Here is a 232,354-nt window from a genome sequence, read left to right as displayed (position 1 = left end):
CGCATGCAGGGCATGGATGCCGCTGCCGGCCAGGGCTTGGCCGATGCACAAATAAAAGTGCACTAGGAAGTGCCTGCCAGCTTTCCTAGAAATAAATGAACCTTTGCCTCAATCCAGTGGCCACTGTGGGGAAGAACTGTTGTCCCAGCGCATCTTTTTCCAAACCTGCCTCTTGCCGGGATGGGGGGGTGATAATGTGCCAGTGGATGGCAGGTGCTGGATTTGGGCACTGGTTGGAGAGTGCGGTGTATTCATGGCACCTGTGAAGGTTATCATGTCAAAATTACTTCTTAAACCCAAAATAATTTAAGAATTTCTAAAGTCATGACCTTGAGCCAGGGTTTCCCTATCCAGCCTGCGGACAGGCAGGGAGCAGTCACTGTGAGGAGAGGGGACCCTGGAGACCCGTAAGGGTCTGGGTACCAAAATCCACGGTGGGATGGGGACCAGCATCAGCAGTTACGCTGCAGCTCGGTGGGGTTTGCACTCTGACCCCCGTCTTTCCAACCTCCTCCTGGCACCCTGACAGCTGGGTTCTGTACAAACTGATGCATAAGCCCATAAAACAGCAGCACCGATGCTTTGAGGCTGCTTTTTCCCAGGCAGCACGGAGCGTTTTAACACCGGGTTTGGTTTTATTGGCTTGCTGCTTCTCGATTCCTGATATTCTTGGTTTACAACTGAGCGCCGGGCTGCTAGTGAGGTGTGAGTAACGGGGAGCGTGGCGGCTGGAGGGGCAGCAAGGTGTGAGGCGAGGAGGCTGGGGACAGCGAGGGACTGCCTGGCCCAAACTGGGGCTGACCCCGCAAGGGAGCCGGGGCTGGGATGGTGGTGCGGGTGTTGGGGGACGCTGCAGCTGCTTGGTGGCCAATCGCCTCTGTCCTCCTGCCCCCAGCTTCCCCCCCTGCCCCCCTGCACCCCCCCACTGCCCCCCAGCTGCCCTCCAATTCCTCCAGTCTCTCCCCCAGCTCCCCCAATCTCTGCAAATGTCCCCCCTAGTCATACACCTTCCAGTTGCCCCCCAGCTCTCCTAACTGCCCCCTGCATCCCAAACTGCCCCCCCAGCTCTCCTGACCTCTGCATTTGCACCCCAATCCCACACACCAGCTGCCCCCCAGCTCTCCCAGCTGCACCCCGGTACCTGCAGTCGCCCCCCCATCTCCCCTGACCTCTGCCCCCATCTCCCCCCAGCCTCCCCAGTCCCACACCCCAGCTCCCCCAGCTGCCCCCCAGCCCCCCCGCACCCCTCTTTGCCTCAACCCCACCTGCCCCCCCCCGCCCCGCCCCGCCCCACAGCGCCCCCTGCGGCCGCCCCGGGTGCCGCAGCACGCCGCGCCCCTCCCGGCCGTGGCTCCGCCCGTCCCACCGTGACCACGCCCATTCCCCGCCGTGGCCCCGCCCCTCCCGGCTGACGCAGCGGTGGCGCGCGCGGGGGGGCGGTGCCCGGCCCCGGCGGAGCCCGCGTCCGGTGGCGGCGTCCGCAGCCCGGCCCGGCCTGGCCCGGCCTCGCCCCCTGCCGCCGCCATGCTGGTGCCGGTGTTCACGCTGAAGCTCAACCACAAGATCCTGCCCCGCATGGTGGCGCTGGGCCGGTACGACGGGACGCACCCCTGCCTGGCGGCCGCCACTCAGGCGGGCAAGGTAACGGGGCGGCGCGGCCCGCCATCCCGCCCGTCTGCCGCAGCGCCCGGGGCAGGCTGAGGGGGAACGGCCCTTCCTGGGGGCCGGCAGCCGCCGGGGCCTGCTCTGGTGGTGCTGCCGCGGCCCCCCCCGGCTCCTCGGCGCGGCCGGGGCCCAGGCGGGGGGGGGGGGGCCTGCGTCTGCCGGCGGTGTTGCGGAGGTCACAGCGTGTCTCTGGGGTTTTGGCTGGGCGGAGCAGCCCCGGTGCCCGGTGTCCGCAGCAGAAAACGGCCTTAACGCCTGCCAGCTTCCCTGCCCGCTGCTGTGAGAGCCGTGCGAGGGGCAGGCCTCGCCTGTTTCCCCTCTGCCCCTAGGCCGGGAGCTGCGGTCGAGGCACCGGAGCTGCCCGCAGGCGTGGGGACACGGCACGGGAAGCTCTGCTTTGGGACAGCAGGGAGTTTGCAAAAATTAATAGCTGGTAACCCGAGTCGCCGAGGAAACTTGCCCATTTTCTAGTGGAGAATGGAATTTTTTCAAGCCGTGACACCCGTGAGCCTTAGCGCTGCCACGGACTAAGCTCGGCGCTGATAGAGGAAGCGGTGCTGTGGTTTCTATACGTGATTCAAAATCTGCCTTGCAGGAACAGAAAACTTGTGTGCACGCCGTTTGAGTTGGAAATACAAATAAACGAGGGTTTAAGTACAACTGAACTAATAAACACAACATAGGTGGAAGCATAAACCTGCAGAGGCACTTAGGTTGCTGTAAATACAAACATGGTTCATTGGTGATGTTCCCCAGCATTATTATTTAATTTAGAAGCCTTTAGGAACAGCATAGAACAGGCTTGTTCAAGAGACAGACTATACAGCCATAAAGTAAAGGCTATTAAATATAATATCCCATGATCCCCTGACTCTGCTCCAAACAGTTACAGTGACTGGATATTGGTCAGTGAGAATAAAAACTTACTTATCACAGGCCCCTTTTTAAATTAACCATGTTCACCTACAGATGGAGGTTACAGATAAGTACCAGGTAAATTGTCCTAAATGTTTGGGGTTTTTTGGTAACACTGTTACCAACTGAATATAATTTGTTTGGTTTGTTGTTGGTCCCTTTGGTTTGCTCTTTTGCCTTACTCTGAAGACTGCTCAGTTGCCATTTTCAGAAACAAAGCAGTGGTGGCACAACCCTACTGGCCAGAGAAGGGTTTTTCCTGCCCTTTCCCTTCTTCGGTATAGTTTAAAACAAAAGAATTAACTGTCAGAAACTGTATTGTCATCGAGAACCTCAGTCTTTTATCCTCACTTTGGTTGAGTGAATGCCCTTCTTCCCCATCGCAGTTATCCAAAGAGTAGTCTCTGATGTTTGTATACAAACACATACATGCTTTGTGATAACGTTTACATCTTTGTTTCTACAGGTTTTTATTCATAACCCTCATGCCCGAGGGCAGAGAACAAGCACAAACCGAATGGTGCAAAGTAGCCAAGATTCGGACATCTCTCTTCTCAACATTAATCAAGGGATCACTTGTCTAGCTTCGGGAGTGCTGAACCCTCAGCTTGGTTATGATTGTCTTCTGGTTGGAACACAGACTAATTTATTGGCTTACGATGTATATAATAACTCGGATTTGTTTTACAGAGAGGCAAGTTAATTTAACTGCTTTTTTTAGTGTCTTCATTTTTTTCTTTCCATTCTCGAGATCACAGTTTTTACATCACTTTGTCAATGAATTATGCTTTTGTTCTTTGCATTAGTTATGTTATTCAGAACATTTTGACTGTAGAATATCTGGGATATTTCAAAAGAAAAATACGAATGTAATGTACGTCCGTGTATGCACATGTGAGAGCAAATTTTCATCTGTTGTACACGTCACCTAGCAAGACAAAATTTTAGAAATGTAATAGGCATTCAGAGCTCAGCTAAACGGATAGTGATAATATTGGAAGATCTCTTTTTGTATGCTCCGATGTCTCATTGTGTGCCATTTCTTTTTCCTTTAATGTTTCTCTAGGTTTCAGATGGAGCCAATGCAATAGTTCTTGGAAAGCTGGGAGATATTGCATCTCCACTTGCTATTATTGGTGGAAACTGTGCCCTGCAGGGCTTTGATTATGAAGGAAATGACCTTTTTTGGACGGTAAGGCTACACATAATGCTTTTGATGTTATTACAAGATCCTTTCAATGTCACTAATTGAAATTGAATTTGATTTTTTTTTTTCTTTAATCTGATAAATACTAATTTGGTTGTTGACCTTTCTTAATTTATCTCAGACCTAAAACTACTTTGGTCATGTATTCAGTGCACTCAGATGTTGCTTAAATGTTGACTATGTCAGTTGTTCTGTTGCAGTTGAGGTCATAAAGATAGTTTAGCTTCTGACAGCTGTCATCAGTACTGAGGACTGTCTTTCTCATTTTAGGTTACTGGGGACAATGTTCGTTCATTAGCACTGTGTGACTTTGATGGTGATGGCAAAACAGAGGTTTGTAACCATTTACGTGTGCATTCAGCTGTTTTCCTGGCCTTGTAGTGAAATGTGTCTGACACATATTGCCAGTTAAAAGTGATCCCTGCATGGAAGTTGTGCCTTTTTCAGACTCTGGTCTGGCAAAGACATGCACAAACGCGCAGCCCATGAACAGGGAGCAGCACTGGTCTCTGGCACTACTTGGAGTGTGTAAAACTAGACATGTCTGGAGTCTTTACAGCATTACTGCCTTGCTTTGGTGAATTATCATCAGTTGCAAGGCATCTATTTCGGTGTTACTTCTTGAATATGGTTATGATACTTTTTTTAATTTCAGAGAAACGTCTTACATGTAAAAGTGAGCTCTTAAAAAGCTGTGCTGTGAAGAGCTTTCTTACAGCTGGTAAAATCAAGGAATCTGTCTTCACATCCAGTCCTGTTTCTTCATAGTGACATGGGGAAATGAAATATTCTTTGCTTTTCTGATTTAAAATGAAGGTAACTTGTAACAAGCATCTCGCTGATGAGATGTGAGACAAACAGTAGGAAACAGCTGCCATTCTGATCATGCAGGCTGCAAGGGACGGATGAAGTTGTGAATTTGTACAGCATTCTCTTGAAAATGTTCTTCAATTCTGAATGAATCGAAGGATCGTGCTTAGAAATATGAATCTGTAAGAAAAGTGATGGCTTCCTAGTATACGTCAGATGCAAGCAAATATGATGTTAAATCACCTTTCCTAAAAATACATACTTCTGTCATCTGTCTTTTAATTTTAATCATAATTGCTTAAGCTTTTCTGTTTAGTTCCCCCAAAATCCTCGTTTGGAACGTTTACTTTGACTATGTAATGCTTATAGTTAGGTGTAAAGGGCCTCTACACCTTTTATGTGTTTTTCATAAATACTGAACTCATACAGACCCTTTGCTTGATTTGGATCTTCAGGAAGTGGAAAAAAATCTCAGGTTTTCCAATCAATTTCTGCACAGCTTCTTTTAGGGTGTATTTTTTTTTAAAGTGCTGAAAGGTGGTGGTAGAGAGTGGAGACAGTATATTCAGAAACCAGGAAACCGATCTATGGCACTAATTGTAAATGTTTTGCACTTGTGCTTTTAAGTGTTTTTTTGTTGTTTTGCTATTTTTTTTCTGCTTGAGAAAGGTTCATTCTCAGCAGTTGGTGTAATCTGATGCTACTTTGAGCTAAGCAGAGTTGGATGCATTATCCAACTAACTTACCTTGTCAGTTAGCCCAGCACACATTTGCTGAGATTTTTTTTAGAGTTCTTTTTAATCTTAGTTATCTAGGTGGCTTTTTTTTTTTTTTTTGTGGCTTTTATGAAACTGCCTCTGGTTTGAAATAGAAGTTCTGAGAAAATGCACAGAAACATCTTTTTAAATTGTTGTTTGTCACTTTGTGTCTTATCTGATAAATGGGTGTGCTAGCTTCATTTCTGTTTTTCCTGCCCCAGTAAAAACATGTCTACATTTAAAATTGACTGATTTTAAAACTGCATGAATGTATTTCTGTCCTTTAGCAGCTAACAAAACTAACTTCTTGTAGTTGCTGTCCTCCTTGGGATTTTAGATTGATACATGTTACTGTCTCCCATCTTGCCAAAGACTTGGGGGGAAAAGCTTTTTCCTTGTTTTTTCAAATTCCAATCCAGTGCATTGAAAGTCACTGAAGTGGATGAATTGAATCAAACTAAATGACAAAAAACATCTTCTAGGCACCTCTGAAAAATGCAGCATCCCCAGTAACTGTTTCAGGATTCTGTGTTTTTCGCTGGTCACTTTTTGCTGGTAGTTGTGATTTGTCAAGAAATCTGTACCTCTTATGTGTGTTGTGTTGTAAATTGTTTCAATAGCTGCTGTAAGCTTAGCTTGGTGTAATTTAGTTTGCCATAATTTGAAGCATCTTTACTTCGGAAGAAGAAAAGCCTTTAGCCTTCTAAAAAAATCCAACTTTGATATGGATTTGTGTCTATTCTGCCAAGTAAAGATGGAATATTCATCAGTTCCAGTGGGGAAAGGTACTACCAGGTTTTAAACTTTCATTTATAATTCTGGTTGTCATTGATTTGATGGATGACTTTATGGGCAAGACACTAAGCAGATCTGTTCCTTGGTTTCTCAATTTGCAAAATAGAAGCTGTGACTTGTCACCATCTTTAGAAAGTGCTTCTTCATGGGGCTCCTTTTCAGTTCATACCTTTTACCTGCTCCACTAGTAAACAGGAAGAGAACTAAGATGTAAGAAACGATAAGGACTGAGGATGCAGAAGACCCAATTCAGTGCTGATGTCCTATTTGTATAATAATTTACATCAAGTTAAAGCCCATTTTACCCATGCTTTGCAGTAGTGGCAGCCACCATTTAGCTTGGAGGAGCAGTGATGGTTTGATACTTGGATTCATTGGTTTTGAGGTTTTTTTAAATGAGAGATGTTCAGTGGTAAGCAATGATTATTTTTTTCCCAGCTGTTTGCTCACAGGCTAGTAACTGAGAGTCACTGTTTCTCTGCACCCTTGTAGTACAAGTCAGAGATGAGCTGCAGGTCTCCTGCTCCAACACAGGCGACAGACTATTTTTGATGTGTATAATTGCAGTTACGAATTAGAACACTGAATCTTCTACAGTAAGAAAAGAGCATAGCTCTGATGTTCCAAAATACTTTTCTCATTCCTATCCCAGATATTTCACTATGCTTTTGTAGAGTCTAGCTTGACAGTAAAAAGGTATAACTAATACTTGATCAAAGGGAGACTTTGGAAATCTTGTCTTGACAGAGGGTACCTTTTGTTCCACTGGCAACTGTTCATACAGCTGTTAAAACCTCGTTGTTGCTGGACCTGGAATATTTATTTACCCTCTGGCTCCTGGAGTATGTCCTTTTTATTTCATTAGCTTGAATGACTATTTTTAAGGTAAACTTTTTTTTTTCTAGCTTCTTGTTGGCTCTGAAGATTTTGACATCCGAGTGTTTAAGGAAGATGAGATTGTGGCAGAAATGTCAGAGACAGAGGTAAATTACTTCTAGCTAATGTTTATTATAATTGCTGGTGGAGCTGAAAGTATTGTGTACTGTAAAGTTACTCTGGTTCAAATTTATTGTGTAGTTAAAGTTACTTAACTATTTGGTACCGTACTTATTCTGCTAGAACTGCAAAAGTTGGAGTTTAATAATGTCTTTCATTATGCATGGGCTTTTTTGCTTTGTTTATTTACAAACCTTTCACCAGGTTGCAAAAAGTAACTATTGCTTGACTGAAAGACAGGAGCCCTGTCCAAAGGTGATTAAGGTTATTGGATTGTGATGAAGCTCTTAGTGCCTTCTGAGCAAAAGAAGGTCTTCTGCAGTTTTCCTCAAATGCCTTGACACAGTCATGATGAGGTAACTTGCATGTATGTATCCAGACAGTGCGTGGCAGGGTAGAAGGGGATTGCCCAGGCAAAATTGGAGGTTTATATTGCAACTGGAGTTACACACAGGCTGTATAAACAGGGCTGCAGTGCCTAAAGTATGGGACAGATAGGTTTACTGAGGGATAAATAAAAGGTGTGGGAATTGCTCTTTAGCTTAAGAACTGAGAGAAGATCCCCACTTAAATTTCGGTTGCTTGGAAGGGAGTAAAATACCCTTATTGTTGCACTTAGGAGTTTTCTTAACCTTCTCATGAACCTTCTGGGCCCAGCAAAGAGTAAGGACATGTTACAGGCCTATGTCCTTGACAATCTGAGGTCTCCCCACTGCCCAAGTTGGGACTAAAAGGCTTAGTTAGCTATTAAACCACTTAGGAAGAGCTATAGAAGACAAATCCAGGCAGTGTTCTAGTAAAGGAAGCTGTTGCTATAGCTAGAATTGGAACTGAGCCTATAATTTGTTCTGCTGTCTGCACAGTAGCCAGTCGAGAGTCATGTTGTGATTTCTAGTTAAAGGGAAGCTAAAGGTCCATCGCGCTCATGTGCGATTTATTTCCAGATCCACAGCAGAATTGTTTTAAGTTCACACTTGCAGAGTCTTAGGAGGCCTCTTAACAATCCTACTGTTATAGTTGATAAGGACACAGCTGCACCTAAACTTTTCTTTTTAGGAAGGTAAATTCAGGGGACAATGAATGGCTTTATACATTGTGCTTGTTTTGGAAGACTTGAGTAGTTTCCATTTTTTGTGTTTAATCACTTACTCTGGTGAAACTGTAGCCATAGACTGTTGTGATTCTTGAATTTATAAATGGACAATTGGATATAAAGGGAGTATTGCTTCCTTCTGAGTTTCTGACTGTTGCTGAGGTCTTCTGTCCTTACTCGCAATTTAGAGGGTTTTGATACTTGGAAAAGGCTTTGGGAAGGATAAATGGTTTGGAAACCATGTCTTACAGTAAAAAAATCAAGGAGCACAGTCAGCTGAGTTTAATTAACAAGCTGGTGGAGGATTTAATTTAAGGAAATCTCCTGTGCTACATTGTGCAGAAGACCAGACAGATATTTGCGATTGTTCCTCCTGGCACTAAAATCTCTAGTCTTAGTGCATGGAAAAACCTGCATTTCCAAGCACTGAGAGCCTTAGCTTAATAAAGAATTGTAAGGTAACGGGTCTTAAAAGGAGTGAGAAACAGGCCGAACTATGGCTCTTGGGTCTTCCCCTGGAGCTGTTACTTATTCAGGTAATACCTGGCCTGCTGTTCTGTGTTCCAAAGAAGTCCAACTGTGGGAGCTGTTAAATTTTATTTTGCTAATCTTGGGCAGAGATTTTCTACCTATAATATCTGTAGGGCTTCCCCAACCCATGTAAAGTTGAGGTCTTTGGCATCCCCAGCTTCTGAAGCTTAAGGAACGTTGTGTGTTTGGAGTAGGTTTTCAATGATAATGTGTTAACTGATGACCACAGGAATCCTATGAGCAGTTGTGTTGCTGCTTGTGGTAGGAAATTCTTGGTCAAAGTACACAGTTTGAGGGCAATTCTGCAATCTTTGCTCATCTTAACGCTGGCAATGCATCTTGTGTGAGGAAATCTTACAAGGTCATTTCAAACTGATTTTTAAAATAATTTCTTCGGTACTTAATGCTTCCTACCATAGACTTACTTACCATTTAAGTATTGTACAGTTCACATGATAGTTTGTATAGTCTGTTCTCTGTTACTTGACAATGCAGAAGTTTTCCCTCCTCTATCCTCTCTCTCCCTCCTTTCCCTCCCAAGACGATTACTGCCCTTAGCCCCATGTACGGCAGTCGGTTTGGCTATGCTCTGTCCAATGGCACAGTCGGAGTTTATGACAAGACAGCCCGCTACTGGAGGATTAAGGTTAGTCCCGTGTTGGAATATCATCACTGAAAGCTTGAAGGCTGCTAGGAGACCTGGTCCCTAATCTCAAGTTGTTCAGATGTTATCCTGACTCCTTAGATGAATTTGAAGTTTTCTACTGAACACAGAACTTAATATAATTTTGTCTTACAAAATCTAGTTTTATAGATACATGCAAAATTAATACCGTGTCAGTTCCTTCACTGCTTTTGGGACTGTTGGTGATGGGTTGAACAACACTGATACAACCATACAACTAGGGATGCTTTAGCTTCTCAGGGTTGTTTAAGCAGCAGAGATGCAACAGAGAAATTTGAGTTCACTGTTAGAAAAGGCCTCTGGCTGTATTGTTGAATCAATAGACTTTTTCAGAGACTGAATTAATCTTGTATTGTCTATGTTTGAAGCTAATTTTTCACATCAAGAGCAATTTGCTGCTACAGCAAATCATATTGACAAGATCCTTTGCTCATGCTCATTTTAATATTCCTCATATAACACAGAAGAGTCTATTTAATAGTAATAAGAGAAAGGATTCCTTAGGAGGTGGCAGGAAGAGGCTTAGTGGTCTCATTTTATGACAGCATTGAAGCCCTGACGTCTTTTTTTTCCTAGACAATTTGTCGTCTTACACTTTGTTTTTGTGAATCCTATTCATCTGCTTGGACGAGAACTTATTTAAATGAAAGATCAGATCCTTTGAGAGCAGCGGACTAGATTTGTAATGCAAGAGCTAAGATTTCAGACATGTGTGTGACCTTAGAGACAGTGATGCTCAAACTTCCTGTTGAGACATTTTTGTATTCCTTTTTGTAATCTTCGTAGCCTCATACTCCAGTGTCTTGCATGTGTCAGGCATGTGCAATTTCAAAAACATACCCAAGCTTAATTTGTTCTCTGTTTTCTGTTCTCAGTCTAAGAACCACGCAATGAGCATACATGCATTTGACCTGAACTCTGATGGTGTGTGTGAGTTGATCACCGGCTGGTCCAATGGGAAGGTGAGTTTACACAGGGGGGAATGAGGAGTTGGAAATCTGAAAGCTCTGTTTGAACAAGGCTGTTAAATGGTCTGAAGGAGAACAGCTGAAAAATTAAAAAGACTTGAAAACCGAGCGCTGAAGAACTATTGCAGTAAACCTCGTTTGGCTGGTGAGTCCTGTGCCAAGTGCAAGATCAGAGAAAAGCTGCTTCCTCTGCTTAGCTCAGAGTCAATTGCTAAGGTGTGGTAAGTTGTTTCTATGGTAGCAGAGATCATGTGCCACATCCTAGAGCTCTTGAGTGTCTCCTTTCAGCTGTGTCTTGAGGACATGCTAATAATCCTCTGCAATGTTTCCTGAATGTTCTCAAACTACAGGGAGGACAAAGCAGTTATGTAACAGGAGAGCAGCGTGGGTCTTGACTATGGCAGGATTAATCAAGCTTTATTTCATTTTATGTAAAGGCATTCTATACAGCTCAGTATTAGTCTCTTAAGCCTGTTGCTTGGTGTTCCCCTCTGCCAGAAATGACTGTTCTAGCTGCCAAATCTCTCCTGGACACAGCTTGCCAGGTTTTTTTGTAAAGCTATGCTTCTTTTTTCACACCTCTCATTACTCTCATTAGCCTGGGGGAATTTAATTAACTTCATATCAAGCTGGCAGTCTAGAGCCCATATATGTTGTAACTTATGTTGGATTAGGTGTATAACATTGTTAAAGAGAGAAACTCTCCTTGCTTTACTCCTTTTTCTGTTCTTTTCCACTGGCAGTCTTTACCCTGCCTGTTGGTCTGAAACAGTCCTAGAAAGAATAATGCTGGGTCCCGTGCTTTGGAAAAGACACGCTGCATGGAACTGAGCCCCCCTCGCTGTTCTGCACCACTGAAAGACAGTTAAAGGTTGTGGTGTTTGTGTATAAAAATAATTTACCACACAAGGGCTGCAGCTAAGGGGAGAGGCTGTAAATACTGCAATACGGTTATTTCTGGTTTAGTCCCATCATTGCTGCATTTATGTGTGCATAACCTTCCCAGCACAGGCTTGCAGTCCCCTTCTTCCCTTCCTCTTGTTTGTAACTTGGGGAGGCATCTCTGAAGAGCAGTCCCTTCTAGCTGAGTCTGTCTAGAGGTCATTTCTTGATGGTATTGGTTTTCATGTGTGGTGTTCTGATCAGCAGAGCTGCAAGTTCACCTGCAGTTCTGTGAGCGGAGCTGGCTTTCGGTTAACAGCTCAGAGTATGGCATGACATAGATTTGAGAGTTAGCTTTCCCGTTCACGCTGTGCCTTGGAACTCTTTGTTGTTCCAGGTTGATGCACGCAGTGACCGAACTGGGGAGGTCATCTTTAAGGACAACTTTGCTTCCTCAATTGCAGGAGTGGTGGAAGGGGATTACAGAATGGATGGGAGCACCCAGTTGATCTGCTGTTCGGTTGATGGTGAAGGTAAGACCATTGTTCAGGATATTAATTTAATACACGATAATACCAGACACGTTACCTCATCTCAGATTAGCTAAATGTTGTTTCGGTTCCATAGGCATTTTTGTGTGCCAAATTCTCCTTGCTTTATCTGGAGTTAAGGGAGTTTTGAGTTACGCTATCTGCAAACATTATTTTGAATATTGTCTTCTCTGATAATCACTGTGTGTTTCATTATGATCCAAGAAGCCATCAAAATTAATTTGCCTAACGGAAGAAGTCCCATCCCAATAATGCAAAGATACCTATATTCAGTCAGACTGTGGTTCTTTGGGCTACATTATTACAGATGAATGTATAGGAAATCTTTTTTCCTATATGTGATAATTCTTTGGTCTCTTTACAGTGGGTAAAGGTGTTTAGAGAGCTCAGGGTGTGTGAGTTTTGGTTTTCTCCTAGAGATGAATAGTTTTTATACTAGAAATTTTAGATGTTAACAACGCTTGGTTTCTTGGAAAACGCTATCCTGAGACTAGAGAACTGGTGGATTTATCCCACCGTGCATTCAAGAAGTCAGACCTGGTTACTGTGAGTGGAAATCAATATGATCACAGATTATTTAAATAAGCTCAGCACGAATTTACCGGGATGGCTCCAGGAAAGGCACTGGCGTGATTATCCGACTGCTTGGCGTCAGTGGCCTGAGACAAGCAGGTCTGGCACAACCCATTTGGAACAAAAGCCTGTCCTTGTTAAATAGCACAGTGTTTCACTGTCTGTCTTAATCACAGGCTGTGGGGATTTGCTGCGCTTGGGCTTCAGCATATAAACCTTTTTCCCAAGCTTGCAGAAGGGGAGCACTGTACACAGTTCTGAAGATACCTTGTCCTAGCAGTGCTGCGTGGTTAGTATCACTGAACACGATCATCCTTTTCTGATGGGTCCATCATAAACAAACCTTGGCACAATGAGGATCCCTTTAGGCTGGAGCCTTTAGGCGTTCCTAAATAGTAATGGGGTTATATGCACTGTGCATTCTCATAGTCCTTGTCATTAGAGTTCTGTCTGGGGCCAGACTCCTTTCACGTGAGGGGTTCTTCTGTGTTTCAGTGTGTTTTCTGTCTTGCTCTCATTCTAAATTAATGATTCACTCGGAAATAATAAAGCAGGCCCTTTTGTTGGAGGATAGTGTGCACGCTGAATGCTTTTCAAGTTTCCTGCAACTTTTTACAGGGCTTGCACAGTCAGACAGCATATTCTTTGCAGGTATGAGATTTTTGTTCCTGGCTTTCATTGCCAGCTGCTATCAGAGCACACAGCCCTAGAGCAAAATGGAAGTTTATAGCAAGTGTCTTTTTCTCATCATCTCTTCAGCTCTCCTGCCTCCACAGGCAGTTGGAGATATTTCCATAACTATGTGTTCCACTGGGCTATTGAGAAACAGGTCTTATCCCTTGAAGTGAAGTATCCCTTGATTTGGGGAAAACCTAATGTGGGTAAATCTTCTTTACTGGCTGATTGACAGTGACTTACAGTCACTTCTAGGCAGTAACAACTCCTCTGACCAGCTCTAGAAATCCTGGTACACATTTTATTAATTTTGAATAATTGCAAACTTGCCTAAGGACCTGAAAGAATGATTGCAGTGGGAATTCTCTTGCAAAAGGACCGGGCGCTGCACTTGTCTGGTCAGGTGAAGACAGCTTAAAGACAGGTTAGAAATTCACCTTTTTTCTTTTTTTTTTTTAAATGTGCAGTTCTCTTTCCTAATCACCAGGAAAGTCAGAGACTCTGTGGGTGTAAATCAACACTCAGGTTTTCAGCTGAACGGTACCAGCTAAAGACCACAATCATGGTCTGATGCTGAGGTGGTTCAAGGGGGTCTTGTTACAGAAACCGAAGTTTTGGGGAGGCAGTGAAAGGCTTTGCTGAAATTGGCTGTGTTTTGTTTCTGTACAGTCCGAGGCTATCTGCCAGGAGGTGAGGAGATGAAAGGAAACCTAATGGATACAAGTGCTGAGCAGGACCTGATCCGAGAACTTAGTCAAAAGAAACAAAATCTGCTGCTGGAATTAAGAAATTATGAGGAAAATGCAAAGGTACTACTTAATGTGTAGGGCTAAACCAGACCTTCCTACTGCTATAAATCAGGATTAATCTGGGCAGCGGTCGCGGGGCAGTCCAGACAAGTCAGAGCTGTAACCTGTTGGGATGCAGCAAGATTTTCTGCTGGGGATTCCCGCTTCTGCATCTGGCTTGCTCCTTGTGCAAGCTCAGAGCTTACTTTTTGTATTTTAGTAAGTAACATTTTCCTTGCTCCTTCAGCTCGCCAAAGCAGTTGTGTTTGGAGCTGGATTCTGTTCAGCCCTGTGCTTTGGCTTATGACTGCAAATTGTAATTTTCAATGCATGAACCAACTCAGGGATCAGAGGGATTGTTTGGGAGGATCAGGTGAATGGGAGCACTGCCAGGGTAAAGGGAGCGCACTTGTGGCTTGATGGTGAAGGTACAGAAATAAAGAGCTTTGAAAAATAGTCTGAGGAAAGAACAGACTCATATTTGAACAGTAAATGACCACCATAGCAAAAGCATGGAATTATATAAACTTGGACTTTAAATTGAATGTATGTTAAGTGCTTTTCTGAATAAAGGTTTGGGTACAGCGCTGAGCTCTAGCGACAATAAAGCACTTGAACAAATTGTAGCACGAGTGTCCACAGCTCCATGCCTAATCCAGCTGCTATTCATAGCAGTGTGAAGTGTCTGGGAATTGCTGTAATACAACCTTTTCCTGCAAGAAAAAAGAACTGACTTCTGTGCATGGTTTCTACGTTGCTTGAATGAAAACCTTGAAATTCTGATACTGAAGGGTATGTGTTTTGTAACAGGCTGAACTGAACGCTCAGTTGAAGGAAGCTGATGGGCAGAGAGGTGTGATTCCAGCAAATACCCAACTCCAGACAGCCCTCTCCGTTCAGCTGGGCTCTGACAGCCAGTCTGCCCATGTGGAGCTGTGTATTTCCACCACAAATGGTGAGTGGTAACCTGCAGCCATTGACATTCATTTCATGTAAATTCATGCAAATGTTTAGTTATATTTAGCTGATGATTTGCCTGTCTCCCCTTTATTGTCTGTAATTTCCCCTTTGTGGTTGCTTTCCTTTCACAGAGTTTTGAATCAAGCTGTGTTCCTTTGATGGGTCTCAGGGGAGAGGAGTTTGATGGAATTTGTTTCTTGTTATGTGTTGTTTTCCAAGGCAATTAACATTTAACTTCGATGAAATGAGTCTTGGTGATCCCTGCAACGCTCCTTGTGTTGACTCTAAACATTAACCTACAGCAGTGTTAGTGAGGGTGTTGCACGAATGCAGCCAGACTCAGCTGGCTTTATATGCAAAACTGGAACTACCCTGAGATAGCAGCTTTGCCTAGCACCAGGCGTGCTGAGGATGCAGCCGGGTCCAGGTGCGGTAGTGCTGGTCATCTGGGATATTTGAACAATTCTGAGGAGGGTGTGAAGAGTTGACTGTGCTTAATTCTGAAAACAGGGGTGGTTTGTTGCCAGAGGACAGCTGTTAATTTAGGAATTGCTTTTTCTTCCCGTTGGTAAGACACAATCATCCGTGCTGTGCTGATCTTTGCTGAAGGCATATTTGAAGGAGAGAGCCACGTGGTACACCCCAGTCTCCAGAACCTCTCCAGTTGTGTTCGTGTTCCCCTTACTCCACCCAAAGATGTCCCGGTGGATTTGCACATCAAAGCCTTTGTGGGTTACAGGAACAGGTGAGGTTTGTGTTGTGATCTCTCCCGGTCTCCAGAGCTAACTGTGTGACCAGGAATTGCCAACAATGTGGCTTCATGCTTGTCCACAGGAAGTGCACCGTTAGTTCCCTGGTGCCCCACTTCTCTGTGTTACTGGAAGGAGAGCTGGAATGCTTTCTTAAAAACATTGTTGAACCTGTGATGCTGAGCTCTTCTCTAGACAAAGTCTAAATGCTCTGGTGTCATCTGCCTTTAGGGGAACAGTGAGCATTTCCTGTCCCCAGGATGCCTTACTGTGGGTCTCTGGAGGGCATCGAGAGAGGCAGAGGCTGGTCCTGGCTGCCTGCTCTCTGTGGCTGCCTCTCCAGGCCCCCAGTGGTGGCTGCTCTGGACAAAATACTGCAGCAAGCCTGGAGATGCTGTGGTGTCTTTCAAGCTACAAAGTAACCCTGAACCCGTTTGTCTCAGGGCAAATAGAAAGTAGCATATGCCTGATTTCAAGACAACATTTTTCCAGTTTCCCACAGAAATAAAGTGTCTCTGCATATACACTTGACACCAACTTTCTCCCTGCTCACATCTGCCTGAACTGGGGGTGCCCCAGGAAGCATCATCTCTTCTCTGAACAGGGAGGCATGTTTTGAGAGCTGGCCAACCAACTGCAGAAATGGGACTGAATTCCCTTTTTGTTTATTTGTCTTTATTATTGCTTTTAATAAGACTTCACTGAACCTGTAAAGAAAATACTCAATCATATAGTAAAATTTTAAATGTTTTAGCCTAGAGAATATATTTTGTTGGAAGGATTATGGAAAATGTAAGCAATGGGGAGTTGTTGTTCGACCTTGTGATGTGATAAGCCTGGAATTTCCAAGTTTCAGTATTTTTTCTGGGAAATGCTAAGCAGCTGATTACACAGCTGGAAGCTGCTGGTGTCAGTAGCCAAATAAAAAAGAACCAGGAGTCATTGCAATAGGTGAATCTCTGGTACGTTAGTAACTGTCTATTTTCCCTTTGGATTGCTTCCAGCACGCAGTTCCATGTGTTTGAGTTGACAAGACAGCTTCCGCGCTTCTCAATGTATGCCCTGAGCAGCCCGGGCTCGCCCGCGGAGCTGCTGAGCTTTGTTAACTGTACAACAAATGAGAGGCCACAAAGGGTGAGTTTCTGCTCTGCTTTCTATTTCCTGGTCCTGCGTACAGGTGCTGTAGGTGGAGGGTTTGCAATTAGCTTGACATTTCCCAGAGCAAAGGAAAAATTATGCAGTGAACTTCACTGCTGGCCCTTGGAGTCTGTGCCTCAGTGCTTTCTTTCCTTCTTTAAAAGGTGCCTCAGCTGAGGCATTCCCTGCTTCAGGAATTCCTGCAGGAAGGAATAGCCTGAGATCATGAGGCATTTCAGGTATCTTGTTTGCTGTGTGACAGCTGCTGGAGCCCTGTAGTGAGCGATGAATTTTGTAAAGAGCAGAGAACAGGAAAGAGGCAGTACAGTGCCCAGATAATGTCTCAGTTTCACAACACGTGAGCAGCAGTGCTGCAGCTTTGGTTCTGAAAGATCTGAATTGGGGGATGGCAGTGATTAGAGCTGGTCCCTTCCCTCATAGCTGTAGGGCTCTGCCATATTTACGTGACCTTCACTGCATTAAATGGCCAAGGCAAAAACCAAGATGAAACGAAACTTTAACTTCTTGCAGTAGAACCAAGCCTTGCATTCCAGCTTTCTCCGGTCTCAAGGCCTGGGCTTATGTTTTGACCTTGAGCTGTGGTCTCTGGTGGTTGGATTTGATTTTCTCAGGAATATTCAGCTTTGGAGCAAGGATTCAAATATCCTCATTCTAACAAGTTCATGACATGGGTTTAGGGGTTGAAATTTAGTACATGACATTTCCAAGGTACCCTGAACAGAGCGCCCTGGTGCGCATCACGTGCAGGGACACTGTGGTTCTCCAGGCTTTCCACACAGCTGATGGCTTACGCTCTCCATTTTATTTTTGCAAGATTGTTATGTGGCTGAATCAGAGCTTCTTGCTACCAGAGGATGCAGAGTTTCAGAGCGCTCCCTTTCAGGTTTGCTTCACTTCTCTTCGTAATGCAGGTCAGCTCTGCATCAAAGTCAAGCCCGGCGGAGAGGTGAGTGTCTTCATGGACAAGGGGAACACCCGTTTAATTATACTCCTGTGAAACTTAAGGGTGGTGCCAATACGAGGCAGTAAAAACGAAGGATGACTGAACAGGCAGAGAAAGTACTCATGTTTTAGGGGTGTTTTTGGAAACTTTTGGGTCTGTTTACTGTTAGCAGGTAAAATTCCAGGGCCCGTTAATGAGGAAAACTGCTTAGCCAACAGGTCTGTAGGAAGGTGTTAGTTCCCACAGAGTGGATTCAGGGAGCCGTACTTTGAGGCACAAAGGCTGCCTGTAACTTTTGCACTGTTCTATGTGCACAGATGCCTCTTTGTCCCAGTCCTGAATAAAACCCCCTTTGAAATCAGTGTCTCCTTACCTACTGAAGCCCTAGAAATTCCTCATGCAACAATTTTGCCTCTTGACAGAATGAACTGCTTTGAGCCTGGCTGGCTGTTTGCGAGGCAGTCCTGCTGGGCAATTCTGGGAGATGTTTTGGCACGGAAGAGTGCTGAAGTGCTTTCTTTCCTTTCTGACAGATTTCCATCAACACGGATGATATTGATCTAGCTGGTGACATTATCCAGTCAATGGCCTCCTTTCTGGCCATTGAAGATTTGCAGGTGGAAGCGGATTTCCCTGCGTACTTTGAGGAGTTGCGGAAAGTGTTGGTCAAGGTGAGGAGGCATCGGGCATTTCTGAATTGGCAGCTAAGCAAGTCCCTGGGGGCGTTTGTGTGAGAGGATCTCTAATCTGCTTTATCTTCTTTGTGGAAATCAGCCAGTGATGGCTTGCTGTATATTCTGCGCAGAGGGCAATGGGACACCCTCAACTTTCTGTTTGTTCTGTAGAATGGGCCCTCTGTCCCCAGCAGTTGATTGTTTAGAATAATGTAAATATGTTGTCTGGGAGACTGAGCTGTGGATGGGGGTCAGGGTGTGGGTGTGTATCTCGGCCTGATGCCCCCTGTCTGGGGGACGAGGTACTGCTCAGGTAGCGGGGGGGTGAGGGGAAGAATGGTCCCAGGGGTGCTGGTGGGTTAAGTTGGGACATTACTTCCTCTTACACTGGGCCGAGGTTTAGCTTGAATGACTCCCTGTATGCCCAGAGTGCCCGGGGCCCTTTCTCATGGCTGTTTGCCATGGCCAGGTGGACGAACACCACGCGGTGAATCAGAGGCTCACTGCCGACATGGCTGAGCGCTCCAACCTCATCCGCAGCATGCTGGTCCAGGCCGAAGACGCACGACTCCTGGGAGACATGTGAGCAATTGGCTGCTTCGCTTGTGCGGTTTGGGTTTGGAACGGCCTGGGTTTGCTTTTTAGGCAGAAAAGAACACAAAAAAACATTTGTGTGATATAGGGGTTGCCTAGTTACAACTCTTGATGTAGAACTGGTACGTTTTGCTGGTCCCACCATGAGCTCTCCTTGAGCCTTGTCTTGTTCTTCAGGTGGAAAACCAGTCTGGGGAAGGCAAAAGGGCAAGGGTAGGGGCTGGTGGGGTGAATCAACCTTGAGATGGTGAGATACATTAGAAGGGATACATTAAGGGAAGAAGGCAGTAAAAGCTGTCTGTGGTGTGTGAACTCTTGAGAACACCAAGAAAGAAATTTTAGGTGTCAGTCTTTTCACTCTGATGGGCTGTGTTCTGCTAATGTCCTGTCTTTCCTGTCAAGAGCAGCAGCAAAGAGGTCTGAGCTACTGCTGTTACTTTTTCTGGGAAAAGTGGCATCTCCTCTTTGGGTTGCTGGACAGAGTAACTGCAAAAATAGACCTTTTTTTTCAGTAACATTATGAGTATAACCAACACATCTAGACAAGTCTGTTGTCTTGTAGCTGGCAGACAGGCGGGTAGCCGTGGTAGCCACCACAACCCTGTATCAGTACACCTTTACGCTGACAAACCAGGAATGACTTTCTTGTCTCCAGAGATGCAAATAACTGGACTGATTGTTCCCCCAGGAAAAACATGAAGACACGGTACATCGAGCTGTACGATCTTAACAGAGATTTAATAAATCAATACAAAATTCGCTGCAACAATCACACAGAGCTGTTGAATAATCTGAAAGCTGTGAATCAGGCAATCCAGAGGGCTGGGCGGTTACGGGGTAAGTATGTGTGTTTGGAGGGAAAGGGGGATCTTGGACCCCAGTGAAGCAGATAAGATGTGTCTCGGCCACCTCTCGGGTTAGTTCAGGGACTTCAGGCTTTTTGGTCTGAAACTAAATTAGAAGTAATCTTTAATTTTTCAGTCATAGCCAACTGCTGTGACAGTCAGCTGTGAGTGTCCAGTATAATCTGGGATTGCAATTTTAGAAAGAACAGTTCAAAGCAGTTTCCAGCTTTCTGGATGAATTAGAAATTGCTAGTTTTTTTGAACACAGTTTTAAAAACATTATTAAAGTAGTGTTTCAGTTCTTAAATTATAATTCTGCTTAAGAAACCCCACCTATCAACTTAAGCAGGGCTGTTTATATTATTATTCTGTAGGTCTTTGGGGAAGGAGATTTTTTTTTTTTTTGGTCTACTTATAGCATTCCCCTTTCAACAAGTCCTTTAAGCTCTCCTGTAATACAGCTACAGACAATTCTTTAAATAATATTTGAAAGAAACCTTGAAATTTTGAGACTAGATCAAATAAATATTTTTACCAGTTTCCTACTCATTAACTGAAGTGTTTTTTCCTCTTTTTCCCTTTACAGTTGGCAAACCTAAAACACAAGTGATCAGTGCTTGTCGGGATGCGATAAGAAGCAACAACTTTAATATGCTGTTCAGGATAATGCGTGTGGGAACAGCCTCTTCTTAAATGACTGGAGGAGCAGCAGTTGCACCGTGTTTCTGTGCAGCGGGCAGATAACGGACCAGTAACAACAAGCAGTTAATTCAGTCCCCTACTCCACCGTAGGGTGAAGTAATTGCAAAAGTAGCATTTTAGTTAAGCCATCAGGTGAGAAATGTTATGCAGGCCAAAGCTTTGAGAAGAAAGCATCAGAGTTTAAGTGCAGATGTATTTATGCAAGACAGAGGTATAACCTTGGAACAGCTATTTTTCTTACAGTAACTTATTTATGTATTTTAATATATTTTGTAGTTAAGGCATCGGCCTTTTCCATTAAAACATAGACTGGTTTGGCTGCTTGTGTTCTGATTTAGCTGGGGAGATGTGTATGGTTAAGTTCATTTGTTGAAAAAAAACCAAACCAAACCACTTTTCTGGTTTTGCTGTGTAGTCTCTGAGCACACTAAGCGCTTCAACTCTCTGTTGGAGAATCCCGGGTTTCATTGCAGGGCTGTGCTCGGGAAACTGCAGTTCAGTGCACCAGAAGCACCAAAGGGATAACGCCTCCTTGCTGGCTTTTAAGGCAGAAGATCTTTGAAAGCCGTCCAGCTCCAGGATGCAGGCAGGGAGGAAGTGGTCTGTTCCAGATCTGACACTCTCCCCTCACCTGGATTGTGGGAAGTTTTGCTTCCAGCTACTGGTTCCATGCGACTGCTGGAAAAAACCAGCAGATACTGAGGTGGGCAAGGGTGCATTTCAGGAACAACACAAACAAACTACACACCCAAGCCTGGTGTGCATACTTAGGAAGAGCTGTCAGTACTTAATGGGATCAAAAGAAGGTACTGAAAAATGTCTTGGCTCCTGGCTCAGACCTGTTTATTAATTGTGGGATCTCTTAGAATTGGATTAAAGTATTACAGTAAGACCCTATCTTAGATCTAAAGATATTTTAGAACCTTTGCCAAAGCAAATTTCTTCTAGAAGCTATAAATACCCTGCACAGGATGGAGATTGGGCCCCAGTGCTCCTCGCTGCCGCACTGTTCCTCGCATCTACCGCCTGTGGATCGGTGTTTGCAGCGCGGGCAGGGAGGAGGCAGCAAAGTTCTGGGGCAGCTTCTTGGGGCTGTCGGGAATATTTGCATCCTGTAACTGGTCTGGCTCTTACTTGCCGCCACTGAATTAAAGCCAGCAGCTGGTGGTTTGCAGAACAACCGGTGAGGATGCAGCCAGTTGAACAGGGAGTGTAATTCTTGCAATGTGTTTCAATCCCCAAAACGGCCCCTTGCCACGGCTTTGGCCCCTTCAATATGGAGAACTGTGCTGCCAAAAGCGCAGAGCTCCGTCACTTCAAACCTGCAGCAGGAGCTCATTTGAATCCTTTTCAGAACCTGGTTGTTAGGCAAATCCAGCTCTGTGGTGGAAGGGCGGTAGCCACCCATGCTGTTCTAAGCAAGTGAGCTTTGAGACTTGATTATGGAACAGTCTCCTGGCATCAGTGCTGGGCTTCCTGCCACCTGCTGTACCTGTTCCCACTGTTTCAACTTCTTGTTTATGTTCAAAATCCTAATGCTTACTTACATTTATGTAGTCCATTCAGTGATAAGAGCGGCTCTGATCGGAAAGCAGCTTTCCCATCAGCCTGATTTTCAGTGCTACACACCAGGCACTTCCAGTCCCAGCTCTGTTTTGCTCTTGGCAGCAAGGTCAGTCCTTTGGTCACAGTCCAGATGTCTGATAAGGCTGATTTCCCCCAGCTAAGTTTCTGACAAATTTGTCATTTATTTTCCCATAAAAACAACGTTTATCTTTGCCAAATGTAAAAATCCACGTCCCGTAAGCTGAACTGACACCAGGTTTGCAGCTGCCTGTTGAAATAAAGCAGTGCTGGGCTGGCGTGCAGCACCAAGCTGACCTAAGCTGAACCTGCACCAGGAGATCAGTGGCAAACTGTCCTCACCAGTAAGATTCAGCCCAGGACTAAGGCCTAGTGATCCCATTCTTAGGTATGGGAGGGGAACTAGTCACAGCAGCTTAAGTGGCTGGTCAAGTACAGAATAACCTCTGAAACCACACTAGTAGAGCTGCCTGTTGTTAAAAATTCACAGGCAAGGCAGCTTAGATGACACCATGCCTTAGTAGGTGTGGTGGGGAGGGGGTCTAGACCCCTGTCTTGTCCTGCTGGGTCACTTCAGTACCTGCCTGAAACTTCTGTGTGGGCTGGAGCCTTCCACGTAAGGGCCCCTTCGCTGCCTGGGAAATGCTGTGGCAGTACCGTGCTGGATCCCCCCCTGCTGAAGAGGGATCTCTATAGCCGTGACTTTCAGTGTCTAATTCAAGTTCCAGTTTTGGAGTTTAAAAAAACCAATCTGAACTGACACTTGACGGCAAGTTATCTGATTTTAGCCCTTGTTTCTGCAAGTCCTGTGGGTTGCTGCTCATCTTAATACTAATTCACTGAATACCTGATGTCGGAACTTACTTGCTGCATGTTTATGAATGCCAAAACCATTCCTTCAGTCTGGTCTACAGCTGAACTGTTTTATCTCGCTCCATATTGAATTGTTCCTCTTTTCAGCTGCTTGGCAAACTGGTAACTGCCCAGTCCCAAAAAATTTGCTGCGAAGCATGCGCGTAACTCAGCGCGTCGGTAACCGAAAGCTGCTGGTACCCCGCATCGAGCGGGGTGGTGTGCTTTGGAGGTGCAGGCAGCTGGTGGGAAACGTGCGTCCTGTACAGCCGAGCTGACCCACGTCTGCGCGAGCCATCTTGCCTGGTATGAAGTTTCTGTTCTCTGTTCCTCACACTCCATAACTCCATTCGCTTGCTGTTCATGATCCTATTTTTATATATTGTCCTGCTTACTCATTTTGGGGGTACATATATATTTCATACTCATATTTCTTTCCATAATGATCAGAGTACTTTGCAAGCAGCTACACCTATTTGTAAATACAGATTTGTATCCAGCAAGAGCATCTATGGAGAGGGCTCCCATTATCAGCGTGGTCTAAATGAAGACTCCTCCCTCTCCCCCAGGTAGCTCATGTCATTTGAAATTTCATCAGGAGTCTTTCCCCTGTACCCACAGCACCAGCCATGTGTGGGGCTGCCTTTGGCTTTCGGGACTGAACAGGAAAGGGGGGGAGAGCAGAGTCATGTTGATTTTTAAATCTTTGAACGCTAACTGCAAATTTGGCTTCTTCAATTACTTCATCTCAGTCACCGGAGGCAGAAGGGTGGTTCCTTGTGTGATCAGATACGGGCTCACTCGAGTAGAGGCCGGTCTGCCCTCTAGTGTGTTATTGATTATTAAACAGCAGCAAGCTTCAGAGAGCGCAGCTTCCTCCCGGCCTCCGGGGAGGCTGTTCCAGATCTACCAAGCACACTCTTAGACTCACAATGCAGTAGAATAAGTAACTTCGTTTTGTTAATTAATTTACTCCCAACTTTGCCTAGCTGACTATGCTGTGAGTGGCTGTGGTATTTGTCACCTTTGTTTGAAACTACTCAAATAATATATTTTTTTTTTCTTCTTCACTTTGAAATCTCCATTACTTGTCTCTCTACTGGAGCAGCTCAGCATAAGAACTGCTTTCTCCCCCAGAGGAGCTGCTGCCCTGACAGGCAGCAGAGTGCCTGTGAAACCAATGATTCAGAGTCCTGCCCTCACTTCAGGATTTGTTTCTAGCTTCATCCCCTTGTCTTTGTAAGTAGCATAAAACAGTAGCAAAGGAAGATTAAAACTGAGCAAGGGCACAGAGAAGCCAGCTTAGGGACATGAGTTGGGATATGAACAAGATGGTGTAGATCTTGCAATAGCAGCTCAGCGCAGCCACCTTCCAGCTGTCCTTCCTGCCCAACAGTGCTGGAGGGAACAGCTGGAACCGAGCAGCTGCTCACAGTCCGGGACTGAACCAACACCGAAACCCTACAGTCCTGCACGTCGCTCTCTAAATGGCCACGTTGTCCCTCTTGGCGGGGGCTGAGGCTCGTTTCCCTTCAGAAGCAATGGCAGCAGCTTTGTGCTTCCAGGGTTCCTTTTTGAACCTCGTGTGTTGGGATCCCAGCTGAAGTTGTTGCTCCTGTGTCTCCATGAAGGTGTGCCCCAAGGGCTCCTGCTCCAAGGGGTGTGCGAGTACTCGTGTGCCAGCACAGCCGGCCTGGCTTTGGGCCTACGGCCTGGCTTTGGGCTTGCTGCTCCTCTACTGCCCGTGGTGGTCTCACACTGCTGCTGTGGTCTTCGGCAGCAGGCCTGGAACCCGAGAAGCAGCGGACTCTAATCCAGCAGAGGCAGGAGGAATGAAGAGTGCAGGCTCTCCCCAGCCCTCCGCAAACCCAGGGCCTGCCCTGTCTGGCTTGGCTGAGCTGAAAGTACACCTGTGTCTCTTCATTGCCAAAAAAACGTTTCAGGCAAGCACATGCAGGCCAGGGCCGAGCCTTCCGCGGGGTGTTCTGGTCTGGCTGCCTCCTGAAGCGGCCAGTGCAGCTCTGCACCAGCACTGTGGTGGGGCCGGACACCTCGGAGGTGACAGTGTGTCCCTGTCCTGCTGGCAGCGGGGGGGGGGGTGAGCAGCACCGCAGGCGTGCACAGGGGGAGGTGTTGCCCCAGGAGCACCCCGGTCCCTGGACTGTTTACCACAGCACCTGAACATCTGCTTCTCAGAAAGGCCCGAGCTGATCTCCAGTGACAGACCCCAGGACAAAACCAACACGACGTGAGGCTGCGCTGCCAGCGACCCTCCTGCCTGCGGACAAGGTGGGAAGAGGCAAGTTAAAACCTTCCCCCTGCAGCCCACGGCCCCTCGCTGGGGCTGGGGCCACAAGCCTTTCTCAGCTGAAGCCGGGCACCAGCCACATACCCACGCAAGTGGAGTACACAGGAGCAGGTCTCCCCCCTCGACTATTTTGCTTGTACATTCTTTGGAGAAAGGGCTGCATCTGGGTCTGTCTGCACAGCATTTAGCATAATAAAGTCCTGCTCCTTGTTACAGTGCCAGGTCCTTCTGGATGCCAGCAGCTTTATAGCCTCGCTGTCTTCTTTCCCAACTCCAGGGAGTTGTGCAGCTGGAAAAACCTCCTATTTCCCATGGCAGCTCCTTTATTTCTACAAACAGTGAACACAGTTAAGCCCTAGAAAATGTCTTGGGCATTTTGTAACAAAACTTGCCCAACCAGCCTTTGAAGCATTTAACTGACCCATTTCCTTTTTTTTTTTTTTTTTAATAAAAATCAGTCATCAGCTTGGGGCGATGCACAGTTGTAATCTTCACCCTGACAGATTAGAGACGCATCCCACCGCGCTGCTTCCATGAGAGAACAGCTGGGACGCTGACAGAGCAGCTGGCAGCTGTGTGACAATGACCCCCTCCATGTAACATTAAAAGCAGTCAAGAGCGTGTTACAGTGGACCCAGGAGAAGCCTGGATTTTCATTTGTACAGTTAAAGAAGTCCCCTGGCCCCCAGGTGGTGGGGTACAGCTCATATACAGCACGATGAAGTTAGCAGCAGCAAAGTTTGGGCTTAGCCAGGCCCAGCTGAACGTCTGGATGGAAACCTGCCCCCCAATTTTCTGTGTGATGATGGTCACACACTCTGCACCATCACTCGTAATAGACGAAGGAAAAATCCCAAAATCCTGTTCTGTTTGGATGCTTGTTCAGGTGTGCCAAGCTGCGATGATTGATGTATTTCACAAACTTCATAGTTTCTCTGTCTCTATAAACTAAGGCCAAGCAGTTGTCCTCTGGATTCACTGTCAACAGCTAGAAGACATGACAATAAGGGAGGAAATTAGTTTCACAAAAAGGGCTTTGGTATCATGCCTAGGAAGAAACAAACCAAACTGTTTCAAAAGCTGTCAGAACCAAGGGCTGGTGTTAGAAAATGAACTGTCTCACTATTTTCATTTACTCGCCCTCAACCTGAAGGATTTCTTAGCCAGCAAGGTCCATTCCAAAGGATTCTGGTTCCCTCATCAGTCTGGCTGTTCAGCACTCTCGCTTGTACCGAGTGGGACCCTTGTCAGCAGCACATCCCCTCTGCCACAGCCTTGTGCCCCCCCACCCTGCCCCGAGGCTTCCCAAATGCCCCCAGGGGCTCTGGCGGGAGTCTCTGAAGCCGGAGCTATGCCCACGAGCAGTCATTCAGGCAGGAAGGCTCCAGCACAATACCCAGCACCGTCAGGATTGTGGCAGCATTACAACAAAGTGTAATGATGTCTCTCCACCCTAAACGATTTTATCTAATCTGCAGCTAGCAACTGAGGGCCTTACCTCTTCGTCTTCACCTTTAGCAATGTAGGAAGTAAAGCCACCGTACTCTGGATCCCAGTCTTAAAATAGAAAGGAAAAGATTCTTAGAAAGTTCAACACTGTCCAGGCTCTGTACCGCCTTCCTGGAGATGCCAATTTTCCACCCCACTCCGCACAGTTACTGGATACAGGACAATCCCCACTTTACCTCCTGCCAGTCTATTTTTCTCTTCCTTCTGTTCAGAAACAACTTGAAGCAAATGTACTGGATTTGCCTTTTACCACAGACAGGCCGTTAAGGTTGCTTGGCCCTCATGTAGAACAGTTTTGCCTTAGCAAAAGTGTTTCAGTAGTGTTTCAGGGTTTCAGCTGTGCATTTTGGGCTCAGCTGGTCCAAAATGCTTATGTTTCGATTTTTGTTTTCACCACTCTTTTACCTAGCAATCAACCTAAAATGCCTAGACATGCCTAAAATAACTTTTTGGAAACCCCAGGCTTTGTGAATTGGAGGCGATGATAATTCTGATCAGAAAAGGGGCGAAATGAAACACTTTCAGCAGGTATTCTGGCCACTTGACCCTCCACCACGCCCAGAGCCACAGCTTAGGGCGAGGAAAGGTCTGGGAGGCGCAGTGCAGCCTTTCCCTCTGCCCACGCGCCACCTCCTGGCTCCAGCAGGGAAGGGCAAGGCTGATCCCAAGGCCACAGTCCCAAATCTCTGTGTAAAGACTACTGAAACCAGGGCTTATGCAGAAACCAGGACTAGGATAAAGTCTACAGAGCCCTTCTATGTAGGAAAAAGCAGGGAAATTTTGGCTATTGTAGCACTGCTGACAATTCCGAAGTCCTTCCTTTAGGCAAACCTCATAAGGAGAGTCTAGGATCTCTGTTTCGTCCACTTACCCTCACAGCCACAGAAGAAGAGCAGGTCGAGAGCAAATTCTGTTGCTTGAGCATCATGGACTAGAGTATAGTGCCTGTGGGCCCAGCGCCTCAGCTCCCCCGCACATACAGGGGTACCCGTGCCTAGGAAAGGGAACAAACAAGCCAGGGAAAACAGTGAGGCTGGACAAGAGCTGCCGCCTGCTGAGCTCAAGGCGTGTGGGGGCAAGCCCCTGCGCTGCCACGCCGTGGTGGAACTGTCTTTGCTGGCTCCAGAAAAGTGTAAAGGGAAGAAAAAGTAAAGCCACAGATCTCCTGTTAACTTCTTTTCTAGAGGTGGCTCTAAGTTATGTACTTTGAACAACGTGGAGGGCTGGGGCCAAGCTCTGATGTGCTTTGGTTTAACCAGTTCCTCCTTCTTTGTTTTGTCCCCCCTGGATTTACAGCAGAGCTCTGAATCTCAAGAGCCAGCAATGCTCTGCTCTGAAGTCCACTGAAACTACCAGGAGCTCCAGTGAAGAAGGATATCGCTCTGAACTCACTCATCACCTGCCATCCCAGGAGGTACATCAGAATCTGGGGAAGCCTTTTTTTTTTTCTTCCTCATTGCTCTAGCTTGGTTTTCAATCCATGCAGCCCCGAACTATGCCATCCTCATATGTGAATTTAAAATCACATGGCAGGAACATTCCAGATAGAAGAGGCAACACGACTACCCGTGGAGAGCAGAAAAACAAAGCCTTTGTACCAGGTAAGTGTGCTGGTGGGACTTTCAGCAGGACTTGTTTTTTAATTACCTTTTATTCCAGTGTCCACTAACTTGCCTGACTCAGTGCAAGATGAGCATTTTCAGAAAGTCGACTCTTCAACTTCAAAGCCACCATTTTAAATAAACAGCACCAATCCATGAATCCAAAACTGATCTTTTATAGCAATGATAGGTCATTGCTGACAACTAAGTGGTTATTTAGGCTGGCAACATTTTCTGAAAAGGTTAAACCCTAGTTTTAGGTATTGGTTTTCTAATTCTAATTACCTTGACTTCTGATCTGTTCACTTTTTTCCTTTTGATTTGGTCTCACACAAGAATCTACTTTATATGAAGCAGGACCATAACTACTGGCAAAAGATTATTGGGCAATTAATTAACTCCCCTGCATCCTCACCCAACTCCTACAGAAGTCCCACCCTCAAGACTTAAGTCTGTATCTTTAAATTACTCATTATTTTATTCCAAATTCTTTTGCAGTGGTCACTTATTTTGGATACCCAGTCTGACATGCTTCGAGTCCCATGTACGTGCTGGTGCCTTGTGCTGGCTGCAGTACAAGATGAAATGCTAGTTCCATGAAAATCACTGGGAATTCTGCTGCCAACATCCTTAACGACAGGATTCTGCTCAAGTCCCCTCAGACGGCTGCTGCTGGACTTACCGTTCTGCATCTGACTGTCCTGTGCTTCAGCGATGTTGTCAGGCTGGTCTGGCTGACGGGGATTGTTATCAGCGTGTTGTTCAGTCTCTTCCTGCTCAGGTTTGGGACTGCTGTGCCCAGCAGTGTCTGCTGCTCTTCCTTCCCCAGCATCTTCATCCTCATCAGAGGGAGCCAGGAAGTGCAGCTTTAGGCCAGTGAAGTTGGAAAGCAGTAAAAACAAGGCCTCAGAGCGTAAGAACTGCAGGAATTTCTTCAGGATGTCAGGGAGGCTGTCTTCCTCTGCTGTCTCATAGAGCCTGAAAGAGAGCAGAGGCATCAGCAGACACGTCTCCCTGTTGCAGAGCCAGCAAGGACCACATCCATGGGGGCAGCACCAGCCAGCGCAGCCCCATGGCAGCTCCTGCCTGGCCTGATCAAGAGGTGCAGGGCGCCGTCATTCCCCACCTTTTATTGGCAGGCCCCCGGCTACTCCACTGGATGTCTTTGTTCTCCAAAGCTTCACACAGTAGTTGGTATTTCTCTTTCTAGGAGAGAAAGATAGTGCAGAAACTAACATTTAGCTCCCAGGTCTCCCTTGTTGTGCTAGAAGCAGCCATCCTCTGCTCTCAGATAAGGCACTCTAATTTTTTTTCTAACTTGTCTGAGGCACCTAAGGACTGCAGAATTGAGGGGCACAGCCTGGGTGGGCATCACGTCTTCTCAATGCCAGTGACCAACAGGTATCCAGTGCTACCTGGATTGTCTGCTGGGTGGCAATGCAGCTTCACTGATACATGGATGCCCAGTAAACTAGAGGTAAATCAGCCTTGAAAAACAAAGTCCCTCAATTAAGACCAAAACCATTATGGGTCATTTGTTTCAGACACAGGTCGAGTTCCCCAAGTGCTGTGAGAAGCTGAGGGACAGGGAAGGACACTCTGGTCACCCCAGTGCTAGGAAGCAGGGAGGATGACGTGTGTTTCCATCCTTCTGCTTTGCTTCTGGTAGGAAACAAGAATGTTGAAGCAAAGTTTGTGATTTTTGATGAGTCCCTGAGCAGTGTACAGGCAGGCAGAGGGGATCCACCTACAGAATCTGGAGGTCATCTGGTCCATTCCCCTTTAGGGAGTGAAACTAGAAGGTGTTTTAGTTGGCAGCGGAACAAGGCAGATCTTTCCCAGCCTGCATGACGTGTGGTACCTACCAGCCCTGTGACCTGCTCTAGCAGACACATCAGACTGAACCACTGGGCTCACCTTAAGAAAATCTTTCAGGAGAATTTCTGATCGCTCCTCAAATTCCTCCTGGATTTGAGCTTGGGAGTCCATGTCCAAATAAACTAGATTGATCCACTCATATAAAATTTCATGCTGGAAGAGAAATGGATTTGAACGTTGAATTTGCAAAAGTAAAAGGGATTCCCCAACTCCCCCTTACCCAGCTGGCCACAGGGCTGGGTTCTTCTCCACACACGCTCCGTTCCCTTTTTAATTGCACCATAAGTATTTGCTGCATTCTCTGCACTATTGTAGGTATGCAAAATGTACAGTCAAGAAAGATACAGAAGAAACCAGCTATGGATTTATGGAGAGGAAACAAAAAAAGGAGAATGGGGTAAGTTAAAGCATCCCCAAGCATCAGTGCATCCCATAACAGGTATTCCAGGGACATGAAGGAAACAGAAATGCAGATAAGCAGATCTAGGCTTGTTACTCACATCATAGGGGATGTGTGAGCCCCTGGGCAAGGGAGCTTCAACGTGGCGTGCAGGTCTGACTACTGACGGGCCGTGAAACCAGCCGCTCACCGACAAGCGGCACTTCTCCTCTGACAGGACTTCTGACACCTGGAACAACATCGAGCTGCATGTTACCGTTTAGACCACAAAACATTTAAAGACCAGCTGTAACAGGCACCACGTAAGCTCATCACAGGAGACACACCTGACTCCAGAGAGCCTACTGCATACACAGACAAGTCAGGCAAGGGCTAGGACCAGGCTGGATTACTCCTGGCTTACAGAAAGAGGGCTTAAAGCAAATTTTGATGCTCAAGTCCATCATAGGTTTCCAGAATCCCAGTCTAAGCTTTTACTCCAAGCTCCTAGCAGAATCCATTCCCTCTGAGAGCTTTGAGTCATTCTGTTATTAAAAGTAACAGTATTTTAGTTTTCTAACATTTTTGTGTTGAAGAAACAGCTATCATAGGCTGCAAAAATTAGTTGTCACAGCTTCATCTGGAAACTCAGGACTTGCCTGATGCTCTTGGCTCTGGATTAAAGGTCTGCCTATTTGTCAGTCTAAGAGCAACCCTCTGTCCTGGCATTTAACCTGTCTGTGGAAACCCTTGGTTTTCACACAGTGATGGCCACCTTTTAATCTTCATTGCATGCTAAGGTAAATTGGGCTAAATTGAACAATTTCACATTCTAGGGTGCTGTACTGTAAAGGCAGGGTGAGAGAGAGACATCCCCTTATGCCTGGTTGCTGGCCACAAACCATGAATTTTTTGATAAAGACTTTGTGCTGGGGATTTTTTGTTTTGTTTTTTAGAACAGTCTGATGGAACAGGAGGAAGAAACACAGTCCGTTCTGAAGAGATTTGGGCTCTTACTGTTACAGAGCTGTAGTGGCCCTTTCCTTGCATGACTTAGAGGTATTCTAGGTTATTTGGAATGGCTACTGAATCCTAAATCACTTGGGAAACAGAAACCAGAAAAATGCCTGCCGCTGAAAGGTCACGGACCCGCTCTGCTCAGCAAACACCCACAGCTTTATTTGTTATCTCCCAAATAATTGTACACCATGCGGTCCAAAACCCAAAGATCTATTAGGAAGTACTGACTAGATGCTTTTTGCCCAATGTCCGAGAGGGCTTTAAGGCTGGCATATGCTGTGAAGGCTTCAGTCTGACCCCTACACAACCCTCTGACAGCAGGCTCTGCTCTTTACTGACAAAAGGCTCAAAGAAATGATTCAGTGCTTCGACAAATACTCTGGGCACAACCAGTGAGGTCCAGATCTGGGAGGCTTTAATTCACAGCACTCCCAGTTAAGCTTAACGCTTATTTTAAAAAGAAGTTTATTATTTAAGCTGAGTTTATTGCCTGCATTATCAGAGACAGTACACAGGACTCTGAATAGTGCTAATGCGTGGGATTAAGTTTATGTCAGTAGGAGGCAGTCACAAGGCTAAGCGGAACATGGATTTTTATGACAAGATTAAATCACTCTCTGAAAACAATCAGGGCAGTGACCAAGTAGGTGCTTCTGCTAATTAACTGTAAGACATTAAATGACACAAATACAACCCTAAGCAGTCTAGGTGAGGACATACTCAACCTACATCTTCCTCTCCAACCTTCTGTTCTTTGGGTCTGTTTGTTACTGTCCAGGAGTTTCAGATTTCAGTCAGGTGTTTGTACCATGCACTTCCACAGACTATTCATCCCGTTCCCAGGCAGCTTTCTGATAAGTGCCACAAAGTGCTACTTAATTATATCAGCATTTCTACTGCAGGGCACTGCACTACATCTATGCTACCGAGGGGGTAAAGTTGTATCTGCATAGTGCCCTCCTGGCACGGTGAGGTGCTGAGGAGCTCTTCTGCAGCAAAGTCATGGCATCTGCACGAAAAATGTGAGCTAGTTTAAAACAAGCAAACAAACAAAAATCTCTCTTGTCACCACAGCCAAATCCACAGCAGTGGTTTGCCAGGATAGCAACACAAAGTAGAAATGAAAATTTTTCTTCCCCCGGAATGATGAACTGACAGTTTAAAGCTGGCTTTGTTAGTTCTTGTCCTCCTTAAAGCCCTTGAAGCCCTGCCTTTAACACACAGCACTTAGCATGAGTATCCACTCTACCTGCACCACCTCCCCCTCCCCATCAGGACTGTAATAACACACAGAGTGAATAACCACAACAATGAGAATCAAAAAATGACCAAGAGACATCTCCTTGCCTGGTGGAAAGAGACTGGAGACACTTCAAAGAAAACCAGCGTGTTCCACGAAGGCACTAATGACTTGACAATTTGCTGTGGCTGAAAGTGTTCTGAGGAGGAAGAAAACATACTCAGGTTATGAACTCACTAGAAACTGCCATTTCTCTCTGACTTCACGACATTGCGACTGGTGAGATGCCTGGGTGTATGGGATGGAGCTCAGAGCAAGGGCTCGGTGAGGGATCAGTGGACTTCTGTTGCTGGAAAGGGAAGTTATCACCATCAGTTTAGAGTTCCAAGCACAGTTACTGGCATCCCTTCCACCCTGCCTCCGCTCTTGACCCTTCCAAAAAAATGGAAAAAAAAGGATGTTTCTTTGCCTGCTGTCACCCATTAGCATTAACTGCAAAGCCTGCTACAGCCCATCTCTAAGGTGCAAATTTTACCTACACATCAGCTTCCCCGGACAAAGGAGAAACTCTTTACCTCCCTTCTACTGTTGAGGAGAGAGTTGCTGCAAGGGGTGCAGAACCTTCATTTTTCAGCCATCTCAGGCCGAGCTCGGAGCTCTTACCATCTGTGCTATACAGGTCCAGTGTTCCCCCGTCGCTTTTCTCCCAGGGGGGGACGAGGTACAGGATGAAAGCAATTCTCCGGCCTTCCAGCTCATCGTCGTGGCACAGCAAGACATCTGCAATTACACACATTTTGCTGCAGTAGCACCTTTCCAGTACACGCTTGATTCATTCTAATGGCTGCTTCCCAGCTTTGTCCCCGCAAGGATACAACAAGAAAAAACATGCCCTTTCTAAGAACTGCATTTTCACTCGTCAGCATCACCAGCCCAAGATCTGCAAGATTAACTTGTGTGGGACTGCACTGCAATTGGCAGATCAGCCCACTCTGAAGGTACAGGCAGTTATAACTCATCATCTACCCCTCCCTGGCTGCCACTGGGCACAGTGGACAGAGATCCCTTAGTTAAATAATGATTCAAGCTCTTTTAAATACAGAACTGCCCTTTGAGTAGGTCTGTTGCTGGAATAGAGGGGAGGGGGAGCCCTGGGAACAGAAAAGCTGGAGCAACCACTGATTGTGCAAAAGACTTTTTAAAAGTAGAGAGCAGTAAGGATTTTCTCCCTCCAACAGTGATTTTTCATGACGAAAAGGGTAGGCACATTTGTAACCTGGACTCACTAAGGTGACGTTTTAGCACCAGACTTCACGAACTGGAGCATTAGGAAGCTGAACACGTCACCCTTTTGCATGGAAGCAGGCATGCAGACACAGGCTGAACATCTCTGAAAAGGTGGGGGCTTACAACAGCACTGGGCCCAGTTAAAGCCATCAGCAATGGAACTTGAGCAACCCTTTTTCCATAACTTGTACTTTATTTTCTGAGACTTTGACTTGCTGCTGATGGCTTCTGCGACCCTCTGGAACTAGAACGGGATTGGGGTGGGTTATGTAATTAAGTATTCTCTAGACATATTGTTTCCTAAACACCCACTGAAGCTTTAGGGAAAGGATCATTTATGGACTGACCAGTATATTCATATTTAGCACAGGAGATGTCAATAGTTGGCTCCAGCTCAATCTGGGTCACAGCAGAAAGCCACGAGCGGAATTCTTCACACAGGGCATGCCTGGGAAGACAAGCACAAGGTAAAGCGTCCTCCAGCATTATAAAACATATCGCTGTAGTCTAAACTAGTTTATTATCTCCCTTCTGACTACATAAACAGTTAAAGGTGCTGTTGCTGCCGGTGACAGCGTATTCCTGTAGGAGCACACAGGAGCTGGTCAGGAAAACACCCCCATGTTCACAACACTGCTGACAATAACCAGTAGCGAGCGTGAAATCAGTTGTAAGGGGAACAGGTAAGCATTCCAGAAGTGACAGATACGTGGGGGCTGAATCAGACTGCACGGCTCAGAGGAAAACCGTTACCTGACTTCAGGGCCCCGACGCGCATCGAGTAAATTCAGCAGAAGGCGGCCGAGCACTGCCGGGCCCAGCCCGCAGCCCCTCGCCTCCCCAGGGGAGCCAGACAGGGCTTTTCCCCTCCCCGAGCGGGCGCACCCGGAGCTGGCAAAGCCCCGAGCCGGCGCTTTACCTCAGCGCGGCGACGTGGGGCTCCGGCCTTCCCCCCAGCTCCTCGGACTGCGGCGGCCCATGGAAGAGAAGAAGGGACGGGGGTTAGGGCGGCGCGGCGCGGCCCGGCGCGGCCCGGCCCGGCCCGGGGCCCACCTGCCGCAGCGAGAGGAGGTCGTTGCGCCGCCCGCGGAAGCCGAGGCCCAGCAGCTCGTCCCGCAGCGCCTCCGCGAAGGCCGGGCCCGCCAGGAAGCCAGGGATGACGCCGTGCCGGAACGGGGCCGACTCCACCGCCGCCGCCTCTGCAAGGGAAACGCCGCCGGTGAGGGGAGGAGCGGGCCCGCCGCCGCCGCGCAGCCCGGGCCGGGGGAAAAGGGGCCGTACCGTGGCGGAGCGGCTCCCCGCGGCCCCAGGCCGCCGCCGCCCGCTCCCGCAGCGCCGCGTCCCTGAGGGCGGCGCAGAGATCGGCGGCGCAGAGATCGGCGCGCGCCTCCCGCTTCCCGCGCTTCTTCCCCGGCGACGGCGCCGCGGCCCCGCGCCGCTTGGCAGCCATGCCGCCCCCTCCGACACCCCGCCGGACTACGGCTCCCGGCAGCCCCCGCGCCGCCCGCCGGGCCAATCGGATCGCTCCAAGGGCGGAGCCGAGCTCAGATGGCCAATGAGAAAGGGGGAAGGGCGAAGCGCGGCCACAAAGAGCCAGTGAGAGGGCGGGGTAGAGCGGCTCCTCTCTATGGTCGCGCCGGAAGCGCGGTGGGCGGTTCCGGCGAGGCGGCGCGCGGAGGGTGTGCGGCCTGGCGGGGAGGTTAATGGCGGACGCCGTTCCCGCCGCTGAGTACTGACCGCTCCCTCGCCGCCTCCCGCCGCGCCGCCATGTCTGTGGTGCCGCCCAACCGTTCGCAGACCGGCTGGCCCCGCGGGGTGAACCAGTTCGGGAACAAGTACATCCAGCAGACGAAGCCGCTCACGCTGGAGAGGACCATCAACCTGTGAGCGCCGCCTCGGGCCTGCCCGGGCCCAGGCCCTGCCCCCGCCCCGTCCCGTCCCGCTAGTGAGCCCTTCCCCGCTCGGTGAACACCTCCGGGCCACCGCCCTTGGGCAGCCTGCGGGAGGTTTCCCCTCAGCACCCGCCGCGCAAGGACCGCCTGGGGTCCTGGCCCTCCGCCGGCCGGGGGGCTGAGGGGAAAGCGGCGGAAAAGCCCAGTTGCCGGCGAGGGGTCTGTCCCTCCACTAAGCTGTGAAACGCCTCACTACGGGGTGTTGTGGGTACTGAAAGCTTGCTAGCGATCGGGGGAACGTGGAGCGTTTAGTATGTATGCTTTAGTGTACAGGAACAGCATCTGACTCGGGAAGCGCGAACCCCGGGTAACGGGGAGTATTCAGACACGGTGAACATCACCTGGGCTTCGCGTCCTGTGTGTGCTTTCGTAGGAATCCGCGTTGGCGGCAGAGAGAGAAGCAGGCTGCTGGCCTAGATGGGATTTGGGCTCACCCTGTAGTCAGTAGGATGTGGTTAGATATGCCTGGTGTTTGCTCATGGTCTGGGGCAGGTATTTAAGTTTAAATTCAGAGTGCTTTCTACCAGAGAAAACCTTACTTCTGTCATAGATACAAACTATTTGCTAATAAATATTTACTTACTTTATATGTCAAGCCATATACTTTAGCTTCTAGTAAACTCTGGTGGATGTGTGCTTTGCAAAGTACATCTGTCAAGCTGCAGAAACAGCAAATGTTAACTGTAACAGTCAATGTTGAATTTTAGCTATTAATTGCAGACTCATGTATTTTTTTGGTATAGCTGAGTTTATGCACAGTGAGTCTTGTGGAAGTTCAAATATGAACTTCAGAGAGAATATTTTAATAGTATTTCTGAAGAAAAGACTCAGTGGGAAGCTGTGTTACCAGCATCTCTTTTTTTAAATTATAGGATAAGGGTTTTGGTGTACAGACAAATGTACCCGCATTAGTAGAGTATGGATTAGCGTAGTAGATCATTAATAAAGCTATCTGTGTATCTCAAAATGGAAATGAATGGAAAAAGAAATTTAGATGGTTCTAAGCTATAAGTGAGTGGGGGAGCCTGCTAAGAAGTGAATCTGCGGTTAGGAAACTGATTGTTTTGGCTCACTTGTGTACATGAGAAAGGGCTCTAATAACTGCAACTGACTTGTGATTTCGCCACAGTAAAACCTGAGGAAGATTTGGAGGGGGGAAATATGAGGGGGAGAAGAGGGCATGCTACTTGTTTGACATGATTAAGTATTGGGGAAAGAATACACGCCAAGATGCATCTCAAGGAAAATGTTCCCTGTGAAATCAGTCATTTATTCTGTTGATTCAGTTGCCACAAGTCAATAAAACCATGGTGATAACTCGTACTGCTCTGCCCAGCACCCATTTTCCTCTCCCTTTTTGACTTAGCCAGATGATCCTGTCTTCCCTCCAGGCCTCATGCTATCAGATCTCTGTGTTACTTGGATTTTGATGTACAGTAATGTTCTCCCATTGCCCTCTGTGTTCTCTAGGACTGACTGATTTCCTTCCTAACCTTTCCTTTCTTTTCTGACTCTCTTCAGTCCCTCTTACCTGGAGAAATCTCTCCAGTTTCTGCTGTACTGTCATGAGAGAATGCAGAGTTCCAGCACCTAGCCCAACAGTGATCTGCTCAAACTCTTGGTCTTACCCCAGGCTCCTGGCCCCACACTTAAGACACTCAGCACTTCTCATCTTCTGTCATCCAGATGTCTGATTTCCCACTTCAAAACAAAACCACTTCTAACAGTTCTCAGGCCCTTCATTACTTCTGCAGAAAAAACCCCAAGCACTGTCCTGTGCAGCTTGCTTCCCTCCCAGCAGAGCTTTTCTCTCCTGTCCTTGTCCCGGCTCCTCTCAGAGCCTCAGCTGCCTTTTCTCTGTGGTGTCGAGATCAAAGAGGGTGGCTGTTGAGTAACAGTAGCTGCTGGTTCTTCCAGGCTTCTTTCTTCCTTTTGAGTCAGCACCATACTAGTGTGTGGATCAGCAGGACCTTCTGTGCTTGTAGGTATGGTAGTGCAGATCTTCCTGTGATGGGGCCCCACAAGTCACAAACAAGAATTTCTAGCCCAGCGCACTGAGGGAGTTGCCGTTCCATCAAGCGCAGAATGTTCTGCCTCAGGGTAGATGCTGTGTCATAGTGATATAAATTTAGATTTCTTGTTACACAGTAACATTTTTTTCCCCCCCTGTATAGGTATCCTCTGACAAATTATACATTTGGTACAAAGGAACCCCTGTATGAGAAGGACAGTTCTGTGGCAGCTCGGTTTCAGCGCATGAGGGAAGAGTTTGACAAGATTGGCATGAGGCGGACAGTGGAAGGCGTTCTGATTGTGCACGAGCACAGGCTGCCCCACGTGCTGTTACTGCAGCTGGGTACAACTTTTTTCAAGCTGTAAGTGTCTGTTTGTTGAATGTAACTTTTAGTTTAACTTTATTGTCACAGACCACTAAACGTGTGGGCTAGAGGTTAAAGTGTGGCTAACATAGATGTTTTGAATGTGATTCATTTCTTGCAAAGACTTAGTTTAGGAAAGCTGTTTTGAATGGTGGGGTTTTCACCTAAAGTGTATTGGTCTGACTGCTGATGAGTGGGGTGACTTAGTTTGGAACCAACTGGAAATCTTAGTTATGGTGCATTACTGTGGTAAAATCCTGTTTAAAACTCATTATGAGTAGTTAGTGTGTTGTTCTTACATTGTGAAAGCTTTTGTGCTTAAATATGCTTATGCTATGACTGCCAAAATGGTAAAGTGAAGCTCAAGGAATAAACCCCAGTAAATGCAGAATGATGTCTGTTTACAAACTACAGGGTGAGCTGGGGAGATCAAGAAAAGTGGGCATCTGAATTTGGGAAAATTGCTTTCCTTTGTCTTATAGTTATCACTGCTGGAGTTATATTTTAGGGTCATAGTGATGGTGGTGGTGCTTGTTTCCTCTTTTAAACTGGATGGGCTTGACTTGTATCAAGTTATCCTGCTTGTGTTCTTTTTCTTGTGTTTTTAACATTTACTTGGTTTGTTCTCAAGTGTGTGTCTGAAATCTAGTTTTATATCCAGATTCTTTTTTGACATCTTGACTTGGGGAATGTTAGTGGACAAAATAGACTAGACTCCAAAAGTTTTGCAAAACTTTGTAATGATGAAAATGTGTTATTAGTTTTTTTCATTAACCTTGCATCAAATGCAGGATGGTTCCCCTCATGAGTTGTTTTTTCTGCTTCTGTGTGCTTCAGTGAGTGCTGTTTTTGAGATAAGAACAAATACAGTCGGTATTTACAACTCTTTCTTCAACTTCTGGTGCTTTTATATTATTGTTAAAACTCTACCTTCTAAGTGTCCCAGTCACTATCATGTATATTGTTATACTCTGTCCTGCCGAAGTTAAAGTATTTTATATAATAGCTGTTTTTTTAAGGGACACGGAGTAGCCATTTTAGTCATGGTTTTGATGAAAGCTATGCTACTGTCTTCAAATTTGGAACTTCTGCCTTAAGGGTCTTGAGTGAATTTGTAGCTCCCTGCCTGGAAACACATCCAAACTTACCTGTGAAAGTTGGTAAATGCAATAAAACATAACTTTAGCTTTCATCATTGATTATTTTAACAGACCTGGTGGTGAACTCAATCCAGGAGAAGATGAGGTAGAAGGGCTCAAACGCTTAATGACAGAGGTCTGTTTTCTTTCATTATGTTGCTATACTGGAATGTTGGATTATTTTACAGTTAACAGAATAAGCCACAGCATTAGAGTAGTCTCCTTACTGTTTCTGTTATTTTGATGCTTTTGTGATGTTCTCAGGCAGTTAACAAATAAAGCAGTAAGTTTTCGTTTATCTGCGTCATGAATGTGACAGAATGGTCTAGTGGCTGGTTTCCTAATTGCTGCTCAAGTCCTGTGTTCGTTTGCAGCTTTGCTTTTTGGCTGGCTTCAGGCAAGTAAGTGTGCAGATAGGCAAAAAAATATGTTGCGGAGCACAATTGATGAGGACTTGCCTTTGAGATGGTCTTCCCAATGCACCAATTAACCTTCCATGCTCTCCAAGTAACCTAAATTAACGCTGTCAGATAGCGTAACAGTGCGTTTCATTCTTCCCATTGGTCTGGCAGGACACGGTTCAAGTGAATACAGCATAGAATTTGAAATGCTCTTGAAAGTGTCCTTGTCCTGTCAGGTGAGGCTTTTACTAAAAAAAAAAAAAGTCACTTTATGCAAAAATGCTTTAAAATTCTATTAAGAGCTCTTCAGAGCAGTTCTGAACTACATCAGACCCTTATTACAGTAAGTCTTCATGCTTCCAGTATGTGTTTTCTAAAAAAAAATTGGCTTGGGGTAGTTAGAGTTTTGACTGTAACTGGATTTTTGGTAGATATTGGGTCGTCAGGATGGTGTTCAGCAAGACTGGGTGATTGATGACTGCATCGGTAACTGGTGGAGACCGAACTTTGAACCTCCTCAGGTGAGTAATCATGTTGACTTTCATCTTCTTCAGGCAAGTATTGATCTTCGAAAAGCCTTTAACCTACCAGTTGGGCTTTTTGAATACCTGCTGCATGAGCAATTAGTTTTCTGGTTTTTACCTATTTCGTCTCCTTTTTGTGGCTGAGGAGAAACAACAAACTTTTTTTTTTTTTTCTGGAAACTCGGGTGTCCCTCCTTGCACCCATCCTGATGGATGAGAAACCCCTGGAGGTAACAGTTTCCAGTCCTGTGCTGAGCCAGACACGCCATTTCAGTTCCTGTTGTAGCCACAATGGAAACTCTTGCACTGCTGCATATGGAACAGATGTCCTGTGAAAAAAATAGTTTCGCTACCCTATTTGTAAATGCTTTAATACTGAAAATACTTGCTCAGTTTGCTGTTAAGCATTTCTGTCTTGCTGGGCTGTTTTGACTGCTCATGTGTATTGGTGCCTCTTTAGACCCTGTCAATAGTTGTGACAGCGACAGCGTTCCTTTCTGAGAGCTTTCTTACAAAAGTGGTTTTCATTATTTGATGCCATGAAAGAACAATATATGAGACGTTGAAAGCTAGCACAGTGCTTGATCATTTATGAAGTGGCACTTAAGATTGCACAACATTTTCAAAGCTCCGTACAACCAATTTTTATTGTTTTTCTTCCAGTATCCCTATATCCCAGCTCATATTACAAAACCAAAAGAGCACAAAAAGCTTTTCTTGGTCCAGCTTCAAGAAAAGGGTAAGTGTTTGTTTGCAACAAAGGATTGTATTTCTAACAGTGTCTAAATTCTTGCATTTCATGCAAAGAGATGTAGCAGCAAGTTTGTGTTCATATGCTTGCAGTTGTTTATAGCTGATGGCTAAAAAAGTTAAATGCCAATATCAGTTCTGAAGGTAGGTGATCCTTTGAACACGAGTTCCCGGTAAATGCTCATTCCTGCTCCTGCATCAGTACACCTTATTTAACCAGAAAATGAATAAGCCTGCTATAGTGCCATATGTAGTGATCTTGTTTTGAGATGTGTGGCGGGCAGTGATACTCTGACTGAGTGTGTGGTGGTTTTTCTTACTAATCAACTTATATTTGTTTTTAGCTTTGTTTGCAGTCCCAAAAAATTACAAGCTGGTTGCTGCACCATTGTTTGAGCTCTATGACAATGCACCAGGATATGGACCCATTATTTCCAGCCTTCCTCAACTTTTGAGCAGGTATATTATGATTTATTTATATTATAGTTCTTGGGAATGCATTTTCTGTGGGACACCAGCGCAAGGCTGGGTGCTACAGAAACCACCTTGAAAAGGTTGCAGCTATCCCAAAGAGCTTAGAATCTACTTCAGACAAGATGTGACGGACAGTTTAGAGGCACTGATTGCAACTTGCCAGCACCAAAGTCCTGTCTAGCAGTTGTAGCAAAAGAAGATGTGAAAGAGCGTGAGGATGAAACTGTGCGCAGGCGAAGGAGCAGTTTCTTGTACGCACTAGGGGCAGCATCAGAGTGAAAGCCCAGACGCGTGTTTGAAGCGCTGAGTTAGGTGTGCATGTTATCACAGCTTTGTGCTGATTAAACCTGGTGGGTTCTTTTAGATTCTGTGTAGTAGAGTTTATAACACAAGTATCTGTAGGGACAGCTGTATTTTTTTTCCTTCGTTTTCCTGATGTACGCACTCTTTGGCTTTCTTACCTGAAAATGGCGTGTACCTTGGGTCTCCAGAGCTCGTTAGTCTCACTGGGTTCTGTTACGCAGCAAACGTTCAGGAACATCAGGCATCCCACAGCCTGGCAGCCGTTACTCAGGGAAGTAGTTCTGTCATCCACCTACTTTGATGAAAAAAGTCTGTTAGCAGAATGTCAGCACTGGTATTGCCCATAACAGGCTTGTATCGTGCTGGGTGTTTTGCTCTGTCTAGCCCCAATTTTGGCAGTTGTAGCTATGGGGCTTCCCCCTCCCCTACTTTCTCCTGAGTAGCAGCAAAACCCTGGCTGTTATGCAGCCAAATGCGGTTGGTGCCAGTGCAACAGACACATCCAAGGGATGGACATCTGGAAGCTGAGATGGGTGCTTGCTTTCACTGCTTGTGGTGAAACTTAGTTAAGAAAAATTAGCTCTTCTCTTGAGAATGTCCGTGTTACCCTTAGAGTATATAAGGCTGTCCCCGACACCGGAAATGCTGCAGAAGACTTGCTGATGGGGCAACGTAACTCTCACTGGTATTTTTATATCTATGAAGCTCTCTTGGGAGATGAAATGTTAATAATTAGTTCTGCAACCTTAAGAGACTGTTGTGCGATGCTAGTGTAGGATTGGCTGTTAAAAGTGATGCTTCCTGCTATATGATAAAGCTGCCTTACTAAAAAATACATTTTTGTTCTGTCAGATGGAGGCTTACCAAGAGCAGAAACAGAACATTTGCTTATTCATTCAAAAATGTCACTTAAATAAAAAGAATGAAAACCCCTCACTTGATATAATCCTTTTAATTTTAGGTTCAACTTTATTTACAACTGAATTCCTGTATACCTGAAGAGTCTGATAGAAGAAGCCGTCTCTGTGAGCACAGCTTTAAGATGTAGAGAAAAGAATACGTGTGACGCAAGGATTTTTTTTATGTCATTCTTTTCCTGAAGGCCGCTAAACTTTCTATTGTATGAATAGAGAAGTGAATCTCAACTGTTAGGTAGTGGGATGGCAATGTGATATCAGTGTTTTAATCACTTTTCATTGTAATACTCACCAAATTTTTTTTGTACAACATTAAACAAAATGGTTAAGATTCTGTTTGTCTTGGGTTTGATTTTTTTTTTTTTTTTTTTCCCCCCTTTAGTTGTCTCCTACTTTTAGGTACATATTTTAAACTTTTATTACTTTCCTTCAGGAATACCAAAGGTCTTGGAAACAAGAGAAGGACCTAAACCATTCAGGGACCATTTGGATGCTCTGATCTGCATCCCTGAGCAGGGAATTAGTCTGGGGGAGAAATTAAACAGTATAAGTAGGTGCAATATAATTTTGAGTCCTAACTTAGAGAACAGAATTGCTGTTTTAAGGGAGGAGGAGTACTTAAAGGCAAGTGTAGCCTTTGTTCAAGGCTTACTGGAGCTGTTTTGGAAGCATTACTGTTTGTCCAGGGCTTGGAGGAGACACAACGTGTATCTTCTCCCTCTGTGCCCCTTTAAGAAAATAACAACCCAATAAATTCTGTTGGTCTGGCCTGAGATCCAGTTTAAATATGGAAATTGACATTAATTTTATGTATTTTTCTATAGCTACAGGCAAGAAATTGAGTCATGTTGAAGTGTTTTGGTAATGCCATATGCAAGTGGTTCCACGTTATGCCAAGCTGTTGTAGTAGACCAGTGTGCTGTGTCATCCTGCCAGGGATACCTGTACTTCTGCTTCCTCACCTCAACATTGCAGTCTCTTGCAGGTAGTAAATATCAACCTTTATAGGTGGTTTTTTTTTTACGTGCTTGGCTAAACATCAATTCCAGTTGAATGTGTCCCTTCCTGATGCCCTTAGCCTTCCATAGTTACGGTTAATTCTTTAATAAAAAGACTTGCTACCAGGTTCTGCCACTGACCAGAAGATGCGCTGTTGCCTGTGCGCTGTCCTGTTTCACAAAGGCATCGTTGGAGAGTCTGTGCTGCCAGGAGAACTGGAACTTGCCAGAGTGCTTCGTTCTGTTGCCAGCTGTACTGGTAAGCTACATGCAGAGCAAGTGCCACAGCTTGGTGCTTCAGTCAAATTGAAGCTGGGCAGTATGGGATCGATTCTGAAAAAGTACTGAAAAATGTAGTGGTAGGGTTGTTCACTTTGGTCCTATGGATGGAAGGCCTAGACAGATGTCGTACGAGGAGCGACTGAGGGAACTGGGGGGGTTTAGTCTGGAGAAGAGGAGGCTGAGGGGAGACCTCATCGCCCTCTACAACTCCCTGAAAGGAGGGTGCAGAGAGGGGGGATGAGTCTCTTTAACCAAGTAACAAGTGATAGGACAAGAGGTAATGGCCTCAAGCTGCGCCAGGGAAGGTTTAGACTGGATATTAGGAAGCATTTCTTTACAGAACGGGTAGTCGGGCGTTGGAATGGGCTGCCCAGGGACGTGGTGGAGTCCCCATCCATGGAGGGGTTAAAGAGGCGGGTTGACCCAGCGCTGAGGGATCTGGTGTAGTTGGGAACTGTCAGTGCTAGGTTGATGGTTGGACTGGATGATCTTCTAGGTCTTTTCCAACCTAGACGATTCTGATTCTGTTCGCAAAATGCATCGTTTCTTAAGCAACTGCCACATGGGGAAAATAAAGCTAGGAGGGGAGCATGGAACGGAACAATTTTTGCATGGGGAAGTGAGGAAGGGAATGTGGAGGTTGGGAAGTCAGATGCTGTGAGAACAAGGCGTGGAGCACTGCTTTCGAGGCCTGGCATTTAACAGCGTCTCGTCTTCCGTCGCTGCGTGCCACTCGGAGAGACTTTTTGTTCCGAGCTCGCTGTGGAAGCGAGCTGGCGCGCAGCACCGCCTCTCTGCCTTCCGCTTTGACGGCTACCGGGGGAGAACCCCTCCGGCTTCCCGCCCCGGGAGCGGGCCGGCGGCGGGGCGCGGGGCCTCTCCCCGCGGGGCAGGGCCGGGCCGCGCCGGGGCCGGGGGGAAGCGCCGCCCCGGCCGTGACTCAGCGCGCCGGGGAGCGGTTGGTGGCGGGCGGACGTGCCGCTCGCGGCCGGGGCGGGGGTTTGGGCTGTTCCCTCGCCCGGCCTCCAGCGGGGGCCGGCCCCGGGGAGGGGCGGCGGCGGGGCGGGCGCTTAGGCCGCAGGAGCCGGGGGAGGGCGGCGGGGCCGGGGCTGAGGCCGAGGCGGCGACCAGGGCTCCGCGATGCCGCTGCTGTTCCTGGAGCGCTTCCCCTGGCCCAGCCTCCGCACCTACACGGCGCTCAGCGCCCTGGCCCTGCTGGGCACCGGCCTCAGCGCCTACCGCGCCCTCAGCCAGGCCCCCGGCGGCGCCCAGCCGGACGGCGGCCCGCGGGCCCTGGACGTCGCCTACTACCTGCTCTCCGACAGCCTCTGCGTCTGGGTGAGCGCGGGGCGGCCGGGCGGGGCGGCGGGGCCTGCGGGCCCGGGTGGCGGCTGAGCCCGCCAGAGCGGCCCCGCGGCCTGCGGGGGGGCGGGTGGGCTCCGGAGGGCGGCGTTTCGTTATTGTTGTTTGGAAACCGCTCCCGGAATGAAGCGGGGCGCGGGGGGAGGCGGCTCCGCGGGGGGCGCCGCCGCTCGGGGCCCGGGCCGCAGCCCTGCTCGCCCTGGGCCGCGGCCGCTCGCCGGCCCTCCCTGGCCGGGGTGGGGGGGGCTGCGCTAAAGCCGAGCAGTCCGGCTTGGGCCGTGGGCTCGCCCCGGAGCGGCCCCCTCGCCGTGGGGGTTGGAGTGGAGCTCCGGGGAGGGTTTTGCTGCGGGGCCTGGTGGGCGCTTCCAGAAGCGCCACGTGTCCTGCTCAGCTAGAAATCTTTGTAAGAGAGCAGCAGGTATTCAAGCCCAAGCTCTACCTGTTTCCTTTTTAAAAATAGCATTTAAAGCCGTGCAGGTAAGAGGAAGCGTTGTCACCATTTAAGACAAAAAATGGAGATCATTTTCTGTAGCTCTTTCAACCCAAACCAGTGGTACATGAATCTTGGCTCACTCTGTAGCTGCAAATAAAGGCTCAACGAGGGGATATCAAAAACCTGGAGGAGCTGTTGCTGTTGAACTCTTCACGTGTCTCCCAGTCGAAGGTGGTATTAGTTGGACATCTGCTTTACAGCATGCTTGTTTGACTGAGGAGCTGGTTTTTGAATATACCAAACACCTTCAGCCTGCTGAAACTTGGTCTCAGGACTTTAAATTAAGAGCCCTCAAAAAGTTTATTGTACGTCCTTTAGAAATGACAGGGTGAGGCTGCTTCATCATGTCCCCCTCCCCCTTTTAGTGTTCTGTGTAGGTCAAAAGTTAATTACAAGTGTCTTTGTCAAACGTGAGAAGCAGTTTTCCCAGGTCTCTCTGTTCTGCTCCTTCCTGCTTTGCTTTAGAACAGTTTCCCGAGAAGGATTTAAGCAGTGTTGTTACAGAAGGGCTATTCAGTACGTTTCAAGACAATGTCTGAATCTTGTTCCTGTAACAAGGATTTAAACTGGCGTTTTCTCATCTGCCCTATGTTAAACAAAATGAACATCTCGGTGATCTGTGAGTTTTGTCCCCGTGTTCCTTGGTGCTAAAGATAGCTAATGATATAAAACAATTTATTGTGAAGAGATAGGTTAGTTTGGGTATACTGGTGTATCAAACTGAGCGTGTCAGTATTTCTAGGAAAAAAAAGTTGAGTGACTTATCAGCTAGTGTACGTGTCTTGGAAGAGGCCAGGCTTAAATTTCACCAAAAAAAAAAGAAAGGCAACTAATACTGTTCTGTGAACAATGGTAGGTTTTGTTAGACTGGTTCGTTCCCCTTCTCTCCCTCCTCCCTTCTAAATAGGGCAGAAGTATTTGTCGCTGACTGCTTTATTTCTTTCCAGGTGCTAGTGAACACTGCCTGCTGTTTTCTGATGCTGGTTGCTAAGCTAATCCAGTATATGGTATTCGGCCCTCTTCGTGTCAGTGAGAGACAGGTAAGACAGCAGTGCGTTGCCTTGGATGTTGTTGTGTTTCATATTTCTTGGTGTACGACTCTGTGGTTTTCTGTATGGAATTGCTGAAAGTACACAAGAAAAGTAAACTTTAGAACAACATAAACTTAAATCTTACGCTTTGGTTAGCTAGTATATCCACAGCCACAAGCTTCCAGTTTATTCCTGAAGGGAACTTTCCTTTTTCACTGTTCCTATTGAATTTTATAAGCCCATGGTCAACCTGAAAGTCCTGCTTCCTTAATGAACTTTGTCAGGTTTCTTACAAGTGCACCTCGTTTCAGAATACTACGAACGTGTTCTTCTCTATTCAGTTTGTGCTTGGCAGCATTTCTCCATGGCGTTTCATAGTTAGTTATCAGTACTGGCAGTCTGAGTTCCTCTTTTACTTTGTTTTGTGCCTTGACTGCTGGAGAAGTGCTTTCCAGCATCATACGCTGAGCGGGTGGTTTATCTACTCTCAGGTTTAAGAGGGGATAGGCTGGCATATGCCCAGAGAAAGGAGGTAAGCAGGGCTGAAAACTCAGGCTGTTTAGTTCTGCTCCTGGGCTAGGTGAGAATGTTTTTAAAAATTCAGCAAGGGGACCATTAAAGCCAGGCTTTTTAAAAACAGGGTCCTGCAGAAGATAAAAGCAGCAGCAGTAGTTTGAATAGTTGCTCTGTGTAAATGCAGTAGCAGTGGTTTGAAGTGTGCTCACATATTTAAATAACGAGCGTGTAAATGCAGTTCTTCAGGAGAAATTGGGCCATGATGATTTTTGACATTCAGAACTGAGGCACACAAAGCTTTGTTAATAACCATGGATCTCTCAAAGCCCCTTGTATTTGTGATTCAAACCCCGTAGAGCCTCCAAGTGAAGTGTATTAAAAACAAGGCACTATCAAACTGCATTGGGCCAGATTTTCTTTCTGGTCCGTGTTGACTGTGTTGAGGTTTGAACTCAGCCGGCAGCCAGACGCCACGTGGCTGGCTGTTCACCTCCCCCCTCTCCAGTGAAATAGGGGAGGGACGAAGAGAATTCGTAGGTGGAATAAAAAAAGAATTTACTAAATATAACAAGAGAACAACAGTAACAATAGTGAGTCCAAAAAGAAAGGGGTATCGAGAGCCCACCCACACCTATTTCTGGGCATGACATCAAGTTAACTCCATCCTGGTCGAAACCAGGACAGACTCTTAAGGATATGGAATTTTAACCAGTGATAATTTCCAGGATGTTCTCTACCCTCTTAAAAACTGAAGTGAAAAGCAGTAACAGTGTGGATCCATTCGTGTTTGGACAGCGGGAGCATGCTTCAGTTCTCGTGTAAAGGAAAGCTGGTTATTAGTGCTGGCGAGCCAAAAATGGCAGCATCGTGAAGGAATTCTGGGCCTGTCTTAACTAAACTCCTGGTGATTTCATCGTGCTCTTTAACAAAACATTTTATTTAATAAATTTTTTTTATCCCCAACAAGCTGGCTTGCTATCTGCTGCTTGAGACCATCATATCATTTCTTTCATACTGCATGTGCGTGGGAATAATTCTTTTTTTCGTGGCTCATCTATCTCGTTCTCCACTGTAGGCATTGTGCTTTTTAAGAACAGACTGTCATCTTTTCTTAATCATCTGTACTTTTTGACAGGTTTTTGGAAGCAAGGTGCTAGGCTATTTGGGCATCTTGTATAACTAACCATGGCAGTTCTTCTAGCAAAGAGGACTTTGTGTTTGCAGCCCAGTAGCTGTGTTGCCTGGGCGTGGAGAATCCAACTGAGCTCAAACTTGGCTTGTGCTAAGCACTGTTTTAGAAGTATGTCAGGAAGCTACATTGTGCGCTGTGTTGCGCAGTTATTCTGGGGTGGTACAAAAGACTAGATAGATACTAAGGACCACTAATATTTCTCATGTTTTTAATTCAGTAAGGGTAGCAAATACTATTCAAGATGTGTACGCAGCAGGCTTTTGCTATGTATTGTCGCATTTCTACGTCCATCTTTTTTTTCTTTTTTTCCCCTCTTTCTCTCCCCCTGCATGTGGATTGTCAGTGCTTTCGCTACAGTAACCATATGTCTTTCGTTACAGCATCTCAAGGATAAATTCTGGAATTTAATCTTCTACAAGTTCATCTTCATTTTTGGTGTGCTGAATGTTCAGACGGTGGAAGAAGTGGTGATGTGGTGCCTCTGGTTCTCTGGACTTGTGTTTCTTCATCTTATGGTTCAGCTCTGCAAGGATCGCTTTGAATATGTAGGTTTTGATTAAGGGCTGTCTTTTGGGACGTGCAACTTCTGTTTCTGGTTTGGGCACAGGCTCATGACAGGTTACAAACAGATCATTTAGACTTTTTTCCCACCCTGAGGTGCTGAACACGTGCACCTCCCAGTAGCTTCAAGTACTTGCTTTAAAGTGCAATGTCAGTCTTACTCCTTCAGTTTTCCCATGAGACAAATGGAGCTGAGGATACCTAATTTGCTTTGATAAATTGCTCCTTGTATGTGCCCTGTAATTACTATTACATAACTCCCTGAGATGTCTTCATAGCTCTTCTTAGTGAAGAAATCTTGACAACAGAACATCCCTTAGATTGGTGCCCTTTAGGATTGGTCCGTGAAGCCTGTTTCTGCGGATTCTGTGCCCAGGTTTCAAGCTCATTTACACCTACCAAATGTTGACTGCCAATGTCTTTACAATATACATTGCAACTTTCTCCATAAGCTACACCCCAGTTCCTGTTAATACCAAGAATAAATTCAGCAGAGGTGCAGAAATTGAAGGGTAGGCAAGGAAGAAAGAACTGGAATTTGAACAGTAAATCTTGCCCTCTAAACATCTATAATGCACATGCATTTTCCTCAGGTCCTGTGTCCTGGAATAAAAGTTTGAACTTAATTGAATCCATGAATTTCCTTTTGGTAGCTCTGTGCTTTGCAATTTTATTTTTTTTAATTGATATCCAGTAAGGCCTGTTAATTCATAAGTAGCTAGGCACTAAGCTTGAAACTATGTTAGTTGGGGTTAGGAAAATTGAAGCAGAAGTGAACAAAGCAGTCATCTGGTATTTTTAGTGTTGTTCAGAAAGCTGTGAAAGAACAAAGCTCATGTGGGAAGAAATCCTTATATTCCTTCTGCATTCAAAGCATGCATCGTAATTCTTAACTGGGACAAATTGTACTTGTGTGATCTGCCTTGCAAACTCTGGGGGATGTGGAACTGGACCAGATACAAGCAAGGAAGAAAGAACCAATTTAAAAACAAAACATGGGAGTCAACTTCATCAATCAGACCAGAGTGAAGCTTTGGGCAACTGCATCTTTCCTTGTCCTGTTCTTCCCCTTTCTGCTCTGAAAGTAGAGGGATGGACCACCTAAATACTTTGCCTCTTGGGTTGTCTTTGATTTAGCCTAGGTGTAGCCTACCATTAGGGTAGTTTAGAGGATTAATACGCTATGCATGTGAGTGAGTGAGACAGCGATTTTCACAAGGCTCCGCCCAGCAGTCTCTAGCTGCAAGTCAAATTTTTGGGGGAGATGTCTCTTTCTTCCAGGAGAAAATGACATTGGAAGAACCAGAGGCTGGAAGATAAAGCTGGACAAATTCAGATCAGCTGTAAGGTGAAAGATTGGCAGAACGATTACTCTCATTGCTCAAAGACTGTGTATTAACATTAGGTGTCTTCTGAAACTCATGTTCATCCGAAGCAGATGCTGTGGATTTGATACAGAAACTACTGTGTGAGAAAGTGTCCATGGTTTTCTTGCACGGGTGATCTAAACATTAGATCAGATAAACGTAATGATGATCCCTTCTGGCTTTAAAAGCCTGGTGAATGGAAATGACAGTGAGACAAATGCAACTTTGGGATGGTGTGTGGTTTTAGCTTTATTCTGCATCATTTATTATTACATTGTGTGGTTGAGGTTGTGACATTGGTTTTATTCTAGAAAGCAAAAGATTTTCCTGAATGAGGACTTGTTTGGAGAGGTGACTATGGAAGGCAGGGTGAATGATTTAAACCTGTTGTGTATTTATGTATTTGTGTTGCAGCTTTCCTTTTCTCCTACCACACCCACGAGCAGCCACATCAGAGTGCTCACCCTGCTCATAGCCATGCTCCTCTCCTGCTGTGGATTAGCAGTCATCTGTGGTATTATTGGCTACACCCATGGCATGCACACCTTGGCTTTCATGGCAGCAGAGGTGAGACTTCTTTCATACATGTCGTGGCTTCTGCTTTGCTTTTCACCCCTCACTTGGGGGTATCTTGGCACGCGGTGGGTTTTCTTTTAGTTTCCCAAAACGAAGAAACTCCGAAAACGCAAACAAGACCTCCACTGTTTTAGAGTACTTGCAAGATCTGCATGCTTTCTCTCTTTAGGGTTTAAGATCTGCATGCTTTCTCTCTTTAGAGTTTAAGCCTACAAAAAAAAATCTTTGTTGGAAGAGGAGAATGAGAGAATAAATCTGTAAGATGATGCTGAAATCAAACGACAGCCTATGAAAAAATAATGGTTGTGCTTCATGAGCATTGCAAGAAGGGTTAGTGGAAATGGCTGCTAGAGAGAGGGAGAGAGTGTATATGGAAGTGTAATGTGCACCTCGGCCTGTTTCTTTGAGGTTGCGTTTTCTATTTCATTTCTCCCCAAAAGGAATGAGACTAACATCCTTTCCTTAAGGCATACTCACGGGATTTGCTTATGTCTGTGTAAAGAGTTGCGTCTCAGCTGAGATGAGCAACGTGTGTTTGTGTGCTCCTGAACCCTTTGCAGCGTGGCGTAAACATTGATATGTTTGTGGAGTGAACATCAGTATGTTTTTGATGTTATGGTGGGTTGTTATGCTCTGCCTGAGGAAGTGATAATCTTAAACAAAGAGGAGGTAAAGAATATAACTGCAAGTAAGTTGTGTTAGCACATCCTTAGTTCAGATAATAAGTAGCATGTATGGTTTATTTTTCTTTTCCTATCTTGAATTCATAGCTGGAATTAGTGAGAAGGAAAGAAAACAGTCTGCTGATAGTAGGAGAATATGATGTTGGTCTCTCATCACAGCAGTTATTTAACATGTCAGTTTACTTTTCCCTAAATACGAGAATATGCGAGGCCAGATTTGTAATTGCACAGTGGAAGGGTATAGAATATTTATCAGTGTCTCTAATAGGTGGGGTCTCCTCGGTGTTGTGTCTCTTATCGTGGCTCGGCAGAAGGATGTATCAGCCGTGTACCAGCATGGGGTGGGTTTATCAAGGAGCATTACAGTGCTGAAGTGTTGCCTCGTTAGCGCTGCGCCATGTGCTGGTGTGTGTGGTTTGGGTGGCAGGATGGGGCCCAGCTGTTCATTTCAGCGGGAGCTGTTCCGTCTGCTTATTAACAAAGGAATGGCTCAGTCAGCGTAAGTGTACGGTCCTCAGCCAAGCCGTGGATCCCGGCAGCCTGCTGTGCTGCTGGTGGACAGCAGAGGAGGTGTGTGGGGAGCGGATAGGAAAGGGGCTCCTACCCTTGCTGGGAGCTGCTGGCGTTTGAGGACGTTCCTGAGCTGAGGGTTGCACAAGCCTGTTGGGTTTGATAGCTTCAGGTGGACTCTGGAAAGTTGTCTGATCGTGTATTGAACTCATTTATACTTCAGCCTCCGCAATAGCCGAAGAGAACAAATTCCACATTTAACCCAGCTTTGTGTACACAAAAGAGCCTTTGTAGTTGTTCTGAATCTTCTGTCTGATAATGTCCCTGGCTATCATCTAATACATCTGTGGTGAAAAATGGCAAAGAATCATTCCCTGTTTACTCTTCTTCATTCCATTTGTGATTTTATAGACCGTTCTCCTGTTCCACTTCTGACTTTCCTTCCAAGCAAAAGAGTTCTAGTCTGTAATTTTTCCTCATATGAAATTGTCTAATATCTTGCCCTTTCATGCATGTTTTAAATATGCTCTATATGGATTAGGTAGTTTCTTTGATTTTAATACCCAGCACTCGTGTAAGTAGAATAAAACATTTAGGTTTCTTTCTGTACAGGTACAAGCAGTGACACCTCGTGGCAGTCTTCAAGCTCTCAGCAAAAAGCATTAAATCTTGCAGACTAAAATGTTTTCCTGGTGGTGGCTTGTGTGATGCTGTTCAAGAGGGACCCTGCCAAGTATATTCCATTAGTGTGTATTTAATTACATTAAGTTACATTAAGCTATTCATCTCTCTCCCGACTCTGCAAACATCGATTTAGCTCGATGCCTCAGGGTTTTCAGTAAAGCAATATAGATGTTTTTCTTGGGTTTTAGTTAGGCTTCCACTTGTTCTGTGTTGTTTGTCAGCATTTTCTTTCCTGCAAAGGATGGATGTGAAATGTGCAAATGACCAGAGAAAGTTGGATAAGGACAGTCTGTATTTTTGAGTAAACATTAAGCTTTTTTTTCCTTAATAGATGGTATTTGAGAGTTACAGTACAGCAAGTAATGTCCAGTCTCTCTGTCTTCGCACCTTTTTTATTGTAAGAAAGAATGACTCCATTCCTATAGCAGCCGTCCTCTGATCCTGTTTCATACATCTCAGTTAAAGCCATATAATGGTAGTGATATTCAAATCTTAGAATTGTATCTTACAGATAATAGTGTATTTTCCTGTATAGCTTCTCATGCCGCATCTGTTATCTTAGGGTTGGAGTGCCTTCTAGTCATGTGCTAATCTACATGACTAGTATCTGCCACGGAGTCCGTGGGGGATAAGCAGTTCGTTTCGAGCAGAGCAAGAGCTCTTGAGGTGTCGGTACTGAAAACGGCCTGCAGTACGTTTAGAACCTCAGATTATGGAGTTGTGTAACTTGTGATGTAGCGTTGCACTTTCTGCAAAGTATCTCTCATGTCAGAACGCTGAAATGTGTTTCTGGAAACAGTGGAGGAACCAGAGGCCAGCACCTTGACCGAATCTGCACTAGCTCGTCCTTTTAATTTTGATACTCTCGCTGCCTCAGCACTCAGTATAAATCATGTCATGGCAGCATTAACTTCTTAAAAGTTGCAAAGACTAGACTCTTCAGACTTCCACCTGACAGATGCCTTCCTTCTTGGAGACTTTATGGCACATGTGCTGGTTTTGATACAGATTTTTGCTCAATGGCATATCCATCCAGCATCTGTTTCAGCACTTGCATGGTGAGAATTTGGATGTATTTAATTTCTTCTGTGCTCTGCCCAAAGTTTCTCTGTAGCCAAAAACCTCGTGTGAACGAGGTGTGTAGTCTCTTTCTGGTACCCATATGCGGGATAACAAGAGACAGAAGAGGGTCTCATAGCATGCCTTGCAGGAGCAGCTAGTGTGCTAATTTAACATTTTTATGAAAGATGTTTCTGATGAGAACAGCACACTGTGCTAGGTGACTTGCTGTTACCTTGTTGACTTTTTTTGGTGTTACTTGAATGATGTGTGCATCTTATCCTGAAGCCCTTACTTGGATAAAAGATTGCAGTGGTGTTTAAATAGTCACAGCAACACTTGAAAGCCAGCTAGTAAACAGTTGGCCAACAGTAAACAGTATGTTGGATATTACTAAGGGTTAAATATGCCTAGAAGCATTTTAAGAATGCTTTTTACAGATGGAAAAAATTATTCAAGCTGACGGTTTTATGGCTATATTGGGACATCAGTGGTTTTGATAGTTCTTCTGTACTGTTTTTAATACTTACACTGAAGGCATGCCATCAGACCGGTTCTACAGAAATGGTTTCAGTTGTTCATTGTAAATCCCCTGCATCTTGGTGTCAGTTGGCTCCTGCTAACTGCAGGGTAGTGTGGGCAGTCTCTGAAGGGGATTTGTCCCCTTTTCTTGCACTGGGAGGATACAATGAAGGGATGGGGCACTGTGGGCCTGACAGGTTAGAGAGAGGTGATGGAGCCACATTTCTTAGGTGATAATGTGGTTAGGTATGCTGGAAACAGTTCTTTCTGGTGGCTTGTCTTTACACTTCTGATCTACTTACACTTTCTGATAGATTCAATTTTTTTCTCTGTACTTAGCCTAGAGAGGTAAATATGATTAAAGAGAGAAGTTACTTTTGCAGAGTTCACATCTCAGCAAAGGGGCAGAAATGATTTGAAAGCGCTTCCATGGTTCTTCCTCAAATTCCTGCCACTATTTGGTTCTTCAGATTTTTCTTGAGCAGTGGGATGAGGAGAGGTAGTTGGTGGGATTGTGGTCTCGACACTCACTGAATGATAAGCATTGAAAAAGATATGTCCTATGTAGTGGGGGGAAAAAATGAGACTTAACAGCAGTGATGCTGGTGGCTGCTCCAAGAGCATTGTGTGTTTGAGAACAATTTCTTCCATATTTATTTCTAAACTTCATGTTTGTCACAGGTATATTGTGCACACAATCATCTCTAGTGGCCATTGATTCACAGGAACTTCTTAAGCTGCAATAAATGCATTTTGTATTTTAGCCTTTTAGCTCCTGCCACTGGACCACTGTCCCTGCCAGAATGTTGTTAACATAATTTATTTTTTTCCCCCCCCCCACCCTCTCTTCTGCAGTCTCTGCTTGTGACAGTCAGAACTGCTCATGTGATTTTACGGTGAGTAGCTTATGTTTTGCAGGATGGTTGTTCAAGAAAGTAGTGCATATTAATTTAAGAGATGTATGTAATTGCCTTGTTAAATTGCAAATGCATGTTTGGAGATTGGCAAAGGTGGTTAACTTCAGCCTGTGCTATTTTTAAGTGTGAATTCAGCAATGCATGGATAGCTGTAGTTGGTGCTAATAGTTTAAGGCATAGATTAGAATGGATTGGTGCTGCTCTGTGAGGGTTGATATATACTACTTAATGTCATTCTACTGGGTTTCTTTTAAGATCTTAATCTCTAGAACTTTTGCTTTGAAAAAGTAGCACACGTGTGTATCTGTAATGCACGTGTGTATGCATATGTAGGACATGATGTGTAGCACAGAACCTCTTTGTCCAGATCACTATTGGCATTTCAGGTCTGTCACCCAGCTGTAATGCCTCACCTGAGAAACACCTCACATGCTGGAAAGTGTGGGTCTGTACTTACTATAATCCCAAAATTGGCTTTCAGTACATGCAGGAGTATTCAGCAAATGCTGCATCTTCTCTGCCAGCTGGTGGTATCTGTAATGACAGTGTAGGCTAAGCATTGATTGCTTTTTGCCTTTTTAAAATGCTGCTGTTTGAAACCAGTAACATTAAAAAAAAGTCCCCCAGGAAAACACAGAGTGTGGGCACTGGGCTTAGAAAGGGCAAAGAATCCATATGCAGAAGAAGTTGTTTGAAAAACGGGTAAAGTAGTTTGAATGCTAGAGATGCTATTTTAACAAAAAAAAAAAATAGAATAATGTTAATTTCCCTGCTCTTGCAGATATGTAATTCACCTCTGGGATCTCAACCATGAAGGAACGTGGGAGGGCAAAGGCACTTACGTCTACTACACAGATTTTGTCATGGAGCTAACCTTGCTTTCGCTGGACTTGATGCATCATATTCATATGCTGGTATGAAATACTGGACATAATGTTGAGCAAATAGACTGGCCTTAAAATAAGGGGTACTGGGTATACATATTTTGTGTATTTTTTTGCTTTGCTTATTTTAGGAACCAAATATTACAGAGAAGTTATGTAAATAAACAGGAAGATGTAGTGTGGCAGGTTCTGGCATTCTTTCCTCCTGTATAATTGGAGTCATCACAAATAACTTTGTTATGGAGTATTAACTACTGTGTAATTATCTGTTTAATAGGTGTTTAATTAGCTTTGTTACTGAGTAGTATCAGCCTGAATTATTTTCATTGGCAGCAGGGGACATTAAGCTGAACAGGACTGAATACAGTTTATCCTTATAAATGCTGTGCTGCTTAAGTTGTATCTGAAGATGTGATGAATAACACCCGTGAAACACGTGTGGTTAGTCAGAACGGACTCAACAAAATAAATTCTTCAGTGCTGGTTTCTCAGTTTCTCTTAAGACCTGATGCAGTTTCTTGTGGCGGCCTCTCGTTTCCCATGGTGTTTGTTTCTAATCACCATTCTGTTTTTTTCCAAAGCTGTTTGGCAATATCTGGCTGTCAATGGCGAGCCTGGTGATTTTTATGCAGCTGCGCTACCTGTTTCACGAGGTTCAACGAAGAATTCGGCGGCACAAGAACTATCTGCGTGTGGTTGGAAACATGGAAGCTAGGTGAGCCTCCTACTTGCTCTGGGATCTTGATGTGGATCTTGGAGAGAGGATCCTGATGAAGAAGTTGGGATTCTTTTACGTTCCTTTGGGACACAGTGACATGGTGTAAGCCGGAGAGGCGCAATCTTGCAAATCCAGCTCTTAAGTCTTTACACTTAGAGTATGTTTTTACTGATCTTACTTGTTACCAGGGACATGCTTTCTGGTTTTAACAGATATGTAGGATTGACTTTTATAATAGCAGTATTACTGGTAACATACAAGTGAACTCCCCTGTCCAGTATTTCTTCTGTATTCTCTTGTGTGCTCCCCTGGTGGGGTCACATAAGCTCTGCAGAGCTCTGCCTGTCTCGGTTGTCAAATACTGGCTTTGGCTGTGACAGAAATAAATGCTCTTAATTTCATTAGACCATACTATTCAGTTACTGCCTGAAATGAAATCAAAATATTAATTAAAACCTGCTCAGCTTTATGTATGTATTTATTAAACCCGAAGCCCACTCTAAACAGACTCTGTACTCGGAGCTGAGAGCACCTTGGCATTACTTTAGTCCATCCCCCTGTAGTGAGGGAATATAGAGCAATTGTGAAAATCTAGTATTGTGCCAAATACTACTGCATCTCTGATGCAGTGTTTTCATAGCTCAGCTATGTCCTTAATAATTTTAAGAGCAACAGGGAGTTTTTTCTGCAGATCGCTGTGCCGTTTTCATTGTGGACTTCAGTGGGTTTGACTAGCTCTGATGCCTGCTGCTGTAGTCCAGATGGAAGTGACAGACTTCTCTAGAAATTCCTGAGGCTTTCTTTGTGAAAAGCCATTTAATGGCTGTAATATCAGGTTGAGAGCTGCATAATAAACTTAATCCACAGTTTCTTTTCAGTAAGATGCAGCTGCTAAACCCCTTTAAGCTGCTCACAAAGCTGTTTGAATTGCAAGTGTCTCAGACTTCTTGTCTGAGCAACTTGATGGGCTTTTGTCATTCTGATTGTTCTGGAAGAGCCACATTCTGGCTTCCTGAAGCTGCCAATGGCAACAAGCTCTCTGCCTTTGTGTAGCTGTTCTTCAGGTATATTCCCCACCAGCAGTACTGTGAAATGTTGTTACACCACTCATCTCTCTATTGTCTGTGTTTGGGTACAGCTGCTTGCATGGTGCTGCTGTTTAAAAAAAAGAAAAAAAAAGGGGGGATTGGCAAAATCTGAGGCCAAAATTAGTCAGACCATAAATGTTTATGATCTCAAGAAGACACTTTAATGGGTACAGCTATTAAAACTCATTTAGAAAAATGACATAAACCAAATCTATACAGATTATAACTTGAGGTTCTCAACCTAATGATTATACTTCTTGGAAGATACTAAGTCAAAGCGTTTTGCACTTAGGATATATGCAGAGACGGGCAAAAAAATGTGCTCATAAGAAGACACGGGAGGGATGTGTATGTGTATATGTGTTTTCCTTTGCAGTGTGAGTCTGAGTTACGGAAAAAAATAGCAAACCTGCTGGCACACATCTCCCACGGTAAAGTTAACATGGAGGATAAGGTTTTCTCAGTGCAGGATTCTCTAGACAGAAGGCTGTGTTGAGCTGGTGTAGTTATTACTTTTGTCTCTTCCTTTTTCTTCTTCGTAGGTTTGCAGTTGCGACGCCAGAGGAGCTAGCAGCCAATAATGACGACTGTGCCATTTGCTGGGACTCCATGCAGTCTGCACGTAAACTCCCTTGTGGCCACCTCTTCCACAAGTACGTTTCTGGGGCTGGGGAGGGTGCAGAAAGGAGGGGATATATGGGCATGTCTGAAAGTTACAGCAGGATGACAAGTAACGAACTCAGCAAAGCTGTGAACGCTTACTGCCTGGGTCACCTTGGTCTGCTCCTAATAGCAAAGTACAAGTCATGTTCACTTCAGTCATTTTTATTTTGGAGTTGTTTCACCTGGTGTATTCTTTTTTCCCCCAAACTAAGAGTATGCATCTTGTCAGCTAACAGGTTGACAGCGTTGAGTTACGGTATCTCAATTAGAAGTCTGTCCCCTGCCTTCCTGTGTAACTGCTTGGTAAAACACACTCTTTTCCCCCTTACTTTTTCCTGTGCATCACCTCTTCCATAAGGTTGTGTTGATATTCAGGTGAGGAAGAAAAATTTGAGTTAGATCCTTAAGTACCTTTCAGATACCAACTTTAAAGAGAAAATGGGGAATATTTTTATGTAGTGCATCCTTGCATGGTGGTGAGTCCTCCAGGACAGTTGTGGAGGCCAGGTCTGATTATATGATTTCATGGGGGGATGAGTCCATCAGAGCTGTAAAAGTGGTTAACCAAATTAGCTGAAGAGATCCCTAAGCAGGTGGTGGTTGAAACTGGGAGGCTCCTGTCCAAAGGCGCTCTGTCTATACTGTTTCTTACACTGTAGCGAATAGTAGCAGATGCTTGTGGAGACAGTGTGCTGAGCTGGATGTGCCTTTTCTTAGATCTTTTGTAGCAGTGCTTACATTTTCACCCTTGTGCTTAAAAATGAAAGGAGGTAGGGGGGTTGAATTGGGAGTTTCTGAAGTGCCACGTGATTAACATGCATGGTCAGTTAAATTGTCCCTGTGGTGTCATCTGAACAAGTTACTTTCTGCAAATAGCTTTTTCCTTTTCTGGTAACTGTCAAACCAGAGGTTATAATCTGTGTGCTAATTTGTTGTCATTTGTGACAAACCTTGCCATAAATATTTATCTGTGTTCCAAGAAGTCTCTAATGAGATAATGTGCCTCTGTAGCAGAAACTCCTCTTCCAATGCTACTGAATCATATGAATATTTAATCACCTACTGAGCACTTGAGAAGCCCAGGGTCTTCTCTTCAGAAAGTTGTTTTCTCTGTATCTAAAAGGATCCCTTTGGATTTTTTTCTGAAGCTAAGATACACTTACCTCTGGTGCATTTAGAGAGGGAACATGTTACAGTGGATGTCTTACGCTTGCATATAAAACCAGATGTAATTAATAACCCTATTTACAACCTAAGAATGGTTTCTCTCCTGAGAAAAGCCTGGTGATTTTGCTAAACATTGTGTCCATTCTCAATTACATGGGAATTTTTTTCCATAGCCATTTATTTGAGTAGAAGAGAAGAAGGCAGGGAAGATTTGCATTTCTGAGGACAACTCTGTGCCTAAATATTAAGAAAGCTTAACAGGAGTGGGTGTCCAATTGTTTCAAGCTCTGTTGAAACTCTCCCCTTTATCTTCTAGGAAACAGTCCATTTTGAAAGAGTTGTTGCTCTGAAATGTTGCTGGCCTTGACCTGTTGTTAGTCATCCTTCTGCTGAGGTGCTGTAGGCGCCTGAGCCCTTCTGCCTGTGTGGTGCCAAAGGGGCATAGCCACGGCTGGCTTACTGCAAGCCTCGAGGGCTTGGTGCTGATGCAGGCTGAAAGGGGTGCGTGTCCGTTCCAGCATCTCCACGGCTGGGCTGTTGAGCAGCAGCAGCGTGCTGGTAGCTTGTGTCACTCCAGGTGTTTCATAAGTGACCTTTTGAGTACAACCGTAGCAGAGGTTTGAGGTCGCTGTGTGCAGGGTGGTTTTGCTGTAGTAAAGGAGATGAAGTTGGACAGCATTGGCAGTGCTAACGTGCTGGCTGTGCTGGTGACCAAGGTGGTGGAAGATGGTAGATTTTTATTGTAGTGCTTTGGTTGCTTCTGGGAAACCCAACACTAGTTTCTGAACACTGCCTATCTCTCCATTTAAATATGATAAAAACCACTTTGGCAATATGTCTGTACACTACAGCTTCGGGAATTGTGCAGGGTGCTTGTGTCCTTGACTTTGCTATAGTCCTGTAGTTAGGGCTTTTTCCTTGCTCTTTCAGCCCAAATGTACGACCAGTGCCTTTACTCCATTTGCAAATACACAATTTGGGAAACAGGTTTATGTGACCTTTTTGTATGTTTCTACCTTTCTAAAGTGTTTTGAGAGTTTCTGCAGGAAAACCCCACCCCACAAGTGTGAATATTGAGCTGTGTTCCGTTCTGTGAAATTCAGTTCTTCCATACTGAAAATTAGGTTTCATGTGCCAACAAATACCGCAACTGGGTCATACCAGTCTCAGTCAAAAAGTTGGCAGAGCTCTGAGTGTTTAAACCTGCGTTTCAAATACTCCTCACTTTCTGCAAGGCAGCAAATGGTTCAGAATTAAGCAAACATTGTAAACGTAACAGCACTGGTTAGTATTAATAAATCTGTTTAGAGTTCCCAGCGTGGTACTCTACTTTTGGTGGTGATTTGAGTATTGATATTTCTGAAAAGGTATTTGAAAAATGGAGGTGCCATTGCCACATCACACTGGCAGAAGTGCTATGAAAATGTGTCAGAATATTTTAAATACTTGTCCAGTTGTTTTTTGTCCTTTTTCACTTGAGGATGATGAGAGAAATGTTTTGTTTCCCCTTCCAGGCAAAACTTGCTTGTTCTGAGCTAGAGGTACAGCAAACTTAGAGAGTGTTTTAAGTATGTGATAAATCTGCATGATCAAGTGAACACTTGATTTTCAGCTGAAAGAAATAAAAACCTATGCCAGAGTCATCAGGAGCTCGTCAAGGATATCTCACAAATTATCTCTGAGCAGTCCCTGTGCATTTGTTGATGTTCTGTACAGAATATGCTACAGCTGCTTGATGTACTCGTGATACTGATGCCTTGGAAAAACGCTGCAAGCTCACCATAATATTACTGTTTTCCTGTCAGCTCATGCCTGCGGTCCTGGCTGGAACAAGATACATCTTGCCCCACCTGCAGAATGTCTCTTAATATCACTGACAACCATCACGTGAGGGAGGATCACCAAAGGGAAAATCTGGATGAGAACCTGGTCCCTGTGGCAGTAGCGGAAGGCAGACCACGCTTGAACCAGCACAATCACTTCTTTCATTTTGACGGTGAGCTGAGCAGATTTGACATCCGATGTTGTTGCCCAAATAAACAAAGGGAACAGCCTTCTGCAGAAGGGCATTCTGTCCGTGCTTCAGTTAAACCGTGCTTCTGCTTGCGTTTGTCAAACACTTATATGTTTTTTATGGTTCTTTTGCGAGAGCTCAGATGAGTGTCTCTAAGGTTGTCCCGAGGTACAGAGATTTCTTGAAAGACTTTGTGCAAGTACTCCTTTGATTTGTTGTGGTTAGCAGCTTTAATACTGGCATTTATTCATTGTGTGCCATGTTGACGAGCAGAAATTCACGTGTCTTATTTTGTTACCAGGTGGGGGGTTAATCAGTGACAGTCAAAGAGGAAAAAAACCTCTGTGGCGAAGTCTAAAAGTTGATCTTTCCTCTATCCCATAGCTAATGTGAGGTTGTCAAAAGTCCATCTGTCACTCAATTTACAAGAAACTTGCAATGCTTGGTTAGGTGCAGAAGTTTATTGTTAGAACGAGTCATAACCGGAACAGTTTTACCTTTTTTTTTTTTTTTTTCAGTGGTCTGTACTCACAAAGCAGATGTGATTTCAGACCGTGATGAGTAGTTCTGGGTGTACAGACAAACTTGTTCTCAAAGAGGCAATTTCTGTTGCTTATCTTCCAGATTTTTTGTAGTTTTGGTATTGGTGCATGCTTATCTTCCACAGTTTCCCAGGTTTTTGATGGCAGTCTTGTTTCTCAGTAGGTTTCACTAGTACAGATGTTCAGCTTCGGGCTCTGTCCTTGTGGAGCTCCCATGATGTAGCTGAGACGCTGCAGACTTACACAGTGACCCATTCTTTGCCTGTGCTGGTTTTGCAATCTTTGGAGACTGTGGGAGGAGAACAATAGGCAGAGAAGGGTCAGACATTTCTAGGTACGCTGAGACTGGCTGATAGCTTCTTGCATAGCTTCCACTTTCGGGGTGCTTTAGGTCTCCAAAGGGGTTTTATATTTAGAATATCACTGGTTTTTTGGTAGCTGTCCTCCCCAGTGCTCTCCTGTGTCTTGGAGACCTGCAAAATTACTGTGGAGATAGAAGAACTGGCATAGAGCAAACCCTGTGTTTATGGAAATGGAAATGCAGAAGGAGGGGGGAGCCAGCCATGTGCCCTACTCTGAGCCTAAGCACACAGTTGCAGCCATCGCTTTGTTTGGTTACTCTGTGTCCATTTGTAGTAATATTTTCTCAGTGATGCCAGCTGTCTATAGCTGACCCATTTTGGGACCAGATTCAGCCTCTTTAGAAGCTGGCCTGTTTTTAGTAAAATTGCTGGAGTTATTAATGTATTCCAGAACTGAAGTTGGCTCTGGATTATATTAATTTCCCCCCTAATGGGAACATTAAAACAAGAAAACAGGGCTGTGTTTTCTTGATCCTCTTCTGGCCATCAGATTGTTAAGCCACTATGACAGCGTGTTTGAAGAGAGTATTGGCACTTATAATTTACTCCAGCCATCCATGTTTGGGAGACTTTAGGGATGGATTGCACTGCAGAACTCCCCATACGTACCTTGTGGAAATATGAAGACTTACGTTAAATACATGTAGAAGTACTTTGCCTGCTGAGAACCTCATATTCTTGCTTGACTTTCTTGGTGATTTCTTGTTCTTAGGATCCCGAATTGCCAGCTGGCTGCCCAGTTTTTCAGTAGAAGTGATGCATACCACAAACATCCTCGGTATCGCACAAGCCAGCAACTCCCAGCTTAATGCTATGGTAAGACTGCTGTAATAGTTTGCACCTCAGCCTTCCTGTTTGTGTTGGAGTGGGGAAAGTGGTACATGTAGATGGAGAACATAAGAGGGAAGGAAGTCAAGCAAACCAGTGTTTAGATGCTACGTGAAAGTTATTTTTTTGAGTGATAGAAGCTTTGTTTTGGTGAAGTTAGGGCTCTGTTCAAATGTGCAAACATAAAAGAACAGGTCTGGAGGTAGGTAACTGAGGGAGAAGAATTACTTGTACTTTCTGTGTAGGTAGGCATACTTTTTCTCAGCTTGCTTAGTGCCACTTCTTTAGCTTTTTTTCAGTACTTGTCTTCACTCACAACTTGCAGTAGCAAAGGGTGTGAGTCTGTAACCAGAGAATTTAGCTGCTGGTCAAGTGGTAACTGATCAAATCAATTCTATAGCTTTTGATTTTTTTAGTATTTGTTTTTAATAGCACTGAGCTCCAAGATAGCTGTTTCTGTTTGAGTGTCTTGTCAGTGTGAGATGGGGCTCTCTCGTAGCAGTCAACTCTTGCTGATTCATGATGATGATAGGAGTGTTAAGGGTGAAATCCCAGGTTTGTTGACTTCATACATAAATACTCTAACGTAGTACAAAAAGAGAAGGATGTGGCCTCATGAAACACTCTTAGTTCATTTAGTTTGAGAAGTGCTGTTTGAGTTCTTAAAACTACTGTGCTATAGCATGTTACTAAATGTTCAGTGAGGTATCTCATGAAAGTGATGATATTTTCTGAATGTGAGATCTCTCCCATAGCTTTCACTACTGTTTAAGCCTTGACAGGATAAGGCCACAGTTTTTAGGGTGTTTGAGGCAGGGTGGGCAGGGAGCGGTAAGGTGTTGGCAGATGATGTGCTGGTTAAATATGCAGGAACTCTCCATCTAAGATCAGTTTAGTTTGTCTTTTACTGGACACAGTTACACAAATGGGCTTTTGTTAAGGATGAGTAATGATCTCTTAGCATTGTGTATTATTAAAAGTATTGTAGCAACTTATATTAAAATGCCCTCTTTAATGGAAAGGCCCAGGTTAGCAAACTATTAAAGTGTTACACGTTTTTAATAGAAAATAAGTGAAATTCTCCTTTGTGTTACTGAATAAAAACCTAGGGAAGTATTTTGAGGGAGAGGCCAGAGACTGAAATGCTAAATCAGTTCGGTCAGAGGCTAGTACAATGGAGAGTTAGGTTTGCTGCAGTTGCTTGTGTTTGAACTCACTGTCAGCTGGTGCACAGTTTTTGATTTGCTCCCAAAACTCCTTCCACACCCTTCTTTTCTTGTTGCTGTTCTCATTCTTCCCCCCCTGCCTCCCCTAACTTTCAGCATTAGTTAAAATATAGATTTTAATATTTAATGAATTCTAGCTGTTAACTCTAAAAGCATATTATTTATCTGCTCTCTTGCTTTTATCTGTTTAATTTGGATATTATTTAAATAACTTGAAATTCAATAATAACAGTTCCCTAACATCTCAGTTTAATTTACTTGAGCTTTCAGACCCTATTAAACGGGTTTGTAGGCAGGGTGTCTGGAGAGAGTAGGTTATTAAAACTCATTCCACTTGTCCTTACCAGTACCATTTTGGAACCCGCCTGGGATAAAGAAAAGTTATTTTTCTTTTCAGTGTTGTTCTAACTTTGTCACTCATGTGAGTTTTGTGTAGATCTTTACTAAAAAGGCTGTCATATAAAGAGGGTTGGGAAGCTTTTTTGAAGCCTTTGTGCATCTACAAGCACTGTTCAGCAACCTAAATTTTCAGGACCATGTGGTGTCTCCATAGGAGTTGCAGTTTTGCTGTTGGCTTCAATGGAGTCAAAATATTGCCCTGTAAGTCCGTGCCAGCATGGGTTTTCTTTCTCTTGTGTTTCCTTCTGTGTGTGGGCTATCGTATAAACAGCATCTTTGAGCTGTTAATTTTTTTAATCTCTTTCTGTTGAGATACTTACTAGCTAACTTTTATTTACTGCTGATACTGACTGTATAAACCTTGCTTTCTCCAGGCCCATCAGATTCAGGAGATGTTCCCTCAGGTTCCTTATCACTTAGTTCTACAGGATCTGCAGCTAACTCGTTCAGTAGAGATCACCACTGACAACATCCTAGAAGGGCGCATCCAGGTACCTTTTCCCACACAGGTAAGTCATAAGACCATGCACCTAAAATGACTGACTTTCTTATTTACCACAGAACTGAGCCTGTTAATAATGAGTGAGGGGAATGAGGTAAGTTGAAGCACAGGTGAATCCAGCTTAGCTTAATGCAGTATTTTTCTTTAGACTTCACCTGTAGGAAGATGTTGCAGTCGGAAGCACCAAAACAGTTTTGGCAGTCTAGTGTATGTTGTATCTCCATGTTGCAACATGTGACTCGACTGGGATGTCCCTCAGGGGTGTGTGTGATTGAGATACACACATCTGTTCCTTGCTGTGGCCCTTAGAAGAAGGCCTTCTAATGTATTAGGACGGGTCTCAGGTGTGCTTTAGCAGTATCCGTTTGTAATACAGGTATCCTGGTTTTGGCTGGGATAGAGTTATTAACTTTCTTCCTAGTAGCTGGTATAGCGCTGTGTTTTGGATTTAGGAGGAGAATAGTGTTGTTAACACGCTGATGTTTTAGTTGTTGCTGAGCAGTGCTTATACTAAGTCAAGGACTTTCAGCTTCTCCTGCTGCCCCGCCAGCGAGGCTGGGGGTGCACAAGGAACTGGGAGGGGACACAGGCGGGACAGCTGATCCCAGCTGGTCAGAGGGATATTCCACACCGTATGACGTCATGCCCGGTATATAAACTGGGGGGAAAGCTGGCCAGGGGCCACTGCTTGGGAACAGGCTGGGCATCGGTCGGTTGGTGGTGAGCAACTGTTTTTCACTTGCGTCACTTGTTTTTCTTGGCTTTGACTTCTCTTTTTTTGTTATTTGCCTTTTCATTAGAATTTATTATTTTTAGTTTTTTATTTCAGTTATTAAACTGTTCTTATCTCAACCCATGAGTTTTCTTACTTTTGCCCTTCTGATTTTCTCCTCTGTCCCACCAGGGCGGCTGTGTGGTGCTTAGCTGTCAGCTGGGGTTAAACCATGGCAGTCTTTTTTGGCACCCAACATGGGGCTGGAAGGTTGAGATAATGACAGATCTGACCAGAGTATGTTAAAACAAATTTGTTACAAGCATTCATGATATTAGTTTAATAGTTGCTGGTGACAACGTTGATTTATTTGCTCTCAGAGTTGTTGTGCTTGTTCTCAGAGTTGTGTTATGTAACACCCTACTTGCTGTGTATGTTCCCTGTTGTGATGTTTATGACCTCTGGGGACTGGACTGAGGTTATTGTGTTGATGTATTGTGTAACAGTGACTTATGATATGATAAAATCACTGGTTGTGGGACTAATCTGGTGTTTGTACTGCGCACTGCTGTGATCTCCATACTTCGGGAGCCATCTCTCGGAAACAATTATTAACTACATCTTTTACCTTTTCTCCTTGGAGAGCCAATCTGTGGGGGAGACAAGGGGAGGAAACTTTCCCCTGCTCCTTCACCTTCCCCTTCTCCTCCAGGCTGCTCCAACCCCCACGACAGGCACTGCTGCTGCTCCAACCCCTACAACAGGCACTGCGGCTACTCCAGCCCCCACAACAGGGATTGCAGCTGAACCAGAGAACCAACCTGTGCTGGCATCAGACGCCCTTTCACGCAAGAAGAAAGACTGGAAGCAAAAGTCAGCTCACCTAGTAAGGGAAGAAACTCTTCTGGATGAGGCAGACTACTCCTCACAAGAAGAGGAGGAGGAAGAAGCAGAACTCATAAACGAGGCAATAACCCCCCTATCCTGGAATGAGCTACGACACGTGCGAAAAAACTTCAATCGTCGTTCAGGCGAGTCCATTGCCACCTGGCTGCTCCGATGCTGGGATAATGGGGCTCGTAACCTGGACTTAGTGGGTAGCGAAGCCAAGCGGCTGGGATCTCTTTGTAGGGAAGAGAGAGTTGACAAAGCGTTTGCAAAAGAGGCACGACTCTTCAGCATCTGGAAGCGACTCCTGTCAGGCGTGAAGGAAGGGTACCCCTTCAAGGGCAATCTTATATATCACCCAAACAGGTGGACCACCATGGAGAAAGGTATCCAGTACCTGAGGGAATTAGCTGTAGTGGAGGTGATTAAGGATGCTGTGAACAACAAGCAGTTATCCACAGATCCAGATGAAGTCAGGTGCACGGAACTTATGTGGTGGATTTTTGTACAGAGTGCACCATGCTTTTGTGCCAAGTCATTGGCAGTAATGACGAGGAAAGGGGTAGTGGAACAAACGGTGGATGAATTGGTTGTCCAACTCAAACAATACGAAGAAAGTGAACCTTCCTCCACTGTCTGGATTGTGGAGAGACTGACTCAAGAGTGCGGGCAATTCAGAGAGGATATGGGCTACTCCTCACCTGTACGGACCAGTACCTCAGCTGTTAGGAGTAAGCGTTCTTCTGCTCTAGAGAGAGGATATAGTGGGTACACATCACGGGCCACCCTGTGGTTTTACCTGCGTGACCACGGAGAGGACATGAGGAAGTGGGATGGGAAATCTACCTTGACCCTAGAGGCACGGGTACGTGAGTTGCAAGGAAAAACAATCACAAAAGGGGGTTCTTCGAGGAAGATTGCTGCTCCCGCCTCCAGTGGGCAGTTCCCCAGACAGAGTAGAAGGGCTGATCTTAATGAAGGGACTTCTGATTCATATTTTCAAGTAGTGAGTAGGAAATACTATGACCAGTACTAGAGGGGCCCTGCCTCCAGCCAGGTGGAGGAAAGGGGCAACTGGGATTACTGGACTGTGTGGATTTGGTGGCCTGGCACATCAGGATTATAAGGCTTTAGTGGACACCGGTGCACAGTGTACCCCAATACCATCAAGCTATAAGGGTGCAGAACCCACCTGTATTTCTGGTGTGACAGGGGGATCCCAACAGCTGACTGTGTTGGAGGCTGAAGCGAGCCTGACTGCAAATGAGCAGCAAAACCACCCCACTGTGACTGGCCCCGTGGCCCTGTGCACCCTTGGCATAGACTATCTCAGCAGAGAGTATTTCAGGGACCCAGAAGGGTACTGGGGGGCCTTTGGTATAGCTGCCTTGGAGAAAACTGAACAGTTGTCCACCTTGCCTGGTCTCTTGGAGGGTCCTTCTGTTGTGGGGTTGCTGAGGGTCAGAGAATGACAGGTGCCGATCATTACCATAACGGTGCACTGGCAGCAATATCGCACCAACCAAGACTCCCCGATTCCCGTCCGTAAGCTCATTTGTTGGCTGGAGAGCCAAGGGGTGATCAGCAGGACTTGCTCAGCCTTTAACAGCCCCATATGGCCAGTGTGAAAGTTTAATGGAGAGTGGAAACCAGCAGTAGACTACCGTGGCCTGAATGAAGTCACGCTGCCGCCGGGTGCTGCCATGACAGACATGCTAGAGCTTCAATACAAACCGGAGTCAAAGGCAGCCAAGTGGTGCACCACAATTGATATCACTAATATGTTTTTTTCAATCCCTTTGGCAGCAGACTGCAGGCCACGGTTTACTTTTGCTTGGAGGGGTGTGCCTGGAATCAGCTGCCCCAGGGGTAGAAACACAGCACCACCATTTGCCTGATGCAGGGTGAAGCTCTGGAACACTTGCAGTACATGGATGACATCGTCGTGTGGGGCAATACAGCAGAAGTAGTGTTTGAGAAAGGGAAGAAAATAATCCAAATCCTTCTGAAAGCCAGTTTTGCCATAACACAAAACAAGGTCAAGGGACCTGCACAGGAGATCCAGTTTTTAGGAATAAAATGTCAAGATGGGTGTTGGTGTTGTCAGATCCCGATAGATGTGATCAATGAAAATAGCTATGTCTCCACCAACTAGTAAAAGGAAACACAAGCTTTCTTAGGTGTCGTGGGTTTTTGGAGGTTGCGTATTCCAAATTACAGTCTGATTGTAAGCCCTCTCTATCAAGTGACCCAGAAGAAAAACTATTCCAAATGGGGCCCTGAGCAACAAGAAGCCTTTGAACAAATTAAACAGTAGATTGTTCATGCAGTAGCTTTTGGGCCAGTCTGGGCAGGACAAGATGTAAAAATGTGCTGTACATTGCAGCCAGAGAGAATGGCCCTACCTGGAGTCTCTGGCAGAAAGCACCAGGGTAGACTCGAGGCTGACCCCTGGGGTTTTGGAGCTGGGGATACAGAGGATCTGAAGCCTGTTATATCTCAACTGAAAAAGAGATATTGGCAGTATATGAAGGGGTTTGAGCTGCTTCGGAAGTGGTGGGGACTGAAGCACAGCTCCTCCTGGCACCCTGACTGCCGGTGCTGGGCTGGATGGATGTTCAAAGGGAGGGTCCCCTCTACACACCACGCAACTGATGCCACGTGGAGTAAGTGGGTCACACAGCAGGCTCGGATAGGAAACGCCAGTTGCCCAGGAACCTTGGAAGTGATCAGGAACTGGCCAGAAGGCAAAGATTTTGGAATGTCTCCAGAGGAGGAGGTGATGCGTACTGAAGAGGCCCCACTGTTTAACGTACTGCCAGAAAATGAGGGGCAATATGCCCTGTGCACTGATGGGTCCTGTCGTATTGTGGGAAAGCACCAGAGGTGGAAGGCTGCTGTATGGAGTGCTATATGACAATTTGCAGAAGCTGCTGAAGGAGAAGGTGAATCAAGTCAGTTTGCAGAGGTGAACACCATCCAGCTGGCTTTAGATATTGCTGATCGAGAAAAATCACCAGTGCTCTATCTCTGTACTGACTCCGGGATGGTGGCAAATGCCCTGTGGGGGTGGTTGCAGCAGTGGAAGCAGAGCAACTGGCAGCGCAGGGGCAAACCCATCTGGGCTGCCACATTGTGGCAAGATACTGCTGCCCGGCGAGAGAACCTGGCCATCAAGGAAAAGATGCAACATATAGATGGGCTTCGGATGGAGGGGTGAACTTGTACGTGGATGCTATCGCACAGGTTATCCATGAGGGTGAAACGTGTACTGCAATCAAGCAAGCTAAGTGTTTAAAGCCTCTGTGGTGTGGAGGACGAGGGTTAAAATATAAATGTGGGGAGGCCTGGCAGATTGACTGTATCACACTCCTGCAAACCTGCTAACGTAAGTGCCATGTGCTTACAATGATGGAAGCAACCACTGGATGGCTGGAAACATATCCCGTGCCCCGTGCCACCATCTGGAACACTTTTCTGGGCCTTGAAAAGCGAGTCTTGGGGTGACGTGGCACCCCAGAAAGAGTTGAGTCAGACAACGGGACTCATTTCCAAAACAACCTCGTAGACACCTGGGCCAAAGAACATGACATTGAGTGGGTATATCACATGCCCTGTCATGCACCAGCCACCAGCAAAACTGAACGATCCAGTGGGCTCTTAAAGACTACACTGAGCAATGGGGGGTGGGACTTTTAAACATTGAGATACACAAAGCCACCTGGTTAGTCAACATGAGGAGATCTGCCAGTCAGGCAGGCCCTGCCCAATCAAAACTTTTACGTACTGTAGAAGGGGATAAAGTCCCTGTAGTGCATGTAAAAAAATAGGCAAAGGCAAACCCATCCCTGGGATTGCTTTTGCTCGAGGACCTGGGTGCACTTGGTGGGTAATGTGGAAGGATGGGGAAGTCCAATGTGTACCTCAGGGGGATTTGATTTTGGGTAAGAATAGCCAATTGTTTGAATTGTATGATATTGATTGCTGTGTAATACTTCATGCCATCACTACTATGGTTGCTGTATGCCGTATCGACAGTATTACAGTAAGAACCACCCAGATTAATGAAGAATGAAGTTTGGTGGGACCAGAACTGGCCTCAGCAATGCAGCAATCCAACACCATAGACCATCTCTTCTGCCCTGAAGGACTGTTATCACAGATGGAGCCCAAAGTCATGGACTAAATGAACTCAGCAGATGTTTTAGAGGGGTGGGCCGTAGACTAAAGGAGTGGTACATCTGTGTGTATGCGAAAAGATGGGAAAGGTGTTGGGGTCATTAATCGGGCTGTATTGGAAAGTGTGAGACCTGGGCATGACGTAGATGGTATAGAATAAGGGGTGGATATTTTCCTGGTTTTGGCTGGGATAGAGTTAACTTTCTTCCTAGTAGCTGGTAGTGCTGTATTTTGGATTTAGGAGGAGAATAGTGTTGTTAACACGCTGATGTTTTAGTTGTTGCTGAGCAGTGCTTGTACTAAGTCAAGGACTTTCAGCTTCTGCTGCCCTGCCAGCGAGGAGGCTGGGGGTGCACAGAGAGCTGGGAGGGATATTCCACACCGTATGACGTCATGCCCAGTACATGAACTGGGGGGAAAGCTGGCCGGGGGGCCACTGCTTGGGAACAGGCTGGGCATCGGTCGGTTGGTGGTGAGCAACTGTTTTTCACCTGCATTGCTTGTTTTTCTTGGGTTTTATTTCTCTCTCTTTTTGTTATTTGCCTTTGCATTACAATTTATTATTGCTTTTGTTTTATTTCAATTATTAAACTGTTCTTATCTCAACCCATGAGTTTTCTTACTTTTGCCCTTCCGATTCCCTCCCCCATCCTGCTAGGGGAGGGGGAGCTGAGTGGTGATTAGTTGCTGGCTGGGGTTAAATCACGACAGCGGGTATTTTCTTTATGAAGGAAATTTGGAGTCTATCACCCATGCCCTATAGCTTGCCCCTGATTGGTGTGATTGGACTGCAGGACACATGAAGTGTTTGCTTACGGTAGTGCCCAAATTCTAGTAAAAAAACCCACGGGTTTTGTTTTTCCTTTGTTTAAATCTCTGTAAATGCAGTATATTCAGTCATGTACCAAAAATATATTGAAAATGTCCTAGCTAGACTAGAGACAAATATTTGCTTAGTTAAAGCAGCTCTTCTCGATCACTCTTGTGCAGAGCCTTTAGAACATTTCCAGTTGATTTCTCTGCTGACAGATAATTGAATTGTACCACTTAGGAAGGTTTTCTCCAAAGAAAGTAGTCAGCAAACTGATGCCTTGTTCTTAATTAGTGATAGCGGATTTCAGTAAAGCAGTCTGGGGACAATGTTTCTGTTCATAAGAGTATTGAATTCTGGTTCTGTGCACATCAGATAGTACTGTTATCTGGAGTCTGTGTGGGGGGAAGCAGAGAGAATTCTCTTTCAACACAGTGCGGTCTGTTTATTGCTAACTTATCTGTTTCTAAATTGAACATAACGCATGACGTTGTAGAGGGCAGAGTTTGAATGTGTTCAAAGAACTCGTTGTTTTGCCATTTCACACACTGTATTAAACCCATGATGTTTGCATTTCAGCGTGCAGATAGCATTAGACCTGCATTGAACAGTTCTGTGGAACGGCACAGTACTGATCAGGAGGATACTGAAACTGTCACCCAGGTAATTTGGCATAAAAATGGGCAAAAAGCACAATTAGAAGCTGCACGGCCAGGTAAGTGCGTTAGGTTCTGTACCAGGTCAGGTTGGTGGCAGCCCATCCTTGTGTTTCACAGCAGAACTAACACTGTCAGGCAACTAAAGTAAGGCTTCAGCATGGTGCTCCTGTAAAGAATTATCTGTGTGCTTTTCTTTTTCCTCCTTGAAGGAAAGTGCTCGCAAGTGATACAAAGAACAGAAAAAGATCATGTCTCTGTTCATGTCTGGTCAGGCCTATGCCCATCTGTGCAATACGAAGAGCAGGATGCTTTGCTCATCCCCTTCTTCCCATTCCCATTCTGTATGTCTCCAGACACTTCCTTAAAATGAGTAGTATTTCTCTTCTGGGCATAAGAATTCTTTTGTTTTCTGGAGGAAGCACTTGGAGTCATGGGGAGCTTTGGTGTGAATGGAGTGGGATACAAACAAGACCAAGAGATTAACAACCTTTTTACATATAAAGCACAATAATGGGTTTTGCTGTCCTTCACTAAGGGTTTAGTGCTAGCTGAAATGTGGCAGGAAGAAAAAAAAATAGCCTGTGAGTAGAATAGTCTCACTCCACTTCTGTTTTCCCTGAATATAGTAGCAAAATGGTGAGGGTTTCTGTTTTATAAACCTCCCTTTCTGCTGGCATAGTGTTGTGGTTTGAGCTCAAGAGGGCAACTGAGCACCATGCAGCTGTTCACCCCCCCCTTCCCCCAGGAAAGCAGAAGACCCAGGAGATTGAGATAAGGATAGGGAGGGATGGCCTTCTCCTTTAAGGCTTGGGCAAAAACCAGGCTTGTTGGGGGGGAAAAAAAAAAGAACAGAATAGCGATGCTAACAAACCAGCTCTTAACAGACAGAGTAGGACCGTGAGCAGCATTACCACATCCTGAAAACACCTTCCCCCACCCCTCCCTTCTTCCCGGGCCCAGCTTTGCTCCCGCTATCTCCACCTGCTCCTCTACCTCCTCCCCACTAGCGGCGCAGCGGGCAGGGAAGGGGGGATGCGGTCAGTCCTGCCACTCCTTCCACCTCGGGGCAGGGGAGGAATTTCTGGCATTCCTCTTCTGTTCCAGCACAGTCCTCCTCTCACAGGAGACAGTCCTCCACTAACCAACTCCGACATGAGTCACTCCCACGGGTGTGCGGGTCACCCCCGTGTGTTGCAGCCCTCCCAGCACCGAACTACAACAGCAGGGCCTTCTTCCCATGGGGTCCCGGCCATCTTGGGGCACAGTCACCTGGGTGGGCGTGGGGCCCCCAGAGGCAGCAGATGGGTATCTGCTCCACGGGTGACCCCCATGGGGGGTGGTGGAGGGGTGGCCCTGCTGTCTCACCACGGGATACAGGGGGCGTGTGCACCAACACACCTCCCACCTCCTTCTCCTTCCTTCCACTGACCTGGGTGTTTGCACAGATGTTCTCACAACTCCCACCACTCCTCCCAGGTTCCCCTTCTTAAATACGTTATCGCAGAGACGTGGCCACCATCACTAATTGGCCCGGCCTTGGTGCAAGGGCAGGTCTGGCTTGGAGCCGGGGGAGCTTTGAGAAGCTTCTCACAGGGGCCACCACTGTAGCCCCATCCCCTGCTACCAAAAACCCCACCACTCTCAAACCAGGACACACAGAGTGAATTTGTGAGGTGTGTGACTTTCTGCCTCTGCAGTCTTTAATAACCTGAATAGCCAACCTGTTACTCACCTGAAATTGAACTGTGGCAGTTCCCTCGTTAGCAGGTTGCAAGACAGAAAAAACTTTCACTTGGTTTGATATTGCAGCTGAGGCTGAAGAAAAGGTGGTGGGGATTGGTGCAGGTGTTTGATAAGAGCCTGGCATAGGAGATACAGAATTGTGGGAATGGAAATCTTGATCTGGGTCTAGCAACTCCTTAGTTGCTAGTTTGGGTTAACTTGAAGGTTTTGGTGGCATTTTCCCTGCTCTTTATGAGTAAAACCTCTTTCTACAAATGGCACCTAACGAGTTTTTCTTACCTTGGTACTGGCTTCAAATCCCCCTTTGGATGATTGTATTGCTGTTCACCTTTTTCCTTCCTGCCTGGCACTACCTGTGTCTCTGTCCTTCCTTCTACAGAACTTAAAAAACTGCGAGTGGTGTTCATACATCATGTCATTGAGCACGTGCTCTCTAACAGTGACGTCTTCTTGCTGTGAATTACAGCTAAGCACTTTGCTCAAATGGTGTGTTTTAGTTGGAGCCAGTGGCAGTTTGGATGGAGAATGTGTTTTTGTTTTGTAGAATAGCACAGTGATAGCCTGGAGATATACAGGAACAGTTGTGAATTCCAGGTTGCTGGTGGCTGTGTGTGGGGGGGATGAACTGGTGGCCTCTGTGCAGGTTTTCCTGGATGGATATTGGTTGTGCCAAATGGGATTCATAGGTCAAGGCTGAAGTGGGAGACCGAGACTGCCATGCACTGAAACTTGCTGCGGGGTAGTGCCATGGAAACTCCGGTTGCTGCTGTCCTCACGCTTTGTGCATTTAGTGTTAACTTAGGCTGGCTTCAGACAAGCTGATCACTCTTGTTACATGGCCACAGAGATCTGCCTAGGAGTGAAACGTGCTTATCTCCTTGCCATTGATAGTATTTCAGTTGAGAAAAGACTTGTAAGCCTAGGAGCAGCCTTCCTCTAGGAAACTCCTGTCACTTTTGTGTCTTTGATTTTTTTTATTTCAGTTTTTAACTGAGTACTTGGCATATTGTAGATGTTCTCTTTCTTCTTGCCAGAAGAATATGTTGCTGTAGTCAGTCAAACTCTCGTCTGTGTGGAAAGGTCTAGCAGCAAACAAGCTACTTCAGCAGGCTGCTTGACTTTTAAGAAGCTTTTTAAATGCAAGTGGGAAGGGACATAAGAAGCCATTATCATCTCCTCTAGGTGAGCCTTGAATTTCCAAATAGTGGATAGAGTAGCTTCACACCTTATGACACAGTCCCTGAGAGAGACCGTGGCAGCTCTAGTTGCTTTGTGCTGCAGCCTTAGAGCAAGTTTACAAGCTGTCCATCTCTTTTCTTCTTTTTTTAAATCAATATACCCATCTTTGGGCATCTTTGTAGATCTCCAACAGCAAGTGGCAGACCCATTGGAGTTATGCTTGTTGGAAATAACACTTCTTAGGGGAATTAATGTGCTCAAATAAAAGCACCATTCTTCATGAGTAGCGTTGGTTTTCCTCTGTGCCATACATCATATTATGGTTTAATTCTGTGTAGAATTCAAAGGTCTTAAGATAGAGATAATGACTGATTTCTCCCCCTCCAAATGTAGCTTGTGGTTTTGGGGTGTCAGTGCTGACATAACGTAAGGGTAGTTGAGAGATATCTCTGAGCCCCATCATGGTATAAATCGTGTTAAAGGTTTGTGTGATAATGCTCTAAACATTGACAGCTTCTAACAGTCCTGGCCTGTACACTTAGCGGGATGCTGTGCACATACTGTTCTCCAGTTGGGCATTGAAATGCTAATGCCTCCAGCCTTGTGCGTAAGGCTCTGCAGCTCCAGCTCCATCCCTAGCATATTTGCCCTCCCTCCCTTCCTTTCTGGCTCTGCTGTCACTCCCTGTAAGAACAGATCCCAGAGCAGCTATATCTACTTTCTGCAAGCTTGTATTTTCATGTGCTAAAATGTATTTAAAGATTATTCTTTAAATTTTTTTTGTCTGTTTATCTGTTTATGTAATCCTGGGTAGAGATTGGGTAGGACTGCTCAGACCTAACTAGTAGGCTGTTGTTACAAAGCTGAAGCTTGCCTGGTGCAGCTCTTGCCTGTGCCACCCCCCACCTCCCCCAAGAATCCAGTTTATTGTCATTGCTGAAGTACTGGGTGACTCTAGATAGAGACACTTCTGAGCCATCACATGGCTTTCATGAAACTAACTCTTTTTCTCTTGGAGCCTGAAGGACGAGTAGTTTCTGTAGTGTTGGATTTTCTGCATGTGAGATCTGCTGTCATACTGAGGCTCGTCATAACCTTTACTGCAACTTGTTTTGATATTTTTGTCTCTAAAACCTCCTCGGTAATCATTCTTATGCTCAGATAGAGGAATGGGCTCTGGGTATGGATTTTTGCATCTTTGTAATGTTATGAAAAAAACCCAGAACCTTAGGGGAGCTGGCTTGCATCTTCTGATACAGATGGTCCAGGGGAAAAAAAAAAAAAGGTGGTCTTTTCTGAACATCAGCCATAATGAGTGCCCTCCTGACTGCTTTACCCAGCAGAGCTTCCCTTTTCCGTGTCCACCTGTGTGGTAATGGGAAGCAGCAGTCAGGTTGCTCCATACCTGTTCCTCTGGGTCTGCCAAGGTCGTCTTGGCCCAAGCACAATCCATGGGATCATGCTGCGGAGCTCTCGCTTCCTCCCCTCAGATGTGGTGTGGCTCTGAGCAGTCCGACAGCACCCCACCGCGTGAGCCCTGCCGTAAATTCCAGCCTGCTGGGGTTTTTGCTGAAAGAGGCTGAACACGTGTACTTGTGTTCTGAGCTCGCCGTGTTTGTGCTGCTCTGCTTGCGCCCTGGCGTTCCTGCTTGGTTCACCTAGTTGATGGGAAGTGACATTTGTCTTGGTTTTTGCTCTCTGAAGGCATTGCGCCGGGGAGATGGCGTTACTGGTGTGTCTCTAGGGCTTTGGAATGACTCAACTTGTTTTGCTCATCAGCTGCTGAAACCTGTGCGTTGCACGCTGCGATGCTGCCGAGTCTGGGCTGCTGGGACTCGAGCAGCGGTGCCCCTGCGGGGCCCACGGCACCGGCTGGCGCGGCTCCTGCCTCGGCTCTACCCAAGGCCCAAAACTAGGCGGGAGGAGCTGACTTGGCTAATACCTCTCTGATGCATCCTTCTTGTTTGAGTAATCCTCTGGGATACCAAATGATGGCTAAACCCTTAAGCCTGTCATTGAGGTGATTTGTTTCTTGACGCTACCACGCTTAGTAACATCTTGCTTTTCCATCGCAGAGCTGATCTGATCGGATATGACAGGATGTGATCAGGATATGCTGTTTCACCTATGCTAGTTCGCCAGTGTCATCATTCATCAGCTCAATTTTCACGTTAGTGTTGTCGGCCAGCTGTCAAGGGTGAAGACGTACTATGTGCAAGGCTGCCAGCTTCTTTTATTGACACGCTGTGCTTGGGACAGTTGCCAGCCTTGCTCTGGCAGCCCGAATACAATAATTTGGGTGCTGCAGAACCTGGTGAACCGAAACGTCATAAATTCCCTTCTCAAGCACCCATCCTCTTTGCTATTTTTTTCCTTAGTATATGGATTTCTGCTTTTTCAACTCTTTACTGCTGCATCAAGTCAGCTGCAGAATCGGACTGTTTCAAATGCCCCATTTTCATAGAGCATTAATTATGAGTAATTAATGTTTGTCTTTGAGATTACTTTCAAACATGGCATAAAAGATACAGCGTTATAGAATACAGGCTCTTTGAACATGTTTTGAAATAGCTTTGTTCTGTATTTTAACTGGGGTTTTCAAAGGAGCCCAAGGGAGTTGGGTACAGCAGGTGACAGTCTAGTTTCTTCCAGTGCCTCCAAAAATGACAGTTCTTTGTAGCTTGTTTGATTTGATCCAAAGAAGCCCTGTTAGCAAATTTTGCAACGACTTATGACTTTTCCTTTTCTCTTAGACTGAGAGAGTGCCACTTGAACTCAACTCAAGACTGGATGAAATGGTGGAATTCAGTGAAATGGAAGCAGAGCCTAGTGAAGCAGAAGATTTTGAAGCCAGAGGAAGTCGCTTTTCAAAGTCAGCTGATGAAAGGCAGCGCATGCTGGTTCAGCGGAAGGAGGACTTGTTGCAGCAAGCTCGAAAGTATGTTCCTTCCTAAAACTCCAGCCTGGCCACTCAGTTGCAGTCCCCCAGAATGGGTTTCAAATGGATTATAACCACTGAGAGCCTGGGCTGATGCAAAAAGTAGTAAGAGGAATGAATACATCTGCTACAGCTGGCTCAGGATGCTGTTTAAGACAACCATCGCAGATAAAACCAGTTCTGAGATGGCGTCATGTGTCCCAACGTCTACGCAGCTTCCTAAGTGGTTGCTCCAAAGCTCTTTGAAATCAGAGGGTGGTTTCTGCAGCCTCAACGGGCTTTAGTCTGAGCCTATAAGAAGTGAGAGCGCAGTGCGTGTTGAGTCCTCTAGTCATCTTCAGCTTGTCTCCTGGCATAGGTGTCAGCCCACACTGCCTCTGCTGCTACAGCTGCAGTTACTGTCAGGCACCACTCGTTCCAAACCCAGTGAGTGTCTCAAGAACAAAGCAGCGCAGAGCTGACAGATGACGGCTTACTAAAGCGTGCCAGGGGAGCTCATGACCAGCAAGTCAACGCTACAGAAGAGAGAGCAGCCAACTTTAACTGTTTCTTTTAGCCCAACTAGTAATAAGTGTTAGAAGTAGAAATTACGTTTTTTCACATGCGTTCCAATCATATTGGTGAACTTTACTAGCATCCAGTTGCTGATGAAAAAGGGAAGGGAAGGTGCTTTAGTGATGTAGAGAAGACTTTCTAACATTTGTATCAAATGTTGTCCCTTCCTTTGTATCACAGGGAGACTACAAACTACACTGAGTTATATGTCCCTTAGTGTTATCAGCTACCTACATTCTTTTTCTTTTTTTCACGTTGAAATGCCTTCATATAAGTAACTGGGGGTATGACACCTTTTAAGAGTTTGCCTATAAATAGGCTTGCTCCTAGAATACTTTTTCCTCGATGTCTGAAAAACGTAATTTAGGGAGACAAAGTATTTTTGACTTTCTGCTTTACTGGTTCCCTCCCTGCACTGAAGAGCTGTGGAATTGCAATCTACTATATTTTGTCACTAAGTGTAAAAATTCATTGGGTTGTTAGCTCTGGCAGCTGCTTCCTTGTATTTTTGCCTTGCCTCACACTTTGCAGCCGTAGTGCCCCTTCTGTCAGACTCGTGTCATCAGGGAGTGACTTCTGGTGGTAGACGCTGCCAGCGTCTTACAAGTGGTGGAATAACGGGGAGAGAGATTCAGTGACTCACCTGCACTCTTGGTGAATGGCTCTGAGTTAAGAGTAGAGCCCCTGCCTTTAGAACTGGCTCCCACCCACAGGCGCAAGGATCTTGAACAAAACCTAAGAGCTTCTGCCAAGTATGTTATATGGGCTTTTTTATTTTTTGAGTATGTAGCTTGTGGCGCTTTTATCAAGGTATTTTCCAATGTGCCTTGCACCCTCCCTTACTTCATGGATGTACCAGCAAAGTACTTTCCAGAGCCAAAGTGAGGCAGGCTCTGCTCACCCCTCTTTTCCTTTTTCGTCTTGCAGGCGTTATTTAAACAAAACCTCTGACGAGGAGTTGACCACAGAGAAGCCCTCTCCTGCGCCTGAGGGAGCGTCCGCCGATCCCGTCACCCTGCGTCGCAGGACGCTCGCTGCCGCCGCCGAACGGAGACTTCAGATGCAGCAAAACTCTTAGCGCTCGTTGCCCTTCCTTCCTCCTCCTCGTGAGCAAAGTTGAATAAATAAATAAATACAAAAAACCCCCTGCACTTTCTATACCAGCAGGAGAGTGTCTCTTCAGAGTTCAGCTAGCTGTGCTGCCGAGTGAGCTGGCTGCCTCTCTGCTGTATAAAGCATGTGGTCTAATAATGTTTGGACAGCTGACAAATTAACCTTTTTTTGTAATATTTTCTATGTGACGTTGATCCCCTCCACAAACAAAAGGCAATTTCTAAACCACGGGCATGATCTCTGCAGCTAGCATGAGGTATTAGGCTGACTGCACAGCAGAGGCTGGGGAAAGTGTGTTCTGGTTTAGCAGCTGTGGGTGCAGGTCGCGGAGGGCACTGGCATGTTCAGCTCGAGATCAGGGACAGTTACTCCAAGAGGGAAGAAAGCTTAGAAATTTGCAGCCAACCCTGCATTAGATGAGCAGGCGCCCCCTCTCCAGTCCCTGTTCGTGTCGGCAGCAAGGGGTGTTACGTAGGCCGGCTTGACGGGCTGGGGTAGCGTCGCTGGGAAGTCGGTTCCTAGGCTGGATGGAAGTTCTCTAGCTACGTAATGGCAGAAAAAACTGAATTCATGAACTGTGCAGAGAAGCACCGATTCACATCGATTCCAGCATAAAATAGTTCCGTTGCTGGGCTCTTCTGCGCTGGCAGACGTCTGGCTCTGTTCACTCCCCAGGGCTGCACTATTTTCCTTTGCCTTTTATGGCCAGAAGCAAATGAGAGACCGAGGGGAATCAAGTGAAGAAGAGGGGGCACGAGGTGAGGTTACAGCCCCTGCAATTCAGTGTTACCGTAAGCCAAGGGAGTACGATAGAAAAACCCGCCTGTTCTGGACTCCAGAGCAACATGGATGGGACTTCATGGAGATAGCTCCGATATCTTGCTTTTTATTTCATTTTTAACCCCACAACTTCACTGTGAGTTTTTATTCAGAAAGACTGGAGGAATTGGGGCAGCTGGACCTTAGGCTGGCTGCAGCCCAACCTACTCACCTCTGATTTTTCTGAAGAACGTTTGACACGAGATCCGCTCGGAGCCGCCGACGCTAGCTTGCATAGTTGAATTTTACATGGCAGTGACTTAATTTTTAAACTCCTGAAGAGTGAGTTTTAGTACCACTGTCCTTTAGAAGGAGCCCAGTATTATCTAGAAGTGTTGGTAACTTTTTTTACTGTTGGTTTTTAGGACATTTGAAGGTGAATTTAATGAGAGGAGTTGCATTAATGTTTAGGTGAAAATAATTTATTTCAATAAAACTCTTTGGGAAGCCTTACCTTGCAATGCTATTAGTAAACTTCAAAGAATTTTTTTGAGATCTTTGGTTTTGCTCAGAGCACAGCTGTTTTGTTTCTATTGTTAAAAAAAAAAAAAATAAAATCTTGGTCAGTGTTGGAAATTGTTTGGAAGTTTCTCTAGTGTGACTTTTCTTGTTCCTGGGGAGTGTTGGGTTTGTAAATGTAGCACCTGCACTTTGGTGCCCTTTGGTTCCCCCTTTCTGTCGTGGTGAAAGGGAGCACAGCTGCCTAACGTGGGGTTTAGGAATGTTTTCCTAAGCCTCGCGTTGCAGAGCAGTAATTGCTACTGGAATTCAGTTGTGCTGTGAACATGGAAATAGAAGAGAAATTGTGTCTCGAGGGACTGTAAAAATAAAGTGGGGTTTTGAACTGTCTGGCAGCATGTGGAAGGGATGAGAGCTATTGTACGTGTGAACAATACAGAGTTTGGGTCTTTATTGAAGCAGCAGAGTTGACATACCCTTGGGAGTGCAGACAGGAGGGGAGGAAACAGCACAGAAATCCTTCTCAGGGGGGTCTGGGTTTCCTTGAGTTCCTCCTCCTTGCTGCATTTCTGGGAGATTTTGTACAGATGATGCAAAATGACCCCGGCTTCATCTCAGTAGAGGGGTCGCCTGCAGCCAGGACAGGTTTTGACCTACCTTTGGGCTTGACCTACCTTTGGGCTTGCAAGTCCTCCACCAGATTGGTGTGTCCTCACCGAGCCTGCCCACCTTCCTGGGAGGGAGAGCTGTGCCCTGAAGAGGTTTCCTTCCTCCTCAAACACAGAAGATGAAGAGCCCCTGGTTCCCTGGGGCTTAGCTGGGCAGCAGTGGTGCACAAGCCACCTCCACCTACTTCTGGTGCTCTGGGAGCTGTGTGACACCTTGGCCACCCCAAATTTCAGCGTTTAAAAAAATCCTACCTGGAAAGGTACCATTGAGGTGGCTCCTCTCAGCCACCAGCCCTCTGCCTGCTGAGGGACGCTGCTGTGGGGTCCAGTCCTCCACCCAGCAGCAGATCAATGGGGAGGGAGATGTCACGAGCCTGTCCTGCATAAACCCCTCTTGCCCAAGACCCTGCGATTGCTCAGGCTGCAAGAACGATGAGTAAAGGGGCTGCTCGTCTTGCATGGGCTGGGGGATGCTCCTGGAACTGAACCACGGAGGGCTGGGGATGTTTCAGAGACTCTGGGGCTCTTCCTTCTGGCCTGACTCCTCCTCTGATTGGATTCCTCACCTTTTCCCGGCAGCTCTTCCCTTTGCTCCCTCAGGAGCAGGCCCCGGCCAGTCGCTGGATGGCATCCTTGCCTGCGGCTCTGTTGCAAAATGACCTACTTCAGCGATGAAAGGCTGGTTTGTGCAGAGGAGCACATGGACCAGTGGTGGCCTCTTGGCTGGCTCCGCTTCCCTGGAAAGGGAGGTCATCTGAGGAGAAGCCTGATTGACTTCCCCAGTGCCCATAGGAGCTACTTCTGGATGGCTGTAAACAGCAGCAACCTCGGAGAAAACACGTTGGTCAGGAGATGCTGCCGTGTGACGGGGCAGCTTTTCTCACCAGCCGTCCCTACCGCGGGCCAGGCGCGCGTGACGTTCGATGGGTGGCCCGGCGTAAAGCCGAGGTGGGGGTGCTGGCTGCCTGGGGACCCTTCCCCACGGCCCCTTCGCCAGGTTTGCTGAGGGGCCGTGTGGCCCCGCGGGGTTTGGAAGCGTTCCTGTGGCTCAGGAGGGGATGGCGAGTGCGGTGCCGAGAAACCAGGGGGCTGCGCCAAGGGGCGACTGGCTCTCCAGTGTCCCGCCTGCGATCACAGCGCCCGACGCCAGCGTGTGCAGGAGCTGGGGGACCCAGGGTGAAGGAGAATGAGAGAAAAAAAAAAAAACAAACTGTGGAAAAAAAAAAACCCCAAACAAACCCCGAATTGCTCCTGCAGCAGGGAGAAAAACTCAACTTTCTTGGAGAACCTTCCTCTATATCTTAGGGGGGAAAACTCACACGTTGTGGGGTTTCTGATGTTGCCACAAAGGACTCGCCCTGAGGACTATCTTTGCATTCCCAAAAGAACTAAAAATATTTTCTTGCTTGGGGGGATTTTTGCTCCTGGTGATGCTCTGAAGCAACCTGAACCATCTGGAAGGGCTTCCAGGCACCACCTTCCCAAGATTTACACCCAATTCTTAGCTCAGCCCCTCCTGCCTGGGCTACCAGCAGCAAATCCTCCCAAAGGGTGATTTTTAGTACTTTTTTTTCCTCCCTTAGGAAGGAGGGAGGCAGGCACGGGGGGAAAGAAGCAGGCGGAGGCGCGGGAGGGGAGAGCCCGGGGTACAGACAAACATTCTCTTTATTGAGCTACACATGAATTTTTCCATTAGTCAGAGAAAGAGATTGGCAGTGTGTAATATATCACAGAAACCTCACTGATTGGTAATAGAAAGGCTTAGAAAGACCTGGCGCTTTATATATATATATATATAATATTTTTTATTTTTTTTAGTTTCCTCTTTATTTATTCATTTTCTTTTAAACAGGTGTGACTGCTCTTCTTCAGCAAAGGTAACTCGTAAAAGTGAAACCGTGAAGACGTCTGGTTACTAATCAAAGTAGAAATGACGGAGGATTGGTCATGAAAACGGTGGCTTCAATGTAAACACTACATTCGATTTTTGTTTTTTGTTTTTTTTTAATTACTTTTTGTGGTTTTGTGTGTGTTTTTTAAAATTTTTAAATTATTTTCATTCTTGCTTTTTTTTTAAAGTTTATTTTTAATTTTTTTTTTCTTTTTTTTTCCTTTTTTTTTTTTTTTTCGCAGCACAAACATCCCCACATGAGAGAGAAAAAACACCATTCACTAACAGGGAGAGAGGACTGGGGCTGGGCAGGGGTGAAGAAAAAAGCAGCACAAAAAAGCGTTCACTGGAAAGAGTTAAAAATGAATAAAAACCAAACCAAACAAAAAAAAATCCTAAACAAAAAAAAAAGATAAAATAAAATATATATATATGTATAACCCTCCCCGATGGCCCCGATCAGCCCCACAAGAGGGGTGAGGGGAGGAAGCCTGTCCGGCGTGGGCGAGCTGTGCCTTTGGATATGAACCTGGGGAGTGAGCGGAGACTTGGAGGAGGGAGTGAAAATGGGGGAAAAACCCGCCGGCTCCTGGCTAGGCAGGGCTTTGGCCTGAAGTGGAGTGGAAATTCAAAAAAATCTAACTCCAAAAACCCCAAACCCTGGAGAGGGAGCGGCAGGAGGATGCTCCCACTACAGCCTTCCTCCCGAATCAGCCAGGATGGGAAATGGGAAAAGCTCTTGTTTGTTACACTTGTTTGCCTTTTTAGCTACAACACGAGGTCAGGGAGGGGAGTTCTCAATTTTTTCCCCTCCTTTTTTTTTTAAAAAAATGTATATTTTAGTTTCTTGAGGCAGTGGCTCGCCCAGGCTGTGGGTGGTGGCAGAGCCAGGGTCAGGTGGAGGCAGCCCGGCTTTCCCCACACTGGAAATAAAAATCATTAATAATAACAATAATAATTAAAAAAAGCCAACCCACAATAATTAATAATAATAATAATAATTAAAAAATAAAACCCCACGGTCAAATAACTCATGGGAGGAGAAGTCCCCCCGCACAAGAGCCCCGGCACAGCCACGGTGGGGGCACAGGCAGGATCCGGCCCCGCTTTCACCGTGGGGCGACCCTGGGCGATGCCCCCTTGCCCCCCTCCCCCGGCCGGGTACCAGCGCCCCGCAGGGGGGATGCCCCGGGAGCCGCGGGGGTGCCAGGGCCGGGCAGAGCCCCCCAGCCCCCGGGGTCCCCCCCAGGCTGTGACACCAGGGGACGGTGCGAGGGAGGGCTGGAGCCTGCCAGGGGAACGGGGTCTGCCCACAGCTCCTTCAGACAAACTAAAAAGGTGGGTGCAGATTTTTTTTTATATATATATATACGTATATATATAATTTTTCCTTATGCCTTTTTATTTACCAACTTGCATGATTATGATTAAGTTTTTTTTTCTCTCATTCGATCTGGTTTTTTTCATTTTGTTTCGCTTTTTTTTTTTTTTCTTTTTTTCCCGCGCGCGCGTGTGTGTTTGTGTGTGTCTGTGTGTGGTTGCGTTGGGTTTTTTCATTTTTTGTTTCTCTTCTCTCCTGGCGCCGGGACCGCCACCAAAGAAGTCGCTTTGCCCTCGGGGGTCAGTACAAGCCGCAGCCCCGCAGGTTGTTGGCAATGATGATGTCGGTGACGGCGTCAAATACCACCTGGATGTTGTTCGTGTCTGTGGCGCACGTCATGTGGCAGTAAATCTCCTTGTTGGGGGAGCGGTTTTTGCTTTCGAATTGTGCTTGGATGTAGGCGGCCGCGTCCTCGTAGGTGTTGGGACCTGCGGGCAGAGGCGGGGGGGACAGAGCAGGGGGCGTCAGGGCCATCGGCCACCACCCCCCCACCAAGCACCTGGCCCCTCGCTGCTTGCAAAGTGTTTTATTTCTAAAAAAACCCAGGCAAAACCTATTTATTTTCAAATTTTCCCCCCAGTTCACCCCTCAGCAAGGGTCCATTTACCCTCTTTCCCCCCACATCTCCCTCCTTTCCCCATAACCTCCCCTTTTCACCCCATTCTGCCCCATTTCCCCTCTCTTCCCCCAGATTGCAGAGCACCTGGGCTCTATTGGAGACTCCTCCCTCCCCAGGTGTTGTGGCTTTGCCCTTGCTGCCCTGCTCCCCTTTTCTCCCCCGGGGCCAGGCCATGCCTGAGGGATGCTCCTCCCGGCGCTGCCCTGGCATCACCGGTGAGTCCCCGTGGTGTGTCTTGCAATGACATCCCAAGGGAGCACGGAGAGGGGGGGAAAGGCCGGGGGGCCTGGTGGCCCCCCGGCTAGGCAGGCAGGAGGAGGAGGGATGGCTGGGAGGGTTGGTGGCTACTCCAGTGTCACCCATGGGTGCTGGCTGTGCCCCTGTAGGGGGGCTGAGCCCCTCTGTGTGTCATAGGGCTGGGCTGGGGTCTCCCCCCAGGCTCTGCGAGGGGATGCGGTGGGGCAGGAGCCCCTCAGAGATGTGTCATTGCCCATTTGCTCAGTGGACCAGGGGAGTTTCGCTTTTGTAAGGCGGGCTGGAGAGGGGCCAGATGTTTGAGCCGAAAAATGTGCATTATTGCATTAAGCTGCTTACAGCAGCGAGAGTGGCTGCGCCTGGCCCCTCGTGGGAAGCCACAAAGCCTGAATTACGCCCTTGAAATCGCCTTTGGAAGAGCTGCTATTATCTGGAGATTTATTTTCCTTTTCCAGCTTGCTGGTTCCCCTCCTTCTCGATGAGGCGGGTGGCTGAAGGAGAGGGGAGGTGTCCTGGTGCCACCAGGCTGTTCTGCTCCCTGGGGTAGCCAGGATGTGCTGTACAACTTCGTGTGGTAGTTTGGGATGTCCCACTAGGTGGCTGGGCAAAAAATACTGCTGCTTTCATGATGGAGAAGCCTAAAAACCTCCGGTGGAAATGCTGGTGCACTTCTGCCGTAGGGGAATGGGTGACGTCTTGCTGGGGGCCTTCCTTGTCCCCACAGTCTGGTGTCCAGGGTGGGTGTGGTCTGGGTGAAATAGTGCAGAGACATTCAAGTATTTGTAGTGGATGCTGGAGCCTCTGAATCTGAACTGATTTTTTTCTTTCCTTTAGAGAATTCAGAAGGGATATCTATTCTTCCCCCATTTTTTTGGGTTTTGTTCTTTCCCCCAAGCCATGTTGGTTTCACTTAAAAAAGTATGATTTTCTTGTAGTTTCACAGGTTTCTGACATAAAGGGGCTTCTTCCTTCCCCAGCTGTACCCTGTGCAGAGGCGCAGAGGCCATCCTGGCACAAATGGGAGACACAGCTTGGAGGAGCACGTGTCTCGGCTCCTGTGGCAGGAGCTTCTCGGGAGCCGTCAGCAAACAGGATGGCTGAAGCAGCGGGCAGTCGGCTCCCACCGAGGCCACTCCTCTCCACAGCTCCTCGTGGCCACTCAGTAGAGCTCGTCTCCATCTGTCTCAACCCATCTTGACCATTTTGGGCATCTCCCTGTCCCATCAGCCAGTCGTGCACCTTTGCCGCAAGGACCGACCGCATGCGGGACACAACCACGCCCCGTGAGCGGGGTGCTGGAGCTGCACCGCGCCTCTTGAAGGTGGGCAGTGCTTTTGTCCCCCCATTAAGGCGTCCTGTCCCCTCCACCCCCCACCCTGCCCACCTCTGGGGTGAGACGCAGCCCCCCAGCCCTGGTGGCGCGGTGGTGGGCGTCCCGCTGGGCTGTGCCGCGTCAGCCCCGGCACGTACCTGTGTATTCAGGGAAGCAGATGGTCAGAGGTGATTTCTTGATCTTCTCGGCAAATAGGTCTTTCTTGTTGAGGAAGAGAATGATGGAGGTATCGATGAAGAATTTGTTGTTACAGATGGAGTCGAAGAGCATGAGAGATTCGTGCATGCGGTTCTGCAACGGGGAGCATGGAGGGAGGAGAGGGGAGAGAGAAAGGCAAAGAGAAAGAGTTAGAGGAGAGGAGAACATTTTTCTGAATTGAAATGGTTAGAAAGCAAAAAAAAAAAAAGAAAATCTCTAAATTAAGACAGTGGTAAATGTGAGATGGTTACAAAGGTGAAGGAAAAACAGGGCATCGCTCTCCTCTTGGGCTGGAGGACAAGGCAGGTGTGGAGGTTGCAGCTGATCCTCCACCATGTCCCTGTGGGGCTGCTCTAGCAGGGCTGACACCTGAACCTTCAAGGAAGAGAGAAAAAAAACCTCATTTGCTCATCACCTGCCTAACCAGGGGAGTGTGGGAGGGGCCCTGTGTCTCTTCAGGGGAGTATCACTTGCAGAGCCTGAATAAATACAGGATGGACAGACAGCAGCAGTCGGAACGTGCTGGGCATGGGGACCAGGGTGGAGTTTTGGCCATCTCAGGGTGGTCCCACGGACCTGCCTGGAAGGGTACTTGTGCCGAGTGGCGCAATCGTGGAGAGACCAGTACTGAGGGATTGCCCAGAGGCTGGGGCAGGTCCTGTCCCAGCTGGGCCCTTCTGCCCCTGAAAAAAAATCTTCTGCCCATCTTTGAAAATACCACAGTGGTGGCTGGGTCACTGCTAAGGAATCCCAGTGCTGCCGCGTGGAGGAAACCAGTGCAGGTGCCTCTGCCAGCCCACCCCGCAGCTCTCCTGCGCTTGCGGGCTGCTCCGGGGAGACTTTAAGCATGGTTTTAGTAGGAGCATAAATGGAGGCAAATCTCTAAAATGTAATTTTTTTTAAAAGGAATTGTCCTTTCACATGTGGACGAAAGCCATATAAAGCCATTCTTCCCCATGCTACAGAAGTTGTTACCAGAAAGGAATGGAGAGCGGACAGAAGGACAGGAGAAGGAGGAGGAGATGAGGTTGTCCCTCACTGCATCAGCTGTCGCAGGACACCATCAAGAAGAGTATTTTCATGCTTCTCTCGAGAGGCCGGGGGGTGTCTGTGCAGGCAGGTGCATGCACTTGCTGTTAGTGTGAAGGTGCCGCTGGGCAGCACAGACACGGCTCTCTAGGAGCCCTCAAAAACTTTCTCCATCGTTAACTTGCTCTTAGAATAAACAGCAAGCCATTCCCTGCTGCTCCACTGACGGCTTTGGCAGACATTTTAGGCAGGCTGTGCACCTTTTTCATTGCACGTACCCACCTAGTTTATGACTTGAACGTGCAAAGCTTCTGGTGCAAAACCAGGCCTTGGTGAAGTCTGGAGGTGCTGGCCACTCCCTGCCCTTCTCTGCAGCCCCCTCTTGGGGCAGAGCCCCCCGAGCCCTGCCTTGGCCGCTCACACGGGGACACCAGGCTATTTGGAGGAGCCTGGTGTGAAGCTGAGAGCAGCAGAGACATGCTGCAGGGCACCAAGGTGCTTGGCAGCTGGTGGGGAACCCTCCTGCAGCAAACATCCCCCCCAGAGCCCCCTTTTTTTTTTTTTTAAATGCGCAGCAAGGGTGGGGGGGCTTTGGTCTTGCCAAAGATTTGTGAGAACACACGTGTTTGCTCATGAAATGATGACCCAATTACACATTTTGGAATTTGCCATGAATGTTTTATTAGTGAGTCATTTTATTAGCTATACTTCAACTGTAGCTTTTGCATGCAAAATTTAGCAGATGTCTGATTTCATCTTGAAAGGCTTTGAGATTACACTGTTGGTTCCTTGACAAAGAGTAGCTAGGAATGCCAAGCAGTTGCTTTCCAAAGCTTTGGGACCTCATTTGATCCTTATCTTTGGGGGGGGAAAAAAAAATCCTCATTCATGGGGACAACAGAAACCACCACAAAAGGACATGTCTCCTCCTGATTTGTGACTGTTGCAAAGATGCCGGGTCTTCAGATTTTCATGGAGAGTGTCTGGGTGGGTTTTCTCCTTGTTCATCCCTTATGTTGCCACATTATATGTATTATATTTTAATAAAGGAGTGATCGTGTTGGTGGAGGAGTAGCTGAAATAAAGCATGTGCCTGGGGAAATGAAAATCCCCAGTGCAGGGAAAACAACCCTGGTGACTTCTGGGCCCTGGATGCCCGTGCAGAAGATCCAGGCAGGATGGCATCCTGGAAGAAAATGTTAAAAATCCCCGATGCAAATGTACAAAGGAAAATCTTTTCCCTCTCAGCCATTAGTTCTTCTCAGAGCTGGCCTGTCATTCTGTCTGATCTGCAGGATGGGATGTATTGGGATATGTGTCTGAGGAGGGGTCCAGCTGGAAATTGGTGAAGTCAATAGGAAAAATGGTTAATTTTCCTTTGCTGAGGTTTATGGAAAATTTTCTCTTGGTTTCTTCAAGTTCTTTGCTTCTATTTCATGCCCTAAATAATGGAAGACCTTTGGTTTAAACATAAAAGAACAACTGGCCCAAGAGCTATTTTAAAAGGAGGGAGAAGCGCTCCAAGTACTGTGTTACTACAAGGTGGGAAAAGCACCATTTATTGAATTGAACCCAAAATGGCTCTTTTGCTTCTGTGCTCTCATGCGATGAGATGGCTGAAAAGAAAAGCAAGGCCTGCTGCTTGTAAGAGATTTGTGCCTGGAGTACTGGAGGAAGCCATGGGGCAGCAGGATGCTGGGCCCTGCCACTGAGGGCTGCCAGAAGGGCAGCTGGACGCGGACAGACGGAGGCCAGCGCGGGGTCTGGCAGTGCTGGAAGAAAAGCATGGATGGTCTGACATAGATACACCGGGGCAAGGGACTGCTTCACGAGGGGAGAGTGATGTCAAGAAGCCAACGAGCAGACAGAAATGATGGTAAATTTGTTCTACTTAAAGGAAAAAAATAAATTCCCACCAAATACTTACATAAAATTAAATACCTTTTGGTTATATCCTTTTCAAATTCCTTATTTCCAGGTAAATGAGGCTGTGGCAGACGACTGACACCGCAGGTGCGTGTCATACACGTGTGTGCATGGAGCAGATGGAGGGTAAATAACAGGCTCGAGAAGCTGGACGCGCTCAAGGGAGACACAATAAAAACCCTCTCACACTAGAAAAGAGCTGGCACTTTATTAACATTTTGTAACTAATAAATACATTACCAACAGCCAATAAATTATTACAATAACTAATGCTCTATTAAACCAATGGACAGTCACTCTTCGTACAAAATTACAGTTAATACAGTTTGGGCCATCAAACATGCAGGAGAAATGATTCAGCGGGAAACCAGCAAAAGGAAAATCGTGGCAGCCTCCGGTGATCCTTTGGGAAGAAATGTGGTGGGGAGCGGGGAGCCCAGAGGCAGGGTGATGGTCACTGTTCCCTTGTCGAGCTGAAGGGGGGAAAGGGGAGGTGGGGGGAATAGAGCTGAGGATGTTAAATTAGGGACTGGGCTATTTAATGGGGCAATGACTGGTCTTTAAACAGCTTTATTTGCTTGCCCAGTACCATCGCGTAGCTCCAGCACTGGAAATGCTGGTGAGACTCAGGCAATGCTGAAAATCCTGTTACCTGCTGTGATCTCCTCTCCCCACCTGGAGCAGGGGGGTCAGACCTGGAGCTGCTTGCCTGCACTACAGGCCAGCCAGGATTTGGTCTCGACATCAATTTCCAAGACACTGGGTGGGAGAGGGGCCGGGGCAGCGAGTGTTGGGCCGGCTCCCAGCCCTCCACCTCCTCCCTGGCTCTCTCCTCCCCACGGCTGCTGCACCCGGTGCCCATGGAGAACTGAGCTGCCCTCTCTGGGAGATGGAGATGTTTTTGCCCTATATCCAGCCCAGGTCCCTCCCCTCTCCCTCTGCCTGCAGGGTGCCAGCCAGGAGGCTTTGGTCCTCCTCCTCTCATTAACGGATCAGTGTTTAAGGGTCATACTTGCTCATGTTCGCTAGCTAGTTTTTGCAGCACAAATAAAAGATCTTGCAGGCTGCTGGTCTGGACATGAGCAGTCCTGTGAGAAGTCCCTTTCCATAGCTACATTCTCAGCGTAGTGTCTTATATAGGGTACGTACCTATATCTGTCAGCATCAATTATTGCATGTCATTGCAGGAGCTCAGAAATGACAACATACACTCAAGTCTCAGGGTGCTCTGAGAGAGGGTTTCTGCCTGCTCTTTCCTTTGGGGAGGTAGAGACGAGACTGTGGTCCGCTCTTTTGTGCCACCCGGACCACGTCCCTGATTTCTCGTGCGTGTGCTGGGGATGCAGATGTGTGATGGGTTTGGGTGGTTCAGGATGACGCTTGGTAGCACCATCTCTACTGACCTTGACGCTTCCAGCGTCAGATCGTTAATGAGTGTTTTAGTCTCCTTGGAAATGGTTGTGGAGTTTTTGGTCGTAAGCCTGAAGACAAACCTGGCCCATGACAAAGACACAAATACACTAGTACTAAGCTTTTCTAATCGACAGACGGTCAGCCTTGTTCCCAGGAACTCAACAACTCTCCCTGGCTCCAGGAGGTTTTTTGGCCACAAAATATTCAGACACATCACACAGGTGAACAGTGCAGGGTTGGTCCCTTTTACAGCATTAACTGCAAAATCCCCCGTGGGGGATGTCTGCCACCCGCAGCTGAACCCGGTGCCTTGTCGAGCTGCACAGCGAGGGGCTGCCCGATGCTTCACGCCGCACACGGGGATGTTTTGGCAAAAGGACATCTATGTCCCACCCTGACCTCTCGGAGATTGCATTCCTGGCCTGAGAACAAAGTCTGTTCCCTTGCAGGCAAGCACTGGGCTCACAATAGATTAAACCCACCAGATACATTTTAATATACATTACAGTATAGACTGCTCTCATTAATACTTTTAGTGTCCTGTAAAACAAAATCACATCTACCGAGGAGGCATGGCAGTCTCCTCATGAGGATGCTGTCCCCTCCATGGAGGGACAGGCTGGCCAGCCATCCAGGAAAGCTGGCTGAAGGCAAGAAGCTAATTCTTGTACAAAACTCCTGAGAGAGATGTAGTTGGAAGAATTTCTGGGAGGGCAGTGGGGAGAAGCCTTCCGACCCCTCGCTAGACGGGGCTGGGGCCCCGCGGGAGGGCAGGGGCAGCAGGGGCAGCCCTGTGCTAGCAGACGGAGGGGCCAGATGGCCTCGCCACGCAGTCCCGCTGCCCTGCCACTCGGCTGGGCTCCTCCGGCCGCACGTAAAAACGAGACTGAACTCTATTTGCTAAAGAAAAAACTGGCCTTTGAAGTATGTGGCTGTGTTTTAACGTGTGCTTTCCCAGTGTTTATTGCTAGTTCTCCTAACAAGCCCAGCTACTGCATCCTCCCAGGGAGCACGGTGTTCTGCAGCTTAACCCTGCAGCCTCATCTACAGGCTCATTTCAAGGCTTTCCTTCTACAGGTTTCTCTATTTCATTGAAATTGTTGTTTAAATAAAGGAGTTATTTGCATTTTTTTCTGTCTCATGGCTCCCCACCCGACCCTCTCATTGCTGATGGAGCAAGCCGTGGGGCTTCCTTCTTTCCTTTTGCTGCTGTCTGAAACTCATCACGAGTTCCTAACGCTGCTTGCAACGTGATGCCCCTCAGATGCTGCTGCTGGACAGGTGACCTGAGTCATTAAAAACCTCCTGCATCCCAAAAAGGGCATCTTTTGCAAATCCCCACATTAGCTTTGAAGGGCAGCAGGGTATATAGGTAGCTGTTTCAGTTCTGTGCTTTTAAAATATGTCCCCTGTGCCCTGGTATGATTTCTGATGCAGCTGTACCAGTTGCAACACCCCTGTTATGTGGAGGCTGCAAATTAAACACAACTCAGGGCCTCTGAGGCTCTGGATTTGGAGCACCGCAATTGCAAAGCACAAGGGGCTATTAAGAAGAGGGCTTTTGAAAGCAGGCAATGTATTTCAAGGTCTTCTTTCTAGGCAATTGCTGGTGTTTAGAAAAAGCACAGGGCAAAAGATTGCCTGCAGAAGGCACATCTGTCAGAAAAGGCTTGGGAGGATGCAGAAAGCTAGCAGTGAGTAATGCTTTGGCAGGCGTTTTGGCGACAAAAATCTATACATGGCCATCAAGCGGGAGAAACAGTAGTGTTTAACACTGGAAGCATTTTGTCTTCCAAATGCCGTTTCCAGCCTTTGTCAGTGAATCCTCACGACACTCGTGTGAGGGAGGGAATGTCAGCAGCAGCAGCTGAAATGAAGCTTTAGACATACAATATGCCAAAGAAAATGAAAGAAAAGGCTCTGTGTGTCAACATTTCCTCCTCTTTTTGTCCCTGTGGAGCACCAGCCGTTGGTTGTCACCAACATGCTGGGGAAGCAGCTGGAGTTGTGGAGGCGCTGGGGCAGGAGGGGGTTTGGACCTCCCAGCCAGCACAGACGGGTACAGGCTACCTGAATTCAACCCGGAGCGTGGCACAAGTGCACTGAGGTGGCACTGGTGACTCAGCTGCATTCAGCAGAGTTTGGGGTTGTGTTAATTTAAATTGTCTTTATCAGAATAGCTCTGTGCGCTTTAAGCTGGGAAGTCCTGAAGCCTTGGCTTGGTGCTGCCTTCACTGGGAACAGCTTCTGTTACTTATTTGCTCAGATAAAATGTCACCCACAGCAAGGGGTGGGAACAGAAAATCTCCAAAATTCTAGTGATGCTGATCAAGCTCTTCTGACAGAGCTTAATATAAGACCTGCCTCACTGCCAGTGCACACCACAGCATACAGGTCTGGCCCTGCACTCTGGGTCTAGCAGTTACATACACTTTATGTACCAAATGAAGCTAAAATTCAGCTTTTCAGCCCTCGTTTTGACACACAATGCACATTTGGATGCTAGGTGTTCCTGGTGGGACTCAGCCACCCGCATGGGACAAGCTCCAGACACATGCCCATCCCTCTGCATCCCTCCAGCTAATTCCCTGCCCCTCCTGCAGCAGAAGCACCGTCCCATTGCCATTGGCTGGTCCCTTCCAAGGAACCAGAGAACTGGGCTGGTGCTTCCCATTGGGGACCCTTTCTTTGGAAAACCTTCCCATTGACTCTGAAAATCCTAAGCTAAATCAAATACAACGACATGCACAGGCCTTGTGTTCAGTGTTCCTTTGGTTTATGGTTGTAGAGCAGAGTGTGCCGGCATTAAACGGAGCTGGGAGAGAAGCTGGGACCTGGGAAAACAAGGCGTGCGGGTGGGATGTGGTGTGAGGAGCAGAGAGGGGCTCCTGGATTTGCTGGCTGGCCAGCTCTCTGCGGGAGCTGATGCTGCTGGAGGTATTTTAAGGCTGAGGTGGTGAAAAGAAACGTGTGTACTCACTTGTGCCAGAGCAGGGGAGGCAGAGACCTGGCGTTATTGCTGTTAGTGTCCAGCAGAGCAGCAGTGGGTCCTCACTGTACAATACTAAACACAGTTTTATCATTTGATGCTATTTAGGGGGTTACTGACACAGCTGCCAACCATGCTGGGCTGTGAGCTGGTTAGCTGGGTGAAAGCCACCTTGTTCTCCTCCTCAGGCCTCCCCTGTTTGCCCTGGGGTGCTCCTGCTCACATCCCTGCTGGGGTTTTGTTTAAACCCCTGCCTGGGTTTTTTTCCCAGCAGGCCACAAGCTCTGATGGGGACTCTCCTCCAGCTCCCAGGTGCCCTTCTCTTTCTGTCCTCCCTGCTGCATCAACCTGCCTCGTCTCCCTTCTGCAACTTCTCTCCCAAACCACCCCCCCCCGCCATCTCCTCCAACAGTCCTCTCCATCCCATGCCACTGTACCTGCTCCTTTCCCTGCCTCCCGCACAGCAACGCTCACCTGGCCCCGTGCCTTTGGGCTGTGCTGCTTTAGGCTGCACTCACACCATCTTTCCTTAGATGGGCACAGTGAGAAAAGAGATATTGTCCCTCTCAGGCATGGCACTGGAGAAAACTCAGACCTCCTGAGACCTGAAAGACACCCCTAGCTCAGGCTCCCAAGAGAGGACAGTTGAACTTGTCACTGGCCTGGAAAGACTCACATTTTCCAGGATCATGGACTTTTAAGAGAGGTGGAGAAGAGGCAGGGATCAGCATTGCCTACCTGCCCCCAGGTGCCACGCCAAGTGGGGCCTCAGAGGTGATTGTCTCACCCAGACACCAAAGAAGCTTTCAGGGTGGACTTCTAAGGATCCCTCCATGCTCCCAGAGGTGACACCCCACCTCTCACACTCCCCTCTGCCTTCGCCCTGATGGCACCCGGAGCTCTTGGTGATGGCAGGCGGATGGCCACACGTAACCTGGCCCAGCCGTGCTTGTCCTCCTCTCTGTGCCCCCACATTTTGCTCTGCTGGGTGCTACCCTTGCCGTTTCCACACCTCTCCCCTGCCTTTCCTTCCTCTCTTCTTTCCCTTCCTTGCACTTTTCCTTCCTACTCCATCACTTGGCTCAAATCAGCTCCCTGAGCCCTCCCTTGCCACTACACAGCCAGTACACACCAGCCCTCTTGTTTTAGATACTGGTAAAGAGATTCCCTGACAGGAGACACCAAACCTGGAGCTCTTGGATGCCCGGGCAGGAGATGACACGGGCAAGCTACCAGCTTCTGCTCGGCCAAGGAGGCTCAGAGTGCCAGGTCAGGCTTCTCAAGGGTATTTAGATGTCCAAGGTGGATGAAGAGCCACGAGGCTCCTGCACACCTTGCCGTCACCAAGCATGGTGAGGCTTCCCAAAGCACCTCTCCACTTTCCAGGTACTTGAAGGCCAAACTGCCTACAAGAAGCCAGGGCTAAATATTTTTGGTGCACCCCAGGGTTTCAGGGCTGCAGTTTGGAAAGAGATGCTGTGTGTTTGCAGGAGCACCAGCTGTGATGAAATCACTTAGGCTGGGAGGTGCTTTGGGAAAGGCTGCTGGGTGCCCAGGCTGGGATCCTGGCTGGGATACCCCTGAGCGCAGGGTCCCCGTCAGGACACCGTCCCGGGGCATCCTCGCTGCCTACGCTCCAGGGGTCCAAGCCCAGCTGCCACTGACCAACTCGGCTCAGCAGCTCTGTGGCATCCAGCCAAGCGCCTAACAAACAGGTTACTGAAACCACTAGACAAATTTTAACATTAATTTTGAAAAAATTGAGGTAAAACTGTTACCAGTAACGAATGCTTTTAGACAAGGCTTAGTAGGTTTTGTTACTGTGTCTGTCTTAGACACCAGCAGAACTCAATATGGCTGTTTTACTTGTTCAAAGAGCTGTCTGGAAAAAAGGAGAGTATACAAATCCAAGCTGCGGTGGCTGTGTTCAACACTGACCCCTCCAGCTGTGGGGCAGGAACTGGAGCCATAAGGTACCCTCAAAATGATCATGTTGTATCTAGCACTTCCCAAAGGAATAGTGTTTTTAAAAAAAGATAAATAATGAGGAGAATTAAAAATATCCCTTAATTTCAAGGAAAAAAAAGTTTCAGTTCCAAACTATGCTGTTGCTGACCCCTATTTTAAGGCTTTGATTTTTTTTTTCTTTTTTTAAAACGGAAGTATTTTTGTCTTTTGGCAGTTGAAATGCACTTTGTGGGAAATGCGTTAGCTCCCTCTACGGCACTGCAAATTGGAACGGAGGAGTAGAATGAGGCAGCAAGGGAATGAACCAGAAATAAACCAAAATAAAATAAAACAGGGCTGGGGAAAGCAGAACTTGCTGCAAAGTTTTCTGGGACAGGAGGAGGGATTTACGTACTTCTCCCTCATCATCTTCTGAGGAGGAAAAAAAAAAAAAAAGAGAGAGGACCTGTCCGCGGGACCGGAGGATGCTCCCGGCGGGTGTGAGGAGAGGAGGGGAGGGCTTCAGTAGAGTCCGCATCCCCGCAGGTTGTTGGCGATGATGACATCCGTGACGGCGTCAAAGACAAACTGGATGTTGTTGGTGTCGGTGGCGCAGGTGATGTGTGTGTAGATCTCCTTGTTGGGGGACTTGTTCTTGCTCTCGTACTGAGCCTGGATGTAAGCCACCGCCTCTGTGAAAGAGTTGGGGCCTACAAGAGAGCCGAGATGAAAGGAAAAAGTGGGTTAAAGCAATCCTGTAACACTAAATCCATAGGGTGCCTGCAAGCGCCCCGTTGTAGGGACAGGGGGGAGCTCGTACGGGGCTGCTGCAACCCAGCTGCCCCATCTCCATCTCAGGGACGGGCACTATTACCAGCTGGGACTGCTGCAAGGGAGGAGATGCTCTGACTGTCAGATCAGCTGTATTTTTATTCTGAGTTGCTGTTTATAGAGGTGAAATGGATGAGGGAACTGAGTGTTAAACAGGCTATGATGGGAAAACCAGAAGAAATTCCACATTGCGGTGACAAAAAAAGAGAAAAAAACCTGCCAGGAATGTGGTAAGTGCTTGACCTGGTGCAAAGGCTTAGTTTTTTTCCTTTTTTAGATTTTTTTGATTAAAGTTTCAGCTTTTGATGGAAAAGAGGAGCTAAAATGTCCGTGAATTGAGGGCGGTATTGGTAACTGTGCCCTCCTTTCCCTGAATTGCCGAGAAAAGGACATGAGAAGATTCAGCCTCTGTTACAGAGCAAAGTGGGGTTTTCTCAAAAAAAAAAAAAAAAAAAAAAAAGCTAACAGAAAATGTCCCTCTTTTTGAGGAATTATGATTGCAGTAGCCTCTACTAGAGCTGTGGCTAAAATCACGGCATGAGGAGTTTCTGTGCCAAACCTTATTTCTTACACATCAGGTTTTCTGTTAAAAAAGCTTAAGAGCAGTCATGCAAAAGAGCAGATCCTTCTCATCTGGCCAGCCTTGACACTGCTCACACCCCGCTCCTGCTCCAGTGCGATAAGCTCAGTTTGCTGGGCTGGGCTGGAGTGCAGTCCCGCTGGGTACTGCCCAGTGCCAGTGTCCCCGAGCCCTGGGAGGATCCACAGGGGCAACACTGCTCGTGCTCTTGCATCCTCTCCCTCCATGGTGCTTTACTGATGGGAAATGTTGTCCTCTGCTAAAGAGAAGCTTCCTTGGGTTTCAGATTTGCTAGGGCTGAAGGCACCTGGTCTGGGAGATCGCTCACACTTACATGTACATGCATTGCCAGCTGAAGACACAAGCGTATGAAGACCATGAGACTTGAGAATATGCTTGGAGTAAGAGAAGCAAAATGATTTCTGGGAGCAGGTTCTTGCATGAAGACCTGTGTAAAGAATTTGGGAACAGTTCCACTTGCTGTGTGCACAACCAAGAGGGTATTTCATGAAAGGATTGTTCAAAGGCATGAGGATTTAGATGCTGGATTCCTTCTGGGAGACCAGGGAATCACTAATGCTGGCTTGGTTTAAAACACACTCTGGATTCTGCTGCTGCTTTGCTAAGTATTGTGGATTAGTTAAAAGCATGAGTGAATTAAGGGGATGGAAACAGTCAGTGCTCCAGCATACAGCAAGCAAATTTGTGGATGCAGTCTTCTAATAATTCTCTGTCAGCAGGACTAATGGACATCAGAAACTTCATTTTATTCAAAGCATTTTGTGGAACCTACTTGTGATGTTGAAAGTCTGCTTGTTTGATTCATAAGCTTGCATCAAATAATTCTTTTTCACTCCAGGGCAACTTTCTAATAATGCTACTTTTTCACAAGGCCACAAGGGCTTCATCCTCTGAGCTGTGGTCAGCAAAGCAGGGGCAAGCAAGCTTAAGTGTGTGCTTGGGTCTAAAGTCTGCACTTAACATTAGCCGAGCTAACTTCCGACTTTTAATGGCATTGCTGAACGCCGGGGGGAGAGACGTTCTTCCCCTGTGATTCAGATCCCTGTTGGATCAGTGGAAGGAATTTCAGCCTTCCAGCCCCCTCTGATGGCACGAGAGAGACAAGAATCCAGTGGAGGGTCCCTGGCACTGTGATAACTCCCAGCTTCCAGAACAGTACCTCGAAGGAATTTAGAGCATCTCTGGGCTAATCTGAGATTTGGGAAAGACTGGTTTGGTTCACTTGGGGCTGAAGTGCTCCAGAAACAAGCTATATTTGTTTTCCTCTCTGTAGTCAGCTGAGAGCTTAGCTACATCTGTACGAGGGTCTGCCTCCTCCACTGAACAATTCTCTTGGGCTGGGATAGCTTGGGAAAGAAAAGTTACACTTAAAACGATATTCCTTCTTGTATTTCTTCTTGTTCTAGTCTCTCTGCCATTGGGGATATGTAAGAATATTATTTCCGAGTGGGGTTACCGGGAGACTTCAGTGAAGATCCACAAAACCAGGTCCACACAATGTGATCAGGAAGGAGTGAAAGGTGCAGGTTTGCTTCATAGAAAAAAGGGAAAAAGGAAGAGGGCATGATAAAAATCTTCTGGTATACAGAAGCACTGCTAAAAGAGGATGGTGATGAGCTGCTCTACAAGCCATCCAAAAGATGGCAAGCAACAATCTAATTTGCAACCAGAAAAAATTGGGGTTGGCATTATTGTGAGCTTTCAACTGTAAAGACTGTGATATTTCCATTATTAGATCTTTTTAGACAAACGTGTCAGGAATATGTTGGTTCTGTCTGGACCAAGCAGATGAGTAGATGGCTGAAATGTGTTGGTAGTGACAAACATCCAAACCTTCCCTGGAGAGGAAGCCTGCAGATGTTCTTCTGAATTCAGACGGAGTCGTTCAGCTCCATGGCCATAGAGCATTCAGCCCAAAGCAGCAATGATGGATCGCTTTTGCCTATTCACAGTGAAAAATCAAGTGCTCAGAGATAGGAAGCTCTGGTTAATAATTTGTTGGCCTGCCCAGAAATGTGACACTCTTGGTACTCCTGGTTCACAACTACGTTTCCTGACAAAGAGATCTGCTTCTCTGTCTGTCGGCTTGATTCATTTCGATGTCTCCGGTGAGCTTAAATAATTCATGACAATAAAAGTTTATTTTTATGCTGTTTCGGAATGGTAACGAGGGTCTGTGGAAGCTGGCGAGATGCAGCGGGAAGCGGTGGGGTGCAGCTGCTGCCTTCGCATGGGTGATGTATTCTCATCATTAGCAGGTCAGATGCCAGGCAGCCAGCAGAAGTGAGGGCTTCTTGCCCGCTGCTCTGTTGCAGAGCTTCTGCTCTGGTCTCCAAGTATCACCAAGGCCTCCTCTCCCCAGCCAAGCTCAGGGCATGGCTTGCTGCAGCTCTTCTCTGTTGGCACTATGGGTTAAGAGGTGTGGGTGGCCAGTGCAGGAGAAAATCCAGCGCCTTGTTTTCTATTTGCATTTGACTGGAAGCATTTCCATGTCCAGATCCTTGATGTCAGTGAGCCTGAGAGCAAAACTGGGGACCTCCTAAACTAACGTGATAAAAATTTATAGCTTGAGCTGAAGCAGCCAAGCTGTGGGACCTGCTGTCTGCACGCTGGAGGGCTGATCCTGCAGCCCCTCGGTGCCTGGCAGTGGGGTAGTGGCCAGGAACTGCAGAGGGATCCTCACCGTGGTCATCCAGGACCCACGGGGGGAACACGATGGGTTATGGAACAGCCAAGCTGGACTCCAGCTGGGGACAGCCTAACAAACCCCGTGTGTTGGTCTGGCAGAGATCAGATACCCATTTGTAACGGTTAAGATCAGCGCATCTTTCTGAAAGACCTGCAAGAGGGTTCATGTTCCTGAGCGACGCTGGGAAGCAGGTTTAGGGAGTGTGCTGCCAGCCCCACACTGCAGGCGTTGGCTCGGCATCGATACCACCCATGGGACAGAGATCAAACATCCTGCTTAGTGATGCCGGCAAAGAACTTGTGTTTAAGTCATCCTCACGCTTTAGGTGGACCCCTAAACATGGTGGGGGTGATCCTATGGCATTTATTGAAATAAAACTTGCAGGGAAGCAAAATGGGAGCTCTAGCTATGCATCTTTAGCCTCATTGCCTGCGATACACGACAGTATCAGCCTGGATGGGAAACACTCCGTGATCCCTTTGCTATTCATTCCTGTACAGCCAGCTTTCTCATTACCTGTATACTCAGGAAAGCAGATAGTCAGTGGAGATTTCTTAATTTTCTCCTCAAATATGTCCTTCTTGTTTAGAAAGAGGATGATAGATGTATCTGTGAACCACTTGTTGTTGCAGATGCTGTCAAAAAGCTTCAGTGATTCGTGCATGCGGTTCTGCAACAGAAAGGAGAGATCACATCAGGGCAAAGACAGCGACCTGGGGACGTTCAACATGTAGGGAAAACTAAACCAACTAAATTAAGGAGGAAAACAAAAAAAAAAAGCAGCTACGATATACATAATAAATTTATGTATACATACAGCTGAACATATACATACACAGATGCAATCCCTATAATATTTGACATACAGTTAGTAACTTAAGGGCATTTAACTATACAGAGCTGTTTTGATTTTGCATAGCATATAATTTACAGGATCCCAGCTCATAGAAATCATCATGCACCATGCATGGATGGGGAGTTATTTTTGCCCTTCGATCAGATTTATGTGTCGGTGTGGCTCATGCAGATTTTCTAAAATGCTTTCATTAATTTTTAATTTTTTTTTTTTCACTTTCTCGAGTGTGTGTGGCACACAACTGGTTGGATACATTAACCAAGGACTGGTAGATCCTTGAATTAATCTAGAGTTGGAAGCAGACATCAAGGTGACATAATTTTGGAAATGACCTTGCCGTGACCTTTGCCTGGTTTTGTTATTTGGTTTAGTGTTGCTGTCAGTTGCTGGGCTTTTAATTTTTTTATTTTTTTTTAGTTCTCTTGGAAGATGGCTCAACAGAAAGAGTCTCGCAGAGAGGGAAAAAAAGTGAAAAAGGAAGAGGAAATAGTATAAAAAGGAAAGACATAACGAAGGGCATCTAAGAACAACCAGACTAGAAGTCAGGCAGCTACCACTGATATTAGCTCATGCCTCTAGAAGAACATTAGCTACTCGCCAGCAGAAGAGCCATACGTTCAAATGTACGCACAGCGAGAAGTCAGCTTTTTGGTTACAGGTCATGCAAAAAACCAACACAGGAAAGGAGAGAGATAAGAGGAGTGAAAAAACCAGACCAGTTAGAGAGTTGCAAAGTCCGCCACATGGTTTCATAGTGGTGGAAAGAGCTCACGGCAAAGTCAACCAAGTGTCATGTTCCCTGCTGCTTTCAACTCTCAACTCAGTTTTTCTTTAGTTTGTTTCTTTTTTTTTTTTTTTTTTTTCTCGGTTCAAGAGAAGCTTCATACCTGCCAAATTTGGTTGGTCTCTCAAATGCTCATTTTTTGGCCTTTGTTTGGCTAGATAAGGTCAGACGGCCGAGGAAAAGCTGTGAAGGTGCCGAGGCTGGCGATGTTCGGCGCGCGAGGCCGACGCCGGAGCGCGCACGCCGGTCGCGTGGCCATCTCTCAGCCGGGAGCCGGGTAGCGGAGAGAGCAGGCGCGGTGAGGACGAAGCACACCCAAGAGTCAGGGGGTTATCAAAGGCAAAGCATGGTACAGACCAGACCGGCTCCTCGGCTTTTCCCAGCGGCATCTCCTTGGGACAGCACTCCCCAAAGCCGCTAGTGCACATACGAGACTGGTTACAGCGACCGCAGGAGAGACGCTAGAGAGAACAGGGCTGCACGGGCTCATTGCCGGAGGGGTTCTCGGGGTGGGAGCAGCGTGCCCACCCCCCGGATTTGGAAATTCGGAGTGGTGCAGGAGACAGCCGGGGGCTTTCATCCCCTCCCCGCTCCATTTCACGCCCGCGCTGGCAGGATAATTGAGCCCAGCACTTTATTGATTAACGCTTTCCTTTTCATAGATATACTTCAGCTGCTGCTGAATGTTTTATTTAGATAAAAGTGGCTCCGTGGATGAAGGAAACATACGATCTGACCCAGACTGAAACAGGACGCGTGTGATTTGCTGTACCGTGTATCACACACTTTGCTACCAGACTTGCAATGACCGAGCATCTCCCCACCGTGCACTGTGCTGACACAAGGGGAAGACGCAATCGTGTACAAATGTAAAAATGCATTTACTTATTGGGTCTCAGTTGCAAGACGTTGCTTATCTGGATCATCCCGTGTCTGCGTGCTGGTTTTTGCTAACCCATTTTGTACTGGCTGGTGTGGGAGCCCCGGAGCAATGCTACTCTTTGCTACTTGTGGTGTCAAAATTGTAACCATGTAGAAACCTGCAAAGGTTTTGCACAGGAGATCCTTGGCTACCCAAAGCCTTTGGGAGGAGAGAAGAAAGTGGAGGGCGGTCAGGGGAACAGAAAGCAAATATAATTAACCTTTTTTTAAGCAGGGTCCCTCACAGAACATTTTTGATGACATTTTTATCACCCTTGCTGATTTAAAATGAAAGCATGGAGAAACACATGAACACTGCTCATGGGTTAAACCAATACCTCATCCGCAGCAGCCATCAGCCTGGAGCTGACTGTACTTACCACGCTGCACCTCGGCAGCCCCGTACCACGCTGTGCAGCCCCGGCGGGGAGCAGCAGTGTGCAACTGTGCCTCGTGGCACGGCAAGCACCACGGGTGACATAGAAATAGAAGCTGAGGACTTCTCCTGAGCTGGGCTTCACTGTCAGGTGAAGCTGACCTTCCTATAGAAGCAACACTATGTAAAGATCCTGCAGAAATCCTTCTGCTTCTCTTACACAGTTTGATTAATTTGTGTTAATATTTGTTATAAAATCAGAGTGTTTTCCCATGAAATAGTGTTCAGTTGTAACCAGAATATACACACGGCACAAACCAACACATCCCTGTAGAAAATGAGTTACAATAAAAATCCTCTATTCCTTTCAGATTCCAGAAACAAGTTTCGAAGCTTCCCAAGGCTGCCTGGCCTGGCTTTCTGATCTCTGCATGTTGATTTTTCCCCCAGCTCTGCCAGTTAACTGAGCAAATATAGCCACCGCCCTGTCCGCTCATCCTTATTTACCTGGGAAACGATCTGGTCTGAAAATCCACCTTTTCCCTCCCCATCACTAAAGAGAAGAAGACATTATTCAAAAGCAAGGAACCGCTTCCTGTGCATGGCAAAGGTGCAGAGCAATACCCTGGTGAGCAGGTACAGATGCTCCTGTTGCCCTACCTGGGTGCCACGCGGGCAATGCCGTCGCACTCCAGGAGGGCTCCTGGGAGCCCACGCATGGACACAAGCTGTCCCGGGGCCAGCTAACATCGGGAATGCCTCACTGCCTCCCTTCCCTTTTGCTTCCCAACTGTTATTGGTTTAATAGATGTTTGTAGACCTCCAACAGCTCAGACAGGCCCTGGCTGAACACGAGGATGGGGAGGCAGTCTCGGGGTACCACGTGTAAAAGCACAGGCTGTGGCTAAAGAAGTTAAAGCCCCAAATAATCCCCTTTCTACCAGTAAATCCACAGTGAAAGACCCTTTTAGTCCCTTAAAGCTTCCCCAGGGTCCCTCCCAGGAGCACCTGTGCTGCTGTGATGGAGCAGATGTGCCTGCTCTGCTAGGAGGCATAAAGGATTGTACTTCTTGTACTTTTATATGAAGTGATATAAATTACTTCACCTGCTTTTGGACCCTTCGTGCTGCTTTCTTCCTACTTTATATTTGGTCTGTCATTAAGGGGAGGGCTCTTGAAACATTGGTTTCTTAACATCACGTCCTATTTGAAAGTCAGTATTTATAAATCGTTATGCCTGCAAATACTTTATACCCCAACAAGGGAAGCAGCCCCACCAGCCACGTTACAGAGCTGTTACAAATTAAAAGTCCAGTTAAGTTTTCCTGTGCAGGACAAGTCAGAATTGCTTATAGCTAAGTTCAGATGTCATTGCACAACTGTGTCCCCACCGGTGACGTGAAGGGCAAGCAGCTTTCTATTGAGCATCAGCGAGAAAGGTCAAGACTCTGCCCAGTCAGAAACACGCACATAAACCCCATCTTTTTTTCACCAGAGCATGGGAGAAGGCCTGGTTATTTCTGCAACACACAGTCGATTCAATCTTTTTTGTTTTCCTTGGTGATTAAGTGCTAACTGTCATGTGAACTATAAGGACACTGATGATTATCCTAAGCACAGAAACTCCATATTCCCCCTCCTGCTTATATTTCCTAAGATGTCCAAGCCACTTTCACTTGCTTTGTCACTCCTAAGGCAATTTCTGAGCACTGCAATTCAATTTTTCTTGCCCAATGATAGCAGAGACAGCACGCTAACCAGGTCATGCAATGAAATATGAACCAACAGGCTAACACTAATGCACACCAAGGGTCACCAGCACAGCGCCTTCAACCCATCCCATGCTCAGCAATGGGGACACAAACAATATTCTCATGTCTTGGCTAGATATGGATGACCTAAATGTCTTAGTTTCAGAGGCAGCAATGTGCAGCATGAACAGCTCCCTCTCTTGCCATGACTCCTTTGAATTTGCAAGGAAAAAAACAAAGAGGATAGTCTCTGTTCCTGTGATAGGTCCCATGCCATTGCTGTTTTTTTTTAAATTCCATTAGGAATCCCATTCAGAAGGAAGAATGCAAATCTACCTTTGTTAATAATCTTCTCCAGTTTTACCGATTAACAGGACTGCTGTCCCTCTCCTCCCAGATTACAGATCTGAGGCTTTTCCTCCTGTAACCTCAGCTTATGAAACATAAAGATGAGTCTCAAAGGAGACAAAATAGCCTCATTATGCAAAGACATAATCCATGGAGTTGTTCAGTCAGTTAAAGCAGGACGTTCCCTCTGTGTACAAACACGGCAGAGAGCCCTGCAGCTCCTTGTGATGGACTTGGGAAAAGCAGATGCAGAGGCAGGTGTAATACCTTGAAGACAGTGTCTTGTGCATTGGATGGGCTGGGCAGAGGGTGCAATTTTGCCTCGCGAGCTCTAGCTGTGGTCTGTGGCTGGCAGCAGTGGGACTGATGAAGGCACTGCTTGAATTTCTCTGCAGGCTTGCTCCTCTCTCCCAGGGAGCTGGGCATGCAGGGAAGCAGTTTAGATCTGCAGGTGTTTGGGGCAATGGGAGAGGCTGGATTCAACAGCACTGGGGGCTTCTGTGCAAAGCGTGGTCTTTACAGGTGCATGGGCCTAGAAACCACAGATACAGAAAGTTCTTTTTATTTTATTATGCCTTTCTGATCTGGATATAGAGAAGTACTCATTTTCCTCAACTCCTGCTGTGTTGCTCTTTGTGGTAGGGAATTGGAGAGAAAATATATCCCTTATAAAAACCTACCTGCTCTTAGGAAGTGACGGCTTCACATACAACAGCCCTTTTTTAGCTGCTGTAGGAGGATGGGTGCTCAGTCTTTTAACACAAAGAGCGCAATAAACCACAAAAAACTTTACAAGTGTAGAGATGTGGTTTAATTTCAAGGGCAGGAACAGGTCGGGGGCATTTCACCCAGCCTGGTTTAACCAGCTCTTTTGCTCAGTCTTGGTTGAAAGGATTCGCAGTAAACCTGTTGCCTGTGAGCTTTTTCAGTGAGATGAGCTGACCCTACACCTACACTCATCCCAGTGCCATTGCACTAACTGAGCTTAACAAGGTGAGCCCCTGCTCCATGTTAAAGGCTGACTTTATCTGAACTGCAGTTTCATCCACCTAAAGTGTGGTTTGACTTGGAGAAGCACAAAAAGGCCTTGTGAAATCCTGTGATTGCTTTCAACAGGGTGCAGAGTGCACGAGGAAAAGCTGTTCTCCCTATGCACATGGCTTTGCAAGTGGTTTTTTTGGGCACCTGAGATGCAGTAGGGCTCTTTCCCTCTCACGGCTCCACACCAGCAATGAAAACTCTACAAGTCTTTTCGCACTCACAGAGACATCTGTACAGCCCCCAGACCTTCAGTGGCTTAATACAGCTGGAAGTGCCTGGACCGTAGTAAGCATCTGTAGAAAATGAAGATGGAGGAGCAGCATCCAGCTCACTCCCTCAGCTGCCTCCTCTTTGTGTTTTCTAAGTGAGAAGCAATAAAAGCTGATTTACGTCATTAAAGCCAGCAGATGTGACGGATGCAGACAGACGGTAAATCAGCTGACTGAAGAGATGCTGCTTTTACTGCTGGGTTTTTGGAGAGGAACCATGTTAGCAGGGAGGAGACTGAATGCTCAGGGGTTCAGCTGGGAGAGGGCCAGAGTCTGAGAGGGCTGCGTTTTCCACCTGCCATTTGTGCTGGGGGTATAATAGGGCAGACAAGATCTGACACCGTCATTTTTTCCTATTTGCATTGGCCTCGCTCAGGGTTGTTTATTTGGGTTAGGCGGGGGCGTCTTGCAGGCGCAGCGGTGGCGATGCCGAATCCTTTCCCCGTTTACGCCGAATGTGTAAATGAACAGCAGCTGCCTCTGCCCTCCTGTTGCTCAGCATCCCCAGAAACGCTTTGTGAAAAGGGATTGAAATAGCAAGCAAATGTCAGCGCTGTGCCAGAGAAGTGCAAGCCTGATTTCCTGATGGAAAAGGAAAGTTGGAGCTGCACAAATCCCTGTTTCTGCACTGGGGCACTTCGGGGGGGAGCTGAGCGGGCACCCTGCTCGTCACCGGGGTGGTGCTGGGTGATGGACAGTCACTGGCAGAGCTCAGCATCCCCAGGAGAGATGCTGTAACCTCCATCTCAGAGGAGTTGAGTTAAGGCTGACATTTAAAAAATGGCATTGGCATTCAAGCCCTCTCCATTTTGTGCTCCGTGACTTTGAATCACAGTCTCTGGCTTGTGTAGACTGGCGCCCAGAGGTGATCTGTATTAAAGGCTGCCTTTGGCTTCATGGTCTGAGTGTCATAGCCCAAGCTATACCTACAGAGCACCTTGCTCTCTGCTCAGATCACAGCTTCGCTCCCTGCCCCGTGGGTCTGCCCTCTCCCTGCGCATTCTTCTTCATCTCCTGGGTGTGTTTCCCCTGTCTAGCTGCAGAGCTCTATGGCATTGAGCTAATGGCTCGGTTTTTCAAATCACGTCAGGAGATTTTAGTTCCTTCCCAGTAAATCCTACAGGACTGAGCATCCTTGAGCATATCAAGGCCAGGGTCAGAGGGAGGTGACAACTGAGGGTTATAAATAGTGGACATGAGAGGGTGTAGGGCATCTCAGTCAGTCTGGAGGGACAGAGTCGTGATGTTAATATCACCCTGAATTCTAGCATCAATACGACCCAAACAACCAGGTGACTTCATCAAATAGTTTGCTAGAGCTCATAAACCTGGCTCAAAGAGGCTAGAAACCACAGCACCCCCCAGTCTTTTTGGGAAAGGACAACTGATACCTAACATCTTTCCCTCAATTCCTTCCTCATCAACAGCTTTCTGCAAGCCTGACATCTTTACCAGCAGGAGAATAAAGAGCCTCAGAGAGTCTCCAGGCACACTGGCAGGAGTGAGCCCTCCATTCCACCACAGACTGGGCACAGATTAAATCATTACCAAGTCTGAGTATGGCCTCTGATTCCTTTTCGTTAGACAAATGCAATTGGGTGCCTGCTGCAGTCATTGTTAGTCCCAAAAGCATGCATCCCCATCACACTGAATGAATAGCCAGAATACAGTAATGAGTCTCCTCGCATCCTTTTTGTGTATTTAATTCACTTGTATTAATTGCACTCTAATACCAAGGAGCGCACAGGTCCTCGCTAGCTGTATTTCCAGATGGTATTTTGAGCTTAATGTCACCGCGGGAAGTCATAAAAGCCCTCCTAGAGCAAATTACCTGAGGAATCATACAGTTCCAGTCTCACTCAGGAAAATGAATTTCTGTAGCCTGAAGAAATAGGTTATACTCCTAGCCCGAGCCTGCCTCAGCATGCATGGCCATCCTGCACTTCTGCACCATGGCAGGACTGCTTTCTTAACATTTGTTTTAGAAGCCCACCTAGCTATATCTTCTCTTTCTGGATATAGGGTCCCGTTAACACACTTTCAAAACACCCAGGGCAGAAGAAAGGAGAAATAAACCACTGTGACTTTACCGGTGCAAGGAAGCATTACCTGGGCATGCAGGCTTGATTTCGAAGAGTGTGGAGGAGGACAAATCTCCCCAGGATTTCAGTGTCAAGGGGGAGTGACTGACAAAAGCACATTACTGTAGCACGCCGGTGAGCATTCGGCGATCTCTGAGCTGTTGATGGCTACGCAGTATCCCCTAAAGAAGTGCTGGGGCCTCCAAGACCCGGTTAGACTCACCGTGGTTTCATCTTCATGGAGCACCTGGTCGTAGCCACTCAGCGCGACACAGAAAATGATCGCTGTGACATCCTCAAAGCAGTGAATCCACTTCTTGCGTTCTGACCGCTGGCCCCCGACATCAAAGAGCCTACGGCACAGGAGGAGACTGTCAGCACCTGCTCTTTCTTAGTTAAGAGGAAACTTTAGCAGTCTTGGCATTTTCTGACCATACAGTCCCTGGAAGGCTCCAAACACAAAACAAAGGGTCTTTAACCACTGGCTTGGTCTCCTCCTCCAGAGCCTGGAGATGAGGAGGACAGGAGAAGCAGTTACAGCGAGGGATATGGGGATTTGTGGGAGAGCCTCAGCAGCATGCTGGGTCCCAAAGGGTCTGCGGAGGTCAAGACAGCATGCTCTTGAGTTTTATATCTTCTAAATACTGTTGTGTGTGGCTTTCTGTCTTCATGCCCCCTTCTCTCTACTGGCTGGCATCATGAGGTTCAATATATAGCATTAACCACATGAGATTGACCCACTTTAGAGAAAGATTTGGCCAAATATTTTTACATTTATGAGCTTGATCAGACTTGGGGCCGATCTCATATTATACCTCCCAACAAAGCGGTGTCGTTTGGGTTAGAAGAAAGTACCATGAGCTCCTATCTTAAAGGTAGTGATTTTCAAGACAGGATTGTCAAACATCACATATTGTTGACCCACCCAAAATGCCACGTCTTCTGCAGTGAGAGCCATCTGTGTGTTAACCAGTAATTGAAAAATTTCTCCTTTTGGAGCTATGGGGAAACCCTGTGACAAATAAATGCCCTGAAAATTTACCAGTACATGCAGTTTTAGACTAACCTGAAGTGGAGGTTTTTGAATGTGAAGTGGGTTTCTACAATGCCAGTTGTTTTCACCCTGGTTCGGAGGATATCCTGCTCCGTGGGCTGGTAGTCTGCAGCTCCAATTCGATCTAAGCTGTCTAGGTAGCTAAGAGAAGAAGGGAAAAGAAAAAGAAAACAGATAAGAATAAGACACACATTAATCTTTGACGATCTTAGATGAATCCTTCAGCTTCCTATTAATCTTTTTCAATCTCATTTTTCATGGCTGAATGTATTGTAGTTAAAGGAAAAAAAAAACCCTCTTCTGGGAAAAACGAAATGTTAACAAACCCCACTAACCTAGGCATAAAATCTGATAGTGAACTGAAAGCAGGAAATTAAGTGTGCATGTGTTGTGGCCCTGATTGCAATCTGTGAAAAAACATAGTTTTAATATTACTTGCTATTTTTATTCTCTGAGGGACGAAGGTCCCAAACAGTCCATTGTGCTGGATTCTGTACACACACATGCTTTTCTGCAAGGGTTTATTCAGATAAGAAGTTGGAGCATATAAGTCTCGCTCCCAGAATAGACAGGTCGAGTCACCTTTGGGAGATGCCTGCCTCTCTGCTGGGAAGGGAGGGAGATGGGGCAGCTTGCTCCAACGAGATGCCTCGCCTTCAGTCAGCTCAAATGAAGGGACATGAATCTGCCTGAGTTACTGCTTCACTGTGAAAGTCAGCACAGGGCTGGGACTGCGGGAGATGCAGCGCTTGGACAAAATCCAGGGGCCTGCTTAGATGGTGATAATCTGGGAGTATAAATTGGGGGTGGGGGGGTTGGGGGGGTAGGGAGGAGATACAGCCTTCTAAAACATTTGGATAATTTTAAAGCATTTACCCTTATTCTGCTCTAGGCTTAAAATCTATGAACATAAGCAATGCCTCCATAGGCTGAAACTTTGGGTAGGAAGTCCTGTCTTTCATCATGAAATGTTTTTGTAGAGGGATCCAACAGCTGTGCACATATGACCACAATCTCTTTTCATCCACATTCAAGACAATTTTTCAAAACAACTCAGCCCAACTAAATATAATTTATAAAGAAAAGAGGAATTTGGGTTACAATTTAATATGAATTACAAACACAGAGCTGCATCACACTGTAAAGTCTTTCTCATCACCACTGAGCTGAACACAGACACTCTAGCTCCTCTGAAAGGGGGTTTGATGTGCATTACAGGGCCCAAACGCCCCCTCTAGCCCCAGGAGCATCAATCTAATGCACATGAGATGCTTTCAATGTACTGTGAAGATAATAAAGCAGGTCTGTGCATAAACAGTGGTCTTGCCCTTCGATCTCTGTGCTTCTGGCAGCCTGAATGTCACCCGAGGAGGCAGTGGGGCAGGAGGTGACATGTGGGGGGCAGGATGGGAGGGTACCCGTTCAGGTGTTAGCTAGAGGGTGGCAGCTTGCAGAGAATAAAGATTAGTAAGAGGATCTGTGCAGTTGTAGGGAAGGAAAAGACCTTGTCTGTGGTGAGTTTACTGGTGACTGCAAGAAGGTATGAGCAGGAACCACTCACATAAGATAGCCATGACGTCTGAGCTTGACTTTCAGTTTAGCTAAATGTGATTTTTTTTTAACATAGAGTGTGGATTTAGTCCTGATGAGTAACCCAATCACACCGACTCGGTAATGAGCACACTTCCCCCTGTGCCTTGCCAAAGAGCATCCCGCGGGGCCTGAACACGACGCCCTGTCCTGCTGCTGGAGATGCTTTCCCTGCTGCATCAGAAAGCAGGAAAAGGCTTTCCATTTGTGTCCTGCCAGGAGTGCTCTGAGCCGGGCCTCCGGAGAAGGATGCCCACTGCGCTGGGGCCGTGCACTTTGCTACCTGAGAAAACTCATTGCCACCAGCTTTCATGCCTATCCCGCTAGCCTGGAAGAACAACCAACCAACCAACCAACCAACCTCTATGCTAAGGTGAAAACCAAACCTCATCCGGCTCACATCACATATTTTGGCTACCCATCATATTTATCATTCATTTATGCCAAAAAAATCACGTCACCCAGAGAAAAGTATATAAGCTAAGCAGGCTTATTTTTGTTGTGCCCTTTTACAAGCATTTAAAGCCATTGTGGGTTTGTGACAGATGCTCCCTTAATAGCCTTATGATGGGCCCTGGATGGATGAATGGGGCTTCATTTGAAATCAGATCCTCCGCTGTGACTGCTGAAGCCACGATCACTCATCTATTCACAACTAGTGTCAACTCTTGTTATTTAAGAGACAGCTGCATTTCTTCACATGTCCCCACAGACCGAGGCAGCTCTGCAGTGCTGTTACTCGGAGACCCAGGCTCTCCTCTGTCCTCAGGAACAAAATACTTCAAGGTGATGGTAAAAAGTGGAGGTGTAAGAGAGAGAATGATTTTTCTTTTCCTCTTGCAGCTCTTGGCAGCACCCTGAAGACCTTTATCACTTTCTCCATCTTCATTTTCTGTATTTTCCTGCGATTCAACTCTCTTCAATTTAACATTACCTATTAATTATTCTTGACTTTGAGACCCCCCTTTAATGCTGGGAGTGTAACAAATGAAGAAATCTACTGCAAACTGGCCAAACGACTCAGCATCACAGCAGCACAGTGATGGAGGAGTTCACAGAATCACAGAATCATTGAGGTTGGAAAAGACCTAGAAGATCATCCAGTCCAACCATCAACCCAACATTAACAGTTCCCAACTACACCAGATCCCTCAGCACTGGGTCAACCCGACTCTTAAACACCTCCAGAGATGGGGACTCCACCATCTCCCTGGGCAGCCCATTCTTTCTTTACTTCTTTACTGTAATTTTTTTAAAGTAATTACTGCCTTCAGCCTATCATGACTTGCTTGTGAACAGCAGCATCCTTTAAACCTCAAGCTGTGTGCTGGGACTTCAGGGGGTTCTCACTCTCGCTACTGGCGTGCGCAGCCTGCAGCTCTTCCACGCAGCATTTCCCTTGGCTGCCTGACAGAAAATTAGCTTCCAATTTGATTTGATCCTGCATACACCCTGGCTCTGAGGCTTGGAAAGCCTCGCCTCCCTTTGCGTCCGTGTCCATGGAGGTGATGCAGTCTCATGTGTCTGGCTCCACCTGAGTTACTCTGGGGGATCAGAGGTTTGGGAGGGGGGGCTGATGCAGCCTGCCAGCCTCTCGAGGGGGCAGGATGATAGCAACAAAGGGAGGAAAGCCAAGCAGGATCCATCCCATCCACCCTTTCCTCCCTGACAGCATCCAGCTTCCCATGTCAGTTGGGATATCTCCAGAGGAACCTTGGCTGGGGGGGGTGTCTAGCATCTGCCTGTGTGAGGGCACTGCTTCCCAGTGCTTAACTGGTGCTGTGACAGAGGATGTGACTGTACTGTGGACTGTGACTCAGTATCCCCAATACTCAGCCTGTCCTGGCTTCAGGTGAGCTGAGCTCTGGGACTCTGGTGCCTTGGGGTCACTCCCACACTAATACATCCAGCCTGGCTGCCAGGCACCCCAGCTCCTATATCTCCTTGCCAACACACCCTTTGCCTTTTCTATTAACTCCCCTCTTCATATCTTTCCCCATCTTTAGTCTTCTCCATCATTCTCTATGTGTTTCTCAATGACTTAAATTCTTTCAGTTGCCTGGGTCTGTTTTTCATCTGTTCCTGGTAGTCCCCATGAGCATCAGCGATCAATTTATATGAAGGTATACAACATTTTCAGTGATGGTTTTGAGGCTGCATTCCAAAGCTGGTTACTCCTCTGGCTGCTCTCCCCTGGAATTTCTTCCATCTCAGACTGCAGCAGATACTTTTTTCCCCTGGACTTGGCCACAGCTGAGCTGGACACCGTTGGTGCGTGCACCCCACGAAGCTTAGCCGGAAGAGAGTGCCGCGGCACGGCTGCCACGCTAACATCCAGCTGAGGGAATGGGAAGCTCAGGCAGGCTGCTGTTTGGATGCTGAGCTGATTTTAGCTACTGCTTGTTCTCCTCGGTTCCTGCTGGAGGTATCTCTGGGACTTCACCAGAACGCTGGTGCTCCCTGCCCAGGCTGCTTGGAAGGACCTGCTGGGTATGAGCCTCAGCTGGTGGAGGATGGGATGTGTTGGAGGTGCCATCTCTTTGGGAACAGGGAAACCCAAGTGGGTACAAATTGCTACACACGGCGCTGGATGACAGCACTCCTGGTATGCCCTTCGAACTGCAGATCTCAAGGCCAAACTGTTGCTGGAGATAAACAGTTGTCTCAGCCAACAGGCTCGAGGACACACAATCCTCTCAGAAGCTGGCACCTGTCTAACCAGCAGAAATAAGAGCACTTTGGAGGCCGCGGAGCAAGCGCTCAGCTCTCCCCCTTCCACATCATCTTTGCTGCACAGTGCTGGCATCAGAGCTCCTTCCACTTCCCAGCTCCAGGGTTTGCGTGCAGGAGTGGATCAGCTCTTATTTGCAGCCTGCCTTTCCCAGAGCTTGCAGGGGTTAAAAAAAAGCTGAAGAAGGGTTAGAAGGTTTTTGAGTACATGAGTAACCCTCTAGCATTTATACTCCTGAGCCGAGCAGCTCCATTACTGCTTATATCTTTTATCTTAAATGCTTTGTTTTGAAACAGATTGCAGGTTTCTGAGTCACTCAGTTTATCAGGCTCAGGGAGGTGAAGCCCGACTACGTTACACTGCTAAAAGCAAAATGCACAAGAAATGGCATTTCCCAAATACGGGGAGAGGAGCTCATTGAACTGAGGCCACAAAATGCAGACCCTTTATAAGGACTAGTTGATATTGAATATGTTCACACAGTAATATTGAAAATAGGGAGTAAATACAGTTTCTTGCGCCTTCACTTGCTGTTTCCAGCAGCGTGTGGTAGCAGCAGTGTTGATGCCAGAGACACTGCATGGAGAAAGGACTGTTGTCCGAGTTATCCCATGGGAACAGACCGGTGGCAGCAGCCTACGTGCAGTGCGTGGATGGGGACCCCTCCCTGGGCACCCTGCTACCATGGGAACATTCTCCCAGGATTGTACTGCCTATGCCAAAGGCTCTGCTGGCTGCTTTCTTGGATGAAGAAGTGTAGCTGAGGTTGCAGGCTGTGGTCAAAGCGGGATACCTGTGGCAAAGCTTACACAGACATACATTCATGTCTGTTGAGGTTAATGGCAATAAAATGGTTAAACGTCTGTTGGGTTTCGTTTGCCTCCAAGGTGACACCTTGGCAGTCTTTTTGCAGGCAGCGTCCAGCTCGCACTGTGCACACCTGAGCCGCTCACACCGTGCCAAAGCCGAGCTCACGAGCTCACGTCCTCAGTGCTCGACAAGCTGCGGTGCAGCAGTGGCCACAGCCTGGGTCTCAGTCTGGGGCAGGTCTGCAGGCAGGGGAGTGGGAACTTCAGGAGAGCAAGCCTGGAGACGGCGGCTTCTTCCCAGCTGCTCCTCTGTCCTGCCAGTGCTGGCCTCTGTCCACATCTTCTCGGTGAAGGGAAGGCCGTGCGTGGGATACCCCAGCCTCGTTTTGTTGGCTTGCGCTGTATTTGATTGAAAAAGCAGATCCCCATTTGTCAACAGACACAGCTGAGTCACCGCTGGGTTATTTTCTAATCCATGTACAGAGGTGCTCGAGGGTCAGCTCCAACATCGTGTCCTGACAAATGCCAAGATTTTAATCAAGGTTGTCACAAGCAGGATCTATCTCATCTAACTCGAGATGCTTGTGCCTTCACCTGAGCACTCCTTCCTAGTTCATGGATGGAAGATTATCTGCATCTGAGCTTAGCTTGTACCTTCACTTCTTCTTTTCTTTCACCGATGAACACACAGCTCAATGTACATTTAGCATTAAAACCATTTAATATTTAGTGGCTGTAGAGTGAGGATTCAGAGGATAAGCACTGGGCATAGGGAGTGTCAGGAGTGGCTTTACAACAGCATAGTAAACTCCTGTAGTATCTTCTACCAGAAGAGAAAAACCATGTGGGTGCTGCTTCCCAGGGCAGCTGGTCCTGGGCAAACACCCAGAGGTCACGGCACCGCAGGGATTTTCCTGCAGATGCCATGCCCAGCCCTATTTGCTGTATTATTTTAGGGGAAGAGGCAAAATAAACCACAGCCCACTCTCAGAGCCCAGCACTCATCAGCACACACAGTGGTGATGCAACATGTGTCTTCAATAATTGTCCTTTATGAAAGGCTTGAAATGTAGCTATCATGTCCCTTCAGAAATCAATTCTAACTAAGGGTAGGGACCACGGCGTGCAGCCGCGTGCGAAAGCCCTCCTGTCCTCCTAATGAAAGCCAGAAGGTGTTACATGCTGCTCCTCAGGCACTTCCAGGGAGGTTATGGCAGGCAGGAAGAAGAGACCTTAGGGGATGTGTAATTCAGCTAAGAGGGCAAGAGCATTGTCTGGCATTTTCTGAGCCCAGCCCAGAGAAGGAAGGTCTTGGGAATTCGCTCCTGGACTTTGGGCAATGCATTTTGTGCTTCTGGCTGTGTCCCCCCCTCAGCCAGTCCTGCCTCGATGGGAATCCCATGAATTTCACAGCAGGCTCTGCTGTCCTGCCGCTGCTCCTGATGATAAATCTCATCTCAAGTCCAATCAGATGAGATAGCGACATGGACACTCCCCAGCTTCCCTCCCCTAAATCCAACCAGCAACACGCCACTCCTGGTGCCTGCTTCTGCAGGCTGCTACCAGCCAGAGTGATGTTCACCAGGCCCAGAGATTACTGGGGTTATTTTCCTGAAGGAACTCTGCTGGACGCCCTGGGTGTTCATTACTCTCCCCTGGGAAATGAGGAGAGTAGTCCCTGCTATTAAAGGATGGTGCCAAATCTTGACAGAAGGGATGCTACATTGCGATGCTTTTTTTTTTTTTTTTTTTTTTTTTTTGCCTTGCACTGAAGCAGGGCTGTACAGAGCTTGTACATCAAGATCAACTTGACAAGTTGATATTAATACTAATGATAGGCAGGAGGAATGAACAAAAGCAGGTTGGAGTTTAGCTGTCCTAGTTAGACTTGCAGTTTTCCAAGGCATGACTGATCTAGAATAATTTTTAGCATCGCATATGGATGAGCAGAGTCACTAAATAGCAACTGTACTTCAAACAAAGGTACTTCAGGACATAAAGGGTCTCCAGGTGTAAGCTGCTGTCTGGCTTTGCTCACAGGTGGTTGTTTGGTCAGCAATATATCACGGTCTTGTTACTGCTGGAATAAAAGGACACTGTGGTACAGTTTGAGTTTGTGATCAGAAAGCTCTGGCTGGGGGAGAGGGGGGCTTTGGAGGAAAAGCTAATGCTACCAACCGACTCAGAAATGGTTTTGGAACGGCCCTGGGAAAGCAGATGTGGGCTCATCTTTCTGCAATGAAATTTGAAAATTGGATGGTGTGTAAGAGGGGATAATAAATATTTTTTTAACACATTGGAGCCCTTACAAAAGAGAAAAACAATGTGTCTGGATCAGAACAACGACCCACCTAGCTTAACTAGTTCCCAAGAGCAGATGTTGAGAGAAGAGTACAAGTACAGGGCCAGTATGTAGTACTCAGTTTTCCCAGACTCCAATACTTCATATGGATAACAGAGTTCCAAAGAGAAGGGTAATATCTTTATATTTATTACCATTCAATGATTTTTCTTCCAGAACTTTGTCTAGGTGCTTTTTGAAGCAATATAAACTTCTAACAGCCACATCTGCAGCAAGGAATTTCCCAGCTCAACTACCCTGTCTGTGAAAAACTGCCTCTTTCTGGTTTTTAAACTGCCATATCAGAGTTTAACTTTGTTAATTATTGTATGGGAACAGCTGTCCTCTCTCTCCTCCCTATTCCCCACTTGTTTCTCTGTAGACATCTCCATAGACCTCTGCACGTCCGCTGTGGAGCATCTCTGCTCTGCTCCCGAGACATTCCTGCATGGAGGCTCTTCAGAGCCTTTCATCACACCGGGAGGGGGTTTTCCTCATCTCCTGGAGCCTATCTGAGATGGGGAAAGGACGGAGCCACAACTGCCTTTTCTATATGTAACCATCTGCTTTACAGTCACTTAATATGATGTTACTTGGAGAACCAGTTTAAAGCCAGCCCTCTTGGAGATGCTGCCTGGGCAGATCTGGAGAACATGGTTTGCTAGCAATGGTGCAATCCCTTTTAGAAGTGTCATCTGGGCAATACCGCTGTTTATATAAAGCCTCTGTGATTTAAATCATTGTTTAGCGCAGAGCTGCTGACCACAGGGCAGCCTTGCCTTTGTTTTATAAGCAAAAGATTTTTATGGGGGCTGGCTGGATCTTTCCAGCGGCACTACGTAAATCCGAGCCCGCGGGGATGACGCATGGCTCAGGCTGTGCAAGGTCTCCTCTCCCGGTGGCCCTGCACGCAGGTGTCCTCTGCACGCCAGGAGAGACACAGGCAGTAATCGAGCTTCAGCTGAAGCAGAGGAAGGCTCAACAGCTCCAGTCCAGCTCTCGCTTTATGTAAGCCTCTGCTTCCTTCTGATGACCAGCTCTGAAGGACAGTAGCTGAGCTGAAGCAGGGATGAGGTGTGGTGAGACTCAGCACCCTGGAAGCAAGCAGGATCTATGCCTAAACCTTTACGCAACAGAGTAAGTGGGCTTGATGCTTTTTTTTGCTCCAGGACTGCTGTCACAAACCTGCTGACAGTGGAGCTGATGGCTTTCTATACTGTAAAAAAAAAAAAAGAAAGAAAGAAAGAAAGAAAAGAAAAGGAGAGGCTAAAAATAAACGACAGGGAGTTTGGGATAATGAAGGGCTTGTTCTGGGAAGGAGCCCTGATCAGAGGACGCAGCCCCCGCGCTGCAGCGGGGCTCCCAGCGCATCTGCACGAGGCAGCGGGTTCACCCGTGCAGCACTTGGCCGCTCAGCCCAAACGGGAGAGACATCCACAAAGCCAGCGTGCCGCGGCCCCATCCCCGCAGTGAGCACACCGACAGGGCACGAAGGTTTGCCCGCCCCAGTGCCCCTTACATCCACAGCAGCCAACTCCATTTGGCCCCAAGGCAATCTCACGAGCTAATTACTCAGAATTACTCCATCCCTTGGAAAGCAGACAGCTGTGACCAAGATGAAACCAGACCCATGGACTTTAACCACTGGCCAGGGAGATTCCCAGGATGTGCACGAAGGCCCAGGACATCTATTTACACACTTATGGCAGTAGGGGAAGTAGCATTAACATCTCCATTCCTAAGAAGGAAAAAAATAGATATAGCTGCAGTGTTTTTGTAGTGCTAGGTGTCTGTCTGCAGCAGTGATACCACTGGCCAAGGATTTAGATCTAATGCTACAAAGGAAAGCATTGGTTAATGAGATCTGTGCTCTTGTATCAAGTAACTAGAGGATGCCCATAGCTGGATGACGGTACAATGACAAAGAGTGGGTTGGGTCTGTCAGGACCTGACTTCAATCAGGGGCCTCATTTACCCACTCACCATGTTGAAGATGTGATGCTGGTGAAGGAGTAGAGATCATGTTTCTGGATCTTCTCATCTGTCCATTTTCCTGACCTATTAGCAAGCTATGGGGATTTCTGCTTTCAAATCCCATTTAAGCATCCCTGCCAGAAACTGTGGGTACCAAAATCAGGCAATGCTCTGCTGTGGACAGACGTGACCCACAGCTAGCAAAAGCAAAACCTGGAATTTTACCCTTGGCTGCACACTAAAAATGTCTTAGTTATCCCAGACATAGGTGGATCTCCTGGGCGTGTAAAATCTGTGCTATGCAAATGGATCTTCTGGTCTTTCTCAGCGTCTGTCAGGCTGAGGCTCTTCTGAGAACAGCTTTGCTTGTGGTACTGCAGCATTTTGATTTCAGTCCAGGCCGGATCCAGAAGCAGAGACACGTAAGGGAAAATTCATGGAGTTTCTCATCCCTTTAGAAAACGTTCAGCCGAACCGTTGTTAGGAGGAGATTTGTTTGCCGTGTATCAAAACAGCTCGATCGTTCCCATCAGGGAAGGCTGTCGCTTGGGCCAGGCTGGGCTGGCGAGGAGTCCTGCTGACCACCCACTTTTCCTTTCTCTCTCTCTTGCAGGCAGGAGAGCCCCAGAGAGGTCTGTAATTGTAGTCTCCTGTCACCACAAAACCTCCCCTGGAGGGTTAGGCTCCTGCAGCACACCAAACAGCGGTTCATGTTGCTCCCAGGTCTCTGCAGGAGTGGGCTGATCCCTGTGTTCAGCTGAAGATGATCAGGGATGTGTGTGGGATAAAATCAGTTTGGGACAGCCGGACCACAGAGCTGGTGTGGCTTTGTGGGAGAAGAGCTGAGGACACCACCTCCACGGCAGGTTCTCCCATGAGGGCTGGGGACAGCTACTGTCTCTGCACTTGAGGTTGTGCAGACTTTCCCATGTGCCCTGGGGGCACGTCCCTGCCAGAAGCAGCTTCTGCTGTCTGTCCGTGGACCTGCCAGTGACCATGTCTCTTGGGAGCGAGCCGCGGGCCAAGGCGCTGCAGTAAGCCAGGTGTGTGGACCAGGAGTCCCTGCCTGCTTGGTGGGAGAAGTTTGAACTGACCCAGGAGCACTTCACTTCCAGTGGGAGGACGGAGCTGGCCCAGAGCAGCGTTAGGTCTGGAAAACATGCAGAGTTCTTCCAGACAATGCGGACTTTATTGCCAATAAATGCTTTTGCTGAGCTTCCTCTTGGTCACAGAAGAGGAGGAGAGCATCTCAAGCAGATGGCTGGTTAGCACAAGCATCGCCCTTGCCTGGCCTGTGTTTCTGTGCTCTCTGCTGCTGGAGCACCTCAACTCTTGCTGAGCATGGCTGATGTGTCCTCCCAGCCTCCCACTGGAGCAGGGAAATGTTATTAATCACACTTGCTTTAGGAGGAATATAAGTATTAAGGGGATGGATGACTCACCTGAGGGCACGATGGGAAGTCTGTGATGGCACTTGGAAGTCAGTCTGGGTTCCCTAAATTGCAGTCAAGAGCTTTAACCTCAAGACCTTTCCGTATGGAATTTCATAACCCTGAAGCAATATTTTTCCATGCTTGTATTAGGGATTTTGCCCATGTAGGGGCAGATACCATAAGGCTGGTAGAAATTTGCTGGCCTATTATAAGAAAGAAATATATTTCCTACATAAAGAGCAGCCTATAAAATGGTGTTACAATTGATGATTAAATCGTAAGTTAACCCAAGAACATGAATAGAGATAAATAAATGTGGGTTGTTGGGTTTTTTTGGTGAACAAAGAAGGCTGAAAATGGATGTTGTCATGTAGTTTTCTGTTCTATCCAATATAATTTCATGCATTCCTATCTGGATTTTGATGAGTTCTGCAGATCAATGACACTGCATTTAAACACAAGCTAAGCAGTAATTACAGATGCATGCAAGATTTATTCATCTGGTGGCACTGCACCAGCTGATGGAAGGCTCAGCCGTATCCAATCAATGTTTGAAGCTTCTCAAAATAAAGAGCTTTTTGGTTCCCACTGCAAAGTGAAAATAAAAATAACCCCCTGAATCCCAGGAGTGCCCCCTTCCATCCATACAGGCAAGGCTGCAGGATGGCTCTGGGTCATATCTGCACTGTTGCTCATTCTAGGCCTTGCCTTTGCACACCCACATATTTTGTTCACGTTGGGTCTTCTTCATACATTCACTGCATGCCCCACTCGTCCCTAGGGCTGAGGATTGGATTGATGAAATTTAAGGCATAAATGAGGAAGAAAGAGGAGGATGAGCCGTGTGGAGGAAGGAGCCAGGGAGTAGGCAGCGTTCCCTGGGATCATCTCCTGCATGCCGGAGGGCATCCAGGCTCGGCGTGCATGGGCTGGGAGCCAGCATGATGTGCCACACTGCGAAGGGAGCAGCTGGGGGACTGCAGTCGAAACCACGGAGGTGCGTAATGTGGCTCTGTTGTTATGGGAACACGTGGCAAGGGATGCAAGGTAACACGTTTAAAGGCAGATACTGGATTTTGTCCAATTTTTCTTCAGGTTTCCCCTGTTGATGGGAGCTATATGTCCATGTAGGAGCTCTTCCCTCCCGTGGAACAAAGCTGCTTGCTCCCCACCATCACTGCAAGATGCCCTGATGGGCCGGGGAGTCCCACCCATTAGCTGAGTACCACTGCTCATCCTACATCCAGATTTCTCATCAAGCTGGTGGAAGGTAGCAACACATTAAGCGGAGCCATCAGGATCAAAGCAAAACCTACAGCTCTCCCATGACTTCTGTTCTGGGGCAAGGGAAGATAAACAGCAGGAAGACTGGACCCAATCAGGCAGACCAGGGGTTTGGGCAGCTCTTTCAGACACCCGGATGGGTGCCTGCACACAGGTCAGAGAAACCCTTGGTAAGATAAACAGGTCGTGCAGGTGACCTCTGTGCATTTAGCACATTTTCTGTTTACTACCAACTATTTCAAGCAGATGCTCTTCAGTCTCCCATAGTGATCGTAGACGTCTGAATGAACACAGCAGGGCTGAGCCTCGCTGCCCTGCCCTGGTGCTCCACCTCAGAAGAAGCTCCACCGGTGCTGGGAAGCACAAGCAAGTGGGAAACCCACCCAGCCCTGCCCAGAGAGCAGCCGTAGGTGGGAAGTTGTTGCCCCGACGGACACCCATGGTGTCCTGCACTGAAAGCTCCCCTCTGTCACCTTCAGGACGTGCACTGCCACCACTGCATGAAGGTGGGACCTGGTCGAGACTCTGGATCACAAGATGCAGCTCTTCATCGTGGGTGGGGAAGAAGCTCTTACGTCCTTAAGGGTGGTCCCCTGGGCAGCATACAGATAGTTGGGCTCCTGGGTAGAAACATGTAGCCTTTTTTCCCGAGTTTATTTGTAACTTCTGTATTTGTGTCATCTCTTTGCTTATGTATTTTTGTTCAATGAGATACTCCTCTGGGGATTTCTTAATGTAAAGTTGCTGCTTTCAACATTAGTTTAATTTGAGCAAAGATTTTTGCCTGGACTCTGTTGCCAATTCCCAGCTCCCAGCAGCTGCTAGCTAGTGTCAGCCTCCTCCTTCTTTCTCCTATTCCTGCCCGTTGCAGATTTGGCCTCACTGTTCAACACTCTCCCTGGTGCAGTATTTCTCATGCTGGGGATCACAAGACCGTGGGGCTGTTTAACTGAAAATGTTTAAACTGACGTTAACGCTGCTCGGTAGAATGTACTGGCTGGTATTTTCCTGAACGAGGAGATGGAAATGGTTCTTATGCTATCGTCAGACCTTACGTACCAAGAGCAATACTGAGGGATTGGGAAATGCTGATTTATGCCATTAAAAGTGCTGTCAGAGCTTCAGAGCTACAGTGACTGCTCATGGGGTGTTTCATGGCCTGGACTTACAATTTTGGAGCAGTGAATTTCTCCAAATGCTGGTGCTCCCAGGCAACCTGCTGCTCAATGTAGCCCAGCAGGGAAGGGGTTACAGAAAGGCAAAGTGCATCATAAATCCCCAGCAAGGCTTGGACTAACTGCCAAAACCCGAGCTGACACTTCCTTGGCGTGGCTCCATGGTGCGGTTTGTGCCTGGTTTCTTTCTCCCCTGTATCTCTTCCGTCCCCTTCCAGCAGCGTGGAGAAAGTGTTGCCTGAAATTGAGGTTCAGCACCATCTCTCCTCTTTTTTCTGAATAAATTCAGCCCCAGAAGAGACCCCCAGGGACCTTGGAGGAGGTGCCTTCTTCAGGCTCTCAAGCATTTAAGTGCATTAAACGTGTCAGAGGTGGGGAAGGTGTAAACATGAGGATTTTGGCACAAGAACGGGTGTTCACTCTGCTGTACTCCAGCCTCCTTCGGCTCTGAACTGTGCTGTCGTGACTGAACTAAGCAGCACTGCCCGGAGCCTGTGCCCGTAGAGCGGGGTGAGTGTGTGCCCGTCCACAACAGCCCACACAGAATTGCCCTGAGAGCCTGAGCACGGGCTGCCAGGGAGGTCAGAGGCATGTGGGAAATTAGAGGGTTTTCTGATGGGGGCTGGCAAAATAGGAGTTGTGCATTATGCCAGTGGTCTGAAGGCAAGGAACGGATCTGGAGAAGGTGAAAAAATAGTTTATAGACAGTCTCAGTGTTGTTTTAACTCTAATAGTGTAAAAAGTACTGATGAACGAACTGATACGGACCTAGCACTAGCTCTGTGTGCTGCAGGAAAAAAAAAGAAAAAAAGATAACAGGAAAAGGTCAAAAATCTGCCTAAAGTATATCTGGCTGACTGGGCTCATGCCCAGCTTGTGGCATGCGAGGCAGTAATGCGGCAGTGTCACGTTCGTCTGCCTTCAGTTCCCCTGCCCCAGTCAGTGATTGTCTCATCAGCACGTGCTTTGGGAAAAAACAGGTACGAACCCCTTGTCAGGTCTCCAAGAGAGGGAGGAGGCAGGAAGGCCATCCCTGGCACTGACCCAGCCCTGGAGTGGGCCACATCCGGGCGACGTGTCCCTCCCACCAGGTCCTGCCGCCTTTGCGGAGCCGGAGGCATGGGGCTGGGGAGCAGCCGTGCCTGCTGCTCTCCGCAGGGCTGCTAATGAAACCCCAATGGAAAGCACAGCCCTTCCTGCCTGCCCCGCCACGCTGCCTGTGGCCAAACACCCCTAGTGCCAGGTTTCCTCCAAGACACCCCGCCTGTGCCCAGACACGTGCCCGTGATGCCGAGCCCCAGTCGCGTCTTCTACCTGGAGAAAGAAACCCTGTATTTCCCCCTTTCCCACCTGAAAAGCAGTAGGAAATCAATGGCTGGGGGTTGAATATTGGCTCAGTGCTTGGCCTGGATAAGCAAGAAAAAAGTGGTGTTTGCTACCAGGCTAATTAGAGCTGTTACATCAATTAGTCTGTGAAATGATCAGTGCCCAGGGCTCCACCAGGCGAATCCCGATTTTGGCAGGACTGTCTTGGCCGAGTGCTGGGAGCTCCCGTGGGGCTCACCCGGCCACCCCTGCCATGCTCTGCCTGCCTGCCCAACCCAGCGGGCTCCTGCCTCGCTCTGCTGCTGCCTTCGCTGCTCTCACCACCGTGGACAGCAGCGTCTCATAAATAGGAGCATGTTTATTGTCCCCATCGGGGAACCGTGACAAGGAGCTTCAACTTGCTGACCAACGGGCACCACAGGCTCTCGGGGGGCCCCAGGGAGCTCTGCCTTCCTACCAGGGTCCGTGCCACTCTGCCTTTGGGGACACAGCTCTGGGTGCTTTATCCCCATCATTGCCAAGTCCTGTGATTTTATGGCAAGTGTCACAATGTTTGCCACATTTCTTTTTTTTTTTTTCCCCTTCATTTTTGTTCTCAAAGCCTCAGCCCCTCAAGACTGGATATTAGATGGACTATTTGCTTAAGGCTGAAATAAAAAAGGACTTTCCAGCTCTCCTGTTCACAGACAAAAGGCTTTAAAATATAAGCCAGAAGGCTTAGGAAGCAGCAGATAAAAGCAATTTTCCAATGGCTGTCTTAATATATATTGAAAAATGTGGGCTTTTTAGCTAAGCTCATGATTGGTTTTGGATTTAACTCCTAACCTTAAACACCTGAGCATGGGGATGCTGCACTGCTCCCCCTCTTCTGGAGGGGGTGTGCGTGTGTGTGCATGGGCTGGACCCTGGGAGAGGGCAGGGGAGGATGGCAGTGGCTGCACACCCCTAGCAGTCACTCAAATGTTTTTTGGCCTCTCTTGCAATGTCGGGCCTGATGAATCGTACCGCCCCAGCACAGCACATCCCCTGAGCAGCGGCAGGTCAGGGGAGGGGAGTGTCGTGCTGAGAAACTCAGGGAAACGCTGGCGGCCATGAAAAAGTGAAGGAGGGGGAGAGGGAGATAACTGCATCCTGAGTGCACAGAGCTCATCTGCCCTGCCCAGCAGTGCTCGTCTGGGCTGGAGTGGCTCCTCCTGAGCTGTTCATCCCGTGGGCAGTGGCAGACAGCTCTGCCCAAGAGCTCCCGACGCGCTGCTGTGCGCTCCCTGGAACGCAGCAAAGTCCTTTGGCAACTTCTCCTTCCAAATTGGGATGATCTCTGGGATAGGACAGGGTGGGGAGGCGGGGGGGAGCAGCACCTCCCCGTCACACCGTCGCCACTGGTGCCTGCAGACCCGTGTGGAAGACGGCTTCCTCCCTCCCGGAGCCTGGCTACAAAGAAATTCCCACGTTCCTGCCATTCTTTGCCATTTAAGGATTTCAAACGGACAGCAAATACGTCAGGAAACCATGCGCCACCGCCGCGCTCGCCTCCCAGCGTCACAGACGGTGCCAGACCTGACGCCAGCCGTGTGAAGAAGAGCCACGGCACGGTGGTCTCCTGACAGCTTTGCCTGCAGACACACTGCAGAACCAGGAGGCTGAGAGCAGCCGGCCGGTCCCTGCCTGGCCACGTGCGCTGCAAGGGGACAGGGCTCAGGGCCACCGGTGACCCATGAGCTGGGTGCCAATGAGCTGGTGTAAAGCAGGAATTACCCACGCAGAGGGACATCTGCCTTGCCAGAGCTACCTGATTCCCTAAGAAGCTTCAAACAGCAATAAGATGCCCTGAGAGCCTCGCTGGTGGGAGACACCCCACCTCCTGCCCTCCCTGTATGAGTGATGCTGTTTGTCTTACAGGGCAGGCTGTGACGGCGGAGCTGGGGGCACACGGTATGTCAAGCTGCAAGGTGCAGAAAGAGGGAGGGAAGCTTGGGCTCCCTGGCTCTGCAGGAGAGGCTGCGGGTTCCCAGGAGAGCCTGGACTGTGGAGCTGCATCCCAGCACTGCCGTCACCCGGCAGTTGAGGTGAAAGGTGGGAGAGTGCAGTGATGGGCGAGCTGCAGGGCATGAGCGCTGCCTGCTGAAAGGCAGAGCTGGTGGGAGAGGGGGGCTGCAGACAGCAGTAGGGGTAGCAGTGAAAAAACAAACTGAACAGAACGAAAAAAAAAACCAACCCAACCCCAACCCTTGGTGGCAGCCTGCCAGCTCCAGCTGGTTTCATAAGGACATTTCAGCCTAAAAATACACAAATACTCAGCCAAAAAAAGTCAAATCTTTCTGCACCGAATCTGTCACCCACAGCCCTTCACAAGGCAGGAAGAAATTCCTGTTGGGTCTGTCAGTTGGCGATGAGAACAGATTATCCAGGGTTCAAGACTGTGGTTCAGCAGGTTTCCTTGGGGGTGAATGCCCTGTGCTGTATTTATCAGTGGTGCTGGCTCCTCCTCATTTCTAAGCAAAATGTGAAAAGAGAAGAGATTGTTCCCAAATTCTGGCTGTTCTCCCTCCTCCAGGCAGCATGAACTGCTGCCTGGCTCCAACCCTTTTGGGTGGGAGCTTTGCCAAAAGTGGGACAGCCCTGATTGGTATCGTGGGACATTAAATAACAATTTATTTAGTCAAAATGTCAAGATTTTACTAATCCCCAGGCCAAAGACAACAGTGTTACGATGCAACATGGCAATGAAAAATTGCAGGGACGTAGCAGGTACTGCTGTGTCTTTGTCCCTGAGGAATGAACTACTAATGTAACTTCTCTGCTCCTCCTTGCAGTGCAGTCTGTTATCTCCTGGGTCTCTTCAGACAGGTCTTAGAGAGATTTGGGGGGGGGGGGTAAAGGAGGATTAGGAGGGGGGAAGTGACAACACTATACCACCAGTTTTTGCCTGCAAGATCCATATCTAAAGAGGTGCTGAGTTTTTAGTGGAGCTGGCTGCCGAAGTTGCTATTTCAGATGGAAAGGCAGCAAGCAAAGCTGAAACTCTGGTTCAGCTGGTAAACGCTTTCCTGGATGTTCCCACATCGCTGGGTGCTGCCACAAGCTCCACTTTGAAGCCCAGCTCTGTAGCTTCTGAAGGTATCTCAGATGCCATCACCCCCCCACTTAACTTCTTCTGTGAAGGAAGCTCAGTCCTCACACTCTCCTGGCAGTGTTTGGTGGGATGGGAAGGTGAGCATTGCTTAACACCCACCTTCAAGATACTGTGATGTGGTCTCCACCCTGCTTTGGGCCAACAGAGGCAGCCCCCGGAGAGATTGCACCCAATCTTGTTGAAATTGGGTCCCCAGGTGGATGAAGACTGAGGGTGAGATGCTAGAAAATACCCATCTGATTTCAAAGACGCCTTTTCTGTTGAGCCCTTCTTCCAGCTCACATTCAGCCCTAGGTGTAGCCATGTAACAGTAGCGATTCCTTAACTTATGAGGATAATAATGGAGCCTGAAACCTCTACCAAGCCCAAGCCCTGCTAGACTGATGTTCAGCCTGCCCCCGTCTCCCCTACCTCGCTCTTACCAGAAACAGCCCTACTCCAGACCTGGCACCAGCAGACGTCACAGAGCTGCTCCTCCCTGGAAATCTATTCGCATCTTATTTGTGGGAACTGAGCAGGGCTGGCGATTCCAGTCATCAGCTCTGGCCCTTATGAGCTGTTTTGTTTTGCTTATTGTAGGGGGAACTTAATTATTCAAAGCTGGTGGGCATATTTACTTACAGGGGTAAATTAAACCATAAATTCAGACAAATGTATCTACATCTCTGCTTGTGATGTATTTTTCCTTTCTGCTTTATTGGTGCTTGGGCTCCAAGACACAAAGGTGGGTTATTCAATAAACAGTGCAACACAAGTCATCCCAATTAACTGGATTGTTCCATTTATGCTGCTACTCCCTCCAATTAAATGCAAGGGAGAGCAAGTGACAGGCATGAGTAAGATGGGCACACAGAAAACCATATTCTAATGCAAAAGCTGTGATGAGAAAATGGAATCTACGCACCTGATGGGAATATTAATGCAAAACCTTGACCTATAATTATCCTTTCTTCAGTCTGAGAGAGCCAGCAACAATCGCAGCTCATTAAAATGGACCATGTCCTGACAGTCATGCATAATGCCCATGTCCCATGAGCTGGCTTCACCAGCAAGGCAAAAGTTTAGACCATGGGACTTGCAGGACTGGGGCATTATCATAGAGCTGCATGGTCCTGCGTGGCTAGGAACAGGAGACTGCAGCCAACCCCAAAGACCTTTTCTCCCTTTTAAACCCAGTGTCATGAGAGAAAGAGCGAGGGGAAAAAAAACAGAAGACAAACCCAAAAGTGCTGGTTTGGATTGGACCTCTGGAGTTCATCTGGACCATCCCCTGTTCAAAGCAGGGCCAACTTCAAAGTTAAATTCAGTTTGAAAATTAGCTCAGGTGGCTCAATGCTGAGTATTTCCAAGGATGGAAATTTTACAGCCTCTCTGGGCAGCCTGTTCCAGTGCTGCCTTGTTGGGGCTCAGTCTGGAAGCCATTCACCACATCACAACAACATCTGGCTCTAGTCTTAACTGTTTTCTCGATGCAAAGTGTGTGCTGGCATGTGGGATGCAATAAGTATCAGTAGGGAAGGTGATACCATCATGCAAAGACAATTCTTTTGCAAGGGAAAGAGATCAGAAAACAGTCCCACATGAGAAAAGGAAGGCACTGCAGTATTTTATTCTGTTTGGTGCTGCTTTTCTATAAGGCACCGCCACAGGAGTTCTTGAAGATGGAGTGACGGAAGTGTTGTCCAGTTTGGGCGTGGTATTTGGCACAGACTTGAGATGCTAGGGCTGCGGTCAGCTGTGGTAGAGCAGCAGACACAATTGCATCTCCCCTTCACTGTGAGGGTGCTGAGGCACTGGAACAGGTTGCCCAGAGAAGCTGTGGATGCCTCCTCCCTGGAAGGGTTCAAGGCCTGGTCTAGTGGAAAGTGTCCCTGCGTGTGACAGGGAGGTTGGAACTAGATGATCTTTGAGGCCCCTTCCAACCCAAACCATTCTCTGATTCTGTGATTCACCACTGAGCAGTGAGGTCTGCATCCCTCTCTGGAGGCATCTCTCCCTCCCTTCGCTCCCTATGGAGAGAGCCAAAGGCAACAAGCTTCCTAGCCCTGACACCTCTGATATGTGTGAAGATGGATGGGTTGAACGCAGGCCTAAAATATTTTACATTTTCACGGTAGTTTCACAGCCCTGGCATTATCAAATGATCTTTCAATGTACTTGGAAGCAGGAGGAGAATAACTTGAGATGGATTCTGGCTTTTTTGTGTCTGTGTACTTGCAAACTGTCTCTGCCTACACATCTTGCAGGGCCTGTGCCTGTTTGGATATGCACACGGAAAACCTGTGCTTGTGTGGATGCTCCGTCTGCTCCATTCCCCCCCTGAAGCTTGGAGGCCGTTCAAAGCAGGTCCCCATCCCTGGGTTAAGATCAAACTTGCCCTATGCACGGTACTCCACTGACCAGGCTAGTTAGGAACTGAAGGCTAGGAAACACAAGACAATTTAAAAATCTGAACAAAAGCAGGAGATTAAGGAAACCAGCTGGAAACCTCTATTTTGCTGAATTTGAAAGCAAAATGTGGGTCACAGATGTGCTTCCACAGACAGAAACTGGCTAGAGAAGAAAAAGACATCAGCAGTGCCCAGACTCTTTGATGATCAGAGGTAGATTTAGCTCCTAGGCATGGAGACAAGAAAGGAAGAGGAGACGAAGTAGGAATAAAAACATAATCAAGAGATTAGGAGTGTGGAACTCAACCCACCCATAAATTTGCCTTGGGGAACGATGAAAAAATGCAGCAACGAAAAAGGATGAAACCAACTGCTACATCTTACTCTCTTCCCTTCTCTTGCTGTCCTTATGGTTTTACTTTTTGCTGTCCAAGGCACAGGAAGTCCATTACAGAACCTCCCCTCTTCCTCGGTCATGGTTTTTCCTTGCAAAAGTGCTGTTTTCCACTGTTCCTTTGCAGTAGCTATGAAATCCTTGCTAAGGACAGGCTGATTTTAGAGCCTAAAAGAAGCAAAGCTTTGCAGGGAAGTCCACACCATTAGGCAGTCATGCATGGGAGAGTGGAAAGCAATACACTCCTGCTCATCTTTGATAGGGGAGGTGAGCTATTACTCACTTCTTGTTTAGGCTAAGACAAAATATGAAATCTATTTTCAATGAAATTAATGATAGACTAGTAAGAGCCATGCTGCCAACTCTTGCAGGCTGTTGATTAGCCTGTGACTTGGTCTCCCATGGCCTGTAACACAAGGCCTGTTGTTCAAGCCATTTAAAAAAACTCAAGGTATAGCACTGGAAGAGCAACGTAGGACAACAGCAGCACTGACTCGGAGAAGCCCAAGTAGTGGTTCCTTAGAAATAAGCCAGGCAGCTGATGGGGGTTTCTGAAACGCATTCAGGCCATTCAGCAGGTGGTTTCTGGGGCAAAGGGAAGCGCCTGGACCTCTCCTGAAGGTCCCACCTGTGCTGGCCACGACAGGACCTGGTTGCTTGGTGCCTTTGGGCTTTGCAATATGTACTGAGCAGCCATGGAGCACGATCTCTGACTCTTGCAGCAAACTTCCCTCCTGCCAGCAAAACACCAGTCCCTATGGCTTAACACCAAGAGAAGCCTGAGATAAGAGCGATGCTAGTCTAGCTCATTGCCTGTCACTGTTTTTCAAACTTTGGGGAACTTCAGATTCAGTTCTTGTCTGGAATTTATTTTTCTCAGCCCTAATGAAAACACATGTTGTAGCTGCTAGTGTTTTAAATCCAATATCAGTGTCAATAAAGATAAGCCCTCTCCCAGAGGGGGAAAAAAAATAGAAAACTGTCTCAAATATTTCACTCATGCAGAAGAAAACAACCCCAAAGCATTGAAGGATTAAATGAAAAATATGCCTCTTTTCACTGGGAGTCCACTGGGCGTGAATAAGTGCCAACTGAGCTCTCACTTGTATCACCATCTGGTGTGATGGCACCAGGGCCTAGAGGTGCAGCAGGACACGTTACAGTGCCCTGCCCTGTGACAGCATCTCCGCTCCTGGTGACGGAACCATCAGGGGCTCCTTAACAGCATCAGGTCCGTAAATGTGCAGGACCTTGTTATCTTCAGCTTCACCATCTGACCTAGCCCGGAGAAAGCAAGTGTCAAGCCACAGCACGACTCACAGCGTGGCTAAGGAGAGAGGCAGCACAGTCCTCCCCTGGCAAAGAGGATAGTGCATCATCCTCTGGATGCAAGAGATTTTGTTAAAGACACCGAAATTCATTTTGCTGGGCTGCAACCACACGTTGATATTGCTGTGAATACCACAGCACAGAGCCTCTTCAGTTGATGTCTAGAAACTGCTTGTGGTTTCAGAGCTCTTGCTGATGAATTGCTCAGCAGCTGGTCACATTGGGAGGGCTATGCTTATTATTTTCAACTGCTATCTTGCATGGAAGGAAAAGCAAAATACTTTCCTCAAGATAATTGGCTCTAAAACAATTGAAGAATTTTCCACAAGGTTGTAATGCAATTAGGACTGGCATTTTATATAATTTGTATCTCTAAAGGTATGTTTATGCCATCAGACTGTTCTTTTGTAAAAAAAAACAAAACAAAAATTGCTGGCAAGAGAAGGCTGATTTTGCTATTAGAGGCAATGAAATATAGATTAAACATGGATGTCCACCTAGGAGTGATTAAAAGGCAGCACAATGCCAGGATCATCACTGAGATGTAGTCACTTGTGGTGAGAAATGGTTGGGTAGGATGCTGTGACACCAACCACACATCTGCAGGTTTCCCATTTAGTTTTCGGTCAATGCCAAGTGATGTGTCATCACTCGCCTTCTGCTGCAGCACTGCAAGAGCAGAAATGATCCTGCGCTCCCTAACTGCCCTGCCAGCTTGGATGGGAGGAGCTGGTGCAGAACAAAACCATCCGCCATGCCGGTGCCTGGGTTTGTGTTTTGATAGATATCCAGGAAAACCCTAAGCAGAGATGCCAGACAATGCAAACACTCAGTACCAACTCCAAAGTGTATGAATCAGCTGGTGAACTTGTTGACATGGGATATTGTGAAAGCCAAAAGTATGGATGTAGCACTCCCCTGTCACCATTTGGGGAAGCCTCTATTTCCCTGACTACCAAAAAGTCCGAGGGTATAACTGGGGAAATGATCACTCTGTGCTTGCTTGTCTCTTTTGCTTATACTTAATCACGTTTTACTGACTACTGCCCGAGACACAGTGCAGGGCCAGGGGACGTTTTGCCTGACTGCAACAGCTGCTGCGATTGAAATTACGGGATGAAAAGCTTTAGTCTCCTTGCCTAGGTGGAGGCAAACAGATCGGATGAATTATCATTAGAAATGGGTCTGAACTGAAACTGGGGAGGCACTCAACACTTCTTCAGAGCCAGAGCAGCCGTTTATGGGTAGATGTCCTGTCCTTAGGATGGGATGAACCAAAGCCATGGATTCAGACAATCACCATTAAAAAAAATCTGGATGTGGTCCCTAATGGTAGAGATGCCACCGACTGTATTATGAGAATAATGCAATGCCACTGTAAAAGCAAAGACATCCCTTACCCTTGGTTGTAATCCAGCTGGCTATCAGCACAGTGTATGACTATCAGAAAAGCAAACCCAAGAGCTGTACTGCTATGCAAAGCAGGCGATCACACCCTTCTGTTATCTATCAGACAAATGAAGAAGCCATCAGCCACATCCACGGGTTGGTCTGCCTCTGCTCACTAGATCCATGTTTGTAGAAACCTACCTTGAGCCCTTTGGGAGCAGTTTGGGAACCTGTCCTCGGGGTCATGGGCCTGACCCCAAACTGGCCAGAGGGGACATGAATGTCCTGCCTGATCTTTTCTGCCTTGCAGCAACCCGTGACACAACACACATCCCAGTCTGTAAGCAGAACCATGTTCAGCTCCGCTGCTATGAGGTCATTAACTTTAGTTAAAACTTCAACAAGCCCAAATACAGCTTCTTAACACAAAAGGCTATGGACAGAGATACTCACTATTGGGCCGAGTCGTTGAGTTGATATTCCCGGGACCGGTTGAAGCATTCTTGGATCCCAGAGTCTGCCCAGAGTCTCATCATAGCTGACAGCAGCTCTGGAGAGAAGGGCTCTGTGTCCTCCATCCGACTTACGACATCACAGACCATCTTGGCATCAGCCTGTAGAGGAAAGAAAGAAGAGGTCACATACATGCTCCAGGCAGAACTGGGAGCCATAGATTTCAGAAACAGTTCACCAAACTATCAGTAGTAAAGAGGCTGCATTTCTCAGGATGGGGTTTTAGGATCCACACAGTGTGATCCAGCAGGAAGGGCAAAAGGAGGATGGAGCAAGGAAGCCACAAGGAAAGAGGTTATTTGTGCAATCCACCTCATGTCAACAAATATTTCTATTCAGCAGACAAACCCCAGTTGGCGCTGCATATGTGTGGAGCTTCTTGGGAACAGAAGGAAATTCATATATGTATAAGCATATTTTAAATTGTTAGCAAAGTGACGCATATCCTGCAACGATACCCGTTTTAACCGAGTGTGTAACCTTGCTGAAGTAGGAGCCGTTTGTATCAGAAAGGACAGCAGAAAGGCTCCAGAAACAATTTTTTTCAGATGCTGGTTTATTGCTTTTCCTGAATTCTTGTTCTTTGCTATGAGCCCCTGCTACAGGGGCTAATTCATGTTAACACAGACCACCTTGGCTGGCTGTTGTGCTTTGTGACTCAGAGGGAGAGGAATCTCCTGCGGTTAAGGAGTATGGCAGTGAGGGCAGGGCCAGCTGGCCATTTTCAGATGGAATCTTTTTTGGTGAGAAAAATGTGATTCACTGGAACTGCAACTTTTCCTGGAGGATAGTGTTCTGACACAACACAAGTCCGGAAGATGTCTCAGATTTAGGATGGGAACGTCTAGACAGCCTTGGAATAGCTGAGTTCAGCCCCGCTGTAACAGTCCACAGTGGCTGATGCTTCACTCATTTGCAAAGCAGGACACCCAAATTCATGACCCACCTCTGCTTGCTTTGCAAAGTGGATCTCCCACACCCCCCACAGACTCCTGAAACCCCAGGGGTGTTGGCTAATCCGCAGAGCTTTTCTTTCATTGCTTTGAGAATTTTGGAAGTCTCGTATTTCTACCAGCTGAAACAAAAGCAATTATTATTGTTATAATTAATTGGAAAAGAGGAGGTCTTATTCCCTACATGTGCTTACAGCAAACTAGTGAAAATAACCTCCTTGTTCTATTACCTTTTCTCTTGTCTGCTAGATCGAACCCATTCTTGAACAAATGCAGGCGGAAGTCTTCGCCTTCCAGGGCGTCTGGTCTAAATCAGCAAATGCTGACCAGAAACAAGAGTCTTGCAAAGGGGAGTGCAGGCAGTGCCCGTGCTTTGCTGTCACTGTCCCACAGACAAACAACCCCTGTCCATCACAGTGACCTGACTCATGAGCACAAAGCCACCCGCAGTTGGGTGAGTGACCCGCAGGGAGCCCGCGCATCTCCTGCTGGAGGAGCCCCTACATCCTCCCTGGCTACCACGGGCCCTGCTCCTCTGCCCGGTCAGGTGCTGCTGCTGCTCCTGTCTGATGCTCAGATTTAGCAGCTACGGTGGGAACAGCCCAACGGCTTGCAAGGCAAGCAGATTATTTCTTAGGTCATGGGTACAATTAGAAGTGGAGGAGCACCAGTGTTGAAGAGCACCACAATAACCTGGGTGGGAACGACAAGGTGTATGGCCAGGATCCTGCATGGCCAGGATCAAAACTCCTCAAAACTCAAAAGTCTCTCTTTACTGAACACTGAAATTGTTGAAAAATCGCAGGGCACCAAACCGCTAGCACTGAGACTGAAGCTGCTGGAGACTTCAATGCTCAGAGAAAGAGCCTCAAGGCCCCTGATCATCCAGTCTTTACAGGCTGAAGAAGTCTCAGTACTGTACGGAGACACCAACCCATAAAACTTAATGGGGTGGAGTCTCTATGCTTTGAAGACTTTATGAACAAAAAGTCTTTCTCACAGAATACTTAACTTCATATTTTAGTGCCCAGGAATCCTCCCAGCCCTCTGTGCAGACTCTGCTCGGTTTGGAGAAATAGCATTGGTGACTCACACCTCAAAGCCAAGACAAACGAAGAACCTTGAAGAGTTCAGTTAATTTCAAAAGCTTGTTTTCTGCCCCGGAGTGCTTCGTGAGCTCAGTGAATATTCATAAATCATCAGTACGGCTTGCCTGCCCTGCTGGAGCTGTAATTCTGCTCTTTTCATGGACTCTAAATAACATAAAGCCTGCTAATGGTCAGCCCGCTTGGGGCTGTGGTCTGGTGTGGCCCCGTTATTTGTGTATTCCTGATATATGTGTATTCCTGTTATATGTGGGTGGTGCAGAAAAAGCATCCATGCTTTCAGTCAGGTAGGAAGGAGGTCTTTTGTATGTTATCTTGACTACTGGAGGGGATTATAGGTGTAAGTCACAGATCTGTCCATCTGTCTGTGTGGCAAAGCACATTTGAATCTCTCCAGCTGTTATGGGCTGGGCTGCTTCTGAGCTTTGTGGACTTAACTGCAGGTCGCTTTCTGCAAAGCATCAGGGGGAATGGCATGGTCGTCACATTTTCTGTGCTGGGAAATAGCTACCTCACCTTTTCCACTACTGAGACTTGTGGCAGTCCCTTGTGATTTAAGACGCAGCACAAGAGGGTTTGAGCAGAAGACACAGATGATCAGTGATGACAGGACAGAACGAGAGTGACCAGGGACAGGCATCTCTGGCTGTGGTTATCAGGTCTGCTTGGGCCAGAGGCAGAGCTGAGCTCGTACAGCAAGCAGGGGATTATTTTGGTACATGCTCCTCTGCAGTCACTGGAGGTCCCTTTTGGGGATGGGAGAGGTTCTGCTCCCGCAGTGCGGGCAGCTGCCTGCAGGGCAGGCCGAGTCCACAGGCTGGAGCAGGGGAACAGCTTGTAGGTAAGTTTATTGCTCCTGCTGAATGGTAATACAAATATTCCAGACTTAGTTTTATTTTGCAGAGTGAACCATTGAACTCTCAATTTTATAGACCCAGAAAAAGCAGGTGAAACGAGTATTTTTGAAAATACTCCTCCCCCCTGCCAAGGATGAAGCCCCTCTGTCAAGGAGCATGGGGCCATCCAGAAGTTCAGGCATTTGTTAGAGGATTTAACAAGCAATTAAGGATCCAAGAAAAGAAGATACCCCTTTCTTTTCTCACTCTCCAGGCTGCATCTCAAGCTGGGAATGACATTAAAATCTCCAGCCCCCCCTGGGCCCAGCAGGTAGATTTTTAAATACTGCCTGATTGACTTTTTCCTTCCCACCTCCCCTGGGTCTGGCACTCCTGCTTTTCCCAAGGTGAGAGGAGCCGAGCCTCCTGCCATGCTCTGCCTCTGTACTGAAGCCAGCAATTAAATAAAGCAAAACAAAACAGAACAACCAGCCCCCCCCCCCCAACCTCCTGCCTTGCAGTTCCCATCTGAAGGGGTTTTCGTTAATGAATATCATGGTGGTATTTCAGCTACCTCAGGAGCTAAAAATAGGCAGTTCTCTGTCCCTGGGATTGCTGGAAGGAGCCGCAACATGGTGCAGGGCTGCTTCCTCCATTGTTGCCTCTGCTTTTTCCCAGCTGCTCTGTCTCCTGTCCCTTCAGTACACGCTGGCTGGGAGGAGGGCAAGGGGTTGGGCTGGTCTCCTTCAGGCTGGTTCTCATCCCATAGGAGCACCCCAGCCCACCCCTGCAGCTTTCCCATGCAGCCTGCTGCTGCTTCCCAACGGCCAGTGTTTTCCATAGCGGGTCAAACCTAACCCCCGAGCTGATTGCCTTTGGGTTGTCTCTTACTGAGAGCAGGATTTGTTCAGCTCTGTGTCACTCCTGAATGCTGAACGTGTCCTCCCACAGTGGGAGAATTAGAGCTGGCTGGCTGGGCTTGGCTTGAGGAAACAGCTGAACTCAGAAACCCTGGGATGGTAAATTATACACCCAGGCTTTGGCCATCAAGCTAAAAGACCAAATAAGCCTTCGCTAAAGGAACAAACCTCCACACCAGTCGGGAATGGAGGGGGCTCTGTAGGGCCAGGGCAGGGTGGGGTTTTATACGACAGTGAAATCCATAGGCAGATGTGAACAAGAAGCTTGTAAACTCAGCGGGAAGTCAGCGTGTCTCCTTTCTAACCCTGGGTTGTGTGGCTACCTTTGCACCAGACACACGGTATAAATCCAGTTCATAAGGAGATCTGTTTTCTCACTAACCTGGACATAACCGCAGTTACTTAATTGTCTCCCATATGTCACTGTCACCAAGCACACAGGCTGTGCTCAGCAAGCAAACTTGTGACTTTGCTTGCAACAGCCACATAGCCCAATTAATTTGTTACCTTGCTGGAAGGGAGAGGGGCTCTTCCTAGCAGTCTGGTGTGACTGGCAGTCATGTTTGTCTCTGCAAGCAAGTTACTTCATCATGTTGATATAGACCACCCCTAATTATTTGTTCCCACCACCAGCCATGATCTGAGCCCACAAAGGTACCAGCAGAGCTGTTGCTGCCCTGCCTGCCATAGAGTTGTGCTGGAGTGGGACTCGGGTCCCCACCTCTCTGACTATCCCAGGGTAAATCCTGGCTCTGATCCTCTGAAGTTGTCTGAACACTAACTAGGGGACACTTTTTTTTCCTTATTTTTAAAAAGGAAGTTTTCTGGTAGGGGAGTATTTAAGGGAAAGGCAAAGCCTTATGTGGTACAAATCTGCCAAACCCTATAGAGCTGCACTGACTTACACCCACAGGAGAGCTGACCTACTGTGTCATATTGTACCGTGCTTTCCTTTTGGTGAACTAAATCCCAGTAAATATCATTTTTGCTGTTATTTACTCTGATTAATCATACTTGTCACTCAGCCTATCTCAAAGGTTAACACTGGGGCAATTTCCTCTGGTGGCTGGTTGTACTCAAAGCTGCATCTCAGAACATTTCAGCAAATCCATGTGGCGGGGGGAAAAGATAAGCACTGCATTTTGCTGGCGGCGCAAGACACATCAGAGACACGGTACTAGCAATCTTGTGAAAAAAGTAGTGGCCATCACCAGTGAGGAACTTGGGGGAAATCAAACTGATGTCTTGAAAGCATCCAGCACCCACAAAGGACGTCCCAGGATGGGGACCTTCTTGGGGGACCCAGATCCTGACCTCAGGGCACAGTGGTATGTGCCTCTGCTACTTCAGTGAGAAACACGGTCCCGTAACTTGGGGGCAGAACGTGGCTCATAAACTGAAAAACCTCCTCCTCCTTACAGAGCATCTCAGAAATCTGGGCCCTGCTTCCCAGCTGAAGCGTGGCTGCATCACAGCAAAAGCCAGTTATTTTCACGGCATTTGCAGCCTGAATGAATTCTGGAAACAAAGCAGAGCTGGTGAATACGCCTCTTCCAAAGACATCCAGGGCCCAGCTCCAAGTCCATAGGAGGTTTTGTAGACGCTGAATAAATAGCTACACGTATGACTCTCCCCCTCACTCTTCCCTCTTTCTCACACATCTGTGTTTCAGAGCTGACCTCTGAATCTGTGGAAATCTGTCTGGCATGAAGTAGCTGCTGTGCATCACAGGAGAGACAACCTTCTCCCTTCCTCCTCCACTCTTCCATCCACCTTCAGAAAACTTAATAAAGGCCTCCCACCTCTGCTTGGCATTTGGCTTGCTGAGAGACCCTGGAAGGTCCTGAGCTAGTAAAAAACTATCCAGTGGCTTATTTAAATTTATCCCTTTAGAGAACACCTTGAGGTGGGCACCCAAGCTACATCCCTTCTGCACTCGTTAGTTGGAGGCAGATCTGGAAAGCTCCTGACGTAGATCCCAGTGGTCTGGGAAAGATGGGTTTGCGCTGATGTGAAGCTCAGTGTAGCGCGCTCTAGCAATTTGCATCACACAGCAAAACTAAGCCTAACAAATTAAGTTAGAGATGGTTGGCTTTCTACAGCGTCACACTAGTCATCTTCTACACTGCTTGTGTAAAACAGCTCACAAAAAGGTTGGTTGACTTGGGTACAATGCCAAAGGGCTGTTGCCTGTCTGTGAGCAGACAGGCTATTTTGTACAGAAAACATAACCTGACAGCCACAGTGACGCGCAGATCTCCTCCTGAGGTTGTGCTGTCTGGCTAGCAATTAGTAAAGCCCTGGTTTTCATATCCTTCTGGAGCCAAGAAGGTCCCATCACCTCTGACTGTCTTGGCCAAACAACTTCTGTGTGTCTGGTACTTGGTCTAGGATCTCTATCCTGAAACCTTGTTACAGCTCATTTTTTCTGTCTGCTGCTTCCTATTTAGGGAGACATTGAGCAGGACAGATATTATAGATTATTACGGCTCTAAAAGCAGGCCAATTGCTTTGTGTTTGGTACTACTTTTATTCCTACTCATTCTGTATCATACTGCAGTTGATCAAACAAAATTTCCTAGCTTTTATGTGGGTATAAACTTCTTTTCTCCTCCTGCAACACACGTACAATAATATTCCCTGTTTGCTTGGATTACTGACTATCTGGCAATCCAGGGTCTGGATAATTCATGGACTAGAGTAAGCTCTTGGGCTGCCAGTTGGGCACCACCATTGTAAGAGTTCCTACAGTCCTATGTCCTGTAGGAAATAGCACTTCACTCACCAGAGAGGTGGAAAAACCCAGCACCCAACAACATAGAACTGAACCTGCAAGAGGGATTTCCCAAATTTGCTTCGTTCGGGGAAATTGTAGGGTCCTCCCCTGTTCTTGAGGAGCTCAGAAAAGCTCCTGAGCTGGGCAAGACAAACATGGTGGACAGTTGACCTGATTTTTCCAAGCAAGGATGGGAAAGCCAGAAAGTATGTGTTAAATGGTCTCAAAATAGGTCCTGACCCACTAGCTGCAATGGAAGGTGAGAAAAAGGCACTCTGTCTGTCCCAGACACTTCTAATTCGAGAAGACGGCATCCCTGAGAGACCAAGAGCTGCTGCAAACTCCCCCAGCATCCCTCCAAAGGCAGGATGGGTCCTCTGTCCTACAAGCACTGAGCAAAAGGGCTGGGTACAGGACCTGCAAGCCCAAACATCATTCCTCGCTGACGACTTTCAGGCCGTGCAGGCACAGGCAGCACTGCCCACCAGGGAGGGGATGAGAGAGAGAGTCACAGATGGGGGACATTAGCCGCATGGCTTCATGCTCCACAGGGAAGTACTCTGCTGCGGTGCTGAAGAGGAGGCTGGAAACACATAAAGATGAGAGAAAAAATCCTTGCAGTCTACTGCCCTTCTTCTCTCTGTAAAATCCTCTCTGCTGGGTAAAAGTCCATAAAACGTAACGGCACTGGAGTGTTTGTGTTGCAGTAAATGGCAGGGAAATGCCTGATATCCACAGTGGGAGAGCAGGTGGGGAAGCTGCATCAGCTCCGGGCATTTGTAAAATAAATGGCTATTTTACATTCATTGCAAAGCAGATCGCTGAGGATGAGCAGAGTGGGAGTGATGGCAATTCTCCGGGAACCCGCTCTGGGATTGGGAATTCCCGACAGCTTTAGCCTGCACATCTTCCACTCTGAGTTTAAGATTTTCCACACCAACATGCCTCTGGGCGACTGCATAAGGGTGGCAGGGCAGAGAGGACACAGTTTTGTCCCAAGCTTTCCCACCACAAAGTGGGAAACGGGCTTTGTCTTTGGAACAGAAAGGGAAACCAGCCCCTATGGTGGGAGTATTCCCAGGACAAAGCCGGATTTTTTTTTAACATCTCTGGCTAAATGCTGCTCATGTATGATGATTTATAGGGCAGAGCCTTCCTGCTGGGAAGCTGTGCAGCGCTGGAACCTAGTAATTAGTTTAATGCTCAGAGCTTGATGCTGAATGGTGGGTGCTAATCTCCACTCTACAATTAATCTAGCAGATTTATCAGTGCCTCGTACAATGAAGGACTAAGTCTGTGGGTTACAGTCATCTGTCGCTGAAGAAAGCGACGGTGTTTCAATCAGAAAGAGCCTTGTTTCATTTTATGGTCCTATTTTACTTGGTAAGATGTGTTGAAGATATATACTTAAAAGACAAGGTGGAGAGGAAAAATCCTCCCACCTGAATCCTGCTAAATTTCAGCTCGCTGTTGCTTCTTCTCTCCTCTGTAACCCATAACTAGGATATCTGGGTAGGGATGTCTTACTGCTCACCACTGAAACAGCTACAGCAGTTGGTGGGTTTGGTGTCCATACCCAAGCCTTCTGCCTGACAGGGTGTCTCAAAATTATTTCTTGCATTGCTGGTCTGAGAGCAGGTATCACAGCAGACAAATAATACTGGATTTTCCACTTGGCAGCAGAACCGAAAAATTAGGTGGTGTGAAAAATCGGCTTGGATCAAACATGTTCCTCTGCATTCTTCTGAGGGCCCAAAATCCTCCGAAAAATTTCATTTCACATCCAGCCAGAGCACTTGCTTTGAGCTCTCCCAAAATATCTTGGTTTGTTTCGAGTTATTTGAGGGGGTCTACTATTATTTTAAATGTAGGTCAATTTTTAAATAAAAACTTTGTTTCCAAATGAAAAGCTGGAAAAATGAATGAAAACAAAACACTTTGACTTTTTAGGAATGCAAAATCCTTTTGAAAAATTCTCCAAATTTTCACATAATTTCCTCTTGGCCATAATTACCTGTAGATTTTGACCAGATTTTATAAATGTTTTTGGTTTCTTTAAGATGGTGGTTTTTTACCAAGTTCAGTAAACATTTCTGTCCAGGTCTAGTAATAAGTACAAGAAGAACTTTCTTATCAGGAGTCCTTCATTCACCACTTATTTGCTGGTTTAATTTGGATTCTCAACACCTCAAATTTTCTGGTTTTCAGTCCTGTACTCTTTCACCAAATGTCTCACGAGATGACCACTGCTGAGTGCAGAGGAAAGGGTTTTCCTTAGGTTTGACTTGGACTTTGTAGGAGCAAAACAGGGTATGGAAATTCCACCACCTACATGGTCACACTGGCACTGTGGTTTAAGAGCTGTCCCAGCAATTTGCTAAATATTAACTAACGGGGCATCGCGTCAGGCAGGGAGGGCACTTTGGGAACTGAGTTTCTTCTGCAAACTTAAGCAAGTTTCCCTTATTTGTTTAAAGAAGTACTCTGGGAAGAAGGGCCTCTAAAAAAATGCAGTGCTTTGCTTTACTCAGCCTTGCCTATTGCACATCGATATTTTCTGGGGAAGCTCTATAAAAAGAGACAACGGAAGTGTGCAAATGGAAGTGTGCAAACCTGCGGCTGTTTTAGGATTGTCACTGGCAGCAGTTCCCAATGCAGATACCCAAGAAAGCTGCTCAAGTAATGCATATGCTTAATGCCTTTGCCTGCACTGGTTTGATAACTTTTTGCTTTTTGGACTCTGGCTGCGCACAAGCAGCGATGGAGCCGCAGGATGACCCTGGAGGCCTCTGTGGTCTCAGGAGGTGTCATATTAACGCCATGAAGGGGATGGGATGAAATGAGATGGGATTCATTGAGCGGCTGGTTAGTCAAATTTTGCCTGTAACTTCTTACTACCACAACCTTCATTTACCTTCCCTCCTGCTTAATTTCCAGCTGCCTATGAACCCTCTTCTGCAGGGAGGACCAGGATTTTGAAGACTTGGGGGTGGAGGAGCATTTGGCTGAGGTCCTGCTGCGAGTGGAAGCTGCATCTGCTGGGGCTGAGGTTGAGAAGTGGCTGGTCGAGGTGCCTGTGGCTGCCTAGAAGGAGCCCCAGAGTTTAGAGCGGATGAAAGACAAATTTGTAGCTAAATCTCTCCCATGATGCTGTATCTCCTGCAAAATCAAGACTCAGGTGTTTGTAACAGGCTCGGAGGAGCTCTTCTTTTGATCAGCAGGGATTACAGAGACTAACCCCCAGCAAGTTCCTCCTTACTGGAGCTGAGGCACTTTGTACACTAACAGATTCGCTTATGTATTGTTTCAGGTTGCTGCAGAGAAAAATTGTCCTATATTTTCCTTACAAGAACATCAGGAAAGTTTCCTAACACTTTGGTAGGGAGAGGATGGGAGGAGGAAGAAGAGAGAAAGTGATAGCAGAGTGAGGGGAAGGAGAGGAATCTGGTGGGTTGGGTGTGACCATTGCTATTCAGGGGGAAGCTGTTCGTGGGGCTATTAACAGGAACTTTCTTTTATTAACTGCTCTTTTCAGAGAGAATGGATAAATGGGATCTCAGGTGCAGCATGAGATGACAGGATAGTCCATAAAATAAGCATCTGGCAGAGAAATATCTTTATAACTGCTTAACAAGGATAGGCAGAAATAGGCTGGGGGCCCAGAAGAAATCTTTGATGCTGTTGTGTGTATTTATTATTTATTCTTCTGGCATAAATATAGCATCAAAGACTGCCAAAAACAAAAAGCCCATAACCTGCTGTCAATGGATTAGTCCTACATCTCTGTAACCATGGCATCATGTAGTATTGACAAGGAAAATCAGCAACAATGGGAAAAAACACGCCTGGCATTTATGACATTTGCAAGGATGAGGCAGACTTCCTCACTCTGGTGAGGATGCACCAGAAGGGATAAGAAAATCTGTGAGCATCTTGCTAGCCTGGGCATCTGTGAATCTCAGCTATGATGGAAAATGCCACGAAACAGCAAACTTGCTTCTTTGTGTGTAATCCGATGTGATACACATGGGGAATATAGGGTGAATCACCCCTAAAACATTTTGCTGCACTGCAGAGCACCTTGAGCCCCACAAAATGGTGGGGATGGCACCAGCGCCTGTCTGTAGTTGGAAGGGAAATATCTGCAACATCTCAAGCACCATGGTCAAACCTCTCAGTGGCTGTGAGCTGGTGGTGTTCACCTCTGCGGGTGTGACACTGCCAGTCCTCGCCCGCCGTCTCTGAGGCCCATCCTGTCTCAGTGCTTTCCTTCCTTCTCCCTCTGCTGCTCCCTCTCTCTTTGTGCCAGCCTCCCTGGCTCTGCAAGTCACGCAGCCGCTGCAGCTGGAAGCCCTCCCTCGTGGTTGTACACAGCAGAGGACTGTGTTGACATGAGTAGCAAGGCATAGGCTTAATACTGTACTGATTATTTTTTGGAAAATAATGTATATTCACTTTTTTCTGGAATGCTTTTGCTGGCTTGGAAATATTTCAAGTACCAGCAGGGGATTAGGGAGCTTCTTTTAATCAGCTTTTGTTTTGTTTCTTTTTTTACGTCTTTGCAGAAGAAGGAGTAAAAGCCTACTCTGAAATGTTCTCCATGGAGGGATCAGGATTTGGCAGCGTCATGTAGTGATGCCTCTGGATAAGGGGAAAGGGGAACAGTGCAGCATCTCACCACCTCCCAAAGCCCCCTTGCAGAAGGGGTCAGGCCTCTCCCGCAGACAGATTTGGGGCAGGAGGAGCTGGTGTGCTCCAGCCGCCGGGCCGGGAGCAAAGATCAGGCTGGGGGTCTGTTTACACTGCCCCTGACTCGCCCTGCAGCACAGAGCAGAAATGCCAATAAAACCCCAGAGCAGAGATTTTCAGTTGTCTAACGGGTCTGGAAATCTGATTTTCTCTAAAACAAGTAGACCTGGCCTATAGCCACAACGTACACCTTGGCAGCGGCGTGTGCAGTGGTCCCTCCGTGGCATCGTTGGTTGGTCAGAAAGTGAGAAACCCCGACAAATCCGAACGTCTGCCGTTCATAGTTCCTCTTCTCTTTCCCTTCTCTGATACTTTTGCTTTTTCTCTCCTGGTGATTCTGTCTCTCCCTGGCTCTACCGCGGCTCTGCCTGCCTGCCCACAGCCATCCCCAGCCCCAGGAACAGCCCTGCGTGCGCAGCACTCTCTGGAGATGCCATTTCTCTTGCAGGCATTCAGTCTGTGGTGCATTGCAAAAAAAAAAAAATCCCCAGCGGAGTGAGTGATGCCAGTAAGATGCTCGCCTTCCCTCCACTTCCCAGGGCTACTTTCTGCCTTGGCTACAAGCCTGCTGCATCTTTGTGTGGTTAATAAAAATAACCTAAAAGTACTCGGGAGCAGACAGAGCAATCCCAGAGACTCCAAACATCTGAGGGGCTTTGTTTCCAAGGCAACATCTTGTCTCCTAGCTGCAAAAGGCCACGGGAATGAAGGCAGCCTATGGAAAATGAATAGCTCAATGACAACAACAACAAAAAAATCTGCTGGGGAGCGTATCAGGGAAGGAGGGGTGTTCGTAGGGGGGCCAGGAAAGAGCAAAGCTGAGCAAGCCAGGACTAGCTGCACAGAGCATGCAAAGGGACAGGGTGCAATTTATCTCATGAGAAGCACAGTCCTGCCCCCATTGAAATGCATAACACCACTTCCACCGACTTAATGGGAGCAGGGGAGCTTGCACAAATCAGCTATTCTTTTCTTTTCCCCTTTTTATAAGCTACAGTGTTTGAAGATTCGAGCTGGTTAAAAATAATCCATTGTCCAAGGCAGAGCCTTCCTGGGTCCCAGGAGCTTTTCAGCCAGGGCTGCAACACACTATTGATTTTAACCACGCCAGGTTCCCACTGCCGGAGCTGCCTCCTCTCCTCCACACCCCAGGGCAGCGAGGCGGGAGGTGCCAGAGCACTGGAGCATCCCTCCGCCTCTTCCCATTAAGAAAGTAACACATTTTCACCCGTTTTTTAAGGTTTCCAGAGCTGTGCAGTATGTGAATATCTGCGTGCAACCCAAGCTGCAGAATTAGGTTTTTTGCTAGGGCTGCAAGGATGGTGTTGCTCTCACGGCCTTTCGAGCTAGCTGCCTGCACAGCAGACCTGAGGCTTCAGGCATGGGGAAAGCACAGACCCGCCTTCTCACCACATCCCACCAGTGACCCCCGTGACCCCTGTCTGATAGCACCCTCCCCTCCCTGGAAGAGGGCAGGCGGGCAGGTCTGTAGCTCCGCCGTGGTGCTATTTAATGTGCGCTCTGCCCTTACGTCAGTGACTGCCGCAGTAAAATGCCCCCGAGATCATTTATGGGATTGATATCAGACTGGGAGGGGAGAAGCTCCCCAGCGCCAGCCGAGATGCCTGCCTGCAGACGCCCTGCTCTTGCCTTTCCTCTCCCTCATGTCTCACGGGACCACCTAAAAGGATCATGATGCCAAGGGAGCTGCTGGAGCTTTTCCTCTGTGTCCCAGGAGGCAGCATGGATGCCCTGGGAATGTGACAGGTGTTGGGTCAGAAGCTCCTCCAGAGCTGGCTCCTGGCTCCTCGGCAGCACAACTGACACAGAGTTCCACCATGCCAGGAGTGGGCTCCTGACATAGGGAAGGGAAGAGGAGGGAGCCCAGGCGTTTCCCTGGGGTGGCCAGGAGGGATGGAGGACATTGGACATTGGTGCGTGCTGGTGCTGGTCTCTGCCCTGGGTTGGAGCCAGCCTCAGGCTCGCGCTCTCGCTCTCCTTTTCCTCAGAGACTCTTTGGGATGATGAACAACTCAGTCATTGATGTCCTGCCTGATGTTAAAACATTTTATTTAACTAATGTCTTTCCTACCTTCTCTCAATCAATACCATGCGAGCAAGAGGTTTGCAGATGGAGAGCTGCTGGGAAATGCTCCCTTCACACTTTTTTTTTGCACCCTCTGCTATGGGCAGAGCAAATCCATCCGCATGGATGGACAACTGCTATTTATTATTCATCTTGGTACACCAAGCAGAGCTCTATCTGAGCAACTCTTGAGATGATGAGGTTTGCTTCTCACTCCCCCTCCTTGAAATGGTTTTAATTTATCTTAACTCCAGGGAATTCCTCTGAAATTGCCCTGGTGAAGCAAGTCTGGAATTTGGCCCCCATCGCCTCGCCCAGAGATGGAGGGCTGCCTCTGCTTCCAGCCCCGTGAAGTCTGCCTGCGGGGAAGTACAGCAGGCCTGTCTGCTGTCACCACACTCCGACTGGGCATGCCACAGGTAGTGCAGGTCTGTCATCCTCCCTTGACTCGTGAGAAGACACTGCTGGGGCGAGCAGGCAGCCTGCCTGCAGTCACTGCCTGCAGAGCACAGGGCAGGGAGGCACGATCTGTTAGGAAAGGTGTGGACAACCAGGCTGAGGTATCAGTCTGCTCCCCCTCTTCCCAGGGGACGCTCAGTGGGGCAAGTCTGGATGACTGGGAGCTGCTGGGGCTTGGGGATGCACTGGCAGGGGCAAGACGTGATTTTGAGAATCAGGAAAGTGGGGGACTTGGATGTTTGCATCAAAACCAGTACAGCAATTTTACCCTCTTGTCCCCAGTTCTTCCTTCTTGCAGGTACCCGCCAAGCGTATCGCACGCTTGATAATTTTCTGCCCTAAACTCCTTTGCAGTATTCCTGGATCACCTTTCACTGCCATAACTTTCATCCTTACGTGGCTGAACTTCACTTCTACATGAAATGATTCCCACAGACCACATCAAGTTTTCACTTGCAAATACACTTTAAAAGCACTCAGCCCCACTTCAACATGACATATATCGTGTAGTTTGTGTCACCCCCTGTACAACTGGCTCTCAAATTTGTTCATAATATTAATACAGGGCTTGGGATTTTCCAAAGCACTTGGTATTGACCTAACCTGATTCACACGGGGCTCATCTGTAGATTACTATCAACAGGGAACAATGAATGTTCCTGAAAATCCCATTGCTTGGATATAACAATAGAGAAAACAGACTTTGCAGGATACATTATTATTAGCTTGTTAAAAATTCTCACCTAGATGACTTTAAAAATGTATCTGCTCAGGTCACTAATGGCATCTGCATGGACAGTCTTGTCATTATGTCTGAATGAATAGATAGTATTGGTTTATACTATAATAAATGTATAGAATAAATCAGAGCTAAAACACAGCCAGCTGGGTAATCAGCTACCTCTTCAGAGTAGTTGCTGGCTGATTTCTCATGTTCTTTCAGTTTTTCAAGAGGCATGAACAGGAGACAATACAGCTGTTACCCTTGGTCCTAACATGATCAGGTGCTGAGCACCCACTGAGCAGTCCGGGGCACTCCAACCTCTTCCTGAAAACCTTCCTGTCCCTTAATTTTCTGTGCCACCCTTCTGGTTCAGATGGCTTAGCTCATTTGCTTGCTCTCAACAGACACGCACACAGAGGCTGGCTTCCAAACCCTCAGCTAAGGGATAGACAATATGCACTCACATCTCCTCTGAAGATAAAAATTGTCAAGCTTTCAACTTCTCTTTGAGCTGATATCTTCAGAGTAATAGGTCAAGCTGGAAATGCATTTCCAACCCCTGTATGCCTACCAGAAGCAAGCTTTCCATCACTCTTTGCCGCTCCTTGCGAGCCACAGTGTTCAGTAATGAGGCCATTGATGGAGCAGTGGTATGTTCTTTTGTCCCTGCCAAAACCCTGCTCCCTCCTATTCAGCTCAACAAGATGCGAAGCCCCGGTGCTGCCAAGTGTCCTTTCAGCTGCCAAAGGAAAAGGAGCTAATCAAACAAGTAAAAGAGCCCTGGTGCCAGGCTCCATTCCCAGCTCAAAGCCCAGATACAATACCCGCCGGCTGCACTGGTTGGCTTCAAGAGGCTCCTGCTCTGCCCATCCCTGGGCAAGAGCTGTGGGCTCCACCGTTCCCGGTCCGCATTACTGCCACCTCAGTTAGCCCATGTCGGAAAGCTGCCGCATTGATCCCTCTCAAGGCACACCACGGCCTGTACTCGTTAGTACTTTTTTTTTTAAATTCCTTTCCGCAATGCCAGCTTCCTATCTCTCCCCTCCTTATTTCCCATAGCAAGGAGAAAAGCCTCACGCTGTGCCTTTCACATCCCTCGGCCTGTCAGCGGGCAGCACGTTTGAAGTCATCTTTTTTGCCTCCGTTTCAAACTCTTCTTGGTCAGAAACAAGAGGAGACTGTTGGTTTTCAGTATAAGTACTTCAAGCATTGTATGGGTCATTCTCCTGTAACTCTGCTGGGTAGCGGGTGTAAACTGGCATTGCTGGCCTGGCTCTGCTGCTGCTCTGCACGAATTTACACCAGATGAGGATGGGGTTTGTTTTTGGCTGCACCCTGATCTGCTTCTCCAGGACATTCTTCCATCTCTTCATTTTTAGCACTGACATTAAGTATTTAGAGCATAAAATGACTAATTTGCCTCTCTGCAGCCGCTACGTTTTGAGGCCATTGGGAATTGCTGAAGTTATTTGCCACCTACAGCCCAGTGAGTTTAATAAAGAGATCGTACGTTTTTGTAGTATTTCTAACTTTGTGCAAACTGCTTATTTACCACAGAGCCACCACTGTGCAAATGGCCAGGAGGCAGACGCCGTGAGGGTTAAACGCAGGGGCTATTGAACAGCCCCAGAGGTGGAAATGTTGCTTTGCCAAATGAATAACATCAAGTTATCTGTTTCAGCTGGAGCTGCTCCAGTGCTTTTGGAATTCTAGAGCTCATGGACACCACGAAGAATATTTAAGGAGGCAAAAATGTAGCTTGCACACTTTGGAGGTCGGCCACGGCGCTGCTGTAAATGCCTCTCTGCTCTCGCAAGAAAGTGCCACGGGCCCTTCAAAGGTAGCGGACACTCAGCTGCTCAGGGTTGCATCTCTCCTGCCAACACTGGGCCCCTCACACAGAAGGCAAGAGCAGACCAGCCCCGAGGTGCAGAAGGATGCTGTGTGCTTGGCTGCCCTGCATCCCTCCTCTGATGCTCTCCTGCCTCACTGGAAAGCCTGCCTGAGCAATCTGTCCTTGGGTGCACTGATCCTGGCTTGGCCCGAGCTGCTGGGGGAGAGGGCAGCCTTAGGCACTGCCATTTCAAATGACACGGGGCTGGTGGTGTAGCCGAGGCACTGGCTTGCCAGTGCCCACCAGCCAGGCACTGGTGCCTTGGGGCGGGAGAGCACGGCCGAGCTGGAGGGCAGCGCAACGCTCCCCCAGCCCCAGCCCCAGCCCCAGCCCCAGCAAACACACGTGGGGCTGGTCAGCGTCAGTGACTGGGCTGGTGCCGTATCGCAGAGGAGTCAGCACAGCTGCTCCTGCTGGACTGGACCTCTGGCTGCTCGTGCTGAACCCACTCTCATGGTTACTTGATATCAAACTGCTCTGCAGTGCCAAGGTGCTGTGATCACGCCCTGCTGTGATGTGGAGGTGGCACAAGAGCTTTCCAGCAGCTCTGCTCCCAGACATGGGAGGTAAAGCGGGGACATGCCACTTCTGGGCCCATGCTGCCCTCCATCACAGCCCATCATCCCTGCACTGCAGCAGGGTCCCACACCGCCTGTGTTTTGGCTCATTCTTTAGCTCCATGCAGAGTTCTTCTTCTCTCGGGCTGGACTAGGAATCATCTGGCTGCATCTGTAGCTAATGCTCTGCTGACGCCCAGAGAGATGAGTCTGTCTCCTTCTTCTAGAGTCTCAGCTGAAGGAGTCATGATCTACAGTGGGGAATGTTGTGTCAACCAGATTTACATTTGTTGTCATGGGTCTGGTGAGTCTTGCCTTCAAAATCCATCTGCAAGCTTTGCAGTTGCTGGGTTAGTGATAGCGAACTCCTGAGGCACCGCGTTCTGCAGCGAGCATCCTTCTGGGCTGCGGTGTCAGGTGCTGGTCCCCTCCTCTGCCCAACTTCCATGCACTGGACTGAGCTTTGCTTCCTCCGTGGGAGCGCTAATCTGTGTAAAGAGTTTGTGTGATGTGGTATCTCTACCCACCCTCACTGCACCTCAGCAAGCTTTTTTCCCTCTTCTTCCTTCTTCATTTCTGTGAGAAGCCGTACAAAACCCCCTCCAACAATAGTGGCTTGTCAAACAAGTGAAAAAAACCCATGCATAACTCACACCACCTAACTCTCCATCCCACCCCACCAGACCAGCCTGATGGACTCGTAATTTAATAAGCTTTTCCATTTTAATGTTAACTGTCCTCATCCCCTAGCTGGGGTAATGAACACTGGCAGGATTTTTCTGTGTTCATAAATATTTCCCTGCTGCTTTGAAGAGGCTGTTTTTCCCTTGCTCTGTATCGGATGAAGATGGCTGCTCTGCCAGCTCGCCATGTAAATTTAATAGCATTCCAAAACCTCTGTCCTACATAAATATGAATGTATTTCATCCAAGAGGAACCTGTTATTGAAGGAACTGTGCTGCTAAATCATTCAGAAGGTTATTGTTTGAAGTACTCGCAGTCAACAGTATCTTGGCTATTACAGCTCAAAAAAGGGGAGGGAGGGTGGAGGAAAAAAATGAGTGGGTATCATGGAAACCTCTTTAAGTGAAGGAGCTTATGTACCGAGATCATCAAGGTATAAACAGGGCATTGCCAACCAGCAGGTCTGGCCCCAGGAGGACAGGCCAGCTGCAAGCAGCTCTACAAATTATTCACTGGCAATTGCTTTCTTGCTGCTGCCCTGACTTATTTACACTCCAAAAGATTTCTGAAGTGTGTTTATTTAAGAAAGATGAATCCAGAGGCTCTGGAAGGGGAGAGGAGCTTTCCAAAGGAATCCGGCCCTGCCACAACACAATTCGTTTCACTTATTAACCCCTCCACGCGAGGAAGAGGCGGGAGCGCGCTAAGTGCTTATGCATTATGCATTAGTGCGCTCGTCAGGGAATTCTGATTTGATGGAGGCTGAAGGTTAAAAGGCATTTCTATGCTTTTCCTTACTCCACGGTGTCACGCTGGAAGATGGAGTGATGTTGTGGGGGTGGGGGAAATTGGGAGAATGATAGCTACTGTGCCCAGACACCCATTGCCACAGTGCAAATGGAAAGAGTTTCATGGTTGCTGAAGGATGTGTGTTCCCCTGACGTTAACATCTCTTAACAAATTCAAACATTTCAACCCCCTTTTAGTAAATTCCCTACTTTCTCTAAACAGCTTTGTGTCATCAGTACATGAAAGCACTCAAATCATCTTCAACCTTGTTAAGAAACATAGTTCTGGGTACTACAAGGACTTAGAGAAGGCATAAGGTGCAAAGAGAGACCTTGCACAGGTACTGCACCTTCTCACTAAGCTTGTAAACCAGCAGCTGAGAGAGCTCTGAGTTTCTAAGCTGTTTTCAGTCATTTAATTGATGATGCAACTGTATATATCTGCATCTCTGTCCTTTACTCTTTACTGATTCATCTGTTCCCCAAGCAAATATCTAAAATGAATTTGCTTTTTTTACACCTGCAAATTGCAGAAGCAAGTGAACTGCCTGCGCAAGTGTTGTATTTTAAGATGCCAGTCCGATCTTTGGGAGGGCATAATTAGGCAGATGTTTATCTGCCCATAGTGAGTTGGGTTCATACTACAGTTAGCTGTAAGGGATAAACCTTTATAACCCATGAAAGTGTCTTTTTAGGTGCATGTGCCTCACAACCAGTAACCCTCACTTGCATCTCGGAGATGCCCACAATGGACATCGTTCTCCTAGTTCTGGTGCAAAGCATCTAAAATTGATGCCTGGAGGGATCTCCATGGGATGACAAAGCCGTATCATTTTGTTCTTCATCCAGCTGCCAATAAGAAGGAGTTATTTTCCTGTTGCTTTGCTCCTCCATGTGATGCTGTTCAGCACCTTGCAACACCAAAGGTTAGGACCCCATCTTGTTTCCCCTTGAGCTCAGCTGCATGTATAATTAATGTGAAGCGCTGACTCCCAGTGCTGCCACTGGAAAGGCACCTTTGACCCCACCCGGCCCGGCCACGCTCTGGCACTACAGCAGCACGTATTCGTTTTTACGATGACTGAAATATGTCTTTCACTGCTCAGTGTTCAGAGGGGTTTTTTTTGGCAACAGGCTTTCACATTCAGATACTCCTCATGTGTTGCAACATGGCAAAGCTCAATTTAAAATGGGTCTCATTGCTGATCAGTCCAGCGGGAATTCTCACTTAATCAAACTTTAATGTTTTCCTTGTAAATTTCAGAAAAATCAGTAATTGGTCTGATAATTGAATTTTCAGATCATGTATCAAAGGAATAATGCTATGCATGGGATAAGCAGCAGTCTGCCTCTGGAAGCCCAAACATCTGAAATGGAAAATTCTGCAGAATTTAGATAAAGATTTGAATATACTGCTGTAGAGCTAAGAATAGACCATATTATTTATATCGTCAAAGGAAGCGGCTGAAATCACAGAGATCTTCAGAGAGTAAAGATGCTCAGACAGTTATGCACAGGAATTGTGTTCATGGAGCTGAAGTGGAAAGCTACTGACGTCTCAGCATAGGCACGCTGCTCCCAGCGGGCCCCACGGACCAGACAGCATTTCATGCAGAAGAGAAATGCCAGGCGTTTCCCTCCTGGAAGACACACTCAGGGTATCTTCCAAGTACCCAAGTAGTGAGTGGGAATTAAGTTGCCCGTTGCAGAGATGCCTTGTGCCCCACAGGGTGCGTCTCCACTGTGCTGAAGTCCCCGTGTGCTGTATTTGTCCCATGTCTCCGACAGAGAGCTTTATTTCAGAGCTTCATTAGTGTTTTCCCACTGAGTTACTCTCCAGGTCCAGTCCTTCTTAGAAGTTGATTTCTGACTAGATCAGAGAATTAAATGAAACAGCTAGTGGGAAAAATTCAAAACATCCTTTTAATTAAAAATAAAATAAAATAGAGTCCTCATAGCCATAACAGATGACTGCATTTCTCTGAAGTTTACATACTTTAAGAACTGTGCCCCTCTCTCCTGGGACCATGACAGCAACATTCAGTTTTTCCCGTACTTCAGATGCAGATGCTTTCAAGCTCAGAAGTGTTTCCAGAAGTACAATAAATGCCTGCTTTCAGTCCTTGTTTAATTATTCTCTCTTTCCTCCCAAGTATGTTTCTCGTCTCTTCACTGACACTTTCCACCTTCCCTTCTTGTTGCTCATCTCTTTGACTGAAGGTGAACATCTCCAACCCTGAAAAGCATATAGATGGAGGGGTCCTGTTTCCTCTCTCACACAGTTTGCCCCTCCAGTGGCTTTGGTGAAATTGTTCCTGATCACGTTAAAATAGAGAAGAGGAGAATCAGAGACCATGAGCCCGCTCCTCCTGTGTCTGTGTGATACTTTCTTCCATCAAGTCAAGGCAACAGGAGTGTGTGAGATGGTGGTTGGAGCGTGCCCATCCGCAGGACGAGGAGACAGATGCTCAGTAGGAAGCATGTCTGCAGCCTGCTCTGAGAGGCTCAGGTGCCAGATGAAGGATCTGCTTTCCTGGGAGAAACAAGCAGCGCCAACCACATACTGCGTCCAGGACTCGCCCCTGCAGAGGAGGGGAGCAGGGGCTGTTTTCACACTGCCTACATGGGTGCCTGGCTAAGGTGCCACCAGCCTCTGCAAGGAGCTGTAGTCAACACTTGCAAAGAAGGTGATCACTCATCGCTCTCATCAATTTAGGTGCGGAGGGAGAGATGATGTTCATGCTAATGCAGGCTTCTTTTTTTCTTTTTTGACACTAGATGCCTATTCAGCTTTGCCAATCCCATGTCCGTCAGAGCCAGCTGGATGCTGGGGTTTCTCCTCTGTGCCATGACAAGAAGTTACACTGGTTTTTGCAAAACAAATGTGCCAAGAGATCTTGGCAGGTGGTTCTCTCAGTGTCACGTTTAGATAGTATTAAGTTCTCTCACTTAAGCAGTATCAAACGTTTACATTAATGACAAAACACGCTCTTTTAATTTTTTCCTTTAATTTTAATTTTCTTCTCACTTCCACTTATCAGATAAGCATTGTTATTGCTATGTAGCAAAAATGAAGATATTCAAACTGTTCTGTTCAGCTTTTCACTGTCAAAAATTCCAGCAGAACCATTTTCCCTGAAAATTGTGGGATTTTGAGAAAGGTGCATTTTTAGACAGAAAATTACTTTCAAGGAAATAAATAAAATTGGATAGAGTGCATGTGCTGGCATTAGCTCAGCTCCTTCCATTTAGGGGAAGGGGAGTTGTTTTTAAATTCCTTCACTTGGATGTGCAGGAAAAAAATGGGTCTGATTTGTTTTGATGATTAAAATGTCCAAAAATATCAGTTTCCTGTCCATCATTCAGAGCTTGTTTGTGTCAGACAGCAAGTTGAAGGAAAGTTTGTCCTTGAACAGTGACAGAAGACCAAGAGACCAGCTACTTCCAGCTGCAAGTGCCGCTTGCCACTGCTGGTCTCAGTGGTCATTTCCACCTTGTGCACAACCATTACGTCAAGGTTGAAGGGTTACAAAGTTGTGGGCACATTCACCTGCAGACCCATAAATCTGTAGGTAATTCTTATTAATAGCTCCTTCTGCTAAAAAGACCAGAAATTCTGTGCTAATTGATCCATCAGGCAGCTTTTGCTGATAGCGTGCGTTTAAGTAGCAACAAGTGTTTCAGGTACTCTTGCCCTGATGGTGAAGAACCCAGCGTAGCACCTGTGTGGTTTTGTGGTGGGGAAAGGAAGCAATCCCCAGCTCCAACCTTCAGCGTTGTATCGGTGATACTACCTAGCATGTCACTGGGAAGAAAACATGTTCCCCCTTCTTCATGCTTTCTCCATCTACTGCATTTCAAGTGTGAGACGGGCAAAGTGAAGGGGTTCTATGGTGGTTTAACAGTCCACAGCATCCTCAAAAAGGGTGAGAGCCAAGGTGTAGAGCCAGGAGAGCTCTTGGGTTGCTCAGGTCCCCTGGCCATTGTTGGTACCAGGCGTTGTGGGAGGGAAGGGGTGGTTGTGTAGCTGAGACATATGTGGGGTGACAGCGAGGTTGACAGCCCCTTCTTCTCAAAAGCGCTGATGGAAATCTAGCCTGAGAAGAAGTTTCAAAAAGTAGGTGAAAGCTATGGAGAAGTAGGTGGTTTGGAGGCGATGATGAAGAAGTGGTGGAGGGAAAGGGTGCTCCCAACAGCACATTACTTTCCAGAGTGATATGTGTAACATCGCACCCCGGGCAGCACCAGGGATGTATCCGTACCCAGAGCCAGCTCTTCCCCCATGCAGTTCACACAGCAACCATGCTTTTCCAAGAAAATGTCAGGGGAACATACCGCTGTGACGGCCTAAGTTGCATTCATTCCTCATACATTCCTGGGGAGCCTGATAGAGATAAACTCCTAAGTTACCGGGTAGCACATACACAGGGGAGCACTACTGGGCGCATTTCCATGGGGCACACACACCGGGGAACAAAGGCTGCCTGTGCCTCATGCAAATACACACCTCACAAAAACAAAGCACCAAACCCACTTTCCAGAACCCTCCAGGTTTATCGGAAGGAATAGCGATGGGAAAGACAGATAAACAAGGGTTAGCAAAACCGACAGATATTTCCTGTACCAGCACAAGCAAGTTGGACAGAGAGGTGTGGGATTTAGGAATCAGTCTGTGAGCCAGTGCACATCAGAGTCGGGTGGGCTGGGGAGCAGCCCCTGTGCTCACAACCAGTAACAGCTACTGCTACTCTCAACTTAAAGATGCTCGGTCAAATATTTTGGGCCGGGCCTTATCAGGGAACTCTTCATCAGGTGATTATACAGCCAGTACTACTCATCTGCTAATGCTGGTTAGCAGAGCCACATAAATGGAGAGGCCGGTGCACCAGAAGGGCTTTTGCTCTGGAGGAGTGAGGAGTGCAGGATGCCGGAGAGCTGAGCAGATGCAGGGGAAGATCTCAGGGTACACCTTCTTGCTGTCTCAGTAACTCAAGGGCTCTATGTACTTGAGAGGACAAGTCAAGTTCAAATGCAGCAATTAGGGTTTCTGTTAGAAAATCCATACTCTTCTTTAAGGGGCTTCTGACAAGCAATAATAGGAGATTAGCAGAGTACAGAGGGGCTCTGAAGCTCCTGACAGCAGAGTTACTCTCTCTAAGATGGAGCTGTTGGTAGGCAATGAAGTTAAAAGTTGGAGGGATACAGCTGATGTCTTCTCTCTTTCCCTTCACTATCATCCTTCTCTTCTAACCCTTTTAGACTCTATTTGCATGCAACAGATCCTCCAAAATAGTCATCCTTCTAAATGTGGAGAGGGAAAAATGCCCATTTTGTAAGGCTATCTGCCCCCAGTCAGTTCTGCCTGCAAGCTGACTGCTTTTCTCCAGCCAGCTGTTTGTCTGGAGGCACCATTGTGTTCTCTCCCAAAGCAAAGTGGGACCCCAGTCGTGGCTTTGAGACTAAGAAACTAAGTCTTAGACACGTTTCTTTGGAGAGAAATAAGCTCCATCACCTTCACAATAAAGGCTTTTCTGGGCTCTGGCTCAACTGCTTGGGCGTTGCAGCAATGTAGGAGGTACTTCTGGGTTTAGGGTTCCTGAAACTGAGAGCAGTCAGGAGCTCAGACAGGGAGGAGAGGGAAATCCAAGAAGTGTGAAATCTAAGCTCTAGTATTGCTTTTTTTAAAGTTCCTAAAGAAGAGGAAAATGGCAAACTGTACTGTAAACTGGAGGCTGGACCCTTGGGAACTCCTCCAATTTTGATTTCTGAACACCTTTTGTTTCTCTTTGTAGCTAGATTTTGCTCTTAGTTATACTGTTCAGATCTTGCTTAGTGTGTGTCTAATTCCCCTGCTCTCCTTCTGGAAATGTGAAGCTGTCTTGCCACCCTAAGGCTGTTCAGCAACCCACTGGCCAGATCCAGCCAAAAAAACCCTCCATCAGACAACCCCATGATGGTGCCCGAGAGTGCCAATGGTGCTGTAGGGAGCGCGCAAGAAACAGCAGACTTCAAACTCTACTGTGCCCTAACTTAAGGTGTTATTACAGTCTGAAAGCCCTCTTGAGCCCACTTAAGCTTAATAGCACAAACCACGGAAAGCTTCCACCCTTGCTCAGTGGCCACTCCGGTACTGATTGACTCAAAACCTAAGTGCTTCCCAGCCCATCCAGCAGTACAGAGGACAGTGGATTTGGATCCGGGTATCAGGAGTTCCCAGCTGGCAAACCATAAAAGCTTGTAACTTTTAAAGTCTGTTAGGTTCTACTCTTCCTAATGCCTGTGTATCACTGGTGCGAGGCTTCAAGACTTGTTGGTACTGAGTCACGGGGAGGCAGAACTTGATCTGAAACATACAGGGAAAGTTCACAGCTCCAAACTGACCTGACCCCTATGACTCAGGGGGTGCGTGTGTAAGCACTACATAAAATTTCACTTTAAGGCCAAGTTCAAAACCAGAAGATTCCAGCGTTGTGAGAAATGACTTGAAAGAGTTTAGAGTAATGGGAAGGAGAGACTTAGCTAAAAGCCACCTGGCATCTTCAAAGGCAGGAGAATCTCAGGATGTGGCAATCCAATGGGCAAATACCACAACAACCGCAGATGCTCAGACTTTCCCATCCAGTATCAGGCAGGAGTTTGAAAACGCTAGCAGTGACCCTGTAGATCACCAGCATGGAGTGCTCTGTGAGAGACCACTGACATGGACAGAAAGTCCCAAGGTGTTTCAAACCTTGTTTCAAGTTCCCAAGCTTGTATAGCAAAGGTGAAAGGAAAGGGTAAAAGTTGAGCAGTGTGGAGGACAAAAGGCAGAAAGAAGGATATAAACAAAAGACAAAAATTTAGTACTGTCTCACATCTGAGTCTTCTTTAGTGTACGGAACATACTCTGCTGGAGTTTTTCTCTCCCTGCCAGCCTGGCATAAGCCCAAATTAAAACTAGAGGATATTTTTCGCAATGCAGTTTTTTTTCCCCTGATCCCATCCCATTACTGGTATCAGCCATGGGTAGCTAATATAATCAAGAGACTAAGCACTAGAATGTAGCTTGAAGTAAAGATCAGGCAAGCAAAGCTTATGGGAGGTGGGAATGGCCACTGGATAGTTGGACAGCTTGACATGATTGACCTCACTGGGAAAAAAATGCTTGAAAACCCTAGAAGAGAAGCTATAGGGCAGTGAGGGGAAAGAAATAGCGTAGGAGGTTTATTGTCTGCTTGTACACGTGCATAGCATTAGGCAAAAACACAGAATTTGAGATTGCATACCTCACTATTGGTCAGGCTGTCACCTCATGTTACATCATCTCACCCAATATACAAAATCTCTCGCTGGGTACCTTTTCCCAAAATGCTCAATTTCTCCTTCTATCAATTTTTGCTACAGCAGTAGCTTTCCGCATGAGCAAAAGTTGATGTTTATGATTACGCTTGCAAATGCCAAAGTTCCCCAAGAATCAAAATAGACCCGTGTCTACCTGACAAGTATACTATTTTAAAATCTTTTGCAGGGAAAAAAAATCATGGTTAGGCAAAAATATACATAAATAGCAGTCAGCTTGGCGTCATTATCACAAATACAAAAAACATTTAGGGACCTCTTTTATGTGCTGAATATTTCATTCAGTCCGGCAGTGCAGTGACTCCCTAAACCTTTACTGAGCTGAGCTCTGCTTTTGAGGTTCTAATTTGCTGTTGCCATGACATTGTTAATGTCTGAATTGCTTTTTTTAACCACTCTCCTCCTTTTTTCAATCTCTTGCAGAGGCATTCTGAAATAGTGGGCACGAGCTGATCTTGTGGAACAGCCTGCGTGTCCTCAAAAATAACAGAAAAGTGTTCGTTTTTACAAGTTGGATGGCTGATACAGTCCTGATGGATGGATGATTACAAACCTGACAGATGATAGCTTTTTAACTGGAGAAACCACAGTGAACATATCTGACCTAGTTGAGATCATTCTGGCTTTGGTGTGGGGGGGTGAGGGGTGGGGGCTATTATATCTGCTGGATTTTTTAAATAGTGACATTCAGAAAAAATGTTATTAAATAAGCAAAAAATTCCTGTTCTCTTATGCTTAATTTGGGTTCCAGAGTGAGTAGAGTGTGCAGAGTAACATTAAATTGCTCAGCAGTGAGTTTATTAACATACTTGCTTCCCAGATCCAACTGAGAATGGAGAAATCTTTGTCAGGGTCAACCTTAGCAGAACAGCATTTCTTCCTCTGGAAACACTTTTCGCAGGAGATGTACTTGCTTTAATGGGATAATACCTTCCAATTGCCTGGCTGCTTAATAATACAGCAGCGTTTACTGTTCGGGGGTTTTTAGTCATTCTGAAGAATAGGTCAGCTCAGCTCACCTTCCCTGGGCTTCGACTCTTTCCTCTGATCAGCCTACCTGGATGTGCATATCCTGCGGTACGCCTCCTTTGAGACTTGCACAGCAGCAAACTCTCCCGTTATGATCTGTAACTGCAGCTACACCAGGCTGGCAAATACCCCTTTGCCAGTGCGGGCGAGGAGATGGAGCCCAGTCTGTGTCTGCTGCTCTCTTGAGGGGCAGGTCTCAAGACCCTTCTGAGCCCAAACCTGAAGTAATTCATCTGAAGCCACCTGCTGTCAGTTCCTCCCAGCAAATGCATCCAGTACTAGCCCTGGTCCCTGTCCCAGCACAGCCTGAGCCAGACTCCAATGGTATTTTGATAATTGGTACTTTTGCCTTTGGGATATGTCTTCTGGTTACCAAGGCTAGAGAAGTGGAAGATGTTTAACAAGTGTTGAAACTTTAAAAAAAGCAGCAAGCTTGACAAAATGAACAGCATGTTCTCTAAAGGCACCATCAGGATCGTAGGTGAGACTTTAGCAGCTGTCAACGACGCAGAGGTACCACTGCCTTTTCTGCAGGCGAGAGGGCGATTATAGCGCTCGGAAAGCTGGCCTCAGCCCTCGGACTTGGACCTTGCCACCACCCGGGAAGGGGCTCAGACTGGGACACTGGCAGATCCCGTGCTCATGAGCTGTCATACTGTAATGCATCGGGATGTGCATGGCTGTAGTGATTCCTCTTCATGGCACTGGTTTTAATTCTGACATATTAAGCAGAGATCGAGACCAGCTGCTCCCAAATGCTCACTCTTACGGGATAGATGGTGTTCCCTTAATGCCCTGGCCAGATGTAGCTGGTATCTGATCAAATTGATCTCTGCTGAGGTGCTGCTGGGCTCCACCCTGAGCAATTCAGTGGGCAAGGACTCCTCCTTTACTAGGGCTTTCTCAAGTCAATGATATAATTCCCATTCAATGGGAAGAAGAATGTGTCCACAAGCGTTAGGTCTTTTGGGGCCATACAGAGTGCAAAGCGCTACTTAAAGCTTAATAAACCCATAATGGCTTTAAATATTTCCTTGCTTCAGTCTCAGTTTTTATAGGTACATCTGAAAATAAATAATGCTCTTAGAATGCACTAACAGTGACATCTGAGTATTTCCAGGAACCTACACTATAAAAATGTCTGCCCACCACTGAAAGGAACAGAGATCGACATTTCAGATAACAAACAAATGCCTTTGATTTTCTCTCTGTGCCAAGGAACACTGATATTGTCTCTGTCTCCTGGGCATTCTTCAATGTGCCTCATTAGGACGTTATGAAATGTTGCTCTATTTGTTCTGTTGTAAAATAGCAAAACAAGCCTTGGGGCCAGATTGACTTCAACAGAGCTGGATGTGCCCAGGCTGAGGATGTGCCCTCTGCGCGGGGATGCTTGTGCCTGGCATGGCCGGAGCAAGGAGGGCTGAGGGAAGAGTGGGGAGAGGGAGAGACAATCCCCTGGCAACTTCTCACTGTTTTCTTCCAAGACCTCAGCTAAGGAAGGCCCTAACCTAGGGCTACTACTCTCTTTAATGTCGAAGCTTGGCAAGACCAGCTCTGCTGTGCTAACACACATCTGCAGGATTTCAAAGGTTTCGGTCTTGAAGATAGATGTGGAGGCAAAGGCAGATGTAAAGCACTTTTAGAAACTGTTGTTTTTCCCAGACTGGAGTTCTTAAGCTAAACAAATAGCTGACAACAGCTCCCTGAAAATATCACATGGACTCTACAGTCTTGCATGGGAAAACTAATTTTGCCAGTGCATTTAACAAATCTTTGTTGTTCACACCTACTAGGGAGTCTCTTAATGAGTCCAAGTGGATATCTGATCTGCAGAAGCAAGGTGAGCAGTTGTATGCACTACTCACTTATAATAACATACAGAATCAGCCCACACCTCTTCTGCTACTGCACATGCCAGTGTGCTAATGGGTAATGTCTAATCCTGCCCTTCGCTAATCCAGTCATGTTTGCTTAACCACACTAGCCCAGTTACTCCCAAGATCTTTCCCTCTATAATGAATAATCTTCAAGTTCAAGCGGTGAAGGCCCATTTCCAATTTTAGAGATTTGAATGTCAGCCACAAACTTAGATGTAGATTGCTCTGGAGATCTACCAAATATGGACTCTTGAAAATTCAGTCCTTTTGGAAAGGTCAGAAGCGACTGTGATTGCAAAATCTTTTCTAGCCTGGCAAGCTTGCTCTGAGTTGCCATGCTTTGGACTAAATGACCCCTGGCTTTGGACAAAGCTTTAACAGTGTCTTTTAATCCTAGGTTTTCAGACGTCATGATGGGATGTTGCTATGTGAACTCACATCAGCTTTATGTACAAATCAAAGCGGCGCATAATTGCTGGCTTCAAACCCTTGAAGACTTCTCCCTGCATGATATAGTTAATACAAAACTTTAAAATGCTGTGATGGAGCAAATTAGAGTGGCGTGAAATAGGATTGTAGTTACAACATCTAATTAAAAAGCACTGTGAAATATATACTTTTATAATATATAAGCTGGTTATAAATAGGACAGCTGGATAGACCAAGAAAATTTGCTCCTTGAAATCTGGTGATGCAAAAGAGTATTATAGGATCGACTCTCTTGTCGGAAACCAGAGCACTTTAAGGTCTTCCTGCCTCAAACCCTGGATGGCTGTTTCCCAGGAAAGCAAAGATCGGTTTCTCTAGTTCCACAAGCAAGAATTAAGTTCTTTCAGCTTATGTTTTCTTCTAGGCATAGACTAATGGGTCATTGACAACATTTTTAAAGTCTGGAGATGGTGGTAGCAGCAGGACCTCACTGTGTAGGCTGCTGAGGTTTAGCATACCCTGCAAATGTAGCTGCCTTCCTCCACCTACACGTGGACAGAGGAATGGCTTTGCGGAGACAGGTATCTCAGGGCCTGGCTGGCTCCGGCATCCCCGGACTGATGTGTGAAGAGGCAGGATGGCTCCTTCAGAGATGATGGCAACGTGCAGACCCAGAGGAACTGTCCCCTTTCCCTCTGGCATTGCTGTCTGTTTGCTGGAGGAGTCCTGCTCCTGACTGAATGCCCGGAGAGTCACTGCGCTCTCGTCTCAGTGCCCTGAGGGTATTTCTGCGTGACACACCGACTTGGTTTGACATTTAGTAAACTGCTTTGGTTTTAATTTTGTTTCTTACTCGCCAATTAAAGTGCCTTGTTGCCAGAGCAACAGAAGGACGTCAATAAAAGCATGGGACAAGCAGGGTTGTGTTACTCCCAGGAACTCAGGTGGCAAAACCATCAGACCCTCATCTGCCCCCTCCCTGCAGAGTGGCTCTGTCAGTCTGTCTGTCTGTGCCATCAGTTTTGACCTAGTATGAGAGAGAAAACATACAGGCAGGATTGCCAGGGTTTCTTTCCTGACATCTCACCTAAGGAGGTGGGAAAGGAAGCCTAACTCCACATAAATAGTCTTGGGTAGTGTATACAAAATGAAAAGCTTCTGGCTTCTGCCCATGCTCTCAAAGGGTGTTGACCAGGAGGTGTGTACTCAGGGCATGTTGGCAGTGAGTGCAATAGCATCACTCTCTCTCCGCAGAGGGGCACTGCGGCATTTTGAAGCCCGGGGATGAAGGCTTGGTGGTGAGGATGGTCCACGTGAGCCATCTGCCCTCGTGGGTTGCTCTCTGCCACACTGTGTGTCGTATCTGCAGAGGCAGAGTCTGCTCTTGGAGGCAAGCCATTCCCAGTGATAACGGATGGGACAGCTTTAGCCCTGTTTATTTCAGCCTGTCCTAGTCAAAAGCTCAACTTGGGGATGAAAGGAATAGCTATTCACAGAGCTAGGAGAGTACATGCAGATCTGACCTTTAGAACAACCTTTTACAGTTACGGAGATGCTACTTTTATCACTCCACGACTTGCTATCCTGTTTAGCATTCAGCTAGAACCTACTGCCCATTTCTTCCCTGTAAGAGCTGGAAACAACCATCTAAGAAGCTTTGCTGGTGGTCCTGCACATGAAATTGGATGTCCTTTCCTTCTGCACATCAGCACTTTATTTCTGACCACTCCGAGCATACGTCCATCCAGATTTAGGTGCTAGGCACTGCTTCAGATGCCCTGGATTTATAGTTGTAATTTTGTGTGTGCACCAAGGTGCTGGCAGTTCAACTAATTGTTTCACATAACGTCCTGATGTCTGGTTCAAACCCAGTATTATGGTAGCCTACAAGAGAGGCCAAGGGCTGGGTCTCTGTGGCTTTGGAAGAATTTAATCTCTCAGAGCTAACACCTTTACCACAAGCATTAACGGGCACTTTTCATTAGCAGCCTCCCCTTCCAGGCCAACTGAGAGGAAACAGAAATTAAGTCGGTGTGTCTCTGCGGCGTGCCCAGACTTGGGCTGCTATTTGCAGAGGGTGCTTGAGTGAAGCTCACCCGAATCATGCCACTTGGAAGGAAGGAAGCACCGATACTTCCCCCAGCTTCTGCCCCAGAGGAGAGGAGCTGTCTGGTTCAGCGAGGAAGAAGCAGAGCAAAGTCAGCATCTCTCCTGTCCACCCGAGGAGACCCCACTCTTTAGCCTGTGGACAATCACCCCTCTGCTAGAACAGCCAAGAGAAGAACCCAGTTCAGTGCTGGTGGGTGGGGTAGGGACAAACAGTTCACTGGAAACCATCCTGGCACTATTAAACCTCCTTTGCGGTGTTGAGTGTTGCAATCTGGTCAGTAACTCCTGGTCTGAACCAGGAACCGTATAAGCAGTATGAAGGGAAATCTGATTTTTCTGCCTGGAGGACCTTGCTAGACTAATTCTTCCCAATCCAAGGCAACAGTTTCTTAAGGAAAAAGGGCTTATAACAGTACGGTGTGCTGGTGCTGTCCGATGCGTGTAATAGGGTTTGTAAGGGATGCTGGGGATAACATCTGTTTACCTCTGGAATTTAACTTGCAGAAAGCTGGTGCTTTGCAGGGGACTTGGCTCCTGAGCTCAGTTCTCTTCCTAAAGGGTCACTGAAGACTCACTAGCACTGGAACTAATTGCTGGCAATCTCTTGGAGGATTTCAAGGCAAGTCAGATAACGATAGTGTGGAGCGATAGGCTTCCCCTCCCCATCAGCCCTGTGTTTATTTGCTGCTCACTGTTTCTTTGCAAAGTTGATGGCAAAGGAGAAAGGGACATGGCGCAATAGCCTGTCCACTCCCTCCATCCTTTGTGCTCTCAGATCAGCCCAGAGAAATGAAGCTGAAAATGCATGCTGACAAGCAGCATGACCCCAGAACTGGGGTCTTGCCTGCCCAGGATTTTAGGGGACATATGATTAGTGGTGGAAAGGCAGCTCAGAGCTGCTGCCTGTGTGGATTACTATTAGCAGCTCTGTCCTCAACCTCTTTCTTCTTTTTCCAAATAGATGTATCAACTGATCCTGCTTTCTGGTTTGAAACGTGCTGGGCATGGCTCTCTCCTTGGCCTCAGCATGCAGCGGTGCCCAGGGAAGGACCATCGAGATGCCTGCATGCAGCGGCGCGGCTGGCTTGCAACCGGCGGCTGGCTGCTGGGGCATGTCGAGTGCGGCAACTGACTGAGCAGGGACAGGCTTTGCACCCTACAGCTCCTTCAGGAATGGGAAAAGGGGAACCAGAAAAGGGGTGTCAGGCCAAGAGCTGGCTTTTAAGCTGATTCAATATGGTAAAAAGTCTGTGAGTACAACCCATGACTGTGAAATAAGCAGAGGTGTAGTTTGGGTCCAGCTCCTCTTGGCTTCTGAAACCTCAGGGCCTGAGAGCCTTGATGCTGAAATTGCTCAGAGTCCTCATGCTGGGGGACAGGCTTCCTCCTCCTGGTACACAATTCAGGGCTTTAGGGCTGGGATTGTTTTGTGCATGTAAATTTTTTTCTTGGATCACCAACAAGAAATAGAAGATGCTCGTCGCTTAGTCCGCAAAGACATAAAGAGCAGCTGAGCCAAGGGCTCAGCCCTGCAGAGCCTTGCGTGCTGCTACAAATCGTCCTATAGCCTTCCCTGAGGTTTTGTTCTTGGAGAAAAAGTTGAGGAAATAAGGATTTTTGCCTACTCACTCGTCACAAGACCAGCCTGAACTTGGCTCATGATCCACTGTAATGCTGAATATGGTCTTTTCAGCCTTGGTACATCTTTTGCCTCTGGAGTAAATTAAAGAAAGAACCCTGCAATAGTGGCAGGTGCACCCCAACTGCAGACAGCAGATTTAACCCCAGGCCTTTTCCCGGGTGAAGGATCTCACCAGTGGAAGTGAGCATGGGAAGACACATGCATGCCACAGCAGCTAAGAGAAGCAGAACTTGAACTTGCTAGCAAAAAGCTGTGCGCCTTGGGAGGGGTTGCCTGCAATGCGCATTGAGGGAAGCTGTAGTAAAACAAAAGCCTGTTTAAAACTAAGGGACTCGAACAAGGACAGCACAAATATCACCAGTTAGAAACCTTTGCATGCCTCATAAATATGGCAGTAGAACTTGGCAAGAGAAAACCTTTCTAAAGCTTATAGTACCAATAACAATAATTAAAGAGAATAAAAGCTGGAAGAAAAATGGCTTCGAGACCTTTGGGTAAGGTGTTTGTGAGGTGGTGAGGAAAAACTAGCCTAAAATTCCCCTGTCTTTGGCATCCACAGAAATGTCACACTGCGCCTCCAGATAGGCTGTGTTGCCAAACCTGTCCTGCATAAAAGAAGAAAAAGTATACAAATGTGATGACATGTAGAAGGGAGGAATGGAGATGAGACCTGGTTCTCACTTGGAAAAAACTAATTCATAACTTTACAGAACTAACTCAAACTCACTCGATGGTGACTACTGGGATCTCTTTCTTCTCAGAAAAATTTTCCTTTGTGGCCTGGAATATCATCTGCCAGCACTCCTAATTTTAAATAAAAACTTAGTAAAATTGGCAAGCCGAACATTCTCCTGGCCTCAGAGAATGCTGTCTACTTCTCTGCCGTTGCCTCCTGTTGCTGGGCTTTGATCACACGGACGGGCAGGCGCGGGGGGGAGCTGGGTTGAGCTGCGGTCCCAGGGCAGCGAGCACGCCTGTGTCCTGGTGTGCCCTTCCCAAGGAGGGCTTGGCATGAAGGCTGCCTCCTCTGGAGCACAGGAGCTGCCTGCAGGTAGGAGGGAACTGGATGGGAGACTTTTTACTTCCCAAACCTGTGAAGAGCTATTTTGGAGCTGTAAGTCTGTTTGCATCTTCTCTCGTTAATGGATACTTGTTTTCTCTGTGCAATACATTCCCCTCCCATCCCTACTTGTAAATCTTCTTCAAATCAGAAGCAATTTCTCTGTCAGCCTAACTAAAAGTAACTGGTTGTATTCAACATATGACCCAACAGCCTAGATACCTGACTGAACATCTGTAATGTATACCCGGCAGGTGAGATCAGATTAGTAAACCCCCTTCCCATAAAGCAGCAAACAGCTGCTCAGGGGTAGTTTCAAAATGCAGAAAGATGGGTCCACAAGCCAATGACAACCATAGAGCTAACTGGAGCATGTTACTGTGGGACTGTTCTATGTGTCACTTGATCCTCCATTCCCATGATCTCAGTGTAAATCAAGAGTAATTCCCCTCTAATCAATGGAGTTAATCTAGTCTTAAACCAATGAGGACTTAATTATAAATAGTCAACCTAGGGGAATTATTTCTTATCAAGGGAAAAGTATCTAGCAACAGCCATGCCATCAACACAGATATAATATGCTGCAAACCAGAAAACTCCTACAGCCCTGGAAAACGAAGAGCGCAGCAGAAAGGAGGAAATTTGTTCAAAGCCTGTGGGTGAGATTTTCTTTGGCTCTTGAGTGGGTTTTGACACTTGGGAGGGATGCACTGTGTTGCCTGGAGCGATTCCGGGGAGACGTGTCGCAGATGTGGGTCTCTGCTGGGGAAGGATGAGGCGTCCTGGGGCCCCCAGCGACTATCTATCAAAAACCCTAAACCAGACACGGGCTGATTTGCATGTCCTGCGCTTCTTTCCTGCACATTTTCTCTCTCTGACCACAAGGCTAAACATTGCCACGACACAAAATGATACTGTTTTACAGCAGCTCTTGAGGCTTTGTTGTTTCTAATCTTCATCTGGAGCTTGATTCTCTTCTTCATTTGAATGAATACTGGGAACTCCTGCCTGGCCTCCCGCGACAGCAGTCCTGACCTGGGTGAATGGCATCTTCGGGCTCCTGCTGCCCTGGGTGAGGCTGGTCCCTGCTGCGCAGCTAGACATCCTCACACACCACTCGGGAGGGGAGGCTCATGTCAAAGCAGTAATCGTAGCTGTTAAATGAGTTCCCGTGTGGTATCTTTACTCAGTTATTACCAATGTACACAATGCTGATTAATAGCCTCAGTAAAACCTGTATTTGGGTAATAAAGTCTTCATGTGTGGCAGATCTTCCGTCATCCCTGTGACTGATGCAGTACAAGGGACACATTTGAGGTACTGCCATCCTGCTGTGCCTCTGCTGGGGGGAAGGCAGCCGTTCTCGGGGTGGCTGCAAGAGCTCCCTGCCCAGCTGACTTACCCAGGCTACTAGGAGCAGCCACTCGCTTTGGAGGGACGAGTTTCCCCTTAGGAGTAGCAGAGTGGTGTGGGGCTTGGGCGCAGTGTCAGCACATTTTAATTTCTTCAAGGGCAGTGTATCAGCTGGGAGCCTCTGTCTGCTTGACTTGCCAGCTGAGCAAAATTCCCCTTTTGGAAGGATGGGACTTCACAGGCACAGGCCATGAAACGGCTCCTCTGTGCCAGTCTGTTCCCCCGTCCGGGCTAACTTCAGTGTGCGAAGGGACTGGGCTGTCCCCACACCTCCCTGCCGGAGCTAACAACAAAACCTGCTTGTGCAGAGCCCGAGGCGGCCGAGCGCCGGGGTTCAGCTGTGCCCTTGGACCTGCTGCTCTTGCAAGGGCACCTGACGTCGTGTCCCTCAGGGGGCTGAACTGCTGTGGGGTTTGCGGCCAGAGTGGACCACTACAGGAGAATATTCTGTCCTAAGTTTATCAGCACGTGGTGTAAGCAAGAATCATGTTCCCCATCCCTCCTCTCCCATATGCCCAGGCATAGCAAGGCAGCTGCCCCGGCTCTCCTCCCTCCCTCCCAAGCTTTCCCAAGCCCAGCCTGCCTGTGCTCTTGCTGTTTCGGAGCAAAGACTGTACTATCCCTCACCACGATCTCTGAGTAAACATCAAATGACAGAGCCAACGGAGAGGTCCCTTCTCAAAACATTTGTTTTGTACCTTTTTGTGAGTTACACACCAAAGATCCATTTAAGACCAGGGATGCCCTATATAAATATTTTTGTTTTACATCTGGAGACATTCAAATAATAGGAACATCACAGAAGGAATTCAGAAAACAAATATTTTAAACGGCACTCCTAAAACTGGTGAGTAAGCAGAATGACTCAGCAGCACTTCCCAACAATTCCCAGAAGAGATGGAAATAAATCCACTTAATAACTGACATGTATTTGAAATGTGCTGAGTAGTTTGTAGTTATCTGCAATTGCTGCTGGGAGAGCTCACTTGCAATCATACCTGAAGGCAGCACCCTGCCTGCATCAGGCGGTGGCCAGATGCAACCTGAACTTCAGTCTCAAACATGGTGGTGACTTTCTGGAAGGGTTTTAGCAAGTGCCTGATCACCCATATAGTCAGAAACACATACAAGCATCTTTGAAGCCTCTGCTGTGGCGTGTGTTTAACCTTAGTACCTCAGTTGCGCAGTACATAAATAACTAGACGTATTTTTTGTTCTGGCTTACAGGTCCTTCAGTCCCTTTACGGACAGAAAGGCTCTAGAGAAGGTCAAACAGTATCTGACTGTGTTCACTGACACCAGATGCTACCCAGGGCAAGGCCACTGCTGTCTGCTCTGTGGGGAGCGGCTGCGCTGAGCCCCATCAGATGGGCTGAAATCTGCCTTGGCCAGGCTGTGCCATCCTCCAGGAAGGAGTGGATGGTGGTGTGGAGCCAGCCCTCGCCTGACCTGCATCCCACCCTGGATCCAGGAGTTGCCAGGAAGCCCCTTTGTGGGCAGCAAGGAGGCTTTCACCTTCCCAGGGCTCTGCTCCAGCTGTACTCTTATGCCAAATATTTTTGAACACCTTGTCTTTTGTGTTGTCATGCTCTGACGCTTTCCTGGGGCTCCCAGAGAAGGCATCTCCCACCGGTATCTTGTGGGAATGGAAAGCAGCACCCCACCTCTCATTAATTCACCACTAATGTCACAGTCCCGAGGCTGCTTCGCTCTCCCCTGTGTGCCAAGTGCTTCCCTGTCACATCACCTCCCTGGCAGCCCTAACTGCGGCTGCATTTGAATAACAAATCCCACAGGGGAAGGAAGGCAGTCCTTCTTCCAAGGGAATAGGGTTGGGTTTTATTTTTCTTCTTTTCAAACTAAAAATACAGCCTGTATCATCCAAAAATCTGTATCAAACACATAAAACTCGTGGGGGAAAATTACATCCCTCTTTCAGTGAAAAGAGAGAGCTTGCAAGCAAGGAGCAGGAGAGACTAACCTCTATACGGCATGGAGTCTGCTTTTTCACAGTTGAACAGGGATGTTGGACAGTTTTGGGGGAGGTGGGGATCCTTTTCAAAGATCCTTTGGAGGACTAGTGTTGTTCATTACTCAGAAATCAAGCTTGAAATGGCAGCTGAAAGCAGAGGCACCAGGAAAAAAAAAAGCAGCTCTGAAGATGGATTTGCACCTGAAGAGGTTGTGCTTTCCACCAGCCAGGAAGCAAACAATGCCAGGAGAATTCATCTGACAAGCTTTTCTCCTGGCGGCTAGCTGAAAAGGAAGGCAATACTCATAATTTAAAAATCACCTTTCAGGTATTTCCTATTTTCACTGATCCTCCCATACACAAACGTCCTCAGTCCTTCTACACTTCTAATGCCCAAAGGGCTGGGTGGCCCTTCAAAAGCGGGTTCTGATCCCTCCTAACAGCATGGAGAGAAGAAGGAAAGCGCTACAAGCCTGAGCCTGTCTCTGGCTGGAATTCCCTTTCCTGGCACCAGTGACTGCTGCCTTGTCCTCTCACAGTGTCTCTCTGGGAAAACTCAGGCACCATCTTCTTTAAAGTCCTCTTTAGGTGGTGAAAGATGTGATTAGATTCAATGTGGAGCCTGGAGTTGGAGTGAGATGACTGTGGCCTCTCTCTTATCAATGATCCCCTGAGAAACCTCTTTCCCGCCTCTGCTTTTCTTCAAAAGAAAATTAAAAGGCCAATTTTAATTGATGGCATCTGTTCTGGTCAGTGGTTTCATAGGATGGTTAGCTGTAAAGCTAATCTCAGAACTGGGAAGGCGGCATGGACGGCAAGTGTCACCAATCTGCAGCGCCTGGCTGATGCTAAGTGCTCACCAAAGAAACAGATCTGAGTGGCATTTTAAGGTGTGACTGCATCACTTATTCTCATCTGGCTCACTCAGAAATGATGCTGAAGTGCATCAAAATATTTTTTTCCCCTAGAAATGTGTTTCTTAGGAACAGGTTTCTGACTGCGCAGAGGGACTGGAAGATCAGGTGAACTTCTATCCCACCCCATCCCCTGACTCCTGCCCATTCACCACCAGCACACGGTGTCCGGGAGAACCCAAAAAGCATACCCAAGTGTTTACTTTTGAGTGAGGATGAAAGCGTTGCCATGCCAACACCGCAGATAGCATCCTGAAGCAGGACCAATGTGAAAAACATCACGCTGGCATATCAACCGCTCAGCAAGGTGGCACCTTCCAGAGAGCAGCCTTCCACACGACACGCGTTTCCAACTTGCTACGCGACTGCCGCCCACTCTCCCTGCCTCCTTTCAGCTCCATTTCACACGGCCTTTTTTCACTCTTCAGGAATTTTAACTAAAACTGGGTACATTGGGTCACTCTGGGGAAGTTTGGGTTTTTAGAGCTCTGTCAGTGATTGATAATCATCTGCTGGAAGACAGGTTAGCTGATACTGCCTCTGGGTGCAGCGGTGTCCATGCAATTCAGTCGCCTGCCTAGAGCACCCAGCTGTTTCCACTGCTATTACATTTTCTAGGCTATTTCTATTTGGGTCCCTGTTCCTCCCCTTTTCCTCAGAGCTGGTGTCATCTCCCTCCCTCACAAACTCAGGATTTCTTCCTGGTCACAAGCACTGTGACACGTTTGCAGAAGACTGGGATTCTGACTGTTGTTCATCATCACTACTGCTGCCCTATAAATAGCTGTAATCCATGTGGTGCCAGAGCTAAGATCACATTTTAGCCCTAAATGAATCGCCAGTTTTCTATTGTAATTACCCAGTTTGGAAAGGAGGACAGATTGACGAACTTAGCCTAAGTAAAACTCTACATAAAGACTCCAACCATACAACCTGCTTATTTAATTGGATGGCTCTTCTAGGCCAAATTCTGTCTGCGAGAGCAAGCCATGATGTGTTTATAGCCACGACACAAGCTTATTTTGTCTCCCTTCTAAATGCTATCTTTATGAGTAGCATGACTACAGCGAACCAGACACCAGTTCTGGGGTGATCTTTTTTGCTATATGAAGATCATCGCACGTTATTGACGTGATGACCATGACTTCAGCTTTGCAGGAGCACAGAGCCAAGCTGTGCTGTTGCTGCTGCAGCAAAGCAAGGTCTCCTGGGTCTGGCTGCGGGTCTCAGCTGACTTGGCTGGGATCTCTCCTGATGATGAGTGAGTTTGACTCTCCCTAAAAGGTAGAGCAAAGGCATGGAAGTATACTGTTTCAGGCTCCTTTAGCTGACACAAAGGGCTACCATAAACTGTCTTCACACTCTGCTGTTACTGTGATCATTTATTAGAGGAAGATTTTGTATTTTCAGGGGCTCAAGGGATTTCTAAAGGAGGAAAATACATTAGTTAGTGGGATGTGGAAGGCACAGCTTTTGGTTAGAGAGACTCCAGAACTGGTGCAGCAGGGCTTGTGGGTCATGCCCCATGACCATGCAGGCAGAGGTTACCCCGGGCTTTCCCTTGTTCTTTGCTGTCTCACCCTTTCTCCCGCACCCTCATTTTGCAGCAATGATTCCCAATACACTGGCCATCTCAGCCAGCAACAACAAGCCTTTCCTGAATGAGCCAACCATCTCCCCGGCAACAAGGCAGGCTGTGAAAATAATAAGTGCTTCCTTTCTGTTTTATGTTTCCCACCTCTCAAGAAATGCCCTGCCTTTTATTTGTCTCCACTGTTCAAAAACATGAATGATGGTAACTGAAATGCACCTCGTGGATGGACCTAGAGGGAGGTACGCAAGAAAGATGGCTTTGGTCTTAATGGAAAAGAGTGACAGATCTTTACGTCTTAGTGAAGGGCAGGCTGAAATATTTGTCTGGCACTCTCACAGTGATGAACCCAGCAGACCCAGTACAGCAGAAGTGGTTCTTGCACGCAGAAAGCAATCAGACTTCAGCTGCAGCGGGACATCCAGACAAATGCTGACACCAGGCAAAAGTGGGGTGGTTAATGACCCTCTTAGTCCCTTTCCCCTTTTCTCCCACCCCATCCTGCTCCTCCACAAAGCAGCCCTAAGTTACGCTTCACTGTGCTGAAGTTCCCGTCGCTTACAACAGCAGACCAGCAAGGGTTGGCCATATCCTCACTGCAGCAGCAGAAACCCAGGAATCCTGTGTCCATCCCCCAGATCACCCCATTAGCTACCAGACATCAAACAGAAGCTTCTTACCAGCATGGCAGTGCCTGATTAACCTCGCCTATCCCCAAAGTTATTAGCAGCTTTTTTGCATTTCTCAGAGAGCTTGGGTTAGGGACAGCAGTAGGAGCCAGCTGGTCTAAACAGATACCTGCCTGAAATGAAGTAAAATCCACAAATATCTCAAGCTGACAAGTAGAAAAAGGCAGTTACACAGGAGCAGATCTTACAAAAGAGAGCTCCTCCCACACAGTGCTCCCTTCCAGCGACTGGAAGGCAGCAGGTGACAGCGGCTGTGTCCTCAGTCCTGCCACTGCCTCTGGCACGTGCAGAGGGGACAGGGCTGGAGGCACCGGCTTTCTGCCTGCACCCCGCTGTTCAGAAGCAGGTTAGACACAGATCCAGTGCTCGTGGGCCTCTTTGCCAGCTGCCTTGGGTGGGCTGTTCAATTACACTAAAAAGATTTTTTTTAATATCACTCGCCAGTCCAGGTACATCTTTGTTTAGCTCACAGTTCAGGAGTTACACACTATACAGCGTAAGGTCACCACAGACACATTTTGCTACAAAGCCTGAAAGAAAAAAATTCCTTATCAAAAATTTTTAACACTTTAACTGCTTTTTAGTTTTCCCTTTCACGGTTGAAGCAGAGACATTTCCAGACTCCCACTGGGAAAAAAGTTCAATTTGAAGGTCACTGCCTGACACCTCCAGACCCCAAGCGCGGGACCTGTGACCCTGCCACCTCAGACACTTGTATCTGAGCCACGCGACTGATACTGGGATTCTCTGTTGAGTAATTTCTGAACAATTTCATCCTGTTTCTGTCTGGTTTATGTTAATATGAACACGCTCTACAGCTGTTTTCATAGCAGCTTGCACGGGGCAGCGTGCTTGCCTGGGCAGGCTCAATGCAGCCTGGGACCACACCAAGCTGTGGACACCTCCAGCCCCCCAGTCTGGCTGTAGCTCTGGCGTTTCACCCAACTGCATCTGTAGGTGCTGCATTTCCAAGCAGCTTCTGGGGTCAGCACTGATCTGCCAAGGAAGAGACTCCAGACTTCTTCCAGTTAGCATTTCTGAAGCTGAACTTTGGAACTGGCTCTTCAAATGGAGATGGAAACCCATCAGTTCCCTGCCCTTCCTGCTTGGTCGGAACCAAACACTTGTACTGACTTCTAGATTCCTGGCTTTAAAACTCCATTCCCCATTTCCTCTGCCTGGGTACAGTGAGGAGCTTGCTTTGTTAATACATTTGCACTTTAGAGAACTGTTTAATCCAGAGGCTACATGTTATGGCCTGACTCCTTCCTGCCTGTTAATCTGATTATAAAGGTAAGGACTGAGTAGTGCCCTATGGGCCAGCTGGAGGGTCTTGAGTAGCCAGGCGAGACCAAGCCTCTGCTCATCTTCCTTCGTGCAACCCCTTGCTCTTGGCTACTCGGTGATCCAGACCTAGGGCAGTGATGGCCCTGGAGATGAGGAGCACCCACAGACACCCACAGCTGGCTCCTGTCTCCTCACTGACTGCTCCTTTTTTGCCTGCCCTCTCGCAACATCTAAAGGATTTGTGACTTTGCACTTGCACAGCTTTTCTGGAGTTTCAGACTGACCTCCCGGGCTGTGCGTGGTGATAACGTGTCATGAGCTGGCAGGACGTGCTCCTGCCTCCCTGTGCTGAAGGATATGAAACAAGAGCCTAGGTGCTGCCTGCAGACATGAACCTTTCGTGAGCCAGGCACAGCTGCAAGAAAACCTGCTCCCCTGAACAAGGAGCACGTACAAAAGTGAAATCCTACATGCAGACTGTTTTGTTCTCAACCTGGGGACAGGTCCTTATCAGCAGAGATGGTCAGCAAGACCTGGAGCATCTGCTTTTCATGATTTATTTTGTCTTTTTAGCTCATATTTGCTACATTGATCTCACTTTGACTGACAAAAGCTAAGGGGTTTAGTCTGGACTCTTCCTCCAGTCTTTTGCTTCTATTAGACTTAATACTGGAGGTATAATTATGGGCAGAAGAAAAATGAGAACAGTGAGAGAGGATTTGGTTATTTTACCTCAATAACAAAAGCACAAATCATCTCATTTGCATTTATTAAGTAGAGGAGGATTTTTTTTTTTGCTCCGAACATGGTCAGAGTGCCATTTGGAAGGGATACAGGGGCAGAAGCATCTCCCATGAGGTTGGGGTGGGGGAAGCTGTAATAGCCAAGCAGTCCCTGGGGAAAACCTGTCCTGGGCCCGTGCTCCCTCCTTTCCTGCTGCTGAATCAGGCTTGAGCAGCCACAGTCCCGGCTCCCCTTCCTGAGCTCTCTTCTCTTGCGGGCTTAAGTGATGAGTAGGGGAAAATCCCCCACTAAAAGATTTGCATTGGAAACCTTGGCTGAGGAATGACTTTTAAAATAGAAAAGCTTTGCTTGAAAAGGGATGAACCATGTAGCATAATACTCAACAAATCGCCTGTTTAATGGCCTCTCTTTATAGCAGCTGTGCATTAATAACAAAAGCAGTGTAGCAGACGCCATGCACTTCTTTGTAAGATTAAAATAAATACTATTTCATACTAATACCAGCAACTTTCTGTGGAGCTTGACTAAGAGAAAGGAGCAAGTGGAAGACCACAGCCTGAGAGACTTGGTTTCTTTCCCCTTTGTCTACTGCTGGATGAAGGAATATTACTCCCATCTATGAAGGGAGAAGATACTCTGAATCAGCCCTCCCAGACTGTTGTTTGGTTTACAGTGGTTTGTGGCAGGCTTGTCTGTACACAGTCAGCATGACACCATTGTAAGACAGCAGTAATTCCCCCAGGACTGCATACCTTAGGGGAAACTAGGTTGGGGAGAACTTAATCTAACTTGCTTTTTACTTTGCAAGGCGTAACTCGGGATCCCTACTGCCATAAAGCATAAATTGAAACAAGAGTGGTTCACACTAGACATAAGGAGAAACCTTTTCATCATGAGGACAGAAAAGCAGTGGGCCAGGCTGTCCAAAGAGGCTGTGCAGTCTCTGTCCTCAGAGGATTTCAGACCTGACTGGCTAAAGCCCAGAGCAACCTGGTTTGACCTCAGAGCTGACCTTGCTTGAGCAGGAGGTTGGGCTAGACACCTCCTGAGCTCCTTTCCAGCCTGAGTTATCGTATGACCCTAGGAACATTTGGCATCTTTTCCATAGGAATATGAACAGACGTGACATTTTGTGCAGCCCAGTACTCCATCTCTCATTCCTGGCAGTCCTGATAACAGCTCTCCCCTTCCACACCCCATACCTTCCCAGTGCTGAGTTTTCCTTCTCATATTAGAACTTCAGGCATTAAAAAAAAAAAAAAATTACATTTTAAAGCTGTCTGCCACACACTATTTATCAGACACAGAGAATGATTTGTTTCTGTTTTCCTGGGCATAGGTTTTTAGCTGAGACAAGATACGTTGCCTTGCTGAGAGCTGAGTCACCGAGTAATCAACAGATTAATGTATTCAGTTCGAAAGCCATCAGCATTAGTTCTCGGCAAGCTCACAAGAACTCCATTATGGTATCATCTCTATGTTTGGGATGGAAATGTCTCCAGGATTTAGAGTTCCTGTGGGAAAAATCCCTAGATGCAAAGAAATCAAAATACCCCTTTGCGACTGGAAGAAATAAGGTACCTTTTCATGCAGTAACACCACAGCAGGATTTTGGCATCCTTTCTAGTGAATGCTTTTATTATCAATCCTCAGATAAGGAGTTGGGGGTATGTTGTACATCTGTTATTTGATAGCTACCTAAAAATAGTCATGACAAACTCAGTGGCATATAGACTTTGCCTTTACCAGGTCTTTAATCTGAAAGTATTTTATTACCAGTGAAACTAGGTAGTTTTACTTTCTCTGGGATGGCAGCACGCAAAAAGGGTGGTTGTGACTTTTCTAGGGCTCTGAGTTTCTCCGTGCGGGCTTGGTCTGAGCCAGAAATGCAATAAGGAAAGGCAGAGGCTGGCAGGGGCACCTCACAGAGGAGCCACTGTTTAAAAATAGGAAACTGGTTAAAGTAACAACAGAGTAGCAACTGTAAAAGGACAGGCTGGCCTAGGTGTGTGGCATGAGAAGGCTGCCAGACACCGCACACTTATTCCAATAGGACACATGCTAACACTGGTGCCTAAGACCCTGTTCATATGAACCTCACTGAAGTAATACATCCTCTTGTTTGCAAGCGAAATTGCTGTTTGGGTACACTTGAATGGGGGATGTATCAGTAAAAGCCAGTCAAGTCCCTGCAAAAGTCAAGCTAATCCTAAAAGCTTTCCTGTATTAGCAGGCGGTGGAAGGGATTTGAACAGCAGCAAGACTTCTCCCCGAGCCACTCTCCTTGCAGCCTGAGTATCCAGCACATGCACAGTAGACAGGACACATGTTCTCACTATTTCCCCAAGCCTGTCAGTACCTCTGTCTAGGCTGTCCCTAGATAACAGAATTTTTTTTGTACTGGCCTGGCTAGTGCCAGGGCATGAGAGACTGTGGCTGTTGTGACACAGAGGTCCCCAGGGCTACACTTCCTAGCGCAGGTGTACAAATGGTGTCATATGCAATTGTGCCTAAGCTTCTGTTTGTTGATGTGCATGTGCGACAGGCACACAATAGTGGTGTAAATCTTCCCCCTTTTTCCCTCCAAGGTATTCAGATTGTGCAAATGCCTCCTGTATGTGCTCTGGAGTCTCCAGGTGCTCAGCTCTCTGTACCCAAACAGTGGTGATTTTAACTTACCCGTCGTTCCTTATCACCGTATTCGATGCCCAAGGTATCCATGGCACGTACAATAGCTGCCAGTGACTGTATAGTGTTGCTGTAGACCACTGGCTTGTACTGCTTCACGTCTTCTCCAGAGAAGCCATCCTCATGGATGATCCTGAAGAAAACACAAAGGACAAAAACCTCTTGAGAATGTCATTTCAATAGGGGAGACATTTAAAAGAAAGCTGTGCTCTTTTGAAGAGCACATCTGCTAGCTTGATTCACTTAATTTAGTCAGCATTTCTTTTTAAACCTTTCTGGTTGTTCACCAGTGGTGTGTCTGAGCCCAGTGCCTGGAATTAGCATCCCTTTTGCTCTCTCTCAAGGAGGTTTTGTGCAGGGTCAGCACACATGGTACCTCCCTCCCAACTGAATTGCAAACACAGAGCCTCGTGTGTGCACTTACCAGTCACAGGGGGGAGGTTTCCTGGTCCTACATTACCTTTCCTGTCAAGGTCTATGCACATATGTTCAATGTTTACAATGACCATCAGGTCAGATCTTAACCACTGAAACAAGTGACAGAAAACCCTAGTTCTTGTCTAGTCCTTTTCACAGTAGGTCCTGAGGCAACTTATAAAAGGAACCAGAATTAAAATACCCCAGTACATACTGGGACACAGGATAGGGGAAGTGACTTAGTTGTGTAGCACTTAAATTATTTACAACCCTTCACACCTCTATCCTGCTTCCCTCTCTGATAAAAGTAGTGCTGGGAGTTTTGCTGCCTCAAGGCATATTATCCCTTCTTGAGGAAACGTGGGAATGAGACCCTCAGTCCTATCAGCTCTGTGCACTGGATGCTCTGTGTGTTGGTCTCTAATAAACTCCGCAAAAGGAACTATACCATGGAGTGAGTTCTTGCAGTCCCTTGCTCAGGTCAGAAGACTGACCTCTATAATTTCTTCACCTCTAAGTAACTCAAGAACCAAGCCCGGGTGGTGTGTCTACAAAACAGCTAGGATTTGCAGAGCTAATTGTATTTGACAATAATTCTCCCCAGTGAAGACATAAATTATGATCCTGTCTCTTAAATACCAGCGGAGAGGATGATCTGCTTAGCTGAAATGAAGTCCTTGCTTGCTCATCCTCAGATCTCACTGGACAACAGAGAGTCCCTTCAGTAGCAGATCTGGCCACTGATAAAACCTAGCATCCTGTCTGTAACACGATTTTTGTTTCCTTTCGTCTAAATCAGATACACACAAACCAAGGTCCCAACCAGTGCTGGCATCCCCTGGGGAGAGGGAGCGCTAGCGGGGATCACAGTGAGCTTGCAATAGATACAGTGCTGGGATGGCGCTGGAGAACAGGGCCGGCTGCCAGCCCCGTGTTATTAACAGATGACTACATGAAGAACAAGGCTGATAGAAACATGCTGACAAAGACACAGATCTACTTCCCCTGATGTGAAGCTCACGGAAAGGCTTTCTAACACAAGTGGCTGACTCTCTGCTGTCCCCACCACAACCTTCGCTCACTCATCACTGAACACTGAGCTCCTGGGAGGAGGTATTCCAACACTCTCTGAGTCCTGGAAAAGTATGACTACAAGCAAAGGCAGCCTAAGACAGACAGTAGTTCAAATTAAATGCTCTCTGGGAGATTTTTAAGCTACTGATCCGAGGAACTGGACAGAGCCCCCTGCTTGAGTACCCTGGCTCCAGGAAGAGGGAATGGTGCTGGTGTGCTGGAAACAGCATGATGGGCTGCTGGTTTGTCTCACCTAGGCTGAGACAAGCAGGGGTGGATGAAAACCTTTCTCATTTAGTAAATCCAGACGCCAATTTTTAGCAAATTTTTTTCTATAGCTAGTTTTGATTTTGATGAAAAATTATGGGCAATAGCAGACCTCGTACTCTGTAGCTTTTAAGTTGTGTGAATCCAGTGCTTGCACTGAGGTTTGGAGTAGCAGCATTTGAGTAACGAGGAAGGAGGAAGGCCAGCAGAGCCGTGTGTCGGCACTGGATCTCATGGATCATTTACTGTTACTCAGACGAGTTGGTGAACTTCTGGGAAATGTGTTCTTTGTCAAAAGTTGCAGTCAAACCTGAAGAGTTACGGCTGGCACAAAGCACAAGGATCTGCATCAATCCTGTCTGAATTCAAGAGAGACTGTACAGCAGCGGTTCCTCCCAGCTATGAGCATGACAGCAAGAAGCTCAGCAGAGCAGGGGTCCCGTGGGAGGCAGGCAGGTGGTTAGCAAAAGCATCACCAGAAATAATTCATTCTTTCTGGTTGGTTGTCTTGGGGTTGGATTTTGGGGCAGGGAGGACTAAATATTGGTTCTGGGGCAACTAAGAGAAGGAAACCTAAGAGGGGGATAAGAAAGGGGCAAGAAGAGGATGGTCACAAGGGGCAGTGTAAGTGTCACAAGAGAATGCAGCTGAAATTTATTTGGTTCAGCCATTGACCATGCTGGTGGAGATCGGAGTGGTGCCCACACCTCGGGTTGGCTTTGTTTCTGCCTTTCACTAACAGCCATCAACTAGGGACTTCATATGGCAAAAAGAGGGCTGAACAGCTGTACAGGGAAAGAGGTGAATTTTGGTCTTCTTCAGAGTTTAAACCGTCTCTGGCCTTGTGCCATGAAGCTGTTGCCTGACGTTTTCACTTCTAAATACTCAGTGTTTCAAGCCAGTAAGCTTCCTATCAAGTAACGGCTCCTTGTGCTGAAGGGGCAGAATTAAGTGATGGAGAGCGGCTCTGGGATCCCTCAGTGAGCATACTGCTGACTGGGCAACACGCTGGCATCGTTCAAAGCACAGATGTAAAAGCATTACTTTTAAAGGGGGCAGAAAACGAAAACAGTGTGGAGAAAAAACACCCTGATTGTTCTTCTGTGAAATCTCTCTGGGAAGGCAGCCACAGTGACTGAAAGCAGCCCTGTGGATGACAGTATTGAAGTTTTGCTGTAGGAAGTACCTACGGATTAATCAATGATGCAGTTAGCACATTACCTAATATTTGAGCGAGCAAATCCCCACTGACTAGTGCCATTCCAAAGTCTGCTAGGACACCGTGAACTGGTTTATTGTCCTATATGCTTTTAGCAAATGTTTCTCCTCTTGCTTGCCTTAGCAATGTGGTGGCTGAACTCCCGTGGCAGCTTTTCCCATGCTGCCGCTCACCCATTTGGGATACACCTTCCTTCTTGCCTGCTCTTGTGCTTTACTGCCTAGAGGACATCTAAAGCTCTGACAACACTCTTGGGGAGTATAATGTTATGGGGGATGAATTGAGCCGGCTTGCGTGCTGCAGGCCACAAGAAGCAGTGGGGTTTGGATACTGGAGTGAGCCGTGACCATTATAAATGCACACTGTGTAGGGACTAATAGAAGTGAGCAGTGAGTCAAGACTGGGAAGTCTTCAAAAGTTCAGGCAGGGTGGGCTACTCCTTAAGCAACCTGCAAATTAATGGGAACAGAGGGGTTTCAGCACTAAAAATGTGAATCCTCTGTTTTCTAAATGGCTTGTGTTTTTCCTGTGTCTGAAACACAAAGGAAACTGCTGCAGGCAGGTTCCTCTTTGCCACACTATAGCCGGTTCTCTCCAGGGCAGAGGAAGAAAAGGGATTTAAGAGGATCCCCCGGGGCTGTGGAGGGGGGAGACAATGCTGCAATTTTTAAAAGTGATTCTGAACAATTAAAAAGCCATTTCATTCACGAAGTGACTAATGAAACACCGTGCTCTGAATGGAATGGCGAGAGACAACTGAAGCAACCTGATCGTCTAATGTACCTATTAATGCCTGCTCCCTATCCCTCAGCTGCTAACAGCAAAACCCATATGTTTGCATGTCATGTTGTCATACTCATTTTAGAATGGCATTAACAGACAGGTATTTGCTGGGGAAAATGGTTCCACTGCAGATCAGATCTTCTGCCATTCCCCAGCAAGTCATTAATCCTGAAGAAGTGCCCAATGCCTCAGCGATTATTGCTTAATTACAAAATAAATGAAATACTTGGAAACTGGGGGTGCATTCTGCGTAGCAGCTCGCTTTGGCTTCCGTTCAACAAAGCACTTACATGCCTTCAGCCTTTCACTACAAAACGAATGTATTAAAAAGGCAAAGCCAAAGATAATTTTGCCGTATGTCCCTGCTGACACACACTGCCCCAGCGGTTGTGAAACAGCAGCTTTGAACAAAGGACATGACAGCTCCAGCACGGTGGGGCTGGGGCTCAGCCTGGGGCTGATCCAAGCAAGGAGCCAGTTTGCCTAGGTGAGTCCTGGGGGGAATACTTGTCCATCTGTCCTGAAAACCTCCTGGAGCAGAGGCTACAGTTTCCCCCCCGTCCCCACTGCAGTCCCAGACAAGCTATTCTGGCACTTTCCATCCAGCCCTTCCAACCTAAGCCAGGTTTAGTAAATGCAATCACTCTTCCCTACACCTTCTCCAACTGGGTCCTCCTCCTTCTTGAGGCTCAGTGTCCCAGACTAGACCCAGTCCTCACTTCTCTAACTGGCCAAGATCATTTAAAGCTGTAAAGCTTATCTTCCAATGTGCTGAAGTACCTCTCCCAGCTCCACGTCACTGTCAGGTGTAATTATGTATTTTCATCCATTTTTCACTGAAAACCCAGACCCCTGCAGAATCCTGGTTGACAGAGTCATCTGCTCTGACCATGAGCCACTGATAACTGTATTCTTGGGGAATGAGTTGTGCTACTCACCCATTAGTGTGTAAGATCTGAAGTAGTTTTATCTAGACTGTTTTTCCAGGTCACTTTATGAAAGTCAAGCGGGACCATGTCTAACCCTTCCCAAACTCTAGATATGGCACCAACTATTCCTCTCCTACTTCTGCTGAGAAATCACATGAGATTAGTTTAATACGCCTCATTTTTGTATAATCCATGCTGGATGTCACTCATGTCCCTTTTTATCTCCTAGGTGTTAGCAAACTGTTTGATTGATAGTTCAATTCTCTTGAAAGCTTCTAGAAGTTGACTGGTCTATAATTCTTACTCCTCTTTTCTCCCTCTATATTTAGAGATAGACACCATGTTTACATTTTTTTCCTGGTTTTTGGTACCTCACCTGCCCTCCAAGAGCTCTCAAGGAGAAGTGTTTGTATTTCTGAGATGGCGCCAGCAGAGCCTGTAAGTATGTAGTAAGAAGTTCCTTAAACAAGGCTGGTCTGAAGACATTTAATCTTACAAAACTTGCCCTTCTCGTGCCAGAGGGAGAGAGATAGCAGTGCTCAGCAGTGGAGCCTGTTGTGGACACCCCTTCTTTCTCCCTCTTCTTTCCAGCACCCGGTATCCTCCATCCCTTTCGCAGCTTTGCAGGCAGGTTCTCCTTTCCTGACTGACACAGCCTTGCCACAGCTCCTGTACTTTGTCATCACTCCAAAACCTCAAGCTGATGACTCTGAAATGTTTCCTGCTAAATTCAGGGAACTTTGTGTGGCTTCAAACTGTCTGTATCACTGTAAAAGACATACATAGACTTCCAACTGCCTACCAGAGGAAATAAATCCCATACTGTTTCTGTTTTACCTAAGGTGATTTACTTTCAATCAGCAAAATGTTTCCAGCTGAATGAAGTTTTCCCATATCAAAGCACATCCCTAAAATTACAGTGATTTGCTTGAATAAAACCAGGCAAGAAATCACGGGGAGATTATTACACTCGAAGCATACCGCAAGCAAATACCTCCAGTTCCTATAAGAGCAGTCCTCACCCCTCACCTTCACCTGGACAAATTAAGGTACCTAAAGGTCATTGCACAGCTTCCGTACAGAGCCTTGTGCCCCAGTGATGAGCTTCACCTCGCGTGGTCTAGGATGCTGCCCTGGGTTTGGCTGGCAGTGGTACCCGCGCAGTGCCCGCAGCTCCACTTCAGCCTGGATGGTTGTGTGCTCCTCTGCAGCACCTCCTCCAGCTCAGGCCTCCCCAGGGCCCTGTGTGGGCAGCTCCTGAAGTCCACACGGGCAGCGTGGGCAGGGAGAGCCTCCCAGCCAAAGCAAAGAGTGCGACGTGCTACAGGGTGTAAAGTGCTGCTTGCAACTGCTGGGATCACTTGGGCCACGGCAGAAGGGAGGTGGTGTGAAAGGGACAACTGAGCCTTTGCCCACTGATGCATTTTTGCTCAGGCTGTTGACAGCGCCATTCATATGTAAGCGTTTAGGGTACAGACTGATCCAAGGTGGATTTTAGGTGAAGAATTTTGGAATGAACATACACACAAATCTACTTTTGCTCAGCAAAATTTTCTGAATTTTTTTCCCCTCCCTTCTTCCCCTCTTTTTCTTTCAAAAATAATATTTTCTGTTTCATACCAGAACCCAGCAGGTTATTCTGGTGTGGCTGGGCAGAGCTTGAGTCAAAAGAAAAAAGCCTAATTTTGAAGAAAACTCTGTAAGCTTTGTTTGCAAATGGGGAAAAATAATAATGCAAAAATCTGGAGGGAAGGAAGGGCTTGATCAAATTTTGATGGAAAAATCTTCTGCTAGAGGTAATCAGCTACTTTTATTTTTATCTTGATATAAGGTTAAAAAGTTTGTTTACAGGGGAGTTATGGAGCTAAATTCCAGTGATTTTCTTCTCACTCATTTAATAGCCTGAAATGCGATTAAAAACTCCTGGATTATGTTAAACTAAATCAACACAGATGCCCATGACCTTGCGTTTCAAAGACTGCAAAGGCACAGTTCAGACCTCCATGACAGGGTGCAAATCTCTCAGAACTCCCATTCTTCTTTCCGTCTGGCTGAGCTTGAATGACACATTGTACATCCTATTCCTGCAAGAAATTCTCCGAGATGGAGATTAAGATGACTGATGCCTACATGCCTGCTTTTTTGAAAAGAAAAACAGCTTCCGTAGTCAGGGTCATCTCAAAACTCCAAGTGGAACTCATTTTAAAAAGCATAATTTTTTCAACCTGGATTTTTAACACCAGTCCAAGAAATGCTGATGGAGACCAGTGATAGACTCCCAGGCAGGGGAAATCTCCCTTCTGGAGGAAATACCTTTGGCTCACTCAAAACTGAATTCTTACCACCAAAGTATTTCTTGCATGCAAAGGCATTATTCTAACTAACCAGCTGGTTCATGTTAAAAAATAAGCAAATCCATCAGGTGACTGAAATTGTGCCAAAATCTATGGCCCTGGAAATGGTCGAGCTTATTCAAATCAATTGTAAAAGTTTCATGGACCTGTACAGGGCAGAAGCATTCTTGCTCTAAGGCAGCTAAATTTGTGCCCGATATCAACACCTGTAAGTAATTTTAATGCCTTCATGAGGTCTAATTAAAACTAGGCATGTGCTTCTGCACCTTAACTGCTGGCCAAAAAGCTAGAAAATGCTGTTGTAAGAATCTCTCGTGTCTATTCAGAATGGATATTGCTACCATTTTATTTTTGCCTGTAGATGAGCAGCTGTTGAGCTAATGATGATCAGCTTCTAGACATGGAGGGACCAGATACTGCATCTTCTCCCAAACCTTCGATTTCGACTTGTTTTCAGGTATATAAAATATATTCTGAATACTCTTAATTTCCATTTTAATACAGGCTGAAACCAGAAATGAGTGCACTACAGAGAACTCCCAACACGGTGCTGTGTCCCTGCAGTCCTGTGGCTTTTTGGTAGCAGCATTTCATCTTTTTCTAATTATTATTATTTTTTAATTGAGTTCTACATCAATGCTTAATTTTGGCTTTGGGCTGTCTTGAGGAGTGATCCCCACTCCAGTTGCATGCTGTAGTTGCCAGGAGCAATGATTTCCTGGACTGCATTCTCAGTTCCCTGCCATGTCCTTCATCGGACTGGGGTGTTGTGTTGGTTTTTGTACCCTGCGTTTGGGATGCACCAACGACCCTTCCCATCTTTGCTCTCTGAGGACTGTTTCAGCATTTACATTTTCTGACAGGAAGCAGTGGAGTGAAATACTCTGTTTTTAAGTGTGTATATAAAACAAGTTTAAGAGCATAAACACTCTACTGCATCCTGAAAGTAATGAATTACTGTTGATAAATGAAAGACACCAGTACGGATATTTCAGAGGAAGACAAGGCTGAGCAGGCAGAGCACATCCAGCTACTGTGTTAGTACTCCACCCAAACTCAACAGGGACCTAGTCACCCTTTGAAGTTTAACAGCACAAAGTCAGGAAAATTAAGTATCCCGTTCAAGCGTAATTGTGCACAGAATCAACCACACCAGTGGTTTTACCCACCCAAGTCACCCTAGGGCTATTTTTTTTCCTGCAGAGACCACTGGCCACTGGTGTCCAGAGGAGTCCTGGTACCTGGACACACCACCCTGCTCCCAAGTGATGATGACAGTATAAATGAGCTCCTTGTTTATTGGGAGCCGCTGGTTCCTGCAAAGGTCAGGCTGCATGCTGGTAGAAGGTCACTGATACACACATACACACAGACCTGGCCTCGAGTGCTGGCTCAGGACCAAAACCAAACCTCTGACCCTTCCCCTAAAGCACAGAGATGGCGGATGGTGGTACAGGGGTGCAGTCAGGGGAAAAAAAATCCATCACACTAGCTGATACAGAAGCAATATGATAGAGCCTCTTTCTTGCCGCCTCAAATCAGTTTTTTATGCTCCCAAAAGCCAAATCTGCCCAGATGGGAAGCAAGAGGTGCAAGCAGGGACGCAGGCGGAGGCTGACCCAGACCCCCCTGTTCCGCACCAAGCAGGGAGCGGTGCAGCCTTGGGTTTTATGCAATGTCAGGCCACTGGCATAATTTGGTTTTACTAAAATTTGCAGTTGTGTAACTTTGATAATGTGCCCTCTCCCGGGGCCTTTAATATTCAGATCAAATATTGAATACCCTACATGCACCTAATTAGCTCTAATATGCATCCTGCTCAGCTCAGTAAGAACAGCAAAGAAACACAGTCAAAAACAATTAGATCAGGCTTTTTTTCAATTAAAAAAAGACAGCTGGACTACACAGATTCCTGCAGCAGCATTTGCATTAGATGAGATTGCATTTTTCTGTGGAAAAAGCCTCGGAGCCAAAAGGGTTTCAAATAGCACCAGTGGAGGCTGACAGCTGCATTCTTTTTTGTGCGTTCCCAAATAATAATTCAGCGAAGGAGAAAGGGTTCCTGCTCCGAGTGACTTATCTTCTGATCCCATGCAATGTGCTACATAGTCAATCTACTTTGTCCACGCTCTGCCTGAGACCAATGAGATCCCCCAGGGAAAAAAAATCCACCAGGCTGGTGATGACCCACATGAGAGAATTCTCATTAATTCCTTGGTAATGTTACATAAGGTCATTTTGTTGAATTAAAATTATTGGGATTAATCCTCTTAAATGTTCTCTTAGATGCAAGGGGGATCCAACTGCAGCTGGATCATCCCACAGCTGGTTCTAGAAAGTCAAAACAGTGTTTCAAAGCCCCGTAATGGTTTTGTTAAATTCATCCACTGAGCAAGGACACAAAGCAGCTTTTTATGGCTTTTTTATATCACTTACAACTTCTGTAAGCTGTCATTAACTATCATCAAAGCCTGAAAAATGAGGCAAATGGGTTCAATGTCAGTTTTACTGCCCAAACCTAAATAATATTTTTGGTTTCCCATCTGCCTCATCTGAAGTGTTTTGATAGCTGGAAGGTGACTTTGCCTTTCAAAACCTTTTCAGATGTTGCTCTCCATAACCAAATATTCTGTGGACAATACAGGAAAGAAGGGATGTACACTGTAGAGTCTCTTCATCATCCTGTGCATTTTATCCTCACAATCAAGTACCACCACCAAATCCCACAATAAGAATAGAGCAACCTTTTGTATTTTACCCAAATATTAGGGGTCAGTGCACAACTCAGTGTACCAAAGCAAGGCTTTAGTAGGATGTACCCAGTTCCTAGCCCTCATGTGACAAGCCTGGCTTCCAAAGCCCCCCATTCTGCTGAAATCAGCTGGGATTCAGAGTTACTTCCCCTGTGTCTAGAGCTGATCTTTGCACAGTTGACATATTTTTCTGTGGGTCCTAGCTGTACTAGTGCTCATTAGGAATCGTGTGCTGTCATGAAAACACTCAGCTGAAATAAAAAGATGCTTTAAAGCAGCTTTGCTTTTTTGGGATATCAATTCTAGCGGCAACTGTCTTTATGAAGTAATAATTGATGTGTTTGATTAGCTCTGGTAGCAGATGGGGTTTTTTCAGTACTTTTGATGTTTTAACACGTTAAGCTGAGAAGGAATCAATTCTGGAAAGAGCTATTATTCCGTTCCTCGTATCCTGTCCATCTTCCCTGGCATTACAGCTCAGGGGCTCCATCTCTGAGCACTGTGCTCGCCACAAGCCCCTGGGTGTGCTGCCAAGCTGACATTAGCCTCCACTAATCTCAGCTCAGAGATCTTTTGAGTCATGGTGTTCCCAGTTCTGCAATGTGCTGCCTTTCCGTTAAGAGGACATAATCAAGCACCACACCCCACACATCACAGTCTGAGGCAGCTGGGAAAAAATCCCCGGACTGCAATGGATCCTCCACTGCTGGAAAATTTTGCAATTAAAATGGGGAGGTCTGGTGTAGATGTGATAACAGTTCTGGACAGAGGAACAGCAGTTTGGCCTCTGTTGCTCCTGCAAACCAAACCTTGCCTGCCTACCCGTGCTATTTCTTGCAGTGGGGCTGCAAAGTTTCTGCTGCCTGTACTTACTGGAGCCTTACGGACGTCTCTGCCTACCGCTGAGACGCGGCTCAGGCGGAGCAGAGGTAGACACCTCTCCAAACAAGGCGGTGAGAGCCTGCTTTGCGCCCCTCTGCTCAGTAACACCAGGTGACGGGGCTGAACTCTTGCAGCCTGGCTGCTCAGATCTGCTCGTTGCATTGAGGCTTTCCAAGCTGAAGAGTTTGAGCTGAAACGTGGCAGATACAGTATTTTAGGATTCCGCCCACACTGTTAATAAGGTTTCGCAGCAGGAAGGAGGTATGTTGCACTTGTGATTAATTACATGCATTTGGGTATATTTAAATCATAACTTCTACACTTGTACTCAGAGAACAGGTTATCTATCTGAAGGGAAGAAAAATGACACCTGCCACCAGAATTCAGTCAAATAACGTTAACCCTTCAGGCATTCTCAAATGCAGCTGATGTCTAGAAAATACGAGTGGGGGACAAGACCTTGACTGGTCTAACTTGGCACACGCATCCAGAGAGAGGTACCTTGTCCATGGCAATGGGGGAAGGCCCTGCCTCAGCTCCAAGTCTCCCACCTACAACTGCCCTGAGAAGGATGAAGGAACAATTTTTGATCAGTGTTTTCCCAAGCTTTTCAGCCGAACTATTCCAACACAATACTGTTTGAAAAAGGATTTGACAACCTCAGGCATCCTCAGTGTCTTGTGGCATTTCCTGGCACAGAGGACACCCACCACAGGCTTTGCTCTGAGGTCCCGCTGTGTGTCTCTCTGTGCCTTCGTCTCTCTGAGCTGTGACAGCCAGTCAGTGCCTCCCTGTGAGGCTGCTGGGGCACTGGGTGGAACTGGTAGGCAGTGTGCTGACAAATATTCCCATGCCCGCACTGAGTAGTGGAAGAATACAAACACATACCACAATGAACGCACCCACTGCCAGAAGACCACAAATAACTATTTGTCCTTGCTCTGCAGAATGAGCCGGGGCTTTGTAACCGGATCCAAGAACTTTCCCGTGACCTCTCAGTGGCAGCAGGAGAGAAAGATGTGACTCTAACTGGGAGGGTTCCTATAAAATCAGTGGACCAAGGACTGGCCACTGGCAGAAAGCAGAGGATATCCCCTGCATCCCTGGGTGACTCAGTCAGCCTGACGGGATCCTCAGGGTGCCCATGTCCCCCAGGCACACCGAGGGCCACAGGCAGCCTCTCCCATGCTCACTGGGTGAGGAACAGGTCCCCGCACTTTCCTAGAGCTTCATGTCAGCTTTTGGCATGGCAGCTCCTGCCAGCGGAGAAGGGAGTGATCAAGAATCGAGTGCCTGGGGTACCCTGGCCAGATGCTTTCTTGCATCTGAAAGCCTGGCTTAGGGCCAGGCTGGCACTTAAATTCTCCTTGCCAGGCCCATATTCTGTTAATGGGAGCCCCAGGAGCGCTGCACTACCAAGAAACAATGCAGAGACTGCTGGGAAGCGAGCCTCTCGGGACAGCTGTCAGAGAGCACGCCTGGCACCTCTTCCCCATCCTCTTTTGCTACTGCACTGCCTGGGGACCACCAGGCCCCTGCAGAAGCAGCAGGCGCCGTGGTGCAAGCAGCCGTCACTGGTGTATGGACTAGTTCCGGTTCTGCAAGCCACCACCCGCTTTCTAGGTAGACAGAATAACTGAGAGCAGACTGCGTTTAAATGGATGTGTAAATGTGTTTGCCCATTATGCTGGGAAGCGACCGCTGTGACAAACATCTCAGAAAATGAGTATGTTCCTCCTACCACTTTCATCAGTCTTTGTCATCCCCCATGTCCTCATCTTCAATTGAGAAATTCGTTATTGATTTAATTTGCAAATGCCTATAAGTCTTTCCCAAGAGTATCTGAGAAGAAGACACATCACAGTTCAAAGCGACTGTCTGAATCGCATTTTAAAGCATCCAGCAAGATTTGGTAAATCTGTGTTGTAATAAATTTACTCCACATCTGATCATCAAGAGTTTAAGCTTATCTCCAGTATTATTTAACTGTCCCTGATGTAAAACATTCCTGCCTTCTGCAGAGGTTTGATTGGATTCATAGAGGCTGATGTTTAATTAGCATAGACTACTTCGACTCTCTTCCCACCCACGTGGTGGGTGCACTGCTGGTATCTGGATGATGCACTGTTTTGATGGGGTAGGCTTCAGTTTTTCCAGAAAGTATCTAGGAAAGTTTGGACATGTCATTAGTTTCTCATAGCTTTTGAGTTTTCCAAACAGTGCAGACCTTACCTTTCCTCTCCGGCCCAGCTTCCCTCCCTTCACCTGCAGTCCCATGAACAAGAACAGCCTCCAGATTTGCTACCGTGAGGCCTGGGGAGGCGAGCTGCTGGGAACACCTCTGCCCTTTGGGGGATGTTGGTGGGAAGGCACGAAAACAAAGATTATCTGGACTTGGGAAAATTGTTAAGGGAGTGCTGATTTAGCATTTAATAGCACTGCCAGTGTCCCCTTTAAACAGTGATGATCGTACCTTACTAATATCTATATAATAGGTTTACAACCTACGGGATATGGGGAAATGTGTGATAAAAAGCAGCACCTAATCTATAAGCAGAGGCAATAGTGCTGAGTAACCTAAGGCAAACAAGTGGCTCATTAACCAATCAATTGATAAAGTTAAATGGAATAATTCACGCTAAATGCTGCTCAGCTGCCCTGGCAGGGTGCAGGCAGGGCTGGGGAAGGCAGAATGGGTGGACAAGTCCATCCCCACTCGGGCAGGACTGTCACAGCCACCTCTGCTTGGGAACTGGAGAGCTGGAAATCACATTTATCCCAACTAATGCCAAAACAAGAGCCTGAGAAAGGGGCAAGGGAATGGGGAAAATGGGAATGAGACTGATGAACTGAGCAGAGGTCCCCTGGGAAAAATGTTCTGCGAGCATCTCCAAGGACTGGGTATGGCTGGAGCACAGCTGCTCTCTTCCCTCAGTGTCCCGGCCTCCTGGGGACTTCTACAATGTGTCACATGCTGAAATCACTCAACATGCCCTCCAGGGACCAAACCACAGGGCAAGGGAAGTCTCGAAGGTGCAGTCTGTGACATCCCAAGGGGTCCCCATCCCACACCTCACACCCTGGAGCCTGAGCCACATGGGACCTCAGCATGGAGGTTCCGTTCCTTTCAGGGGGCGGATGGCAGACATACGTGTCCAGACACCTCCAGGCCAGACAGGAGCATCTCTCCCAGGCAGGAAAAGTTATCCGGGCAGTCTCTGCAGCATCTCCTCTGAAACCACCGCAGCCCAACAGAGCTGTTGGCCTGGGGGTGTTGTGGCCGCAGCAGTTCCTGACAAAACATGTGGCAGCAGGCAGCCCATGCACACCCCAGAGAAATTTGGCCCTCTGAAAAGGGGGGACCTGGGCCCTGGAACTCCAGTCTGCCACTGCCAACCCTGGGAAGCAGACCCAGCTGTGGGTCTGCTTCATCTGGCTCATGGAAGTGAGATTTTTATGGTCGTTCTTCACTGAAACCTCTCAGGGATCCCCAAACACTCAGAATATCAGGGCATGATGCAAGACTGTTCCCTCCTCTTCATTCCTAAATTCTCCCTTTAAAAGCTCCCAGGCAATGAGGCTTTCACCTTTTATCCAGGAATAATAATCCACAGTGTAACACACTTCATCATTAGAAATATTTCCTCCTGTCCAGTCAAAATTTATCTATTGACGAACTCAAATACAGCTTCCATAATGTCATTCACGTAGTTATTTTTAGTACCGGTGTTGCCAGCAGAAATAACAAGCCTGATGCATTCCCCCCCACCCCCTGCCCTTAGAATGAGGCTTCTGAAATTATAGATGGGAGCACTAATTGAGTGCCAATAATGCTACAAAGGATTTGCACTGCTACGGAATCTGGTAACAAACCAAAACGCTTCTACCCCACTTGCACATGCAGTTACACTGCTGTCCACTCAAAGCAGGCACATATCCACTGGCAGGATTATTTATGACCACAGTTCATGGTTGTTGCTAGAAACTATCCCTGGCAAGGAAGCATTTCACACTTTTTACCCCAAAAGAACATTAATCTTGAAGTACTTCCCCTCCCCTTGTTTTTCATTTGTGGTTCTTCAGACATAATAAGACCGAAAGGACTCCTTCGATTCTTTTGGTTTCTGTGGTGGGGTAATGGACTCATGCCATGGTTCCTGGACTGTCCAGACCACCTCCCAGTCCCATACTGGGCCAGTCCAGGATGGTTTCCTTGCCAAAGTCATGCAAGCAACTGTGCACAGCTAAGGCTAAACTCTAACACAGCTACAGAGCAACAAAAGGAAATAAAAGCTTTCTGTTCTCCAGTCATTTAAACAAATAAGATAAACAGCATTTGCCAGCCCAGGAAGATTATGCGTGGCTTTTGTCTCCCCTGTTTTGGTTTCCTGTGCTAAGCACTCACTCACCCATTCATAGTCACTAATGCCCAGGGCTCAGAGTTGCACTCCCTTGTGTTGATTTCCATGTGTACTTTAGGGTTTCTTTACATACCCAAATCCTCATTATCACTCTAAACCACGGTAAATTACAGGAACAGTGGGCTGATAAAAGTCCTCCTAATTCAAAGCAGTAGCGAACCTATTACCACTGAAAGCACTGGTCCCCAGCTGTAGAAGCATGCAAGAATTGAGTGGGAGAAATAAAAAGAAACTAGCTGTTTAAATAGCCAGGATGGAAAGATGTACCAGGAGCAGCAGAAGGGACACAGATCAATGGGTGCGTGAGCAGAAGGCAGGCAGACCCTCCAGCCAGGGCTGGGGAGCACAGCTACAACTCACAGAGTATTTCCACCTCAAAACCAACAAGATTTCCTGATCATTCAATTCAGATCTCTCTTGTCCCCTCCCTAGTACCTTCCTATCTCAACATAGGTTTTCCTAGCTTACTTTTCTTTCAATTACCCCTGATTTCATTATTTTTCTCACTCCCCTTTTCTCGGAGTGTGAATATTGTCCGTCTTGGCTCATTCAGTGCTGCCCATGGCTACCCCACTCCCTTCAGTCACTACCTTTGGCAGTTTGGATCCTTCCTTCCATCAGTTTGCCCATCCAGGAACTCACAGTTTCATAAAACCTTGCAAACCTGTGGCAGCAGAAGGAACACGGCACACGGAAAGCAAATGTGTCTGAGCTCAAACGAAGCCGGTTGGTAGTGCGGCTGTGGGGGGGAACCGTGGGCTCGAGCCCCCTGAGCTACCTGCTGGATGATGGAAAGACACAATGTGCTCGACGCTGAGTCCTTACAACCCAAATTTCCTGGGTCCTGTGCAATTAGCCATCAGCAAAGGGACTGTTAAAGGCTGGATAGAAACTCTACTGAAATCCATGAGGGTTTCTATTTTCTTCCCCAAGAGCTGGATAGGGCCCTGGGAATGCATTTGTTTGTTTTTCCCTTGTCATCAGCCTGCCTTTGGCTGAGAGCTATAATCCATTCAGGGAGGACCTGTTTATCTGTGAGAATAGCAGCATTGCTGTGAAGAGGTAAGAGTGGGAGTGTGCTTCAGGCAAAAAAATGCAGATTATAGCCCCACTAGTAATGAATCCAGCACAGAAAGAAAGAAATGCAGACTGTTCTAATTTTTTGAATAGATTTAATTCCATTTTGTTCCCTGTGAGTCCCTTCGCTGACAATTGACTGAGTGGAGGGAGGAAAAAAGGGTTCCAAGCAAAACACTTGTCCATGAAGGATGTTATTAAAATGTCCTACTTGAACACTGGCGCTCTGCAGACCAGAGTTGCAGAATATAAGCATTCTCCCTCCCTTAGACAAGCTTTGTCTAAATGCAGAATGTTTGTCAATTATTTTTCAAAAGCACAATTGCTATCATCAGAATTAGAGCTGGCTTGACTTGGCCTGCCTGATTTAGCACCCACTTGAACAGGGTGGGTTCAGAAGTTCAACAAGAACTGAGGGCTGCTGGATTTGCAGCAGGCTTAGAAAATACTCAGGAAAACAACAGGAGGAGGGAACAGATGGGGAGTATATAGAAAATGGGGGTGAAAACCAGAGAGTGGTCAAGAAATGAAAAAACCTGCGGCGAGTAAAAATCCACTGAAGAAACATGGTGGCAAAAGTCTCTGACTGGGCGAACTTCCACCATTTGGCTTCTGAGGTTTCATGCTCACTCCCACCTGGTTCCATATATTTGCTGAATCTGACAGTCCTTCAGTAGAGAATTTGACTGGAGGTCTGCAGCATGGATGTCAGTCAAGTTTTAGCAGAGAAATTTGCCCTACCATCCTCCTATGTAACTTCCTTTTTTTAATGGTCTGGGCAACAAGTCCTGTCCTCATGCATTCACTACAAACAGGATAAGTGTCCTGCGAGACAGGAAAATGTAGATTTTTGTGGCCAGCTGTGGGGTTTGGGGTTTTGTTCACTGCAAGATTCAAGAGCAATGGGGCTTCCCAAGGCACTCCCTGCAATGCAATCAATGGCATCACATCATGAACAGATCTGAGCTGTGAAGTCTGAACGCATCTCACCCTGTCCTCCAAAAGCTTTTCTTCAGTATCTCCTTGATTTGGGGGAGGGAAGGTGTCTTAATTCTTCAGAGCTGGATTCCAACTAGACCCACTTGCCTACTACCATGGGCTAGAGCTGACGGTCTCTCCAAAACAAGTAACAGATTATCTGGCTGTCCCTCACCGCACCACTCTCTTGAAGGCTGAAGAAACTTGTTCTGACCTTTCCTCTTAAACTGGAGGAAGCTTTTGCATATAAATTCTGACTCACCTTTCACATTTACATTCCCATACCACAGGTACCAAGGGCACCAAAGCTTTATGCCAAGAGCAAAGGCAACTGGAGAAACTTGCTGAGGTCCGTCATGTTCTGTTCATTATGTGAGTAGCAGCATTGTCCCCCGTCTGCTAGGGTCCTGTCCCCTGTGAAGAAGACACAGTCCCTTCCCCTAAACTCTGACTATGTGACTGCGCTATTATTGGTACACTCAGTGCTGAATGGCCAAAGGAAAACACTGCACTGGCTCTTGCTTTTTCCAGATACAGAAAGGACAGCAGGCACAAAGGCAAACATAGCCTCTCCTGTGCACATGTGACAGTCACAGCATAAGTGACTCGCCATCAAAATGCCTCATTCCTCCTGACAGGTCTTGTCCTAAAACAATATCTTAAAAGTCTACAGCTGGGCTGGATTTTCCATATCCATCTGGAAATGCTAAAGGAACAGAAAAACCCCTGCTAGCAGAAAAGATGCCTCTTAGTTTAGAGAAAAGCCCTTCCCAGCAGTCTGTCTATAACCAGTAGACACAGTTTGCCATCCTCCTCCTGAGTGGATGTGCAGCTGTGGCATCTTAAAGCAGAGCATGCTTGGGGAAGGATGTCTGCTCTGTTCCACGCCTGTGCAGAACGGTGGATAAAGGGTATTTCACAGAGAGGGAATGCTACAGCTTTTGCAGGCAGGTTTCCTTTGCTGTGTTCACTTAGATCTGGGCTCTTGGCTCCACAGCACCAAGTCTTTCCTGCAGGGCACCTGCTGGGTACAGAGTGCACCTGTACAAGAACTTGGGTGAAGCACATGCAGGACAGTCGCAGCTCTGGGACAATCCAGTTTCTCCCTCTTGAATGCAGCACCTTTGTATTTATTACTGAGTTTTACCTCATCGTTTTTTCTGCATCATTTCAGCACCACTGTTTCTGATGCTGTCTTCCTCGGCCCTTGCAGCTCCTCCCCAGTATTTTTGAGCCGTACCTTCTGAGTTGTACTCTTCTTATACTACCACCCCAAACATGAATGGGAATACTGAATAGCACTGGGAGCAGGACCAGACCATGTCAGGAAAAACATCCCCTCAGTCTGAAAGCCAATAAAAACAACGTGGGCACTTAGCAGCCCACTGCACACATACTCTGTGCTCAACACCATGTCTTACATGGTGCTGTCTATACAGCTGCTTGTTAATTTTTGATGGCATCCCTCATTACTAAGTTCATGTACAGCAACATTCACTTCTGTAATGCCTCTTTGTTTTCCTAAACTAGTGGTCTTGCTTTTTCCCCCCTGTACTGAGAGCTTCAGGGGGAATCCATAAAAGAAAAAGGTGCACCTCTCCATTCGCATCGTAACAATTGCTTCAGAGCTTGCCATAAACAAGTCATCCCTTACAAATGAAAGAGCACTTCAAATGCAGCAGCCTCTAATGCTGTCACCTCATTCTGTGTCCCCAGTGAGGGAGCAGGGGAAAAAAATCCGAAACAGCTCAGCAAGAAACCAGCCCCCCCAACCCTGATGATCCCTGGCTTCTTTCCAGCCTAAAAGAGCAGCGAGCACAAAACCCTTGCCGAGCACGCTGCCTCCGATCCTGCATCGCTCAAGCGAAGGATGTGTTGACACGAAGTGCTGTAAGGAGACAGACTACAGCAAAGCTGAAATGCTATCGTTTTGGCTGGGTGTCAAAGTGCTGCTTGGAGCTCAGTTGCCGCAAGGGCAAGTAGCGTGGGGTGCCTGGCTGAAGGGACACTGCTGAGCTTTCACAGCTGGGCTGGCACTACAGAGGCCGAGCCCCTGTGCCTCCTCCCAGGGGAAGGTCCCCCTCCTTGTCCCCAGTAACGTCCCACAGGGAGCCTGCTTTTTGAAGGCTGTGGTGGCCTTGGCGAGCAACAGAGGATGTCAGCAACCAGGCTGGAAGAGGAACTGCTCAGAGAACTGGGAGACAAGAGCCACACAAAAAATTAGCCCTGTTAACTAGCACACATTCCTTACGGACACGTCACAGGGAAATCCCAGCCGGCATTACTAAGCTTTATCCATCTTGCAATGGTTTCCACCCTTGCTGCTGTTTACAAGCTTAACAAACTGAAGACTGTTTGGAAGAGATCACTCCTTAATCTGCCTTTCCTAAGACCAATAGGAGAGGAGGAAGGCAAGGTCATGCACATCCCAGGCCAGCACAGAAACATCCTTATTTATCTTCCCTAAACTGTTCTAAATTTTAACTCCTTCAAGATCAGAAGTTGGTGGTGACTGCGACTGGCGGGGAAACCCCAGCACTCTGTTATCAATTCATTATTTTTAGTAGGATTCAAATTTCACCCCTTTTGGTTGTTTTGTGCAGGTCCAAGTCATTGGACCAAACATGCAGCAAAGCCGCAGATGAGCATCTCCTGCCTCCTGCTTCCTACTCAGCTACAAGCTGCAGGTCAGCTTCAGGATCCCACCTAGGCAGCACTGCAAGGTGTCTGAAGAAAACACACTTCCAAGAGTCTAATTACACATCCCTACTGGGTCTAAGAGAAAAGCAGTCCTCTAAATATCTGCTTGGGGAATGTGAATCCAGCAAGTGAGACAGACAGCTGACCATAAAGCTATTTTTTAGAAGCTGAGTTTAAGGTTGGCTAAAAATACGGCCTATCCCTTTCAAGGGTTATTTTGCTTACTGTGTTGACAAGAATAAAGCTATTAGTAACAGAGCATTCAGAGTATTTGAGGCTGGTGTTTGTCTGTCAGTCACTCATCCTCCAAAACAGTCTTGTCAACATTTGGAAGGCAAGTGGGATGTATGCTCCAGCCCCCTCCTGGAAAGGCTGGGAGAGGATAATGGAGCTGTAAGAGCTGTGAAAACCTGTGGCTAAAGAAAACAGGAAGGAGGAATGAAAGGAAAAAAATCTGTTAAAGAGGAAAAATATTAGAAACCCCAAAATGTCTAGAAAAATGAAAGGTAGGTTTTAGAGGAAGAAAATAGTATAGAGAAAACAAACTAAAAAAAATTGTTCACGGAAGACATGAAGATTGAGAAAGTAATATAAGAAGAGGCTATATGTGAAGATTACACGGGGGAGAAGGAAGAGAAGAAGTGACCATAGGAAAATACAATGATCAGCTTTTCCTGGTGTAGTGCAAGAGCTGTGTTTGCATGAATTCACAGACACCGTCTGGCCCTGCACAGGGAATCACACCTGACACAAGGTGGCCTGACTGCCCAGGAGTCAGAAACCAGAATCACCTTTGTGGCCGGGGGGCTCCAGGGGTTAGCTTGTATTTGTCATACCTACAAAAGCAAAGGCCCCCGGCTGTGGAAGCTGTGCTGCACAGGAGACTCCCCTTAAAGCCAGGAGTACATGTAACACACTTTCCCTAGAAAAAAGAGCTCTGTGCCTAAGCCACCCTAGAAACGGGGGACTGGGTGGGTACCTCGAACACCAGCCCTTGCAGTCTGCTCTCTAACTCAGCTTGCTCCTCTGCCAGGTAGAAGGGGTGGTCACAAGGAAATTGGTTTCCTGCTTATGCTTCTCCTTATCTCCCACGGCCAGGACAGGAACCTCTGCAGTCTGCACTACCTAAACCAGCCTTTTGTGTCTCTCCTCTGCACCTCTAATGGATCCTGTAGCAAAAGCATCTTGTCTCCTCTCCCTCAGCTTTTCAGGACTAAGCTTTTAGTGTTGCCATTCCTCTTCCAGACATCCTTTGCATTTCACCTTGGTGTTCCCTATACATGGGAAGTGTTCTGCTGTTTAACAGTATTTTATTGTACCTGCTTGAAAAGAGGAGCAGCAACCTGGTAGGGGTTGCTCCCTGCACCTGCTATCCAGGGCAAATTGCCTGCTGACTTACTCCCCAGTTGCAATACCAGCTCCAGCCTCTCCCCTACATCTCCACCATCAAGCTAAAGATCTGTAGAGCCCAGTGATATTCAGTGCTTATCACAGCAATTTCTGTTGTGACTAATCCTGCAGTTAGACACCTTTTCCCAGGGATCCCATTGCTGACACACTCAGCTCCCTCTCTGCCTGAATCCATGGCACACAGCGGCGGAGAGGGCTGAGTGAGCTCAGCACCAGCTGCTGCCTGTGCCCATGTAACACACAGCTAAACCAGTGAGCTGCCTCTCCCGCAGCTGAGGGCACGGACAGCCCCAGTGGTGTAGATCCTCTCACATGGGCTGTGTCGGGAGGAATCGACTCAGCTAAGGATGCCAGGCAGTAACTGTGGTCTGCAGAATCGGGACAATAATCCGGTAGTCATGAAAACCCTGAAGTGCACAGCCTTGCCTTCAGATGATGGAAACGATTAACTGAGTGGTTTTGAGCCAAGGGGTTTTGCCATTAATAGGTACCACTTGTGACAATGAAATGTGCACAGGCAAAATGTTGCTTTCCAGGCATAACCTGGGGGATGAGGAGTAACTTTACTCGGGCTCAATTTCCACCTCAATCCATGAAGTTGGTCTAAACAGATTGAGAGCTGAGTCACTTAGAGCTATCTTCACAAGGAGCTCATCAATTTGAGTAAACCATCAGCCCCAGGCTATAGCGCATGGCTATCCTCACTTTCACCCTCCAAAGCAGCACTGCTGAGGTTGGTGGAGCTCTGTGGATTTACATCAGTAATCGCAAGAGAAGAAATAGTCTCAATGCACAAAAACGGTTCTGGTCCTGCTCCTGTTGAAGTTCATCTCCCAGCTCTCAGATGCAGCCAGGGATGCAGCTGACCCAGCCTGCTGTGCCCCATGAGCAAGCACTCAGCTCAGAAGAAAACAGCAGTTATCATAGAGGAAGAAAGCCCTGAGATGGGGCACAGCTCCTCTCTTCCCACCCATCCCCTCCACTTTTTTAGCGAGTCACAGGAATCTTGCACCTGCTTATTGCTAAGCCTCCAAATTGCTTATTGCTAGGCCTGAGCTGGGCCTGGAAAGGCAGTCACGTCAAGAGAGCACAACCCAAGCACAGTGAGAGGCCTTCCTTGTGCAGTTGAGCCTGCCCTCCAGCAGGACACAGCACGTGCCATAGTGGGAGGGGAAATGGTGAGAAAAAGCAGCAGAGTGTTGGTGGAAAAGGCATGAGCTGAATCCAGATCTCCACACTCTGCACATGAGCCCCACAGCAGAATTTGGAAGACACTGGGGAATTAAGTTATGTTGTGAGCAAAGACCCTGAAAACCCTTGTGGCTTTGTCATTAGCTTTCTAAAGAGGAGATTCTACAATGAAAAATGCAACCCATCCAACTAGCTCTCCAGAAAGAGAAGGGGCAGAGCTGCGGGTGAAATCCTGTTTGCTTCACTTGTGGGCCTTAAACACACATCAGCCAACAGACTGTAAATACTGCTCACAGCAGGCTTACAAGGTGGAAACCCTTCTGAGATCTTTTACTGCAGGGAAAGTGGGGTAAATATGCCAATGATATGAATAAATTCTAAATATTTAGGTATTTAAATTAATAAAGCTTTTACAGATTTTCGGAATCTATTATTCATGGTGTGCTGGGGGTTGTCCAGACTGTGCACCAAGGCATAAAACCATTTTAAGAAGGTAGAAAATTACTTTCAGGCTCAGCAAGTTGAATCAGTTTGTGTGCTGAGTGCTGGTCCGTCCAGGCCTTTGTATCACTGAACAGACAAACCACAATTACTTCACTACCAAAGGAGCCACAATTTGCTGGGCATTGTGGCCAAATGGCAAGTAACAAGGTCAGAATGAGATTATTTTCTTTTCTAGACATGTTGAGCAAGAAGGGGATCACTGTCAGACATTAACATCCCAAGGTGTACCATGTGTCCTTGGGAAGTGGCTCAGCTAAAGGTGGAAATACACAGACATGCTAATTCATTCGTTGCAAGTGAAATCAGTCTAGAAACGACCTGATTTTCAGCTTCATAAAAACACAGAACATTTTAAGTGCTTTGGTGAAACTGATTGTTTGAAACAGTTGGAGAACTAGAAAAAAAGGTCATTGTAATCCTTTTGGGATGCAGCTTTCCAGTTAACAGTATGCCAGTCCAGTGTCACCATCAGAGCTTCAAAACAGGCTTCCTGACTTGATAAAAACACCACCATATTTCTCTGTGACATTAAAACGCCATTCAGAATCCAGTGTTTTCCTTGTGCCTGTGTTTGTTATCACACTATATGATCTCAGAGCGAGCACAGCTAACTGAAGATGGGCTGCTCTGACCTGAGCAACTGTCTCCTTATATCTGTGCTTTCGTCTTGGCATTTTCAGCAGGGGTACATTTAATTAAAATTCCTGATTAATTAAAATGTTTTGCAACAACAACAACAACAGCAGCAAGAATTGCTTGGAGAAAAGCCTGTGTGAAGTGAAACTGGAGCCTGGTTAGTATGAATATGCATGGAGCCTGAAGCACGCTGTATTGGCATGTGTGCAGCCCATCCCCAAAATAAATGATATAGTGAAGGAGGAAGAAAGTGGGGGTTTGGTGCATACTGAAACAGGCTATAAAATTTTGCATTACTCTCTGTATTTCCCCCTCTGCCTATAACTCACAGTTCGAGTGCACGAAATAGAGTGGTTTTCACTACAGCTGGATAAATGCATGGGTTTGCCAAGGAATTAGGACTTGGCCGGTGCTCCTGCTCCTTGTTCTGACAGTCATCAGCCAAGAAAGTTTGTACAAGTTGCTTTCCTCTTGTGGGCCTCGGTTTCCCCTCCGTAAAATGCAGGAAACACCACTTTTCTATCTTGTATGAAGTGCTATGAGAAAGAAATACACTACAGAAAGAGAAATGCGCGTTAGCGAGTGACTGTGTTTCCTTTTGCCTTTGTCAAATCTGTACTATAGCGGGCGCCAGCTCCGGTGGCTCGGAGCTGCGAAGAAATCTTTGTTGTTCTCTGAAAGCCCTGCAGCAGACAGTCATTGTCAAACCTGCTGATGAATGGTTCAACTGGGGATCCAGACCCTGCTCATGCAGGAAAGCAGCAAGCCTCAGTAAATAACTATTGCTATTACTGAATCTGGATAATTAACACTTCTGCAATTTTATAAGGAAAATACTGTGTTGTTGCAAAGCACGCGGGGGGCAGTTGGCCTCATTCTGTTAGTGTAAGCAGTCCTGGCCCCAGCTCTGCCTCTTAGAGGACATGCCCTCTATGAAATGCCAGCAAAGGGGATGATGTTTCTTGCTCTTCCCCTCCGTTCTTCTTTAAAACAACTTTTTTTGGCAAGCACCACTCCCACTTTAGCAATTTAAGGGCTACAGGGAAGAAATCATACTCTGAAAGAGCAATTTCAAAAAACGTCTGTCTGCAAATGGTGCGTGTTTATGCGGCTCTGTTCCTGGGGGTAATGCAGGCTCTGGTCTGCTGATTTTTAGGGCCAAAAATTAAATTTTGCAACCTCAAGACCAAGAGAGCAAAGAGGCAGAAAGAAGGATCCTTGAGTAGGATTACCAGAGCCCTTTTCCCCGGGACATATGCCGGTTCAAGGCAAAAGACTTTCAGGGAGGGATGAAACACGGAACGACCATGCAGTCACGGTCACTGGTAACAGTACATACACAAGTCTTGATTATTAGATGTTTTGCAGATTTTCTGGTGTTTAAGGAGATGACTGATATGAAATTGCTGCTCTAAAGCATGTAAGAATTGCATTTTTCAAATCACATATTTAAAAGTATGATGAACACACATCTTTCTAGTTATACTTGGATTTTTAAGGTTTATGGGTCCACCACCAACGTCTATGTTGCTACAGAGGATGAGAATTTTTTTTTCCCCAAAAAACCCTGGAACTGAGGTCTTTCAAATTCAGGTGCCTTCAGGGGCTTTTAAGGAAAATCCAGGAGGTCTCATAAGACTTGCAAGAAGAGAAGAAGTGGAAACCCTGCCGTGGCTTCTGAGCATAGTAAGCGCTGAAATTATGCGAGTAGAGCCACAGAATCTTAACATTATAATTTATTTTTTTTAAAGAAACAATCACCAAGCTCAAATGGATTATTATACACAATTATTTACTAAAGTAAAGGTCCAGTTATGTTCACTAACTGCTCCAAAATTTTGGCTGTCAAACTGAAATGCATAATCCTTTATGCCTGTTTTAAAGATGACCAACCCTGCTGCTTCTTCATTTCAAATAATATTTGCTTAGATTATGCTTCAAAGAGAGACTGGGATTTTTTTGTTACTTAAAATCCAGCAGGTAATCAGCTAAGAGGCTCTCAGGCCAGTCACAGCTCCACAGTAGTATGTAATGTGAAAGCTCAGTGAATCAGATTCATTTCCTCCAAGACCCAAAGGTAGCAGAGTCATGCTGACTATTTCCTGAGAATGTAAGTGGCCATGACAAATAGTCCTTCCAACCCAGAGAGGCACCAACCTGTTCTTCCAAATGCTGCAGGGATCACTGGCATTTTATTGCTTCTGATCCTTCACACTTCTTTGTTTAAAATACAGTGGTGGTCGGGCATCCTACTCTCTCTCTTCCTTAGGCTCAGCTTTGCAAACAGCTCTGCTTTTCTGTGGGAAAAAGCGCCAGTTGCTGAGAGCTACAAAGCCCCTCTCCAAGAGGCACGGAGTGTGAAGACAGGAGCATGTACCTTGGGCTTGCTGAAAGGACACATGTTTTGGGAAGTGAGCACTAGTGGTTAGGATGCGGAGGAGGGAGGGGATGGGAGACCCTCTGGGTTGGACCCCTGGCTTGGCCAACACGCTGCCAGATGCACAGGCCAGTTCCTCAGCCTCTTCCCACCTCAGTTTCCCCACCTGTAAAACGGAGCAATGAAATTGGTCTCACTTTGTGCAATGCTTTGAGATTCACTAATAAAAATGCTCTGGACGGGTATTATTCTCATCTATCCATCTAGTCTTGCCACATCAAAGCAAATCACTCATTGTACAAAATAGCCTACTGTTGGATAGTGGGGTAATCCCACTGGATTGCAGGGAATTGCACTGCTGGATATAAGTGAGGACAGAATCCAGCTCCAAATTGGCTCAGCAAATGTCTCTGCCTCACTTTGCAGAATGCAGGGCTCTCCCATAGAGAGACTATGTATTGCTTTTACAAACATAAGCAATGATTTGCCTGTATTCAAGCACAGGACACAAAAGACCCTAATCCTGCAAACATAAATGTCTCATTTTAGTCCCTGAACAGTCCTGTTGTCTTAAAAGGGCCCATACATGTGAGTAAAAGTATGCGTAGGCAAAATGTTTAGCATATTAAGGGAAACATTTCTATAGTATTAAGTATAATATAATATTAAATATTAATTTAATTATATAACTTTAGGGCATATTTAGGACTAGCAACTGGTTATAGAACAGAGCAACTGACTAGCACAAGGAAATATTAATTAAAATTACAGTCTTTATTCACTCAAAGGTTTTCTTCCCCATTCTGTTCCTCTGTTTTTTGATCAGAAAGTAATCATCACATTACACAATATTTTCCTCATTAAACTACAAAAGCAACAAAGATCCCTTGCTTCTTTGGCCAATTAGTGCCCGTGTACAATCATCAGGAATACAAATCAAATCGTGTTCCAGCTCTGACCTAATAAGCCATCTACGCAAAATCTAAGCTCTGCATTTTTCTGTTACTACAGCAATTCCTTTTTTTTTACTCCAAAGCAACCAGCACTGAACATTATTCCCTCTCTTAGGAAACTACGAAACGGAATCGCATGGGCTGGGGGCTGCCAGTCGCCTCCAGCTTTGGCAGTGCTCTTCCATGGCTTTGCTTTAATCAGCAAACTCTAAACGAATCCTTCTGTACTCCACTTGGGTGTGGGGAGGGAGGGTGGCTCACAGGACATCAGAAAAGTAGAGTAGAAAGAGGGAGCTCTGGGAGATTGGAACAGATCGGCATTTTCCTCAGGGCACATCCTGCAAACAGGGCCCTTTGTTCCTGGGGGCTGGTACTCGCTTCTCACCACAAACAGATCCCTTCCTGGCTTCTCCTTTTCTTCTCCTCTAAGAAAAAGGCCATTTTCAGAGTTTGTACTTCTGCATCCACCCCCGCCCCAAATCCATGTAAGTTATTCTCACTTAAACCAATTTTGCTCTCCCACTGAGTGCCAAAGTGTTGCGAGTTACACTGTGCCGCGCTACTCACGCCCACCCAACATTCATTTTCTGACCAATTTCCTTCTGACATGCATCTTACCCATCTTCAGATTCCCTTCTGAATTTGGCCTAAATTGGAGAATAATATACTGAAACTCTGCTTAAAAAGCGCTACGTAATTGATCTCTGCCAGAAGGTGAATCTGATCTTTTTTGTTGTTTTCCAGGGAAAATGGAGGGGGAGGCGCTAAGAAGGAGGCTGTGAGCCTGGAGTTTCAGCTCCTGTTTTCCAGTTCCCCAGCTATGTTATAGAAGGCAATTAAGCAGTGTCTGTTCATCAGTGTGATTCTATTTACTGAAACTGGTTAGTAAGCCCAGAATTAGTTTTCCTTGTCAAAAAAATGTTTCAGTGGAGTGTTTTCAGAGTGGCTTTAGTATGTCAACTTGCCTACAAGTAATTAGGTTTAATATTTGTCCAGTGGTTTTGGAAACCCAGGCGACAGGTTCCCCTGACACGTTTCTCAGTCTGCTCAAGGTCCCCAGGTTAACACATCACCTCCTGCATGATCCTCCTTTGGTACCTCTTGTGGTAATGTTTCAGTTTCTTGGCCAATTTTGCCAAATCTGGTAGAGGCCTCGAAGGCACTGAGCTCCTAGAAGTGTAATGAAAATACAAGGCAGGGTAGAGGAGAGAAACTCTCCCCATTCCCTCACCCGGGGACAGGCACAGACCCCTGAGGAACCAGCCGGGTGCTCACTCTTAGATGAAACTCCCTGAAGCTGGAACTCACCATTTCCACTGCTCAAGGCATGATCTGATTAATCTGGAGGTTTAAAAGGAGAGGGGAGAATCAGCCAGAACATATGCCTCTCTGCAGCAGGCACCATCTTTCCATGCTGGACGTACAGTTCCTAGCACGATAGGATCTTGCTCAGGTTACAGCTCGCGTGTGCTCCGACAAAACCCTGACTTAATCACTGTAATAGAGCTGTCCTTCTCCCTTACTAACTTCCACCGGATGGTTCTCCATGGAGGAGAGACTTCCTCCATCACTATGAACTTCCCTAATCTAATTACTGCTAATCAGAAGTGTGAAGAAAAGCATTTTCTCTGGGTCTCAGGTGCACAGCAGGTGGGGCAGCCAACTTGTGGAGTACAGACATCCGTTTACTGAAGCGAGCAGGGAGAGCAAAGCACACTGCAAATCCTGCAGCATGTCAAAACGGCTGAAACCCCCATTCAACACCGGGATTTGGTCTGGAAGCTGTGTAATCCCTTTGAATTTTCTAGGAAGGGCTATGGGAAATTTAGTGATGGTGAAGGGGTGGAATTTGCCTATTTCTGCTGTGATTTGCCTCACTGCAGAGCATGCGGCACTTGCAGCTTGGGGCTGACCCAGTATGTTTATCTACTGAACCCATCAAACCACCTCTTGCCATGTGCTCCAATCTTCCAGCCCAAATTAGTGGTGGCTCCGCTGCTCCAAGTGGAACAAATGTCACTGTCGTGTTTCGCTTGGTCTCCTGCTGCTGCTTTGTTTTATTTTGGGTCCTGCTGCCTGTCAGAGAAGAAGCACGATCCTGATTTTGTGAGGTTCAAATGAGGAGTTTCCCTTTTAAGCTGAACAGCCCATCGCCAAATGGTTAACGACCTTTTTTATGGCTATCCTGGAAAACTGAATCTTTCTCTCCAAGACAGATCTTCGCAGCTTTTTCTGGCCTGCTTAAGCCAGCATGTATCAATTTCTGTCCTTAAGCTGGCTAGGCAGTGTGGGCACCAAGGGTGTGATGTCCCCTGCGTGCCCTGTGCTGGCAAACCACAGTTCCCTCTAAGCAAATCCGCCATTCCAAGGCACCACAGAGGCAAGTCATTCCACTGATAGAAACCTTGGCCTCTAAAAAGCAAACCCACCAAGAGCACGCACTGCTTTGCATTAATGGGATGCATTTCCAGGGTATTTGCTGTGCTGATCAATGCCTAAAAAAATACATCCTTGGCTAGGTGTGCAGAAACACTCATCATCTGCGAAACGAGAGTGCGACAGAACAAGTCTATCTGATGCGGAGGAAATTTTGTTAGCCTGACACAATCTCAGAATAGCTAAACAGGGCAAAACAATGCGTATTTGTGCTCAAAACCTGATGATGTTTATTTACTAGGACAAATATAGCTGAGGGTAGCAACTTATCAACGCTTGCTTTATTTCAAGAGCAAATTGCTACCATGGAACCAGACATTTGATGTTTCCCTGCTATCGCCCAACAAAGAAAGCTTGCTTTACTAACCCAGCTAATGACCAGCAAAGTCACCTCACGTGGATTATAAAAATAAAAAGGACAAAAGGTTCAGGATGAAAAATAACAATTTCCCTTGCTTGCTTTTGTGATCAAACAGTGGGGAATTCGCAGCAGAAAACTCTGCTTTGAAATAGAAAAATAATAGTAACGGTGAAAATAAATGACAAGGTCTTGGTTCTATTGAGCTTTACTGAGCCTGAAAACCCACAAGTTTTGCTGCTGGAGAGCGTCTGAGGATTCATTCAAAAGTCGATAATCAGCAGAGAGGGATTAGTGCCTTCCAATAACTGCTCTAACTACAAAGACAGTAAAAGGCTCAAGCAACATCCATTATCTTATCCCTTTACACTGGCTCATGGCCCCGAGTTTCACATGTACCGTGTTTACTATTACGGCAACAAAGCAAATGTGATCAGAGCAACACCAACAAATAATCCAACAGCACCTTTGGATAAAATCTTCCCTGATACTTCATGAATCTGCTGGACCCCAACCTGGCATTCCTGGCATGTGGAATATGGTCTGTCTTGCACAGCCTGACTGCATCTCCATGTCTGCAGCCGACTCCGGTGTGCAGGACCGGCCTTTGGGACGGGCTCCCCTTCCCATTCCTGGGCTGACCAAAGGAGCCCTCCACACCCCAGCTAGGCTGCACAGGCCTCTAGGATGCTTTCAGTTTGTTCTGTGCAGGCGTTAAAAAAACAGGTTATTCTCCTCTCCCAGCTGCGATAAGAGCTCTGTCTCCCCATGTTTTGCAGTACCCACAGATAGATTGACTTAAAAGATTCATAAAGTAAGAAATCAACTGGAAATGGAAAGTTCAATATCAGATGAAATTGGTTTGGATATCTGTGAGTTGGCATATTTATCTACTAGGTTCCCAGAGACGTCAAGCACTGAATCAGTTATCTTAGCACAAATCTACAGATCATAAGTTCTCTCATTTTGGGTTTGAAGTCACACTTCCATCCTGGTCAGCAAACAGCATTTTACTCCTATTCCTTATGGTGACATGACAAAATACTCTGCCCCTTCTGCTTTACTGTTGACATGTTTCTAGGATAAAAAGACAAGTAAAAGCAATCCGATGCTTATGTATCCTCCCCTCCATGCAAAAATGTATTTATAGCAGAATCTCTTAGCTGAAGAACTCAGAATGCTTGGTGAACGGGTTGGTGAGTCACCTGGCCCTCTGAATCTTTACCTCAGCAGCCACCCTAACAAGATAGCAACCCGAATTTAGTCTTGAGCATGAACAATGCACATTCCAAACACTACTCTGAAGCGTGGTGCAGGCTTGCAGAGCCCATTTGGTCCTGAGGGCTGATGCACAGACTGGCTGCACCTGGAGCCTTGCAGCAATGAGATGAACAAGCACAGGGAAGGGCAGGTGGCTCTGGGTGTAACCTCACCGGACAACTCTTGTAGCCAGATTACATTTATTTGGTAGAGAAAAGCAGTTCTTCTTCCCTTTGGGATTTGTGCCTTGGAGGAACTGCCCTGTAACCCACTGGTCCAGAGCAGAGCCTGAGACTAGTGTCTCTTGATTCACCTCTGGGTTTATATTTCCAAACCGAAGACTTTTCCGGGACGATCAAGCCCCTGAAAAATGCTCCCCTTGGGCCAAGTGGGGATGATTACATGATGAATCTGTCACACAAGGCTAGGTTAACGCTTCCCTGATATCAGAGGGAAAAACTCCTCCTGGTTTCCACACCTACACTGCTGCTGGTTCAGTGCTTAACACCAAAACCAAAAGCCTGATTTTTCTCAACTTTTAAGTGAATTCAGTGTAGACTGGTCTCTCCTCCAAAGTGTTCCCGTAGTTTGTCCTGTGTTCATATGGTGTCTCTCGGGGGGACCATGTGTGCAGTGTCTAGGCTCTAGGAAGACGTGAGGCTACTACACCGGCTGGCTTCCACTTTAAAGCAAATGTGTCACGGGGGTTGTTACAAGGGGTTGCATGATGAAGAGGCCGCAGAGCTTTGCTGCAGCTTTGGTGTAAACCAGCAAGCAGCAGCCCTTTTTGTGTGGGCGTAGTGCAAACTTGAAACCAGCTTACGCTGCCTACCAGAGCAGTACGGGCCATTCGCGGTCTGCAAATTGACTGGAGAAACCCACTGAACTAAGGCAACCCACGGCAGGACAGATGGTGTCTCTATATGAGAAGTTGTTATGGATCTCAGGGAAGGGGCCTTATGGAGATCCCTAAGCTTGAAAAATATGAGTCCCTCTGTTTCTATCCCTATGTTTTTATCTTAGAAAAGGCAGAGGGGTTGGGAAAGACAGGGAGAGCCTAGATCCACCTTAAACACCACCAAAGAGATGCAAGCTAAAAGAAAAGATAAGCCCAACAAAGGCGCTTGCTGAAAAGCCAACTATATCAACAAACCCCAGCTACTGCAGCTTGGTGACTACGCTGCCCAGTGACTCCTGTTCAATAAAGGGCCGATTCTGCTCCCTTTGGGAAAACAATGTGTTCCACACACTGAAATAAATAACAGCCCCTCGCCAAGCCCCCGGCAGTGTCAGGGGATGTCAGGCTCTGCTCAGCGGATAACAAAGGCGTCAGCATGCAGCCAATCTCCTCCTGCCATCTCAGGCTGCCCTTGCTGCACTGAATGAAATTTTTTCTCCTAATGGAAATGAAGAAAACCTCCAGTGCAGATAATCCTCTGTTATAATGGCAGTACATTCAGGACAGGGGCCAAGCAGTGTAAAGAACAAGCCAAATCTCTTTTACTTAAAGCCTGGCCTGAATGTGATAATGTAATGACTTCGGTCTGGATGTTTCAAATGCCATTCATTGGGATTGACTTAGCATATAGATGATATCAGCTAAAATAATTAAGAACAAGGAATTGAACAGATAGCATCAGCCAACTTCTCAATAAAGCTGGTATCCTTTTGCAAGTGGTCTAGAAGACCACTTGGTCTAAACACAGGTTAGTCCAACCCAGCCAGCACCCCTTCACTTCTGTTCCCTTTTGCTTTCTGTAGAAGGATCAACAACATCCCTCTTAAACATAGGCTGAAGACCCAGGCACCCTCTTTGCAAAATCCCTCATTATTTTGTGCCTAACCTCTTTCTGGCCACAGCTGATCACACTATGCACTCAGAACCTGATCCAAAGCCCACTGAAGCCCTTGAGAAGATTCATATTAATTTCACTGGGTTCTGGATCAAGCCTATATACTGTGAGTTTCTTCTGGCAGTGTAGGTTTCCAAAAGCGTGGTAGCTCTGGCTGTTGTTTAGCTTCCTAGTATCTGTCATAGCTAACTATTTTTTCTGTTTTACAGAAATAAAACCCAAGCCCTGATACTACATGCAAGCTTAAAATGGCTTTCAATTACTATTAGCGGGCTTTTAAATGGGATTGTGGTGACACCCAAAAGAAGCAAAATACTTTGGGGAGAAATTAAGCTATTGGAATGACTGGTTATATTGAACATGCTCCTCACACAGCTGGCAAAGAGCAAAATAAAGCTGAAACAAATTGATGACAACCACTTTCTGGAGGAATGACAGTTTATCTTAAGAGAGAAAAGACCATTCAGCTTCTCTGCTACAACAGATTACACTGAGCACTTGCACACCTCTCCCATACAACAGGAAACCAGTAGCAACCAGAACCACCACACCAGATCACTTGCTATATCCCATACCAGCACAACCGAGGGCAGAAGGTAAAATGAGTGCACAATGCCACCATTCTGATTTTAATATATCTAATTAGCATCATTCTGATGGCTACATAGGGTGGAGAGCAACAGGGGATTACGTTCATTGTCCATTTCAAGTCTTCCAGATGGGAAATAAACTCAGACCTTTAGGAAAAAAAATCTTGTACATTGGACAAGCTTTGGAATGGTTACAAGCCCAAGCTCTATTGTTCTGGTTTAATTTGTTACAAACCCTAGGCATATCATAAAATAAGACCCTTATTTGAATGGTTTTTATCTTCCTGGTCATCTCATTTAGCTCCTTCCAGGGTGGTCATTTATTTTCTTCACTGTTGCCTTATTTGTTTGCTAGGTTTAGGGACGAAATAAAAACTCATCAGCAGCCTTGAGCAGGGCGTCAATGCTAGTTTGAATTTTCCTTGTCCTCTGTTTAATTGAATTTTCATTTGTATCTCCTCAGCTGTTTCCCCTCCGAGGCCTTTCCCCCTCTCGCCCCCCTTTTCTCCACTCATCCATATAGATCATACAAGCGTTTCTGGCAAGCACCAGCTGCAGATACAGCGAGTTCTTGGGCATCTTCTCCTTTTATAAAACCACCAAGAGGCCAAATAACACCCATGTTTGTTCTGTGAAGCTTGAAGCCTGATTTTCAGAAAGACCAGTCTCTTTATTAACTCTACTGCTCTCTCTGAAACACATGTAAGACATGGAGGACTGCAGAGCTACGCATTTGTCAGCGCAGAGGACAAAAAGCAATATGTGGGTTCACAGTCTCTGTTTTGCTGGGTCAGCCTAGCCAGTCAGGAGTTTGAAATAGCATTAAAAAGAATCACTTCTAGATTTCTCCTCCACGTTCCCCAAAAGCTGCCTCGAGCTCCTGGCAGGCCAGCATTCAAAATGCAGTCTAGCCATGACCTCTCTACTTAAGATTCATTTGCCATCAGCGTAATCTTTCCTTCAGGTTTGAGTTTGCTTTCTTTGACACAGCCTATTACAAATTCACTAAGAGGGATCTGAGAGGTAACCACCTTGAACTGGTATCGCTTCCTCCAGCCACTTCCTTCCATTGTGGGGACTGAAGAGTTCCTGTCTGTGGTTGAGGACAACCTCTCTCGCACTGGAAATCTTCAGTACGGGAAAAGGAAAGCCCCCTCAACTTCTCTATCCAAACTTTGGTAAAAAGGCTAGGAAAGATACACTTTAGCCCAGAGATTCATCAGTTCGTATTTCTATTCCAACAGCTGATATTGTTAAGAGCTCTTCTGTGCTGAGATGTGATTAGAAGCAAGAGGAAATTTCAGACAAAAATTTCAGGCTATTGGAGAAAGTTCTTCAATGCGAAATGTATCTGCAGTTAGGAGTAATGTACAGTTGTGAAAATCTTGGTGTCTTTAGGTCATTTACAAGTAAATCACACAGAACACTGAGGAATATGTGATCAAGAAGAGTTCTGCATTTGGACAGAGCTGGACAAAATGACCTTTCCATGATCTACTCCATCACTGACTAGTACAATTTCTGCTTGTAATTCATTATTCTGAAGCTGTTTACCATTTTTTCCATGACAAGGGCAACTTCCATCAATCAGTTCCTGAACCTGGAATTTCTGGCTCTTTATCAGAGGAAACTGAGATTCTCATTTGAATATTCACCTTTCTTACTCTTATACATGGCACTTGATCCATCACTGAGAAGTTGACATTGTCTTTGACAGTGATGCTCTGTCAATCTGACACAACCTGAGAGACATTCAGAGTATGTTTTGCTACTAAGTGAAAGACTACAGCACTTCAGTCATTAATAATTAAGCATGACTTTGCTATTGGATATAAGATCTGCCTCTGTTCCTATGTATGTTTGCATTTATTTTTACACTCATCACACTGCTGTTGGATATATACTGCATGAACTTTGGGCAAATGGTCCAGTCTCTCCACTTACAGTCAGGACCACTACTCATATTAACTTATATTAAGGAGGTCTTCTAGGAGAGAATAAATCAGAGATTAGAGAAGGCTTGCTTGTAAGGGAAGCTGAATTGAAACAGTTTCTCTCCCTCTCCTCTGTGCTTTAGTGTTGATTATGGAAGGATGTATTCTAAGAAAGGAAAAGCACATGGTATCACTTTGTCTTTTAGCTTGCAGAGTTTTGGGTCCTGCTTCTGCAGCCTCCTTTAGGAAATTAGCCTTCAAGACTTAACCATGAAAAGGGGGCTTGCTAGGATCTCTCTTGCTGTTGGCATTCTCTTATTGTCACATCCTACCACACGCATCTAACACTGCGAATGGGGGGGTTGCTGTTTCTCCTGCCAGCCTTTGCCCTTCTGAACAGCTCTGACAGCTCTGATCCACTTATTCTTGGCACTTGCTTTGAGCAAAGTTCACATAAAGGTGTCAGTGTCCAGTCCGTGCACTGTTGTATCAAGCTGTTGTCAGTCTTCTGGATGACTGCTTAGGAAACAACCTCATTTTGTTATCCAGAGCCTGAACTTGACCATGATTCCTCATTTGACTCTCGCTTTTAAAGATCAAGCTCTGTCTCTTTCTGCCTCTCGTCTGCATTTCACTGTCTGCACTAAGTTCTTGTCCTGAGTGGTGGTACCAAACCTCTGTCAGGTTGGCCATTTCTCTCCTGCTTGTTTATAAATGATGTCAGAAGTCAACAAAATAAGTATTTGGGACCTTAATTTCCACTTCCTCAGGTGACAGTGCAGGAACTTAGTTGAAGGCAGAAGGGCACTGGTGCAAAAGGTAATGGGAGCAATTCAGAAGCAAGTGGGGCTTCAGAAAACATTAAACGTCTGGTGTATTTTCTTGTTATTTCCTCAGTTACTTAACACATAACATCTTCTTGGGAAAAAAAAAAAGGCTTATTGTGTGAAAGCTTCTTTTAAGTAGAAAAGGAAACACAAGCCTTATGGAGGAAAGGGAGATGGGGCAGGGTCCTTCTGGAGCTTTTGTGAGACTACGAATGTGACAAGTATCTTTCACAAGAACTACTTTCTAGCCTGGTTTACTTACAGTAAGAGCACAGGTGTCTTCCTGAGGCTGTGAACTGGTGAGCCCTTGTGAGGCAAGGGGAGCACTGGGATAGCTCACCATCTGAATGGGATACTGGGCGAAGATGGTGATTCTGTATGCAGTGCTCTTCCCTTTAAAGGGCAGCAGAGACCTATGCAAACCACCTTGGGCACCACTGTTACACTAACCACAGTAATACCAGGCTTTTAATGCAGGCTTCAAAATTTGCTCCCAATAAAATGGAATTTGAAAATGTTGTTCACCGCTTGTATAATCAGGATTCTGCAGCATTTTGGCAACCCATTGGAGGAAAGTTATGTTATAAATTACAAAGAGTGTGTCTAACGCTGAGAGGAAATAAAAGAGAGAAGTCTCTAAAGCCCAGGACAACTAAAGCTTGTTACAAAACCAGAGAGATCATTCCGGTGTGAAGCAAACCTGAGCTTTGCATTAAAAATGTAAATGTGATTGAAACAGCATAACCAGATTAAATGGATTTGACCTCCACAAGCATGAAAGATGGTCTAAATACACTGAAACAGCAATAAACTGCTGTACTTTCCTTTTCCCTGTGTTGGGGATCACAGGAAATTTATTTAAAACAACACAGAAATTTCAAGCCAGTGAAAGATTTGCATTTCTTTTGCAGGAACTAATAGGAGAAAATAAGGCTGGTTTGGAAAAAAAACACACGTCATTTAAATGCCTAAAGGTACAGAAAGACTTTTGGAAACTACTTTTCGAAGTCTCTGAATGTGACTGATTGTCCCTCAAAAATTAAGCCCTAACACACCAAACTAGCCAGGAGTGACTGAATCTTTCGGTACAATCTCACATCTCAACCTTCAGTACACTGCTGCCTTACGGGACCATTTGATGGACAGTTCTTTCTGGGGTTTTGTTGGGGTTTTTTTTTTGAATTATGTTAACCCAGATCAGCGCCAGAGTCTGGTTCACTGTGCTGCCATACATCACCTTACAGGCATCACCATGCTACCATAGCTGAGCAGGGACAGACAGGCGACTTAAACCCACACCACCAATGAAAAAGAGATGTTAGTCAAACCCCAGCTTAGGATTTCAGAAGGCTGCCTGTGAACTGTTGCATGGAATAAATTCAAGAAAACAACACCTAGAAGCAAAGAAACACACCAAAGTGGTGTGAAGGGGAGTTAAAAAGTTATCAAATATTCCCAGCTAAGCCTTGCTTTTTATGCATTCTGAGGGAAAACTCTGCTAACGCTGTAAACATTGTCCCTCAACTGGTTTCCAAACAGAGGGGTAGTTCTTTAGTTAAAACAGACATTAGGAACATGGAATAAGGAGACTAATATGGATTTTCTTGTCACAGAATCATTTAATAACTTGGCCTAGAGGTCCCTGCCCTGAGCAGAGCTACCGTCTCAGGTAGGTCTGATTGTGTAGGTCCTTCTCCTGTTGAGTTTTGAAAATCCCCAGGGATGATAATTCTCCCCTTCCCTGGGCCCAGTTCCACTTTGCATCAACCTCCCCATGAAGCATTTTTTCCTTATATTCTATCTTAATTTCCATGAAATGCGTGTCTGTTGCCTCTCGTCCTTTCACTGTGTATCTCTAAGAAGAGTCTGGCTTCATCTTATCTCTAGCCCTCTTTGGGTGGTGGAAGAGAGCAGTAAGATCCCCCTCAGCTTTCTCTTCTCCAGCTCCCTCAGCCTTCCTTCACTCAACCCGTGCACCAGCCTCGAACACCTTGGTGGCCCCAGTTTACCAGTGGTTTACCTCTTGGTTTAGGAGACCCCAAACCGAACACAACATTTCAGATGCAGCTTTGTGAGTATCAAGTAGGGGGGAGTAGGCAAGATTTGGTCCCAAATGATTTCACACATCCTCATTTCTTGAATTCATTAAATACTTATATAAAACGCTACAGTTAAACCTGCACTTCCTAAAACCAGACAGTATTTTTTATTCTCTTGATACAAGTAACAGGTCAAAGAACTGTAACTGAAATAAATTTGAGAGCTGGTACTTGAGAGCACCTGTGGCAGAGGGTGGCATGAAAAAGGCCACAACACAAGAGTCTTTTTTTTTTCCTGATCTCTGTTTCCAAAGAGGTGTAAGAAAAGAAATGAATATTTGGACAAAGGTTGGATACACAAAGTGACACTAAAATGGATGGCAATCAGCACAAGCAGAGATGATGTGGTCTTCAGCAAAGCTTAGGTGCACGCAAACCTATTTGTTGTGTGCAATAACCCTGTTCTGTTCAAGCCCATCGATGCTGATGTGCACATTATTAGAAAACTCAATTGTTCTGGGGTTTGGGATCTGAGCGTGAATGAAACATGAGCTACATCTAATGCTGGGACTTAACTACATACAGATTAGTAGCATCTCTAATTTGGCCGCACCACAAGTGCTGTGGCCTTGCTGTCAGCAATACTGAGCAGTTGTTACTGTCTTGAAATCAGCCAGCTGTGGGGCTCAGCGCTTCTGAAAACTGACAGCGGAGAGTTAAGCACTGAGCAAGTCTTCGGGAGGATCAAGACAATCATTCTGCTGAATGAGGAGGATTCTCTTGGAGAACAGACGGAGCAGGACGTGTTTAGAGAGCTTCAGACAGGCTCTGCGCTGCATGGGTTGGTGCCCAAGTTAATGAGGGAGCCAATAAAAACATTACGATCTTGGTTATTTTAAAAATCTCCGTGTATTTATCCAGTTACTGTGGATTTTAAATACACCACTTCGGCTGGGTTTGTATCATTATTATGGACACTTTGTAAGAGATTCTTTCTATTTTTTACTGGAAACTCCAAAATCCTATTTCAAATCCTATGCAGGAGTACTTAAAAAAATAGGAATCTGTTTATGCCAGAAGGCCTCACCTATTTGTTTGATCACAGATGGGAAAAAATAGTACAATTTGATCTTGCCGATCAGAACTAAAAGTACCAGTGTCATAATTCAATTTTCATGCTCTGTCATGTAGGAAAAACTTCATAATTTGTTTACCCAAATAAGAATTAAAAAGAAACTTATTTCCTGACAGGATCGGTAAACAGAAGCAGCAGATAAATAAAAAAGTAGATAAATAAAGCCTAAATTCTGAATTATTTACTGAACCATATGAAAATTACTAATTTCTAATTCTATATCACTTATGGGCTCTGTCTTGGTATTTCTGATCTCTTCATATGTTTTTTGTTGTTGCTGTTGTTGTTTTCTTTTAATAATTAGCTATAGTGAAAGGCACTGAACAGGCATCAGTATCACCAAGGAACATACCGAGATTTTGATTCACTATCTGCACCTGGATCCCCCAGTGCCAACACCAGCTTTCAGCTCTCCTGCACACCCCACCTCCCTGCAGAGGTAAGACCTGGCTGGTTCCAGCAACGCAGCAACATCCTTGCAGGGAAATTCCTATCAGGCACAAGGCTGCTGGCAGGACGGGGCTCTTGGGGGCCCTTCCTCTTTTCTAATGTGACCCTGATGCCATCAGTCAATGTTGGAGAAATGCTGACCCTCGAGCTGGGACCTGGCAAAACGCTCTCCTGTTCCTCCTTACCAGTGGTTCATGAGGGCTCAGCACACACAGAGAGATGCAGATAACGAACTAAGGACCATCAGCTCATGTACCTACCATTCAATTTTAACATCTTAAATGCACACATTGAGCAGCATAAGGTTTCCCATGGAAGAACTGGCCAGAGAGCAACCACCTTGAAAGTAACAAGTTGATACAGCACTGTGGGTTTTTTGCTGAGGTGTAAATCAGGAGAATATAAATTTATCATACAGCTAGATTGAGGAAAACAAGGGCATGCTACTAGGAGCTTTCTGCTTTATTAAGTAAACATCTTCTCATTCATGTGGAAAAAATTGTCCAATTTGGCTAAATAATTAATCACCGAAGGGTGACTGGTGATTAATGAACAGTAGGATGGCGTTCTGAGGTGTATGTTCATCATGGCAATCTTCTTTCACCCCAGTGATTTGTGCTAGTGTTGCTGATGAAGCGTGATGATAAAGACTCTGCAATGTTTGGGGGGGGGGGGGGGGGGGGGCGGGGGGTGTACACACATTACCGGGATAAATATCTGCCCATTTTAGCATTTGCAGGCAATGAAACGGGGTCCCCACTTAAACTTGGAAAGGAGCATCTACCCTGTGGGCATCAGTGCACCTTACCAACCTGCCAACAAGTGACTAATTTCTCACAAGGGCCACGTGGAAAGAGCTCTATTTGGCCAGTGGAAAGAGCTGTTTTAGCTGCAGCAAGCTGTAACCGCCCCTGCTGTAATACACTTTGCACTGCTTATAGATGTAAAGAGGCTGTGAGTAAATAAGAACAGATTCCCAAAATACACTGAATCAGAAACTCAGTTCTGCACTACTTAAGTAGCCACCCTGATTTTGTTCCATTTAAAACTCATTATGAGGATGATATGTCCCTCCTGTGGATGAAGCTAAGCAGAAACCTCCATGCTGTGGAGGAGCACGTGCCCTGCCACGCCAGCCACAGAGGAGCACGAGAGAGGATGATGAATTCACGTAGGCTTAGCTATCGCGATCTCAAATTAGGGCATGCAGATCCACACTGCAGAGCCCTGCAGGTGATTTGAAAATCTCACTGTGAACTTTGGAGAGACCCAGACCTGGCTTGCACCAGTTCCACACAAAATTCCTCCAGAAATACAGACACGGTACTATTTAATTGAGAGCCATCAAAATGAGGTAACTCCACCACCTTTGCTGTAAAGGTAGGAGTGGATTACAGCAAGGCCCACGCTACCAAAGCAGTGAAGAACAGGGCTGTAATGAATAAGGAGCACTGTACTGGCAGTGAGGAAACATCACTGTGAGCTACCGCATACCACCGCTCCAGAAATACAGCAATAAAACCTCTCATTTGTTATCTAGATTACTCTGCCTAACATCCATTTTGTGCACTCGGCCTTTCCTATGTACTTTTGCTTAATGCTTTAAAATTGGAGCTACTAACTCCAATCAGCTCTAACAGGGAGAGGATAAATCACCAAATTCTGCTAGGAGGTAGTATATATTTTTATCAGTTAAGTGATATTTTCCTCAACACCGGCCTGTTTTTATCTCATCCCCTTCTGTAACGATTCCCAGCTGATGCAGAAATGCTCCAAGTCTTGTACCAGACTGTTATGGTGTGTACAAGTTGCTCTTGATGATGCTCTTGATGATGCTCTTGTAGACAGGAGCTTTTAATACAAATCTGCAGTTGCTGGAGAGCCTCAAAGCATGTTGAGTCACTGCTCTGCCTTTCAGACTGTTCTAAGCACTGGGGGTTATGTTTCAGAGGAGGGACATGCACGGAGGTGAAACGGCCATTCCCAGCCGCCCTGCCAAGGTGCTCACACTGGGGTGATGAATTCTCTGAACAGGATATTTCTGGAGTAGGGTGTTCTTCTGGACCAGTGACAGCCTGCTGAGCCCCTCTCTGCTCACTAAAGCAGCTCCTGGAGACACCCCTCACAGCCTCCTGATGCGAAACACATCCCCCTGCATTTCTACGCAAAGTAGCCTGTCACATGCTGAAGAGAAGAAAATCCCTCTCCTTGTTATTAAACCTGTATTTCCTACCAGCATTGGATCCCGTTTCTGCTCCCAGTTTTCCCTGAACACCACAATGCTAAACAGGGTCAGCCAACACCTTTAGGCTTTCTCAGAGAACAGTGACTAGCACCTCAGTGAACTTACTAGGATTGGCGTTTCCCAACCTTTCCCTAAAAGCAGCTCCTGCAACATTAACCAGCAGAATTTCTGTTGAAACATCGCACAAGTTATCCTGTATCAAATGGAATATATGATAGATTGGCTCCTGAGGACACAAAACCCCACAGGATGGCTGGACGGGGGAGAGGAAGGTTACTGATAGCCATGGCCCAAACTCTGTGGGAGGGCTCCATGTTACCCACACCTCACCTCTCTCTCTCAAGCTGGTTACTTCAGCTCCTTTGTTTTAAACTTACAGGTTTTATACTCGGATGACAGGCCTGCTGATGAACCGATATAATTTTTGGTGACCAAGCAGAGCAGGACATGGCCAAGAATAAAGAAAAACAAAGCAATTTCAGCTCTGCCAATCCTTCTCTTTCAATGTCAAAAATATTATTGATTAGCAATTTGAAAATAGGCGTGATGTCAGCTTACTACACAGTTTGCTGGGCTCCCTTCTGAGAGAGCGCTCCTCAGTTCTTTCTCAATTAACCTGGAAGCTGGGGAGGGTAAGCATTTTTATTGGTAAGCTAAGAAATGCCTCCATCAGAGTTTTATTCTATTATCGCAGTAAGCACACAATGAGCTTTGGATTAAAGGACTTTCTTCTCCCTTTTGCTCAGCACTAGAACACCATCAGTTCCTTTGCTTTGTATTACCCAGTAGCACTTTTCAGCCTTTTGCATGTTCTGATTTTAGGCAGAATCCTAACACAGCATCTTACAATCGGGACTGTAATCCTCCAACCTCCCTACATCTGCCATTTGCATGAATGGTCTTAAAAATAAAATAATGATTCAATTAACAGTTATGGGGGATTTTTACATTAAACTGAGCATTTCTTCAGCATTAGGAAAATCAAGACAAAAATCATTAGTGTTTCCCTCTAAAAATGAAATAAAAGAATTTTTGAGGCAAGAAAAATGGCCTTAGGTTTAATGTGCAAATGTTTTTCAAAATGTGATTTTCAGACCTTTTTGTTTCCTGGTTTTCTTTTTGTGAATGAAACGTAGCCATTTCCAGTATCCCACCAAGTGCCATGCAAACATTTGAAATTCATCAGATCCCATAAAAACTGTACATTTAACAGACATCATCTTCAGTGTAGGAAGAACTTGGCCCAAAATCTGGTGAGGTCAAATACAGGATTTGGGGTCAGCAGCATTCAAACTGATTTGAAATAAATGAGGTTGCTCATTTCATTCTTGCTAATGCAAAAAAACCCGCAAAGGACTCAGGCTTCAAGAATAACCAAGCAATCGAGATGTATTTGGTTTCCTCATCTTCATTTGTGCTGGTTTTTTTATTTTGCTCCCAATTCTTGAGTCCTTAGGCTAGAATAAGGGCATTTATTTTTTTTCTCTGAAGTGAGGAGAGCTGGAAGTTTTCTTTCAAAAACAAAACAGAGAACTAAGCAAAGAACCCCTGAAAACAGAGCTTGCCCAGTCATCACACAAGTCCAGGCTCCACAGAAGCAATTTCAGGCTCTACAGAAAACCGCAAATCTCATGAGATTTGCAATTGCACCACGAGGAGTGACAAGACTCTTAAATACCCTGGCCACCTGAATCTGAGAAGGTTTTGCCAATTCTCTCCTGCCAGAGCTCCTCTTCACACTCTCATAATGAATAAAGGTCCAAATCCTGTCTTCTGCACTCAGTTGCACTCAGGGTTTAACCAGGGACTTCAGAATATAGAGGACAGGTCCTTCTGTGCACTGTGAACTGCTGCTGGCTCGTAAGAAAAGCTTTTTACCTTCCCCACAGCTCGAGCAGGAGTTGAATGAACTCAGAAGTTTGCAAAATGGAGCTCTTAGACCCTGCACTTGCATCAGGCTTTCTGGCTGCAAATCCAGCAGCTTCAACACTCATTTGTGATTTTGTATCCTGCAAATCCAGGAGAAACCAGGGGAGCTTAATACTTACAGGGGTAGGCTGAAACTCTGCAGTGGCTGAAGAAAACTAGCTCTACCACAGGTAGCTAATTATGAGTCTGTAAGACATTATTGACTGCCTGACTGTTATTCTGCAGGTGACCAGCAACCTGCTCCTGCCTTTGCCAGCAGTGAAATGTTTCTTCATTTCACTCTTTCTCTTGACCAGACCAAGCAGAAGAGCCAACAAGGTGCCTCCACCTCCATTATTTGTCTCTTTTTCATTCCTCCCCCATTTTGATTATCTTCCCCGTATTCCCCAGATAAGCATACCGGAGAACTCACTTCAGATATGAAGTTGTATCCCAGGCAGATGGGGAAGGACAGACTGAAGAGGAAAACCACAACCTTTTTTCATTCGTCATGACTCAGTCTAATATCTCTTACAACTTCTGGGTTAGCCAAGCCATAAAACAAAACAGATCCCTAGTTACATTTGTGCAGCAGATTTGTCTCTTTCTTCAGAGCTCATTAAAAGAACCGCTTTCATCTCATTAGATTGCTAAAACATTTCCAACAGGACTAGATGTGTCATGTCAGAATATGACAGGCAAATTTCTTTTAAGGTTTTAAAACTAGGTTGAAAGAGGAGAAGCTATGCAGTTCACTGTTGTCACTGAAAGATATTTTTACTTTTATGAGTCCCTAAAACAAGAAACAAATTAAGAACTGTCAAGGAAAAAGAAAAAACCCCAAACCAAAATGTATTCTGTCTTGCCTGCTAGTATCGTTACTGCTTTTCTCTGAAATCTCTCTCAGTCTAATAACAAGAACCTTAAGTATAAAAGAACAAACTATGGTTGTTAATGTTTTGGCTTAGAAGCATAATTAATAATCCAAAAGGAAGGAAATAAGTGCTGGAAACATGATTACCCTTTGTAACTACAAGCCAAAATGTATGGCCTCACTTTCCTCTTGTTCCCAGCTCTCATTCCTGCCTGGTTCAGAGGCAATCTCCCTGCGCTGTGCCATTGCAGGGCGTGGAACATGGCACCCACAGCATCCAGGGATGCAAGAAAGCACCTGGGAAGGAGGTGTGGAAAAAAGCTGCAGCGAGGGGAGAGCCCCCTCCTGCAGCAGACTCCAGTGGGATGATCTTCTCTCACGCCCTGGCAGGAGACTCTGCCTTCCTCACGACAGGCACTGCACTGATCAGCTGCCACCCCTACACCCCAGCGCTGCCACAGCAGGCGGCTTACGGCCAGAGACAGCTTTCACTGCCAGAGCAGCCCCACCAGAGCTGCCTCTCTGCTGGGGTCTGAAGAGCCACAGTATGGCATACGTACTGTGCCATATCCACACCCAGAGAGGAGTGTACTGGAGCAGGACTGGGGGCGAGAACGACACAACTTCGTCAGAGAGGCTGCAGCTTTCCCCTGCTTATTGAAACCCAGTTCAAATACTGCCCAGGCGCAGCCTGTCGCTGCCCTACTTTGGGCCTCAAGTCACAGAAATCCTGGAAAACAGAGCAGGAGACAAGGAAGAAGGACGGCCCTGCCTGACCTGATGCTCTAGTGATGTCCCTGCCGCTGGGCTGCCAGCTCACACCGTGATCAAAGAGTTCCTGGAGGGGAGCAAGGCAGCGGGGCCGCGTGGGGGTCCGCACCCAGTGCCGCAGGACAGAAAGGCCACACTGAGGAGTGGGCCAGGCCACGAAGAGGCAGTTTGCAGTCCTCTCCCCGGGAACACGCCGCAGACGCAAAGCAGCCCCACGCTGTAAGCCCCCGTGGGGTGAGGTATTCCCGGGGGAAGGGGCTGCAAGTGTGAAATCACTACAGCTTTGAGACACAGACATGTGGCAAGGAGCACTCAAGTGGGTGTTCACAGCACATCATTTTGTTTCAATGGCATTTACCATCAAATTGCTGAGATGGGCTGTAAAACCGGTGGGCGGGGACTGCTTCTCACTCTGAAGAAGTTCATTAGATTATAAGTAATTCAGTTACACGGAGAGCAAGTAGAACCTGGGGCTGTTTTGAGGGGCTTTTTGAAAAAGGTCAAAACAATATATCAGACGGCTATTGGCACTGATGGCTGTTGGGGAGAAGATAGTAGATATTTAAAGATAAGCATTGTACGCTAGTGTATTTTTCTCCTGATTGCATATTCCCATCCTTCTCACACGTAACATAACATTTTGCGAAAAACAGCACAGCAAAGAAGCCTGTCAACTGAGGTACTGCCAGCACTGCTGGTGAAGTGAGACACGGCTGTTTTGGAGGACACGCAGGGCTGGAAGCTCTGGCGTCTTGCAAAAGGGAGCTGGACCCACGTCTCTGCTCCCAGCTCAGCAGGGGACAGAAGCTGCTGCTTCTGCAGAGGCAAAATCCAAAACCAAACCCCCAAACTCAAGATTTTTTCTGTGGGCAGGTGAAGCCATGTCTCTTCCGAAATGCCCCAGCCATCACTAACCCCTCGTTTGGGAAGGTGAAGTATTGCCCTGGCTCACCATCCAGAACAGCTGCTGCTGAGTAGGTGGCAGGACCTTGCTTTTGGAGCCACGCCAGCGAACTCAGCCTCTCTGCGTTAGCGCAATTAAACGCTGAATTCCCTAGAAGCTTCATGCTGATGGCAGCGGATGGTGTCCCCACCCGAGCAGTCTATCCCTGCTCACCACTGGACCGTTGCACGTATTTAAGTATTCTGCTGAGCAGTAACAGACGGAGATATGCTTGGTGTCTTCCTAGGCTGGGACTTTTGATGAACAAACACATTCACTAGAGTTATAAGTCCCCACAAAAATATCCTAGAATAACAGCAGTCTTGATTCCATGCTACAATCCAGTTATCATATTCCAAATTCTGCATGTGCTCAACATTTATTTCAAGACATAAGATCTAAAAAATGTTGACATCCATTGCAGTCCTACACGAAAATGAATTTGCTGAGCTGGGGTGGTGGGAGTGGAAGATGAATTTGTCTCATTTGGTAAGTCTCACATTCTGGCTTGGATCTTCAAAGGAGGCCCAGATTTGCTTGGTTAAAGCTGGTTTTTAGTTTAAACTGAGTGAAAATAGAATCTGGTCATAGCCTGATTCTGAACACTGGCACACTGGAGTCTCATTGGCTTGCACAGCACAACCGTGCCTTTTGGGACTGTTCCCCTGACTAGTTGACCCTGACCTTGCATTTTGAGGGATGGCGAAAGTATCTGGACTGCAGGTCTGGTTGTGAAAAAATAACAAGCAAACCTAATCAGCCAAGATGGGTGTAGACAAAGCACAAGGGTTAAGGGTGTCAAAATGACCTTGGGTGCTAAGAAAAGTGCCATTCCTAGCCTGTGTTGCCACTGTTTGAGATGTACACACTAGCCTCCAGTTCCACCTCTCTGCCATTCACCAGTACCTCTTTCTTTGCTGGATAACTCCCCGATCACCCGCTGAAAGGTATCTCCAAATATTTCACTAAAACATCCTTAATTAATTTCACAAATCCTAATCCCCATCCTTGCTCCACTCTCAAATTAATGTAATTCCTACCTGTCACTTCTTCTCCTGCTACCTAATATTTCAAGGATTAACTGGACAGTGTGTAACCTGTTATTAGTCCTCTGCAACAATGTCTGCTCTCTGTTCCTTTGTCTTAGCATTTTCTCATCTGCCTACAAATTCCTGTGCTTCTTTTCAAGGCAATATCCAAGTGTGAAGCTGCTTTAGCCATTCATGAGGATGAAATTTATTATCTAGAAGCACACCAATAACACAGTATTAAAAAAATAAAATAGCAGTCTCTTTCATCAAAATCTAATGAACATGCGATTTAATCTTTATTAAGAATTCATTAGGTTCTCAGCAAGCTTGTCTAATGGAGCTTGACCAGGTGAAATGCTAATGCCTACATTATATTTAAATTAATTTTCAGAAATGTTAATTTCCCCGAGTTGTTCCCTGCACATCCCTCTCCCCGGTGCCCGCGGCTGCGCGGCTCTCTCCGGTGCCTGCTGCCGTGCTCATGGCAACACCGCCGTCCCCACCCCAGCCTCCCCACAGTTCACTGGAGTTTCCACACTGGCGGACGCCTCCCAGCTTCTGACACTATGAGCCCTTTCACCACAGCAGCCTTCTCGGCATTTTCGAGTCAGGTACAACGCTGCAAGCCTAGCATGTGTTACTTTAAGGACTATTTCATGGAAAAAAAATATATATGCATATATATATACATACATAAATTTTATATATAGATATATATATAAACCAGGGTATATTTCAGTCCTCAACATACTGATCTAGTCCAGCAAACAGGTTATTATCTCGGCGCAATTTGCTTCAAAAAAACCAAGAGCTCTGCTCTTTGGAAAACAAGAGTCACTGTCCACTAATTGTGTAAGCCGGCGTGGTCACTGCCTGCCCTCCCGCCTATGGGCACTGCGTGTTATGCGCTGCTGCACCGCTGTGGTGGCACCTACAGCCTCTCCCTTCAACCAAAACCCATCGCCCGCCATTCCAGCATGCTTGTGCAAAAGCAGTTCCTACAGATTAAATAATTTATTGGTCTTCATCTGCAGTAACGTCTCCCCTGATCCACCTTTTGCACACAAATAAGTGCAAACCAAACCCACCCCACCCCGGCCCGAAATCAGACTGTCGGGGTGGAAAGCCCCCTTTCAAACCGTGAAAGGGGAAGCTCGGAGCCGTCACAGAAGTAGGGTACACAAATGGCAGAGGGAAAAGCTGCGGAGACCGCCGTGCTCTGGAGGCGCGCCTCCTCGCAGCGAGACCGCCCAGCCCCGCAGTGCCTTGGGAAAAGCGTTGCCTCCGCCGGGGGGGATGGTTTCGTTCCCTGTGAACCCCCGAGGGCCGGACACAGCGGCCACTGAGTTGATTCAGAAATATCCGGGTCACCCGCTAAACCACTCTGGCTGGAGAGGAGCGGGGCTGAAGGCCCGGATCTGCCCCCGCGGCGCCCGCGCGCACGCACACTCCCACTCCCGCGCACGCACACGCAAACCCCGCGGCGGCCACGGGAGCGCCGGGCAACAGATCGCCGAGGGGCGAGGAGCCCTTTCGGCTATTTCCGAGCCCGTTCGGCTTCTCCCCGCCCGCCCCCGAGCGCTCTCCGAAGGCAGCCGAGCGCGGCGCTCGGCCGCCGCCGGGAGGAGCCGAGCGGGGCCGAAGGGGCAGCGGGGCCGCCGGTTCGAGTCCCCGCTGGGCGCTGTCCACCACGCGAACCGCCTGAAAGCCGCAGCCGCGCCGGGACCTGCCCGCCGGCCGGCGCAGCCCCGGCCCCCCGCAAAGGCACCCGCTCCGGGGACTGCGGAGCGCTGCCCGCACCCCCCTCCCTGCGCCCCATCCACACCCAGCTCTGCCGCCTCTCCCCCTCGCTAAGCAACCCCGGTCCCCCGGGGGGGCCCCGGTCCCCGGGGGGGCCCCTCCCCGCCACGGATCCCTCTGCAACCACCGGCACCGCGAAGGCGGCAGCGGCCGCTCCGCGCCTCTCCCCAACCCAAATCCAGACCCTGAACCAGCGCCCGGGCTTGTTCCGTGATGGCGCCCGCTCCGAACCAGCCCGTCATGTCTGTTTCGGTGGGAAGCCGGGGTATTTAGATTATTTAGATTTATACATTTTTTTTTTAAAAAAAGCGGAGAGGGGAAATAAAATAACATTGCCACGGGGAGTACCCCCACCCCGTTATCAGCGCTGCACCTGCTTTCCTACGGGACGCAATGACTCCAGCCACGGTCACGCGTTGGAACAGACCGTGCCGTGGGGTTTTTCACCGGTGGTTTATCGCACAGTAACGTCTAATTAAACGCGGGGAGCCCCACCTCGGCCTTGATTTCAATCCGCAGAGCCGGCAGGGAACACCCCGACATTAAGCTTAACTGACAGCGGTTCGCTTCAGGGGGACATCTGTGCGGCCTCGCCCCGCGGCGTGGGGCGGGGAGGGGGGGGAAGGTGGGCTGCGAGCGGCCGCGGCCGCTCGCAGCCCACCTTCCCCCCCCTCCCCGCCCCACGCCGCGGGGCGAGGCCGCCGGCGACACTTCAGCACCACAACGGCCCTGAACAGCAGCGGGAGCGGCGGCGGCGGGGCCTTCCCCCCGCCGTTTGCCTTCCCGCCCTCGCGGTCCCCTCAGGTAAACATGGCGCCCGCGGCCCTCCCTCACCTCAGCGATACCCCCGCCCCGTTCTCCCTCCCATTAACGCCGTTTACTCGCCGCCCCCCGACGGTTCCCCCGCGGGACTTACTTCATTTGCTTCACGATGGTGCTTTTCCCCGACTCTCCGGCCCCTGTTGAAAGAGAGATGAGGGAGGATGAGCGCGGGGGTGGAGGCGGGTAAGGGGGACGCGGGGTACGGGGCGGGGGGGGGGCGACCGGGCCGGCAGCGGCTTCTCACCGAGCAAGAGGAGTTTCACGTCTTTGGCGGCGCTGATCCCGTCCTCCTTCAGGTTCTTCTCGATGGCCTTGCTCCGCTCCAAGGCGGCTCTTTCCTCGGCGCTCAGGGTACATCCCATGGCGACGACGAAAATTTAAAAAAAAAAAAAAAAAAATTTAAAAAAAAAAAAGGGGGGGGGGGGAAATGCAACCCCCGCCGCCGCCGCCGCCGCCGCCGCCTCGGCTGGCTCCCGCGGGCTGAGAGGAGGAGGCAGGGGCAAAGCCAGCCACCGGCGGGCGGGGGGGGAATAAAAGAATTAAAGCAGATGGCCGTGAGGCTCCGGGCAGCGCAGCGCCTCCGCGGCGGGGCTCCCGGCTCCCTCCTGCCCCTCTCCCCGCGCCCGAGCGCTCAGTGCATCCAGCGGGGCTGCTGCGGGCACGGCGAGCTCTTCCCGGCCGGGAGGCGGAGGCGGAGGCGGGGGAGGAGGAGGAGGAGGAAGAGGGTTCGCGGCGGGGGGAGGGTCCTTCCCTCTCCCGTGCTGCCGGCTGTCGCGCTCTCCCCTCCTGGGCGGGCGGCGGGTCTCTAACGGGCGGCGGCGGGGCGCGCTGGCAGCGCTCGGCGGAGCCGAATGGAGGCGCGGGAGCGGCGGCGGCGGGAGGGAGGGAAGGAGGGAGGGATGGAGGGAGGAGGGAGGAGGGAGGGAGGGGGCGCGCCGGGGCTCCGCGCTCCCGCCGGCCTCGCCCGCTCCCGTGACGCGCGCGGCTCGCGCATGCTCGCGCCGGCCCCGGCCCCGCCGTCGCTCTGGTCCCCGTGGCCGCGCCTGGCCGCCGCGGCCCGCCGGGGGCCGCCGGAGCGGGGGTCCCGGCGAGGGCCCGCCTGCGCCCGCCGCCCCTCCGCGGCCGTCCTGAGGGGAGGCGCCGCGAGGGGGCCAGGCCCGGGCTGCACAGGCCGCCCGGCGCGGGGGGAGGTCGCGGCCTGGGGGCCCGTCCCCTCGCCCCGGTCAGAGGGAGGTCGTGACCCGGCTCCTGCGCCTTCCCTCGGGCCGCTGCCGTCACCCGGGCGGGAGGGGCCGTGACTCGGGTTTCTGCCTCCCCCCCACCCCCCCCGTCCCGGTGACTCGGGGCGCGGGTCGGCCTTGGCCCGGCAGTGCAGGGCCGAGCGCCTCGGGGCGGGGGGCCGGGGGCGGTGGCAGCGGCTGTACGCGGGCGCTGGGCTCCCCGCAGGGCCGGGCTGCCGTACCCCGGCCCCCCGCACGCCGGGCCGGTCACCCGCAGCTCCTGCACCCGCGCACCGCCCATCCCTCTGCCCCGCGGTGCGGCGTGTGCAACCTGCGAGGG

At 47.1% G+C, this 232,354-nt stretch overlaps 5 protein-coding genes and 1 long non-coding RNA gene across 11 annotated transcripts; 4 read left to right on the top strand and 2 right to left on the bottom strand.

Moving 5' to 3' along the window:
- The first annotated feature begins 1,441 nt into the window (after positions 1 to 1,441).
- On the top strand, positions 1,442 to 20,834 carry BBS2 (Bardet-Biedl syndrome 2). The gene is made up of 17 exons (XM_074839626.1): positions 1,442 to 1,641; positions 3,047 to 3,274; positions 3,647 to 3,772; positions 4,058 to 4,120; positions 7,056 to 7,133; positions 9,312 to 9,416; positions 10,331 to 10,417; positions 11,703 to 11,838; positions 13,774 to 13,913; positions 14,703 to 14,847; positions 15,426 to 15,597; positions 16,606 to 16,735; positions 17,574 to 17,705; positions 18,236 to 18,373; positions 18,846 to 18,958; positions 19,659 to 19,807; positions 20,402 to 20,834. The coding sequence occupies exons 1-17, from the start codon at positions 1,525 to 1,527 to the stop codon at positions 20,506 to 20,508; spliced, it is 2,166 nt and encodes a 721-aa protein (XP_074695727.1). The 5' UTR covers positions 1,442 to 1,524; the 3' UTR covers positions 20,509 to 20,834.
- A 1,598-nt stretch (positions 20,835 to 22,432) lies between these two features.
- Positions 22,433 to 25,263, top strand: LOC141929764 (uncharacterized). Its single transcript, XR_012625095.1, has 3 exons — positions 22,433 to 23,259; positions 24,062 to 24,192; positions 25,150 to 25,263. It is a non-coding gene; the product is annotated as an uncharacterized LOC141929764 (long non-coding RNA).
- A 422-nt stretch (positions 25,264 to 25,685) lies between these two features.
- Positions 25,686 to 35,650, bottom strand: OGFOD1 (2-oxoglutarate and iron dependent oxygenase domain containing 1). Its single transcript, XM_074839627.1, has 13 exons — positions 35,457 to 35,650; positions 35,229 to 35,374; positions 35,095 to 35,141; positions 34,523 to 34,623; positions 33,552 to 33,668; positions 32,996 to 33,087; positions 30,750 to 30,878; positions 30,289 to 30,402; positions 29,498 to 29,577; positions 29,054 to 29,349; positions 27,642 to 27,764; positions 26,760 to 26,818; positions 25,686 to 26,249 (listed from the first exon to the last, which is right to left on the bottom strand). Exons 1-13 carry the CDS (start codon positions 35,623 to 35,625, stop codon positions 26,088 to 26,090), a joined length of 1,635 nt encoding a protein of 544 aa, XP_074695728.1. The 5' UTR covers positions 35,626 to 35,650; the 3' UTR covers positions 25,686 to 26,087.
- A 174-nt stretch (positions 35,651 to 35,824) lies between these two features.
- Positions 35,825 to 43,347, top strand: NUDT21 (nudix hydrolase 21). The gene is made up of 7 exons (XM_074839517.1): positions 35,825 to 36,058; positions 38,302 to 38,502; positions 39,717 to 39,780; positions 40,477 to 40,566; positions 41,233 to 41,308; positions 41,664 to 41,778; positions 43,058 to 43,347. The coding sequence occupies exons 1-7, from the start codon at positions 35,943 to 35,945 to the stop codon at positions 43,077 to 43,079; spliced, it is 684 nt and encodes a 227-aa protein (XP_074695618.1). The 5' UTR covers positions 35,825 to 35,942; the 3' UTR covers positions 43,080 to 43,347.
- Positions 43,348 to 45,284: 1,937 nt separating this feature from the next.
- AMFR (autocrine motility factor receptor) lies at positions 45,285 to 82,331 on the top strand. 5 transcript variants are annotated; one of them, XM_074839953.1, is made up of 14 exons: positions 45,346 to 45,631; positions 47,096 to 47,188; positions 49,268 to 49,432; positions 51,230 to 51,382; positions 55,705 to 55,745; positions 56,548 to 56,680; positions 57,232 to 57,365; positions 58,999 to 59,109; positions 62,092 to 62,282; positions 63,917 to 64,020; positions 66,032 to 66,166; positions 73,329 to 73,412; positions 79,084 to 79,268; positions 80,751 to 82,331. In XM_074839953.1, the coding sequence occupies exons 1-14, from the start codon at positions 45,434 to 45,436 to the stop codon at positions 80,899 to 80,901; spliced, it is 1,878 nt and encodes a 625-aa protein (XP_074696054.1). In that variant the 5' UTR covers positions 45,346 to 45,433; the 3' UTR covers positions 80,902 to 82,331. The 5 variants fall into 5 exon arrangements, with proteins under 5 accessions (XP_074696053.1, XP_074696050.1, XP_074696051.1 ...); XM_074839949.1 differs by lacking the exons at positions 73,329 to 73,412; positions 79,084 to 79,268; positions 80,751 to 82,331 and adding exons at positions 67,064 to 67,168; positions 67,584 to 72,544 and having other exon boundaries at positions 45,322 to 45,631; XM_074839954.1 differs by lacking the exon at positions 73,329 to 73,412.
- Positions 82,332 to 84,529: 2,198 nt separating this feature from the next.
- GNAO1 (G protein subunit alpha o1) lies at positions 84,530 to 231,692 on the bottom strand. Of its 2 annotated transcripts, none has more exons than XM_074839178.1 (8): positions 231,039 to 231,675; positions 230,889 to 230,931; positions 180,585 to 180,726; positions 135,217 to 135,377; positions 111,478 to 111,606; positions 110,635 to 110,764; positions 88,499 to 88,652; positions 84,530 to 86,582 (listed from the first exon to the last, which is right to left on the bottom strand). In XM_074839178.1, exons 1-8 carry the CDS (start codon positions 231,154 to 231,156, stop codon positions 86,395 to 86,397), a joined length of 1,065 nt encoding a protein of 354 aa, XP_074695279.1. In that variant the 5' UTR covers positions 231,157 to 231,675; the 3' UTR covers positions 84,530 to 86,394. The 2 variants fall into 2 exon arrangements, with proteins under 2 accessions (XP_074695279.1, XP_074695280.1); XM_074839179.1 differs by lacking the exons at positions 84,530 to 86,582; positions 88,499 to 88,652 and adding exons at positions 91,701 to 98,573; positions 102,501 to 102,654 and having other exon boundaries at positions 231,039 to 231,692.
- Between the last annotated feature and the right edge of the window lie 662 nt (positions 231,693 to 232,354).

Source organism: Strix aluco, chromosome 14, assembly GCF_031877795.1.
Source record: "Strix aluco isolate bStrAlu1 chromosome 14, bStrAlu1.hap1, whole genome shotgun sequence".
Classification (NCBI taxonomy): Eukaryota; Metazoa; Chordata; class Aves; order Strigiformes; family Strigidae; genus Strix; species Strix aluco.
This window is presented reverse-complemented; position numbering and strand designations above follow the sequence as displayed.

Excerpts from the sequence above, each read along its gene's own strand:
- AMFR (XM_074839949.1), top strand. The coding sequence starts at position 45,434 with ATGCCGCTGCTGTTCCTGGAGCGCTTCCCCTGGCCCAGCCTCCGCACC. Across the intron at positions 49,433-51,229 it reads GCAAGGATCGCTTTGAATAT|CTTTCCTTTTCTCCTACCAC; the intron begins GTAGGTTTTGAT and ends TTTGTGTTGCAG. Across the intron at positions 59,110-62,091 it reads TGTGGCCACCTCTTCCACAA|CTCATGCCTGCGGTCCTGGC; the intron begins GTACGTTTCTGG and ends TTTTCCTGTCAG.
- BBS2 (XM_074839626.1), top strand. The coding sequence starts at position 1,525 with ATGCTGGTGCCGGTGTTCACGCTGAAGCTCAACCACAAGATCCTGCCC. Across the intron at positions 7,134-9,311 it reads CAGAAATGTCAGAGACAGAG|ACGATTACTGCCCTTAGCCC; the intron begins GTAAATTACTTC and ends TTCCCTCCCAAG. Across the intron at positions 11,839-13,773 it reads CTGTTCGGTTGATGGTGAAG|TCCGAGGCTATCTGCCAGGA; the intron begins GTAAGACCATTG and ends GTTTCTGTACAG.
- NUDT21 (XM_074839517.1), top strand. The coding sequence starts at position 35,943 with ATGTCTGTGGTGCCGCCCAACCGTTCGCAGACCGGCTGGCCCCGCGGG. Across the intron at positions 39,781-40,476 it reads TCAAACGCTTAATGACAGAG|ATATTGGGTCGTCAGGATGG; the intron begins GTCTGTTTTCTT and ends GATTTTTGGTAG. Across the intron at positions 40,567-41,232 it reads CGAACTTTGAACCTCCTCAG|TATCCCTATATCCCAGCTCA; the intron begins GTGAGTAATCAT and ends TTTTTCTTCCAG.
- GNAO1 (XM_074839179.1), bottom strand. The coding sequence starts at position 231,156 with ATGGGATGTACCCTGAGCGCCGAGGAAAGAGCCGCCTTGGAGCGGAGC. Across the intron at positions 230,932-231,038 it reads CGTGAAACTCCTCTTGCTCG|GGGCCGGAGAGTCGGGGAAA; the intron begins GTGAGAAGCCGC and ends CTCTTTCAACAG. Across the intron at positions 102,655-110,634 it reads TCCATGAAGATGAAACCACG|AACCGCATGCACGAATCACT; the intron begins GTGAGTCTAACC and ends TTTCTGTTGCAG.
- OGFOD1 (XM_074839627.1), bottom strand. The coding sequence starts at position 35,625 with ATGGCTGCCAAGCGGCGCGGGGCCGCGGCGCCGTCGCCGGGGAAGAAG. Across the intron at positions 30,403-30,749 it reads GCTCACACATCCCCTATGAT|CATGAAATTTTATATGAGTG; the intron begins GTGAGTAACAAG and ends TTTCTCTTCCAG. Across the intron at positions 29,350-29,497 it reads CGGGGGCCTGCCAATAAAAG|GCTCTATGAGACAGCAGAGG; the intron begins GTGGGGAATGAC and ends GCTCTCTTTCAG.